The sequence below is a fragment of the Anas acuta genome, chromosome 2 (genome assembly GCF_963932015.1).
Source record: "Anas acuta chromosome 2, bAnaAcu1.1, whole genome shotgun sequence".
Classification (NCBI taxonomy): Eukaryota; Metazoa; Chordata; class Aves; order Anseriformes; family Anatidae; genus Anas; species Anas acuta.
Genome location: NC_088980.1, coordinates 47,025,526 through 47,313,883, shown reverse-complemented (window position 1 = coordinate 47,313,883; position 288,358 = coordinate 47,025,526). Strand labels below are relative to the sequence as shown.

At 38.6% G+C, this 288,358-nt stretch overlaps 5 protein-coding genes and 2 long non-coding RNA genes across 18 annotated transcripts in view; 2 read left to right on the top strand and 5 right to left on the bottom strand.

Moving 5' to 3' along the window:
• The window catches only part of ADNP2 (ADNP homeobox 2), a 15,976-nt gene extending 1,008 nt beyond the window's left edge, over window positions 1-14,968 (top strand). The window contains exons 1-5 of one of the 7 annotated variants that reach the window (XM_068674666.1): window positions 1,769-4,696; window positions 4,907-5,019; window positions 6,091-6,210; window positions 9,971-10,060; window positions 11,499-14,968. In XM_068674666.1, the coding sequence (XP_068530767.1) occupies window positions 6,103-6,210; window positions 9,971-10,060; window positions 11,499-14,501 (3,201 nt within the window). In that variant the 5' untranslated portion in view covers window positions 1,769-4,696; window positions 4,907-5,019; window positions 6,091-6,102 and the 3' untranslated portion in view covers window positions 14,502-14,968. Of the gene's footprint in view, window positions 1-1,768; window positions 5,020-6,090; window positions 6,211-7,746; window positions 7,798-9,970; window positions 10,061-10,526; window positions 10,761-11,498 lie in introns of those variants that run through there. The other 6 variants (XM_068674664.1, XM_068674669.1, XM_068674667.1 and 3 more) reach the window with 6 other exon arrangements.
• On the bottom strand, window positions 7,434-11,165 carry LOC137852685 (uncharacterized). The gene is made up of 2 exons (XR_011093982.1): window positions 11,098-11,165; window positions 7,434-8,162 (listed from the first exon to the last, which is right to left on the bottom strand). It is a non-coding gene; the product is annotated as an uncharacterized lncRNA (long non-coding RNA).
• Window positions 14,969-21,703: 6,735 nt separating the features above from the next.
• Window positions 21,704-77,788, bottom strand: RECK (reversion inducing cysteine rich protein with kazal motifs). Of its 2 annotated transcripts, XM_068674670.1 has the most exons (22): window positions 77,627-77,788; window positions 74,746-74,804; window positions 68,811-68,885; window positions 65,881-65,917; window positions 59,606-59,691; window positions 55,031-55,078; window positions 53,967-54,008; window positions 46,727-46,760; window positions 45,608-45,805; window positions 43,076-43,343; window positions 42,350-42,529; window positions 41,147-41,359; window positions 40,229-40,365; window positions 38,467-38,607; window positions 37,399-37,587; window positions 35,712-35,834; window positions 35,029-35,200; window positions 32,793-32,985; window positions 30,463-30,673; window positions 29,020-29,093; window positions 25,200-25,355; window positions 21,704-22,961 (listed from the first exon to the last, which is right to left on the bottom strand). In XM_068674670.1, exons 1-22 carry the CDS (start codon window positions 77,712-77,714, stop codon window positions 22,746-22,748), a joined length of 2,940 nt encoding a protein of 979 aa, XP_068530771.1. In that variant the 5' UTR covers window positions 77,715-77,788; the 3' UTR covers window positions 21,704-22,745. The 2 variants fall into 2 exon arrangements, with proteins under 2 accessions (XP_068530771.1, XP_068530772.1); XM_068674671.1 differs by lacking the exon at window positions 53,967-54,008.
• Window positions 77,789-95,410: 17,622 nt separating this feature from the next.
• TGFBR1 (transforming growth factor beta receptor 1) lies at window positions 95,411-127,901 on the bottom strand. Of its 3 annotated transcripts, none has more exons than XM_068674660.1 (9): window positions 127,737-127,901; window positions 121,860-122,111; window positions 121,222-121,464; window positions 115,774-116,004; window positions 109,417-109,584; window positions 108,273-108,429; window positions 102,569-102,693; window positions 101,846-101,976; window positions 95,411-99,552 (listed from the first exon to the last, which is right to left on the bottom strand). In XM_068674660.1, exons 1-9 carry the CDS (start codon window positions 127,813-127,815, stop codon window positions 99,427-99,429), a joined length of 1,512 nt encoding a protein of 503 aa, XP_068530761.1. In that variant the 5' UTR covers window positions 127,816-127,901; the 3' UTR covers window positions 95,411-99,426. The 3 variants fall into 3 exon arrangements, with proteins under 3 accessions (XP_068530761.1, XP_068530759.1, XP_068530762.1); XM_068674658.1 differs by lacking the exon at window positions 127,737-127,901 and adding an exon at window positions 127,364-127,584; XM_068674661.1 differs by lacking the exon at window positions 127,737-127,901 and adding an exon at window positions 127,161-127,332.
• Window positions 127,902-136,964: 9,063 nt separating this feature from the next.
• COL15A1 (collagen type XV alpha 1 chain) lies at window positions 136,965-246,749 on the bottom strand. Of its 3 annotated transcripts, none has more exons than XM_068674655.1 (37): window positions 246,357-246,726; window positions 246,125-246,207; window positions 212,618-213,165; window positions 210,841-210,915; window positions 210,236-210,331; window positions 207,950-208,076; window positions 206,002-206,120; window positions 204,803-204,925; window positions 202,743-202,796; window positions 199,804-199,839; window positions 199,459-199,611; window positions 194,311-194,379; window positions 188,384-188,419; window positions 185,067-185,129; window positions 184,168-184,203; window positions 183,993-184,076; window positions 177,240-177,305; window positions 175,593-175,628; window positions 173,904-173,966; window positions 171,879-171,956; window positions 171,726-171,761; window positions 167,797-167,850; window positions 167,640-167,699; window positions 165,675-165,743; window positions 162,319-162,360; window positions 158,050-158,095; window positions 156,489-156,587; window positions 150,599-150,648; window positions 148,434-148,544; window positions 147,774-147,918; window positions 144,053-144,117; window positions 142,787-142,915; window positions 142,553-142,612; window positions 141,154-141,213; window positions 139,939-140,124; window positions 138,906-139,021; window positions 136,965-138,562 (listed from the first exon to the last, which is right to left on the bottom strand). In XM_068674655.1, the coding sequence occupies exons 1-37, from the start codon at window positions 246,365-246,367 to the stop codon at window positions 138,346-138,348; spliced, it is 3,501 nt and encodes a 1,166-aa protein (XP_068530756.1). In that variant the 5' UTR covers window positions 246,368-246,726; the 3' UTR covers window positions 136,965-138,345. The 3 variants fall into 3 exon arrangements, with proteins under 3 accessions (XP_068530756.1, XP_068530757.1, XP_068530758.1); XM_068674656.1 differs by having other exon boundaries at window positions 204,812-204,925; window positions 246,357-246,714; XM_068674657.1 differs by lacking the exon at window positions 136,965-138,562 and adding an exon at window positions 138,627-138,769 and having other exon boundaries at window positions 246,357-246,749.
• On the top strand, window positions 220,574-222,856 carry LOC137851708 (uncharacterized). Its single transcript, XR_011093379.1, has 3 exons — window positions 220,574-220,622; window positions 222,063-222,193; window positions 222,422-222,856. It is a non-coding gene; the product is annotated as an uncharacterized lncRNA (long non-coding RNA).
• A 19,320-nt stretch (window positions 246,750-266,069) lies between the features above and the next one.
• On the bottom strand, window positions 266,070-272,791 carry LRRC14B (leucine rich repeat containing 14B). Its single transcript, XM_068674653.1, has 2 exons — window positions 271,821-272,791; window positions 266,070-267,420 (listed from the first exon to the last, which is right to left on the bottom strand). Exons 1-2 carry the CDS (start codon window positions 272,723-272,725, stop codon window positions 266,775-266,777), a joined length of 1,551 nt encoding a protein of 516 aa, XP_068530754.1. The 5' UTR covers window positions 272,726-272,791; the 3' UTR covers window positions 266,070-266,774.
• Window positions 272,792-288,358: the final 15,567 nt, after the last annotated feature.

Genomic DNA, 288,358 nt, shown 5'->3' with positions numbered 1-288,358 from the left:
GTTCTAATGTCTTGTGTTTTAGCACTGGAAATCCCTTGATTGGGGTTGGTCTTGCTGAACACCAGTAGAACTGGCTTGTGTTTGAGTGATTTAATCCTTCAAAGGAAACTTGTAGCACAGTTTTAAATAATTTTCAGTTCTATCCCCTTGCTGAATTACTCAGGGTGCGGGTTATTGATGCCATGGAATCTGTATATGCACCTGTGTGAAATGTCTTTGAGTCATGCCATACCAATGAATGTATGGCATATATTCAATGACAAACGTGAAAGAAGCCCAAATACCGTTGCACTTCTTCCTGGAGTAGCTGGGCTTTGCGTGTGACTCTTCGTCTCACATGCATGGGGCTAATGAGCGCTGCTGGAGTTGAGTAATCTAGAAATAGATGCTCCAGGCCTCCAGAAGAAGTTTGTGTCCTGCTGGTTTTGATCTCTGGCTAATGCTGACTTGCTGACTTTGGAAAGGAGTCAAGCTCTGTGTGATACTACAGTGCTCTAGGAAGGCCTCTTGCTCTTGAGGGACTTAGTCCCTTTCTCATAGTAATTGCAGCATTTCTTTAAGCCGAAGTAGCTAAAGTTAGTGATCCAAATTTGTTTTGACTTGACTTTGCAGATAAGATGCAGGCTGATATTGTTGTCTATATTATCACGTATCTCAGTGTTTTTTTTACTTTGTTGGCAAATACTAAATTGATGGTCATCTTTTTGTTGGATTAGATGACTATTTTAAGTGGTATGTGACTTACAGCTAACAAAAGAGCAGCATTACTGTCACTAAAAGAGCTGTATACTTCCAGACCCCTAGAAGTTTCTGATTTAATTGCAGGGGGAAAAAAAAAAGTTTGACCTGAGATTTTTATCAAGTTGTGCTTGGATAAAAATTGAAATTTGAGAAGATAAAGTTTATCATCTTGTTTGGGAATTACTCTTAGTAAGTTTTATTAATCTATGTTTTTTTCCCCTGTAGTCAATTTAATATTAATTTACAACAAGTGAAATAGTAAAGAAAAAAACACCCATTCTAATCAGTTGACTGTTTTTCTATTTTCAGGAATCAAATCTTTCAAAGCTGTTGAGACACCTACAGATGTTGATAGAAAGCTCAATGTATTTCTTCTCTCCCTCCAAAGGCCGGATAAGCGTCGGTACCAATGTATTATTAAATCTGGTTAGGACTATTTCACAGAATTTCACAGAATTTCTAGGTTGGAAGAGACCTCAAGATCATCGAGTCCAACCTCTAACCTAACACTAACAGTCCCCACTAAACCATATCCCTAAGTTCTACATCTAAACGTCTTTTGAAGACTTCCAGGGATGGTGACTCCACCACCTCCCTGGGCAGCCCGTTCCAGTGCCTAACAACCCTTTCAGTAAAGAAATTCTTCCTAACATCCAACCTAAAACTCCCCTGGCGTAACTTTAGCCCATTCCCCCTCGTCTTGTCACCAGGCACATGGGAGAACAGGCCAACCCCCACCTCGCTACAGCCTCCTTTAATGTACTTATACAGAGCAATAAGGTCACCCCTGAGCCTCCTCTTCTCTAGGCTGAACAAGCCCAGCTCCTTCAGCCGCTCCTCATAGGACTTGCTCTCCAGGCCCCTCACCAGCTTCGTCGCCCTTCTTTGGACCCGCTCAAGCACCTCGATGTCCTTCTTGTAGCGAGGGGCCCAAAACTGAACACAGTACTCGAGGTGCGGCCTCACCAGAGCCGAGTACAGGGGGAAAGCAGAGATAAAGCTTTCATCATGAGCTTTCTATCTATTTCAGAAGCAGAGATAAAGAGTTCAGGGAATGGAGCCATCCGTGTAACACGTAGTTGAGCAGATATGCAGGTATGGCTTCTTTGAGGGCTAGTATGCCTTCCAGAATGGTCCTTGATGGAAACAAAATTGATGAAAGTACAGTTTGGCATGACCAAGCTGACCTTGGATTCTATAAGGCAGTTTCTCAGCGTGCATAACTTCCTATCTGCTGTCTTCGTCATTCAGAGTTTTTTTTGCTTAGATTTTGAGAGTTAGTAGATTGCTTGCTCTCATTTCCATTTTCAGGAATGGAATTGGTTTTATTGTTTTCTCAACTAAAACTGACTTAACTTCAAATGTATTTAAAGAATTCTTGATTCTCATTTTAGTAGTGTTTGTCAACTCTGGGTATCACTGAAATGTAACCTGACAAAGAAACCTTTTAAAATGTTTCTGACTGAAATACCTCAAAGCTGTCTTCATAAAACCAATCTTTACAACTCTCCTTCCAGAGTTAATCATTAAGCAGTTTCTTAGTTGAGAAGGTATAAAAACCAAAAAATGATTGGACTTCCAAAGTAGATAATACAAAAGGATGAAATGCTGTAAACATTTCATAATTCTGCTATTATAAACAGTTCTATGAGCAGTGGGCTAGTGAACGTTGGCTTCCTAAGAACATGTCCTCAGGTCTAGCTTCTGTGTAGCTTATCTGATGTCTAAAAAGGGCCACGCTGTGGCCTTTTCTCTGGGTTTTTCTAATAGGGTTTCTATCTAGCTGTCCACTTGCATGCAAGAGGTTTCCAGAAAATTAATGCGTGATGAAGGCCTGCTTGTATGTCTTTGGTCCAGCTCCATACCAGCTTCATGTTTAATTGGATTGCAGATGCCTGGTTTCTGTAGGGACACAAATTAAAAGGGTGCTGACTGATATAAGGAAAAAAAAACGTTTCGTTGTGAGGACAGTCCATCGGTGGAACAGGTTTCACAGAGCGTCTGTGAAATTCCTCAGTGGAGGTTTTCAGGACCTGAATGGACAAGACACTGTGTACTATGGTTGCGTTTGTTGTTGTGCCTGCTTTGTGTAGCAGGCCAGGCTGGGTCTCCTGGGTGAATGAGAATTGTTCTAAAAAATATGTCTAAAAGGAAGGCAAACAGGAACTTTCATGTTGTGACTCCTCACTTTCAAGAGGTGAAATGTTGATATTTTTACTTTTTTTTTTTTTTTTTTAAATGCGGAGAAGTTGAACACAGTTACTTGGTGAACAAGTAGTATTTGCCTTTGGCTAGGATGACCTGTCCTGTCTGTTACTTTGTTAAAATACTTGTTATTAGTGAAAGGGGTAGAGCTGCAGTAGTGGTCTTTGTCAAAAAGCTGAATGTAATTGTACGTTATAATATGTGATCACAGAATCATTTAGGTTGGAAGAGACCTCCAAGATCACCTAGTTCAGCCTCTGACCTAACACTAACCAGTCCTCCGCTAAACCACATCGCTGAGCTCTACATCTGAATGTCTTTTAAAGACCTCCAGGGATGGTGACTCCACCATTTCCCTGGGCAGACCATTCCAATGCCTCACAACCCTTTTGGTAAAGAAGTTCTTCCTAATATCCAACCTAAACTTCCCGTGGCACAACTTTAGCCCGTTCCCCCTCGTCCTGTCGCCAGGCACATGGGAGAACAGACCAACCCCCACCTTCTTACAGCCTCCTTTAAGGTACCTGTAGAGAGCTCCTTTTCTCCAGGCTGAACAACCCCAGCTCCCTCAGCCGCTCCTCATAGGAATTTTTTCCAGACCCCTCACCAGTTTCCTTGCCCTTCTCTGGACACACTTGAGCACCTCAATGTCCTTGTAGTGAGGTGCCCAAAATGCTGTAGATGTTACAGAAGGGGAAGGGAACCTTTAGTGAAGTCTATCGTTAGGGTCATATTATTTTCTGCATCTAGTGTTCAAGTATAGATCAATGGATAAGATGCCCAGAAAATGGTTGAATGACCTGTTCAGAACTGTTCACGTTAACTGAGTTTGGATTGGGACATAAGCTGCTATAATGATTCTTTAATCGTGCTCTTAACTTGTTTCCTTTATAAAAAGCACTGTCTCTGAAAACTCGGTGGATTAGTAGTGTTTGATAACAATAGTTGGGTACAATTTAAAGTAAATTTACCTTTAACAACATAGGAAACAGATCAAGACTCCTTCGCTAGAGTAGCTCAGGTTTGATTTTACTGTAGTGCTTTTACGTTCAATTTGCTGGTTAAGAATAGGATGCGTACTGACAAAAGGTTGATGAAGTTACTCATGGAAACAGTGTACAAGCAAAGGCTTGAAGAATGTCCAAAATAAGAGAAATAAATCTATAGGAAATGAGTATGGGTAATATGGTAATCTAGGTATTAACTGAGAGTTTGAAGGGATAACTTAGTTAAAATTTCATGACCTTTATGGTAGGACAGTGCTGTATCCGGTGGATACGAGTACACTAGGTGAATAATTTAATCTTACTCCCAAGCAGTTTGTTTAAGGACCAGCTGAGTAACCTTGTATGTGGTACAGAAGCACATCTGTTTGGATTGAAGACCAGCTACTTGAAAACTGGAAAATAATTCCCCTGTGTTCAGGATTCTCTTTTGCTGTTGTTTTTACTTGTCTTTCTCCTGGATTAATGACTGGAAGTCACTTTTCAGAAAGTCTGCTGGTTAAGAAAACTGAGAAGCGTGGATGTGATGTACTATATAACCTTTATATACCAATATTTCTGTTTTGTGAGGTAGACCTGGCTCAAGAGATGTCTACTTCTTCAGTAGCATCAGTGTATAAGTCCAAGGACTGAGATGAAGGAACTGTTTCCAGTGGAGTCTAATGTACTGAACCACATCTCCCTCTTGCTGATCTGAGTGTGGTGGCATCCTGTCAGCTCTGTCATTATCTGCAGCGGACCATGGGGTTGGTGCACATAACCTGCTGTCATAGAGTGACTGATAATAAGGCTTTAACCAGAGAATACAAATACCCAGCTGAAGTCCTCTTTTTAAACTGAAGTCAAATCTTCATTTTACTGCTTGGATTTTGATAGAATGTCAGACTAGTCACTGTGATTTATTCCATTCCATATAGGTTCACCCACACCCATGGTGGTATCAAAATGTCTTCCAGACTTCTTGCCAATGAAGATTAGAAAACAAGAATAGCATCTGTCAAATGGGGCTCCCTCTCCATTTCTCTCTACACACCTTTCCTTTGGGGGGAGAAGAAGAGGAGAATAGCATGTGAGTTCTTTGACTTTTTTTTTTCCAGATTAAACTAATTCAATTGTACATCTTGTCCACAAATTGCAATTTTCATACAAATGATGCCCCCCTAGCCCAGCTGTTGGGGAAGTGCTAGACCATTGCTGGTGGTATGTTTTTAGACAGATGGGCAAACACATCTGGCAACAACCCTTCAGATAGGTGACCAGCAGGAGATTAAATTATCTTCCTCCTCTATATATTGACCTCCAGCTATCCTACCTTTGTGGAGGGATTGGGATAGGGTGTAAATCCAAATTCTGGAGAAGGGCAAGGCAATAGAGATGTGTACACTTCAAAGGAGGACACTGAAAGCATGCATGCATTTAAAAAAAATTGCCCTGCTTTAGCATATTTGCTATCAATGCCATACAGCTGTAGCTTGTAATGATATATTTTTTTTTTCTGCTACATTAATCTTGCAGTAGCCTGTTTTATGTCAGAACCCATACAGCAGCAGATTTCTTTAGGGAGAGGAGAAAAAAGGAAATTCGAGGTTCTGCTAGCAGTCGTATTTAAGACATGTATGCATGTGTCAACATAACAGATTAACAAAGTGTCTCATCTAGGCACTGTAACGTTCAAGGTGAAAGAGTTGATATTCTTTCCTAAAAGAACTGATGGCAATGTTTTTTTGAAGACAACTTAGTAAAATTCTTATGTTCACGTTCTCCAGCAAAAAAAAAAAAACCACGACAAAAAGCACCACCAACAAAAAAAGACAAAATGCATTGTAGCTTGCATGTAGACATGAAGAGATCTAGAAAGAAGAAACTTGAAATTTTGTTTAGATAGCAGTGAAGAAACAAAGGGATTCCTTCCTCCTACCCCCTCACTTCCTACCCTGGAGAAGGGATTGATCTACTGGCTAGTATTAATGAGGCCATTTCTTTGTTTTAAAGCTTTTGCTCTTACATTTTGAGGAATATATTTGAGATTTTAATGTTTTAATTGTTAAATGTTAATACTTTTATTGTTAAAATGTAATATTGTTAAATGCAAGTGCCTGTGTTCAAATATGACATCACTTTTTATATATTTCTTTTTCAGGAAAAGTGCAAAATGTTTCAAATTCCTGTTCAAAATCTTGATAACATCAGGAAGGCTCGAAAAAAGGTGAAGGGCATTCTTGTGGATCTTGGACTTGACAGCTGCAGGGAGTTGTTGAAGGTAAAGCATTTGAAATAACGTAAAACAATCTTGAAAAAAAAAAAAACAAACTTGAAAAATACTTCAGTGTTTAGTGTAGATATCATGTTCGTCTGCCCTAGGTCTTTATGATAGGGTGAAGAAAAGAAAATTGTGTATTGACTTGAAGGATTAAAGGATTACTTAAGTATGAGTACTTACTTGCTAGGTGTGGAACTTAATTTTGTAGGACATCAGGTTGAAAGAAGCTCCACTTCTCAACAAGATAAGTTATACATGGTGCTGTGTATTCTCTGCTAGTAATAGTTCAACAAAAGGAAACTACAACTTGAAGAAAAACACAACAGACTAATGAAATGTCACTTGTGTATTATACAGAAATTCTTTATGGTTCTTCTAAAATCATAAGCACATGAAGACTTGAGTCAAACCTCTGAAGGATATACAAATGGCTGGAATTTTTAAAAACAACAAGCAGTTGGATCCAAGTAATCTTGCTGCAGGCCTCTAAGATTTCTTTCCAGGGAGAAATACCAAACTTGGCTTATTGAGTTGTAGTCCAGTTCTGTAACTCCAAAAGCATATATAAGTGTACTGAGGTGTCAAAGTGAATCTAGTGCCATTGTCACCACTTACAGGGGAAGGTACTGTGCAACAAGCACGAGGAATTTATGCCATCAGATTGGCAAGCCTACTACCAGAAAAAGTGCAAGTATTGGTAATGCAACTAGGTTACTAAACAGTAGTGTATTTCAAACAGCTGATAAGTGGGCTTTTTTTTGGCTGTTTGATATGTTCGTAACTTCACGTTGACTGTAGGCGAGAGTTTGGATTAATTCTCTGTGATGGGACTAAAACAATTTAACTCTGTGTAGGGGTGCTGTTGTGTCTTTTGTGGTGTGTTTTTTTTTTTGAAAATGCATAAGCATTTTTTCAAATCATTTACATAAGATCTACATGCGTATCTAATTCTGGAACATTCTTGGTTATTGTGGTTGCACAACATTAGCTCTAAATGTAAAAGCTCAGTGTATTTGTCTAGTAATTGTGCACTGTTTTCATTGTGTTATGTATTGTTTTGTAATTAACATTCAGAAGCTGTTCTATTTTGACCCTTTGAAGTAAACGTTATTTTGATTACGTTAGTTTTTTGTGATGGAATTGATTACAATCTTAAGTTTTTGAAGGTTCTTTGAGGTTTAATGGTGAATAAGGAATATGTTTTTCTGTTTTATCTTTAAAAAAAAAAAAAAAAGTGGTGGCAGGGAACCCAGTGAGCATTTTGATTCTGGAACTGATGTGAAATGCAGGCCTCTAAAATAGCATTTTAGTATAAGCTTGGCTGAGAGAGAATTATTTACAAAATATAACTTAACTTTTATTTCCCAGACAATCTGGGGCTGTTCATGACTTAACCAGCAACAAGAACTGTTTTTAGAATTAATTTCTACTTGCCTTGTATGCTGACAGACTGTCTTTTTAGTAGAAAAGGATGCCTGATATTTTAGTAGGAGAGAAGTAGCTTAAGGTCTTTTGTTTTTTTCTTCAAATATTAAGGTGGATTTCTGGACATCGTGCTTTTGAGGAGGCAGGACAATTAAGGAAACGGTATGATGTGATCTGATGCAGACTTGACTTCTTATCTGGACTTAAGATTAGTTTTAAACCATTCTAATAAGGCATGGCAGTGCATAGCAGCTTGAGGAAAGTGAAGGAACTTCATGTACAGCTCAGTATCTCCTTGTAGCTCAGACCAGCAGGATCAGTTTTTGGGCTCAAAGTTCTTCATTGCTCTCTGCTAGGAAGAAAATCTTTTGCACTAAATTGCATTTGTTTCTCAAAGTAACACTAGTAAGTATGATTATGCTGTAATGTCAGAGTTTTTCAGTTTCTCAGAGGGTTTTATTCTCCCGTTGTTACCTTTTCACTTCTGTAGTTTTCCTCCTATTTTCTTCCTCTTCTTGAAATAAGATCTGGAAAGAACATAACATGTTGTTTCTGGACATCAAGTAAGAATTCAGAATAAGCCATTTGCAGCACTTACCAGTTGCAGTGATAAGAAGGATTCTTTATCAGTGAATATTTCTCTGTACAAAATAGACATTTCTGCAAAATGTTCTAGACCTACTAGCGCACACGTTTGGGTTGTAGGAGTCTGGTGTTCAAGTCTAGGAGCCTCTCTTTGTGGAGGGTACTCAAACGAGAAGCAAAATGTTTCAGGTAGGCTTTAAGCTTCAGGAAGCTCACTCTGGTGTGTTCAACTAAACACTTGTAAATCTTGAGTCTTTTTCTCTATCAAGACTTAAAATAGAATCACTGTATGCTATAAGGGTGTGGAACTTAACTTGTCTTTCTCAGGGTAAGGGTGCTCTGTAAGTTCATGAGCTTTCAGGAGTGCTTGGCTTAAGAAGTAAACTTAGATAGTACCAATACCTTAATTAGAATGGAAAAAGTTGGTTCATTGTTCTGAGATTTTCAGGATTCTCTTTGGGGCAACTTGCAGGTTGAAAAAGCTAGAAAGCAGCTTATTGCAGACTTGATTACACTTCTCTAAATCATGGAAAAAAGTTAATTTAAATAAAATTATCACTAGCATGCTTTTCTGTTGCATGGATAGCGATGCTCACGTTAGCACCGTGCAGGCAGGAAGCTAGTGCAAACAAAGTCTGCATTAAGTAGTGTTGACTGCTACAGGATTTTTTTAATCTTTTTTGTTGTTGTTGCTATTTATATCCTGCATTGCTTGTAAGTATTGCATCATGGTTTTGACCACAAACTATGAGGATGCATAAATTCCGCTTCTCTTGACAGTGAGCTAATCTTAGCTAGTCTTAATTACCTGCTTCTGCTGCTCCAGTGGGTTTTGGTGCACAAATGAAAACATTGTACCCTCTTTAAGCATCTTGAAGAAATTTCAAGTGAAAAATGGTTTGTGGAAGGGAAGGGGAATGTGAGGGGAGAAACTATATTATGTTCTGTGGGTTAAGCCTGGTTTTATAGCCTATGTTTTACCTAAGGCACTCTAGGGTATTGTTGGAGTTGGCCAAGGATCTTTAGAAATGCCTAGTAAACAGGAATCTGTTTTTTATTTTTATTTTTTTCATGAAGTTTGTACTTGGAGGTATGTGGGCCTCAGAAAATTGGAGAGGAACTTTATAGTAGTGGCTGACTTAAGGTTGAGGAACTTAAATTGTTCTAATATAATTGATTAGAAGAATGCTGTAAGGAAAGTTGTTTACTCTGATATGGTTGTTCCTGATATAATAATGCCACTCTTACAGATTTCGGAAAAATACTGCTATTCCTTGGGAAAAGGTTCTGGGAATGCCGTTGTCTTTCCAAGTTAAAAGCATAGTAATGCTATGGAAACTTAATACTGACTCCTGTTGCAAAGTAAACCATAATGATAAGTTAATAAATGGAAGTAAATGCTGAAATACTGAAGTTTTAGAAAGAGAAGGTAGAGGGAGAAAAGGTCTTTCATTGTTCACTGTGAACTTGGCTAGAAGCAAGGGAATTAAAGTATAAATATTTTTGCTATATTATGTTCAGTAACTATGAAGTTCTCAGAATTCCCACTATCACAGGAGGCAGTCATTTGAGCTAGTAATTGAGGTAACATAAATTGAAGTTGAGTTAGAGAAGTAACTTTGAACTGAGTTTTGAAACCTGAATACTGTATGAACTTTGCATTCATCCTGTTTACTTGCTCTGTGTTGAGACTGTTTTTGTGTTGAGAACAGACCTACAGAAGCAGATTATTTCATATTTTTTTCTTTAGAATCTTAAAAGTTTTGACCCAGGTGAAAAATACTTCTGCAACACTTCATGGAGTGATGTCTCTCCTTGGGAGTCTGTGGGCAAAAGGAAGGTAAGTTTTTTTTGTATTAGAAATTCTGAATAGATGTACATGTGGAATTGCTGTATCTTACCAACTTCAGAAGTAAGCTAAAGCTAAAACCCATTTTTATGGGTAAATACAGCTTTGTTTTCTAAATACTGTTGGGTAATAGTCTTTCATTGTCTATGTTCTTTTTTTGTAATTCATCAGATTGTAAAGACTGTTCTGTTTGGAGTCTTGAAGGACACAACCCTGAACGTTAATATTTCATGTATCATGCTAACATTCTGCCTTTTTAGCCTCATCTGATATGTAGACTTAACATGGTTTTATACACAATATGCTTCTTTTTTCATTGGAAGGATGAAAATGGGATTGCATAGGTAGAAGTGGATTAAGCTGAAATTCTCATTTGCAGCTTGGGGTAGGGTTGCAGTGGAAAAAACATTCCTGTTAGATTTGTGTATGTGAAACAGCTTTTACTTTCTTTATGTAGAACCTTGTGTGAAGCTAGAATCTCCAAGAAAGGCAGGGTTGAGATGGACAAAACGAAGTATCTTAGAAACCCATCGGAGTATAAAAGTATAGAAATCATGTATAAAGCATAGGAATATATCCAGAGAAAAGGTATTCTGAGTCGTGCTGAAGAGTCTTGAGACCCTTTTCCATGAGGAAGGCCTTTACAACTTGTAAACAACAGTAGGTCTCCTCTTTTCATCTTACTAAAAAGGTAAGGGTTTAGAATTGTATGGTGGTGGTTTGCCAGGGTTTGTTATTTGTACTTACTGTGTTTAAAATGAGAACTAAGGCTATCAAGTACAGTAGTTGCTGTACTTGACCAAATCAATCAGACTTTGCTGAGCTCATTTAGTAGGAAGTGATTTCCCCCTCTCCCATGACCTTTGTCTGCTTTGTCTTCTAGTTCTTCTTAGTTCTCCTTTTCTGAACTTGGATTCACAGGTTTAGGACCAGATGTTGATCTGATTTGCCAAGCTATGTCCTTTGAATGCTAAGCTTGTATTTCTCTTCAAGCAACCTTGGTTCTTTGATCTATGTCATTCACTTACTTGGTTTCATGCTGCCTAGATTTGGAAGAAAAGAAGATGGTCCTTCAAGGTGTCCTATTCCAAAGTTGCTGCAATAAGGGAGAAAAAGCTGTCAAATTTGTTCTTAAAAATGGCTTCATAATTAGTTTGTATGACTTGAAGTAGGAATGAACCCACTTAAGGCTTAATAAATTACAGGGGAAGAAGGTGGGCACAAATGTTTCTCCCTTCAAGTATGTCATCTTTTAAGTCTTCTTTTCAACAAAAACAGATCTCTATGAAACCAAGTAGATAAACACTATGCATACAGTGAAGGCATTTTTGACAGGTGATAGAGCAGACTTACTTTAAAACAGATAACAGGGATTTAGGAAACGGTGGTTTCTAAGCGGATTTTTTGTTTGTTTTTTGTTTGTTTGCAGAGGTACAGAACCAAGCCGTACTGCTGTAGTTTATGCAAGTTCTCATCAAAATTGCTTACTTCATTCAAGAATCACTTGCACCGTTGCCATGAAGATGAAATGGACCAAGAGCTTGTGGTTCCTTGCCCAAAATGTGCATTTGCTTCTGAGCCAAAAATAGTGGGAAAACATATCCGGATGTTTCATTCATCTAATAAGAGAATACAGAACTATACAGTCAGCATTTTGGATGGCATGAAACAATTCAGGAGTGATATCATAAACTTCACGTGTCTAAAATGTAACTTTACAGACACATTGTACTATAATATGAAGAAACATGTTCTGATGAACCACTTCGAAAACTTAATAAGTATATATTTTGGCCAGAGACCTGATGAAAGTGAAGAGAATTCTGTTGAGCACTACTGTAAAAAATGTAATGCTTCTGCAAACAGCCAGGATTCTTTAATGTATCATGTCTTGACATCTGAAACACACAGAGACCTGGAGAACAAACTTCGGTCTGTGATTTCAGAACACATTAAGAAACCTGGACTTGTGAAACAAATGCATATTGCTCCAAAGCCTCCCCAAAGTGCGGCTGCGCCTGCTCCATCTTCAGGGCCTCCTGCAGCCCCAGCAGGTTCCATCACAGCTCCAGCTTGCATCCAACTTGCACTTCCACAGAACAATCAAAACCAGACTGTGGTGCAGTCAAAACCAGTTCAGAACACAGTCAGATCTCTGACTGTTCCAAGTGCCTCTGGTAGTGTTCCACATACAACTTCTGCTCCCATTGTTACCCCATCACACGTTACTCTTGTATCCAGTCATCTTCCTGTAGGCCAGAATAGTGTTAGTATTCAGCCATCACCTTCTCAGCCTATAATTGTTTCTCACAGGCTTCCTCTTAATCAGCCTGTCAGGACGACGGCTGTTCCTCTTCATCATTCTGTTGGGACCCTAAGCAGACCCGTGGCCCCTGCAGTTATTCCTCTTAATCAACCTGTCGGGCCCGGACTCTTTCCTATTAATCAGCCTATTGGTACTATAAATAGTCCAGTTGCAGCTGCGACATTACCTGTAACTCAGCCTGTCAGCCCTGCGAATCAGCTGGTGGCACCGGGAGTGCTCCCTGTGAATCAGCCAGTCACACCGGCAGTTCTCTCTGTCAACCACTCGGTTGGGAATGTGAACAGGCCCACAGGTCCCGGAGTCCTTCCCGTGGCTCAGACAGTTGCCCCAGGGGTTCTCCAGCTTAATCAGCCTGTCGCACCTGGAGTTGTTCCTGTCGGACCTGGGTTTCTTCAGCTTAATCAACCTGTTGCCCCAGCAGTTATCCCTGTAAATCAGCCAGTTAGACCTGCAGTTTCCCAAAATGCAGCTTTTTTGACTGCAGGTTCTATACTTCGGCAGTTGATCCCAACCGGGAAGCAGGTTAATGGGATACCTACATACACGCTTGCCCCAGTTTCAGTTACTTTGCCTGTACCTCCTGGTGGTGGAGTAGCAACAGTTACTCCACCACAAATGCCTATCCAACTAATGCAGTCCGGAGCAGTAACTCAATTATCTCAGTCACCAGCTAGTGCACCCTCTCCGCCTGTGCTTTTGACGTCTCAAAATCTATCATTACAAGCTCCCCCACCTCGTCCTGAAACAAGTCAGGCTGTCAGACAGGCTAAGCAATGGAAGACTTGCCCTGTTTGCAATGAGCTCTTCCCGTCAAACGTGTATGAGGTACACATGGAAGTGGCCCACAAACACGGTGAAGTAAAAATGAAGGATACACAGCAACCTGACAAACTTGCAGCTTGTGCACCCTTTCTAAGGTGGATGACAGAGAAGACTGTCCGGTGTTACTCTTGTAAGTGTTTTCTCTGTGAGGAAGAGCTCATGAAACATCTCTTGATGCACGGCTTAGCTTGCTTGTTTTGCACAGTTACTTTCCATGACTTAAAAAGCCTCGTGGAGCACAATAAAACTACTCATAATGGGAAAAAGCAGTTACATGCAGACTATAGCAACAGAGGATTTCAGTTAGGTAATGAGGCTCAGGGTGACCTTGTATTTCCTCACTTTGATTTCAGTACAGTGTTACCAAAAGAAGACATTGGTGAAAAAGAAGTACATTTGGCAGTGCTTGCTGGAGTAAATTGGAGGACGCTAGTCCCGGTTTACATCAAAGTGAAACCTCAGGCAGCAGCAGAAGTGAACAACAGGTACAGCAAGAAAGTGTTAACCTGTCCCTTTTGTTTTGGAACATTTATTAGTCAAAGAACCTATGAAATGCATTTGAAAGAAAGGCATCATATTATGCCAACTGTACATACAATTCTAAAGTCTCCTGCTTTCAAGTGCATCCACTGTTGTGGTGTGTACACTGGAAATATGACTCTAACAGCTATTGCTGTGCATTTGCTCCGTTGTAGAAGTGCTCCCAAAGACAGCAACTCAAGCATGAAGATGCAGCTTGAACGTACTGAGAAAAAAGAGTTACTGTTTGTGAATGGTGAAAAGCATGATTCCGTGATACTGAAAAGGAAGCTATCTGATTCTTGTTTCGTTGCAGAAGACCAAAGGCATAAGGAACAGCAGCCTCTGAGCTTATGTACTGGCATAGCTCTATCTCCAGAGGAAGAATTGTATTCAGGGCTAGTGCCTTTCAAACGACAGAAGGTTAATAGGACTGAGATAAAGAAAATTCCTTCCAGTGAGGATCTGCATATTCTAGCAGTAGATCCTAAACAATATGATCACAATTCGTATGATGCTCAGAAACAGTTTTTGACAGACTACTTTCACGAGAGGCCCTATCCTTCAAAAAAAGAATTGGAATTGCTATCCTCGCTGCTGTATGGTTGGAAAATTGATGTTGCGTCATTTTTTGGGAAAAGGAGGAGTACGTGCTTAAAGGCAATAAATAATCACAAACCATCTGTGCTGCTGGGTTTCAGTATGTCTGAACTAAAAAACATTAAGCACAGTTTGAATATAAAAGATGAAGCATTAGATATGTAAACGAGCTTTTTATAACAACTAAAAGCAATCCATAATTGCATACTTACCAATTTTGCAATTTATTATATTGAAATGTTTGTTTTAACTTGCAGACTGGCCTGTTGAAGGGTTGCAGTAGTACAGAAAGTCTCATTCAGTTGTGACTGTTATTGTGAAAGGCACACGTAGTTGTGTATTTGAAACAGCTAAAACCTTCAGATTTACACTTCTGGAATTTGTTTTAGCTTTTTACTTTTTTTTGGAATATGTTTTTGTTTTTTTTTGTTGTTGTTTATTGTTCTGTTTCCCTTTTTCCTCCTCCAGGCTCCCATTAGACTTTTTATACCACCATGTAAAACTTTTGTGCTGTTAAATACAAATTTTATTTTATTTTTCTGCAATGTCATCATCTTTTCTAAACAATAAAATGTATAATGTTTAAAATACTGAGGTAAACTAGATGAAATACATCTATTTGATTATTTGTATTTTTCAGTCCTTGTAATTCTTTAACTCTTTTTTTTTTAATCTGCTGGAGATCTGCTTGTAGCCTTTACATCCATTGGTCCCTTCAAGTTCTGAATGTGCTGGTAGCAATAAAGTTCCTGGCATTCTCTTTCCTTAATACTACCAGTGCCAGTGAAGTCTGGTGACTCATAATACCCTACCAGTATTAACGTGGTGGGGATTTGAGGGGCTGGGGGTGCCTGCTGAAGAGTTACAGTTAACTGACTTGAAATGGTTGTGTTTATTATCTCTTAAATAGAACTTGCTAACCAGAAGTGTTTACTCTTTTCTTGTTGGTGTTGAAACCTGGTTGTTTAAATGCTGTTCAAAGCTTGGTACCAGCATTTAGTTTTTCTTTTTCAAAAAACAAACAAACAAACAAAAACTGCTTTGGATTGTGTCACATTGCTCCAATAATGTGGGATATATGACTTCCATGCATATAACTGATCTCTAGAAGCCCTATCCAAGTATCACTGGAGTTTAGTGAAAAATCGATTTTTTTATTTTTTTTTTTACTTTCATTTTAAATGGGTGTTGCATGAGGTAGTGAGCGAGCAGTGCTTCTTCCCCAACAAATTAGGTACATCTTTAAGTGCTTGAAGTGAGAAATAATACAAACACAAACTGGTTGAATAGGTGGCATTAAGACTCTAAATTGTTCATTTCCTGAAAAAGAGCTATCTATATATGGTGATTATTTTTATTACAGAGAGCATAAGAATGGTATAAAACTAATAGATTATCTTGTTCAGTATGATTTAATATCCCTACTACAGAAAAGTTGGTTATAACGAATTGTATATTGAATTATTGGTGATTACATTGAGGTCTTTAGTTTTGTTCCTTTTTTCTGGATATGCTTGGTTTCAGCTGGCTTGTAAGACACTGCTTCCAAAATTCATTAACAGCCAGTCATGTAATAACCTATAATTATTACTTTCCTTCCTCCCCCTCATCTTTCCTAGAAGAAAAAAAAAAAAAGGAAACTGTTCTATTGGTTAATTTGTGCCAGTGTTATAAGGAAAAGGTAATGTCCCTGAGCTATTTTATATTTTTTTAATTAGTAAGCCTATGTTTATCCTATGCGGTATTTTTAGAAGCAGATGCAGGGTTGTTTTTGTGCTGTTTCTAAAAGGATGTGACATTTCGACATAGTTTTGTAGCAGCCTGCCTGAGGTTCTATAAGCAATTAAAAATTCTATTTTTGATACAATCTTGATATTTTCATATTGACCCCTTCAAAGAATTTTAACGTATATGTAAGATGCAGTTGCCTAAACAGTCTATTTACAAAATTCTATTTGTGTAATACTAAAAAGACTTAATTGAACAGACTTAATCACCTTCTATGGGTTTGCCCACGCCTACCACCCTGGTACAACAAGTAGTAGCACATTCTTAGAGCTTAATATTAGCTCATTAAAAAGTCAGTGAATAAATGGTCAAAATTGAGATTTAGGCCTAGCACGGTTTATAAAGCAGTTTGAAAGACCTTAAGTGAGAAAGAGATCTGTGAAAGTCCTGAAATCTTGGGCGCTCATTTTTAGTCTCAAATGTTGATACTTTGAGCTGTGTCATCTGTGGGGTAGTTCTGCTGATACTGGTGAGACTCCAGCAGGAAGGAATTTGCCAGTGTGCATCTGGGGAAGGCTTGTGATAAATGGTTGAAGATTCACCTTTGAGATGAGAGTGCTGCTTGGAGTGGGTAGCTGGGAAGTCAAATCAGAGTTCATCTATGGTTGGGGCATCAAGGAAACAGTTTCACAGAATCACAGAATTTCTAGGTTGGAAGAGACCTCAAGATCATCGAGTCCAACCTCTGACCTAACGCTAACAGTCCCCACTAAACCATATCCCTAAGCTCTACGTCTAAACGTCTTTTAAAGACTTCCAGGGATGGTGACTCCACCACCTCCCTGGGCAGCCCGTTCCAGTGCCTAACAACCCTTTCAGTAAAGAAGTTCTTCCTAACATCTAACCTAAAACTCCTCTGGCGCAACTTAAGCCCATTCCCCCTCATCCTGTCACGAGTCACGTGGGAGAACAGGCCAACCCCCACCTCACTGCAGCCTCCTTTAAGGTATCTGTAAAGAGCAAAGATTTTTATTGTCGTTTTTATTTCCCTACGCAGCATCTAGTGGTGATGTTCAGCATTTTATATATTTGGATTTCACAGTTTTAAATAAACCAGCTTTCTAACCTTCTCTTAGATGTGTGCGCAAATAATCGTGGGTGGTGCCCCCCCATTTATTTATTTATGAAATAAAATATTCAGGGAACTTGGTGTTGAAAAAGACATAACAGTAAAGTAGGACCTAGATCCAGATGCTTTAGGTAGATAATAAAATGAAATAGTGCCTTGTAGTAATATTGTGCATTAAGTACTCTGACAGCTGCTTATTTTCCAGGAAACTGAAGTCTTGATACTAATTTACTATTGCTAAATTATCCTTCCTTCATTAAATTAGGACTCCAGAAATAAACAACAAACATCTTGAAATGTGAAATGAGCATCTGAAATGTCAAAGCACAGGTTACAATATAGTTGTGGTGATCAGAAAAGCTGAGGACCCTGGTTTAAAAAAAAAAATTAAACCTAAATTAAGCCTTGCTATAGGCTTCTGAAGTGTGAAGTCACTTGGTGAGAAATTGTTTCTCCGGGAAGATGCTGCTGCACCTGTCTAGGAGTACACGGTGGGTAGTCTGGTAAGTGCACATCTCTCTTTGTAAGGAAAGAGCTTAACGCTCCTGGTGTCTGCTGTTGGGAAAGACAGAGCTAACCAAATGAGCTGCTCTGTCTGCAGGTAAATGTCTGTCTGCAGGCCATCCAAATGTAAATCCTTAAAACATGCAGGTAAAGCTCTGATCCGCTGTGAAAGAAATTCATTTGGAAGGAATGCCTAGTTGGTTCACAGGCAGATTGTGGCAAGCATTTGTTCTTCATGGAAATAAAACTGTGTTTATTTTTCTGGAATCTATTGGTTTCGTAGAAGCATTTGTGTTTGAGAAATGCTTTGTTGTGGCCTCAAGTTTTTGAGCAGGAAAAATCATGTTTGTGAAATACTGCAATGGCTTATTATTTGAATGTGTAATAGGGAGGATTGTTACTTTAATGGGATTTGGTCGCACTGGTTCTGCATGCATTCTAGGGGTTAAGTTCGTAGTGTTTGCTAAACTGACTTTTTCTTGATAGACAAAAAACAAAGCACCAGTATGATTAGTTTTCAAATTACAGTAGTTGGCCACAGGATAAGATGCTTTTTGTCCTTCACTGCTTTAAATTGTTCAGCAAAAATTAGGGGCTTACTGAAGTAGCTCCTTTATAGTTTCAGGTCTGTAATTCCTAACAGATGCCTCTATAAATGTAGTCCTGCTCCACCTGGCCATGCAGTTTTCAAACAAAAAATTGTCAAACTTAACTGTGGGCACTTGCAGGGGGAAAGATGCTTGAAGTCAAGTAGCAAAGTACAGATACATGGAAAGAAAAAAGGAGTCTAATAAATAGCAAGGGGAAAAATACAAAAAAAAAAAAAGTTCCAAAAATATGCATGGCTTATCTTAAAGTTCATATGAATTTTCACTCCTTCCATTGCACAAAGTATTTGAAAATAAATTGTGAAGGTATTAATGAATGAAGCAGAACTTGGTGGTGCTGCATTTAAAGTCTTACCTAACAGCATGATTTAGTGCCATCACTGTTTCTGCTGCTCTGACGAGGGGCAAGTTGCAACTGTGACCATACGTATTTCTTTTTTTTTACTTAAGAACAGCATCCCCAGACACTTATGACATAGTCTTTGTTTCTTTTGAATTTTAGTTTAACATTGAGTTTTAACAGGGCATGTGCAGCGTGTGCTTACAGTACTGCCCTGTGCATTTGAGAAGAACGTGGTTCTGCAGATACCTGCAACATTAATATGGACTGGATGCCTGTCTTCTCACTCTGCATAAGGTGTTACTTGTTAGTGGTATGTTAAAATGCACTTCATAATGAAATCATTTCAGGCTTTGGGTGTCTTTTAAAGTACTGTTCTTACTTTGTTCTGGCTGTTTGTCAAAGAAATAGCGGTTCTTGCCATCAATAGCATAAAGTCTTAAAGACTATGATACAGGTAGGTATTTTATGCATTGACCTTCACCAGGAAAGCAAAATGTTGAACTGACAGTACAAGTGTACGACTGAAAGCCATCGGGCATGGATGTTTTTGGAGAAAGATCTGATTAATTGCATTATCAGAGTCAGTGTGTTATTTTAGCTTACAACCCATTTGGAAGTGAAGAAGATAATTTTGAATTAATTAAGCAATGGGCACTCTGCCCTGATGACCATCAGCAAGGGTGGGATGTTAGCTTTGTGAATGGGAACTGGATTGCATGCACCAAATTACGTTCTTGACCCTACACCAGTCTTCCCAGTACTAGCATCAAAGAAGAAAATGGTGCTGGTGCCGAGAGTGTATTATTCAGACTTTAAAATTAGAGGTTCAGATTTTAAAGTAACACATGATATCCTTTTTGAATGATAGATAAATGGTCCAGCAACTTGAGGTGTCCAAATACGTTGCAGAAGGTTTAACTTCTCTTGTTCTTTCTTGTCTTCTCCACTGGCAGCTCCAGCTATAACTTTGTTTCCTCCTTTGCTAGTATTTTTTTTGGTGCTAGAGCACAAATGAAGAGCAGGGCTATGAAATGACACTGTGGCTCTAAGTGCAGATTTCATGATCTCCAGCTCCCCAGAGAACTGCTTCTCATGGAACTGAACTATTACCTTGCTGAAAATTCAGAGATCCTGGCTCCTCCTGGGCTCAAAACTCAATAGAAACTATAACCCAGAAATCCCTTACTCTGATACTTGTTTCCTTGGCTGGTCCACTCCTGGGGACCAGGTGTAAGGTGTATGAACTGTTCCTGGTGTATGAACATGCACTGCTGGCATATCAGCCATACTACCACTCTGTTGAAAAGAGTCAAACTAAACAAACAGAAACAGGGATGAAGCATCTCTCTAGAACCAGTTATTGATGTTAACTCTGGTTTCCAGTAGATGAGAAAATGTTTTGTATATGTTACAGCCATACCCTGTAGAAAAACAACAACCAGTCTTATGGTGCTTTGAATTTCTCTCCATCCCTTCTTAAGAAAACCCAGATTTCCATTCAGAGATTGATAGAACTTCATTAAAGTTAAATGAAAAATCATCTGACACCTCTATCAAATGTCTCCCCAGTAAGCTCAAATTTCACGACTTTCACTTTTTCAAGTAAAATTGTGCTTGGTTTACGCTGTCTCTTCTGCTTCTTTTGAATTCAAAACCCGTAAGTAAATCAGTTTCTTCATTCCTTTGAGGGAGCCAGAAATCCTGAGAATACCTAGAAAATATTCAACTAATTTTGTTCATTCAGCAAAAAGAACCTAAGCCTTGTATGTCTTGGATGCTGGATTTATATTCAGGATTACACTAAATTTCATTAGTTCTGCCTGTATTTAACATAACCATTCAAGAGCTTCACTGTTTTCCACAAAGTACTAGACATTCACATGTGACTGAAAAAATCCCTGGATTGAAATTCCTCTTTTTCCAGATTCTTAATTCATTGTACAAATTGAGACAACTGTTTTTATATTAGCTTTCATTAAATAAAATCTTTACAGCTGTACAAAAAGAAGTCACAATATATGCTTATGCAGTTCTACTGAAGATAGGCTTTTAAGATCTTTCTTTCTTCTTCCAGTGTGGTGCATATTTAATTTTAGTAGATATCAGATTGCTTCAGCTAAGCACTGAGCAAGGCTGTAAGATAGATGTTAAAGAGGTACTGACTCATGATTTGGAAAAAAGGAGTTCAATTAATCTGAACTACTTGCAGTTTTTGGTGAGATCATCTCAGCCACTCCAGTTAGGAAAAAAAAAAATCTGTTCAAATGTATTCATTACACTTGTGTCCAATTTTTTCATACACAAAAGAATCTTAGAAGCAGGTGAAGATACTCAGCAAGTTCTTTCTGTCAAGACTGGTGATTATGTGCATCGGTCTTCCTGGAGATACTTGGTGAGAACAGTTCTCAAGAATAGCTGCATTTGTACTAACCTACTGTAAGAATTCAGGAACCATATAGAGAGCACAACAAATATAAAACTACTCTCCACTTACTCATAGACCACCACAACAACAGATAATACATAGAAAAGCAGCTGATGGAGGTTTCAAATAAATTCTCTCTGTGGACTTGCAAGAATTTTCATCTAGTCACCAGACTAGTTTGCTTTGGAGGAGGTTTAGCCTTAAAGTTTAGGTATAAATAAGGTATTAGTTATGTTCTTAACATTTGTGCAGATTTCCAGCTGCACAGGGTGAGGAAAGTGTTTTCCAAATCAAAACTGTGGATGACAATAACTGTACAAAGAAGATCTCATAAACATATTGATGAATCTTCTGTCAAACAAGTCTGACACTCATTGCATTGATTTGCATGCATGTGACATTACAAGGAAATTTGGTAAGAAAAAACACAAGAAACAAAGACTTGAAATTTACTTTCTTTGGAAAGATTAAGCTGTATAAGACTACATAATATTATATAAATATGTACATAACTACAGACTATATAGGTATGTAATTGCAGTTCTAAGTGTTGATTTGAGAAAAAAAAGAAGCACTGTAATGCAGACTTCTATAAAATTACATATGTTCATATATAAGGACACACAACAGTTTTATTAAAATAAAAAAGCTTTAATACTTCTGTGTTTAAAAGATTTAGCAGAAAATAATTGCTACAGACATGCTACAGTAACATACATGTTTGAAAAGTTTTCAGTGCTTTCTTTCAAAGTTCAGCATTTTGGCAAAAATAAGTTTTTCTGTATATACTTCAAAAGTTGGTTATCATAATACTGATATAAAATACTTCATGTAGACTAAGGTCATGTGCATAAAATAAAATAAGTAATAAAACATACTGTTTGTATAATCATTTAAACATATTTAAAGTATAAATTTCATTAGATAACATGCAAATACTGCAATATTTTAAATGGCACTTAAATATAGATACTGAGATTCTTTATAATTTTGCATCCAATATGAGATTCTGAAATGTACAAAATTATAAAAAGAACATATTTCTTCATTGAAGTCAGGTACTAGTATAGAGCTTGATTGTCATTTCACAAGCATTGAGCCCAATGTCCTGCAAATCTTCACTAGTCCAAGTAAAGATGTCTGCTGAAATAGGCCCAGGGCTAGTTTTCTTCATAATAAAATATGAAAGTGTATTTACATGAGAATAAACTCTCATATTTTTGGTAAGGTAATTAAGTAGCAGCATTTTTTTTCTTCCAAAAATGATGTTTAGAATAGGTGCATACTTTTTGTTGTCACTGATATTCATCTCAATAATATAAAATTAAATTTTTTCAATAAACTCAAAACACTATTTGTTCATTTCTGAAAAAAAAAACAACTGTAAGATCCCTTCTTTCAAAAATCATAAATCTATAATGTCAGAACCTTCCAGAGTACTTTTATGATTGCAAGATCAGTGGAAAATGATCTAATTGTGCTGAAAAAAACATATGACTAGTAATGAATAAAAGAATCACATTTCACATTATTCCAAATATTCTTCATTCTTCAGTGAAAAATAGTACACCAAGTGTTCTGGAATTTTTGTTTTCTGGTTCAGTGATCAACAATTCTCAATGTCCTTCACAATACAAAACACCCTCAATACTCATGCATATTTTCTAAGCAGCTATATATAACACATTAATGTTAACAAAGTAAATAAAAGGCTTATGAACAGGGAGTGCAGAACAGACAACACTTTAACAGAAGTAGAAGAAATGCTAAATGAAACTTGTACTTGGGATGCAATTAGAGCTGACAGCGGCACATGTGATGCTAATGTTGGACTGTCTGAATTTATCAGTGACTCTATCTTTTCTGCTTCTTTATTGCAGGCTTCAATCTAGGAAGAAAAGTATTATTATTTCTCTTCTTGTCACGTAAAATGCCAATGCAAAACTATTTCTAGATTGCAAAATTTAGAAAGGAAAATCTGAATTATTCCAATCGAAATGTAAAATTTACATAGATGATTTGGAGTAGTCATTAAACAACATACTGGAGCTCATAGACTTTGGCACTAGGAAAACTTCTGCAGAAGCCCCGAGTAGCAGCAACAGAGAAATAAAGGAAGCTTGATAGAATGGATGATGTTTCTGAATGTGGACTCCAAAAAGCTCACCATAAATTATTAGTTAATACCTCTAAATTGAGGAGCTCCTTTCTGATTGACCAAGATACAGTGCCTTGAAGTCTGCAACAGTGGAAAATTGGGATTTTCTAGTTACAGGGCTTTTTCTTCCCAATCAGGGAAATCTGATTACTTTTATGGGAAAGGAATAGAAGAATGGAAATAATAGGAAAACCTGAGAAAATCAAGATAACGTCGTTCACTTTTCATTTTCCCACTGACATAATGATAAACAAATTTATTTATAAAATCCATTTTTTCCACCTTTGCTTCTAATATATCCCAGGAATAAATTTAGTATTAAGCTTCTTTATCAGCTTCGGAAGCTGTTGCTGATAAAGTTTTAACTTGACAAACTAAACATCTGAGGTCCCAAAGCTTTGAAAGTTGAGTAACTTCTAGCTCAGTAACAGGTGTCAGCAGTGAGCTGAACAGCTATTCTCTGGTTTCAGACCGTCCTCCTCTCCCCCAGGGTCTCACAGCATCTGCTGCAGACTGGGTGAGAGCTGATCAGATTGGTTAAGGCTCAAGACCTTGTTTCTTAAGTTCTGGTAAAATTCTGAGCTATTCCTGTTCAAGGAATAATATTTCTGTTAAAAGTTGAGCAGACTTGGACATAACAGGTTTGCTCCAGTAGCAAAGTCACAACTGCCCTATTTGATACTGCAGCTTGCAAAATTTTTGGCAGCAAATCTGCCCACTCACACTATACCTGAACTTAGCCCATCCCAGAAGCAATACTGAAAATGCAAAATGAGACTGTAGAAATAAAAAGGAAAGGGAAGCAGTCATTGATATAAAACAAACAGCAAAGAAGTGAACCCGCCTAAACTGTAAAAGATGAGATTGTTTTCTCCTCTTTTTTTGTTCTCAAAACTAAATCTTCCATTTTAAAGTAGTGCACATCAATATGTAAGATGAATGAACCAGCCAGAGCACCCCAAAAGGACTTCATTATAATGTGCTGTCAACAGGGCCAAGCAAGACTATGGGAAACAACTGTAAAATGGCAAGGCATTAAAATTGGTATTAAAACGTTGCTTTTAATAGGAAGAAGATATCCTTGCTGGTCTTGCACAGTTTAATGATCAGAAAGTAAAAATGAAGCGAGAGCTCCAAAATAATCCAAATGCAATACACAGCCAAAGTCCTACTTCTACTGTTCTAAAGCGTTCCTAAGAAAATACTTTAAGAACATTGGCCTGCATTTGTTGGTTTACATTTAGAGTTTAGTACTGTGAGCTTTTGGTGCTTATTTGCTAGCAGGAATTAGCTATGACATGGCGTGCTGGAGAACTTACTGGACTTGCATTTCCCTTTTAAGATTGTAACAGGATTTTGGGATCTCCCTGCGCTTTTTACCTTGAGTTGGAAAGGATCATCAAAACCAGGTTGATCTTAGAATATAGTATCAGCAGATTCCCTTTGGCATGAACTGCTGCTTAACATCAAGACAAGCACAATGCAGCAATATGTATGTGCTTCAGTCTAATATCCCATGTACTTCAACCTACTTTTAAGCCTAATACTAGAGACAGAAGAGCACCATTTCATACACAAGTATCCATTTATTTTACAATTAATATAATTTAAGGTATTCAGTAATAAATATATTTTCATCAGTTTATACTTTCCGTTATTTTAGCCATAAAATGTTGGAGGTTCTGTACATATTCATTTTAAAACAAAAAAAATATGTAACTCCATCATTCACCTTGCCCCTTTAACTACCCATACTCAAAAACCTCTTACCAAGACAGCAGGATTCTCAAGACACATTTTACCATTAATAATACTATTCGGATTCAAGTAATTAGAAAAATCCCCATGCATTCAGCACACAAGAAAATGAACAACTTTAAAACTGCTATATTGAAAGTAATAAAGTGTATACATTAAAAAAAAAAAAAAAAATCCATACTGGGTAAACAAAATAAGAATATAGCCTACCTGCAATGGTTTGGGGTTCTGATCCACAGGAATGATGAGAATCACAATTTCAGATTCTATGCTTAAATATCCAAACACATCACACTGTGGCACAGAGACATGCAAGCGGATTTTTTCAAGTATGTCAAGTACAGTTATAGGCTTTTTATTTGTTACCTGGGAGAAAACAAAGAACATCCTGGATGATGTGATATACAAAATTACATTTCTACTCCAGTTTTAAAAAACTTAGTATCATGCTAGAAAATCTTTTAGCCATTAAACTACTCAGCTAATCTATAACAAAAAGAAAAGGGTAAGATAAGGGGTTAGGAATAAATGACTTCTTAAATTAACCATGTTTTTTTGATATATGTTGTCTTCCACCTTCATAGCTGGTATGCCTGTGTATCACATCCCTCAAAATAACATAAACAGTCATCTGTCACAGTTGCTTGTACTCAAAACATCAGGCAGAGAAGACCTACCAACTGGCACTCCTTTACCCATCACAGAATCTAGGTGTTCCAAGAGCCACCAGGAATGAGGAGAATGATGATGGGAATTTCTCTGCGAGATGGAATAGATTGCTGTGGGAGATCTAAACAGACCAATACCAAGGTGTCGCAAGAGGGATGTGAACTGTTTGTCCAAGCTGCATTTGCAATCATCTGGAAATAAAAACTGACTTTGCTTCAGAAAGGTTGAGTGGGACTGGCAAGGATGAATAGAATCGGAATATCCCGAGTTGGAAGGGACCCATAAGGATCATCAAGTCCAACTCCTGGCACCACACAGGTATACCCAAAAGTTTAGACCATGTGAGTAAGTGCACAGTCCAATGGCTTCTTAAACTCTGACAGGCTTGGTGCAGTGACTACATCCTGGGGAGCCTGTTCCAGTGTGCAACCACCCTCTCGGTGAAGAACCTCTTCCTGATAGCCTAAATCTCCTCTGCTGCAGCTTGACTCCATTCCTGTGGCTCCTATCACTGGTCACTAAAGAGAACAGATCGGCGCCTGCCCCTCCACTCCCCATGGTGAGGAAGCTGTAGGCCGTGATGAGGTCTCCCCTCAGCCTCCTCTTCTCCAGACTGAACAGGCCCAGTGCTCTCAGCCGCTCCTCATACGTCTTCCCCTCTAGGCCCTTCACCATCTTTGTAACCCTTCTCTGGACACTCTCCAACACTTTGATGTCCTTCTTGTACTGTGGTGCCCAGAACTGCACACAGTACTCGAGGTGAGGCCACACCAGTGCAGAGTAGAGCTGGACAATCACCTCATCTAGCGATGCTGTGCTTGATGCACCCCAGGGTACGGTTGGCCCTCCTGGCTGCCAGGGCACACTGCTGGCTCATATTCAACTTGCTGTCAACCACAACCCCCAGATCCCTCTGTGGGGCTGCTCTCCAGCATCTCATTGCCCAATGTACATATAGCCAGGGTTGCCCCATCCCAGGTGCAGGACCCAGCACTTGCCTTTGTTAAACTTCACGCAGTTGGTAATCACCCAGCTCTCCAATCTGTCCAGACCTCTCTGCAAGGCCTTTCCACCCTCAACAGAGTCAACAACTCCTCCCAGTTTGGTGTCATCAGCAAATTTGTCAAAACACCTTCCAATCCTACATCCACGTCATTTATAAAAACATTGAAGAGCACTGGCCCTAAAATGGAACCTTGGGGGACCCCACTGGTGATTGACTGTCAGCCTGAAGTAACCACATTTACCACAAGCCTTTGAGCCCTGCCCGTCAGCCCATTGCTCACCCATCGCATGATGTTTTTGTTTAGCTGTATGCTGGACATTTTGTCCAGTAGGATTTTATGGGAAACTGTCAAAAGCTTTACTGAAATCCAAAAAGATCACATCAGCTAGTTTCCCTTGATCCACTAGATGGGTGATCTTATGAAAGGAAATCAAATTTGTTAAACAGGACTTAAACCTCATGAACCCATTTTGGCTGGGACCAATGACTGCATTGTCCCCCGGGTGCACTTCAATAACTTTGAGGATAATCTTCTCCATAATTTTACCAGGCACTGATGTGAGACTGAAAGGCCTATAGTCAGAGTTTTCTTTCCTGCCCTTCTTGAAAACTGGCACAACATTTGCCAGCTTCCAGTCAACTGGGACCTCTCCAGATTCCCAAGACCGTTGAAAAATAATTGAGAGGTGTCCTGTGATGACATCAGCCAGCTCTCTGAGCGCCCTGGGATGAATCCCATCTGGACCCATGGACATATATGGATCCAGGTGGAGCAGCAAATCCCGCATGTGTTCAGGGTCATTTGGGAGTTTATCATTCCCACCATCACGGTCCTCCTGCACAGGGCACAGGGGGGTCCCAAAGCCCATCGTCAGCATTGAAGACAGAGGCAAAATAAGCATTAAACATCTCTGCTTTGCCTATGTCCTTGCTTGTGAGGTGACCATCCCCATACAGAAGCAGACCTATGTTTTCTCTGGTCCTCTATTCTCTATTCACATATTTAAAAAAGCCCTTTTTATTGTCTCCCACAGACCTGGCCAGCTTCAACTCTAATTGGGCTTTGGCCGCACGAATTCTCACCCTACAAAAGCAAACGGCATACCTGTACTCCTTCCATATTGCCTGACTCTGCTACCAGCAGCCATACACTTCATTTTTATGCCTAAGCTGCATAAGAAGATCCCTGGTCAGCCCTACTCTGCCTGCCTGACTTCCAGTATTTTGGAATTGCCTGTGCTTTTAGGAGGCAGTGCTTAAAGACTGACCAGCACTGATGGATGCCAATGCCTTCAAAAGCAGCTTCCCAGGGGACCTTGCTAACTAGTTCCTTGAGCAGCCTGAAGTCTGCTCTCCCCATATCCAGGGCTGAAGTTTTGGTGGCAGTTTTCCTCCTCTCACCAAAAATTTTATACTCAACCGCTTCATGGTCACTATGACCGAGACAGCCACCAATTGCCACGTCCCCCACAAGACCCTCTCTGTTCTCCAGCAACAGATCTAGGAGGGCATCTTTCCTTGTTGGCTCCCTTAGCACCTCCACCAAGAAGTTATCATCGAGGTGCTTTAGGAAACTCCTAAAAAAGAAAAAAGCAACTAATATATACCTTCAAGATGCACAGTTGTCATAAACTCTATTTTGTTGCAATGTAGTGCTGAAAATCAAGTGTTGTGCTCTGTTCCATTTACTGAAGCATGAAAGCAAGGACCAACAGAGAAGTGTAATCCTTTTATACACCCAACAGTGGGGTTGGTCCTAGAATGTTTTGTTTAGTGATGGACAATCAACATCATAAGATTCAGACTAAACTGGAGGTTTTCAAATAGCAGCAATGAAGAATGTGAGTATCTAACTTGCAGAGATGTTAAATTAAAAAACAACACTGTAGCTGAAGAACAGCAAAATCAGTGATAACTATCTAGATGATCCTGAAAAGTGTAAAAACAATCCAACATAAACACCAGACAATGTCAGAACTAAGTTACTTATATTAGTAAATAGTGAGCCAGCAGAATAATCTTAACGAAAAGGCCATAAATAACAAATATACACTGTATTGCTACCATGAAATAGATGCAGTTCCCTTAGCATGTCTTTACTGTAACAAGTCACTTATACTGCAAGGTTAAAAGACTTGTTTGTGTCTACACTGATTTTATTTCACTTTGCATTGTCATTCAATTTCTATATCTGACTGTTAAGAAATAAAAGGAAGTATAAACAGTGTGAAGAAAACAACAAATCATATACTATCTACTGAAAGGTAATTGCTTGTATAATGCATTATACAGAAAAGTATAAAGTAACTTGACTTTTCCATGTACCATTTAATATAAGGAATGATTGAACTTTACCCTTGCAAAATTGTCCAGCTTGTCTTTGTCATATAATATCCTCAGCATTCCAGCACACAGTGGACAGCAGGCTCCTGTGTGATAAAAAAAACAAATAAGCCACAAAACAAAACAAAACCCCCACACCATAAAATCCCAGAAATAAAAGCAAACTGTCTTTTCACTTTACAGTGGGTAGAGCTCAAAAATTGAATACTGACAAAAATATCAAAACTACCAAAGCAAAGCAAGTCTTTCAGCTTGATAGCAAAATTGCACACTTTTTTTTTTTATGTTGAAAACGTTTGCAATGCAAAACCAGCCACTTTTCAACACTGACACTTACTACTACTAAAGTGAAGCAGCAAGATTAACTTTTATTTGTTTAAATATGATATGTTATTGTAAGCTAAAAACACAGGCACATTAAATATTGCAAGCCAAGGTTCTGTATGGATACATGCATGCATATGCGACCATAGTAGTGATGAATTTCAAAAGCTGAAATAGCTAGGATATAACAGAAGCAAAACTGCACATTGCAAACATCAATTTATGTGGCTGAACCATATTAGAACTTGGAATCTTTATATAGGAAGGGGGGAAGAAAACCCAGCTTTTCTATCAGATCTGTGTTTAACATGCAAGCATGTCATATTTCCCTTACTACTTTCCCTCACAATCTTGGAAACAAAAGGGCTAATATTTCAGCTTTCTGCCTACCCATAGTTTTATGTTTAATTCATACCCTCGACTACATAATTCACATTCCTAGAATGACTTTCACAATATTAGACATAATACTAAAAGCACATGGACCCTTTTTCAAACAAGTGATGGAGAAAAAAACACATGGAACTTTTTGAAAACTGACCTTTCCTTGCTGTGTGATTAGTTACTGACCATTTTGTTGAGAAGTATTTGTAAAGACAATGAAAAAACATTTCAAAATACCAAAACTGCAAAAACTATTCCCACTGTCTTCCTTTTTCACATTACTGTAAATATATCTTACTCTGTCTTCTAATTAAATAAAAGTTTTGTTATTCTGGGAACTTGACTTTGAAGGCAATTTGGCATTCCAATGTGGTATTTGCACTGCCAATTCCGAAAAATTACTCATCCAATTCCCACTGACACTCTACCCTAGACACCGCAGACCTCATTCATCTCTCCAAAACAGGTCCTATGAGGAAAGCTGCACACGTTTCTAAGGACTGAAGGAGAGTGATTCATAAAACCAAAAGCCTTTCCACTTTAGAATTACTCTGCTGAGTCCTGACACTGTCTTGTTCTAGCCTTAACTAAAGACCTCCACTTCATCCTTTCTCTTAGAGGTCTCAGAGACATAATGAAATACAATATTTTACAGCATAAGTTTAGTTCCAAATATACACATATTAATACATGTAGACTGGAGACTCTCTCCGATCTGCAGTGAACTTCAACAATGAATCAACATACCTGGTGCAATGACTGGTTTGCAGGCAGTAGCAGAAAGCTGGGGACACTTAACAAAGGCACACTCTGTATGAAAGCTATAGTCTGAGAGCACACCTACAGCCTGACAATGTCCATGGTAGTCAACAGCCACACGGTCAGAATAGGCAGCGCAGACACTGCTGTAGGTTTCCCCATTATGCCCACATACAGGTTCTACTGATTTGCAAAATGGCTGAAATACATAGAAATGTTTTAAAGATCAGTTTGTTTGTGCTACAAACAAAAATAAAGAGCATTTTATAACATCAAGAAGAACAACGTTCATGGCAAAGTTCACTTGCTGATAATACTGTTAGTAAATCTAGAGTACATTAACAGCCAGTTTATGTACAGGTATTAAATGCAGAGAATAAATACTTAAAGAATAATCTAAGCTGTATCTGAGAAATGTATAGTAAGACATGTTTTGGGGAAGATAAATTGTAGGATCTGTTCTAATGCTTAAATAATACAACTAGTTTCATTTAACCTATTAAATTATTTATTCATCTCAATGTGTTCTTGGAATTTAGTGTGTGCGTGTGCTTTTCTTACACATTATTTGAGAAGCTACGTGTCTACATTTATTTCAGAAAAACAGGATCTATTACCAGATACCTCTGGCAAAAGTATTTATTGTTGAGACCTTTGTAACTATAAAAAACACATTTATTTATTGTATCCACTTTCTTTCCCAAAACCGTATCTAATGTGTCATTTGATTCAAATACACATAAAAATCATAGAAAAATGTAATTTTCTTCCTATCTTGCCTATGCAGATATATTTGTCCAACACATTCAAGAAGTCAAATGCCAACAAACTTATGCTTCTGAACATAAGAAGCAAATGGAATTGATGATTCTTCACAGACAAGGTATGAATATATTTTTGTTCAAGTCTTGTGAAATTACACAGTTCATTCCATAATTTGCTAATCTCTAAATATTTTATTAAACTAATATTTCAAGCAAGTCACCATACCTCTATCATCACTGTGCATCCTCTCAAGTAGCAAGACAATTAGTTTCTTTTACATGCTGAAGTTAATAACAGAAATAATAGAAGACAAGTAAATGTGAGCACCACAAGCAGTTTCATGTCTTGCAGTCTTCTTCCCCATAAAAGGAAAATTGTAAAAGCAAAAACTTAAAGCTACCACTGTTAAAGACTTTCTGAACATGGATGTAGCTAGAAGTGCTGTAGGAAAAAACAGCTGTGTAATATCCTTCAATTCTTACTGTTCAAGAGCAGTATCTCGTGAGGTATCTGATATGCTATGAGAAGAATTATCTGTACTTAATGAGGCTGCTGAAAAAGGGGAAAAAAAAAAGATGACAGAAAGACAAAGGCAGAAATTTGAAGTGGATAAAAAGTGTATTTATTACCCAGAAAAACCCTGAACAAGGGTTCTGTACTTCTATGAACATTCATCAGTTGAGACCACAAGAATGTCTCAAATTTGTCCTCATTATTTGAGAAAAATCTGGAAATGACCAGCCCATCAATGGTAAAGCCAGTGACTTTGAAAACAGTAGCTCCTAGCTTGTCTGTAGAGCGATAGAAACAGCCTGTCTACCAATACTGTAGGGAATGGTGGGATGGAAGAACTAACCTAATCCTAATCCTTCTGAGGGATTAATATGAAGACCAATACAATCCAGACTATCTAAACAAAATACTATAGTCTGCTTAGTCTCAAAAAATCTTAAGAGTATTGTGAACAATGAAATTGCTAAAGGAAGAATGCAATCAAACAAAATGCTAAAGACTTGCTAGAGAAAGCCTACTGCTGACAAGATAGCAGTGACTCCAAGCCTCTAACTCCACTATTTAAGCAGATAAAAGGGGTATTTAACATGCAAGTCAAATTGTCCTGACATTTTCTGAATAAATTCGATTTACTGTAATGGAGAAATAAACAAGCATTAATTTTCATTTACAGAAAGTTCAAATTGGTGAAAATTGGTGTTGCTAGCCAAGGAACTGCTTTAATTAAAGCTTGCATTGAGGTATGCTTGCAGTAGTAGTGAAAAATATAGGAAGACTTAATACAAATATCAGAGTATTTCCTCCAAGAAAGCAGAAGCAAAGGTTTTGCTTGGTTTTGAGACATTTGTTAACTAAAGCAAAGAAACAGTTGACAAAATCCTGAATACCATTTTGTGCAGAGTATTTTTTATTTTAGTTGAAATTACAGTTTTAAAGGACTACAATCTACGAATATGTTTGGTAAACTATAAAAACAGAATATTGCAAAGTGGAACATTAAAAAACAAAGCAGATTTAATATTGCTAGAACCACTTCCTACCTGGCACGGTCCTCGATATGCTAAAGTTTTTCCTTTTTGGTACAAAGTACACAAGTTATTGTATTCCACATTGTCTGTGTCGCAAACAGGATCCCGTGTCTGGTCACAATTTAATTGCCTTGGCACACATTCATGCTGGCTACATTTGAACTTTCCAAAACTTGTCAAGCAAACTTGTTTCTTTGGTATGCACCTGCATAAAGTCATAATAATTTCATGTCATTGTAAAAAAAAAAACAACCAACCAACCAAAAAACCCTCTCAAAATAGTCAGAAAAAAACAACAGTGAAATCTTTTCCAGTGCTTTATAGAGCACTGGTTCAGCAGAACTGAAGGAAATGGAAATGCATGTGACAAAACATTCTGATTAGACAATTTAGAAATTTACAAGTTCATTACAAACCTGGAACTTGTTCACACCACATTTAGTCAAGGTATGTGCACACAGCTATATGTTCCATAAAAATTAATCTTTTTTATTTTACTGAGTATGGATTTCTGAAAAAGTGTTGAATAAACTTCTTACCTACTCTCAAGCTTCACTTTTAAAACATGTATTTAAGGAAAACTAGATAAAACACCCAAACTTGCAATGAATTGCAAATGAAAATGATTACATTATAGAGGTATAGCCCAACCCTCTCTTGAGAGAGTAATGAAAACACGACTTAAAAGATTATTAGGATTCAATTACAAATATCTCATTGTATTTTAGCTTTATAGGTTCAGTGAATTATATCACATCTGATCTTGGGGATGACTTAAAAGAAACAGAAAAATCCAGTACTAGTATAGTTTCCTTTTTGGCCTGTCACCCCTCTCAAGCATTCATAGAACTGAAGATCAAAAACCACCAGAAGTACTTTCCTTTTTATATTAAATGTGTACCTCCCATGGTCTTATCTCCAAAGCATTTGCCGTATGTCCTGCAAGATATCCCTCTACTAAAGAGATGACAGCCAACAGAATTTGAAGAATAGACTGATGAAAGGTCAAATGACTTTCTGACTATCTCCTTTTTCCTACAAATTACAATAATCATGTAAAATATGTCCTTAATCTGAGTGTTGCTGTATTATGCATTACACATTTTCATTTTACATGTATATGAGGAAAGACTCAAATTCTGAGATTTAAATGCTTTAAAAATAGAAGTGGAATGTAAGATTTTAAACATATTCTAAGCATTTCAGTTTTAAAATGAGCTTTTACACATTTAGTTTATGCTACAATGTCAAACTGACCCAGAATAATCTATCATGTACAGTCTTTAATGAAACAACAAGTTGAGGTTCTAAGCATAACGATTATTCTGTGAATCTGGAAAGTCTTTCAATACTTGCAAAATTAAAAATATAGAAGTCAAAGAATATATACCAACAATGCAGCTTAAAGATTGATAGTTTTCAATGCTTCAGCTACAATTACAGCTGCAAAACTATTTTGTTTTCTCTGAAGTTTTCTGCATCAAGGCATTTAAATGGGCAGGAAAAAAAAAACTGTAATTAGTTTTCATGAAAGCACAGTATTACACAACTTCTTATGGTGGCTTTCTTTCCAAACAGAACATGTACAAATTCAAAGAGACTGAAGTATTACACAACACTAAGAAAACTGAAAACAGAGACCAACATTAAAAGCCGCAGACATTGATTTCTGTAAGAAAGGTCTGACTTTCTTGTGTTAGTAGTATAGACCAAAGTTTTGTTTTAATGTTTCACTGCACAGACGTGGCTTTAACAAGATATCAATATGACTACGTAAGAGAAACTTAAGTCTTCCAGAGTGCTAAATATTTTCCCGGTTCAGAATTAAAAAGCACAGATTACTGACGGAATAAGTAAGCTTGAATCCAAATATTCAGTTCAAGTGATTTTGTTTTTTGGTAAATTCTGGAAGAAAAGTATGAAACAAAGTAGTAAAATGCCCAATTATTTATTGCTTTTTCAACAAAATTTTATTCTCCCATTTTTGAAACTATACATCAGTTCTGTTTTTGTGCTAGAACTGAGATCTGCTAAATGAACTTAAATGATACAGAGCTACATAAACAGAACAAAAAATCAGCAGTTATTACAGTCCATTACTATGATAAATAAAAAGTAGCTACTTCAAATAGTTCTTATTGGAGTATTCTAAAGTACAATGGACTATACAATTCATTCACCAAGGAAAAAAGTATATTTGCTTTATGAGTAGATGTCAAAGAAAAGCTTAAAAACATTCTGCTTTTACCTTTGATTTTTATTACAAGGATTAGGGTTACAAGGATCCTTGGAAATACATGATCCAAATTCAAACTGATTGTCTTGGAGACCAACGCATCGAGCTATACATGCACTTGGATACGTGCGCCCATTTTGACCGCATACCGGTACAAACTGATCTACACAGTTACATGGTAAACCTGAAAAAGTAACACATAAAAGAGGAGTTTTGGTGCACACTTATTTTCTTTGACAGAAGATAAACAAGAGGTCACTAAACCATCTTAGTCATGCAGCAAATGTGAAGATATACCATATCTTGAAACTGGTACCTCCCTCCTGTAAATAAGCAATACTGTAGATACTGTAGCACATACACATTTATAGGTAGTAGGAAGGGAAGTCTGTGCCCTGCCTCCTTGCTGATTCTACTCAGTTTTCTGTGTTTCCTCCCCTCCCCCCCAAACTCCTTGTCTCTCATTCCCAGTGGCACTACCTTGTCTCTACTTATTTCCACAGACTACCTGAGGTTTAATTTTCCAGTACTGATTTTTTTTTCAAAGGCATGCATTTTTTCTTACGTGCAGGATGAACATTGGAAAAGAACATCTTCATAACAAATTATCTCCATGAATACTGTAGAAAGAATTTAGAAGCTAAACTTCATTCTAAGAATAATAACCTTACAGTTTCTGTAGTTTGGAAAGTTACCTGTAAACTTGCGACGTTCGTCTTCTGAACTATGTTCAGTTAGGCACTGACGAGTAGAACATATCAAGTTTCCAGCAAAACATGAACAGACATTACAATCTATATTAAAGGATGTTCCATGACCTTAAAATAAATAAGTAAATGTGTACAATTAATACAAATATACCAGAAGACTACATGGTCTTCTGCATAATACATACTCAGATGTATTATACAAATACTACCATTTTCATTATTTTTCCCTTAATTTCCCTTATTCAGTTTCTTTTACAACTGCAACTTCTATCTTTTGTGTATACCTCTATCCTTGGTGTGTGCTTTCTGTCAAGAAGTAGAAAGTGCTAATGCTTCATTATTTCTGTCATTCATTATGTCTTTGTTGTTTTGCAAAATTCCATTACAGCTGTAATTTCAGTCTCGGCAAACAGTTTAAGTTTTAGTTTAGTTTAAATTTAAGCTTTGTCTAGAGCAGGGAACAAGAAAGGTCCTAGCAAAGCCAAACAGAAACCCAGTAGAAGCATTAAGTACAGGAATACACAAATACAGTGGTGTGTGCTGACCCACTGGCTTTCAGAAAGGAGCCTTTAACAATGCAACTACTAACACCACCACAGCTGCTTTTTAAGGATAGAGCACTCTGCCTGATTTCTGCAGCTTTTAAATCACTAACTTTCTAATGTCTTAATCTGAGAATCAAACACTAAACTTAGGGATTTTTTCTTCAGTTTAGAGATTCCAGTTTGGTTTTGTAAACTGTTCGTATGACTGCCCTTCACTGTGTTGTATGCTGATATAAAATCTACTTATATTAATGACTGCCAGTTTATTCATAACTAGGTCAGTTATTAAAGACTACTAGCAGACACACAGCTCTTCAGGAAAGCATAAAAGTAACTGTGCCTTACAAAATAAGACATTTTGCTATAATCTCTACTCTGAAGGTTCAGTTGAATGATTAGAATTTTTGTAAAATACTAAAGGGGCACAAGTAAAATCCTCAGCATTGAGCAATCTGGAAGAGGTACTCCTAGACAAATGGCAGCTGACCAAACGAGGATGGAAGAGCAAAGCCTCTGTAGCACAAAAAGCTGTTTAAACCACAGAAACACCCAAGAAAGAAGGAATTTGTCAGCAGTTCGCAAAAAAAGTTTCCAAGATATTTTTCAGTTGATTTACACATAAAATATCACTGATTTTGCAACTGAGTGACTTACACGATGCTTAAATCTCAGAAATACAGCACATTTAGAACAAATACTGTTGTTTCACTGTTCTTGCTTCATCCCTGCTGCCTACTGCCTCCCCTCGAGCCTTCCTCAGTCCCTGTCTTCCTCAGTCCCCAGAGCTCTCCAAAGTTAACTTCTGCTCTCAGAAAAGAAGCTAGGTATTATCAAATACCATAAAACCAGAGCATGTGAGCCAAGTCAGCGACCTTTTCGCTGAAAAATGGCATACTAAGAACAAGCTTTACACAGGACTTTCATTGGTTTAGACAGATGTTGTTAGGTATTGATTTAAATAATCCATCCGTCCAGCATATAAAAGAATTAAGCAAGTATTATAGGGATGCAGACATTAACTTTTGTATTTTCTGACAAACTCTGCATTCATGTTCTCTGGCACCCCAGATTTCACTGCTTAAAGAACAGGAGCTGTATAAAGATATAATAATTGTTCTGAAACTTACTTTTTCTTTGTCCTCCAACAATGCATGACTTTTGGAGGTCAACACAATGCATTTCCATGCAGTTTTCTAGCAATCCACTGTGTCCACAGGTACAAATCTTGTAACAACCAGCATCACCAGCTGACGATGGAACCTGAATAAGCGTACCTTGACGGACAATAAAATCTGAGGCTTCTCCCAGTTTGCAGCCTAGGTACAAAGAGAATTTGAAGTTCATATTTAGTAAATACTTTGTCAAGTGCCACTTGAAAAAAGGAGAGGCACATAAAAATTATATGCCATGTCACTTGCTTCTCAAGCCCTGAGACTCGGCATTCCGAATCCAGTGAAGTAAGAGGTTGTAGTAACAGTGAAGAGCTCATAATAGAAAGTTTGGGTGTTAATTTACTTAGTTACTGAACTGGTTACTTGTGAGCTACCAGACAGAGTTTGAGAAGTTTTTCTGGCCTATGAAAAGGGATTTGGAACAACTAAACCTAAGAAACTGTATCTTGAACATTAATACAATACCAGAAGTGCTGCCAATGCAAACATGCATCCTTGATCTCCTTGCATTTGATCACACTCTCAGAGCTCTCAGAATGTCATCCCAAGACTGACATCCTAATTTTCATTAATTTCAAGGCAGGCAATTCAAGAACATTGTGTCCATTCATTTCACCAATAAGGAAAATTATGCAGATATGGCTAATAAGATGTGGAAATACAGGGCAATACATGCCATTGTGCCCTCAGGTGCAGCAAGCTGCACTGTGTTTTCAGTACTTTATGGTTGTAATTTTAAATAGCAGGCAGGATGCTTAGAGACCACGTCTGGACATTTATTTCTTCTGAAGTAAAATAAGTAATATACCTTCTAATAATACAGCACGTTTCAGTTAACAACAAAAATAAGAACATATGAATAAACGAAAAGAGCTACAAGGCAGGCTACAGGTTTTGAAAAGACAAGATAATGTTGATAATAGTTTTGGGGGAATATTAGCAATTTATTCTAAAGCTTTCATCAAAATTTCAGTAACATTTTTATTACCAAAATTCAGCCAAACAGAAATTCAAATCCCTTACCTGGTACACACAGATACGGAAGACACAATTCTCCAGACTGACATCCTTTTCTATTTACTTCACATAACTGATTAGCCGCACATGGATTTGGGTTACATGGATGCGTAACATCTTCTACAACGTTTCCTAAGGAACTTGGGCCTGAAAACAGAATATACAATATATATAATGATTTAAATGAGGTTTATTTCTCAGGAAAGCATGGCATTTCTTATGTTAAGTAAAATCATATTTTTGAAAACTCAGTGAAATATTTTATATTTTTAATTATACTTTTAAAAACTTGACATGACAAGTTAGTTTGTAAACTTACTTAAAAAGTTTAGTACTCAGTCCTGGAAACACTGACCAAAGAGTTTTTTCATGAACAAAAATTATTTCCCCATCTTGTTTTCCCAAGAGTTTCTTATACATGACAAAAATACAATCTGACAATGACCAGTAGTCAAATCAAGAAAAATGTTACAGTCAATAATCAAGAAACTGTAGGTCTGGAGTAGTCTTGACGTTTAACCAACTTTGGTATCATTGATGGAGTTTGGTTCTGTTTTCCCTTTAACTCAGTAGCAATATTCTCCTGTTACAAGATTAAAGAAAGGAAAGACAACATGGAAATGAAGCAGCTAGATGGAAAGAACCACCCAAAGCTTTAATATGTTGTCTCTCTGGGAACAATTTGCATATGCTGAGGCACACTTTCAGTTGAAGCTTTAAACAAAATTTTATTATTTTCAAAGTTCATGGGATTCTAAGAAGGAAATAACAAAATTCAATTTGGAAGGTCTAAAACTTAAAAATCCTGTAACAATAAAAAAGTTTTAGTCCTACAGATATAAGTATGTAATATGAATCTGTAAAAGGGAAGAGCAGATTTGGAAAAGAATGTAAAAGATGCATTTAATAAAATCTAGAACTAAGATAAAATTTTACTAATACATTTGTATGCCATGTTGAGGGCTAACATGCCTACTAAGCTCATGTTCTATTACCCCAGTAGCTAATGTATTTTTTGGTTATTCTAATTGCACAGTTAAAGAACAGTAACACAGTTTATATATCAGAAAAAAAAGCATAACATTGTACATCTACAATTTATGTTCAAGATTATGCTATGGTTTAAGTGATATTTATTTGATATCAATCCTCCCAAGCATTGCCCACCTTTTCTTCTGTAAATAAATGGTGCTGGTGGTTTTATTATTGCTCAGTACCTTTTTGTCAGGTGAGATCATAGAATGGCTTGGGTTGGACAGGAACTTAAAGATCATCCAGTTCCAACTCCTTTGCCATAGGCAAAGCTGCCACCCACTAGACCAGGTTGCCCATGGCCCCATCCAACCTGGTCTTAAATACCTCCAGGGAAGGAGCAACTACAGCTTCTCTGGGCAACCTGTGCCTCACCACCCTCTGAGTGAAAAATTTCCTCCTAACATCTAACCTAAATCTCCCCTCTTTTAGTTTAAGCTTTGTTTTGTGCCAGCTGTGGCTGGCACAGAGCCGTCGGTAAGTTCCTCCCATGTAGCCTCTGCAGCCTCCACTGCTACTAAAAGCCTCGCCACATGAAGTATGAAGTACAAGAAGGAATAAATGCAATAAGCTACGGCAATTTGAACAACACAATTTTCTCTAATATACTAAATAAATAATGTTTCATATTTAATACAATTTTATTTGAAAATAATAACAAAAATACTAAAACTAACAATAAGTGTTCAACGTATCTTGGTTTCTAGTTTTGTTGCCTACATATGTTGATACTTACTCAGGTATGTATCCAAAGGGATACAGTTCTCCAAGTCATCTGTTGGAGATAAGAGCTCACAAATACTTTCAGCTGAGTGGCCTTCAGGGAACTTATTATGATCTCCACATTTCTTCAGTATTTCCACGCAATCTGATCTTCAGATAAATAAACAAACAGAACTTCATGAACATCACTTGAAAAAAAAAGGTCTTATATTAATATTCTTCCCTTTCTCAAATCCACACCTTTCCTCTGGATATATATATATATATATATATATATATATATCCATATATCCATATATGCACGCACATATATGTATGTATATAAAAATCATACACATATCCCTGCATGTAAAGAGTAGCAGAGGTAGGAAAAAAATTGCAATACAAAGACAGGAACTATTTTTTACACTAAACTTTACTTACTTTGGGTTTGGTGATTTTTGTTTCTATGGCTTCTTATGCATGTATCTTTCAAGCATTTCCTTTATTTAACATTTAATACAGATTAAACGTACCTAACCTCTCTACCCGTACCTAATTAATTGGTTTATTTTCTACCCGATCATTTATTTCAAAATTTATTTTTTCTTTAAAGCAAACTTTATAATTTTCAGAGCCTTCTGTCAGTTAAAAGCACCAATGGGTCCAAAAGCCGAAAAAGAAGAGAGAGTTTTATAGCCAACACAGAGTCAAAAAAAAAAAAAATCAACTTCACAATGGAAGCGCATATATCCATGTCATTAGCAGGCAAGCATCTTCCCTTTACAGTGATGGAAATTCAAGCAACAGCAACTATGCAAGCTCACGTTCTTCCCCAGCTTGCTTTGCCATGTCTGCCTAATGTAAGTCATACACAGTCCTACAGCAGCTTTTCAGTTCTCATTAAAATCCTTAGCAGAACCTCTTGACTGCTTTTTTCCATGGTACTTACTTGCAGATAATACTTCCTCTAGATTTGCTGTGGCAAGGTTTAATCTGAAGTGAGCAGGCAATTGCCTTCCACATTTCTGGTTGGCATTTTTTAATATCAAGAACAGGAATATTTATAAATGGCATCTTAATACTCCCTTTTTCCCAAAGCTTCATGTCATTCATGGCTCCCTGGTCTGACTGTGTATTGCAGCTCCTAAAAAGTTCTGTTGGTCTTAAAAGAAGAAGTTAAAATATAGCATGTATTTAAGAGGAAAACAAACAAACTCCACATATTTTAGCTTTCACCATATGAATTCTACAACCTTGATATGGCTTCCCTTTTCTGTCAAAAAAGACATGAATCCCTTCCACAGTTAAGCATGACCAAAATCAGTTTCAATTTTATCTTTAAGGAAAGTAAGTTCTTTAAGGCTCAAGGCTGAAATACCATTTTCAACTCTCTCTTAGATCAAATATCATTTAAGCTTTTCATACCTGAAGAAAGTTGACTCTAAAGCAAATATTTTGAACATTCTGAAAATCTGTATGAATGTTTCTTGGTGAATCACTAATGCAAGTTGATTTATCATTTATTTTTGCCCAGGCAGCATCTATCACATATATACTTTACTATTGAGAATACAGTGGCATGTCTGTTAGGTATTTCAAAGAAATCCAGAGATCCCTAAAAGCTAGCTGATAAAATATTAAATGTACTTTTGAAACTCAAACACTGTTTAGCTCGTAACCTTGCAATTACAAATTCAGACAACACTTCTAAATTATGCATTTTCCTCCACAGAGTATAAGAAAAACAGAACCATCTCTAAAAGAAAAAAAAAAAAAAAGGAAGACATATGAACCCTCTTAGGAAAATGTTAGCAAGTAACATGTAAATTCAACAAGCATTTTTACCTTATTTATAATATATAATATTGCAGCAATTATGACTTATTAATATGCGAAGACAGAGGAATATACTAGCAATATATGATGACATTTTACATGTTCATGAGTTAGCTTTTATTTTAATAAGTTCTGTAATGTTGATTGTTAACTATAATTCCAGAAGTTTATTCTATAGGAAAATGATTTCTTTTTTAAATTGTCTGAAAAAAAGATCAGAAAGACAGCTATATAAAATCTCAAAACAAGACTGAATTTTTTTTTTAATCAAAGCACAGAAATTCCTTTTATAAAATATTCAGTGTCTCTCTCTTACCTGTTATTAAAATTGGTGCAGTAGGTAAGGTTTCTACATCCCAGCTGGCAAGGTTCACGTACATCTGCTAAACAGGTGAGCATGGAAACTTCAACTGCATTATACTCACAAAAGCGATCAAATTCTTGCCAACTCTGTGAATTGCCCCAACTTGTGCTATAAAGTTTAGTGCAGAGCTCTCTGAAAAAAATATGTAAGAAAAAAAAATCAAACGAAAAAAGCAGCTGTTGCTCAGCTATAGCAGAGTCTCTTTCAGATCTCAACAGTCTACACTCACTGTAGAAATGTATTAGTGCCCACAAAGTCTGCAGGAGTTTCCAAATGCTGTGCTCAAAGTAAATAGCTACTTTCCACTGTTTTCTAAATTTTCCAGTTTTGCTTAAGAATGCTAGCAAATCTTTAAACTAGTAAGACTGAAAAACTTCTGAATATAAAACTGTAATATCCAACATAAATATGCTGCCAGAATTTAAAGAAATCCTGAACTAATGACATGTAATAAATCATGTTGACAAAACAATGAACAACTAATCCCACCCTTCAACTTAGATCACACCTACTCCTACTACAGATACACCCATCGAATTACCTAAACCTGTTTCCTTTCTAAGAACTCACAGAACCCATTTCACACATACTCACACAGTAGGATTTGGGCAAAGGACTGACATGAAACAACTTCAGAAGCATTTTCACAATTGGAAAGAAAGGTAGAGAGATACTGACCTACATGTGGAAGAGTTTGCTTTAGAACAGCAATGGAGCTTAGCTCCATCAAGACCTGTTGAAGGTGGAGGGTGCACAGTGACTCCTGGGTGAACAGATCTTGAACTCTCAAGAAAACATTGCCAAAGCGGATCCTGAGGAAGAGGCATTGTTTTGCAGCCTTCTATAAGTCCATCAACAATTTCAAGCTCTGTTTTCATTGACATTAGAATTCTTTTACAAGCAGTCTGACAAGCATAGTCTTCTGCTCTATCACAGCAATACAAACCTGTTGAAGAATTAAAAACTGTTATTTCTCAAGCGTATAACAACCACCAGGATACACTACATAATAAACTTCAGAGAAAAAACGTTACATTTACAGAGAAAAAAAGTTTTTTTTTTTTTAATAATAAAGTTTTTGGTGAAATGAGAAAAAATGGTCAGCAGAGTTGTTAGCCCGGATTTTAAGAGAGCAAACTTCAAGCCACTCACAGAGTCAGTTAGCAGGGTCCCCTTGGAACCTGCTTTTGAAGGCTTAGGGGTCTATGAGAGCTGGTCGCTTTTTAAGAACCACCTTCTAAAAAGGCAGGAGCAGGCAATTCCAGCGCATTGCAAGTGAAGCAAGCGGGGCATTAGACAAGCTGAACAGGGAACTCACAGAACTTGAGCAGAAAAAGACTATGATCTTTCTAAGCAAGGCCAGGCAACACAGGAAGGTTACAAAGCTGCAGTTCACACTTGCAGGAAGAAAACACGAACAACCAAAGCTCAACTAGAGTTAAAATTGGCCAGTGTTATTTCAGATAACAAAAAAGGCTGTTTAAGTATGCTAATAGCAAGAAGAGGTTTACGGAAAACATTGGACCATTACTCAATGAAGATACTCACTTGACAAATACGGATGATGAAAAAGCAAAGGCATTTAATGCCTTCTTTGCTTCAGTCTTTAATATCAATGATAGGCCCTTGGGTTGCCCAGTCCTCTGAGTTGGAGGACTGTAACTGAAGGAGCATAAATTTTCCATTTGTGGACACCAAAATTGTAAGGAACCAGTTGTACCAGTTGAATATTTTTAAGTCCACTGGGCCTAATGGGTTTCATCCTGTAGTACTAAGGAAGTTAGGAGATGTTATGGCTGGACCCCTGTCAACAATTTACCAAAGATCTTGGGATTCTGAGGAAGTCTCCACTGTCTGGAAACTAGCCAACATCACCCCAGTTTACAAGAAGGGCTTGAGAAAAGATCCTGGAAATTATAGACCTGTTAGTTTAACTTCAGTACCTGGAAAAGTTATGGAGAAGATTATGCTGTGTGTCACTGAAAAGTACTTAAAGGATAATGGAATCAGCAGGCCCAGTCAACATGGTTCACGAACAGAAAGTTCTGCCTCACTAACTTGATATTCTTCCAGGATAAGATCATTCACACAGTAGACACAGGTAAGATAATATTTTTAGTAGGGCTTTTGGTACTGTCCCTCACAGTATCCTTCTGGAAGAATTGTCCAACTGTGAGAACAGGCTCATGCTACATGGGGTGATGAACTGGTAGAGCTCAGACTGAATGGGGCATTATCTGATTGGCAGCCAGTCACCAGTGGTGTTCCTCAAGGCTCAGTCTTGGGTCCAGTTCTGTTCAGTGCTTTCTATCAATCATATAGATGCAGGAGTTGAATTTTTGTTGGTGATGCTAAAATGGGAGGTGCTGTTGAAAACTTGCCAACAGCCAGCTGGTCAAAACAGGTGATCTGTATTTAGCATTGGTATAGCTTCACCCTATATACTGTGTGCAGTTCTGAGCTCCACAATATAGAAGGATATCAAGATACTTTAAAGTGGCCAGAGAAGGGCAAAAAGCTGGTAAAAGAGCTGGAAGACATGTCCTATGAAGAGCGTCTGAGGACACCGGGTTTAAGCTTGGAGAAAAGTAGGTTGAAGGATGACCTGATTGCTCTCTACACCTTCCTGAGGAGGGGAAATAGAAAGGGAAGTGTTCATCTTCTCTCCCTGGGATCAAGTGACAAGATCTGTGGTAATGGCTCAAATCTGCAGCTTGAGAGATTCAGACTACACAATAGGAAAAACTTATTTACAGTAGCCAGATACTGACACTGGAACAGGCTTCCTACAGAAATGTTTGATGTCCTGTGCCTGTGTTGAAGAAGCATTTAGAGAATGCTCATAATGATAGTCTTCAGTTTTGGGTCAGCCCCACAGTAGTCTGATGATCTTTGTAGGTACTTTTGAACTGAAACTCTTTTATATTCTATTCTATTTCAAATAACATCACTTCTTTGAAATGCAAACAGAATCAACTCTGAATGGAACCGACATGTAGAATTAAAAAAAAAACAAAAATGAAATCGAAAAACTAGTAATGTACCTACAAACAAAAGTTATTGCATAAATTCATATATTTACATTACATAGAAATGTATCAATACAGTTTATATAATAAACATATAATATATAACAATTTATATAAAAAGATATACAATCCTCAAACTTTTAAAGAAAATTTTCAGAAAATAAAACATTTTTATACTTACTATCTGTAGGATTTCTCATTGGGTATGACTGGGTATAGTTGTTCACACAGTGTATTAGCTGAGGACTAATAGTTGCACAATAATTTTCAACTGCTTTTATTTGTGAAGGACCAGGAGATGAGTCTGTCCGAAAAATTGCTTGACAATACTCCCGACAGTTTGTATGATGACCTGCATAACTGCAACAGACTGACCCCACTGGGGAAACAAACAAACAAACAAAAATCTATGGTTTCCTACACCGATGAATACATTAGTGAGCATGTCTGTAACCCACACAATGAAGCTCAAGATATTACTGGAGGAGAAAACAACAAAACAAAACAAAACAAAAACATAAAACACCAATTTCTCCTAAACTCCATTAAAATAATCTGTTTACAGAATGAGTGGAAATATCTGTAACTAGCCAAAGCATCTTTTTCTGGTTTAGCTAGAGAAAAAAGTCCCTAAATACATCTCAGATTCAAGTTCAAGTCACAAACAAGCCAGCTGAATTTTATCTTCAGATGTTTTCTTCTTATTTAAAGTAACTAGTTTTGTCTTATAATTGAATTAGTAGACAAATACCAATGGTAAACAAATAAATATGAAAGCAGTATCCCAAAATCCGTTTCAAGAAAAAAAAAAAAAAAAAGATTAAATCACTGTGATTCATACATTTTTGCCCTGTTATTAAATACAGTGTTCTTGAGAAATACTACTACCGAAATTAATTCTGAGGCACTGAATTCTTTATGCCCTGATATTTCATTTTCTATATACAGGCAACAGGACACTTGTACGGTGCAAGATTTCACCTATATCTAACTTGATTTTGTTACTTAACAATCATCAAGTGAATAAAGCAGAATAAAACAGTCATCAAGTGAATAAAGCAGAAGGAGAAATGATCTTCTAAGCAATCTTCAAAATACAACAGAAAAAACAAATACAGATACATAAATTAAAAATTTACAGCAATTATATAAACAGTCCAATCCTCTTATCACTTGAGCAAAAATAATTATGTATGTGGCTAGCCGTTCTATGGAACTGAATCCACGTGATAGCTATATGTACACCTCCAGAAGTTTTAAATATTTTAAAGAAAAAAGAAACTATTCATTACATACTTACTTTCATTTCTGTTAATACAACTAAAGAGAGCATTCTGAAATCAAAACAAAAATAGCATTACAAGCCTGAAAATTTCAAATAAACATTTAGGTGCCCAGTCATTTCTTATCAAGAACTAACATTTATTTTTTGTTCATCTAATACAATTTAATTGAAACAAATAACACTATATAGAAACACTAAATGAATGAAAAGATCAGGTGTCACCTAAGTTCTGTGTACACTCTTACTGAAATATATTCAAGTAATAGGAAGATTCTGCTAGATCACCTTAGAAAAAACATGCTAGAAGTACCAAAATGTTTTTGTATGATAATTCTAAAGGATCTATGTGGAAAAAAAGAACTCTGCACATGCACACATTCAAACAGAAAATCTCAAAAAACTACACAGCAATTAAAATCTAATGCATGCTATCAACACGCAAACTACACCCAAACACAAACTACAGCACCCAAATGGTACAGTTGGGAGTTATACAAAATGTTAAAATACAGAAGGGGGAAGACATATACCCAATCGCTTGGTTTCAGAGGACTGTGATGCACAGGACAATAAACTGAAAAACTACATATCGAACTCCTGCCCAGAACAACCATCATCTTCCCCATATTGAAAACAGATCTCTTCTTGAGAAAACAGGTAGCATTTAAACACTTTCTGGAACTCAGTGGAAAGATGAAGCCATGAGGCTGAAATTCTAAAATTTCAACTACCAGTTACGAAGTATTTTAAAATTACATGATTATAAAAAGAAATTTGAAGCACTCTCCACACTTGTACAAACATGAAATAAGATTATCAAATGATCAAACCCATTAACGCAGTGGCAAAAAGCAATCCATATCTTCATAAAGTTACCGATCACCTTCATATCACCAATATTATATACATTTGTATTTTACACATCATCTAGACAATAAAACAAACACTGTAATATTGATCCTCACACCATGTGGGATTAAAATCTGATGTTTTGCTGTACTAAACCAAGATGTGCTACAACCTTTAAAGAAAAGACCTAAAATGCAGACCTAACATCAGTTTGGTAGCTCATCAGCTAGCAAAAACACACAACCTCGCTCAAGTCTGAAAACAAAATGGTTGTCTCAAGCTGAACAGCTTGTAGAACTTCATCTTACAGAAGTAGCAAATATTTTGCTTCACTTTGAAACAAGTTAGACACTTGAGTATAACATAATATTCAAAGAGTTCATCAGATTAATACTGAAAAAAGTCTAGGTCTAAAATAAGAAAGGAAAAGTGAACAGTATTTTTATTATGAGAAATCGGCATGAAAATTCTCAAGAATTTTAATCTCTGTTAGTTACTAATATTTACTACATTGCTGTGAAGTGGGTTATCCCCAATAATCTTTGTGATATTTTTGTGAAAATCTGTATTGCTCCAAACAGATGGAAACGTTAAAATTTTTAAAGTGAAGATGTATTGAGAATCATATTTTCTATTTTTTTTTTTGTCTTGGATAGTTTAGAGTGCAGGACTTTATATTTGCCCCCCCCTCCCCCCCCCAATTCAAATTCTTTATTTGCGTTGTTTTTGCAGATCATTTGGGTCAATCTGATTTGGCAGCATCCTTATTTTGTCCCCTGAAATTTAATCTAGGCAGGATTACTACGTAGGATTACAGAGCAAAGCAAAGTCAATATCAAAGTAACTAAATCTCCCCATGGCTAACTCATTTTTGTGAGTTAACCATAACCAGTAATTGCAACATCTGAATGCTGAGTTCTTCCTTTGAAGCAGCTTGCTCGTATTTGGTTACACTGAGCTGGGAACTCACGTAAACACAACACGTTTCCTTTCACGGGGGGTTAGAACTAGGTTATCTTTATGGTTGCATTCCAATTCAAACCATTCTATGGTTATTTGTACACAAAATCATCACCCTACTTCTGTAAAGAACTGATTTATAATATTGCCTGCAGGGTCACGTCATTTTTATAGCACTGTTCTTTCTTCTTTGGGACCTTTGGTGTATTAAAGAAGAAAAAAACCTGTCAAGATAGGAACTGCTGCCACACACCACATCAGTCTGATCCACGACTGACTGTCCTCAGAAGCTTCTGAAATTAGATTCTGCACCCATCCTGTACCAAGCACTGGAACATGGTGAACAAAACAGCCTGGCAGAAAACAACACTAACTGTGTACGAATTAATGCACAGAGACGGTAGAGGCTGCTGAAGGGTATAACCATGACAGACGGACTTCAGCCTAAGTACTGAATATACTATCATTTAGCACTAACAATGTGTAGAATGATGATGTAAAGTTGCTATAAACTCAGGTAAAAATTGTCACATTATTAAAAGTAGAATATTATAAAATAAGTCATTAAAAAGCTGTTTGGAATAACAGGATCACTGACCCTTTTTTGCTCAGCTTATAACCACAGACAAAAATAGAGAAAAATGTTGAGATGATGGAGTACCAACATTTCTCTTATGAAAAAGGGCTCAAGTTGAGACAAAATTATCCTCTTCTACCTATTTTAAAAACCTTTCTGTTTCTGTAAGACAGACACGATCCCCATACCAGGTAATCAATCCTCCTTCTGTACTTGGAAACTGCCATTCCACTGACTGCTGAATCACTGTAATAATAATAATACTGCAATTAGAAGGAGGTTGTCTTACTTCCCTTTTCCGTTTTGTTTTCAACTCCTCTCTCCATGCTTCTGGTTATATAATTTGTGCATGCCTTCACACCAGCTCTGACTCCACTCTTCGTTTCATGGCCTCATTTTTCTCAGTAACCCTATAGAAAGCATTTTTCTCTTGTGCTAGCAATTTAAATAATCTTTTAGAAGGACCTGCAAGATGCCAGATCCAGAATAAGGTACACAAAACTGTATTTGTGTGACTAAAAGAACTTCAGCTTGTTGAAGCAACTCACTGTATCACGAAACTGTAACCTGTAGCCACCACAGGCTACAGTGATAATTAAGATGCTGAATTTGCTCTTCTTGTAGCTCTGGACAACTGTTCAGTTTCCCAGAAAATACAGGTACATGTGCGAGAAGCATAGCTATACAGACATGAGAAAATCTTAGAAAAATTAATGTATAGTCCTCTGTTTGTAAATAAAGCTAATAACAGCTTTAGACCATCACAGTCTGTCTTGAGTTACTAACCATAACTTCATTACAGGATACAGGGTTAGTCCCCATCTCTTTTATAGAATAGCAATCATATTTAAGATATCAGCAACTTTTCTGCCCATTCAAGCTTCCTTTTGAATTGCCTACCAAAATCTCTTGAAACAGTGAACTGTGAGAAAAGACAGACACAGAAAATCAAGAGCAAAAGATAAAACAAATACATATGTAAAGTCAAACAAACAAACAAAAAAGAAACAAAAAGAGCAGAAAAGGATATTTGTATTAAAGGGAAAACTACATCACCAAGATCTGTGAAAATAAGGATAAAAAGCCAACAGTATAGTCCCCCTACACCCAAAACTCCATTTTCAATTCATGAATAAAATATCAAGCAAACAAAGATGGTAATATTGAAATTTAAAGAACGAATGCAGAATTATTTATTCTCCTTTTAAAATGATTTCACCTGAGAAGTCTTAAAGATACTTCAGTTGGTTGTTAAAAAAAACAAAAACAAAAACAAAACACACCACACAACTGCTGAAATTGGTCATCAAAGCAAATGAGACTACAAGCAGAAGGAATGGAAAGTTAACAGGCAGACTCAGCCAACACAAGTGTGTATGCCTTAAGAAAACAGTCACATTATGGAAATTGAAAAAGGCAATTTTAGTTTATCTAGCAGAGAACTCTTTCCAGTCTTCCTCACCATAGCCAGTACTGCAGGACCTAACTGGTTTCGCTCTTTTTGGAGCTCATCAGCTGCAGGTAACGGCTCAAAAACCAAAACACACAAATACAAATAGAGCAAAACATTTTGCTAAAAAGAGAGAAGTCTTTTGCATCATAAGGCATGCTTTCATATCACATGTACATTTTTTCCAAATGGCTGCCTCTCGAATGAAAAATAACAGTGACGCTGTTCTTTTGCACAAGAAAATACAGAGAATTCCCCCGACAGCCCACCCCCCAACAAATATTATTTTTCTTCCTGAAAATTATAATGGTATCTGTATTCTATTAACTCCGGTGGAAATATACATTTAGTACTGTTGTTTTGGGCAAACTAACCACATTAAGTATCTGAATACAGATTGTATTCAAATAAGGACATCTTAATTTAGAAATATTACTTTCAGTTACAAATATAGCAGGAAACTCATTGCTATTCTCACAGAGCAAAGCACTTTAAATTCTGTTAATCTTTTCTCAACTTCATTTAAACTTGGAATTTATCAAAACAAGTTAAAGTCACTAACACACTAAGGTTTAGTGGACGCAGCTAAAGTTTCAGATGATGGTGGACATCTGTTTAAATTTTTTTTTAAAACGTACAAAAATTAACAATTAAGGCTAAGATTTTCCTCAGTTATGTTAAACAGTAAAAAAAATGAAAACACTAGCACGGTAAGGTAGAACTTAATCACTGGAACTTCATTTTTGGCAAGATCATTTCTTTTTAATCAACTTCCTTTGAACTGTACTGAACAGAAACAAAATGCAATAGAAGATCACAATATTATTATACATAATGTGTGATATACAGAGTCAAAGTCTGCCCAGAATTCCTAGGCAGTACTTCCAGAAGCCACAAACAAGCTGTGTGCTTTAGGGGTTCATTAAAACCTTTTTGGAACCTTTCACCAAACTATGTTCTAAACAGAATCTTAGGTTATAATCTATTGTCTGTGAGTAATCCCTACAATTATATAAGGGTTAAAAACCTTGCAGCATATTTTCAGAAGGGCTAATCAGTAGCCAAAACTCACTAAAACCTCAGCATAAAGCAGGATCATATGATCCTGGAGAATTAAACCTGCAGTAGTGTAGCACAATTAATACATTTCTGAATACTTCCTGCAGCAACTGAAGCTGCAGGCTGTGCATTTGAAGTTTCTGTATTTAGAAATTGTTGGAAAACCACAAGCCAAATTAAACTAAACACTGCTCAAATCTGTGAGAGCAAAAATACCTTTTTACAGTCCAGGGACATCAAAAGTGTTCACCACTGTGTCCAAAAAAAAAAAAAAAAGGCTTGAAGAACAGAAGTGAAATAACATAGAACATTTGAATAATGCCTTATTTAAGACAAAAAGTAAGAACTGAAGTGCTTAATGCAGAGAGGGAAACTCAGTATGCAGTGTAAAGACCCCATATTTGTAACCTAATAAAAATTTTAGCTCTCCTGTTTCCATGCACAATAGAAATAAATGTGATTTTAAATTCAGTAATAAACTTATCACAGTTTATTTCAAGCATTATGAATTATTTTCAGTTACTCCTCCAAGTGTGTACTGTTTGTTATATTCAAAAATGAACCTTAACTTTACACAAAACTTTTAAAAAGTGAAAAAACAGAAAATCCTACATACAATCCATACAGCCTCCACTTCTTTCTTCTTCTCTCTTTGACTATTACCTACCTTCTTTTTAGAGCAAGATAGTAGAAAGCTGGAAGAAGTAGTGAAAGATAAAGGTGATGAGATGCAGAGAACTAGAGAGAAAAGGAACATGACAAAAATGAGTATCCAAGAAGCAGAAGATGGGAAAAAGAATAACAGGATAACATCTTTCAAAGGAAGCTAAATAATGTCTAATAACATCCAAAAAATATTCAAGGACGTTGTGCTATTTAAAAAAAAAAAATCTGTATGCAGTGCTACTTGAAATTAAAAGACACGTAATAGGGCTTGCTTAAAATCCTCAATGCACTGATGAAAAATGAACATATCATTACACCATGATCCATTTCTAAAATGTGTAAAATTTCCAAATGACAAGAATCACAGGCTACATTAACATTTACAGTAAAATTAATCCAGAAAAATATGATCAGCAGAAAAAGCGTATTTAATTAATCTTGTGAAAAGCTGGCACATCGGCGTTCAAGTGATTCTGTTATTGCACAGTCTGAGACACTGTTTAGCAACTTCTAACTTTGTGACAACAACTATCTGGAGGTTTGTGTTTTTTTCCCTCCACTGCTCTGAACACTGTGCCTTACCCTTGAAGACTTACCGCATTCTTTGTTCTCACTAACTTAGTGGGAAGCTGAAGCGTAACTCATTAAGTTGCTTCCCTAATCTCTAAAGACCGTGGAGAAGTACTATGGACAGTTCAGTCAACTACTGCAAGATTTTGTAAATTCTCTGTGAAATGCTTAAGTGAGTGTATAAGTTTGCAAGCTATGACAGTGTTTGCAAAAAGGGATTTACACCTTTATATTTCTTAATTCAGCTAGCTTTTACTTACAAGTTATATCTTTATTATATTCAATAACTCAATAATTAATTATTAATAAACTAATTCTCAAACTGGATGCTCATGTTAAGTGACTCAAACACGGATTCTTAAGCAAAAGGCAACACAACATGTATAACATTGCATTTATATGATTCACAAGCTGTTTCTGATCTTACTTGTCATGTAGTGTTTTAACTCGGCAATCCCTTCCCAGTTCTTAATTTTTTTTCCCCAACCAACCCAACTGAATACAAAGTATGGTACTAGTCACAGATATAGAAGCTAAGAAGCTACTCGTAAGACTACACAAGGAGCAGGCCACACTCACCAAGACATCAACTAAAAAAAAAAAAAGAAAAAAGGAGGAAAAATGAAAAATAGCTAGGATGAAAAAAAAAAAAAAAAAAAGTGCAGGTTCCTTCCAGAAGCAGCTTTTCAGATCTCATACCTTTGGCAAAACTTCCCTGAATTTTATACTTGCAATAGGTATCTTCAGAGCATAGCAAGTACTATTTCTCATGTGTACCTATAAGCCTAGATACATAGGAAGTTCTATTTTTGTACAAAATATGTAATAACTGAAGATCTACCACTGCACATACTTCATTTATCTCCTTAACACAGTATTGGTACCTACTGCTCCTAGTGCTCATTTAAAAAGTTCTCTTCACCAATCATAAAACTTGTATGTACTTCCATAATTTTTCCTGCCTTTCCTTCTTTTAGTGTTGCACAGGTAGAAAGAGCTAAGGTCTTCCGTGCAATAACAGCAAGATCCCACTTTCCAAAATTCCAGATAAAAAACTGGAAAAAGGCCTAGGAAAGTAAATAAGATGACTATCACCATTTTGTAGGTGTTCTTTAATCTCTTACCTTTCCTTTCCCGTTCTCCTTCAACACATATTGGCCAACCTCCTACAGCAATGCAGAAATCCAGAAAAAAAAGAAGGAAACAGACCAGCATAATAGAGGAGAAGTTTACAGATGTTGACAGTATAGCATATCACAGCATGAGAGAAGACAGAACTACTTTAAATCCATTTTAAAGAGAACAAACTATGCTAACTTCAACAGTGAAGAATCTAGGAAAATACTCCGTAGATTTAGATGAAATATGAGAGGGAAAAAAAAACAAAACAACAGGGAATTTATTGTTTCTTGAAAAACAGGAAACCTGCTACATTTCTGCCCAAATCAAGAAAACAGAGAATTGTTTGATAACCTGGACTGTTTATTAAGAGCTGAATTTACATAGGACTAACTAATTCAGGGCAGTAGGCAGGAGGAAAGGAGATGGATGAATGTGCAGGAGGAGGAGGAATCTGGCTTTTAATAACAAGAAACAATTGGAAGTGAAAAAGTCCTAGCAAAATAACTTTTCTACAAAATGTGTTAAAAAGAATACAGATGAAGGCAGAATTCTGAAAATATCCTATTGTTTTACTCTTAAAATTAATTGTTAGAAATAACTGCTAGTATTCGTAGTTTCACTGATGTTAACAAAAATTATTCATTTTGAATTATATATATTGGGATAGACTACTTAAAGGATCCTGAGTTTAGTTCTTCAAGGTCATTTTAAAGCCAAATCTCCCATTATAGAACTCAAAATGTCCCTGACAATGAATGCCTACTTTCATCAGAACTCTTCTTTAACAAACTATTTTAGAATCCACGTCTCTCTTTTGAAAGCTGCATCTTTATCAATCAAATTAAGATATATAAAAGTCTAAAAAAAAGGCAAGCCCCTTTTCACAGAAAGTGATTGTACTTTTACAAAAAATGCAGAGAGGCAATTTACATTTGAATGAAAGTGAGTATATACAGATATGTTACTACATGAGAAGACTAGAAATTCCCTCTTCTCAGGATACTTGTCACAGAAATTTATAAAACGGATGACTTATTAAGATATATGCACACACACACATACGTACCTCATATTCCTTTCTGCAGACTTTTAAAACATCATTCTTTGAAGAAGCCTGAAAAACAGAAAATTTCCCCATTTCAGGCAGAAAATAATAAAAACATGTTGTAAAATAAGAATTGTTCTACCCTTATGTTAACTGTGGTAATCATGGATCCATGATCTATTTAAATGTTCCTTTCTAAAAACCTAAAGAATCCATATAAAGTTTTAAGAAAGCACAACTTTGTCAATACTACATATAAATAAAGACCCAAATTTCTTATTTCTGCACCAAGTTTGTTAGTTTTCATCAAATGTTTACAGGATAAGGTGGAATACTGGAAACATTTGGGAAATGGAAGAGCTTGAGCACAAAGTTTCACCATTTTCCATGCTCAATAACATTTATCTGTCTTGTTCCCTTCTCCCTCTAGAACATGCAGTCCTACAGTTCCTGTTGTAAAACCAATATCCAGAAATTCTCCTTTCAAAGTGCACATCAATTTCTTCTGTAGAATAACTCCTGCTCCTTTTTTTTTTTTTTTTTTTTTTTTGAGGTATTTCCCCCTCCAAAATACCAGGGTAAAAGCTGACCTCGGACCTATAATAGCACCATCTTCAAAATGCCTGTAAAACTCCCTCAAGTTTCAAGAATCAAAATTAGCATCCAAGCATTTTGCCATTATCTTTACTGTTTTGCCAAAGTACGTATTTTTTTTTTTTATTTTTAATCAAAACCATGTGAAACATATCAACCAGAGTCCACTCAAGTACAAAATACAGCCAATATTCCAACACAGCATAGTCTACAATCAACAATACAGCATTTATTTTTAAGAATAAAGAGAAATGATACACCAATCATAAGATTAAATTAACAGAATTTCACAGGACATGATAAATGGAAGTGTTTTTTTTTTTTTAAATCAGATCTGGAAAATACTTAAATGTTAGAATAAATTTAAAAAATTTACTAACAAACACATTTGAAGTGATATATGCATATTCTTTCCAGAAGAAAGAAAATATTTTTTGAACTACATTTATATTTCTGTCCCTATTTTTCCATTTATTTACTCCTCACCTTCTTTTCACACTACTGTTTGTGTACGCACTCTTGTCAAATAGGTTAAACTAACTAGATGCTCTTTGGTGGAGGTAGCCTTTTTTTTTTTTTTTGTATTTTGACAACAACTTGCAGTAGGCTGCTGGTTCAAGACTAAGATTACACAGGTAATGTGCAAGATACTATAGTGAATGCATCTTAGTACATCTGTGCTCCAGAACTGAGTTATAAGAATGCCAACAAATAGCTGCACACTTTTTGTTTCTGAAAATGTATTTATAGTCATATATAGTCATAAGCATATGCTGAAAAATATAAAATCAGAAAATGCTTCCCAGATTTTTGTTTAAAAGGTAAAATTGCTAATTTATGTGTTATGCTTAAAAGTGTCACCTGACCAAAACAGTGATATGGTAACACCAAAGACTGAAAAAACATACTTTATTTCACTTGATAAATGAAAATCTCTTTGAAGAAGCACAAAAATCTATTTGGGGCTGTGACTCCAATGTTGCATCACTAAACATAGCATTGCAAAAAAAAAAGAGAACTTAGAAAAAGTCGCATGTTGCCTTCCGCTAGCATCATTTTAGAATAAGAACTTTCATGCAGATTGTAAATATATGTGTATATACATATCAAGAAATTACATTTATCATAACCAAAGCAAAGGTAGCTTTGGAACCTCTGTAGATGTAGTCAATAAATTACTACTACAAAGCAACAAAATAGAGCATAGCAGCAGCAATCACACACCAAACGTTTGCAAACCAAAACTAGAGTGGATTGGCTCCATTTGCCAAGTGACATGTTAGGACACGGCTGGAACAGTGTTGCAACCAAAGTTCAGAACACATTTGAAGAAATGGCAGCCTCCATGGAGGGCCCTGGCAGCCCCGAGGGCCAACCATACCCTGAGGTGCATCAAGCACAGCATCGCTAGTCAGTCAAGGAAGGTGATTGTCCCGCTCTACTCTGCACTGGTCCGGCCTCACCTCAAGTACTGTGTGCAGTTCTGGGCACCACAGTACAGGAAGGACATGAAACTGAGAGTGTCCAGAGGAGGGCAACAAAGATGGTGAAGGGCCTAGAGGGGAAGACGTATGAGGAGAGGCTGAGGTGACTTGTCCTGTTCAGCCTGGAGAAGAGGAGGCTGAGGGGAGACCTCATCGCATCCTACAACTTCCTCACAAGAGGGAGTAGAGGGGCAGGCACCGATCTATTCACTTTAGTGACCAGTGATAGGACCCGAGGGAATGGGGTCAAGCTGCAGCAGGGGAGATTTAGGCTAGGCATCAGGAAGAGGTTCTTCACTGAGAGGGTTGTTGCATACTGGAACAGGCTCCCCAGGGAAGAACTCATGGCACCAAGCCTGTCAGAGTTTAAGAAGCCATTGGACTGTGCACTTACTCACATGGTCTAAACTTTTGGGTATACCTATGTGGTGCCAGGAGTTGGACTTGATGATCCTTATGGGTCCCTTCCAATTTGGGATATTCTATGATTCTATGACTCAAGTACATAATCGGCACCGAGTCAGAAGGACATAGGGGTCTCTCCCTGGTAGAATAATAGAACCAAATCCGAAATGTTTTATGAACAGATAGGCCAAGCCTTCATTATGTTTAGTTACATAGACAGAAGTTTAGAAACTTTGTATCTCTGGTGCTACCTTACTCACTAATTAGTTAGCCTTATCTGTAAGACCAGAATTGTATCCCTGTACAGGGAAGAGGGGCAAGATAACCCAGGCTTGGAGGATGTTTCTGAAAAGAACAGGTGAGGAACTCATGGTATGCCCATGTCCTTGGACACGTAAGTGACTTTTCTATGTCTAAGTTGAAATAATAAGATAAGAAAGAACCAGATGGCCTGAGCATGTGCAAGAACTGAGTTCAACCAGCAAACAGCGAGGAAGGTGACCAACAACCACCAGAAACCCCCGACAGACCAGTGGAAACAAACGCACGCACATCAGGGACCTTTATATACTTTAATGAGTTCCAGGAAATAGTATGAATATATTGATTATTTTGTTGGGTATCTAATAAATATGTATAATAAATATGTATGTTTTGATTGTATGTAACCCCTGTAGCTTGAATAATTCAGTGCACACACTACGTGAAGTGTGCGTCCAGTGCCACAATTAAAGAAGCCCGCTTTCTGAAACTCCAAATTGAGTCTTAGAGAGTTTCTTTGACTGACTTTTATAGTAAAATACTAACACAGGGCAGGTCAGACAGAAGCTTCATTAAGTATCCTAATAGTGAGAGAGTGTTTGGGCAGCATCTTCCCCTCTGCTCCCTTGCTCTCTGCAAAGCGATTGCAGAGCACTGACTAAGAGGTCAGGAAAAAACACTCTAATGTTAACAAAGTCAGATGTCTACCCAAACAATCATTTATGTTTTCATAGAATATCTGAGCTGGAAGGGTCCCACAAGGATTGTCAAGTCCCCTGGGTCCACCAAAAAAAAAAATTAAAAAAAAAACAACTGCCAGATCAGGTGTCTGAGAGCATCATCCAAATGCATCTTGAACTCAGGCAAGCTTGGTGCTGAGACCCCTGCTCTGGGGTGCTTGCCCCTGTGCCTGACCATCTTCTCAGTGAAGAACCTTTTCCTGATACCCAGCCTGAATCTTAGGTTTATAAGGTCAAGCACCCTTGGATGGTTGGACTCCAGACAACCATTTGAATGTCAACAAAGTCAAGTAACCATGCTGGCAAGAGACAGACCGACTCCTTCATTAGCTTGTTAACTGACACGTTTGGCACTAGAGAGATGGCTAGTGGTGGAGTCTAGGAACAGCACATACAGTATTATTTAAGCTCAGAATCAGTGGTTCAAAACAATCACAGACTGTGCTTTTAGTCAAAAGGAATGTTCCTTTAGTTAGGATAAACTTCCTAGCCATACCTCCCAAATCTTAGATGTTAATTTTACCACCACACAGCACCATCACAGTTGGTAACGTTTACAAGGTTCTAATGTTTAGTATTTTATAGTAATAGAGAGCCAGTCAGATCTGCTAATCCTGATGAAATCCCACTGGAGTAGAAAGACACCCAAGAATCTCACGTGCTTCTCACGCATCTGTAAAAACCAGGCAGACTCTATTTGACCTCAGTTCTCTTATGGAACAGGAATCACATTTAATTACATTAAGCTTTTCACCCTACTTTTATTGCTTTGTTCGGGCTTTTCTTTGTACCCTGGTTTGCCCTTCCAGTAAAAGTTTTTCAGTATTTTCAGGATGGCCAAAGCCTCCTTTGTGGAGCTACAGTAGACTTCAGTTTTTACTTTTTTATTGCAAACTGACTCTAACCATGTAAATTCTCTTTTGGTTCTTGAAACTCTGCGGCTGACATTTATCATCAGTAGTGCTTCGTGGGAAGTTTCTTGTATTTTGCAGTTTTAAAAAATGTTTGTGTGATAATCTAATTTTGATGTTAAAAATGCCTGAAGATCACAATCAGGGTGAATTCAGAGTTATTTGACATTAACTATGGAAAAAACAATTAGAAAGCCTTACCTGTTTACATGCTTGCCGACATTCCACAGCAATAGCTAGCTCACAGCAACCTAAACCAACCCAACCATCAGACTTCTTCAGAACTCCTTTAAAAATAAAATTACAGTACATATTACAGTAGTAAAAGATCCTGTGCCATTATTTTGCCTTCCCTACCCATTAGTATGTTACTTTTCAAATATGATACTCAAGTTCTTCTTTAAAAAGCCAAGTTATATATTACATTTTATTCGAATTTATTGTCATTACAAACCAACTTCAAGCAAGAAAAGAAAAATAAGTCCATGCCTTAATAAATGTAGAACTTGACAATTAAGTACTTTCTATACAATGAATTTAAAAGGTGTTTTATCCAAATCATTTTATATGCTCACTGAAAATATCACAGTTTGGTAATTTTACTTAGTAATATGTAATTCTGTTGGCTTACACTAGCCAACAGAAACCAATAGGAAAAAAAAATTAAAAAAAAAACATCGTCTCAGACACATCCTTTTACTGGCTTCAACAGCACTTTAGTTTCCTATCAAGCTCCTTAACATAGAATATCTTTCTTGATTTTTCTTCCAGCTTCCTCTGTAGTTTCTCTACCCCAATAATACACTTTCATATCCAGAATTATCTTAAATAAATGTTTCTCATCTTCCTTTCTCTCTTTTTCTATTTTATTTTGCTACTTCCATTTTCCCCATTTCTTATCTTAAAGTTACACGGGAAAGTGATCTTCTGCAGTTGTTTCATCCCCCTAATCTATATTCACAAATGTGTTAAAGACATCACACAAAAAAAAAAAAAATAATAAAGAAAGTATTTCTGTACCAATTTCCTCACATAACATTTATGACAGAAATAATTACATTGAAGGTTTAAGCTATGCAGCAACCTGAAACCTGTGGCAAATGTCACACTTCTTTAATAACTAAAAAAGTCATTTAGCTCAAACAAATCACTCATTATTTTAATAATAAACATAACATGACGCACATACATTGTATCCTTTAGATAGAAATAGGAAGTAGGAGGTAAAAGAATCAGTTGCTTAATTAAAAAAGAGTTCTTAAGCCCAGTAGAAATGCCTTCTTAGAAAAGTAAAATGGGATGCCCAGCTTTAAAAGAAGAGAAAGAGCTGGGTGGAATAAACCATTGAGCTTAAATTTAAATGCTAAGAAAGTATTGGGAAAAAGAGTCATCAAAAATCATTGCAAGCAATGGAAAACAATCACCAGTAGGTAAGTATTGTGAACAAAAAACACTTGGCTGGCTCTGCAAACACAGCTGGCATAGAAATGGATTCGTCTTTTGCCTTACCAGTATCAGTCTCATGACATTCCAATAAATAAAGAAAATACATTATTATTAGATTTATAAAGAAGCAGAAAAATCTTTGGCTAAATGAATATATTTTCCAGCAAATTGAAATATTAGTTTTTTTTTAAAATTCAAATTAACACATTAATGCTTGACATAGTAGGTGGAAGGTACAGAGAGGCAGAGGTGAAGAACAACTTTTGGATGAAGCCTGCTTGAAGTGCAGCGTGACTGCAGTCAGCCTGAAGTAGTGCTGTACCATCTGAATAGGCCAGACCTCCTGGAAGCACTGTAGACCAGTGACACAATGATCTTTTCGAAGATTGTCCAAATCCTCTTTACCTCTGCTCAGAGTCTTGGCTCACCTTTCCAATTCAACCTAGTTGAAAGCAGCAGCGAAGGCCATCAACAACCGCAAATTCAGCTCACCTTCCACTTCCACAAGCAGGGTAAGGAATTTGTTTTTCAGAGATCGAGCATCTTTCTGAAAGCGTTTAAAAACTGTTGTAGATACATCAACAGCTTGTAAACAAAGCTAAAAAATTCTGAGTTGATGAACTGTTTTAAACTAATTCCAAGTCACACAGATATATTTAACTACACTTCTACAGGTAATTGCCAAAACAGGTACTTAACTATGTTCTATTTTAGGCCTAAAAGTTGCACTTGTTTCTGCACAACTTTTTTAAGTGGAGCTACACATAAACTCCTTTTGGTGGAAACTGTAGTAGTCAGTAGCATATTTATTAGTAATATTGACATTTTAGGTTTATTTTTGAAAGTTTCTTTTAAGGTAAAAGAAAACTAAGAAACGTTAAATATCATGTGCAATCAATGTGAGAACAAGATTTCCAGAAACCTGTTCCAATAACCATCTATACCCAGGTGAAACATGATAAATCCATCGGTACAGTTTTATTGTAGCCTCCACAAGGGTATTGAAGTCAGAAACAGTGGAAGAAAGCTGCACAAAAGTGACAAACTGGAATGCAATCTCTGATACACATTTTGTGATGAGATAATCAAGCTACACCACAAAAAATATGAGAAACAGGATCACAGTGGTCCCCAAGAAACAGAAAAGAACAAAAGAGATGGAAAAAGAAGAAACTGGGGAACAAGTATGCTTATTTGCATGTGTCAAGAGGTGTACAAGAAAGCCCAAGTCAGAATTTTGATTTCTCTGATGAAGTCTTCTACAGTCTGCTTACAGAAAGTAATAAAACCAGAACATTGATAACATCTAGAATTATAGGTTGCTGGTCTCCCCCCAGCTTCTCAACTGGAGCCTCTCAATCACCCTTTGTAAGTAGCTTCTTCAATAATATAATGCATGCATGGTGGCAAAGAACCTTTCATTACCTAGACAAGTTCCCCAAAATAATTCACATATTGTAGGCCTACTAGTTTTAATAAACAAACATCAACAGACTTGTGGTTTTTAAAAAGAAATTCTCCATTAAATCACTGATTAGTATTCACCTTCTTTTTGTTTCACAGAATATTTAAATTCCTTAACATCTAATCTTAAGTATTTTGAGGCTCATAGCACAGTATTGGTGAGGACAATTAAACAGTACTGTTTTGTGAGGATGAGTCAGACAAGAAAGTTTATAAACCACTATCACAATCAGTTTAAGGATGCAGAAAAAAAAATTGTGAAAAGGAATGGTAGCTGAAGCGGTAGCTGTAAGAATATTAACATTTTAAGGTAACTATCATGATGAAGTTTCTGGTAAATAAAACTACGTCAAAGTGTTAACAGAAATCAGTAATATCAAGCAGGGAAGAAAGGGAAGAGGAGAAAAGACAATCTATGAGAATACACTACAGGTATCTCAAGCAGCAAATTATAAGGCAAAATCCCAAACTATCTATATACCATGGTATGACACAATGCCATTTAAACCCACATGTAAAACAGGTTTTCATCTACATTGTTAGCTAAACAGCTAAGCACTTCATACGGAAAGAAAATAACTATTGAAGTCATCTGTTTATCTGGTCAATTTTTCACAACTATGTGTGATAACAGCAACATTGAGATAGCTGTATCATCAGTGTGCGTGTGCATGCATCTGTGCGTAAAAACATATTGTGGATGCTGTATTATGAAATAATCAGAGATGATGATCCAGTCAAAACTCAGTTTGTGGCTGTGCTGAAAGCTCTATCATGAAATATTTTCTGTACTGAGAGTAGTCAAACAGGAGAAAAAGCAGAGAGAAAGCCACAGAATTATTGAGGTTGGAAGGGATCTCTGAAGATTGCTTAGTCCAACTACCCTGCTAATAGCAAGCTGAGTAAGAGCAGACTGGCCATGACCATGTCCAATAAGGTTTTGAATACCTCCACAGCTGGAGACTCCACAATCTCTCTGGGCATCCTCTTCCACTGTTCCATCTTCCTTACAAAGTTTTTTCTTATGTTTAGATGGAAGTTACCATTGTTCAATCTATGCTCACTGACTTTTGTCCTGTCACTGGGAATCCTGATAACCGCGAGATGAGTAGATTTCCATCTTCTTTACATCCTAGATCAAGTAATTTTACATATTGATAAGACCTGCCCTCAACTCAGTCTTCTCAACAAGGATAAACAATCCCAGCTCTCAGCCTGTCCTCATATCACGTTCTAATCCCAGTAATGTTCCAGTCCTTTAATCATCTTATACGGACATCTTGAAGGAGCTTTTTAGTGGATTTATTCCCATCTTCCCAGTATATTCCCATCTTTCTTGTATGAAGATGCCCAGAAATGGACACAGAGTTCCCAGTGTGGTCTCATCAATACTGAAAAGGGTACAAGAAATCACCTTCTTTGATCTGCTTGCAATGCTCTTCCTAATGCACCCCAGGTGCTGTTGGTCTTCTTTGCTACAAGAGCAGATCACTGGTGCATGTTCTACTTGTTGTCCACCACGATCCCCAGGCACTTTTCTACAAAGCTGCTTTCTAGCTGGTCAGCTCCCAGCGTGCTGTGGAGCATGGGGGTCTTCCCCAGCTGCAGGACTTCACATTTTTTTCCCCATGATGTTCCTGTTTCCCAGCTTTCTTTGGTTTGTCAACATCTTTCTGAATGGCAGTACAAACATCTGGCTTATCAACCACTCCTCCCAGTTTTGTATCATCTCTAAACACATGAAGGGTGCATTCTGTCCCACCATTAGTGGTAATGTTAATAACAGGATTAGAACCAGCACTGACCCCAAGGGTACTGGCCTCCAACTGGACTTTGTGCCACTGATCACAAATCTTTGAGCCCAGCAGTTCAGCCAGTTTTCAATCTACCTCCACTGTCTACTTATCTAGTACATGCCTCAACAGTTTGCCTATGAAGATGTTATAAAAAAATAAAATATATCAACATTGAAGTAGCTTTCTTTCATAAATTGGAAGATAGTAAAATCCCACCACAAAGACACTGAGAGGCCTCACACTAACTCAGAAAGCCCAGAAAGTCAATTTGGGAGTGGATCATTAAGAAAGACTCCCAATGTTTTTTTGCTTGCTTACACAAACCTAAATTTCAAATCAAAATGTGCATTGCTCAGTTACAGTAAATCCATTACTACTCATTTGTATGTGGCTATTAAGCTTCAGGGAAGAATAGGTTTTATAGAAGCACAGAATCAGAGAATATCCTGATCTGGAAGGGACCCACGAGGATCACTAAGCCCAATTCCTGGCTCCACACAGGACCACCCAAAAATCAGACCATATGTCTGAAAGCATTGACCAAACACTTCTTGAACTCCGTCAGATTTGGTGCTGTGACCACCTCCCTGGAGAGCCTGTCCCAGTGCTTGACCACCCTCTCAGTGAAGAACCTTTTCTCAATACCCAGTCTGCGCTTCCCCTGTCACAGGTTCATGATGTTCTCTTGGGTCCTATTGCTGGTCACCAGAAAGAAGAGACCAGTGCCTGCCCGTCTACTCCCCTCAGGAGGAAGATGAAGGCCATAATGAGGTCTTCCCTCACCTTCTCTAAGCTGAACAAACCAGGCGATTTCAGCCACTCCTCATGTATCTTTCCCTCTAGATTCTTTACCGCCTTTGTTGCCCTTCTTTGGACACTCTATAATAGTTTTATATCCTTCCTATATCGTGGTGCCCAAAACTCCACACACAGTACTTGAGGTGAGGCCACAGCAGCAGCAACTCAAAAATTATCTGATTTTAGGTGAGATAAAGTTACTGCAACTCTAAAAGATATTATAGATTTTACTAGTTTTATTTACACCTCAGAAAAGAATTGTCTGCATGCAGTAGAATCAAGTCTGCCTCTGAAACAGTGTCAGAAAACTGAGTAGATGTAAAATTGTTGCATTCTCCTCTTTACTTACTGCCACTTCAACCTATAGCATGCTAATTTCACTCAGTCTTCTACAGATTACACATGATACAAGAATACTAGTTAAGACCAAGTTCATCTGGTTTTGGTCTCTCCTTTTAACATAACAGTCCTGTCTCAAAACTTATGCTTTAACCTTATAAATCTGTCCGCACCAAGCATTCTGGTTCTTGTTCTTTGCCTCCGCATTTCTTAAATTATGTTTATCTAGTTCTCAATTTTTCTCCCTATTACTTGTTCTAGCTGCAGTATCATGTAGAAAAAAAGTCGTAACAATCCATGATATTGTAAGTCAGGTTAAGGTATATTGAAACTAAAAATAATGGAAAGCCTTTAAAGGAAAGGAACTGATATTTCTTGGATGCATCACAGAAACACACACATTTAATCATACAAAACATATTCAATGTTTTCTAACTAGGAAAAGAAGTGTTAGAAGAAAAAGATACAGAGGTAATCCAGCGTAGATTAAAAGAAACTAGAATCAAAATACAGTTTATAATGGAAACATAATGAAAGTTAAATTGTCATAACATCTATGGGTGCAGGTAGTAGACGCTGAAACACGTTTGGTTAAAAAACAACACAATCCAGTGGTAAACTCATATTTCTTACCTGGCAATGAAGAATTTATACAACCCCACACTTCTCCCTGGAAAGTGAAATGCAAATAAGCAAAAGTAAGTCTACAAAATAAAAGAGTTTCTAACAGACAAAAAAAGTAATGGTATTTTCAGTTTTAAGAGTTCGTCCAACCTATGTACCATTTACTTTGACAAGAAGATTGCCACGTCTAGAACTTCAAACCAATAGGAGCATTTTTGTAGGTGTAGACCATACTGTGCTTACCTCACCTATGCTAGGTAGTCAACTTTTTCCACCAGTATTCCAGTATTTACAGAACCAAGAAGCAACAGTTTAGACAAAGAGAAAGATTTATCTTGGACCAAGACATGCTGAGAAGCTTGTTACCCTACCACTCCTTTCCACTATTTATTTTAAACAACAAAATCAAGCCGTATGCAAAATAAAACAAAGAAGTTCTAAGGTTCCCCAGAGATAGGCAGCTTTAGGGAAAGTTGGATCTGCTGGGTTTCCCCTCAGTCCAAAACATTTCTGGTCCTGCTAAATGACCTAAGTGGCTGATGGTATCAAGCATAAGAATTATGTAAATATATATATATATATTTTTTTTTGGTGGGGTGGGGAAAGGGCAGAAAAAAAACAGATGGTGAAGAGCTTACCAAAGAGTTCTTGTGCCATCTCCCTCATTACTGGTATTACCAAGACTACTAAGCCAAAACAATGACTATGGGGAATTATTTTTATTTTTTATTTTTATTTTTTACTGTGGGGTTAGTATAAAGAACTCTCAGGTCAGATGCTGGTCTGCCACAGGTATTTCTGTTATCTCTCCAATAAATTTACAGATGTCCTGGAAGATGGAGGTTTAGGCAGCAGAGGAAGGATTCGATCTAAGGTAAGAATTTTAGTTCCGATGTCAGAAACAACTACATTTTACAGTGGGTGTGCTGTGTTAGAAAGCTGAAAGAACTAAAAGCTATGTTAGATGGTCAGTGTCCTATAACTGGAGTCTTACAACATGATTGTTAATATCGCAGTTAAAAAAGACATGAGTACAAACAACTCTTCAAGGATTACATGTATTTCAGTACAATCTAACTGAATTCAACTTTTTTGAGCAAGCACTTGGAGAACCTTAATTAGATGGAATTAGAGGAAAATTATTCGGTCTAAGAAGGCAAGTGACAGGTTTTAAGGGGCTTTAAATGAAATAATATTAAACATGTCCTTCAAGAGAAAAGGAAAAATTCAACTCAACCACACAAACAGCAAGTTGTCTCTGTTGTCATGTAATGACTGTAACCACAGGAATTACTGACTTTCTAAAGTTAAAATTAATCTGTACCTAATCATCTAGAACTGTCCTCTTCTGTATTTGTGGGAGCTTCCCACCTAAGAGTAGAGTCAAAGTCACCTCAAAAGAAAAAGGTAAAGATCTGCCACTTCTACTAGTTACACTCTGTTGGTTCAACTGATTTCCTTTATTTCATGAGAAGATGGTCTTCTCTTGTTGTGACAATCAGTGCACTACTTCATACCAGGCAAAACCCCTTCTATCGTATTAACTGAACGAACAACGTCAATGCTCTATAAAATAGGCCGATTAAATTCATAACATATCCACTCTTCTGTGGATTGTCACTGCAACACCCTTTCAAAAGAGTGGGGTGGAATCTGAAAACAGCAAACTGTTAACTTCATGCAATAGTTAACTATTTTACATCTGGATGTTTTTTAAAATGTTAAAAAATATCAGCGCAGCAATATTAAGATACACACTAAACAGCAAACTTGCCATTTATAGAGATGGTTATTGTGAGTTGAAAAAAATTGTATCAATTATTTTCCCCCTTTCAGATACTCTCCAGTGCTGTCTCCAAAAAATCAGTTGAACAGATAAATCCTACTCTTCCTATCAGGGGATAAACTATAAAGAGAAACAGTACCAAAACAAATTCTATACACTACTTTGATATGCTTTCCTGCAACGGATTTTACTCATACCATCAGCTGCCTATAACTTACCAAGACCTTACAGCTGATGATCCACAGAAAGCAAATCTTTAAAAAAAATACTTTTGACACACAGGAGGAAAGGATCTATAAGCAAACGTTCTTGCAAAGTAGCCTGCAAAATGCTACATGCAGATTTACTACTACACATTGCCCATTTGGGATGGGTATATGCTAGATGGATTTTTCTCACAGTCAATAATCTATCCATCTATTCTTTTTTAGAAAGGTCTGATTTCTTTCTTGTCATTTTTGTTACTTCCAAACAAAAACAAACATGTTGAAATATTTTAAGTTACCAAGTGGGAAGAATTAAGAACAAACAATTCCAGTATTAAGAATATAAATGACAGTGTTTGTCTAATCCTCAAATCACCAATATAGGAAACAAATTACTTTCTTTTTTATTCCTTTTTTCGGAATATATTAGAGAACTTCTAGGAAACTGTAATCTTCCTTATTCAACAAAAGCATTACTTCAACTTGTCAGAAACACACATAAAACATTCAGAGCAGCTATAAGGGTATTCCATGAGTTAGTCCACCTGCCAGCTTTGTCTCCTACACAAGCTGGAACACATGATCCAATTTAAGCCACTGTTATCAATTTCCAAGTGACAGTCACCCAGCTCAAATTTTCACACTATAAATCAGATTTTCACTGGATTTCACAGCTTCCATGACCACCGAGTAGTGTAATATATGAGAGATTTATAAAGAAATACTACTTTGAGGATCTATCTGCAGTTTAAGAAAATTTCTAGCCCTTAAAACAAGGAAGAAAACATCTGAAGACACACATAGAGGCTATACCAGCTCAAAACTCGGAAAGTAATGAAAATTACTCTACAAGTTAATTTGAAATTTAGCTTTTGTAATCAAAACTTTGTTAATATAAAATTAACCTTTTGTTTGTTAGTTTTTAATTTAAAACTACCAAGCCTTACCATTGATTCTGGACAATACTCAGGTGCTCGCTGCAGTAAATGCTTCAAACGGGAATCACTCTTAGAAGATAATATCTGTTAGAAACAAGACATAGAAAGATGTAACCACATATTGAACACTTTTTTCAACTGACTTCTTCCTTTTTAGTTTCACTACTGTCTACTTGTTGACAACTTCTGCTAACAGTTAACATGTAAACAATGAAGTTAAGATTTTTTTTATATATTTGTAGTCTTCCAAATGTGTTGCACTTTTTATGAATGATTTTTTTTTTTTTTTTTAAGAATGACTTATATTTTTTGGGAGTAAATGAGAATTTTGTCCTCAAACTCTTCAATCCAGAAGTTTCTATTGAATAGACAGTGTGAAAAACAGAATTTCTGTCCCACGCATCAAAACATGATATATTTACTTAATCTTCTGCTAAATATTACATGACCTCAGGCAATTAAACTCCTTCCAGGAAAAAAAAAAAAAGTTACAGAATACAAAAAGTAAAATTAACAGAAGGAATGAATAGTTAAGCAAGATCAAGTTAAGCATCACTTAAGCAAATAGATCATCTAGAAGTTCATGGAACTGGATGGCGTGCAACTGAAGATGCTGAAAAGCTGGCCACTATAGTTGCAAAGCAGCCTGCTATCATTTTCGAACAATCGTGGTGATTGAACAAGGCTCACAATAATTTTTTCAATTATTGAAAAAAGGCAAACGATGTATCCATTAGAAAAGCAAGGACAATCCAGGAAATTACAGACTGCTCAGCCTATCCCCACCTCTCAAGATGACTATGGAACACATTCTCCTGAAAGCCATGCCAGAGCACCTGAAGAACAAGAGGGTGTCTGAGAATAGTCAGCACAGGCACACCAAGTGCAAATTTAGCCTGAGAGCTTCCTATAACAAAAAGATTGATTCAGTAGGAAAAAAAAAAAGTGGAGAACAATGTATGTTGTTTACCCTGACATTAACAAGGCTTTGGCGTAGTCTCCCATAGTATTTTTAGAGACAAATTAGTGAAACATGGATGAGATTGGTGAGCTATAAGGTGGGTGGCAAAATGCATGATAGGTCTCAAAGACTGGCAGTCTGCTGTCCAACACCTAAGTGAACTCTTTATACCACTTTCAAGTGGTAATAAAACAGGATTCACACCAATACTGTTTAATAGCTTTCCCAGTGTCAGAAAGAATCCTCAGCAAGTACACAGATAGTCCTAAACTGGGAATTGTCCACTGGCGGGTGGAGCTGCTACTGAGATGGGTTGATAAGAAACACAAGCATTTTTCCTTGCTGAGTTTCATGTAGTTCCTGCTGGTCAATTCCTTCCATCTGTCCAGGTCGCTCTGGATAGTAGGTAGTACTGCCTTTGAGATTATCAGTTCTTCTTCCCAGTTTGGTATCACCTGAAAACTCAACAAGAGTGAATCTGTTGCTTCCTCCAGGTCATTAATAAAGATGTTAAATAGGACAAGTCCTAGCATAGACCCCCTTTGGTCTTACTGGCCTTCTTATTGGCCTGCAGGTAAAATATGACCCATTTTAACTTCTATCATCTGAGCCCAATCATCTAAACAATTTTTCTACTCAACTACCTTCTCATAATCAAAGCCATCATATCCTAAAATGGATGGAAATATACTGAGGGAGAAAGTGTTGAAAGCCTGAAAGTCATTGTAAATGACATCCACTTCGTTCCTCTCATCCAGAAATCCAGCTATTTTATTATTAATAGCAAGCAAGTTTTACAGGCATGACTTACCCTTCACATGCCCAAAAATGTGTTTCAGGAGGACTGTCTATGATCTTATGATTATGATCTCATGATTACTAGTTTCCTGGATTGCAAACAGTCCTTTGGCTTTTTCTTTTTCCTTTTTTTCCTTCCATATATATATATATTTTTTTTTCCTTCTGAAGTGAGGGCAGTGGAGAAGATGGGCACATTGTTTGCCTTTCTCCAGTCACCAGGGTCATCTCCTGTTCTGCAACCTTTCAGATATGATATAGCGTATACAACCTCGCTGTGACACCAGCCAACTCTCACAACACTCTCAGATGTAATCCAGCTTGTCCCACGGACTTGTATGGGCCAAATTTTCCCTCAATCAATTCCTGACTCAACCCTTACTCAATCCTGGCAGTTCTCCACCTTGAATCCCCTCTGTATGCATAGGGGACTCTGAGATCTTATTGACAAACTCAGGAAAGACGACATTCAGTACTTCTGCCTTACCTGTGTTTGCTGACACTAAATTGCCCTAAATAAACTGCATTCAATAAGTCACATTTTACTTTGTTCAGCCTTTAACTACTGCCATAGCAGGTAGGATTTTTTCTATCACTTGGTATCTTTTGCAAATCTCAATTCCAACTGAGCTTTATCTTTCCTAATATAGCCCTTACGTGCCTGGGCAAAATTGCTCAGTTCTTCCTTTATAACCTTTCCCTGCTTCCACATTACTTCTACATTTTGTATACTACTTTTCTGTATTGCACCTCTGTCTTGACTTTACTGTTTAGCCAAGCCAGCCTCCTGAAACATTTATTTGTTTTCCTGAGGACTGAGATGGACTGCTCTTATGCCTGAAGGAAGATAAAACCTCTGGACTGGTACATAGATGAATGCTGCCAGGGACTGTATCATCACGAAACTTCCCAGAAATAAGCTTAGGAAAAAAAAAAAAGTTAATTAAATAAAGACAGGCGCACTCATTCCTTGATACAGCATCCAACAGACTGAATCAAATAATCACCAAACAAAGGGATACTAAAACTAAGTTTTTAATCATACTTTTTAAGAATTTTTAATTAAAAAAAATTTGCTGCAGACACCTGGCTGACTCCAAACTCAGTGAAACAGATCGTTTCCGAACCAAAACGTGTCCGTTTTCAATTGACTCCACTTTTGGGATTGATCTGACAAATGCTTGGTACAGGTAACAGAATACAAAATAGTATACATAACAGCATATACCATATATATATGTACTTATATGCGTATTTGCTACTTTACTAGCGATAAGTTTGTAGTAGCTTGTAATATTAAGATGTATTTGCTACTACTAACAATTACTGCTACTACTGAATATAAAACACACACTTTCTGGTAAGAAGTTTGTAATAACTTTATATATACTTGCTTTATTAATCATAAGGATACTTGCTATTGGTGATTTGTAGTAATATGTAATGAAATTTAGGAAATAAAGTAGTCTCCATGTCCTTGTGTATTACGGAATCCTGTGACCCCACTATTACCTTTTAAATGCCCACAGGCAAGGTAACCTTTCAGGCTGTGACACTCAGAGCAGTTGAACTAGTAGTACTTAGCAGGATTCCTTAGTCCTACCCAAGTATTTTTTTCTTAGCAGGTAGGAAAAGTGTCTGTAGTTGCCCTTTATCCATGTGAGGCCTCTCTCAATAATATCACTGGTGTCCATGCAAACAAACATCCAATGACCAAACAAATCTGGAAGTTTTTTCCCTTAAAACAAACCTCCTGCGACTTCTTCCTGTCAGTAGTCACGAACTTTCAGTATCCAATAAGCATACCTTCTGGCCATCTTTCTTTCCATGCAATGCATGATTCAGGCTATTGCTCTTGCAGGGTCTCTATGAAGAGCTTGTTTCACTCACATTTGTCCACTTTGAGGCAATGCTTTTATCCTCAGCTCCTTCACCTGACAGTTCAGGAAGCGGACCAGGGCATGACTGCAACAGTTTTACGTGCTGTAGACTCAAAGCAAGCCACTGGACTTTCCCTGTAGTCCAAGGCTTGCACAGCCACATTCCTGCTCAAGAGTTCCACCTGTGTCAAGGCCTCCAACATATCCTGAGTATTTGGTCCATGCAGTACCAGAGATTGCACTGCTGGATGTAACCAATACGCAGTCTCAAGCATTACAAACGAACCTCCAGCTGGACCTCTCTGCAAGAAATGTATTAACTCCCAGACTCCTGTCACTGCACCTATAGTTGTTGGCATTTCCTAAGCATTAGTTAAAAATAAAAATACTGAATAAAGGCCTGCCCTACCCTGTCTGGCAAGCAACTTCCATATGCTAGCACGTCCAAGAGGAAAGCTTTTTTTTTTTTTTATATACATTATCATGCCATGGTGGTACAATGCAGTGGCGCACAAAATGCAACAACTCCATAAAAATATTTTAGAAAAGGGGTTTGGATGGATGGAAGTAAGGCAAATCACTCAGCCAACTCTACCTTTAGAGTCACCACCCCATGTACATAAACCTTCATCCCACAAATTTTATGTTTAAGACAAGGAAGTAAGTATCAAACCGCAGAATGGTTTGGGTTGGAAGGGACCTTAAAGATCATCTAGTTCCAACGCCCCAGACGTGGGCAGGGACACTTCCCACTAGAACAGGTTGCTCAAAGTCCCATCCAACCTGTCCCTGAACACTTCCAGGGATGGGGCATCCGTAAATTCTCTGGGCAACCTGTTCAAATAACACATTCCAAGATCGATTCAACAAAGTCAAAATAGTTAAAAGAACACGAAAAACATTAGAAAAATAGTAGACTGCCCCTTCAGCTAGTTTGTTAGCCTATATCAAAAGGTCGTTCACAGCAAGTATACCACCAACATGATCTAAGACACCTCTTTATGGAACGAGGGGATGACCCTGCCTTAGACTTGTTATAAGCATCTCACTACAAAGGCTCTGAACATGGTGATCATCTGCATAGACAGATATCATCTGGATAAGCCAAGATCAGAATAACTCAGAAAACAATAAAACAAAACAAACAACCACAAAGAAAACCCTACATACTAATTAGAACTGTTATAGCATAATTAGGATGAAATTTGACAGTGAAAAGCTCAAGGCTTTGAAGAGCTAACAGGAATTCATGTGATAAACAGGGAACTTCAAGTCAGTGGAACAAAAGAAAGAATTGGACAGATTATTCCAAATGCTTTCTCAATGCAGCTGCTAAATCTGCCAAATGGAAACAGCTGTAAGAAGAGTGTTAAACATGTGATAGGCTTTTGCTTATGATACCATCTACAGTTTTGTTTACCAGTATTCAAGGAAAGAAATTTATTCCGGAAGGGCTGCAAGAATAATTACAGGACTTGAGAGTAAATTTTATGCAAAGAGACACAAGACCCCCTTGTTTGGCCTAGATGGTTTTACTCTATAAATATATCAGGAAGGAAGAAGAGCAATGTAACCTAGAAGTTTTGTTAATATAATCACAAATAAATAGCATCTTAACCATAATTAGGTTCAGGGCTTGAATAGCCTCAAAACATGCAATCGAGAAAGAGGGACAGCTATAATGCAAGGGCACAATTTTAATATAAAACCTGTGTATATGTATGCTTTATTTATATAAAATGTCTTGTGTACGTAAATATATACACATATGCACACAAAGCTGTACAACATATATTTATACTTTTGGATATTAAGTTGAGGAAAAATATTTCCCAAGTTTGGATTTAACATAAATGGCTCTTTGTTATTACCATATGAACTGAGTACAAATAGATTTTTGTGGATTCACAAAGCCATATATCATAATGAATATCTTAGCTAAAAAACAAGGTAAAAGAAAGAACAGTGCCAACATTTTGTTCTTCGTTTTCAGTTCTCCAAAACTTGATCCAGAAATTTAGTACCTACACCCCCCTCATTTCATAACATGCTTATCCATTCTCGACAAAAACCTGACTTCAAATTTGTATCTGTCTCCTCAACTTCAACAGAACCTGCTGAAGAACACACGACAAAAAGGAAGAGGACTTAAACTTATTAAACATTAATGTTCTCATTTAAATAACAATAATGTTACATTTCATGATTCACACATAGATGATCATTTACTTAAAATACTGATCTTGCTACGTAATTGTCTAAAGGCATGACTTTAATTCTGAGATAAATTTTAAAACAAGCTTACCTGTTCACAAACATCACGGCACATTAGGTTGTCCTTTGCATGGTAACAGCAAGACAAGCCTATGGAAAAGTAGGGAAGGGAATAAGACATTTAAAAGATTTGAAACACTTAACTATCACTTCTGAACAGAATTACCCAGCTGATGGCCTATCGGGTCACTGTATCTGATCCACAGATAATATGAGGAATTCTCCTTCAAAAAACAAACAAACCAACAAAAACAAACCAAGCAAACAAACAAACAAAAATACAACCATGAGAAATTTTTGTTACCAAGTTAACATTGATGAGCAGGTTCCACCATGTTTAAACTTCACTTACTGTTTCACTGAAGTGAAAAGCTTTGGTTTACACTTTCATGTTCCTGTTACAAAGTCTCGGTGTTAGAAACATACAACAACTGGATTGCAAGCACATTAAGAAAGTGATGGAGAAAACATGTTAGGCTCATAATTAAAAAAATATCCAGCAAATGGATAAAAAACAACCACAAAACAGACCACCTAACCAGATGTACCTTATTGAAAGCTGTACTTAAAAACAGAAATAATGGTTACTCAATCCAGTTTGTGTTGCCTTGTTTCACTATACATCTCAAAAAAATTTCATCACGTAAATTCACCTTGAAAGTAAATGCTACATTAAAGAACTAAGAATTCAGTTTCCAATCTATGAAGAAAATTCACATTGGCTTAGGTGCCAATGAATATATTCAACTGTACGTGCCACTATAATTTGAGTTCATGAGTATCCTGGACAACATTCGATTATTTAGTATTTTCTGACCTTTTGTCCATTAGCTTGTAGTGGCTGGTAACCCTCCCATTATGAATTAACAGACATTAAGGCTAGTCCTTCTGAATCACTTCCACTGCTGAGTTTCAAGTCTTATCAATTATACCACAGAGCATCACAATGAAATATTAGTATACTAAACCTTATGATCATTTAATTCCTTTTATACAAATCCTAATCATGTATACACAGAATCATAGAATGGCTTGGGTTAGAAGGGACCTTAAAGATCATCCAGTTCCAACCCCCCTGCCATGGGCAGGGTCACCTCCCACCATACCAGGCTGCCTGGGGCCTCATCCAACCTGGCCTTGAACACTTCCAGGGATGGGGCACCCACAATTTCTCTAGGCAACCTGTGCCAGTGCCTCACTACTGTCTGAGTGAAGAATTTCCTCCTAACCTCTAACCTAAATCTCCCCCCTTAGTTTAAAGCCACTCCCCCTTTTCCTGTCATTATCTGACTGAGCAAAAAGATGCTCTCCACCTCTTTAATAACCCCCCTTTAAGTATGCAAAAGCTGCGATGTCCACAGTCTTGTCTTCCTTAGGCTGAACATCCCCAGCTTTCTCAGCCTTTCTTCATGGAGGAGGTACACCAGCCCTCTGGTCATCTTTGTGGCCCTCGTCTGGACCCTCTCTAACAGATCCACATCCTTCTTGTGCTGGGGCACCCAGACCTGGACGCAGCACTCCAGGTGGGGCTTCACAAGGGCAGAGCAGAGAGGGACAATCACCTCCCTCCCTTGCTGGCCACCCCTCTGTTGATGCAGCCCAGGATGCAGTTGGCCTTCAGGGCTGCAAGCATGCACGGCTGGCTCGTGTCGAGTTTTTGATCCTCCAGAACCCCCAAGTCCTTTTCTGCAGGGCTGCTCTCAGTGAGCTCTTCACCCAGTCTGTACTCCTGTTTGGCATTGCCCCAACCCAGGTGCAGCACCTTGCGCTTAGACCTGATCAACCTCATTAGGTTCACAAGGGCCCACTTTTCTAGCTTGTCCAGGTCCCTTTGGATGCCATCCCTTCCTTCTGTTGTATCAACCGCACCACTCAGCTTGGCGTCATATGCAAATCTGAAGGGGATGCCCTCCATCTCACTATGTTGTTGATAAAAATACTAAACTGTAGAGGTCCCATCACCCTTGAGGGATGCCATTCATCACAGGCCTTCATCTGGACGTAGAGCCATTGAGCACCACTCTCTGCAACCTTCAAGCCCATTTCTTATCCACTGAACGGTCTACCCATCAAATCCATATCCCTCCAATCTGGAGACCAGGATGTCATGTTGCACTGTGTCAAAGGCCTTACAGAAGTCCAGACAGGTGACATTGGTCGGTCTTCCCTTGTCAACTGCTGCAGTCACTCCATCACAGAAGGCCACCACAGTGGCCAGGCACAATTTGCCCTTGGTGAAGCCATGCTGGCTGTCTTGGATCACCTAATCAAACTATAGTATCTTAAATAAGTAACAAATTTAACTGGCTAGAAGCGATGTCCTTAAACCAGAAATTCAAGGTACGAGCCATATTCATTCCAAACACAATTCCTGAGCTCTGCCTTTCTGCCTCTAGTTAATCTCTTCTGAAGTATCTTAAAACTTCTCTCTCTCAGTCAGTCTTTTTCTGTCTCATTCCAAGTTTCCCCAGTTTTACTAAAAAATCCCCAAGGTTTAAATTCAAGATTTTATTAATGTACAACTACCATGCACATGAATACCCTTCCTTCTCCGATAAGCTCTGCTACCTCCGCCATGTGAGCAGGTCCACCAAGTTAGAGTTTTCCTTTCCCCTACAAGCAGAGATCAAACCTATGGCGCAGCGATAGGGTGCACCCACAAACACCTCCACAATTGCGGTTTTCAGCATTCCGCTATTACATTTTTCACACTTTCCACTCGCGTGACAGCCCTGCCAGCGCGACCTATTTACTAAAATAGATTTATACACCACTATACATGCGTGTGCTCCCAACCCCGGGGGCGACCCCGCCGCGCCCGCCCCGCCGCCAGCCTCGCCCCTGCGCCATGTTGTGGAGCGGGGTCCCCGCGGAGCCGCCTCCCCGCCCGCCCCCCGCGCCTCGCCACTCACCGGCCGCCCCGGGGGCGAGCAGCGGCGCCGCCGCCAGGCACAGCAAGGCCCAGGGCCACGGGGCAGCAGCAGCGGCCGCCGCCTCCATGGCCCGGCCGCCAACGCGCCCCGCAGCGCCGCAGCCCCACCGAGCCCCCGCCCGGCTCTGACGCCGCCGGCTCCCCCTTCCCCCCGCAGCCGCTGCCGGCCGCCATTGGCTGCGGCTCCCCCGGCCCGCCCCGCTCCGCCCGGCCGCCGCGGACATTCCAGCGGGCGGCGCCTCAGGGCGCCTCGCGCCACGGCTCCCTGGTGCCCCGTGGAGTTATCAATGCGTTTATTGATATTCGAGTTATCAATGCGTTTATTAATATTCGAGTTATTAATTGCGTTTCTAGACGTTATTTTAAAATCGGTGGTTGTAAGCCTGGCGTGTAGCGCCGCACGCCTATGCCATGTAGCCAGGTGGACTTGAAGTTACCACAGGTATCCAGTGACCTGGTGGGAGACGTGAAATGAACAGCGCAAAACACAGATCACCCAACACGGGAAGAAATAAACTTGAGAGGACATCCCGCTCACAGCCCGCCACAAACTGGCAGCCTAGGGCGTCGTTGCTTGAACTAGTTGACCCAAAAGCACTCAGGCCGGTGTTTGCACAGCTATAGGTTTCACAAAACAACCTGAAACGCTCGGTTGGACTTCATCAGTAAGTGCTGCAGCCTGAAGTCCGGTGTACCTCAGCTGTGAGAAGCTCCCATTCCTGGCAGCAGGAAGGCAGCGTAACCCATTGAGATTCAGTCCTGAGTGGAGACAAGTTGGAGGCATAACTTTTTTTTTTTTTTTTAGAATTCAAGAGAAATTAAATCTCTTACGCAACGAATTGAAAGCAGATTTAAACTACTGCTCATTTCATAGCTGGAAACTATTTTTGCCTCAGAGAAAACTGACCATTTCAAAGCAAATGGGCCGACGTCTGACAGTTCAGACTTTTTGGCTAAGTACCTTATCCATCCCATTATCAGATTCTCTGCCAGTAGTAGTACAGGAAAAAATTAAAAACACAGAAAAATACAGCATCTCACAAACTGCTTTTATCCTTTTTCTAGCCTATCATCCCAATTAACTCCTTCTTCTGAAGACAGTCTGAACAGTCACCAACCTATTAATGGCTCCCTGTTTTTTACAGCCTGGGGAATCTGTAGTAACTGAGTGCTCTTTAGTTCCAGTATCAAATTCATAAAAGGTCCAGAAAAAAGAAAAAAAAAAAAAAAGGTAATAGGGGAGAACACTAAAATGAAGTGAAAAAGTTTTGTATCTTATCCATCTGCTTATACACTAGTATAGAATAATTAAATCATACTACATTATGGAACAAAGCCATAAGAAATAAAACCACACGTAATTGTATTTTAATTTGAAGTTAAATTAAAGTTGTTGCTGTAGATGTTAATTCAAGAAACTGAAAAGCGGCCAATATAATCTGACTATAAAAAAATAATACTCTTTTTCTAACGTTTATGTGTAAGTGGGCCTACATGTATGTTAAACAGGTAGGTTTTTCCCCGTAAATCCGTATGCCAAACCTAAGGCATATTTTGCTAGTTTTTAGCTGCGTATTTCAGCATTTGTAATTCACTATGGGGCCACTAGATGGCAGCAGATCCAAAACCAGAAAAAAAGAAAAAAACAAAAACAAACACAAAAACAAAAACAAACAAACAAACAAAAAAAAAAACCAACACCAAACAACCAAACCAACCAAAAAATCTGACCATTGCACGCTGGTTTAGTTTCACTGAATTACAAGAGGGTCTGAACGAGTTAGATGATTTTTTCCCAGTTATGCTAAATGGTTTTATTGGGTTCAGTTTCAGATGTGGCTGAATATGGATTGCTGTGCATTCTGTTTCCTCTGAATGCTATTTAAGTGCAAAATTATCATCAACAATAATAATTAACTATTCCACAATCAAACAGGCAGAGGAGAGACAATTTAAAGTAAACTGGTAATTTAAAGGCTCTGGATTTTCACATCAAGACACATCTGCAGGTCCAGAAGACTGAGTAACTGAGACCACTGAAAGTATTACTTCACTTTAAAGAAGCATACTGAACTTTGAAATAATACAAGATTAAAAAATTTGGATTTCAGTTATGGCAGCACAACTTCGTAAAATGGGCTATTGTTTAACCCAGTTATTCCAGAAGGCAAGGACTTTTGTTCCTTGGAGCTTGGATATTAATCTGCAGAATACTGTTTTTCAGTTAAACGATGCATATGGACCTTATTAAAACAGAACGCATTTCAAAATAATTCCTACCGAATGCCTAACAGTGAGAAGTGGAATCTTGGGCTTGAAATAAATGCCTTGGTGTAAAACAGCTTGTTAGAATTATACTGACAGCATACTTGCATACTTTCTAAGTCTAGTGATAAGACAAACCCTACTCATTCAGCTATTTTTTTCTGTAGTATCTTGGTTAGATCATTACATTTTGTTCTGTGCAGTGTTTAATCATGCTTTGTTATCCTAAAAAAATTGCTGAAAAATTTAAAACTTTGAATGTCAAATTTTATGTTGAAGTCTCCATCAGCACTAAGTAAAGATTCTGATGTGGTCATGATCTTGATTACTGGTGAAAACGTACATTTTTATTGTAAAATATTTGATCTGATCAAGATCACCTCAAAAAGTAAAATGATGCCACATTTTTCTTATATCCTGAGAGGGATCATATTGTTAATAAGGCATATCATATATCAATACATTTCAGCAAAGCACTCTCTGTACTGGAAATATACTGTTCTATATTTTAATTTAACATGTCTACTTTGGGAAGATACATAAATTGGCTTCACAACCTTTTAAGAACTTCAGAGCCATCCCTCTCAAGACAGTACTTTACCAGTTGAAGGTTCATTTTCACCTTGAATTCCTTCTGTTTCTCTTTTTAATCTCATTACTAGAAGACAGTAGCATTTTTACTCTTGATAATTTTTAAAACCATTGTATTTTAGCTATGAATTTTTTATTTATTTATTTATTTATTTTTTTTAAAAAAGCTTTGCTGTAACTCTTAGGATATCTGAACCTTAAAATTGGAATTGGTGCTTATTTTTGTAGACTTATCCTAATTAGCATTAATTTGCCTAGTTTGTATCCACAACTAGATACCTGCACAATAGTGCAGAGATGCCTTTCCTATACTAAAGCTTGCTCTGTACCATCTCTCTGTTGGAACTAGGTAGGACTTTAGAGCTACCTCAGATGTATCCATGCACAAACTGCCATTGTTACCAGTTGTGGGACCAGCATAACCAAAACAATCCATAACAATGCACTAGCTGGTGAAGGAGGATGTTGTCTGTTCTTTTTTTTCAGGCTAGGGACAAACTGCAATAACAAAGACTCTTTCAGAGAGATTTTGTTCTCCTAAACCTTTTTGTTCAGGCAAACCTTAGCTACTTTTTTTTTTTACCTTTTTTTTTTTTTTTTTTTTTTTTTCCAATTCTCAGTCAGCATTTAATAGTTGGCTTTTCCAAATAATGGATAAGAATGTTAAATTTATTTTCAAGTTACTTTTTTTTTTTTTTTTTAATTCCCTTTCATAGTAATTATATTGAAATGTAAAACACAAATCCAAATCAAAGTTTGGTGACTGTTATCAGCACATGAAGTGCTGTTACACTGAGAAAGTTGCATATTTGAAATTAAACCCCAAAAACATGTACATTAATGCTAAATAAAATGTCTGCAATTATTCTTAAGCAAGTTAAGCATGTGGTGCATGTCAGAGTTCACAAAGTCTTGCTATAGACAAATAATGTTGAATAATACATCGAGCATATCCTTGAAAGGACAGACAATTTAAAGTTATAAAATAAGTGTGGAGTATATAATTAATTACAATTTACTCTGATGGTAATAAAGAAGCAAATAAGATTATCTCAATCAGTGTGTATAAGGAAATAAACTACTCTAAAATTTTGAAAAGGAATTTGAAATAGATCTCATGTTTATTAAAGAAGGCGGTTTTGATGTTCATAGAAGGTACCATCAAAAATCTGTCTGCTTTATATTGTGAAGTTTTCTCAACAGAGAAAGTGATCTGAAACTTAAGTCATCTGACAGTTTGTATTTTAAAACCTTGAAATCAGTTATGGAGTTAGAGACATATCTGTTTTTCTACAAATAAGAATGCTGAGGGAAGAAAAATACAGTTCTTGATAACAGAGTTTATGAAATGGATAATTTAAAAAACAGATTGTGGACTGATGAAGGCATCAACAGTATTCATTCTCTTTGACACAGAAAAACTGCATCATTAAAGCCTGATTACCATGTTAAAGAAGGTGATACAAAAAATAATACCTAAAAAATGTCACCAAGATACATTTACATTCATGTTATGTGGTCAGATGTTTTTTATTCTCTGTACCACTTTGTACACTCCATAAAGGGTATAATGGAGTAATGTATTAATGTAACTATATCAATTTGGTACCTTCAGGACTACTGCATGTAGGTCAGGGTTGCTAGCAATGGTTTATATGTAGGTACCTACACATAAATGACTTCTCGAATGGGATGGAATGTTAATTTGATTTTTTTCAAATAACATTATGGCATTGATTACAAAAATAAAATCGAGAGACTGGAGATTAGGGAAAGTATACTGGACGACTAACGTTTAGGGAGTAGAAAACTGACCCCTTCAAAATGTCAAAAAAATATTTTAAATGGAATTCTTTTCAGTCCAACCTAATCCTTCAACCACTCTAATTGTCTAAATCTGAATCTAAACTCAAGTCTCTAAATATAAAGTCTGGTACAGTAGTGAGGCCCATACTCATGTCAACAGAAATCTATCTTTATGGTCATGACTTACTGTGCAAGAGGACAAACGACCGATGTGTTACCACTTGCTAAATGATATGTCCTTGAATATAAATAAAATGAATATTCATTTTTCTTTTGGACTCAGTCTTCAGGATCAGCAGTGCATATGCCAGCATATTATAATCATGGGTTGGAGACAGAAAAGGATGTTGAAGAACATTTTGGATGCCATATGGAAATTCTTCTGTGGATCATACTACTGAGTCATCTATTCATATACAGGATTAGTTACTTCTCCATATGGTGTTTGAGGACCAAATTGTTGCTGGAATATTTTCCAAGAGCTATTTTTATGTTTTGTTGTACTATGCAACTGTGGTATAATCACATCAGAACCTGCATCTACACTGTGTTATTTTAATGCACCCATAGAGCATTATACAATTTCCTCCATATTTTAGCAACTGCAGTACTCTCATTTAGTCATCTCTGAAGAACCATATGTAATCCATTCACTGCTATACAATTCAGTGCTATACATACATTTCTGTATTAACACAGTCTGTAAGGCTGTAAAAATGGGTATAGGTGGTATGAAATCACTTATGCTGCTAGTTGACAATTATCCAGTTGCAAGCAGAAAAATTCAGCGCAGAGTGGCAGATTAAAATAAAATAAAGGGGAAGGCATAAACTTATAATTTTTTTCAGCCTGTTTGCATAATGCTATTTTAAATCAGTTTTAGTTGAACTAGTTAAAATATTAGGTTACAAGAAGAAAATATTTTATTCTTTCTGTTCCATACATTAGCTAGCAAACTCTGTCAAGATGGCATAATTGTAAGAATTACAGACCAATGCCTATTCCCATTTGTTACAACACTTGAGTAAGCTAGGGTAGAAATTTTCTAGTATGCATTAATCTCCAATATTTCTCAAAATACCTTTATAAAATAACAAAACAAAACAAAGCTTTATTCTAATTCTGTAACTTTTGTAATAAAATTACAGATGCATAGTTTACATAATAAGCTTAGGAGTGAATGAGATTACTAGAGAACTCTGATTTCTATACTAGGAAAGGAAAATATACGTCTGAGAAATGGAGAGGGAGTCTCAGATCACATCTGCCGTGGGAATGAGTTCAGATATGACAACACCAACATGTATTACGTTATCAATATTCCCATTTCACAGCTGTACTCTTAGTGTACTCTTACTTTCCACAGTAGCATAGTAATTATAAAGCAGTGATGCAGAAAATACGTATCTTGGTTCAAGTACTTCCTCAGCCCTGCAGTTCTCAAGCTTTCAGGGTAAAAGTGAATTAACCAACATGTTGTAGGCTACCGAAGAGGCACAAAGCCATGGGGTACTTTTCCACCCATGCTGCGAAACCAAGTTAATGCATTCTGTGGATGACAGGAATGGACAGAGGGAAGATGGAAAACCAGTGCTGAAGTATAGGGCTTTAGTCCCTTTCCAAGGGGAAAGGGAGTCCTATTTTGAGTCATTCTTCTCAAAGTTCCTTATATCTTTCACTGTCCTAGGCTTCACTGTACTCAGCACCCAAGGGTGCTGAGGGAGTTAGTGGATGTGATTGATGGGCCACTTTCCATCATCTATCAGCAATCATGGTCAATTGGAGAGGTCCCAGATGACTGGAGACTTGTTAATGTGATGCCCATCTGTAAGAAGGGTCATAAGGAGGATGTGGGGAACTACAGGCCTGTCAGCCTGACCTTGGTGCCAGGAAAGGTGATGGAACAAGTCTAAACTGAAAAAAAAAACAACCTACACAACAAATGGAAAAAATACCAGGTGAAAAGAGACTGTGTTTAGAGCTACTACAGTATTGCAGAAATTTTACATTCCTTTCCCTTCCTCTTACATTCCCTGAATTTTTCCTGGAGGATCATATTATCATCAGTCATGTATCCAAGTAAGTCATGCTGCAGCTTCTGAATACCTTACACATTGGCAAAGTATGTCATTTGAAACAACTTGCAATTCTAAAAGTACCTTTTCTACAAAATACCTAATGGTTCCATCTTGCTCCTAAAAAGATGGTATGCAGCTAAGAGCAAACTCATTTTTTTTCTCTCTAGAAAATGTTGAGGGCATGTTTCCAAATGCAATGCAGGCAACTGAAAAGAGCATTCTGGCATATTGATTTTCTAGCTGGCTAAGTTAATTTGTGTGTGTGCATGTTTATTGTTGCTACAGAACAGATTTTATGCTAGTAATACAGTTCTAATATTAATTAGCCCCTAAAAAAACAAAAACAAATTAATTGACACAAGATACCTAATTCTATTTATGGAACTAGAAAAAATCCATGTAAAAGTTTTCTTTTTCTTTTGTTTCTTTTAGGATTTAACATTTTGAATGTTCTTTTTGTTATCATCCATAAAACAAGATCAAATGCCCACATGCTGATATGCTTATAGACGAAGTCAACAACAAAAATTGAGTCATCAAGAAGTTCTAGTGGCAGGTACTGTTTTGTGCCAACTCCAGAACTGTTTCCAATATCTGATGAGTTGTTTGTCAGGGAATGTGTTACTGCAAGGCCTAAATTTAGCATAAAATGTACTTCAAAATGGAAGTTTAATTCATACAGATTTGAAGTTAACATTATCACATGTAATTAATATTATCTTTTTAATATCAAATCAACTATGTAGAAAGGCTGAAGTGCTACAGCAAATCAAAAATGCTCTAACAAGAAGCATCATATTATTTCATCTATGCTAATTAAACACTGAGATTATCGAAAGCTAGCTGATTCTACCCTTTAGTGATAGAAAGTGAGAACAGGTCAGATTAGTGTTAGATTGCCTTCAAATTAGTTCAAGGTGATTTGCTCATTACAGGATTTTTAATAGCTGAAGCAATGTCAGGACTTGCTATTATTTTGACAGGTTGTAAAGGTTTGGGAATGTACCAAAAGGTTGGGGTAGGAAAAATTCAGTGATTCATTTTTAAGGACAAAGGAAAGAGACAAGAAATTATGTATTGGTCAACTTTGTTTTGATTCTTTAAAAAAGAACTAGAATGAGTCATTTGACATATTATTTTTGACTACCACCAAGGCACCAGGCAAGAGTCAACATGCATTTTCTCACAAGCTTTGGCAACATATCTTTTACTTTTCACAACAACTGAAGCAAGGAAAACTGAGCTTGGACATCAAAAAATCTTTCTAAAGATAAGGGTGGTGAAATAATTAAATGTATTGTGTAGGAAAGTTGCGGCATACCCACCAATGGAGACTTTCAGAAGTAGTCTAGGCAAATATTTGCCAAGAACATGGTTGATCTTACTTTGAATGAGTGTGAGAAGTTTGATGATTTCTGGAATCTTGCAGATCAGATCAAATTCTTAATAAGCAGCACACAATACAATAGTCAAACCTAGACTCAGACTAAAAGGACATGGAATCACTCAATCCTCATATGAAGCTGTCATAGCTGTAATAGAGTTAATTTTCTTTGTAGAGCTCATATGAGGCTGTGTTTTGGATTTTTAATGCAAATAGTGGCGATAACACTCCAGTGTTTTTAGTTGTTGCAGACCAGTGCTTACACAAGAGCCAAGGACTTTTCTACTTCTCGTGCTGTCCTGCCAGTGTGGAGGCTGGGGGTGCAGAAGAAGCTTTGAGGGGACACAGCCAGGACAGAGGACAGCAGTCACAAACTGACCAGTTATATAAGACCTATACTTAATAGAGTTTTGTTGGAAAAATGGCAGTGTTGAGTCACTTCTTGAGATGCAAGAATAATCAAGAAAATCCTGAATATGCAAGAGATCGTTTAGTTTTGTTTAAAAAAAAAAAAAAAAAAAAAAAACAATAAGTGAAATAAGCATTATGAAGCAAGTATATTCAGGATTTCCCCAAAATTCAGGAATTAGAAGCAGTAGAAAATTGAAAGAATCCAGACACTCTCCTCTTATTGTGAAACACCATAGTTAAGTATTGAAGATAGCTTCAGTCACAAACCTGAATACATTAAGAAGGCAAGAGCAAAATGTGCAAGAAGTATGAGGCGTGCCTGCAGCAGAACCTAGGTGACTGGGTAGAACAAAACAGTTTCTGAAAAATAAACAAACTTCAATATTTCTCAATGTGTCATCTAAACCTAGTGCAAATAGTAGCAGCCATGGAACTTTTGGTGGTAAAAGGTCCTGTTCCCAAGAGATCCGAGGGTAGCTTTGTGGATGGCTGCAGCGTGACATGAACGCACATGCACAGAGACACGCACAACTGGAAAACCTACATTTTCCAATGAGAAATGTACAACCATTGGAGATTAGAAGCTCCTCGCCCCAGACAGTATCTACGAAAAGCAAACTGCTTTGAGGTAAGACGGTCAACAGTGGGCTCTAGCATGGTAAAGATGGCATTAGGAAATGTTATTACACATTATAAGGCTGTTGATCAGACACCTACACCTTCTCAGTCAATAAAGACTGTAACTCCATTGTTTTGCAAACATGGGATTAGTTTAGACTATTATGAAACTGAGATTCCTTTTTTTGTACCTTCTAAGCCAAACTTGCAAGCTGATAGACCACAGGAAGACTTGGTGACAAGCTTGTCTCTGACATTTGTGACAAGCATGCCACTGTTACCGTGGTGCAGTCTGGAAACATTATCAATGCTGGAATTTTCCTGACTGTAATCTCTGTCCTGCTTTCAGATATGGTCTTCACATTTCCTGATGTGTTACTTGTCAATGGCTATGCAACACATGTATTAAAAATGGTCCTTTTCTGAGTAACTGCATGGTGAATCAGAGCATGCAGTGGGAAACTAAAACATGGATTGCAACTGTTAAGAGAAAGGCTAGGACCGCTATGTAGTACTTTACTACAAGATAAAGCTATCAGTTACTTTTCTGTGAAAGTGAGGAAGCACCATCATCACAGCCTTGGAGGCCAAAGCTCACTGCTTCTTCTGGCTTCCTTAAGCCATCAACAACGTCCTTTGCAGAATGGAATAATCCGGGAAAACTTGTCCCCTGCATTCACAATAGAAACATAATTTATTACATCAGTATTTTCCAGTTTGTTTTATGTTCTTTTACTATACTGGAGATGGCTGATATATAAAAAGACTCACGGTTTTTCTCCTACCTAGAAAGTGTGTTTTCTTTAGGTGGTTATAATTTCATGCCTCTTCTCTGTTCTGAGGAGCTGTGTTTTCTTACTGTCTTGGTGTTCTAGCTGCCTAGATTACACAGTCCATGCCTTGGGGTCACTTTTTTTTTTTCTTGTTTCCCCAAAGTCCATTTGAAAACAAACTATTCCTGTATTGAACTTCTGTATAAAAGAACAAAAATAACAGTGCAGACAACGCTTGCATTATCTTGCATTATCTTCACCACCACCTTCAAAACAGGATGCATCAGCAAAATTCTGTCTAGCGCCTCATCGTATGCACAGATGGCACGAGAACTGCTAGCAAAACAGCTTGGTTTCTTTCTTTTTCACTTTCTTATCCTTGATTTAATTTATCATTTTCAAATCTTTTGAATTTTTATTGCATAAGATCATTTTTGTAGTCTTGCACAGACATATCTTTACTGAGAGCTTAAAATATAGCTGCATTATGTTCCTTGCAATAATGCTTTTATAATTTTTATAATTATTTCTAGCTTGACAGATGATTCTGAAGCCTTGCTCAAGGAAGATGACTTCATTTCTCAGTGTGTGTCACTGTTGCAGTACTGTTTTGAATACAGTACTGGAGATACTTGTCTGGGTAAAAAGCCAGCAATCTATACTAAGATGTGCCTAAACAGCACCCAGCCCCCTCCTTTCTCACAACTGAGTGAAACACTTCTTCAAAGAAAGCTTTGGTCAGCTGTTTTCAAGCTCATTTGTATGGATGAGCACATCCTTACACCCCATGTTGGTCCCTCCCAGCCCCAACGGGCTCCCAGTGAGCTCCACCAGGACCCTGCAAAGGGATTCTGCAGAGTGTACCCCCGTAAAATCTGCTTACACCTGTGAGATTTCAAACCATTAATACCAATTAAAACATCACAGCTCAATAGGTAAAAAAACTAGTAAGAATGTTGAATAAAACCTTTGATTTTTTCATTTCCTGGTATCCATTTGTATGTTCTACCAGAACCACAGTTACTTTGTTATAATTTCCTATTACATTACTGTATATCAGTTAATTATTAAATAAAACTTCATAAAAAGAAAATCACAATATGTATTTGGAACTACATGGTTCATTTATAAACTCTTTATTCACGCTGCACCTACATAAAATATTAATTACTTCAAGGCAGTGGTTATTAGAAATAAGCTATTTCAACTGCGCCATACTGTTAAAAAACAAACAAACAAACAACAACAAAAAAGCAGGAATGTATGTAAAGCACAAAAACAAAACCCAACCTGAAAATTCGCCACTTTTTAAGCTGACTTGTAACTTTTAAAGTATTTATCCATCCGGAATCTCATATGAAATCACTCATAAATAGATAAAAAGGCATTCCTAGTGTGTTTTTATCTTCCAGATTTCTAATTTTAACATTTGCCAGTCAAAATGCATAAATGAATGCAGGCCTTTAGAGATGCATGACGTAGCACATGCTCCCCCTTCCTGGTGTTCCTTAACATCACATAGGGAGAGAATTTATACAAGCAGATCATCAAGCCTGTAGTTGGATGAGACTGTTGAATAAAAGTTCCCTTGCTATTGTAAAAAGAGCTGCAAAATAGTGCCTGTCAGGTGCCTCTACTGTGGTTTTTATACCTGGCTGAGTTAAAGACATTCAGTAGCATTATTTTCTTACTCAGGAGTAGGGCACTGGCTCCCAATATGTAATGTACTGTGTGTGAAAGAAGACTCCACCCTGTTTTCCTCTTCCAAGCCTTTTCATTCTGGTTTAACCCAGTGACCACTCTTCACTGCTCGCATATGAACAGGAATACTGTGCAAGCGGTTTGTGTTGGCCAACATCATAGTTTCACTCCCTGCCTTAATATTAACTTTTTAATTGCTCTAGCAACAATTAAGACCAACAGCATCAACAATCAATGCCATAGCAGCTTGCTTTTCGTAAGACCTATGTGAGAGGAGGTGCTTAGAGTGGAGCAGAATGATGGTCAAGATCTCATATTTGCCTTTGTGGGTGGGAAAGTAAGCTCGTATTTATTTAGACTATTGCATTTGTTTAGATTAAAATACTGAATCATAACTGTAAGGATAAAACCTAATTGTAAGGTTCCTCTGCTTTCAGAAGGGAGATTTTTTTATTTTATTTTTTATTTTCCAAGAGAAGGTCTTAACTGGCAACAAACACAAGGGAGATGATTCCCTGAGACATAAATTGTTAAAACAAGTACTTACTGATATATAACAAAAGCTCTTGCACCAGTCCTTGACTGGTGTTTGGACAGGTTAGTCAGAAAAGCTACATCTAGCAGTGACCTTGCATCTGGTATCCATTATGGTCCATTTAAAGCCATGGTAAACCCCACGTAAATGGGGGTTTACATGGCAAGGTTTTGGTAGTGGGGGGCTGCAGGGGTGGCCTCTGTGAGTAGAGTCCATAAGCTGTCCATGTCAGATAAGGGCCAATTTCAGCTGGCTCTAAAGGGACCGACTGCTGGCCAGAACCAAGCCAATGAGCAGCATTGTTTGTGTCTCTGTAAGAGCAGATTTAAGAAAGGGAAACAAACTGCTATGTTCTCCCAGCAGCAGTGAGGAGAGTGAGGAGTGAGCACCAGCCCTGCAGCCCCCCAGGTGAGTGCAGCAGGAGGGCAGGAGGTGCTCCAGGCAGGCAGCAGCAGTTCCCCTGCGGCCTGTGCAGGGAAAGGCCCCTGGTGGAGCAGGCTGTCCCCCTGCAGCCCATGGGTCCCACATGGAGCAGATCTCCACGCTGCAGCCCCCCCATGGGTGGAGGAGCCCCGGTGGAGCAGGTGGATGTGGCCTGGAGGAGGCTGCGGCCCATGGAGAGCCCCCGCAGGAGCAGGCCCTGGGCCAGAGCTGCAGCCCGTGGAGAGGAGCCCACGCAGGAGCAGGGGTCTGGGTGGAGCTGCTGCTCATCCATGGAGGACCCGTGCTGGAGCAGTTTGCTCCTGGGGGATGGATGAACCCCGTGGTATGGAGCCGTGTTGGAGCAGTGCTTGAAGAGCTGCTGCCTGTGGGCAGCCCCTGCAGGCTCAGTTTGGGAAGGACGGCATCCCGTGGGAGGGACCTCACAGGGAGTAGGGGCAGAGTGACCATGAGGGAACAGCGGAGACAAAGCATCAGGGACTAATGGCAGCCCCCATTCCCTGTTCCTCTGAGCTGCTTGGAGGAGGAGGAAGAAGAGGATGGATGGGGGGGGAAGGAGTTTTTAGTTTCTCACTGCTCTAACTTATTGGTAATAGGCAATAAATTACATTAATCTCCCTGTGCTGAGTCTGTTTTGCCCATGGTGATGGTTATTAAGTGATCGCCCTGTCTTATCCCAACCCTTGCACCAATTTTATTATTTTTTCCTTTGAGGAGGGGGTAGGGGGTGAGAGCAGTTGAAGAGGAACTCAGCTGCCTGGCTGAGTAAAACTACAACCCTGTGCAGGCATTACTATGTTACACGTATCATGGTGTATATAACATGTCTGTCCACAGCAGGTTATGGTGGCTGCCTTCTATTCTTAGCTGATGTCTGGTAACACACTCAAACATCTCCTTCATGAAGTCATACATCAAGCAGATGTTCCTGATGAGATATTCCTTAATGTGATAAAAAGCTAGTTTTTAGATAACCGTATTACGTAGTTCTTGCAGCTAGCAATTTAGCAATTTAAGAATGAAATTCTGGACTGAGATCAAGAAAGTAACATGCTTAGAACAACTCAAAGAGTCTGTTATGCCTGCACCATTTTCTTTTCATGTTTTTTATACATAAGAGGACTGGTAGACATCCAAGCTCTTCTCTTTCCTAACATAACATTGTTTATTATGAGATTCACAACACTTGTTTGGTTTTTAAGTTACATTTCCACTGCCTTCGACTCTTGCACTTTTTCATTAATGTAGATTGTCCATGTAACATGACAGCATTTGGAGAGATTTATGGTATTTGCCTTCTTTAGGCAAATATCTTAGAGATTTCTCCTAAAGAAATTTAAATCTATGACATCCCTTTCTGATTTCATCAATTTTTTAGTTTTCAAAATAGCTGTTCAAGCTCTGCAGCTAGTGCCCAAGTAACGTGAATAGAAACACAGAGTAACAAGAAGCTTTCACCATATCTGTGCCTTCAAATCTTTCACTATCCTAAATTGAACAAATTTCTGGAAGGATTGACAACTTTTTTTTTTTTTTTTTTTTTTTTTTAACTGTTTTTTGACTAAGCTAGTCCTTTGAGGGGGAACTGTCTACACATCTTAAACAGCCACAAACCACCAAAGTCATTAAAAGCTAACAGTATCCTGAGAAATATGTTAATACTTCAACTGAAGAAGCTGAGGTCTGCTGGGCAAGCTAGAATAAAAATGAAAAGGTTTGAAATCTCTGCCTTCACCCAGCATATTTTTTGAAGCTTTCTGAGCTGTGCTGGGTCTGGCTGGGATGGAGTTAACTTTCCCTGCAGCAGCCCATACTGAGCTGTGCTCTGCACGTGTACCTAGAACAGGAGTGGTATCACACCAGTGTTGTGTCTACTGCTGAGCCCTGCTGGCACAGCATCAGGACTCCCTCCAGACCCAGCAGGCTGAGGGTGGGCAAGAGGTGAGGAAGGAACATCACCACGGCAGCTGACCTAAACCAACCAAAGGGATATTCCATACCATGCGGTGCCACACTCAGCAATAAAAGTGGAAAAAGGAAGGAGAGGGGAGGGGTGGGCTCTTGGTATGAAAACGCCTGTCCTCCTAAACAACGGGGCTAAGTGTATTGAGGCCCTGCTTCAAGGATGTGGTCAAGCATAGCTAGTTGGTGGGAGGTAACTTTCCTCTCTCTCTGTGCTTTAACACAGCCGTTGCTCTTTACCCCCCCACCCCCTTTCCTCTTCCCCTTTAAATTATTCAATTTTCCTTAACATTTTTTCCCTTAATAATTATTTTTCCTTTAATTAAATTATCCTTATCTCAACCTGTGAGGTGTTTTTTTCTTCTCTTCCTTTTCTGGGGAGGGGGAGCGATAGAGCACTTGTGATGTTCAGCTGCCTAGGAAGGTAAAACCACTGCATGAACTTGTAACAAACTCCATACAAGTCCTTTTTTTTTTTCTTTCTTCCTATCACCTCTGCCTGCCTCCAGCTCCCCTATTTTGCAGGCCCTGACTATGTTTGCCCTTTTCTGCCTACTCCCCTTCGCGCTCCAGAACCTTCCCAGACAAGCGTGCTCCCCAGTAAAGCATCAGTGCCAGCTTACTTCTTTTTTGGTGGTTTGGACCTGGCAGGACTGGATTGACAGCCACAACTCCTTTAAACAAAATGCAACGTACATTAGCAAGCAATGATCCACAATTACCACCTGTCAACATTTTATCTGGCCACATAATGCATCCCACAGCATAGAAAACAATAAAAAAAATATTTTTTTTCAGTTAAGAAAAAGTTGTCTGTAACTTGGCTTGGTCTTTATGGATTTTCAAAGCCTTCACTTTTCTTAGCTATTAGTTGGCATTTATCTTAGGTTCTACATGTTTTGCTACTTACGGAAGTTTCTTTGCAGTAAGTATTCTAAGACCATACATAAGATTTTTGAGGGAGGTAAGTTTATTGACTCTTCCAAAGAAGTCTGAAAAATGACAGTAAAAATACTAGCTTTAAAACAAAGGATGATTTTTTTTTTTTTTTTTTTTTTTTTAAACTTTCAGGATCTTTACCATAGTGATTAAAATGACACCCTGCACCTAGCCTGCATTAACTCTCTCTGCTGGGCTCATCAGTTTGATTCGTTTTGAAATGTTGGGAACTTCATTTGTTTAGGATAAAATGACCATAAAGAGGTAGAAACGTCTGATTTGCAGCATTCCTAATAGTGTAATTTCACATTTTTTGGGCCTCTCAGTGAATAAATCTTGTAACAAAACAGTAAAGGAACTAAAGTTCAAAAGTTCATTATACTACCTTGCTGCAGAAGGGTGCATTTTGATTGGTTTTGATTTTTAAAGCAGAAAATACACCTCAGTTTCCCTGAGACATTTTCTCCTTGAACACTTTGAATTTTGATAGCAAACACCAACTATGCTGAACGAGCAGCGTAAGGTAGCATGCAAACCTTGAATTCAGCAGTTCTTCTAAAATGATCTATGATTCTAAAACTGCAAAAGAGCCTCACTTAGAAGTAACTTGGTTAAGTGTTTGATATTTACAGATTTTTTTTTTTTTTTTTAATTAGGCACACCTCAGAGCAAGTCCCATGAAAGATGACCACATACACTTTGTCAACTCCTTGTAGCAATGTAAAAATATCATGCAAGACTATATTGCACCCAGATCAAAAACCACCTGACAAGAACATCTAATTGCCATCAGATGTATTTTAGTAACCTAACTTCAACCTAAATCTTATCCTGAAAGCATCAAACATAGAAATCCACATTCAATGAAAATTAAGCTTGATAGATGTCAACACTATTATGCTATTTTGAGGCCATACATTTTCTCTGACAGATTTATGAGAGGAACATAGGATTTTATTTTACTGATTTTTTTTTGTTGTTGTTTTTAGTGTTGGGGAAGGCTTTCCTCTAGTCATTCATTGGAGAAGCACAAGCATGTTTTCAACCAAATAATCATACCTTCTGTGAAAGATGAACACGTTTTGATACTGCTTTTGTTTTTCTCTGGATACCTTAAGGATTCCCAATACAGTTCAGAGAGAGTTTACTAGAAGCTATGCTGGTGATTTCGGAATGCCCTAACAGCTAAGAGGGCAAACCGTATTCTGGGGTACATTAAACACAAAACAGCCATCTGGTCAAAAGAGGTGATTAGAGGTGCCATTGTAATTAGCGCATGGGAATAGCATAAAGCTGAGGCAGGGGAAGTTTGCATTAGATATCTGGAAAGATTCCTTCATTGCAACAGGCATCCTCGCAAGGTGGTTGATGCCCCACGCCTGTCAGTATTCTAGAAGCATCCTGGACAACGCCCTCATTAACATGCTCTAATTTTTGCTTAGCCCTGAAGTAGTCAGGCAGTTGGATTTGATGATCTTTGTAGGTGCATCCCAACTAGCTATTCTAATTTCAATTAAAATGGCTGCACATAAGGCCAAGACATCTTACTTTTGTTGCTGTGTCTGCATCTTAATTCCTTCAGAAATATAACATCAGTTTATAACTGAGTTTTGAACAGGAGCAATCCAATTCAACACAAGCAGACTTGCTGTTCTGCAACGCACTGAAGTCAGCTGCTTAAGTCTTTTGAAATTCTCACCAGCTCTTATATGTAAATGGTAGCTCTTCTATATAAATGCATATAAATGTAAAACAGATAGAAGCAGGACTGTCTAGCCTGTCATTAATTATCTTCAGCACACTATCTACACCAGCAATGTACCTATCCTATTCAAACATTTTAGGACACAAGGAAGATCAGGCACATTATCATTATTTGTATTGGATACATGAGATGGATTGCCTCAGCATCAGCAAACCCCTTTATCATTTTTATGGCAGCAGAAATTCCTTCAGAGGAAAGAAATTCACACGTACCTCACTGTAAATCCACGTTTTGCCAGTTAAGAACATCACGTCCAGAACGTACCTGTAACTTCTTCCTCTGAAGGATAACTCATGGATTTTGGAGAGAAAAAAAAAGTAATTTATTTTCACTGCTTTAATCTCTCTACTGTAGTGTTACCACTTACGCATAAGCATTCACTCTTCTATTGTCCTATTTACAATCCACTGAAGTGTATATTCTACAAATACAATACATTTTCAGAAATGTTGGGAAATGCACAATTTTGTGAGGTTTAAAAAAGTGACACTCATCTGTACAGGATCCTCATATTTATCATCTAAAAAGTAAAATTTACAAGGCAATATACACACAGCTATATAAAGGGCAGGTGTTACATCGACAAAGCAGCAAACTTGCTAACACAATACAGAAAATGAAAGTGTTTGGGGGAATGAGACAACACATTTAGTACCGCTGAATTTACTGTTGTAAATTTAGTAATACCCATATTTCTAGAAATATGTAACTGCAAATCTGGAGAATATTTTGAAAAATATTAAGCATTATATACACGAGGTAAATGTACCTTGATCGTTTAAGAGGTATTTTGAGTTTAAAGCAACTGATATAGTGATATATATATATTTTTAATGTAAAATGATTAACACCTTGCAATCATTTCAATGGAACGATACAAACAAGGAACCAACTAAACAGTGAATTTCATGGCAGTCACACTCAGAACCATTACTGAAAACTATAATATAGCCTCTTAATCATTTGACACCTTCATGTCCCGATACAGTCAAACCCAATGTCTTTACCCTATATACAGAAGTCTTTCTTAGGATTACAAGTGAAACCATAGGAGGGTGACATGTTTGGAAAGTCAGCTTGAGAAACAACCCAGATATCCAGCTTTTAAAGTTGGAAGGTCCCTGAAGAATTCCAGCATTCCAAAAACAACTTTTCAGGCTTTTCAGCATCAGACCATTTCCAATGCTCCTTATTCTCCATGTCCTTATGCGTCCACTTAGCCATTGAGGCTTCAATGCTACTAATATATTGACTGAAATTGACTGAAGTGATTAAACTTAAGTGAATGTTTAATGTACAATAAACATTTGTATCAATATTCATCAAAATGTTTTGGCATATACTTGAAATTATACAAAATTAGTATTTTGAATGCTAAAATATTTTGGTCCCCCTGGATTTCCAAGAGCAGATCTAGTGATATTACAATCTTAATTTAAAAAATACTTATGTGTACCTGTGTCCATATATATAAGATATGATCTTACACAGGTAACATTTAAAGTTACATAATATATACAGACACAGCCTTTGTAAAAGGTGTTCAGTTTATATAACGTAAAAAAAACAACAAAACAAAACAAAAACACAGCTTGAAGTTGTGGTATCAGAACTGAGCACACACAACTCTTATTCAGAGTTTTCCTGTTCTGCATTCCAATGTGAATAACATGGTTGGTTGTTCAAAATGATGTTCATAAGGTCACATACTGCATCAAGTGTCCTTCCTGTGCTTTGTTTTTGCAAGCTTCTATTACAAAGTTAAAAATTAGAACACAGGAATTGCTAAGCAATTCAGGAGAATGAAGAATAGTAGGTGGTTAGATGAGTACAACTGACTGAATAATCTGCATGCCATTATGCTCTTTAGGTGCCACATATTCTAAGTGCTATAGAACTGCTCCTTACATTTTTGGAAAGTAAACGTTATGGTGACAAGATTTTGCATGTGGTAATTACCACCTCTCTCCTCCCCAAATTAAGTTACCTGATGAATTAGACTGGAAACTCTCACACAATACCATTAAGATTATTACACAGATCAGAAGCATGGTGGTAGCTTGATGCTTCCGAAGTATGAACTATACCATTTGTATCTAAATGTATTTAGTAAAGAACCAGGTAAAGAAAGGTATTGCAAACTCAAATTTTAAGAAAATTAGTGTTTAAATAGGAAGCCTTTGAAATTAGTACAGAGCTAATAGTAAGTCCTCCTTCAATGCTGACCTGCTTTCTTTAAATATTTGTTTAGATATATAAAACTTGTTAGGGAAGCATACCAAGTAGGTAGAATGGGGAGTTTAGTTATTATAAAGTCATAATTGGAAAACTCTGTGGTGTACAGCTGACTATTTGCATAGAAGCAGAGTTTATTTAAAATCCTCAGGTGAAGTCACTTTTGATTCAACTTTGCTTGATATAGGCCAGAAAGCATGACTGGGAGGTTAATGCCAAAAGACCTAAGTGTAGCAGTTGTACATACATTTAAACAATTGTTTTCTGCTAAGAACTTCCCTTTTATTTTTCTCCTGTTCTCCCAGATGAGTAAACTCATCCATAATGGTGGCTGAAGAAAGTATTTCACTGTTTGCAGTTCAACCTCTGTCGATTTGTAATTCCCACATCAATTCAGCTAGCTCCTCTCCATGCAAGAATTTGGAAATGCAAGAGTTAGTGAAATGCTAACGCTAAGCCTTGGCAAAATCTTTTGCTACCTACATAGCCTCTTTTTACTGCTGTAACTACTACGTGTAACAGACAAAGGAATACAATCTCAACTATGCTCCTTTTCGCAACCACCTTGCCGAATAAAAAGGGAGCAGAATTAAGGTTTCCCTGTATGTGCTGCATACTGAGAAGGGTATTGATGTACTCTAGAGAGTAAGAACTTAACTGTTAGGTTGCATATTAATTACCAGGCACATTTACATACAGAAATCCTACCAGACATTAATGATACCAAAGGTCAGCCAGATTCTTCCTAATATTGCAATTAAAATGATATCCTGGAGACAATAGTTTTAAAGGTTTCCACATGGATTCCCCCATTCCCCTTCAGAAGTTATAAATTTGGGCAGAGAAAACAATTCAATTTTTAAAAATTGAATTTTGTAAAAATCTTGTGATATCCTTACAATTTCAGGCAAAACTTGACTAAAGCCATGCATACTATTCTGTCTTCTTATGACGACACAAGCCATCATAAGCATTATTTCTGTAACTATGAAGATGACAGATGGAGCCCCCTGGTATTTGTATCCAGAGACCTTCAGCTCATCCCTTTCTGTGTATGTGGCACACACAAAAAATATGTAAATAGGATGTGTAAGCAACTTCTAACTTTCTTGTTCAAAAGCCCAAATAAGTTCTCCCCAGTTAAAGGTGCACTTAATCCTCATTTAATTGAATTAAAAGGTTTTTTTTTTTTTCAGCCTAAAGACTGTAGAACTGCACAGCAAGCAGACTGTTCTTATTTAAAGGAGGAAAATCTCCCTTAAAAACATCTTAGTCCTCTTCCTACTTTTCTTAAGTAGATGGGTACTTCAAGCATTTTCAAAGTACCACTTGATAGAAAAAAAAATCTTACATGTAATTATGACTTATGACCTGATAATTACAAAATATGACAAGTGAATTATTAGCTTAAACAGTGACTAGCTTACATGGTTTTAAACTCCTACAGTGGTTTAAAGAGTCAGGTTTTGGTAAAATTAAAGATATTCCACAAAACATATACTCACTGTAACAGGTGTGAATTAAGTCTTAGGGAAAGGAACAGTTGAGTTTTTAACTTGTATTTTTGAAACCAAAAGTACCATAGGCTTTGTACACTCCTACTGTTTTGCATTAAAAGACTCAAAAGTAGCACTTACTGGTATAATACAATCTATTTTGAAGGCAATGTAGTGTTCTGAAAAAATGGAAAAAGTAACAGCAATCATGTATACAGTTGCATAAATTATGTTCCTCACAACCAAATGAGGTCAATTTGCAAGTCTAAGTAAAAGTCCAAAAGACATACAACCTTAATAGCTAGCAAAGTATACTCCAACGGTACATTCAAAATCTGAATCTAAGAACCATCATGGTGGTTCAGAATAGTCAATGTACCAGCCAGGAATAATGTTGCTTAAAAAGCCATCAATGCACTCTAGAACAATATAGTGAACCAGTTCCATTTTAAAAGTGATCTCATATTTTTAGCACAGTTAACTAGAAGTTAAGACCAGCTATGAACTTTCCAAATAAAAAAAATAGAGGTTAATAAAAATAAAACTAGACTACATGATGTTTTGTAAGTAACCTTGAGAAGAGGTTCATAGTGCACAGACAGGACCCAAAACAACTGTTTAGCATGTCCACAAAAATCCTAGTAAGTGACGTTCCTATGAAGTATTAAAAGGCAGCAATATCCTTCTGTTCCCCCAATGAGGTAGAACAATTAATGTTCTTAACATGCCACTCCGGTGCAGATATGGATTTTTACAGTATTTTCGGTAGCAAATCCAGGATTACATCTTTATCCCCTCCTGTTGACTAAGCTGTGATAATGTTTTCTTAATTCGCAAAGCTGTTAGCCTAGCAGCTCCGTTGGCATACCAGCATTCCCGCATGATTTTCGCCATTACTCGTAATGCCTGCAAAGGAAAGACAAGTAATTACATGCAGTTCTGTTCCTATGTAATCTCTATTCTGCCTTAGTCTCTTACTGTACATATTTTTGAAGTCTATTATATTACTAATACTAAAGCTGCATATTGTACGTGTAGAAGAAAACTCAAATTCTTAAAGTTTTTTTTCTGTAAATAAATCAATATAAGGAGAACACTAGTATGCTCCAGTGCAATTTTGGCTCACACAAAAATATTTTAATGAAGAATTGGTAGCTTTTCTGTGACAATTTTCTAAATCTTTGCATTAGACAAAATATACTCATTTTTAAATTCAGTTGAAAAGCAGTAGCAAAATAATATAAAGCACTTGTTATTAGCACAGAAGTGGCATGTAGCTGAGAATATACTCAATGATTAAGTGTTTTTCAAAGAGTTAATTGAATGTATAGCTATTCAGCATTTGTTATCACATATTCCTTAAATTGAAGCTCTAAAATACTCTGAAAACTTCTGGAGCCTTTTTATCCTTCTGATAGCCATTCTTTGAAATCCTTGAATGCTACTATCAAGTAATAATGCAAATAACAAAAATTAATGATGAAATAAATTAATAAGTACACATTCCAGATTACATACTGTATGACAAGGAACTGCTAAGTAAATTTATAGGGTTGGAACAACAGCATTTGAAGTGATTCTGTAAGTCTGTGGGTGTATATTGGTTCTCTCTCTTGCCCTATCTTTTCTCTTGCCCAGTCTTCTCTAAGGCCTTCATGTATGTATTGACTTTATACATTCCATAACCCGTTTCCATCTCCCATCTGAAGTATATCACATCTCATCAGTCTCTTACTCCTGCTTTAGCCTCCTGCAGATATTTTGCTATGCTCTGAACAAGAAAGTATCAATTCTAGTCCTAACTGGTTTCCTAGAGCAAGCACTGTGACAAAAGTTGGCTGGAAAGGCAAGAGCTCACAGTTGTGCATACTACTGCCTGCACCCTGGTAAGCAGTGACTACCAGTGCAATAAACTCACTCTAGAATCAGGCACAAGCACATCTAGAGAGGCATGATCAGGAGCAGTTGCTATATGCATACCTCAGTTCTATGTCTCTGGTTTATGTTAGACTCAGCTTCCTAATAACTGTGCTTGTATTTCAGTAAGTACATAAGTACAAATTCTGAGACAGATGAACTGTTAAGGCCACTACAGTCTTGGATGAAAATTCTTAAGGGCACTTACTATTTTGGTCAGTCTAAATTCTGCAGGATATGCCTCTACCACAACATGATAGGGAAAAGGTCCCTGAGTTAATTCTAAAGGGACTTGAGCATTCACGTGAGAATGGACAACACTGTTGAAGATACCATTTGTATTCCAACAAGCAGTACTACTACTGGGCTGGCAGAGCCAACCTGAAACCAGCAAGCTTTTAAAAAAGTTAACTAGCCAGCCTAGTTATAAATGAATGGGCACAGACCTATTAAGAAGCTACACATTTTTTCCTGATTCATGTCTTCCTTACTCTGGCTGTGAGTTTACCCTTATAGGCAGCTAACTCCCATATAGCTGCTTGTTCACTCCCCCCACAGTGGGATGAGGAAAGAAAATGAGAAGGGCAAAAATCAAGAAAACTTGTCAGTTGAGATAAACACAGTTCAATACAGGGAAAAAAAAGTGATACAAAAGCAACTGCTCACCACCAGCTGACCAATCCCTAACTAGTCCCTGAGCAATAGCAGCCCCTGAAAAACTGTCCCCCTGCTCAGAGTTTCATTGTTGAGCATGACAAAGTGTCATGGATGTATTCCCTCCTGATCTCTTGTCCACCCCCAACCTATGTGCTGCGGGGACAGGGTGAGAAATGGAGAAGGCTTTGATGCTGTGTAAGCACTATTCAGCAACAGCTGAAGCATCAGTGTGCTATCAACAGTTTTGGTCAAAAAAACACAGCACTATACAGGCTGCTATGAATAAAATTAACTCTGTCCCAGCCAGATACAGTACAACCCACTGTTACACGATTTATTTACAATGACACTTCCTGGATAATATAACTCATACTGGCTTTAATTTATATTAGCTTCAGAAGAAGGGATCCTAGAACATAAACTATATTTGTAATTGTGGGACTTTATTAAATATTTATATATAACCAAAGTTCAACAACATTTGATAAAGCCACAACCGTTAGAAAGAAATTATGTTTACAGAGGCAACCCTTCTCCCTTTAACAACAAGCACAATTTTTAAGCCACTAAAATCAATAAAAGCTCCAGCGACCACTAAAACAGCTTTAGAAAGGTTAGCCAATACCTCGCAGCTCTGCCATCTGTTTGGAATATTGGGCCTTAACTTCTGCTCACAAACAACTTTCCTCATTTCTTCAACAGAAGGATCTGAAGGAACTAGGTCATAGTATGGCAACTGGTAATCTTCATGGATTCCTGTAAAAGGTTGAAAAAAAAGTTATTTTAGTTAACGCTAAATTACATATTTTTTACTTCTAACTTAGGTGCTCCTTATCAGTACCCACCATTTTCTTTTTCTGCTTTTATTTTTAAAAGTTAATTACAATGACTGACAAAATTAAAAAAAGAATCCGTAAACATTTCTCTTTAATTTGTAAGCTTATATATTTGGAAAAGATGAAAGCTATGTCACATGATATGCTTTCAAGAAGTGTCTTTAGTATACGATTAATAACGGTGTTTTATTTAAAATAAGCTATGTACATTATCTGAACACATTACGTCTTATGTGTTTGTCCCTTGCTCTCAAGGGCATTTAACTTAACCCCTTTCTCCTCCTTATGTGAAAGTTTTCAGAGAAAAAAATAATACAGACAGGAATATTTCCTGTTTTCTTTGGTATTTTTCATTATTTTACACAAGGGTGGAATAACCAGTCATCATTTACAAGATTAATGATCATAAAATCTGAGAGGCACTGCACTGTTTTTAGAGAAAATTTTCTCAAACTTATGCAGGTTCTGTAAGTTACTTATAATTCTGTCCAATTTTATAGATTGCAACATACCACCGATTGAACATCGCCGAGCTATTTCCCAAAACACTAATCCCATTGCATAGATGTCTGCTCGTTTGAATGATTCAAAATGTTTCATATTTATGGAATCATCTAAAACTTCAGGTGCCATGTACCTGTTTGCAATAAAAGAATAGAAAACATTTAATTTCATGAATACTTACTACAGAAGTTCAGTATTACTGTTCAACTCATAAACATTTATGTGGAAAAGGAGACAAACTCAGAGAAATAATGCACTTTACAAAGACCAGGATATTCAAAGCTTTTCTGCTCTTGGCCTACACATTTCCAAAAATCAATGAAGTGTTCAGATAAACATCCGTAAGATGTAATGTAGTCTTCAACAGGACTTGGAGAATAGTTATGTCTGATTATTAACAATAAATGCTTCACTATTTAGAACACAGTATGTAAAGAAAAATGAGTGTCAATTTAAGAGCAAGGGAATGGAGCATAGAGGACTTGGAAAATTCTGAGCTTTCAAAAAAGATGGACAAAAAAAAAGAAAGTAGCAATAGAATTCCCACATAAAAAATACATGGGCTGCAGTTCACAGGAAAGATAGATGTTCTTTGTATAGAAGAGAGCAGATCAGCATGAAAATGGATTTTTGGATATAAACACTTCTGAGGTACAGGGGAAAGGACCTGCAGGAGATAATACTAACTTGTAGTTGTAAGGGTATGTGGAATATGAGAACATCTGCCTCATTAAGGTTATCCAACCAGAGACCTTTCAGAACAAAGGACATAAATAAACAGAAGGCAATATGCAAAGAAATAATGGAGAATAAGTAAAAGGTGAAATGATAAACAAAAAGAAACAAATTTGGTAGACATAGGGTAACAAAGACAAAAGCAAGACCAAAAGTCTCCAGTCACTAATTGATGGGCTATTAAGAAAGTCCAGGCATAGCTCTGGAGAAGGCCAGTCTAGACTCTGTAGCTGGGAAACAAGAGGAACATGAGGATTGTGGATATTCAAGGTGTAACGTGGGATTATGCAAAATTTATCAAGGAATGTTTAAGAGAATGGAATCCAGGAGGAACAAAACTGGGTGAAAAAAAGCCTAAGAAAGGGGGCAGGCGCATATAAACAGTTGTTAGTCTGCTTTTCTGTAACTGCTCATTAGTTTATTCTATCTTCTTATTAACGCCCCCTTTTTTTAAAAACTATTATTCTATGTAATATCTCACTCACCATGCCACCTGCATATGTGCTCTAAAGACTACATGCCACCAGTTAGAGATGGGCATGATTCAGGGCCAGCAACTGGAACCAGACCAGGAATGAAGCTGCCACTGGGCCTAGGGAACCATCAACAGTAGTGTCTCAGCAGCAGCAGCAGCTGGAGGAGGAACTAACGATCCTAGGAGTGCATATCCAAAGGTCTTAGGAGCAGATCTAGAGTGTCATCTACTATGGGAGGACCACTGTGAATGAATTATGAGCCAGAAACTCAACTGCATTTAGACAGTGGGTGAAGGCATCTTTGGGACTGTGTTGCCAGCAGCATAGCAAGTGGTAGTTGTCTTACTGCCAGTGCCAGTCACTGGAACAAATGAAGATCTCTGCTTCAGCCACTGGAGTAGGACCACAGGTCACAGGGCCCACAGTCACATGCTCACAGGAACCAGCTACTGGGGGACTGGAGTGAGAGCCACTTAAAACATCCCCCTAACAAGTCAAAGCCCTGAACACATACGGCATCTAGTTAAAAAAGGCAGCACTGTTAAGTGTTCCTTGGAAACAAAGGCTTCCCTACCTTGAGGTAACTGATTCTTCATAATACACTCAGTATGTCCTGTCATCAACCAACACACATTTCTTGAACATGTCAGGCTTTTTTTTTTTTTTTCCTTGAATAGTAAATCCAATTCAGGTTACATGCTCTAACAACTGTGCTGAGTTGACCTTCAACATTCCCTACAACAGAAAATCTATTGTAGCCTTTCGATTGAGAGAGACTGAAAACTAGTCATGATATCCAAACAAATTAAGTACTATGTCAGTGCAGAACTCACTGAGTTAGTGACAGCAGCACTTCCACAGGCTGCTAGAAAGAATGTGAATAGTATTTATCAGTCAGAAGTTGCAATATCGCTTTCTCAATCTTGTATAGCTCTTGCAGCTAAATCCAATATGTAACATCTAGCAGACTCTAGTGTGTTTTTCCACATCATTGCCTTGTCAATCTCAACCTGGTGTATTACTGAAGAAGGTAAGCAAATGACACCAGGGCTCTGGAAAACAGCACCATTAATTGGCAAAAAAGCAACAAGCATAGATTACTGTAGTGGAATACAGTATCAGCCAACAGATCAATCTCTGAGACTATCATAGAAGCTTGTGCACAATTTTATCCAATCAATGTAGTACAACAAAGTCCTAAATACTACTGAAAAGTCTTACTAGAACTGTTTTTAACTCCTTCTAGCTCCAGGCAGCAGACAAGACTGACTGCTTAGAATAAACATCATGATATCTTCAGGAATAAAGAGTCAGCTTATTGTCTCAGCATTACTGTATCCTATGAAAGTGACATACAAAGAAGCAAGGGCTATCAACTAGAGAGCAAATACTTGTTAGAGTAGTCCAGAATTTCAGTAAGGATTGCTGATGAGAGAATTCTCCTAAGCACTGTATAGGCATATGAATTGCCCACATGTGATAACACAAGCTGAGGAGGACAATTGCCTGAAGAAGTACATATGGTTTACCTTAACAGTATTTACTGAAAGAAAGGCAGTCTTAATGTGTCAGTTCTTGACATGGACAAGACTGAAACTATTCTAGGCCACCTGTATCAAAAACTTTTTAATCAAGAAGCACGCAAGACGGTTGTGTGTGTTTTCCTTATCTCTGCAAGGACTTTGCATACATATATTGGAATTTGTTCTTATGCTACTTCATGTACTTGACAATATAGTGATCAGCTTTAGGTCTAGAAGAAAAAAATCTCTCATCCATCTCAAGATCACACAGGGACAAGAAGAGTGATGGAGCCAGAAGCAGAAGGGAAAAAGCATAAGCCAAAAACCCCAATCATGCTGCAAGTCTGTAAGTCGTAATTGCTTATATAAACAGTAAAAGGAGACTGTCTACATTTCTGTAAGTCATCCTAAGCACAACGGTTTTATCAGAAAAAAATAAAAGAGGTCTGACTGTAGTAATGAAGCTGAATTCAAACCCTCAAAGGAGAGGGAAAAAAAAACAAACAAATGAACAAACAAACACAACAGCAGCCAACCATCCAAAAAAAACGCCAACCACCTCCCTCCCCAAAATGTGCCTTCCACTGAATTTATAGGCAAACTGACTTTGTATGACCTTCCACCAATGCAATTAAGATTGGTTTTGGCTTCACTAGCAACTCAAAACGGTGACTGACTAAGATTATTGCTGGAGGCAAAAGACAAGTAGATCACTTAGCTAGCGTTTCATGGGTATTAGACAAAACAGAGAAAAATGCATTTCCTTGTCAACTTTCATATTGTAAACGCACTTTTCACTGACACAGTATTTCAGGTTCTGAAGAGAACTATTCTACACGGACTAATTTTGACCTTCTGAACAAGGTCTGCAGGTCAATATCCTCCAAGAATGGAATGATTGGTCTACAAAGGAGTTTACAAACAATGCTGAACACAGCCTTGGCAAGCTTTGAGAGCTTGCTGGTTTTCCTCTTGTCACACTCAGTCTGACAGCTCTGTATTCATTTCTACAAATTCTATGAAAGCTAACAGGGAGTGGAATAGGACCCCAAAACATGTTGAACATGACATTTCTCTTCACCACACCTGTTCTCAAGCACAGCTAGAATTCCACTCATGCTGGGGTTAGGTAAACTGCAGAAGATCGCCCATGCTAAGGTATAATTTACAACTGAACTGCTTCTCCAGATTAAACACAGCCAGTTTCAACTACCAGAAGAAACAGCTGGGTTACGCTTGTTTAAAAGGGAGGGTGGGATTTTATTTCCTCCTCAGTTTAAAGCTCACATTCCCTGCTTTATGCTATACTGCAAAAAGCACACATTTCACATCCCCTGATGAAGCTAAGTCTCTAAGCAGAAATAAAGATTCGTTCAGCCAGAGAGAAGAATCAGTCCAATCAGTAGCTAGAGCACTCACCTGAAAATGAGTCTTGCTTGCTCCCTAGACCATGTTTTACTGTAGACAATCACTGGAAAAACATGAGCTTAGTCAAGCCTCTCTGAACTTGCATACAGAGCTTTCACGCGCAGAAGAGATACCAACAGTGGTACCCATCAATGGGAACAAAATTGTCATTGAACAGATTAAAGCTGAGCTTCATTATGGAAAAATAAGCAAAGATGCAGAGTTACTTACCTAAGAATACACAAGAGGGAGGAAGAAGGGACCAGCCTTTTATGAGAATGAACAATTTTCAGAGAAGTAAAAGTGACTAATGTCTGAAGTGGGCAGTGGACTTAGTCCTGCTGCTGCCCACTGCAGTAAGAGAGTTGGTACACCTTCACCCTTGTGAAGAAGCATGAGGCAATGATTAGTGGAGACTTGAGAAGGAATAATGCCCAGTATTTTCTCATCTAGTAAAAATTCGTAAGTCTCATCTGTTTGTGTAGTTTTTAAAAAGTGGGTAACAGAAGAAGAATAGCAGAACTTTAGAACAAAGTAATCTCAGCAATATAATTGTCAGTAAAACAATTTTCAATACAAATGCAAAAAGCCTTGTTCACTAAACCCCATTTTTCTCCCCCAAAAGCCACAACTAAAGCTATACCCTAGTTCATTGTAACATCCCATTCACACATACACATGTGCAGTATCACTCACTAAAGAGATGTCAAAAGAAAGAAAAACATTTTTCAATGTGAGGATTGGGGAACAGGCAACATTAACACAGGATTTTCTCCACTGCAGTTAGGGCATATGCAAAAGTTAATCTTGCACAACCCTGGACCACAGGACTTCCACACATTTCTCAGCAACAGAAATTTTAGTACAAGTAGGATCACTGACTAAACACAGAAGCTATAAAGAAGTGCTATGAACCAGCTCTCAGGAGTTCTTCTGAGAATGAGAAAAATTCTTATTTCCAAATTCAGAGGTAGGCCTTTAAAATAAAAGGGAGCATCCTCACTCACCCATTGATAACTATTTATGCAGTTGATGACAGACAACTACCTTTTTAAGCTCTTGTACTTCTCTAAAGAATATATTTCCACAAAAGCCCACATTTGCAACTCTGCACTTTGTTCTATCACATAGGCTTCAAACTAAAACAAAAAACCCAGCTTTTTACTTTCACTGTCAATATCCTGTCTTACGTCACCAGACTGTGCTGCAGGCAATAATTCCATGCAACAAAGCAGAAAGAATAAGATATAGCAAATGAAGTCTCTACAATCACTATTCATGAAGTCTCCTAGTTGTTTTTAACGTACACTTCTGCCCTACTACAATTTGCACATTTTTGACATTTTTCAAATTCCACTAATAAAACCCAATGTTCGGCATGCGCTTTCAGTACAGTCTAACCAAATCACTAGCTGGAAGAAAGGGCCACAGAACTCTACCTGCCATTATTGACATTTTTTGATAATTATATTTGTAGCTAGAAAAATCCTCTAAATGAAAAAAAAAAAAAAAAAGAAAGCAAAGCATTTAATTCTAAAAATCACCTAATACATCATACTAATAATTTTTACCTTTTTGTTCCTACTCTGTGGTTGGGGGCAATATCAATTGTGTCTGTAGCTGAATCATGCCTAACTGCCAATCCTAGGTCTGCAATGCAGCACGTTCCATTCTTTTTTACCAATATGTTTTTTGATTTCAAATCTCTGTGGGCAATCGCTGGTTTGCCTGTGAAGAAAAAAAAATAGTAATGACACATCTGTAAAAAGACAATTGCTGGTATTGCGAATCTGATGCAGACTGAGGTTAAGGAATCCCTTCCCGTTCCACCACTTTGGGCTCATCAAGGTAACTCTTGAAATCATTCATTGTGGAATAGCTGGTTACCCAGAAGAGTGTCTTGCTCCATGTATGTACACGAATACTACTTGCTGGCAAAATACTTTTACTATCTCTGGAAACAAACCCACAACGTTGTCACAAATCAAAGTTAGGGAGATATGACAGGCGCTATAGATGTTTCGTATGAATGATTATTACATCATTGTGACCTGGATATACCACAGAAAGGAAGATAAAAAAACCCAAACCCCCAGAATCCCTCAGCAGATCATCAGTTAAGGAGATACAAAATGTGTCAAGACTACTAGAAACTTCACATACTTTTTAACTGTAGGGGAGTTTATGACTGTTTTGTTTTCAAGCTTTGGAAGAAAAGCAAAAAGTGTTCTGCTTTAATAACAGAAGAGCAACCATTTTAGCATGTAAAAGAATGGGGCTGGGGGTTACGGTTGAGGGAAAGGGCATGGCAATTGAGGAGAAAGGGAAAAGCCTAATAGTATAAATCATATTTTTGGAAGTTTACCATGTATTTGTTTAGTAGTGGGAGAAAACTTATTTTCATATTGTCCTCAGTAGAAACTGATACTGAAACAGTATCAGTCTATATTATATTAAGAACTTATATTAGTTCAGAACTTATCACAGACTGACATTTTTCAATTCACTCAGCTCCTCAAAAGATTAACCTCGCTATCAGTGCTGTGTTCAGATGCCTTTTCATCACAAAAACAAGCAGCTGTGTGCAAAGCAGCTACACCCTAGAAGAGTCTGATGTTCTAATTAAGAAGAGAATTACAGTAGAAAAACATGTATGTGCTATTTAAAAAAAATCTAGTATCATCCACTGGACAAACTGAACAATTGTAAGATTACCTTGTGTGCCCACAATTTCCATGTGAAGATGAGCAAGGCCACTGGCAGTGGATAAAGCTAGTTTTATCATTCCTTCCACAGTTACTGTATACCTGTTCAGGTAATCAAAGAGCGACCCATGTTCATGATAGTCTGACACCAACCACAGCTGAGTCCACGTACCGTTGTCTGCAAAACAACATTGGCATGAATACCGCATACCCCATACATACCAGTTTTATACAATGCTTACAAGTTACAAACTGTTTTGCAACCTCAGCCAATTGGACTTTAAGTCTTTACTTCTGTCTCTTTAACACTTAAATGCCACCGTAAGGGCTGGGCCTACCAATGTGCAATCTGAACAGTTTAGGGAATATTCTTTTATTTAAACTAAAAGACAAACCGCGGAAAGCTAACGCCACTATTGTTCATAGGTGACATTATTGGTGAATAGTTATTCAGGTTATTTAGTCAGACCCTGCCTTCCCCTAACTCTTCTGCTTGGGGAACAATGCTGAATACATAATGCAAAACTAACACCACCAGTATCTGAACTGTGAGCCAGACAGGTTGTAATACATTTACAAATATCTGAAGACATACAAGTGAGATGCAACAGCTAAATTGTTCAAATTATTAAAACAATGGACACAAAATATCTTGAAGTTGAGGCTACTGAAAGATACAACATAAAAATACAAACAAACAAAACAATCAGAAAACCTAATAAAAGCAACTCCAATGGTAGATCCAACAAGTGTTTTTACAGCTACTTTGTAGAAAAGCCTTTAATCTCTTTCTATGGGATAACTATTCTTTAACAATTTCTGTTGGACTTTCTATCCTGGATTATACAGCCATTCTCTAACAACAAGTGAGAAAACAGCATAAGCTAAATATATGAAGAACTAAATCTGAAGAATAGGAAGAAGTGAATTCAGAAATTAGTTCCTATCATGAACATACTGATGAACAAACTGGAAAGTCTAGTTTCCAAATTGGAGGGTCTTATATTTCTTTTGCTTTTCCTTCAATCCCCTCATAAGTACATGTAGCTCAGAAACATCACATAAGCACACAACGATCTACAGATCAAGAAATGCTGTATTTACTCAAGCACCTGTGGCTGGCAGGGAAGACTTTAAAGAATCTCTTCTACTTGGACATTTGTATGGAGGCTAGAGTTACCATTAAAGAAAAAGGTAATAAGTAGTAATAAGAATCAGCAGAACACTTCAGAGTAGGAAAACAGAAGTCTAATCTACATTCAACCAATTCTTACAATAGAAAGAATACTGACTCTGTACATTCACAACTCAGTCTCAACTAGGTTTTGTTTAAACAGATGAAAGAAAGCAAATGCCCTGACTGTAAAACACTGTTGGAAAGCTGCTACTGCAGTGGGAAGACTCTTAAAACATATCCACAGAAGCAATTCTTCAATGCTTCATCAGTTATATCCCCACACTGCTAACTTCTCTATTTATTGTTGTCTAGTTTTAACACACAATGAGAAGTCCTATTCATATGAAACATGAGAAGTCAAATACAGGATCAAACAACAGGTATGTGTATAGTGTTAAAGCCCAGGCACTGTTTCAGGCAGAGATACCAAAACAATTTATTTTAAGCTGTGTACTGACCTATGGCATTTAAATAGATCTTTCAAAGACATTAGACAGTTTCTGAAGCATTATCATGGCTTTGAAACAAGATTATATTGTCTATGCATAAAATTTTTTACTTCTGAACTCTAAGTTTCTAAGAAGAGAACACACTACTAATTATAGATCACTCTATTTCCTTATGTACAACTTTATTATTTACCTTCAAATTTTAATATTTAGTTTTTTTTTTTTTTTTATCTTTTTTCCAAAGAAGAAAAAATAAAGCTTGTATCACTACCCTTTCCGAAAAATGATGATTTTTTGCATTATGTATTGTTTGTGGATACCAAACAAGAATTTAAACAAGCCATGGTCTTACATCCAAGCTTACACAAATATTATTTACAGACAATCTGAAATGCAGCAATAATTACATCACTGTTCAGCTATTAGATGGAACCTACTACAATATCTCCACCTTATTAAATTTGACCAACTATACACGTATTTATTCAGTGGTATAAGCAGAACCCAAGCTATGAACTTAAAGTCTTCTTATACTGTTGATAATGTGGTTAATTACTAGTGACTTGAATATTTTGGTTTTGCAGTAAACAGCATCTGCTGTGAAGTTTTCAACCACTGCATTTGCATCATCAGGTATGAAAAAGTAATTATACACAGTTATAATTATATGCAGTAGAACAGCTTTCCAAGACAAGGTAATCTAATTTAGCAAACACAGTTTAATCAAGAGTCTCATGCAATTTCAAAATGTTCAAAAATATTACAAGAAACTAGGTATCTTCAAAAAAAACCAACCAATTTAAAAGTGCTTAATTATAGTTATTTAATCCATCTATGATAAACAATATTTTCAGACCATCAAAATAACTCTAAAGCAAGAAGTTTATTTCTCTCTTCAGAATTTTCTTATTTTGTTAGACTTGTGAAACATTCAGATTTATTGTTAGAGCACTGGTTACAGGATGTGAAAAAACATTAGTGAATTCCAAGCAATGTTCATTTTAGACAAGCTCCCTCTGGAGAGCAGAATTCATTACAATTACCTTAGCAAATCTATGTAATGAAGTTTCAACTAAAATTGAATTCACTGATTGAATTCACTAAAGCATTTTTCACATCATTACTAAATTATTTTTCAAGTTGTTACTCTTACAACAAAAATTTGGACACATGTATGCTTGTCTTAAAGCTAAACTAGGTTTTGAAGTCCGACAGTATTGTCTGGTAACTTTGAACCCAAGATTTATGCTCCAAGTTGAATATTTAAATGAAGCTTAAAGTTTAAGAACTGCCTAATTGCATATTTCTCTAGTATCACATAGTAAAATGTATCCTACTCTGTACTTTGAAACTAACCTTTCTTGGCATGCAGATAATTTAAGGAAAAAAAATGAGGAAAATGAATAGTGGTAAGATCAGTTACAGTGGAATCCTTAACTGTAAGACTCCTAGAAATAAGATATTCAGGCAGTTGCTGGGATAAGACCATTGGAGCTGGAAGAGAACTTCAGCTTTTTCTTTTTTTAAAATGTGTAAAAGCTTGATTATCATATAGATAATCATCTGATTAAATTAATGTAAAACACTTGAGTTGTGTAGATTAGCAAGACCTTCCTGTCGAATGCCTTCCTCTCAGGCTAGTATCACAGCTCAAACAGAATAAACACAAACATTACTTCTCTCAAGAGGAAGCAATTTCTCTGCAATATATTGCCTAACATTCTTAGGGATCTACTTAACATATAAGGTAGTCTGACTGAACAAAGGGGAAGGAACAGAAAAGTCATATTATTTTAACGCATAATTTTACATAAAAGTATACAGTATAAGATTTCACCTTACTCAAAATGTGACTATAGAGTTATGGTTACAGACAGTTGAACCCAGGGAAGTAATTAGTACTGTGAACAGAGGTTGCTGCCATTGCTTGTAAAATACTGTAGGTACTTAACACACTTTAGCATTGGATATCAAGCAAAAAATACCCAAGCCCCAAACTAAACTACCTGCTTAGGTAGTTCAAAAGAAGACAACACATGGCCCAGAAAGCAATTTCTCTGACCTGGCAGTGTTTGAAAGTTAGCACGTAACTCCTGGCTAGGTAAAGAGCTAACCAGAACATAAATGTTCTAGCCAGACAGAACGAGACTGCAGACAAAAACTTTTATTGCTTTTCAGCCTTCAAGTTGGCTTAACAGCAGCACATATTTCCCAGTAAATCTTCAGACGGGAAAGCAGATAATAGGACCAGGTCCTGCAGCCTTCTGAACAAATGTAGGCAAACAGGGAGAGGAACATTATGGCACATGGAATGCCTAAATAGTGTAAAATGAGGAGTGATGGTTGATGAGTTGACGGTCAAACTGACTCAACTGTCTGAGCTGAATTTCACTGATTTAGCGGATCTGTGCTTGTATAGATTACAGTTTTACAGATACAATTGTCAGCCAAAGAGTTCCCAAAAGTTGTGAAAAATACATTTGGTGTTAAGAAGAGAGACCTTATTAATGCTTTTATTAGCAGAGAAAATTGCAGCATCAAACTGGCCAACTTTTACACCACTACATGCAACGAAAGAGAAACAAGTCTTCAGCACTCATAATGGACACAGGAAAACCTACTCCTGAGAAATTAATCTCTATGCATTACTGAAACTTTTAGCAAGCTATGAACTGGTATTGCACAAGGAATTCCCTGTACTGCTGTATCTTTTTAGTTACCTTTGCAAGGTAACACATCATCACACATCATCAGGTTCCTGGTGAATGACTTCATGTGTTCCAGCTAGGCTGTACCAACTCCCGAATGCATTCAACATTTCTCCTGCCCTATGGGGAAACGGATGCAAATCCTTCACAGCTATTACCACTGCAAAGTAGTATTTCATCTTGCTTCTGGCACCTAGTAAGCACTTAGCAGGAAACACTAGCATCTATAACGAAAGACCATTAATGGGCATTTTTAAGCCTACTGTCTCTCTAAAGCTGTAACGTGATACACTTGTTCCTTCTAAAGTATGATGATAGCATACCTGGGAAAGTGAAAGAACTACCTCCTTAATGGTCCCTATGTGCTACCCCATTTAATGGTACACAGGGGGCTCCAACTATTCTAAAGTACAGTTGACATATTAACCTCCTTTTGATATTCAGGACTTCTGAATCCTTAATCTAGGGGGATAATGGTGTGTACGGATTTCCTTGCTATGAGGATGCAGAAGGCTATCCTGAGAATTCTGCATTGGTAGGTGAAATAAACCAGCAGTAAGCTCCTGTGAAAAAAGCTTTTCCCACCTGATTAGATAGTAACACCATTGGAGAAATAGACAGAATAAAAAGTTACAGCATTTTCAAAACATGTCTTCATCCTTTTCTTGTAAACTGATTACAAACTAGTTCTCAAGAGAACAAGAGAGCCTCAAATAACAACATGAACTTTTAACAAAGGATTTCTTCCCCAATTTAAGTCCAGCATATTAACAACAGAAACAAAAAAAAAAACACTGTTTTTTACATCACATTATAGTGTACTGCAGGGAACCAAGAGATGTTCAAGTTAAATGCAAATCCACTGTACTGCATCTCGAATCTGAGCCAGCAATTACAGAATTATTTTAGGAGCCCACTAGTTTAGGGTAACTTCCTCATACCCCCTGTGCACAGCAGTCAAGTGTAGTTTTGGGACAAACTATGGGTTTGAGGCAAAATGGGAGACTGCTATGCTTAACCACAGACTGATTTTCTTGAAAGTTACAGCTAAGATAGTGTGATATATCCATGGCACTTCTAACTGAAATAGTGCTTGTAACTTCTGCAGAGGGGCGTTTTCATTAGCATCTTTAATACAATGAATGTATTCATTTAAGGTGCAGATTCCAGATATTCCAGTAGGTCCATCACAACAAACTCATGCTTTCACACCTGTTCTTACTGTCACATCTAAAGTTGTATTGGATATTAAGACTAAGTTTCTCATGGTAAGCATACTACATGGCTGGAACAAGTTGCTTAGTATGCTGTGGATATCCAAGCTCTTGGAGACAAACATGTTAAACATGTTAGGAACAATTTAACTGTAGCTAACTGTTCCTTAGAGAAGGGGAGTGTTTCACACAAACTTTTGGGTTCTGTTCCAATTCAACATGTTCATAGAGAAATAGACACTTGAAATTGGTCTATTGATAATTAAAGAGAATTCTACTTGTATACTCCAACAACAGGAGATAGGTACAGGTTTTTAATACTAGGAACAAACTATTAATCGCTTTTTTACAGCTTCTTTTCTAATTGAACTGCTAAATGTAAAACTTCTCATATCTCAGACTGAAAAATGAATTCTCTACCTCCTTCATTATATTAGGATTACCAGATTAGACGTTATTTCTCTTGGTCCCACACGTCTATCTTGTTAGGCTATTAGGAAAGTAAAGGTATTCAGCAAACTTGCAGGCTGATTGGATAATGCAGCTACTTTTTGATATCGAGTTCAGTTAACATTTTAACTTGTTTGTGGAAATTACACCTCATTAAATACATAATCTTTTTGAATTATAGCTATTTAAAAGATTTAAACATGTTTTCCAGAAAAAAAGTACTTTTTTAATTAAACTTGACGAAACACCAGATGTTCAAATATTATTTTCTTCCTGTTCTTAACTGGATGTTTGCAAAACAGATTTTAAAATTACCATCTTTTCTGATGCAGAATACAAAAAGCAAAATTAATTCACAGTATTACTAACCTTTATTGTCTGCAGCTATAAATCCGAGAATGTTTTCATGTCGTAGCATAACTGTTTGATAAATTTCTGCCTCTCGAAACCATGAACGTTCTTCTCTTGAAGAGAAGATCTTCACTGCAACTTCTTCTCCTCTCCATTTCCCTCGCCATACTTCTCCAAAGCGACCCTTACCAATGCTTTCTTGAAGTACTATAGTTCTTGCAATTGTTCTTTGCACAAGTAAAGGTAAACCTGAAAAGAAGATTTAATATTAACCTTAAACAAAGTAAGTACTTCGGATCTATTTTCCATTAAGATGTTTCTCTTAGAATGCAGACTCATAAGAGTTTGACAACTTGTTGGAGACTGGTAATAAGTACATTGATAAGATGCCGTCTGCAGTTTTAAACGCCAACAATACAAATATTGAAATATATTATGCTGCAAACTGCCTCTACAGCTTTTAAAAGTAACATACGAATTTCCTTTCTATTTAAACTTGCGGGGGGGGGAGGGAGGGGGGGGGAGGGGAGGAGGGAGGGGACAACACCACGAATATTAACCAAACATAAGAAACAAACCATGGAACAATCAGATTAAGTTTTTTTTTGTTGTTGTTGTTAAAGATCATAACTCTCTTGACAAAGCAGCTCAAGAGCACCTTTTCTACTAATCCATTTACTTGACTTCTTGCTAGGTGAGACTTGGTCCATTTCTAAGACAAAGTTAAACCATGCTTATCAGCAACACTGTCATTCATGCTGATACCCAAGTACATGAGCAGCCTGTTAGTACTCCCAAGCCTCTGTAACATAGAAAAACATTCTTTTAACACTATCTTCCTGTTTCACAGGCCACACTTGTGCACTTCACTAGCATTATACATGAGAAAACTGCTCACATTCATGCAGGTTTTACAGCTCCAGAATATCTACAAGCATCCAAATCACAGCACCTCATAACATGCTTCCATAAACTTACACAACAAACAAGAAGCACTGGTATCCCCCAAGGGTAGGTTTTTGTTGTAACTAAAAGGCTTGTTGAATTCTGCAGTGATACTGCATTACAGGGTGAATGTATCAGCCAAGTCATCTGCTCACAATGAGGTCTTTTGATATTGTATTATTTCACTTAAACACTTGAAAATCTTTTGCTCTGTAACTGCTGTTCCAACAGCTGATAGAACATCTGCATTTCCTTAAGCTGCAGAAAATGTATCACAACTAAAAGCTTAAATAACTATTTCCTGTCCATCTCTGGACATTCTTTGCAAATAACAGTACTAGAAAGACATCTGATCTGCTCAACAGCATTGAGTCTTTGAGCAATGTAAATTAAAACACTGCTGTGTTCAGAGGAGCTCATTGAGAGTTTCAGATTTAGAGGAATTTTCTGCATGTTCTGCGCTGAAAATATGCGTAATTCTACATGAAGAAATGATGGGGAAAATTGATATACTAAAGATTTAAATATTTTCAGGACTTGCAATGATTATTTGCTAAGAAAAAAACCCACAAAACTTCTGTTGCAATAGCTGACCTCAGGTCAACTGTGTTGTCTGCTCAAACTGTACATGCTTATCTGTGAAGCCTAATTTGCATTCTTTATGGACAAATTTTTGAAATGCAGAAAAACCAACCTAGAATAACCACAGGACCAAACTAATTTCTAAAAATGTGAAATTTGACTCTGTCAACCAGAAGAGGTTTCTTTCTTAGCACTTCAGTGCTACTGCAAAATCCTTACACAAACTTCTATTTGAAGTTGATCTTCTATACTTGAAAGTTGTGATGTACCTACTATTTTTTCTATAGCTGCTTCCAAAAATTGTTTATCTACAGTTTGAGGTGCGCTGCTTTCAACATGGTGAGCCATTTATGGATGACACTTCTTGTATAAAAAAGATGTCCAAGGATATCAGCTAACCTCAAAACAGATACAAAGCTTAATCCACCTTGCTTCTATACTTGTTTTTACAATATTTACATAATTCATTTGTCTCTCTCTTTTTTTTTTTTTTTCCAATTGTGCTTTCTTTTACTACTGCTGCTGTCAGAAACAATATTGGAAGGCTGGAATCCATAATTATCTTAAGTCAGTAAGAATTATTTACCTCACAGACACTGTTTCAACTGAGCACTCTCCACTTTTTGCTACAGATGAAATGCAGCCATGTATCACCAGGAATTTGGGCAACTCTATTACTGTAAACCAGAATGCCTGAAAAGTAACTTGCTACAGATGGCTATAATGTTAGCCTTTGTGACATACACCCTGGACCCTGGACACAAGTGTACTTCAAGATCTTTTTTTTTTTTTTTTTTTTTTTAAGCTCAAGTACGGCTCCTTTTCAACTGTGCATGAAGATCAGAATCAGTTAGCTAATCAGGAGTATGAGAAAAATTCAAGCTCACGTTGAATTCAACAACAGGTCATCTTATATTCAAGCATGGTCATCCAATTTATCCATGAAGCATCCATCATCTTCATACTTTATATCCAAGTATCCTCAAGCTTTCTTAGAGTTTAAGAGAAGAGCTTTTTTCCTTTCCACATCTTAACTGTGCTCTGATTAATTAGGACCAATGACTTTACACTGTATAAGAAGTTTTTGCCTGATTTGGATTAGTAAATTCTGCATTCAGGAAATTAAGTTTTAAGGCACTAAAGGCAGTCAACAAAATCAGCTGCTGTAACTTTGGTTCTGAATCACAGAACAGTTTGAGCTGAAAGGAATCTTAAAGATCACCCAGTCCCAACACCTCAGCCATGGGCAGGGACACCTCCCACCAGACCAGGTTACTCAAAGCCCCATCCAACTTGGCCTTGAACACTTCCAGGGATGGGGCATCCACAACTTGTCTAGGCAACCTCTTCTAGTGCTTGACCACATACAATGAAGAAGTTCTTTGCTGTGCATCTAGTCTAAATCCACCCTCTTTTACTTTTTAGAAATTATCTATTGCTATGCTCCCTGATAAAGTCTCTCCCCATCTTTCCTGTAGGCCCACATTACGTACTGGAAGGCTGCTATAAAATCTCGCTAGAACCTTCACACCCCTAGGCTGAACAATCCCAACTCTCTCAGCCTTTGTAGGAGAGCTTTGTTAGAGCAACTCCTCTGGACTTGCTCTATCAGGTTTTTGTTCATATTCTCAAACATTTGGTCTACAGTGCAGAATGTACCTGGATAAGTCTCTCCCCAAAAGACCTTCCCTGAAAGGCAACCCAAAAACCTATGAACTGGGAGAATTTAATTCTCTTCAAACCTCTATGAATTGCAGATAACTTTTAGTCGTTTTACATCTAGTTGAACTGACTCAGATCAACATTGATTTTATGATCCTCTGGTTTTCAAACTCATTTAAATACATACTTGAACTCATCTATCACTGACAGAAATTTCTCTCCCATTTCATATGACCCTTCCTGTTTCCTTGCAGGAAAGTTGCTTTGTCACTTGCAAGTTATAGCATTGCAGTGGGGCATCCCAATCCATCTATACAATCTGTAGTTATTTCCGAGATTTGCATGATGATCTGAAAATCATTCTCAGCTCCAAAAGACTCTGAAATCCTTCTCTTAGAGCCCTCTGCTAAAGTCTCAGCTTCTACTTTGAAAGTTTTATGAATTCCTTTCATCAAGCCTGTAATTGTTTCAGGTCTTGCTTTATTTTCTTTTGCTCCTCGTGGAACAACAAGGAAATACTAACAGAAGTCAAATAATTAACAGCAGTTTAGTATTTATCACCACAGAAAATGAATCCTAATTCCCTTCTGATCTCAGCAGTAAGCTCATTTTTAGAATTCTGTACACTTCATTTGATATGCTGCTCTTCAAACAATACCGTAACACAGAAACAGGTGAATCCCTTTTTTACTTGACAAGCTCAAGTTTTTTGGTCCCTCTGCATGAACATTTATTCTAGGCCAACAGCCCAAACACTTTCTTAGCTGCGACTCTTACGTAAGTGCTTTGTGCTGAGTAACTATGGCTCTTACAACTAAATTTGGATTGTTGTCTATTCTGTACATTTCCTGTTTCTTGCATCCTCTTTCCCCAGCAGCATACCATTCATACAGCTCAGTGCTTAACCATGTCAGAAACCTTTCTCACTAGCAGCTCTGTTCCTATCACTGTCCCTACTCTCAGTTTATTCCATAACTGAGGAGTCCTCTCATTTTTAAATGTGCCATACCAAAATCAGGATGCTGAAATTATCATTCAAGTACTAAGGCACAAAAGAATGAGAATTTATATAGTTAGCATTTTGTCTCAAAATTAGTCAATTGACACAAGTCACAGCAAATATAAACACTACCAATAGCACTGACAGTAAGTACTTGAAACACTTCCTGTTCCACTCCCATGATAATCACATCACCCCCACAACAACAACGAAAAGCAACAAAAACTACCCATTCAACCTCCAAACACCCCACTTCACCCCCCAACCCTAAAATACCCCATCCAACAACAAACACCACCACCACCAAAAGAACAACCAACCAAAACCACCCAACATTTGCAAATAGAGAAGGATGCGAATGGTTCAATAACTTTGAACCACTCTGGAATATGTTTCTTCTGTGATTCCCAGCTTATCAAGAACTTATTTTGAAGGCATACTTCCAGAGAATATCTTCAAACATGAAAATTCCCAGAAGTACCAGAGGGAGGAAGGCCAGAATGCAAATGAAGGGATATTCCCAGTAACAACTGGAAAGGTCAATCAACAACTAATCCTAAATTTACATATTCATAGACCTGACTTCTGATCTAAAGTAGTGGGGGAAAGGAGCCACATAAAGGTTTGTAAAAGCGCTGTGATTATCTACAGAAGTTAGAAGGGAACTACTTTTGTACACAACCTGGTGCCTCACTCCCATAGAACATATGTAACTTAACATGGACCATAGATTGATTAATTTCTGCAATGTTTTGTGTGATGCATCATCCCCTATCAATGCCTGTTAAACTGTATCTCTATGACAGACCACCACAATCCTATAAGCAACTCTGTTAGGATTACAATAGCAAAGACTATAAGCAGTAAACAGACTATAACCTCTTCATCCCAGAGGAATACCTGTTGAAGCCGGAATTAATAAATACAAATTATGAAATCAAGGGATAGAAATTCTTCAGACATGGTCTGCAGCAATTTACAATTGACACACCATCTTCTCTAAGGAGAGAACTGGCTAAAATATTAACTTATACTTAAAATATTCTTTATACACCAATAGCTACGGGTGTGCATGAATTTAGAGCTAAAAATCACTTATTTTCATATACTACAATCTTTCTCAATATCAAATAAATCCACACAAAAGCAGCATCTTCTCTACTTCCTATTCTAATCATTTACAAGTTTAAGTAGATCTGACAATATTAAAAAAAAAAAAAATCAATGTTTTACAAAGCTCTTTAACAGTTTAACCGCTACTACAAGTATGACGTTACCTGACCCAGAGCCTGAAGTTGTCATATCATAAATTAAATCCTTTAAAGTAGTTCCTTCTGATATAAAGGGACGATCTAGCGAGGGATCTTCTTCACTGGGCACACGATGATGAATCACAGTACGGTTATGACAAAGGTATAGAATCAACATTAGTGAAATGCAGACAAAGCAGACGGGTCCGGCAATAACAGCTGCCAGTTCCACAGGTCCTAGATTAGAAGCTGGTTTTCCTGGAGTAGGACCTGAAGGTAAAAAGAAACGGAAATGGTAAAACTTCTTCTCTTTTTGTAACTCTATGAAATACATTACATGTAGTTATTCTGTGATGTGCAATTTACTTTAACACGTTCATTAATAACTTTTGCACAGTAAATTTTTGAAGACTAAGCATTACAGTGAACAAAAGCAACTATATGCTTACTCAGTTTTTATTTGACTTGCACAGAAGTCTTCAAAACTGACTCTACCGTTCCTACACAGGATATTAATGTCTTATGCCAAGGCTCTTGAAATTTTATTTGCAAAATCTAAGGTGTACTTTAGGCCTTCAAGTTCACCTGCAACTTCAAAATTGGAATGCTTGCAGAATTTGTGAAGTTTAAAAAAAAAAATAATCCAACATGCCAAAAACTCTTACCTGGTGTTGGAATTGGAAGTTCTATTTTATTGCAGTGGTCTTTGTCACAGCAATGAGGCACAGTAATAACTCCATCTCTGGAGGACGGTGCACAAACAAATGGCCTGTCTCGGGGAATCAGATCAATTTCTGCTATACACATGCTATTGTGTATGACTTTGTCTGCAGTCCGTGTTACTGAGGTAAAACAAAGCCCATCTGTCACACATGTAAAGTTGTCTTTTGTACATAGATGGCAATAACATTGTAATGCTGTATGGAGAAAAAAAATAATGTTAGTCTTGGCACACATTCTGAATTGTAAAACAACGTAAACTACTGAAAAAATGAAAGTTTAAGAAACTGAGCCCTATATAATCTTTCTGGCTACATAAACACAGGACTGTAACACTAAAGAACAACATTACAATGTTTTTTTATTGTGACAACAGAATTAGGAGATCTGCATATTTAAGACAGTAAAGCAGAGTTGAACTCATCTTCCTTATACAGTTACATATTAAAAGAGAAGGGCTACTATCTTAGATATTTCTCCAGGTAGAGAAGTTCTGTTACTGTCTTCCACCCTAAAAAAATACATACTTTATAACACTATCCTCTAGAGCACTTATGCAGTTATCTTATTTTCAAAACCAATACAAGTAATGTCATTTTAAAGCCATTACTTGATGGTTTTACAATTATATATATATTTATTTATTTTTGCTGAGGAAGGGGCATATAAAGGCTTAATCCTCATTTAAAACAAACAGAATCCAAACCCTGAACAGAGCCCAAATAACCAGAGAACATACCTCCTTCCACACAAGCAGAATAGGGTTTGGACTTATTTTGAAGATACAGGAAAACATCTCTTTAAAACACTCAGGTTCCTGATTTACTAAAGCTATCAACTGAACTAGTAATTTGAGGGCGGGGAATATAGCAGACTAATCACATGTAAGATCACGTTTCATTCTTTAAATTGCAGAATTTTCTGGAGAAGGAAATCTGTTATTACAAACATTTATTCTTCAAGTTAACTCTTGCAGGCCTTTATCTGACTTGCTTCATCTAAGACTTTTTTTTTTCTATTTAAGTCATCTCCTTGGCTCACCGTAACTGCACATGCATCTGAATGCCTACAGTAAGAGACATAATATTTTTTTAATGTACATTAAGTCGTGGTACAGAGAATAAGTTACCTGAACTGAAAAAATGACATTTGAGTAGATCTTGTTAAGCTTATTCATCACCCTGGTCATACAGAATTGCAAAGATACACAAATGTCACTCATACTAAATAAGGCATTTGGTGTCTTCCTTGTTTTGTTCCCCCCATTCCTTTGCTACAGAGTTCTCAATGAGTACAATTTTATAGAACAATTTATACTTTTGTCCCAGTTTGATGCAATTATCTTCTAGCCTCATATCAAGACAGTACGCTGTCCACACTCGACTGAATGTTTTTCTCCACAAATACACCCCTACTCTGAAGCTACACTCCCCCCTCCCTTTATTTGAAAGTGGAAAATAATGCCTAATCAGCCAAACAGGCAAGCTTCTAGGAATACAGATTTTTGCTGCTCTCTAGTGGACACACTCTCATAAAAAAAAAAAAAGACTTCAAAAAATGTCAGCCGCCTTTCTACTTTTGCCATTTACAATTTTTCATACCTTACAACTACAGTGTGTAATGGTAAAATGCCTGTACTTTACTAACAGGAAAACTGAATCAGGCATCATTAACAACCGCTAGCAGGAGGACAAGAAAGAGACTTGGAATATTCTTGCCTATATCTCACTTCCCAGTTACCTATGCATAAAAGAACAAAGACTATGAATATATGAATATGTTATAGATGAGATTTAACACTAGTGGGATGAGGAGGAGAAGCCAATTACTAACATGCAATTAAATCATTTTGATAAGCAAGTGTTTTCACTTACAACTTCAACCTCAAGGAAAAAAACAATCACACTGCTATTGTCTCGGAGGAAGTTTTTGCTTCATCTCCATTTTTTCTTCAGGGAAGCATTGTATTTAAGAACAGACACAGAACCCAGTCAGTTCTCCAAGCCCACTTAAATATTCATGTATTTTCAACTACTGTTGGTTGATAAGATCATGCTGTAAAATACAGCAGTCATTCTCTAATCTTCCAGAGCTAGTAATATCTTTCAGGTATAATGCATTCCCATACATTTTGAATCCTCATCTCCCTGCTACCTCTCTTCCCCCAGTAAAGTTTGTAACACAAAAAGCTCCTTCAAAACTACTAAACCTGAGGAGGAGCAAAAAGAAAAAAAAAAGTTTAAATTCAAGTTTTAGTCCATATTTTAACTAGCACAGAACACTTTCTTTTAAAAAAATTACAACAGTGTGTGGATGCAACCACTGGCATTAAACGAGGGTGTAACAAGCTGGCAATGTAAATTAGATGCAGCTTGACAAGAAGTTGGTTCTCCAGAGCTCAGTTATAAATACTATATACAAAAAGTGAACAGAACAGAATTAAGTACAGCCTATTCACTTAGCTTTTAACAGTCTATACTCTTAGGTTATCTACAGAAACAATATTTTAAATATATTTCTTGTGTTCCCAAATTAACAAAAGTACAGAAAGACTTTTTTTTAAATAACACAAAAAGCTATGAATTACTATATACTATTTGTTCACATCCTGCAACACTATTTCATCCAGACAGTTTTAGTATAGAACACTACCTATGATGAAAGAATTTTTGGCTGTAAATCATATGCTGAAAAAGATCTTTCAAGCAATGCTAACAAAGGGTATTGAAGCAGTTAAAACATCCTGGGGGTGTTTCTCAAAAGCAAAACCACATCTCAATATAAATATAATTTAATATTTTTAATTCTTCTATCAAAACCTTTGTTGTAAACATTTTAAAGTAAATCAAATCAAAAGTCAAACGATTCCAGGCCCCAAAAGCAGTATTATGCTGAACAAGAAGCTCCAGGTCCTTCTCTTGTGATATACATTAAAACTCTTCTTCCATGGGAAATACATGTGACAGCTGGGGAGAGAAGTACCACCAGAGGAACAGTCAGGACTTTGGTTCCACAAGACATAATGCTTGAGGTGAGGAAGAAGCAAGGCTGTGATATATGGAAGAGACACTGAGAGATCCTGGAGAGATGACCAACAGGGCTCTAGTGTTTATTGTCTGTTTCTTCCTTGTCCATTTTTTTTTTCACAAGCAAAAATGTAATACATAGAGGTGCTGTCAGCTTCCTGTGTTATTTGTACATTCCCCTCAAACAACACACCTGACTCACCACTGAACTCTTCTGGCTCAAGATGCAGAAGTGTTTAAGTACGGTATTCCAGATACTCTGACATTTTTAACCATGATATTTCAGGACATTGACTAAATCATTCTTTGCACAAAGGCACTAATTAAGTACTGTAAGGTAACAGTGTCCAGGGCAGCATTCACATACATTTAATACTTTTTTGTTTTGCACAACTTTAAAGGAAAACAGCAATTTTGGAAGCCAAAATGATGCACCCAAGACAGCGGACAAAATACTTTGAGGCCCTATCTACATCTTGCAGGTAACGATAAAGCCTTGTGAAAAATCTCAGCTTCCAAGAAGCAATGCTATGTCCTCTGTAGTGCAGGTGGCAAATGGTGCTACATAGATGTATTTTTTTGCAACTCATCCATAAAGCTACTCACAGGTGTGTTCTTGTCTCTTATAAGAAAAAAAATAAAAATTGGTTTGGGTGACTTTCACAGAAAAGTATACTTAAAAAAAAATAAAATTAAAAGCCTTGGTCTTTATCTTTGTTTTAGCCTTGCTACCTTCATGAAAAAAAGAAGTCTTTAATTTATATGTTTAAATACACTTCAGCATACAAAACAGATTTCTATCCTTATTTGTGATAAGGACTAGTTGTGTGAATGCAATTGTTTCCAAGAGGTAATGCCCCTGAATTCTTAAAATATTAAAGACTATTTGTGGCTTACACAGTTACAAAATAAAAAATAAATAAATAACGACTGCTTTCAAATTAGGGCTAGTAGTAGGCTTAAAAAGTAGAGCTTGACAGGAAGTCAGCTAGCCACTGTGATTCATGACATGTCTGATTTTCATACAAAACATATCACAAGAGGATTCATTCACACATTAAACTAGCATGCTGCTTCTGATGTTGTTTTGCAATCAGAAAATGTCTAACTTTTGCAAAGAATGCTAAGTAACTGTATACAAATCATATGTCACGCGTCTTTGTCAACTTAGAGCACAGTATTCAGACAATTTAATCCCTTTACCAGTAAGAGAGGACTTGTCTATGAGCTATGGATCATGAGCCCTAGATCCCCACCCATTACTCTGGACAAGGTGGACTTCTTTCCCCTCCTGCCCCACTTCAAACAAACAAACAAACAAACAGAGATACACACACAAAAGAACACTTCTACTTCCAACCTTAAGCTTTTGCATAGAAATCTATTACCTTGTTTTCACATAAAGCTTTCAGACCTTTCTTTCCTGGAAGAGATTGAATGGGAATTCTTGACTGACTAGAAGCATTAAAAGGGAAAAGAAAGCTTCAAAGCTGAAATCAAGTTAAAGTTTCCCTCAACATCTAGATTGGATACGGTATGTAAGAAAGCTTCAAATTATTAAAGCCTGCTACACCTTTTCACGAACACAAGAAAAATCAACAGTTAACTTAGGCTTACTTCACTGTTTCCACAACAAAAGATTCTCCACCTCCTTTAGTAAGAAGACTGACAAGCAATAGAGTATTTTAGTTTAGCTACTTGTTTTAAGCAGTGTCTTCTTTGCAGTATAAGTACCACCTTAAAGTGAACTGCGAACAGCACGGTGAAACCCCAGATGTCTTATAGCTGGAATAAGTTGTGGTGCTTCTCCGTTTCCTCTTTAAAACCCAAAGCAGTATACGACCCACCTGCAGAATAATTTAGGAACTGGAATTCATTATAAATCAGATTTTGTGTATCTGTCATTAACCTCTCGCTAGAGATGCAGCTGGAACCTACAGCAATTAAAACCAGGCATCTGTAAGACTTGTATAACAAACATCTCTCTCTCACAAGACGCCACAGGTACAGAGAAGCCAGCAGAACAAAGCCACTTCACTGTGCGACGCTGACTGCAGCCTTCACTTCCTCATGGTGCGGTCCTGGCAAGGCAAACACGGCTGTCTGGCTGCGAGGGAAAGCTCGCCCACCTCCCTCGTCACAGCTTCCCCGCAGACACTGTAAACACGCTACAACGTGGCGTGTTAAAGCGCCCGACATGGCAGCCGGGGGATCTCTTACCCTCGCTCCGGGGAGGCTCCGAGCACCGCCTCACGCCTCCTCTCCCCGCTGCGCTGCCTGCAAGCGCCCTTTGACACGCTGCGAGGAGACATAGCGGGATTTCCCCGGGACGACGCCAGCGCTCCCAGGGAGCAGCCACAAGTTTCCCCAAGAAGAAAGGAGGCTCAGCCCCACCGCCTGCGTACCTACAGCCGCGTACCCACCTGGCGGGGCGGCTGTAAAACAAACCACAGGCAGGGCTGGAGAGGGCTCAGGCTGCACACAGCAGCGGGGCGGCAGGGGGCTGCTGAGGCACCCCGGGCACCTCGCCCGCCCCTCACCGCACCCGCCCGGCCAACAAAGGGACGAGGCGGCCGCGGGCCCTGCCGGGCTCGGACACCAGGGGGGTGGCGCCTCCGCCCCAGCCAGCCCCTCCGCCATGTTGTTGAAAGGAACCGCCGCGGACCCGCAGCCGCCCGCCGCCGCTCCCCTACCCCCCGCCTCCAGCACCGCGCACTGACCCCGCTCGCTCTCAACCCCCTCACCCCAATTCCTTTCCACCCTTATCTCCCCCTATCTTGCCCCTCAGACGCTCACCGGCCGCCGCGGGGAAGAGCAGCGCGGCCGCCGCCAGGCGCAGCGGGGCCCAGCCCGGCCGAGTGGCCGGTAGCGCCATGCTCCGGTCTCGAACCCGCAACGCCAGCCCCAGCGAGCGCGCGCGCGCGCGGCCCCGCAGCGCCTCAGCCCGCCCCGCCCCGCTCCTCGCCTCCCTCCTGCCGCTGCCGCCGCGGCCGCGGAGGCGCCGCCTGATTGGCCGCTCCCCCCCCCCCTCCGTCCCCGTCCCCGTCCCCGTCCCACCCCCGCGGCGGGGCTGAGGGGCGGGCTGGGGGCTGGCGGCTGGCGGCAGCCTCGCCGCTGAGCATCCGCTTTCGTTCGTCCGCCCGAGAGGGCTTCCGGCAGGAGGCTCGTTGAGAGAGGGGAAGCAGCCCCAGGAGCTGAGGAATTCGTCTTTAGAAGCTGCCTGGGTGGGGGTGTGGGCTAGGGGAGGCAGGCAGAGCCCGTCCCGCGGCTGCCTCTGATGCGTTTCTCTCACACACGGGTGTAGGTGTAACGCACGGGCGCTGTGACAGCTTGCTCACAGACCCGCTGGCAGCCGTATAGAGGAAGCTCAGCCTTCGTGATGCTAGCCCCGCAGCCCGCCTGCAACTCAGGAGCAAAGGATTTGTCTTCCTGTAGCCTAAAAGGTCATAGGGTAGAGCCTACCTGCATCAGGATGAGATAGGGTAGAGCCTACCTGCATTAGTATAAGGATAGAACCTTTCTAGACCCCGTTTGCAGCTCCCACGTTATTTCACAGATTCATTAAAGCAGGTTATTATACCAAGATTATCCGCAGTTTAAACATGGGTTTGTTTCATACCTCTACTAGAATATGGTGGCCTTTAGACACATTGCGTAAAATACGCAGGACCCAGAGGGACAGAGAGTGGAACATTTGATCTCTACTTAAGTCTTATTTCTTGCAAGAATTACGGACAGGTTTTGAATAGTCTTTTACTTTCCCCCTTCCAGAAAGAAAGCAAATACTTGAGCATGTATGGGAGGTTCAAACAGCACTCTGTAATGCAAGAAAAACACATGCTGAGGAGCTACATAAAGCATTAAAATGTAACCAGTTTTGAAAAGGGACAAGTGATGACAGGAAATTATACAGAACAAATTGTTCTATGGATTAGCTTTTGACTAAGATCAAATATACGAATACTCATAAGTAGATTTACTTAAGCAAATGGGCACTAATAAAAATCGTTCAGTTTTTGAAGCAAAAGTGTATGGAAATGTGGTACTAACAGCGACCGCAATGTGGTCGAACAGCCGTGGTTATACTGCTATATGGTCTAACAGAAACGTGGTACTAACAGCTCTGTCAGTCTTTTAGGATAAGAAGTACTGTATCAGGCTAACAAAAATTTCTAGTTAATCTGTGTTTCAACATGAAAATATGTATAGTTAGTGGTAGTGCAAGAGGAAATAAGATGTTGCAAAACTTCATTTGCAGTTTTTATAGTTTTCTCTTCATTTAATTAGCTGAATTTTATGTTTTTTAAACTGTTTGGTGCATTGTGACATTTACAAGTTATGGTCAGTAAGAGGAAAAATACTGAACGTGTAATATTTTCCAAGTCAACAGAATAAGCTGTTTTCCATCAAAAAAGCCAAAAAAAGCCCCCAACACAACAAAGAAAACCAGATCCTTTATTTTCTCAAGCAATTTTACTCAAATTAGCACAGAAAGAATGAAAGTACTTATTTGCTTCCCTTTTCTGTAAGCTCACAAATCAGAAACTTTAGCAGAAGACTGTGATGCTGCTAAATCAGAGGCAAGCAGCAGATTATCATTATTATTATTATTTTGTCACTGCTTTATAGAATACCCAGAATTTTTACACATCCAACTTTTATAGATATTGCCAGGTTTACCTCATCTGTCCCTCCAAAACTAAATACAGTGAGATCTTAAGTAAGCAAACCCAGTTCATTATCCCCATTATCAGGAGGTCAGTTAAAGGGTGTCATATGTCTTAAAATTTTCCTTTTAATTCACTGTCTGTGAAACATGACAGATCCGTATCTCAGAATTATGAATCAGGTAGCACTGCTTCATACTGCTTCAGTATACAGTTGCCTGGTCCCTACAGCTTACACTAGTTATCCTACAGCTAGTAGGTTTGCAAGTATATTGCAGTGTTGTAAGTTCTTAGTTTGCACTTAAGCAGATTGCAGTGATGGCAGTTTTAATGGTGCTGCTATTAAACCCCTTGAACTTTGTTTCCTACACTTACAATGTCCAGCTTAATTTGAAATCAGGTATGGTATATTCACAGAGGGCAGTGTTGACTGTAAGTCTCATAGAATCATTAAGGCTGGAAAAGACCTCGAAGATCATCTGGCCCAACCATCACCCTATTACCAATATCACCCGCTAAACCATGTACCTATGCACCAGATTGAGCCTTTCCTTGAACATCCCCAGGGACGGGGACTACACCACCCCCCTGGGCAACATGTTCCAATGCCTGACTACTCTTTCTGAGAAGAAATGTCTCCTCATTTCCAACCTAAACCTCCCCTGGTGCAACCTGAGGCCATTCCCTCTAGTCCTATCACTAGTCACCTGCAAGAAGAGGCCAACACGCAGCTCCCCACACCTTCCTTTCAGGTAGTTGCAGAGAGCAATGAGGTCTTCCCTGAGCCTCTTCTTCTCCAGACTAAACAACCCCAGTTCCCTCAGCTGCTCCTCACAGGACTTGTGTTACAAGAAGATGCCTTGGAGCCCTTGGGCCAGGATCCCGGCGGGGGCCTCTCTGTGAGGGTAGCTTCTTGGAGACAGGACACCATGGGGCGGCCTGCTGTATCTAGGCCCAGCATCATGAGGACCAAGCCCATCACTGTGGGGGCCAGCACAGCCACCAGGACCACTGCCGCCACTGTGGCTAAGCCACAGCCCACAGTACCTGCCCTGGGGCTGCACTCACAAAAGAGTGGTCTAATTTATGCTAAAAGCAGTGAGGAAATATGTAGTCTGAGGCATGTTACTAAACACAGAAGTGACTAAGAAGACTGGTTAGGCTGGGGGTGGGTAGCCAGAAGTAAAGAGGCTGACATGAGGTCTGGAAATGGCTTTGGACTGTATGTCATGATCTATCCAAAGGCTTTATGTTGCTGTAGCAACCCTGAAATTATATGATTATCTCACCAGTGACTCTACAGTGAAGGATAGATACATTATAGTAGCTTGCCTTTAATTAAGAAAGGATACTTTTTTTTTTTTTTTTTTTTTTTTTGTAAAAGCACAGCTTTTACCTGCTTGAGCTCTACTTCTTGTATGGAGTTGATAGTAATATTAAGGGAATAATGTATGTCATTTTTGCTACAGCACATCGCGTCTTGCTATTTACTCCCCATCCACTCTCATTCTTCAGAGCTCGTAACTGCTTGTGACCTGGAGTGATGGTGTCCTTCATATCTTTTCTCTGGCAGTGACAACCTCAATTGGTTGTCCTCAGGTAATGTCCTGAGGTAAAGATCCTCAGGTAATGCTCACAACAAATATCCTTGAAAGTAGGTGGCTTTTACACCTAACAATTAAATAAATAAGCTCAAGCCAGGGAGAAAAAGGTCTTTTTGATGAGGAGTCCTCATAGAGTACTGCTGGTATTCATTTCTTGTCATTTTTTATTTCTGCTGGTATTTAACCTCAGAGGAATATTGTCTAAAAACTTTACAGAATTTCTTAGTGCATAAGGATAACAGTTGACTCACACCTCTAATTTTGTCTACTAATAAAGCTCCAATTTTTTCTTGTAGTCATGATCCATTTCTGTTTTCACTTTAAAAATTCAGCACTGCAACAGCACAGCACAGTCACAGAGTAGTAAGCATCATAAAGGTCACCTGGCACTCAGCTATTTGTTTGCTTACATCTGGTAAAAAATTTCTGATACATTTGAAGGGAAAGGGCTTTTTCATATATCTTTTAAAGCAGGAACCAAGAGATATGAGATTCCAGTCTTACCCTCCGGTGCTTGTTTCTGTTGATATTTCTGTACAGTTCACAGATCCCTTTTGGTATTCCACGGGATTGTGAAATTGTGTTATGCCACTTTAAGCATGGCTGTGAGTAGAACCCTGAGCCTGGGTGCTTACTACTGAACTAGTGATGACAAATCAATGTACTCAGCAGTCCTTGCTGTAAAGAACTCTTTTTACTACTAGCGTAGATGCCAGAATCTGGACATCAAACATTCTCCATTCACAAATAATTCTGCATTCCTCCAGCAAAGTTAACAGTGTGCTATTTTGGTGGCACAGTATACAAATCACCAGCCTTTTTCATGCCAGTTACTTCCACTCATCTCTGAATAGGTTAGGTTCAAATGTTTGTGATTACAAGAAGGAAGATGTAAAAAAAGATCAATCCCATTCCATTAAGCACAATTTCTCAGTACAGTTGTGAGGAACCTATTTCTGCCAAATTAGAGTTCTGTATAAGACTGGTGTCTTGGCTTATTAATACTGAAAGGAAAGGCAAATAATGTGAGCAGAAAATAACAAAGAGTATAAAAAAAAAATGTATATCCTGAAGCAGAAAATAGATTTCTTGTGAATGTTAATGGGCAAATGTGTATTCTATTTACCACAAATGTGAGACCATCCTTTCTCTTTGGACACACCGTGCCTTAGCCACTGCAGCATTTGTAACAGAGGAAGCTAGGGTTCTCCAGGCAGTCTTAGCCTTAATAAATAATCTTAGTTTGTGCTCTGGACATTGCTTTCCTGTTTACAAAATAAGGAAGATGAAGAGTTGTGAAAATAAAACAACCATAAACTACTTTGGTCTTAAGTGCAGTGTACATTTGAACATTGCAACCAAAACCTTTAGAGGCATATTTTAATTTCTGCAGATTTCTGTCCTGGTCTGTCCTTACAAAATAGCTGTAAGGACAGCTTTGTCCTATGCTTACAAAGTCTGCATAAGTATGTCTGCTCTTGTATTTTTCTTGTATTCTGTGTTTTACTTGGGGCTAAAACAGATTTAGTCTTCTCTTGCATATGAGCTAGGACTAACTGTTCCAGAGGGTTGTGATTTTTGATACCAGTAAGTTGCTGCTCTACTTCTTATCTTTACCTCCCTTTGATTAAAATAGGCTTCACTAGTTCAGAAGTAACTTTTTTTTTTTTTTTTTTTTTTTTTTTTTTTTTTTTACTGTTGGGTGCTTACAGCTGCACACTGTACAGAGACATCAACCTAAAAATAAACTGAACAGAAAGTTGTGGTCAGGGCACCAAGGGTTGCCTAAACTTTTTCACTTTCTTCACATAGTTTAGTTCCTATGTAGAACCAAAGCTTTTATGCAAAAGTATACCTTAAATCTGGTACCTTTTGGACTCACTTTACTAGTGGTTAATATTGAAAATGTACTTTCAATGCCCAAGGGATTTGTGCTTACAGATCTTACTTGCAAGACTATGGATGTTTTGCTTGATACTTTCAGTCCTTCCTATTGCAGTTATTTCCATGTCTGTGGATTCTTCCTGCCACAGAAAAAGATTTTTGCTCTTTAAATGCCCAAAGTGTCAGTGGAAGTATAGTTGCCTATGGATATTTACCAGTGGCTGAGGGGGCAATAGAGGATCATTACGTTTGGATGTGGCTTCATTAAATCCTTTTCGTCACTGTGTTTAACCTGTGTTAGATTTAAATGGGTTGCTTTTCACTAACATCTCATCTGAGTTCAGTGTCCATTCTGTAGCTCCAACCTGTAGACTAGCCCGTTTACTACCAACAGAGTTTCTGTAATGGATCCTACACAGGATTTTCTTCTAAATTCTCATTTACAGAGTTCACTACAACTTCAGTGCTTTGTTCTTCCTCTTCTCCAATATTTTTGACTCGCCTTACCCTTCTTCCTTCCCACCATATGTCCTAGTGATTGTACCTGTAAAAGAAGATACAGCTAGCTCTAAGTGACTATTTTAATCTGTTCTCTAGGCTGCTCATCAGTATTCCCTACCCTTTCTTCTGGTGGTGAGCAATCAGTTTTTTGTAAGAGAGATCCCGTGACTCAGTGCCTTTGACAGAATGAATAGCATATCTGTTGTTATTTTGCACTCAATTGAGAGCAGGAGTTTGAAATGCTGATATGTACCTAAACTTTGAAGTGTCTTCTGTTATATCATCAATAGTTAGGTTGACTTCACTTCCTACCCTCCCTCTCACCCCAGGAAAAAAGTGGATATTAGAAAGTAACTGAGTTTGGTGCAACTAATTTCTCTAGCTTCTCTCCCCCAACCTTTTGTTTGTAAGAGCAGAGGCCTTTCTGTAGGAGACACATTTTGAGAGGCCTCATCTACAAATCCATTCAATTGTCACTTGAGTGATAATTACCTCTGTACATTATCCACGTACTTTCCTGCCCAAATGGAAAAGTATCATGGCACATGCAGAGACACCTGCTTCTTGCCTTCTGAAAATGGAGGCATAGACATCTAAACACACTGCTGCATGTTCTATTCATCCATGTGCAATTTGAGCAGATCTAAGTTGCTGTGAGTGAGCCAGGTTCTTACTATCTAGACGGAACTAATAGCAATGAAAGACAAATGAAAATGTGCTGAAGGCCATGTTTCCAAAGCAGCCTGTTGGCAGATGAACCACAGAGACTTCACAAGCCCTAGGAACTCATGAAGGCTCTGAGCCCACGGGGCAATACCTTCTTGGAAGGAAATAATTTTAAAATAATACAATCAACAAGTTGGAAATTACTGCTGAGTTTTGATGGAGTTGATGAACAATTACCAACAACATTATCTGTAACAAAAAATCTAATACAGCTTTTGATAATTGCAAAAGGGGCTTGGCTGTGGTCGGCATCACAATGAGAACTTAGGAAACTCATGAGTTCACACACACCACTCATCCCACCCTAATATGGTATAGGATCAAGGGATGCATTCTCATATCTCAAGGTATCAGGAAGGTTGAAAGGGTGGTGGGATGATTCTGGGAACTAGACTCATAAAATGTCATGCAGAAGATCTGCTGACTAGAATCTGAAGCTGTTACACTACACTGAGGTGGTTTTACCCTGCTGTGCAGCTGAACTCCAACATAAATGCTGTCCCACTCCCTCTCCTCAAAGAAAAAAGGGGAGAAAATCCGATGGAAATGGCTCAAGGGTTGCCATGGGCAAAATAGACTCAGCATTGGGAATACATAATACATAAGAATATAATTTATTACCTGTTGCTAATAAGCTAGAGCAGTGAGAAACTAAAAACAAACTAAAACCACCTTTCTCCTCCCCCTCTCCTCCCCCCTCATTTACATCCTATCCATGAGTGGCACAGGGGAATGGGGAATGGGGGCTGCAGTCAGTCTGTAATACCGCCTCTGCCACTCCCTCACGGTCCCTCTGCCCCTGCTCCACATCGGGTCCCTCCCACGGGATGCCGTCCTTCCTGAACTGAGCCTGCGGGGGCTGCGCATAGGCAGCAGCTCTCCAAGCACTGCTCCCACACGGCTCCATACCATGGGGTCCATCCCCCAGGAGCAAACTGCTCCAGCACGGGTCCCCCACGGGTGGGCGGCAGCTCCCCCCAGACCCCTGCTCCTGCGGGGGCTCCTCTCCACGGGCTGCAGCTCCGGCCCGGGGCCTGCTCCTGCGGGGGCTCTCCATGGGCCACAGCCTCCTCCAGGCCACATCCACCTGCTCCATCGGGGGCTCCTCCACCCATGGTGGGGCTGAAGCGTGGAGATCTGCTCCATGGGCTGCAGGGCCTACTCCACCAGGGGCCTCTCCCTGCACAGGCTGCAGGGGAACTGCTGCTGCCTGCCTGGAGCACCTCCTGCCCTCCTGCTGCTCTGACCTTGGGGGCTGCAGAGCTGCTTCTCACTCCTCACTCTCCCAGCAACAGCAGTTGCACAGCAGTTTTTTTTTCCTTTCTTAAATCCCAGAGGCACGATCAATGTCGCTTATTGGCTCAGCTCTGGCCAGTGGTGGGTCCCTTTGGAGCAGGCTGAAATTGGCTTTGATCTGCCATGGGGCAGCTTCTGGACTCTTCTCACAGAGTATAGTTACTCTTCTCGCTAGTATAGTTATTCTTTTCAATTGTGCTGCAGTGTTACTCTTTGTGATTGATTCATTTGTTTTAAATGCAGTTACTTACTGGAATTAACAAATCTTCTTCCTGAAGTGCACCTGATTTTTGTGTTGAACTTCAAAAGTATTCAGCTTTGATAGGGAGAGCTAATATATTTTTAAGTACTGGGCCAAACTTGTCTCTGTCATATCCTTGATAAACATTACTGTTTCTCTGCAGTTATACCAGGGAATATAAAGAGCATCTTTGTCTCTGGTTATAATGACGGTGTTTTCTGTTTTTGTTTTTGTTTTCTCCAAGGGATACCTCGGTTTTCTAACAGGTCTCTCCTGTTGGTCTCAGCTCAGCTAGTTCCCTGGCAGGTGTATGAGCACAGTGAGTGTACTCAGCAGTGGAACAGCCAAGATGATGCATTGTTTATGCTCTGTATTAAGATGAAAGGTGTACAATAAATTCCTGTAGCATGTGAATTAATGTTAAAGTTGGGAAGCAAATGTTAAGATTTCTCTAATGTATCATTGATCATGTTTAACTGTTTCAGTTTCCTTCTAAGCTCTAACAGCTATCCAGAATACAAAGAGAAGTTAGTCCTGTGAAATGATTGGCACAAATGGAATTCTGCACACATTACTGCTGGACCTGACTTAATATTTGTGCACTATCTCCTAAAAACTATGTTTTTCTGACTTCTTCCCTCCCCCTTTGAGCACTTGGTTTTGATCCCATCTCTTATCCCCAACTTGTCATTGCAGTTCTAGGCAAGGAAATACCCAACTCCCTGTGACTGATGGCTCTAGCTCAGGAGTGGAAGAGTAAGAATTGACTGTAATTACTGGCTGCAAGCATAAACATAGGTTTAAAGCTAGGTGCATCCTGCTGGAAGTACATAAAAAAAATAATAAATTATTTTCCCCCTTGAAGCTTCTGTGTCTCAAAGTGAAACCCCACCATACATATACAACTCTTCCAGCTGTGCAAATTAAAGGAATATAGCGTTTCACAAGTGCTCAACATTTTAGGGAAATGGATGTACTAAAAATGAGTGCAGTGAATTGTTATGCATACATTTAAAATGCAATATAGAGGCTGTTTTTGCCTCATGAACATGTTGTAATGATGGAGTTGTGGCTTTTCCAAGAAAAAAAGAAGATACGATTCAGCTGACCCTGGGAAATATGCTTTTATAATAATTGAAAAAATAAAGTTGGATTTCACATTATTATGTAATAATTAAATCAGTTTAGTATAATAAATGTGATTTGGCTTGCTCTTGTCTTTTGAAAGTAGTTATCTAGTAATTTATTAATTTGCTGACAAATAAGAGTATTATGCACTTAAAACACAGACTTTAGATTAGATTTTTTTTAAAATGATAACATGGCTCTTGAATTCCATAGTTACCACCAGAAAAAATACAACAAAATATCTTTTTTAAAGTATGCAGTAGACAAATATGTAGGCAAAAGACTTAAGATATTGTGGTGATACTGTTTGTCAAGAATGTTAGCATTTACAGGTCATTTCCATCATTGCTGCTGTGATTATATATTAATGATTCCTTCATTACGTGAATGCCAGAAGGGTAAATTCACAAAAAGGAAAATCACTTTTACATGTAACTTAGTGAGATAACAATATCTAGAACCTATTGTAAAGAAACGATGACAGACATTTTTCATTCAGCAATGCTTGCCACAACAGGAAATGACTTCCTCTAACATGCAATAAAATAAATAACGGTCAGATGGCTTGTTTGTCTGCATATACTTTGCAAAGTTCTGCCAGTTAAAACAGGATGTTTTCTATTAATATTGTTCCAGATTTCCTGATAACGATAGCACCAAAATAAGGACCAGATTTTGTCTAGGTGAGATTCAGTTCTCCTGCATAAAGCCCTATGCCTAGAATCTGCAAATAGTGGAAGTAAGCAGTCAGGCTGCTAAATTCATGTATAAGAACCAGGGTGAAATCTATAAAAGCTTATGGGAGGTAGGTACTTAGCTTCCACGGAGACTGAAAGGTGAGCACCTTTGTTCTTAAAAATTTTTGTCAATTCCATCCCTGTAAGTTTTAACAGCATCCCCTTATTTACTCGGGGACAGCATGTATATAGACATATATTTAAATAGTGCCTTGAGTGTTCAAAAACCTATGCAAGTAAAAAGAACATGCAGCTTCTCAACTATGAAGAAGCATCAGCCTTGCTGAGCCTTATTGCTTCTAAGATAAGCTACTGAATCTTTCCTGTAGACCACACTAGACTTTCACTGATCTTCAGACAGAAAGAAAAGGGGTTGTGAGTTAAGTGTTGGCAGACCTTGAACCATGCGGGGTTCATGTGGAAAGAAGGGTTTAAGTCAGCCTCATGTGACATGGGATATTTCACCCAACTGGAATATGGCTTATGTTGAGGTACATTTTCTTTGGCTATTTTTTCCTGAAAGGTGCAATTGCAAAAAATAAAATATTTACATCAGTACAAATAAAATTTCAGTGTCAGCTTTTTCTGTCATAAGATGGAATACTATGTGCAGCAGGTGAATTATTTTCCTTGGGGATCAGATACAAAACTGTTTTCAATACAGAGAACAATAAACTGATTGCTACAGCTATATGCTTTCTGATCGAGAAGTTTTCCCTTCTTCAGTGGTGATGCTTGTCCCATAGCTGCCAAATCACTTGTGTGCCAGGCTTCACAGTAGTTGCTAACCATTCGGATCCCATTCGCAGTTGAACCATGCCATATTACTTTTTGAGGCCTGAAAAGTAATGCTAACAGGTTATTTTCTGAAAAAGTCTATTTTTCATTCAGCTGCATGCCTATATGATGACTTTGCTCTGTTCATACCATATGACCATTTTTTGTTGCTTTCTTTCCTTGAAGCAAACAGCATGTGGGAAAAGATGAAGATAGAAAGCAAAGGAAGAAAAGGAAAACAGAGCCTGATATCTCAGTTGTAGGCTATCTGAAATGGAAAAGAAGACAGCATAAGAAAATAGAGAAATTTTTATCATATTTCTAATAGCCCAAGATATTGCCACTTGTACTATCTGGCAAAAATAAATGCCATGTAAAACTAAAAAATGATAATGTAAACTCACCAGGATGGGTCTGTCATGACATTTCTCCCGTCAAAGGAGTATATTGGAACATTAATGTTGAATTCTCCACCATTTCCTTTAAATATAGATTCCCAGTTGTGGAAAAGCATTTCTCCCTGTTAAAATTTCAAAGCCATTTTTACAAACAAAATAATATGTCATAACTGACTTTTATAAACTTCTCAGTAAATCTAAAATCTTATCTTGATTTAAGAAAACTTGTGATTCCAACTTTCACATCTTAGATTCTGCATGATGCTCCTGAATGAATCCAGATATCATCTCTCTGCAAATAGCTCTCTCACTTTTGCCTCATAGTTGCATCTCTGCTCTATTGTCACTCCAAATATTCAACTTGATCATAGAACTATACAGTCATAGAATGGTTTGGGTTCGAAGAGACTGATAAAGATGATCTAGTTCCAACAGTCCTGAGATGGGCAGAGACACCTTCCACTAGATCAGTTTTTTCAAGGGCCCACTGAACCTGGCCTTGAATGCTTCAAGGGATAGAGCATCCATAATTTCTCTCAGCACCCTGTTCCTGTGCCTCACCACCCTCATAACAAAGAATTTCTTCCTTGTATCAAATCTAAACCTCTTTTACAGAATCACAGAATTGTCTAGGTTGGAAGAGACCTCAAGATCATCGAGTCCAACCTCTGACCTAACACTAACAAGTCCTCCACTAAACCATATCGCTAAGTTCAACAGCTAAACGCCTTTTAAAGACCTCCAGGGATGGTGACTCCAACACTTCCCTGGGCAGTCTATTCCAATGCCTAATTGGAATACTGAATGCCCAATTGGATACTGAAAGAAGTAACACCTTAAAAAGGAAAGGAAATGCGAGTCTTTAACTTTCTGCTTTATCACTACCTTTTTCCTCCTGTAACCTGATTCCAAAATATGAAGGAAAACTTCTTTATAAAATGTACTTTTTGTTGAAACTTTTAAGCTTTTGGTATTTTCTAAGATTTTGGGGCACCTACAGCTTATCCTAATATAACAAATACTAAGCACTCACTCTTACCTTAAGATTGACTATTGGTAAGTTATATCGGTCTGTTTTTCTGACAACTGTGGCCAGATCTTGCAAATGTGATGAGAGAAAGGCTCTATAAGTAGCTGTCAAACCTGCTAGCTGGGCCTGTTGAAAACACTGAAAATCTGCTCTCATATCACCAGAAAATGGCAAGTTTAAAGCCACCAGATGCAGCTGGAGAAAAGAAAGAAGAAAAGCCATTTTTTTTTAAAGTACATGTATATAACACGAGGAAGACATATTTGAAAACAACTACCACCTATCCCCTGCCAGCACAAGACCTAGTACCTTCCATTCTTGGTATTAAGTTTATTTGCCATAATAATATTACATTCCTTAAATCTATGCAACCCTGTAATATATTTCTTTAACAGTCAGGAAACCATGAATTATATACTCTTTAAAAACTTTTAAAAGTAGCTAGTATCTTAAAACAACAGTCTCAAAAAGTTAACAAACATAATCTGAAATCTTACAGACATGGAAATAAGTAGTAAGAAGTGACATATACCATTTGAAAATTCAATGTTACCAAATACAAGAACAAGCATACTTGAGTCAAACAGTACACAAGAACTATTCCACTTCTTTATTTTTTCATGTAACTCCATTATTTTGCTTTCCTTGTCTAAACATTAATTTTAATATATCTTAATAAATACTTTAATTTTATTTTAATGTATTTTAATATATTTGATAATTATTATTAGAAATGTGATAACAAATAAATAAATAAAATTTAATAAATATTTTAATAAATATTTTAAAGTACTTCAAATGAAGGCTTATATTCTAAAGTGTCTGTTTAAAAACAAGCAGCATCATGAAGATAGAAAAGGTTCTAACTAATATTTTAGTGATTTAATCGTAACACAATTATTAGCTTAAAAATTACTGTGTTGCAGATTTTTGGGCACAATCCCTAAGTTAAGAGGTATTCCTAACATGGAATCAGTTTTTGTTTGTTTGTTTGTTTGTTTATTTCTTTTCTAAGATATTAAAGGGGCTAGGGAGACTAAAATAGTCCTGGAGGAAACCATTTATTATTTTCTCTGTGATGTCTAAACTAGTTAAAAAAATATTTGTAAATTTCTAAAGCAAAAACTGTTAATTTGAAGAGAAAATATCACACGTCTCCCTCAACATGCAAATTGGAGTATTTCAAAATGCAGGTACGAATTGCAATACAGATCTCATACTTACTACTGGCTTTCCATTGTTCATATTTGATATTGGACTTGGTGCCGGAAGAGACTGAAATCCCTGTTATTTTAACACATACAGATATGTATGTTAAATATGTTAGTTAGACCAGAATTTTAGACATTCCATAATATTGTACATAAAGTAGACATTGAATGTTGGAGAATCTGAAACTATATTGCATCAGAAAAATAAACCCGAACCATGTAGCCACAATACTTTACCTACATGTATGTACCTTCAATTTAGTTTGTCACATAAATATGTGTTTGAATACTGTCCTGGCCAAGTTGCTTTGCTAGACCCAAGTGTTACCATTCTGCAGTACCCTACCTGGTGTCAGCACCAGTATGCACCTGGAGTCCCATATGGAAGTGGCCTGCTCTTGGTAGGAGCAGAAGACCACTTCAGGAAAAACAACATTGAAAGGACAGGAAGAATGTGGAAACAGAAAGTTTAGTGGTTGGGGAGATTTCTTAAGGTCTTAGTAATTCCCTCTCCTAAACAAGTGAAATGTAGAGACCAAAAGGTTGATGAGCTTCAATAGCTCTCTCATGAACAGCTAAATTTTCTTCTATGGTCATGGAAAATATGAGTAATGAGCCAGTGAATGTAGCAATTGGGAAAATGATGTGGTGTCAGCTGGAGGTTGCAGAAAATTTCTTATAAAACGAGGTCTAGAGATCTTCCTAGTGTGCTAAGTGCATTTCTGTCTGGCCTATTCCAACTACTTTTATTTTCCCAGCCACCTTCCTTCTCATGAGCCTTCATAGCACTCCCTTGCCCTTTCATTATCAGTAAGATCAATTGACCAGTCATCAACAAGACTTCTCTATCCCGTTTGCCATTTCCTGGGTTTTATCCTTATATGATTTTTTGGGACAGGCAGCATGTTCACATGCAAATTTAGACAATAATCTGCAAAATGAAGTCAGGTATAAATTAACACGCGAGATTTTAGAAGAGACCTCAGTAACCCACTTATCCCGATGTGGGATAAGCTATATGCAGGTGATGATGATATAGCATAAATAAAGCGCTATAAACTTTTAAAGAAAACCCGCTTTTCAGAGACACTTTTACGAGTTTTCTTGACAGAAGTGTTATGAAACAGAATACTGATTTCTTTTTAGTGGGCAGTCTGCTTTGTCCTGTGTTTTGTGGAGGTTGTTTCGTCTTTGTCATGTTTGAAATCTCAGAATATAATGGAAAAAGCCTAATGGCTGGCCAGCATGAACAACTTTGCAAGGTTATGCAGTGGCAGGATACTTACTTTGAACTGACAAGTCTCAGAAGAAAATCATGTTGTGCAGGGACCTGCCTGCAACTTCTGCCAAGTGTATCTTCTCTTTTTGCACATTTAGACTCATTTTTTCACAGTCTAGTATTTTGTACTTACATGGCTTGATATGGCTGGAGGAGGAAGGCTGTCATCAGGGATGGGAATTAGCTCACCAAGCTGAAAGAACACAAAAAGAGAAGCAAACAAAGTCATATCAGTAGGAGTTTATGAGCTTAAAAAAGAAAAGAAAAAAAAAGTATCTTTGCACCCATACTTCTCAATGATTCTCATCACAATGATTCCATTTTGAGTAAGAGAGCTCGAAGGTATTAGGATGTAGTGCAATCATACCTGCAATTTTCTCCATCCATTCCGAACACGGATAAAAACCTCACTGGTTTCACTCAGATAGATTAGCGTACCTTCTGTTACGAAATGAACCTTTTCCAACATACCCGCAATGTTTTGGAATGTTGTAATCTGTCAAGTAGCAAAACAAATCATGCTTCATCAAACACACAAAACACTTGGCAAGTTAAATCTAAGTTTAATTTAAACACATAAATGTCAAGACTTCTTGCTTGGGAAATGCTCATAAAATCAGTTTTATGTCATTCCATACAAAAAACTTCAATAAAAAAGACATATTTTGGCATTACAGAATCATTACTCTGTTGGTTTTAATAGAACTACACCAATTGTTAATTTTTCACAGAGTGAGATGATTGTGTCTCTAATGTTTAGCATACAGGATTGAAATGGCAGAACACAGAAGAGACTTGATAAGGTTGGCTATGCCTTAGAAATCCCACACATGATTCTAGATACATTTATGTATCTAAATTCTAGATACATTTTCTCTATGAGAAAATGCAGTTAGCAGAGATATGATACTGTGCTGGGAAGTCATTTACATTCTTGTTAGTTCATTTGATAAGGAAAAGGTTAAAAAATGGTAGTGAAACACCTCTGCTATCTTGAATCTTTTTTTTTTTTTTTTCCTTCATAAATTAAGAATATTTAATTTAGAAATTAACAAGACTGAAGTCTTAGGTGCCATTTTTCCTGGATGGATACCTGGGATACAATTCTCATTTGATTTATCAAGTCAGAAAAGGAAACAATTCAGTTTAAATGTATTATTTAGCAGAATAAATTTTAGATTTGTTACAGTTTTCATCTTAGAATCAAGTGACCTGAATGAGTGTGTTTTAGTCTAGTGTGAAGTGTTTTTTTTTTTTTTCCTTTTTTTTTTTTTAATGGAAACTGGTCATTCAGAGGTTATTCCAGTATCTTTGCAAGTTAAGTTGCAGTTCTTTCAGAACTGTTGCTTTGGGTATGGAATATGTACACCTTTCCTTTTCTTTAACATCCCATCAATACTTGCATTTGCTTGAATGGACTGTTACTAACAAGGAAATGGACAGACTTCTCTCATCACTTTTCCCAGCTGCATGGATTCCATTCTAAAACATGATGAGGTTTAGTAAACAAGAAAAGATTCTGATAATTAAAAAGGCAGGACTAAGCCTTCTGTCTTCTGTTACTACTACCAGTGACCATGAAAAGATTTGAAACAAGGTTGCTATGGCAAACTTCCATCTTTTGTTGTCTTACCAGATTCCTGCTCACAGGTGGCCCTGGCTCTCCAGGAGGACCTGGTGGCCCAGGCATTGCGGCTGCTAAAACAAAACAAGCATACAACACATGTTGAAGGTCATCTTTTTTGAGAGAGAAAGTGAGTGACATAAATAAAGGACTTGGTGGTGGTGTCTAGGAATAGCGAGAGCTTTAAATGGCCATGGTCCTTACGTAGCCAGCTCTGAATAACTGTGTTCAAGCCAACTATAGAAAATGTATTCTGAGGATTTACTTATTTATTAAGCAATGGTGAAACAATCTTTTCTCTGTTATTTGGAAATTTAAAATCAACAGCTTGGAATTTGTTGTGGGTATTCTGCAAATGAAGAATCAGATTGACTTAAATTGACCGGAATATTTCTTCTGCTAGCTGCTGTTGATGTGTACTTGGAAGAATTTTTAGCTCCCACCCATATAGGCTTTGAGGGAGTAAATATATCCTTTGTTCTTAAAGTAAACTAGAATTAACTTTTACTTAGATAAAAATTCACAAGTGTGAGCTCAGCTATTGTTTCAAAGCAACAACGAATTCTCTGGTGGTATGAACCTGAACCTCTAAGACTGTAGTCCACAACATATATTACCTACCTAATACCTCTCTCTACTCTGGAACTGAATTTTTTCACCTTGAGCTGAAAATCATTGTTTTTTGGAGTAAAAACTCCAGGAAAGAAAAAAATATTTGGAAGACTGAAAGCAAAAATATTGTGTGAATTCATATGATAATGGCACTTTAAAGCTTCTTAGAAGAAAGACCGTGCAGACCCTAGTGAGCATCATGATGCATCCCAGTGAGGCTCTATAGCTAAAATCTGGGCAGACCTTTTATAAATTACAAGTAGAGATATTTCTGTGTTTAAAAACAGAGACACAAAGTAGGGGCAACAAAGTAGGTCCAGAGGTATCAACCAGAGTACACTAGTATACTGCTGTGAGTGTATATAAAAGGCTCAGCAAGAAATATAATTATGAACAGAAAGGCATAATGTGAGCTGGTATGACATGGAAGAAAGAGAAAAAATAGTTGGTGGATACCTGTCAAATTATCTGAAGCATGGGGGAGTCTAACATGTTCCAACACACTGATGAATCTGTGGCATAAAATATGCACAAGTACCTGCAAGGTTCACCTCCTTGCCAATTCCCAATTCCTATGTTGTTGGGCACTTCAGAATAGTATCCAGTTGATCTTAGCCATGCAAACAGTCCCATGATCCTAAATGTGGACCAAATTGCTCTTCCAAGTTGAAGGAGAAATATAATAATGTAGAAATATTCTCTGAAACCACCCTTTGGAGAAATTTAGTTGAGTACTTCTGGATAACCTCCCCACAATAATCTAAACTCTACTTATTCAGAGCTTACTGGAGAGTTTGGAACAAGATGGACTGAAGGAGAATAAAAGAAGATAAGCTAAAGGACTGTTTCCTCTTCCTTTCTTAATTTTGAAGTGAATAAGGATCAATGACCTTCAGTGAAAATAGAGCTATAGATTCCCCCCCACCTTCAAATACAATCAGTGGAGTAAAAATATTGAATATCTTCTGTTTCACTGTATCTCTCCACTTTGAAGTAGTTTGATAATCTGAATAAAGCATTGTGAGATAAAACTTTAAAATATAGAATGGACCATTGAAGAGTTAGTAAAGCCTAATCCTGAAAGCAGTGCTGCATTCCAGAACTTGATTTTTACCAATTTATAAATTTTGAATTGAGAGGCTGCAATTACATACCAATAAAGCAAAATCTATTATTCAAAACTATTTATTTTTGTGAAGCCATGAGAACCCTCGAAATGGCCTTTTACAAATTAAAGAATTTATGCTCTGAGGATTCTCCAGAGAAAATCTCTTTCATACCAATAGCAGGGAAAAGGGGCTTATTTCTCACAAGAATTCAAAGCTATTTATCTGCAGATAAGCCATTCTTCTTTCCTCATATTACAGTATGTGAACTCCATATTGCAGTAAACAGCGATAACTAGGTGAAGATACTAAATAAAGAAACAAACACCTGTCACCATAATATTTAGTAAAATGGACGTCCATCAGTGTGCTGCCTAAAGAAGCTACTTACAAATCAAAGAGGAAAATGTGTAGAAGGATAATGAAGACTATGGGCAGAGTAGATAAGTGAAAGTATAGGGATGGAGTATTAATAATATATATGTGTGTGTATATATATATATATATATATATTCATCTGACTAGGTCTCTTAGCTAATATTCAGAAGTACTTGATGTGAATTACATGGGAAAAGACCTGACAGCCTTTATGGATGCCATGGATCTGTCAATTTTATTGTGATCAGGGGCTAATCCATGTCCAGGCTTATGTTCCAATGTTGAATATAGTAAGGATTACTCATTTGTTCAAATATTCATCAGGGCATGAACACTTCTGGTAAACACTCCATTAATAATATTTGCCGGATGACAGCTTGGAAGTATCACCTTGTCCCTGGGCAGCTGTTTAAAACAGTCTGACTAGGTTCAAGAAATACCTGCAGACTACAAACTGGAGGTGGAGGGGTCTTTTCCCCAGTGCAGCATGCTGAAAGCACAAGTGTTACAGGAAGAAGTCAGATCAATAGGTCTCAGAAACTGAGCTCTGTATTAGCTAGGCCAACCTAAAGTTTAGGCAGAACAGTCATGCATTATAACCTCTCTGTATGGTTAACAATGCCCTTGCTATTAGCATGTTGCTTTCATTCAGATGAGATTAGGGAATGCTTCATGTTGGAGGGCTGGTTTTACCTTACCAGATTCTTATTCTGGGCACAGTTTCCTGATGGAGGAATCAGTCTCTCAGTCAGGTATCACTGACAAGTTATCCTCTGACATCACACTCAGAAGTGATGTCAAGTGGAGCCCAGAACCGTTTCCATCAGAACCTAGTCTAAGGGCTGGACATTAACAATAAGTCTTGCCACTAACAGACCTGCAAGCCAGAAGGAGTCAAAAGTGCAACTGACTTGAACTCTGACATTTGATTTAAAGCAATGCAAGGTTGCAATACGTCATCTGAACCTCTAGCACCACCTCGTTAACTAAGCTCCTCCCTCAGATGTTACGACCTGTGACAATTTTTACACCTTTTTCTAATCAAGTAAATTGAAAATGATTAAAGTAACCAAAAGATACAGTAACCAATCCCAAAACAGATTTGCTCATATTCAGAGCGTGCAATAACAACTAGTTTTTAGAAGCAGTTCTCCACCAGTTCCATTTTAGACCTAAAATCTACTGTGAGTACTGCCCTTATATCACAGAAGAGCTTCCTGGCCCACATTAACAACTTCCCAAATTTAGCCAGTCTGATAAACTTCACAAATATTTCAAGGCAACCTTCCCGTGTTATTCCTCCCCTCCTCTGTTACTTCCTCCTAATCACAGTTAAAATAAAATTTTCACACATTAGTGCTCCCATGGCACTAGTCAATGAAAACTGACTGCAGAGAAATTGCCCCTTTTGTGCTCTCAGTTCCAATACACACCCCTCAGGGAAATAACATCAGTGTGCAGGAAAGAAGGGAGAAACCTGATTCAAGCAGGAAGAATGGATGGGTGGCTAGAAGAGCAGATCCGTAAAGGAAATGGTGAGGAGAGAGGGGCATGTAAGTATGTATATATACATACTTATTAGTATACTTAGTATGCTCATATACATAGTGAAAAGCAGAATGACACCCTCTCACCTGAGCCATATATTGCAGGGGGTCCTGGTGGTCCTGGTGGGCCAGGCGGGCCAGGAGGTCCAGTTTTTCCATAACCTGGTAATCCAGGTAAGCCAGGTAAACCTGGAGGTCCTCTGGGTCCAACAACTGAGTCCCCTTTTGGTCCCTATGAATGATAAAAAATACTACCTTGAATGTATCAATTTCACGGCTGCAGGTCCTTCATCTCTGGTAACAACATTTTCTGAAGGCAGGCCACTACACCACTGTTCAGACATGAGTCATAACCATTTTTGAAAACCATGGGAAATGAAAAAAAACAACTATATATTAAACTAAATTAAAGAATTGGAGTTTCAGAAAGCTTTCTGATAGGTCTTACATAGTTAATATATATTGCCTTGACTTGTAATGCTGTTGACAGCATGAATCTACATACTGATTTACTTGTATTAGCCAGCTGAGCACAACACTATACCAGTTCTTCAGAGAAAATTAATTCCAATAGTGAAGTGTCTGTGTTTATGCCTAATGCAAGTCTGTCTCATTAACCTAATGGTTAGCATAGGAGTGTATATATTGTTCTTAACACCATCATGATGATTATTTCTTTTTACAGCCTTCTAAGTTAGAACAATGGGTACCCACAAGTATTCCTGTTATACCATTTATATGACTTACAATTAATCCTGGTCTTCCAGGTGGTCCAGGAGGTCCTGTCAGGTAAAATCCTCTGTTTGGTTCTCCTTTTTCTCCTTTTACACCAGTGTTTCCATTGTCTCCTTTTTCACCCTTTAAACATAACATATTTGAAAGCATTCAGTTGAAGCAAGATCTGAACCTCAGTTGAAGCAAGATCAGAACCCCATGCACTGGTCTTTTAAAGTTGCCTGAAATTTCTGAGATTAATAAAGAAAAGGATCCACTTAAAATCTTTTTGGCATCACTTCCTTCTACAGTGATATGGAATAAAAAAGAATGCCTCCTCTATTGAAGCTGCAAGGACTTCACAGGGAGGAGAGGATTTTCACAAGGATTTTCACAGAAGGATTTCACAGGCTGGGAGAGACAGAGACTGAGTGGAGACAGAGGGAAGTGCCTCTGTTGCTGTTTCCTAGTTCACCCAGAAAAAAACACCTGATCTATGTTGTAGCTGGAGGCAAAGAGAAAGTTGGAGGAAGCATAAAAGCTTGTTGCTTTTCTCCCACATCAAGGAAAAAGCAAAGCAAGATTGACATGAAATGGACAGATATTTAAAGATATGTTACAAAGTGATGATTACCGCACATAGGTAATTACCACACAAAAGGATGGGTATGTGTACCAGGTAACAGAAGAGACGCCACACAAAATTGCAGGCACTTTGAACTGTATCTCTTCTGATTAGCAGCTAGCTGGGGAACAGTGGCAGGTAAGAAGAAGCATTTAAATGCTAGGTCATTATCTTTTGTATGAAGTAAGTCACCTCCATTGTAGGTTCTGACCTCACATTATTTTCTCTTTGTCTGCTGGTTTCTCCTTCCTTCCTTCCTTCCTTCCTTCCTTCCTTCCTTCCTTCCTTCCTTCCTTCCTTCCTTCCTTCCTTCCTTCCTTCCTTCCTTCCTTCCTTCCTTCCTTCCTTCCTTCCTTCCTTCCTTCCTTCCTTCCTTCCTTCCTTCCTTCCTTCCTTCCTTCCTTCATTGTTTTGGTCTATTTTGGTTCCCATTTTGAGAAATAAAGCTATGTATAGAGGCAGCAAAGGACAATGCAAGAGTGGCAGGTAGCTGGGGAAAGAAAATAGAAATGGCTATGTATAGCTCCTCCTCTGAGTCTTCTTCTTTTCTTTTTTTTTTTCTTTCCCTGTAAACAAAAGTATGAAGCTTTATATATGATATGCCATTTTGTAGAGCTGAAGGACTAGATGAAATTGTAGCTAAAGTTGTAAAGCTGCAAACACTGCTTTATTGTATCAGGGAAGCCACAATGGCTCTGCCATGCATGCACTGGACACTTCATGTTATAGAAATAACTTCAGTGCTCTCAGCCAAGCAGGAATAAAATCTGAAAAAAAGACAACAGTAGGAGTCCTTCAAGGAAACTGACAGTACCCCCACAAGCCCAGTTTTCTATGGCATCATTAAATGATAACTTGATTCTACTTTTTTCAGATCTTGTTTTGATAAAGAGCAATAACAGCCTTGTTTACATAAAAGCATTTAAAATAGTATTGTGTAGGTATTCATTTTTTCACTTAAAGCAGTCAGGAGAATAGTGGAACAGAGAGAGACCAAGCACATCATGGTATGGATATGCTTTCTTTTATGAGATCTCAGTAAATGAGCATGGGGAAGCAGAAACATGCTTTCCATCACTTTAATTTATTTTATTGATTGTGTTTAAAAGATAAATAGTATTCAACAGAAGTGAATTTCTTGTCATGCATTGATTGTTGGTAATATTTTTTCTAGTCACCCTCTAGGAAATGGATGTCTCTTATCTGAGCTGGCATGGAACAAAAGGCATTAATTTACAGCAAATAGTTTATACCAACCTATGTTAGGTAACAGTGAATAATGACTCACTTTAATACCACTGGGAAGGCAAAAAGCCTCACTAACGTTTTTTTTTTTTTTTTTTTTTTTTTTTTTTTCTATAGTCTGTCTGTAGTACTAACAGCTATCTCTGTATTTGTAACAAACTTTTATAACTTTTATATTCATCTGGAGTTTAAGGAATTAATATAATTTGTAATTGCTGATCCAATTATCTGTTTCATATATTTCACTATTCTGTACTGCAGTATGCTTAATATAAAGTATGCTTTAAAAAAAGCTTAAAGAACTCAAACACAAATGAGATATAATTACCTTTATGCTATTAATAAAGTGGCTGAAATATGATGGAGGTAGAGGTGGACCTGAAAAATGAAGAAAATACAGTAAAGTACAGTAATTATCTGTAATTTCCTTTTTAAAAGCACTGCTTTAGGTATTTTTGGCTTAGAAGTTTAAAGGAAAATGATTTACAATGGTAATATTAACCTTTAAATCTAACATTTTTAGTTCAGTTTCCTAATGAAACCATGCTTACATGCTCTGTCTCTTCACCTTAATAATTTCTGAACCTTACTGTGGATTTCAGTGACATTTGAAAGCAAAGAAGTCTCAAAGATGATAAGTACTCAGTTTTCTGAAAAATGCTCATTATAATCTCATTATAATGCCAAAACACACCTCCATCTCAAAGGTGTGACCACTCCTCACTGAGCATGCACTCTGAATTTCTCTGAGCCTATACCTTTAAACAAAAGCAAGAAAAATTTGTACCAATCACAAGGAAGGCATGTATGACTAGAGTCACTCAAGCTCCACCTAAAAGTAAGAAAATATTAAAAAAAAAAATAGCTCAAGAGAGGAAAATGTCAGGGGAAGACACCATCATAGACAAGTTGGAAGGATATTGATGACTTCTGGGATCAGTTGATGGGCTGAATGTCTCTTACCCTCCTGCAGGAACGCCTACTGGGTGAGATTCGAACTCTTTGTTGTACTGAGTGCTTCCCCAGGCAACCTAGCATTCTCTACAGAGTTGTTTCATAAGTTAGCATGTGTAGTTGATTGTGTTTCTTATATTCTTGGTATTTGCACGTTTTGCAGACAGTGTATTTATCACCAGCAATCCAAAATAACCTATACTCTTGTTGCTTCAAAAAACTACACCTGTCACTGAAGATGTATTGTACTATTTGTGAAGCCATGATTGTAATTAATGTGGCCAAACCTTATAGTGCTGATTGTGCTATTTGTGCAACTGTGATCATGGTATATTGAATGCAACTGGACTTATAGTGCCACTTGGGCATCACTCAGAATCTAAGCCCAGCCCCTCAGATATCTGAGGACAAGCTGGAACACAAGGGGGTTTAGGTCCTGCCAAACTTCCTTACCCTTTAACAAAAGAGCATTCCATATGTTTTGCAAGCAATGGGGTAGCAGTCAGTACCAGCCCACTTCTGAATGATTTACAGTTGTACTATCTTTTGTGCAAGGACACTTTCACAGAATCACAGAACCATCTAGGTTGGAAGAGACCTCCATGATCACCGAGTCCAACCTCTGACCTAACACTAACAAGTCCTCCACTAAACCACATCACTGAGCTCTACATCTAAACGTCTTTTAAAGACCTCCAGGGATGGTGACTCCACCACTTCCCTGGGCAGCCCGTTCCAATGCCTAACAACCATTTTGGTAAAGAAGTTCTTCCTAATATCCAACCTGAACCTCCCCTGGAGCAACTTAAGCCCATTCCCCCTCATCCTATCACCAGGCACGTGGGAGAACAGACCAACGCCCACCTTGCTAAAGCCTCCTTTAAGGTACCTGTAGAGTGTGATAAGGTCACCCCTGAGCCTCCTGTTCTCCAGGCTAAACAAGCCCAGCCCCCTGAGCCACTCCTCATAAGACTTGTTCTCCAGACCCTTCAACAGCTTCATTGCTCTTCTCTGGACTCGCTCAAGTACTTCGATGTCCTTCTTGTAGTGAGGGGCCCAAAACTGAACACAGTACTCGAGGTGTGGCCTCACCGGAGCTGAGTACAGAGGGACAATCACTTCCCTAGTCCTGCTGGCCACACATAACCAACAAGAAAAAGAACCAGGGTTACTGCCATTTTGCTGATCACAGAACAACTGTTCTTTGACATTTTTCTGCAAGAAAAACCAGTACCAGTACCAATGGTTGTAACAGCTGTGCTGTGTTGTCTGCCAGTGGTGGTCAGCCAAAGCAGTCAAGCCAGCACAAGTCTAAGAAGTCTTCAAATATTCTTTGTTTGGGATACACTTGGAAAATGAATGTTTTACAGCTGCCAGTAACAGCTGGGGACATTTTCATAGAATCATAAAATATCCCGAGTTGGAAGGGACCCATAAGGATCATTGAGCCCAACTCCTGGCAGCACATGGGTCTATCCAAAAATTCAGACCACATGACTAAGAGCACAGTCCAAATGCTTCTTAAACTCCAACAGGCTTGGTGCAGTGACTACTTCCCTGGGGAGTCTGCTCCAGTGTGTTACAACCCTCTCATTGAAGAACCTCTTCCTGATATCCAGCCTGAAGCTCTTCTGTCACAGCTTGACACCATTCGCTCAGGTCCTATCACTGGTCAGTAAAGAGAACAGGTCAGCACCTGCCCCTCCACTCCCCCTCGTGAGGAAGCTGTAGACCATGATGAGATTCCCCCTCAGCCTCCTCTTTTCCAGGCTGAACAGGCCAAGTCACCTCAGCTGCTCCTTGTATGTCTTCCCCTCTAGGCCCTTCACCATCTTAGTACTTTGTCCATCTGGACACTCTCCAACAGTTTAATGTCCTTTCTGTACTGTGGTGCCCAGAACTGCACACAGTACTCGAGGTGAGGCTGCACCAGCACAGAGTAGAGCGAGACAATCACTTCCCTCAACTGACTAGCAATGCCGTGCTTGATGAACCCCAGGATACAGTTGGCCCTCCTGGCTGCCATGGCCCTCCTGGCAGCCATGGAGGCTGCCATTTCTTCAAATGTGTTCTGAACTTTGGGTGCAACACTGTTCCAGCCATAGGTCTCAGATCTCAGTATATTATCTCAGATAATGTAGATATGTAGATAGTGTATACATCTGTACTCTGGGACAGAAATGTATTGCCAGTGGGGTAGCTATTTTGATTTTATTTGAATCCTGACAGCTATTGCTCAATCTATGAGAGGGGATGGAGAATAGACAGGTAGATTGGTAGGTGTCCTTCTCAGATGTTGCTTAGTATTAATTTCTATGTTGGGTAATATTTTAGGATTTTCCTAGGAGATCTTTCAAGCAGACTATGTCTATGCAAAGTATGTGAGGAACAGGGAGGGTTCTCTAAAATAGAACCCAAAAACTCGTGATAGGGAACCAGTGGAAAAACAGGAGTGGCTTCAGAAAGGATAGAAGAGCTGTGATCTGGGAGCTTAAGGCTAGCTCTACCTATACTGGTACTCCTACCTCTTTAGCCCCATGATCGAATAGTATAGCTTTTATCCATACAGCTAAACTGTCTTCCTCACTCCCAAAACAGGAGAAAGTTATCCATACAGCCTATTGTACCAATCCTTCAGTTAAGATGTCTCCCATGGTCTTGGAAAGTGTTATTTATTTTAGGCCAAATGTTGGCCAGGAAACATGCTAACATTTAAACTACAGGACAACTATCCCATGTCCTGGCCCCGTTTGGTTTACACAGCCAGGGAAGTTTGCCTGACATGACTTCTCAAGGGTTCACCTAGTCCAGTCCTCTTCTCTAGACATTCAGTAGAGGGCTGATAGGCAATTTTTTGTAGGACCTTTGGGGATCTTAACACCAACCAGAAGGAAACATGATAATTGCATAGCCTGTGCTGGCAGACCAGACATTTTCATTTTGTTTTGTTTTCTGATGTTGCTGAAACAGACTAATAGCACTTTGCATGGGCATTATCAATAGCAAAATCACACCCTCACAATGATCATAAAGTTACAAAACTTTGGTGCCCTTTCTTTTACAGAAAGCCGTGCTGCCTTCTGATCTGGGATCTGATTTATAAATGAACTCAGTCCCTGGAGCAACAAAATTCATTACAGGAATTAGTGCTTGCCCAGTGAGATGCTGTCTTGTTCCCCATCTGCTTTTCCTTTAATTCCATTCCTTTCAGTATTCATGAGAAGGAGGGTGAAACTTCTTCATAAAGAAAAGAAAGTCTCAGGACAAACAAGAAAAAGGGTGGATTTGGATGAGTATTGAAACTTGTCCAGAATGCCAGGTATGAATGTGGCCTGGCAGGAAGGAAGGATCAAATGCCAGTGTACTGCAATAAACACTGCATTTTAGATGAGCAGATCTTCAACTTTAGGCAACTGGGTCTGAGATTATGATACCATGAATTCTTCTCCTCTGTTTCTAAATGGGTTTCCTTACATGGCCTCAGACAGTATTCCTTCAGCCAGAAATAATGAGGTTGTGTTGGAATGTTGCATATATGATTGGAACACTGTGCCTATGTTCTGGATACTCACTATACCTGCCTTTATACAGAGTAGTTATATAAATTGCGGCCTGCCAAATATCCATGCTTTCTATGCTAGCTTCATGTTTTTGCAAGCTATCAATTAATGGAGTCTGTCTGTAAGGTTAGAGGGATGACATTTGGGGTAGAGGAAAAATAAATCCACTGAATGAATAAATGGCAGAGTTCAGAAAGCTTTTCAGATTGCTGTGACTCAACAGATAGTGAACTGGAAGGACCTTCAATTGTCTGTCCCCAAAGAAGGTTTTGAAAATTTCCTATACTATCATGTTCTACTATCCTGCAATTTCTGAATTGCGAATTTCCATTGTCAAAGGTTGTGTAGGTATCTATAAGACCTACAGAATGGATTTGTATAAAAGAACATTTTAGCAGTTACATCAGCTGACATTCTTTTAGGAGGAAGATTTAAACAAGAGAGTTTAACCAGAATTATTGTATAATTTTCTCCATCCTCTCTAGTTGCAGTTTTATAACAAAATCATAAGCATAATCCTCTGCTTCAGAAGTACCCCTGAAATCATCAGGTACAGACAAAAGTAACTGTAGGACATTGAACTACATTAAATACAGTCTGGGAATTAACAGACATTGACAGTGGATAAACCAGCACAGAAGAACAGAATCTTAACCTCTGTATAGAAATCTTTCTTGCTCCTTTTTTTTTTTTTTTTGGTAAGTCTATTGATGATGAGGAAGCACTAACCGCTACGTCAGAGCACTGGATATTGATCAGAATGAAGATTAATAAGGACAAGACAAGAAAGCAGATTTGATTACAACAAACAGATGTCCTCATAAAAATAACCAAATATCTTAAGTCAACAGAACTGTGGCTTTGGAACAAAGACAAAATATCCATGTATATACAATTTTGTATTAATTATGAACACATTAGAGGACAAATATTATAAATATGGTATAGGAACATTAATTTGATGTACAGCTTCTTCTATTTTGAATGATTGCTGGCACTGACCAAAGCCTTATCTCAGTATATGAGATTTCAAAAAATATAGTAAAAAGGAAGAATTTGTAATAGCAATCTTTTCAAATAGATGCTTGTTTCTATAACTATTTTTGAATGTGTAAGAATTAGCAATATGTATCAACTTTTGATATAGAAAAGTAAATCTTTGGTAAGCAACATCTGTTGTGATGCTCCTAGCACAAGTGAATTGATAATTTAGCTCTCATACTTTTCATGATTATGGCAAATAAAGCATAGAATATTAAAAAGTTGGTTGAAATGGAGGTGGTCGAGTTCTGGAATTGGGACTATCACCAACAAATGGCTGCCTTGAAATCAGAATGCAGAGGTATGTTGTCCTGAAAGGGATAACACTGCGTTTTAGTCCAGTTGGCTCAAAACAAAACTCTGACAACAAAATAATGTCTCAGGAAGTGGGTGTGATGTTCTTCTAAGATGTCAGAAAATCTCTAACCAGCAAGATACATTTCAATATCTGTTCATGTACTGAACACACTCATAATAGGTTCACAAATGTGCAGTACAGATAGTTCTTTTCAGAGGATACATTACAGGCTTTGTTGTTCTGCACCTCAGTTCAGCAAGAAAATAAGTGTGTCTTTAGGCAGGTAAAGGTACTTTGCTGTACTGCTTTTAAGTTAAACACATGATCCTTTAGAGGGTATCAGTGACATATCTGATTTAGTATACCTGGTGGTCCTGGATCACCTCTGTCTCCCTTTTCTCCTTTTAAGTCTGCTGAACTCCCAGTGGACTGCAATCCCCAGCAATCTCTGTTTCCTTTAGCACCTGTCATAAAAGCATCACAATGAAACAAAATTCACAAGAACTTTCAAACAACAGAGACTGCAGAAGTAACAACCAAACCACTGATAGTAGGAGCAGATTTTTCATACGTGCAGGGCTTTTAATTCCAGTCCCTATATGCTTGTCTCACTGTTCTCATTAATATTGAATGGCTGGCTGGCTCATTGTCCTCTCTTGTTGATCAATCCCAACATGTACAAAATAATCTTTCTTTTACAGATCAGTCTTTCACTCTCCTTTCCTTAATCACCTAGCCTTTGACCCTCTGAACCAACCTGTTCTCATTGCATTTGTGAATTTCATGGGGCAAGAGCAGAAATGGTTCTTACATTATGATTTTGATACCAAAACTGCTATCTCTAGATTTTGAAAAAAAAATAGTATCTGTAATGTTCAGCTGCTCCTCATAAGACTTGTGTTCCAGACACTTCACCCTTCATTGCCCTTCTCTGGACACTCTCCAGGGCCTCAATGTCCTTGTAGTGAGAGGCCCAAAATTAAACACAGTACTCAAGGTGCAGCCTCACCAGAGCAGAGTACAGGGGGATGATCACCTCCCTAATCCTTCTGGCCACACTTTTTCTGATAGCAAGCCAGGATATCTTTGGCCTTCTTGGCCACCTGAGCACACTGCCAGCTCATGTTCAGGCAAGCACCAGCAACAGCCCCAGTTCCTTTTCCTCTGCATAGCTTTCCAAACAAACTCTTCTCCCAGACTGTAGCTCTGCTTGGGGTTGTTGTGCCCCAAATGCAGGACCCAGCACTTAGCCTTGTAGAACCTCATACAGTTGGCCTCGACCCACCAGCCGAGCCTATCCAAATCCTTCTGTGTAGCCTTCCTACCCTCAAGCAGATCAGCACTTGTGCCCAACTTGGTGTTGTCTGCAAACTAACTGAGGGTGCACTCGATCTTCTCATCCAGATCACTGATAAAGATATTAAAGAGAACGGGCCCCAGTATTGATCCCTGGGGGATTCCACTTGTGACTGGCCTCTGGATGGATATTTCTCCAATCACCATGACTCTTTAGACCCAGCCACCAGAACAGTTTTTAATGCAATGAAGCGTACACCTGTCCAGGCCTTGAGCAGCCAGTTTTTACAGGAGAATGCTGTGGGAAATGGTGTCATAAGTCATACTGAAGTCTACGTAGACCTAATCCACAACCTTTCCCTCATCCACTGCTCAATTTATAAGCTAGCCCTTGAAGTGTATCCCTATACTCATTTATTCTTTGGCCTGCATGTTGAGACTGGACCAAGATATGATATTATGGATTCAGCAGAACAAGTGAGACTATCATATATATATATTTTTTTTCCCTCATGAAACCAGATATGCAACACCCCCCCACCCCCCAAAAAAAAAAAAAAGAAAAAAAAAAGGTGTTTTTAGTTCATAATAAGAACAGTTTATTTAAACCATGCTGCAAGAATTACTCACCTTGGACATTAAGAGCTTCTTCATTCCCAGGGTAAGTAGCGCTCACCTACATACAAAAAGAAATCTATTAGAACTTATCTATACACATTAATTGATGGAAGTGCATCACTTAGTGTGACTGGAAAGCCTGGAATATTTGCATGCTATCACAGTAAGTGTTATAACAGCACTCTGTGCTCATCTCCAGTTTGGCAGGTTTTGAGTATTAACTAATCAAGCCTTTTTCAGGATTGCGCTATCTTAAGCATGCAACATGCTTTCAGTAAGAGCGTAACGGCATGCACTTTGGAGGCACTAGCAAATCCCAGTCTCAGTCATGCTAGAGAAACATCAGAAGACTTATTCTCCAAGAACAATTCTAAATTTACATCACTGCATTTGAAAGCAGGATTTGATATTTGATTGTATGATAACAGAATATAGTTGTAATTTTTTCATCAGACCATGGCTAGGCCTACTCTCTGATGTTGACCTATACTCCAGATGCATTGAAATCACAGTGGGGAGAAACTTCGTATTTTAGTGTATCCTATTCTGAGTCAACTCCCCTGTAACAAGACTTCTACCACCTGTCTTCAAAACAAGGACAGTGCAGGAATTAAAATGTGGCACACTGCTTGGAAATAGACAGACCTTAGTACTAACCAGTACTATTTATATGAATTTAAACAAGCATACAAAGAAAATCAAACATATGTGTGCTGCATATGGCTAATACTGCAGTATTAGCTCTTAGGAGTCTTCAGTCACATGGATAGCTCCTTTAAATTCAGAAATTCACTTCACATGGAGAAAACTTATGAGATTTAGTCTGTAGTTCTTTATGGATATACATTTATATAGGCATGTGCAGCAGACTTCTTATCTATATACTTGGTTAGGTTTAGATTATCCACAAATGTATGTCAAAGCTATCCTAAAAATCTAAAAAAAATCTAAAAAAAATCTAAAAAAGCTAGTGTATTCAGATGCATGAAGAGGTATTTATAACTACTGGCTTTATTACTTTTACATGTAAAATTCACTTTTATTATTCAGTGATTGTAACCTTATTGAAAAGTGACTTTTTATTATTATCTAAAACTCAGCTAAAATAGGTTTGCATTGTTTGAATCGTTCCACAGAGAAGCATACAAAACTTGAGTTTGGAAGGGATTTCTGGAAGTTGTCTAGCCCAGAGCAGGTTCAACTACAGCATGTTGCTTGGTGCAGTCCAGTCAGGTTTCAGAGATGAGGCTGACTAACCCAGAACTTTTGTGTGAATGTGAGAAAAATATACCAGAATGTTATGCAGTAGGAATAGGAAGATTTAAGGGAGGAATTCAATGAGGTAAAATGATGTCTACAATAGTGGGCCAAACCCATAGGAATGTGAAATTACCATGGAGTAATGACTATTTATCATTAATTAACAGAAAGATCAGAAAGATACATTACCTGGGATAAATCTTTCTTGAACAGTAAATGGTGTGATGAGTGTCAATGCATCTAGTATAGTCTAAGTCAAGAGCTGCTTTTCTAATATGAGTAAAAAAGGACTATAATGGAAACTGGAAGAGAAGAGCACAGTACTATTTTGAACTATACTGTCTAACAGAAAACTAGAGCAGCCATACCATGCATCAGACTATTCAGGGGAAGACCGTGGTGTTCAAAGACAGAATCCTTTCCAAGTATGTAGCCCACAGGTTAGCAGTATAATATTGTCCTAGGAAGAGTAATCCCAGGATTAAACTGTGTCCACAGTTCATTGTAGGATGTGAATTTCCATTACATGTTAAGCAAAAATTGCATCAAAGTGTTCTGAAAACATGAAAACTCTTTCCTTTCTTTTGACACTGAGTATGAAATTACAGTTCCTTTGAAGACAACAGAGGGTGTTGTCATTTACTTTGGAAAAGTGTGGCAGAGCTTCACCTGGTGGCTTTCTTGTGATAATAATTTTTTATCATAGAATCATAGAATGATTTGGGTTGTAAGAGACCTTAAAGATTATCTAGTTGAAACCACCTCCCATAGGCAGGGATATCCTCCACTAGATTGGGTCGTATCAAATCTGATCTTGAACACTTCTTTTAGTTTAAAACCGTTACCCCTTTTCCTTTAAGTATAGTCCCTGATAGAGAGTCCCTCTCCACCTTTCTCAGACACACAGACTTGCTGAGGGGGCACTCTATCCCGTTGTCCATGTCACCAACAAGGATGTTAAATAACACCGGTCCCAATACAGACCCCGAGGGCATCAGTCATTATTGTTCTCCACCTGGATATTGAGCTATTGACTGCAACTCTTTTAGTATGACCATTCAGCTAATTCCTTACCCACCACATGGTCCATCCATTAAATCTGTGTCTCAACATTTTAGAGACAAGACTGTTGTGTGGGACAGTACCAAACGCTTTGCACAAGTCCAGGTAGTTGCCATCAGTTGCTCTTCCCTTATCCACTAATGCTGTAACCCTGTCTTAGAAGGCCACCAAATTTTTCAGGAATGATTTGCAATTAGTGAAGCCATGTTGGCTGTCATCAATCACCTCTTTGTTTTCCAAGTGCCTTAGAACATTTTCCAGGAGAATCTGCTTTGTGATTTTATTGGAGACAGAGGTGAGACTGACTGGCTTGTATTTCTCTGTGTCTTTCTTTTTCCCTTTTTAAAAATGAGGGTTGTCTTTCCTCTTTTCCAGTCACTGGGAACTTCATCAGACTGCTATGACTTTTCAAATACGATAGATAGTGGATTAGCAACTTCATCTTGCTAGTTCCCTCAGGACCCTCAGATGCATCTCATCAGCTCATGCACATTCAGGTACCTTAGAAGGTCTTAAACCTAATCTTCTCCTACAGTGGGAAGCATTTAATTTTCCCAGCCCCTTCCTTTGGATTCTGTGAATTTGGTGATGTGGCTAGAGCACTTGCTGGTGAAGACTGAAGCATAAATGTCATTGAGTACCTCAGTGTTCTCCATATCCTGGGTAACCAGGTCTCCATTTCTTTTAGCAGAGGGCTCATATCTTTCCTATTCTTCTTGTTATCACTGATGTACTTGTAGAAGCCCTTCATGTTGCACTTATTGTCCCTGGCCAGATTCAATTCTGTCTGGGCTTTGGCTTACCCCTGGCTACTTGGACAATGTCTCTGTATTCCTTCCAAACTACTTGTCCTTGCTTCTATCCTTTGTAGGCTTCCTTTTTGTGTTTACATTTTCCAGGAGCTCCTTGTTTATCCATGCAGGCCTCCTGGCATTTTTGCCTGACTTCCTCCTTGCTGGGATGCATTGCTCCTGAGCTTGGAGGAGGTCATCCTTGAGTATTAACCAGCTTTCTTGGGCCTCTCTTCTCTCTAGGGCTTTATCCCACAGTACTCTACAAAGCAGATCCCTGAAGAGTTCCAAGTCTGCTCTCCCAAAGTCCAGGGCTGTGAGTTTGCTGTGCACTGACCTAAGAATCTTGAACTCCACCATTTCATGGGCACTGCAACTATGGCTTTCTTTTACCTTCATATTTCCCCAAAGCCTCTCCCTATGGGTGAGAACGAGGTCCAGCATATCACTTCTGTTCATTGGCTCCTCTATGATTTGGAGAAGGAAATTATCATCAATACCTTCTGGGAACCTTTTGGATTGCTTATGGCTTGCTGTGTTGTCTATCCAACAGATATCGAGGGGGTTGATATCTGTTGATATCCCCTCCTCATCCCCCCTGCCTGTCCTTCCTAAATAGCCTGTATGCTTCCATTACAACACTCCAGTCATGAATTATATGTGAATAGTCTGCAATTGAGGGTCAAATAAGGACTGTGATTTTTCTTTTCTGACACACTTTTTATGCCAGACTGAAATATATAAGGTGTCTTATTTTGGACGGGGAAATTGAAAACAGCAAAAGACATAACAATGTGGAGACATTATTTATATGTACTTCTGAAAGATACATGTACATGTATGTATAAATATTCGCTCCCCAAAGCAACTCTCAGTCTATGGAAACATGGAGCTCTGAAAGCCATTAAATAGTTCGGACAACCAAGTAATCAAAGTGCTTTAAGCAAGAGGTTTCAGTTAGTTCTGTTATATATATGTGGCTAACTTTGAATATTTAAACATTTGAAAATCTGTTATCTTGAAGACCAGGTAAAACATCTCCTTGGTGTACAGCAGAAGGCAGGGGGAGTAAAGCTGCAGAGATACTGTAGTTATGCATGTAGCTGTTTTGGTTATGTATTGTCATGGGCATGCATCTTGCTAAGAGCAAATTCTGTGTGTGACTTACTGTCATCTTGCAATGAGGTCTGCGAGATACTGGGAAAACTGTCTATTGAAAATAAGAAGGGAAATAAGTTTAATAAATGTAGGCAATAATATTCCAGAAAACACACCAAACAGTTAGATCTAATAGACATGACAAGACAAAGCTAGAAAGTAAAAAACAGCACCTCACAGAGTCCTGTTTTCTTCCTGGGAGCTCTCATGGTTCTGTCAGCATAGAATCATAGAAACATTAAGGTTGGAAAAGACCTCCAAGATCATCTGGTCCAACTGTCCCCCTACCACCAATGTCACCCACTAAACCATGTCCCTATGCACCAGGTTGAGCCTTTCCTTGAACATCCCCAGGGATGGGGACTACACCACCCCCCTGGGCAACATGTTCCAATGCCTGACTACTCTTTCTGAGAAGAAATGTCTCCTAATTTCTAACCTAAACCTCCCCTGGCACAACTTGAGGTGATTCCCTCCTGTCCTATGACTAGCTATCTGTGAGAAGAGGCTGACTCCCAGCTCCCCACAAATTTCTTTCAGATAGTTGTAGGGAGCAATAAGGTTACCCCTAAGCCTCCTCTTCTCCAGGCTAAACAACCCCAGCTATGTCAGCCTCTCCTCATAAGACTCATGTTCTAGACCCCTCAACAGTTTCATTGCCCTTCTCTGGACATGCTCGAGCACCTTGATGTCCTTCCTATAGAGAGGGGCCCAAAACTAAACACTCAATGTGCACTCAACGTGCTGCCTCACCAGATCAGAGTACAAGGGGACAATCACTTCCCTAGTCCTGCTGGCTATGCTGTTTCTGATACAAGCCAGGATGCTGTTGGCCTTCTTGGCCACCTGAGCACACTGCTGGCTCATGTTCAGCTGACTATCAACCAATACTCCTAGGACCTTCTCTGCCTGGCAGTTTTCCAGCCACTCATCTCCCAGCCTGTAGCACTGCTTGGGGTTGTTGTGCCCCAGGTGCAGGACCCGGCACTTGGCCTTGTTGAACCTCATACAGCTGGCCTCAGCCTATCGGTTCAGCCTATCCAGATCCTTCTGCAGAGCCTTCCTACTCTTGAGCAGATCAACACATGCACCTAACTTGGCATCGTCTCCAAACGTACTGAGGGTGTATTCAATCCCCTCATCCAGATCATTTATAAAGATACTGAAGAGAAAATATTGAAGAGAAGATAGCTAAGAAAAACAGGACAAGCAGTGTGAAATCAGTAAAAACAAAAATCACGGGCCCTCTGGTCATGACAGAAGAAAGAAAAAAAAAAAAGGAGAAATTAACGTACGGTCAAATAAAATTGTACATGTGTGGTATAGAAAGGCGTTGAGTAGTTTGTGAACCTGTAGTACTCAGCCGATGAAGAAACGGGAGGAATCAAGCGTCGGGTAATAGGGAATATAATGTTATGATGTATATAGACCTTTACTAGGTGCTCCTGCTTGCAGGATGCCCACCATTGCACTTGCAAATAAAATAGCTTCACAGAAGGCCCTGTCTGAAAAAATTATTGAGATTTTTCTCACACCACTAAGATATTAAAGAGGATGGGCCCCAACACTGACCCCTGAGGAACACCACTTGTGACTGTTCGGTCACCAACTGGATTTCATTCCATTTACCACTACTCTCTAGGCCCAGACGCCCAGCCAGTTTTTAACCCAGCAGAGTGTACCTGTCCAAGTCATGGGCTGCCAGCGTCTCCAGGAGAATACTGTGGGAGACTGTATCAAAGGATTTGCTGAAGTCTAGGCAGACTACATCCTTTCCCTCATCCACCAGGTGGGTCACATAGAAGGAGATGAGGTTGGTCAGGCAGGACTTGCCTTTCATGAACCCATGCTGGCTGGGCCTTGTTGTCCTGTGTATGCTGCGTAATTGCATTCAAGATGACCTGCTCCATCACCCTTCCCGACACTGAGGTCAGGCTGACAGGCCTGTAGTTCCCCGGGTCCTCCTTATGGCCCTTATAGATGGGTATCATGTTTTCAAGTCTCAGGTCATCCGAGATCTCTCAGTACTTATTATTGTGTGTTCCAGCCTTCATGTCTGTCATGAGACCAGTTGAATGAATTCTGTTCATAAGAACAGAGTTGCAGCATGTCCCAGTCTATATGTGTGGGGCAAAGCTCTTACATCACAGTGGCTTTTTGTAGCATTAAAGCCTAAAGTAGTTGAGAGTGATGCCCAATTAGTCATTATGTCTGTCACATTCAGGGTACTGAACTATCACTATTATGGATGCACGAATAACGTAATACACCCTCAGTCTTGTTGCGTTCCATGAACTACAACAGCCACACTTAAAGAGTTTGGTCATGTTCAATCAGAACTACCACAGCTAGATTAATGAGTTGTACAATTTATTGAAGGAACAGGTACACAGGTTCTTTGGATTGCTGGTGATAAAATCACCATCTGCAAAGTATGTGCAAATACCAAAAATATGGGTAACATAGTCTGGCTACAAACACGTTAAAAGATATCAAGCGACTCTATAAAGATTTCTAAGTTTCCTAGGGAGGCACTTGGCATAACCAAGTGTTCAGATCTTACCCAGTCAGTTGACTGATCCCAGAAGTCAGAAGGTATCTTTCCTTACATGACGGTATCATCCCTAACATCCTCTCTCCCTTAAGCTAATTTATATTATTTTCTACCTTTTAGGTGGAGTTTGAGTGACTCTAGCCATGCATACCTTTGTTACGAATGGTTCAAAATTTTCTCTCTTTGCTTTTAAAGGTATAGACTAGAAAAAATTTTAGCACAAGCTCAGTGAGGCATGGTTACACCTTGGAGGTGGGTAGCCTTTGGAATGGAGGTGTGTTTTGGTATTATAATGATATTATAATGAGTAAAGTTCACGAAAAGGACAGCATTTTGTCAAAAATATGACAGACTGTTGGCCCAGGATACCAAATGTGCAGCTTATCGGTTTCAGTGTGCACAAGAACAATCAAGTTCGCATCTTATCACAGATCCTGGCTATGGTGTCTCCACTCTGCCCCACCCACCACACAGTTCCTCTTAGAGTCAGCACACAAAGTTCCCCTGGTCTGATCAACATCTAAGGTTGGAAGCTTAAGGAACTTCTGTGTGGTGCAGCTACATTCCACCCTGGAAGCTTCTTCGATGCCGTACCTTTTCTTTAAAACGGGAATATAAGTTTTAATTTCTGAGTCACCTCAGGCAATTACTCCATACTCTTGTTATGAGATTTGTTCCTACGCATGCAAGCAAGGTGGCCCACAGCAAATGCTGTTGCCTGAAACAAGTTTTGAGGTTTCACTTTGCAAACCATTTCAAGAACAGCACATTTCTGCTACAGAGACAGAACAGAAACTGTTCAGTGTACTTACTCCTTTGATGTAAACTATACGTCCTGGACGTCCAGGGGGCCCTGGGGGTCCAGGCAAGCCAGGCATGCCCTGGTAAAAGAAAGTGAAGTAAGGAAGACATTACACAGATCTTTTCATATGCAGTACAACTGGGCCTAGGGAAGGAAGGACAAGGGGCTTAGAAGGCTCTGTTTAACCAAGAAGTTATATGTGAAATGGCTTGAGGGAAGGCTGAGCATTCAGTTAGAGGGACCAACCTAAGCTGGAAAGTGAATTTTAATATTTAGCCTAAAGTACTCTATGGAGAACAAAGCAGCCTAAAATTGCTATTTCCAGGGAAAAATAAGCAAGCAAACATCCAACTCCCAAGCCCCAAAGCACTATAAGTTGAAACTAAATTAAAGTCAGTGGTTCTACCATCTAAGGATAATTAGGTCTTCAAGGCTGGCCTGGGACTCTCAGGACTGATGAGATTCATATACTCCAAAGTGCCTGTCAGACAACTATACACTAATTAGCATCTTCAAGGAATCCTGCTACACTGGAGGCATGACTGCCCTTTACAAAAACTATGCCAAGTCTTTACTGTGTCATTTAAAAATTTGGCACCGTGACATGTCCATGTTTCACTCTACATTGATGCACACTTCAGTGAGGTGTCATATGTCACCACATAAATAACTATTCTATTGGATCTATTGGATTTTATCTTCCCCAAGCACTGAAGGAAAAACTATTAGAACGTGCAACCTGTTTTGCTTGCCTGTTTGCTTTAATGGCCCATCCTGATAAACTTCATCTGATAACAATTGCTTTAATAGATTTTGTTTGGCTAGGGGAGACATTCCAGAAAATTAACCTTGACACTGTTTAAAGATATGGAGAAATTGAAAATCTATTTTTTGTTTTCTGCCAGAGGCTAGTCATCTTTTCTGTCTTTTTTGTCTAGTTAGAATTTGTCTAATCTGCCAGGCTTCATCTTCCAGCAACTAAATTTCTATTGACTAGATCATCTCTTCTAATACCTTGCTGATCCCAACCTTCCTATGATTTCTATGGTAATGCAGTAAGGTTCCCTTGTCTATTTTTTTTTCCTGCATATCTTAGATACAGATGAAATATTATTATTACCTGCTGTTGTGGTTAGAGTACATTTTTCTTTTTCAGCACTGATCAGCCCATGATGTCAGAACAACTACAAGAAGTACTCTGCCAAGTAAATAAATACTCTAGTCTGAAACGTGCTGCTTATGCTCAGCAGTACTTATTGATGTGTGTTTTACAATTCTTCATGTCTGTCATGAGACCAGTTGATTTAATTCTATTCATAAGAACAGAGTTGCTGTTCATAAGAAGAGAGTTGCAGCATTCATTACTTGTCATTCCATAATTACAGGATACAGGTGGGCATGTTTGTGCAATCATCTTGCAAACACTGTATGGTGGTCATTATCCTGGATACATGTACATGAATATCAAAGCAGGTAATAGGTATCAGCAACCATCTCCTTGTTAGTCGGATAGATCATAGAATCATAGAATCATAGAATATCCTGAGTTGGAAGGGACCCTTAAGGATCATCTTAAGATGACACTTAATTATGATATGCTTGAATGCTGTTTGCACATATTCAAGACATCTAAAAGCCTATGTAAGTATCTTCACACCATGAAGATCCTATGTATTTGTAGAAAGAATTTGGCAATCCCAGATCATTTTCTATTTGAACAACCTATGCTAACAGTGAATTGCATGCAACTTTTACACCTGGGATCTGATACAAAGATCTATATCTGTAAGAACTGTCCAGGTGGCCTCAGAAGTTGACTTTCTGATGACTGTTATCACATAGGAATAATAGCAGAAGCATATAATCATTTCAAGCTAATTTCAGCTTTTTCATCCCATCATCATTTCAAAGAAATTCATAGAAACCAGACTTCAACAAGATTTATTTCAATTAATTGTAATACATAAAAACTTACATTTAATGCTTCACCTCGTTCACCTTTCACACCTCTTAGTCCATTGAGTCCTGGGCGGCCCTGAAATAAGTACACATAACAATAGAGTAGAAATAGTGCAGTAGGTGCCTGAACCAAGCTGCCCTACTTTTATTCCATTTGAGAGCTTAATACATACTGGTCGTCCTGGGAAGCCAAGTTCTCCTTTAGGTCCAGCAGGTCCTATTGGTCCCTGGACAGAAAAGAAAATATGATTGTGGAGAAAAAGAATAAAATTGAACAAATAATGTATGGAAGAAATCTTTGGCACAGATTTGGTTATTTAGAAATAGAGGCATAGTGTTACATTTGTGTTAAGTCAGTCTGTGATTATTTGCCCACAATGCATAGAATGTCCTGTCTGTTTCCTCAGAATGTCCTCTCTATTTGCTCTTCTAAGTGATCTCAGAAGCTGGAGAGGTCTGCATATAACAGAGAAGTCTGTTTTGGAAAAGACTGGCTATCTGAAATGAAGCCTGAGTTTTCTGCCATTTGTAATGTGTGTAGTTCAACACGAAGTTGCCATGTATCAAAGCAAAATTAAGCATATCAGTCAATAGAAAAAAGGCAGTTAAAGGTGTATACTTTGTGCACCTGCTTTTTTTTTTTTATTTTTAATTTTTTTGAATCAGACACTATGGGGAAATGTCTATGGATTAGACTGAGGCTTCCTATAGTGCCAGACTTCTTGCCAGCCTGGATACATGGACTTAAGTGGATGGTAATTGAAACAGATCCTTCTTAACACAAGAGTTACCCGTCAGACCACAAAGACTGATAAAAGAGACTTCAGAACTAAAAGGCAAGCAGGTCACCCAGGAAAAGTAGTCCAGGACCATGGATTATCTGTGATTTGGTATTTGCAAGCACATGACTTCTAGGCAGCCAGGGGTAACAGATTAACAAAAAGCAGTAAACTGGTGAACACCACAAGCTTTAACCTGCAGTCAACTTCCTAAAACTCAACAAAACCACAAGAGTCTAGACAGTCTCTTTACTTATGAGTCAGCTTTTCTAGTTACATTTCCTTTTTTTTCCAGCCTGGTGAAATACTAAAGAATTTGCCTTCTTGAATTATTGCACTTGTATTTTAACTACACTCATTGTTCCACATGTACATGGAGAAGATGAAGGCTACATATGAATTGGATGCATAAAATCTGAAAGTAAATCTTCTAATACCTTGTACTGGGTCTGGCAGAGTCCCCATTCCTGGGGGTGTTTAAGGAAAGGCTGGACATCGTGCTTAGGGACATGGTTTAGTGGGTGATGATGCTGATGGTAGGGGGACGGTTGGATCAGGTGATCTTGGAGGTCTTTTCCAACCTTAATGTTTCAATGATTCTATGACCTCATTGCAATCACGGAGACATAGTGGGATACTTCACATGACTGGAATGCTGTCATGGAAGGCCACGTGCTTTTTAGAAAAGACTGGCCAGGAAGGCAAGGTGGTGGGATTGCTCTTTATGTGAGAGAGCAACTGGAATGCATGGAGCTCTGCCTAGAGGTGGATGAAGCAACTACAAGCCAGTCAGACACCTCCATCTCTGGAAAGAAGATGAAGCAGCTCTTTCTTGAGGTGCATCTCCAGGCATGTGGAAGATAAGAAGGTGATCAGGAGTAGTCATCAAGGGGAAATCATGCTTAACCTATGTGATAGCCTTCTATGATGAGATAACTAGCTGGGTAGATGAGGGGAGAGCGGTGGATGTGGTCTATCTTGACTGCAGCAAGACTTTTGACATTGTCTCCCATAACATCCTCATAGAGAAGCTCAGGAAGTGTGGCCTAGATGAGTAGACAGTGAGGAGGATTGGTAACTGGATGGATAGCAGAGCTCAGAGGGTTCTGAGAGATTCTGTGAGAGCTTCTGACAGAGCTTTAGTGCATACCAAGTGGAACAGAGCTATTGACACCAACGCTTTGATAAATTATGCCACAGAAGGTGTGGCTAAGCACTCTGAAATTTCTATATTAATGCTGCACAGGACTCCCACTGACTACAAAAGATTTTTTTTTAATCTATTGGACCACACTAAAAGGAATCATGCCTATTAGCAGTGATGATCAAACCAGAGTTCTGCACTAAGAATCTCTAGGCACTAAGAATACACTAAGAAGAGGAAATGGCTGGGAAAAATCTTGAAACAGGCTCTGTGTGTCAAATTATCCTGCTGAGTTCACACCAGTGCTAGCAAGAACATTTTCTGAATGCTCTTGCCTTCATGATAAACTGTATGAAACATCTCATGGCAGTACAAAACAGAATATAAATTCAGAGTTTGGGGCTGATAGTAAAAGGGCATGTCCTGAAGAGTGCCTGGCAAAAAGATGAAAGGCAAGAGACACAAGCCAGAACATGAGAATTTTCAAATAAATATATGGAAAAAAGTATTAAAACTAAAGATTATCATATACTGGAACATGTTGGCCATAGGGGCTGTGGAATCTCCACTGTAAGAGGTGTTGAAGACTTGACTGGGCAAACCCCTGAGCTAACTAGACCTGATTTGGCCAGCAAGTGCGTACTAGATGACCTCTGAAGTTCACTTCCATTCTAAATTATCCTATGATTCTATATCAAAGTTAAAGGATAAACTCATCTTGCAGTCATACAAGGAGAAGAAAAGGAACTCCCCTTCTCTTAAGTTAGGATAGCTCCCTCAAGGCATTTTAATGTATAGTATTTAAGAAAGCAGTTTATCAGCACACCCGGTTATCTCCTTCTAAAGACCACAGCAACTGATGGGAAAAATCTCCTGTTCACCTTAATGCACAGAAACTACAAAAGCTACTAACAATCACTTAGGTACAACAGGGACTAGGCTACATCAAAAGCAGAAGCAAAGAAATCATAGAAACATAAAATCGTAGAATGGTTTGGGTTGGAAGAGACCTTAAAGGTCATATAACTCTAACTCCTCTGCCATAGAGAGGGATACCACCCACTACATCAGGTTGGCCAAGGCCCCATCCAGCCAGATCTTGAACACCTCCAGAGATGGGGCATCAACAGCTTCTCTTGGCAACCTGAAAATCTCAATATCCTTGGTCTTTGTGGAATATTAGACTTCAGGAAATGAATTCCTGCTCTAACACTACTGAGTCTGGAAAAGTGTTCATATATTACAACTAATTTCTTGTTATGCTTTCATACATTTTGTGTAGAGTCAAAAATATTAGGCCAAGTATGTGAAATAAGGCTTCTAAACCCTGTTTTCAGTAAATGGTCCGATGCTACTGCCTGATTTACTTCTTGCTCTGAATCCAAGGGAGTTGCAAATCCTTGGCTCCTACAGAAATTGGGGCTGATGTAGTCAGTTGTTTAAATGTAAATCATAGAAATAGAATTGGAGAATAATTTAGATTGAAAGGGACCTCCAGAGGTCATCTAGTCCAACCCTTAAAGCGAGGCAAATTTCCAAGTTAGATCATGGTGTTCAGCACCTTGTTTCCCAATCCACCATTTCTCTGAGCATCTATTTCTGTTTAATCACTTTTTTTTTTTTTTTTTTTTTTTGGCATGGTGGTGCTTTTGTGATTTTTTTTTCCTTATATCTTTTCAGAATTTCCCTTGCTGCAACCTGTGATCATTGGCACATGTCTTTTCTTTTTCCTGCACATCTCTGAGAAGGCCTGACTCTGTGTTTTTTCTAGTTCCCTTTCAGGCAGTGACAGGGAACAATTAGAGCCTCTCTCTCAGTCTTTTTTTTTTTTTTTTTTTGTGGCTAAATAAATGCAGTGTACTCAAACACTTCTCATAAGTCTGGAAAGTTATGAGCTCAGAAAGAAGACTTCTCACTCTCTGTTTAGTAAATAATGGATACTTTTTTTTTTTTTTTTTACTAGAATTTATATTCTATATCAAGTCAGTAACTTACAGCACCATGTACGTAAAAAACATTATTTTCTAGAGGACATTGATCATCCTGAAGCATTAATATTCCTTACAATTCCTACTCAGAAGGAATGGAAAGCTAAAACAAACTACCTTTTAAATTATTAGTCTCTCTAATGCCAAAACAAAATCAAAAAAGAATTCACTGAATTTTGGAAAGGTCTTACCCTTGGTCCCACTGGTCCCACCACTCCAGCTTCACCCTGTTGAGGATGAACATACACAGCAATGACAATGAGAACTTCTACAGTATCTAACAGAGGTGGTTGGTAACAAGGCCACCAAATATTCTGGAAGAACAAAAAGCAGTATGAACTCACCTTCTGCCCTTTTCTTCCTAATAATTCAGTTAAAGATCCATCAGCAGTAATGATAGCTCCTGGTTCTCCCTTTTCACCCTGCAATTAACATCAAAGCTATTTTACAGTGTTTACAAAGCAGCTCTCAATGAGTAAGCAAAAGTAAAAGCAGCATTGCTGCTGCTTGAAACTTGACATTCTGAGAGAAAAACTACAGTATGATTGATTCTGGGGGAGAGTAGGGCTGATCTTTCCTAAAACACCATACGGTAAACTGAAAATATCCTACTACGGTAAATATCCATACTACGGTAAATATCCATAAGATGTATAAATACTTGGTTTTGTTTTTGTGTTAAAAAAAAAAAAAAAGACTTCCAAAGGCAGACAGGCTATTGGAGTCTTCCTGTGTACCATCAGCTTAGATATTCGTCAGCAAATACTGCTGGAATTGTAAATTCTTGAAAACACTAAGTGGAAAGAGTGACTATCAGGAAAGCGTGAATCTTTTTTTCTATGTCCTTGAGGTATGATGCAGTCTCATTATCTTTCAGGAAGGCCAATTGGCAGCATTTAAATTACAAACCTCTGAGTTTCTCTTCTTCAATGGGTTTCATTGAATAATGGCACCACCACCAGGAATTCTCATTCTCCAGTGCAGACACGTGGTTGCCACTAGATCTAGATCATTCAGCTGTAACTTTCCTCCTCCTAGCTCAGGTAATCTGAGCTTTTTAACTTTCCCAAGACCTTTAATGGAAGAAATTTGACTCGAAACTAACAATTGCATTGCTGATTAAAGTGATAGCTCAGGTTAGAACACTTACATTGAGCTTCATTTCCTGCAGATTTAAGGCATATTTTGGAGTCTCCCTGAGCCTTTGTTTTATTGACTTTATTTTTTGTGAGATTTCATGGATGAGAGGCTGCAACAGAATAATCTCATGATCCTTACAGGGAAATGTTCCCTGGTGTCTGTTGAGCTTCGTCTGTGGTTGCTGAGATCATCACAGTCTTGAGCATAACTTGGTATTCACGCCTCAGAAACAGCATCAAAAACATCATTATGTCATTGGTGGGTGTAAAATATAATGACTTCAAAACTTTGAGTTCCTTCCAGTGTGAATAGTAAAAGTAAAAAAAACCAAACAAACAAAAACCTCCAAAACCCAAAAAAAGCAAACAGACAACGCCAAGCCAAAAAACACACAACTGTTTTTAAGTCTGAGCTCCATCATTTTATGCACTGGGTAAAACCAGAACCCATGTATCAAAAGGGGATTATTCTCAAACCATTCCCACTTGTGAGAAAGTGCGGGTCGGTTATTTTATAAATACAAGCAGGAAGTGTTTTTGCTTTTGTTATCCCCAAGACTGTAATAACTTAGATGTTCCTCATCCATGCTTCCAGCAAATGGATGAGAAGAGGAATAAGAAAATGCAACAGCAGCAGCAATACTTGAAAAGGGGAAGAAAAAAACAGAACAGGCCTCGGTCACCTCTCAGCAATGTCACAAAATAAACACTATTGTGTAAAATAAGAGAAAGGACCCTAAGGAAAGAGGTTTCCAGGTCTTACTCTTGTTTTTGGGGAATGGAAAACCGCAGTCTTCATTATGTAGGTAAAACTTTCTGTACCAAGGAAGGAAAAAGAAAGTTTTTTTTTTTTTTTTTTGCCTCTTTTTTTTTTTTTTTTTTTGGTCTCCTTGGTTAGAATACCAGGCTGTCGGCACTGATCACCAGCTTGCAAGAAGAGGTCTCCTCATGCTCGATGTTTATGCAAACATATTTTGATAAAGCATACTACACTGCTGAATTTCAGTTCTTGGGCAGAAAAGTTAGTTCTCAGTAATATTATATCAGGTATTTTGTTTATCAGTCTTTCAAATCACAGTTAGTACATTTTTCACATAAACTTATTAACACCCCAAGCCCTAGTAAAATTAGAATCATAAAACTAGAACCATAAAACATTATGATACCACTAAGGATTTGTTATCTAACACATTTTGTAACATGTAGTTTTCCCTTTGCATTTTCTCTTACCTGTTGGCCTTTGGGTCCTTTTGGTCCAGGCAAACCAATATCACCTTTTGGTCCCTGAGGGCCCTAAGCAAAATCAAGTACATAAATAAATTGGTGGAGAGCTCTGCTGAGAAAATGGAGCTGGACCATTTTACTAAATGTAATTTTAAGTAACTGGAAAACTTGAACCTGAATCACTCCGGTTGCAGTCTAAGACTTGATTTACAAGTATTACAAATCTTAGACTTACAAGACTAAATTGCTGTCTGAATCAACAAATTTTTAAAAACAAATATCATATAGGGATAATCTGTTAAAAATAGAAAAAGAAAAAAAGTTGTTTATCAGAGTGTAGATGATACACACTTTCACAAAGAGAAATATGCATACATTAATAAGAGTGGAAAATCAGCCTAAAATTCTCTTTCTTCCTTACTCTATTCTCTCTCCTTCCATGGTCATTCAGTGACACTGATTTCCAAAAGATTTTCTGAAGTTGTATTTTTAAGAAACAGTACAATAAAAATTACGTTTTTATATAGAGAGATTATATATTTAAAAATAAGATCGTTTCTGTGAAAGTATTCTTCTCAGATCATATTTTGTTTTAGTCTTCCATTATAAACACGTGTAGAAGCACTTTAGTTTTTACCCATCAAGAGCTAAATTCAAATTTACATGATTTCTGCATTAGTGAAGAGTTAAAGTAAAGACCTGATTTAAGGATGAGAATGGTATTTTTTATGAAGAAATTCTGTTAATAACAGAAAGACTAACAATTCGTTATATCACTTTCTAAATGTTGTCAGCTCTTTTTCAACTGAAAAGTATTTTAAAGATTTTTAATTTTTTAATTTTTATTTGTTTTCTTATGCAGTCCACCATGCCCAGGACTCAGCAAACAACCTTTGTAGAATTTTGGGCTAGTTGCCAACATTTTGTTAACATCATTTTTCAGCTTTCCCAGTTTTCTCCTTATTCTTAGGCAATAGACAAAGGGCCCTGAGATCATCTGCATACATCTGAACTGTAAAACAACCATAACAGGGGGAAATAATGCTACTAAATTAGATATAACATAAATATAATAGTATAAATAATACTGTTAGAAGTTACAAGCCAGGTAGTGTTTCATGGAACAGCAGTATGAGCACAATAGGTAGCATAATATAATGTACCTTTTGAAACTATGGCTGTGTAATGCACTGGAATGCTGAAATACTATTTTAAAAAAAATACTAAAATTAATAAAAAATAAGCTTTGTATTATTCTAAAGGATTAAGAAATCATAAACCTGATAAGGTTTTACAGAGCTCTCTAGTATTGACCAAAAAAAATGCAGCAACAGCACAAAAATACGTAACAAATAATATTATTCCATATGCTATTTGAATATAATTTTTAGAAGCCCATTCATTCCATTTGTTTCTCCTAAACTGCACAGGAATTTTCTTTAGGTAACAATTTTTCATTAGACTCAATTACATGTAAACTGCAGATCTGATTCTCAGATAAGCAGAAATGAGTTATGTATATCATAGTATACTTCATTTCCAGCAGAGTTAATTTCTACCATAACTGTTGGTTCCATAAAAACTACAGTCTCATATGGAAATGTATCAGACTTTGTATAAACTCTGTACAATATAAATGTTAAAATATTAAAGCATATTGAGAAATAACTTAGATCCCAGGAACATAATACTTACAGGAAATCCTGGTAGACCTGGCCTGCCATCTGGACCCTGCAAAATGCAAAAAACCCTACTCCCTTACAAACACATATTACAGACTTGCAAAACAGAGTATGCATTTTCAGTGTATAGCCTAATTTATGAATATTAATTGATCTGAAACTGGACTAAGAATTTCGTTCAGCCAGTGGTAAACCTGCTATCACTCCACAACACTCTATGTTTCTAACTTTTTCTGGGACACTAGGATTTACTTTCCAAAACTGAAGGGACAAATATCCAGGAGAGGCTTCTGAAAGGTGACATTTTCCACATATTAAAGGCATGCAACCATAAGTCAGACTTCTTTGTATTTTTATTTTTATTTTTTTTACACAACCCATCACAGAGATCACAGGAGCCCTTCCATCTTTGCCACTGCACTCCGGGTTGTCTGTGGATAGGAAACAGAATGTCCACTATACTGTGAATATAAACATGGATTTGAATTTGTACTGACCATATTTAAGATTGCCCCACTGTGATATTTGCAGAAACACAATTTACTTCTAGTTTAAGCCACCTGAACGTGCATTATCCAGGTCACCATGATACCCCAACCTCTTTCCTGACTATGGCGAACTGAGGTTCTGATGCCCTTCCAATTAAAACTACATTTCAGGCTGGACCTACAGGACCTACTTCTTTCCATAACAACTACTAAAAACCAATGAATTTCTGCTGGGTTTATGAGACCACTCATCTATGTTTTGAGAACCCGTTGTCTAAGGCTTGAATGCCAACTACCTGCAATACCAGAACTTACACAAGGGACCATTCTATTAATCCCTGGCATCCTATAATGTGCAGGGGTTAGGCTTATCTTCCTTGTTTCATCGGGGACTGAATGTGAGGGAGACAACTGTGTTCACAAAGAAGAAATAGACAATAAATAAATAAAATAAACACCAGTCAGCAACTGAAACACTGTGAAGCAAGACACTGGGATTTAAACATTGTGAAGTGCAATATATTGTAGATTTTCAGGCAAGTTCTGCCTAACTTTGAATAGACTCTACAGGCTGGAAAACGTAGGCTTTTCTGTGGATTTAGTCCTAGAAATTTGGAATCCTTACAAAGAAGCATCCAGCACTTCAAATATTTGACCAAACTTTTTTGCAGCTAGACTGCTATAAAACAGAAATTGAAATTTCCTATCTGTTGTTCTTTTGTGAGATTTACAATTTACCATCCACAGCTATAATTTCTGTGAGATAAAATTCAAACATGTGAGCCTACTATTCTTAGTTGCAATCACAAGCAGAACAGAGGGAAATACATTACCCCAACATTTCATGACTTGAAAAACAAGAATACAAAAAGGTGGAGGAAATGCTATGTACATCCCTATTTTTGCATCAGTTCCACATTTCTGTCATTCTGAGCATATTGTTCAGATTTAGAGCTAAACCAACCCCTTCAATTCATTTCTTTCAGACAAACATATAAGAACTAATTCATCCACACAGAATTCATTTCTGCCCTGAAGTACTCCCACACAGCTTGTTGCAGGAGTTATAAACACATTTCTGAAGCACAGGAAACTCAGCTCTAGATGATACTTAAAAGGAGACATTAAAGATAGAGCAATTCTGAAGATTCAATAAAGCAACATATACTCACAGGAGGCCCGACCAGTTCTTCAATTGAAGAAAAATTAAAAGTTCCATCTGTATCATTGAGTAGTAGCTAAAAAAAGTGGTTAAGGAACAGGTTATTTCAAATATCACACTGGTTATCTGGAGTACTCATACGTTTTTTAGAAATTTGCACACAGTTTAAACTGTATATCCCATTATAAACATGAGCAGAAAAGTACAAGTAAGGCCAAAGATATGTATAAGCTATTTTTAACTTTTGTTATACACCTGGAATAACAAAATAGAGCACTTTCATTTCATTCCTTATGTAAGGACTTCAGAATGCTTTAAAAGCTTTTACTACCTGACCACCATATATTTTTAATTTGAAAACTTTTACAGCATATATTGTAGTCTGAGGTCATTTCTCCACAATAAAGATCAAAATAAAAGTATTATATCCCAATACGTCACTGGCATTCCGAGATGGTGAATTTATCTGGCCACAATCTATCTTGTAGATTTGAGGTTTTTATTCTGGATATGTCTGCATCATACAATATAGTGACTCCTAAACTAGATCTGATCATGCTGCTGTGTCTACTTGGTGCAATATAGAGCAATCAATTAAACTAGCTTGGATCCCCAAAACAGTGTAGTCACGTGCATGTGGAACAGCACCTAAGTTAATGCGCTCTGAGTCTCCAGAAACCTAAACAGAGCAGAATGATAACAATGTTGTTATACTTCTTCCTATCCTGGAATTAGTGAGGTCTGCAATAGCTCAGACATCTTCAGATTTTGATTGTAGAATCAGAATAAAGAAGGTCAACCTGGACCTTTGGAAGTAATTTGGTCCAACTTCCTGCTCAAAGCTGGTCAAATTAGGTCAAGTCCAGTTGAGGCTTGAACAACTACAAGGATGTAAATGCCACAGATATCCTGAACAACCAGATTCAGTATTTGAGCATCCTCAGGGTAAAAAGTCTTTGCTTTTATCTAATCAGAATTTCCCATTTTCCAACTCGTGTTGATTAAAGTCTCATGATAACTCTATGTACCTCTAAGAAGTGGGTGGCTCCATCTCTGTATTCTCTAATTAGGTAGTTGTAGAGAGCAACAAATTTTCTCCTTAACCTTCTTTTCTCCAGGCTGAACAAACACAGTTGTTTCCACTTCTTCTTGTGTACCGTGTTCTCTGGTCTCCTGACCATCTTGGTGTCTCTTCATGGGGCTTGCTTCACTATGTCAATATCTTTCTTGTACTAGGAAGCCCACAGTTGTACTTGATATTCCTGATGCAGTCTTGTGAATGTCAGTCACGTCTCTCTGAGTTCATCCATTGAGACGAGCCAATTTTCCACCTATTTTTAATCATCCTCTTATCCAATTCATAGGTTACCAGTTTGGTGATCATAAGGCTATGGGAGACTGCATCAAAAAAGTCAGGGGATGGTATCCATCCCTTGGCCACAGGCAGGTGATCATGCTGGTCAGAAATGACTCATCCTTAGTAAATCCAACTTGGCTGCTCTCAGTCACCTTCTTATCCTGATGTTTTGATAAGGCTTTCATTCTGTTTTCAAGACAGCCAACTTTCTGGTTTAAATAAATGTTCCCAATACTATATAATGTGGTCATACATTAAGTAAGGGTAGTATGAAACTGCTTGCTCCACATAAATGCTGTAGATGAAAGAGATTTTTTTCATTTCTTTCACTCCAACAGTCCAACAGTGTGACTTCTAACCTTGTTTTGAATTCAGAAATATGTAGCGAATACTCTTAGAGTCTTGAACTAGTACACTGGTTTAGCAGCAAGACACACCATCCATTTCAAGATCATGCTCCGTGTGCAGCCGTGTATTCCTATTCAATGTAATGAAAATATTCTGAATTTCACAAGGCCAGGGCAGGACATGCCTTCAAAGAGCAGGATTTACTTAGCTCATGAATAAGCATGTTTTCAACAAGGCATTGTGAAATCTGAATACCTTTTCTTCACGTAACTATGCCCGGATGATAACTACCAGATTACAGTCCTTTTCATAATTTGTTATGAATATAGTATACAGGATCTGACTTTGAAATTAGTTTGAAAAAATCTAGTGTTAAATTCCTGGTTTGAATAGATGGTTTGACCACATGGTCATCAGAGGTCCCTTCCAATTGTCATGTGAGTCTCTGAATACTATTTTTTCTAATCTAGGATGTGAGGAAGGGCACAAGAGAGGACAGACCTACTTGGTCTTATCATATGTCATATTCTATCATATCCTATCCTATCATATCCATCTGAGCATGGCAACGCACGGTCAGCTTTCTGTATTTTGAGGTCCTGTTGGAATCATGATTCATGTAGCTAAAGCCTGTTACTTCTACTGGGTGCTGCTCCCTTCTCCCTGTCCTCAGGTTCTACAGAAAACTCTGGAAAGTTGTCACTGAAGCAAGTAAAAAGACTGTTTTAAGTCCTACAGGCAGCAGTCCTTCTCCTGGCCTGCGTAAGCTCTCTGCTGGTTGCTCCAGGGGTAGCAAGATGCTGTTGGTTGCACTGCATTCCTTGTCCTACTTTGCCCAGAGAGGGAGCAGGACAGGGTCTATACTTCAATGACAGTAATAAGAGTTCTGCTGCTGAAATTGTTCTGCTTTGTCTACAGCTGGTGGCAGAAGTCCAGGAGCCCTGGGTTTACTCCATCTTTTCAGTACAGAATTACTGATTTTATTTATTTATTTATTTATTTATTTGAATTACTGAGTATTCATTCTCAATCCAAACCATAGTGAAGTCAGTGGAAAGAATTCCAAAGGCCTTGCTGAGCTTGGGAACAGGCATTTTGTATGTTTTAGAAACAGAGTTTAGCTGCAGATGGAAAGTATGGTTGGAAATAAGTGAAGTCCACAAAGTGCTGAAGATATGAAAATACAGGGTGCAAAAATGATGATTAGAGAAAAAGATTGCACCAGGCACATAGTTATTTAACTTTCTTTTCAGATTTGCAAGCAGCTTTATTAGCCACAATTTAGCAACATAAATTTTCAGCACATCAAATGAATTTAGAAAGTGTTGTCTAAAAAGTAAGGACAGTGTTGTTTTTTAGTTTTTCTTCACTGTTATAAAGAGGTAGAAAAAATAGTTTTATAGCATGACAAATGGAGTGAATAAGCCGTTAATACAATTACAGAAAAAAGGGGTAACACAAAATCTTCTGACATTTGCTTTACACCCCCCAGACATGAACCTTTCTCCAGGAACTGAGTTTTCATTCAGTTTGTGTACCTAAACTATGTATGAAGAACGGCAGCAAAGCATAATTAATTGCTTAAACATTTTATATTTAAATCCAATGAAATTTCTCAATTCAATGTTATTTCAGTATAGTTTCCAACTAAGTTAGTTAGTATCTTAGTTCCAACTAAGATAGTTCAGAGTGATTAAATCCTAGCAAAAATTAATGTTTTACTAGTTATCATTTACCAGTTATGATGCAAAAAAATGCACAGAATATCACAGATTACTCTCCAAAAGAACAAAATAACCAATACAGGGTAAGAATTTTTAGTATTTTATATATTACTTTATATATTTTATATATACACTGTATGTATGTGTAGTATTAGCTGTATATTGGCTGACGTAGTAGCCAAGCCTCTCTCCGTCACATTTGTAAAGTCCTTGCAGTCAGATGAAGTCTCTGGTTACTGGAAAAAAGGGAACATCACTCCCATTTTAAAAAAGGGTGGAAAGAAGGACCCAGGGAACTACAGACTGGTGAGCCTCACCTCTGTACCTGGGAAGATCATGGAACAGATCCTCCTGGAGGCAATGTCAAGGCACATATGAGACAAAGGGGTGATCTGAGACAACCAGCATGGCTTCACCAAGGGCAAATCATGCTTGGCCAATCTGGTGGCCTTCTATGATTGAGTGACTGTGTTAGCTGACAAGGGAAGACTGACCAATGTCATCTATCTGGACTTCTAAAAGGCCTTTGACATCTTTGACATCTTTTGACATCTTTGACATCTATCTGGACTTCTAAAGGCCTTTGACATAGTCCAACATGACATCCTGGTCTCCAAATTGAAGAGAGATGGACTTGATAGGTGGACTGGACCGTTCAGTGGATAAGGAATTGGCTTGAGGGTTGCACCCAGGGAGTGGTGGTCAATGGCTGTATGCCCAGGTGGAGGATGATGATGAGTGGTGTCCCTCAGGGGTCAGTCCTGGGACTCATACTGTTTAATAACTTTAAATCAACTGTTTAATATCTTTTAAACTGTTCAATATATTTTAAATTTTAATATCTTTATCAACGACATAGTGGGATCAAGTGCAGCCTCAGCAGGTTTGCAGATGACACCAAGCTGAGTGGTGCAGTTAATACAACAGAAGGAAGGGCTGCCATCCAAAGGGACCTGGAGAAGCCTGAGAAGTGTACCCATGTGAACCTATTGAAGTTCAACAAAATTAAGCGCAAGGTGATGCGCCTGGGTCAGGACAATCCCAGACGTCAGTACAGACTGGATGAAGAACTCACTGAGAGCAGCCTTGTGGAGAAGACTGGCAGGTTCTGGTGGACAAAAAGCTTGACATGAGCAAGCAGTGTGCACTTGCAGCCCAGAAGGCCAACTGCATCCTGGGCTGCATCAACAGAGGGGTGGCCAACAGGCTGAGGCATGTGATTGTCGCCCTCTGCTCTGCCCTCCCAATTGGAGTACTGTGCCCAGGTCTGGGGCCCCCAGCACAAGAAGGATGTGGATCTGTTAAAGCAGGTCCAGAGGAGGGCCACAAAGATGCTCACAGGGCTGGAGCACCTCTCCTGTGAAGAAAGGCCAAGAGAGCTGAGGATATTCAGCCCGAGGAAGATAAAGGCTCCAGGGAGCCCTCACTGCAGCTTTTCACCGCTTAAAGGGGGCTCATAAAAATATGGAGAACAATTTTTTGCTCAGTCAGATAATGACAGGACAAGGGGAATTGCTTTAAACTAAAAGGGGGGAGATTTAGGTTAGAGGTTAGGAGAAAATTCTTCACTCAGAGGGTGGTGAGGCACTGACACAGGTTGCCCAGATAAGCTGTGGATGCCCCATCTCTGGAAGTCTGGAAGTGTTCAAGACCAGGTTGGATAAGACCCTGGGCAACCTGATCTAGTGGGTGGCAAGCTGTTCTATGGTTCTATGATAAAAAATTAGTATTTTTGAATACCAAATTAGCAGCAAACTGAGTTTTTTTGTTTTGTTTTTGTTTTTTAGTATATATACAGGATAGTTCAGAGCAGACTTCCTAACTGATTAAAGGAGTGAATAGAGGAGGGAGAGAAGATTGCAAGTTTCTGAGACCCACAGATGTCAAAAGGGAATGCAGAAGCCAGACCTCAGTTTTATTTTATCATATCTTTTCACAGTGTTAGAATTGGCTCCCGAAGGAATCAAATCCCCTCAGTTCACATGGAGAACATCAAATGAGGAGGAAAACAAGATCAAATGAGGACGAAGCCAATGCCTACTTTACTATTTGACAACTAATGGTGAAGGTTGGCCAAGAGTCACAACCATCCAGATCAGATCTTAATATTACAGCAATACTGAGGCTTCATCAACTCTTTAATTTATTTAGCTATTGTCAAGCGGTATAAAACTGCTTTAGTTGTAGCCACTAAGACATTAAAAAGAAGACTTCCTTCCTACTCTGATGGTTCAGTCCGTTTGATTTCTATATCCAATGAAGTATTATTGTCTTTCTTTAAACAATAGTTGAGTGAGTGAACTAATACATCCTGACCTGGGCAATGATTTCCTGGGATGTGCTATGGATCACTTAGATCACTTAACTGATGTCTGCTACTCTACCAAGGTCAAAACAATATCCACATTGCAACAGATGGTATTGGTATTTATTTTAGTTCTGTAATTCTAACTGCAATTGTTAGGTCTGCTTGCAGTAGTTCTTTTCATTTCTGAAGTTAATTACATATGAGGTCTGATGTTTTTCTGAAAAACTCTGTCAACAGAATTTGGATAATTTAATCTTCTATCTCAGCAAATATATATTAAGCAAAGATCCTGTTCTTATACAAACTGTGCAGTAAGTAGAACTCATTGTCATATATACCCACATATACTTACATATACACACAAGTTTAATCAACCGTTTCAAATCCAGCTTGTCAAGTCCTCAGAGAAATCATATGATTAACAGCAAGTAGATTTTGAAGCATACGAGGATGTCTCAAAAATAGCTCTTGCTGTACCTCCACAGAATACCTGTTTGCTACAAATGTATGTAAAACCTGTTTGCTACAAATGTATGTCAAGTACACAAAGTGTATGCACCCTGCTTTGTATGGGAGCTTACTTCTTAAACTGCAATATATTTAGAAAAGGAAATGTGTTTCTGTACAGATTTGTAATATACCTGATGCAATACAGCTTCTACTAGGCTCTACACACTTCTGTAACACATGATGAAGGCAATTCATATACCGATTGTGGAGAATTCAGAGGATGGTTTCTTCAGGCCTATCTACACGTTAGATAGACATGGTGGACTCTGCCTACCACAACACACAGGGATTCATGCAACCTCCAGCAAACTAGTCATTAGTTTGCTATGTTGGCTTCAATGATATTTTTATATTTCTTATCTATGCTGTCCTCCCATACTGAGATTTTTTGTTTGTTTTGAGGAGCAGACTTAAAACCTGTACATCAACACTAGAATTGACAGGTAGGTAACCGCTTGTGCCCTCTTCATGTTAAGTGGGGTTACAAAGACTTTGAAGCTTGACAAATGCACTTACCTCAGGTATTGCTATGATTGGTCCTGGTGGTCCTGGTGGTCCAGGTGGACCCACAATACTGTTCCCATCCTGTCCTCGTTCACCCTATTTTAAAAGCATTACATGTGGAAAATCCATTTACTAAGCACTACAATTCACAAATTTCTCAGAAAGAATGAAATCCACCCAATCTCACCTGAGGCCCTGGGTCACCCTTCTCCCCTTTTGGCCCCTGCACATGATAATAAAAACAAGCAGAAATTATTTTAAAAGGAAAATGGTGAAAATGAGAATTCTCTATCCTCAGAAAATGCACAAGAGTAAAACACAGGTACAGAACGATCACCAGCCTCTCAAACCACAGATGGGACAAGCTAATTTCCACTCAGATCCACTGAGGGCGTTTAAAATTATTTGTCAGCACATTTGACATTTCACAAACAAGAAACAAATGATCACACACCATTTCATTAGCTGGGGATTAATTACAGAAGCCTTTCTTTCAGTGTAGTGAAATCAGCCATGCCTGGCTGCTTTTTCCTTTTTCAGCACTGACTGCCTCAGTTGTGTCCTGGATTGCCCAGTGAACTGGGCAGGGAAATACAGGTGAGCTAAACAGTCATTTTTCATATAAGTTATTTCTAAGCTTCATCAGCCCTTCAATATGACTCACTAGACATGTAGACAGCTCGTTTGGCATGAGTGAAAGGAAAGTGGCAGGGAATGAGCTGTAGGACTTCCCAGCTGAAGAATTTTTGAAGTCCCTGGGGCTCTTAAGCAGGAGAAATACATTAAAGCCATCTAATTTTTTTTTTTTTTTTTGGTTTCCATCTAATTAAAAGCAGAGATAAATTCTGAATAATTAAAAACAAAAGGAGAATTGAAGAATGAGAACTGGCCCCTGGAGAGGCCTGTATCACTTTTGAGTGGTATGTGGTGTCTAAACTGTATGCTTCAGGTTAGGTAGGACAAACCCAGACCCAGCTCTCCATATACTGCTACCAAGTCCTGTAGAGGGCTCCTGCTGAACCTTAAGACACAAGTTTAGGAGCCAGTGTGTGTTAGGTGATCACGGGATATGATATCCCTACTCACCATATTTCCAGGATGTCCAGCAATGCCAGGAAGGCCTGGTTTTCCTTTTGTACCTGGCAGTCCCTACCATAGAAAACATATTGTTATTCAAGATAAACTACATGATCTCATACAAAGACTACAAGAAAAAAACTACAAGATCTCATACAAACATACTGCTCCCAAAGGGACATACTATCTGAGTGGACTAGATAGTAGGTTGGGGGGTTCCATGGAGTCAGGATCAGTAGCTCTCAGTAGTCATCAGCCCTCTGCACTGCTCCTGCTGTTTCCTCCTCTCCAGATATTTTTTTTTTTAAATGCAGTTTCAATTATTCATCATAATTGTTTGCAACTCTACTTAGCAAAAGGGTGAATTCTGCTACTTTCCCTCAAGCTTTATTGTGGGTTATTCCCACCCTTTTGATTAAGTGACTCTCAAACTGGATGAAGAGGCAGCAGAGATATTGAATGTAGATGGGAGGGAGGGAGAGAGGGGGAAGGAGTGGGATGTGGGGAAAAAAGTTTGGTAGCTCCTGCTCTAGTTTAGTGGAGGACTGAACTTTACCGCTATGAATCTGATCAGTTACTCTATATTCTATGGGAAAAAAAAAAAAAAAGAAATTATTCCATAGATAATGAACTTTGCCTAGAAAAAATTGATAAAAGAAGACCGTGAATTCTTAAAGGAACAACTAAACAGTGAACTATCTTTTTATTTGCATCTGTTTTTCTCTGTCATATGAAAAAGCAAAAGGAATTACACAGAATAGCCTAATGATTCACCCAAGTGCTAGATTAGTCCTGTGCTGTTTCAGTAGTGGTTTGTGTTTTCTTTTCATTTGATTTTTTTTTTTTTAAAAAGGTTGTTTTGTTCTTACATTTTGTTTTGCTTCAGAAAAACTACTTCTGGGCTTTTACAGTAGATAGTACCATGACAATCTAAAAGACATAGACAATTCCATGTAAAAGCTTGGGAGCTGTCAAAAAGGTAAACTGAATAATAAAGATTATTATAAAAGGCACAGGGAAAGAAAAAAAAAAAAAAAAGAAAGAAAGAAGAACACAGAGCATTACTATTCCACTACATATGCTTATTGTATGCCCATAACTTGAATACTGTGGATCGTTTCAGTTCTTTCATCTTAAAAGGGTTCTAGTGGAAATAGAAAAACTTCAGAAAGAGCAATGGGAATAATGAAAGGTACAGAATGACGTCTATATGAGATGTTATGGTGTAAGCTAGGGCCATCTAGTTGGAAAAGAGGCAAATGAGGAGATGGATGAAGAATATTGTATTATATTCTAAAAGGAGAGAGGAATTAAGGATTCACTCTTCTAATAGAAGAAATAGTGAGCATCAAATGAAAAAAGCTGGAAGAGGTTCGTGCAATGTGTAGCTAAGTTGACAGAGCCCCTTGACACAAGATATCATATATCATAAAAGTTTGTGTAAGTTCCAGGGAAGGTATCAAGTTCTTGCAGAAGAGAATTTCAGTGTACTACTTGTCCTTTTCTAAACTCAAACAGCATCTAAGCATCTGCTCAAACTGTATCTACTTTTGACTATTTCTGGAGGCAGAATACTAGGATGCATAGATGTGATCCAGTAAAACCACCAAGAATTATGTAATATTCTACTGTAGTCTCTAAAAGAACAATAGATCCATAAAGCATCTAAAGTCAAATAGCCTTCTGTGTTGCATTTTTGGTGTGATAGAAGAAGTTCAAATTAACAATTTATAGGGCTCAAAATCCTCTCTCTACTTGTGCCTTATTATAGAACTACCATCATAAAAGATTTAATATGCCATCCTTTCAGGCATGCTGGTATGTGTAGATCAACTTCCTATTATTACAAATCCTGAATAATTTCATCATTTGATTTTACTAATTATTTTTAGTTTGGAAGAATAATACAGGATAGGTATGATGCTTTAATTAAATAAGTTATTCAGAGACATCCTCATTTCCAACTCCCCCCATATTTTAAGATTGTAGAGCTGCTCTTTGCTCAAATATAAAAGAACTAAAATACATTCCTCATTTTCTTTTATTTTCTTTTGTTTATAACATGAGGATTGGAGAGATTGACTATTCTTAAATAACTTTGTAGCCATTCCACTTGCAATATATGCACGTGTTTGAAATGTATCTGTTATAGCATCAATACTAATTACTAGAACAAGCACCATAAGACAAAACACCTGTATGAATAATAATTAAGGAAATAATTTATAGCCTCAAGCAGATAAAAAAGAAGATTTTAAAACAACAGTCCTATGCATTAGTGTATCAGCTTTAGTTACTTCACTAACAAATATCTCTGCCATGGCAATGCTTAAAATATGCAGAGCAGATGGAATTTATGTCAAACAGAGTCCTACTACATTGTTGTTTTTTAAAAAATAAATAAGCAAATGCTGTTAGAAGACTGTGGCAATACTTCTGCAAATACTCAGCAAATAGAAGGGTAGATTCATAATGATTTTTTTCTTGTTTCATACAGCAACTATTAATTTTAGAGCTGTGCCAAATGCAAAAGAGTTTTATTTTATTTTATTTTATTTTATTTTATTTTATTTTATTTTATTTTATTTTATTTTATTTTATTTTATTTTATTTCACTTCATTTCACTTCATTTCATTTCATTTCATTTCTACATGTCCCAGTGCTGCCATCTGCTGTGATACATCTGCAAAACGCACCCAAGTCAGCCATAGTCAGTCATGCAGAAAGCAGCGGGGACATGAGCAGAAACTTTGGGGTGGGCTTCAAGGAGGGTTCAAAGCAGAAAAGACAGGGATGGTGAGGGGGAAGATTGGACAGGAAATACGGACTCTTGCACCATTAACTTCTGCACTAACGTGGTGGAAACCAGTGTAAACGGGCTGCTTTTGATGCCATGTTGCATGGCTAGAGCTTGAACTGATCCAGAGGAGCAGGTCTAGCTTGCACACTGGTTCATGGGGTGAGTTAGACAGCTAGGACAAATTCCAGCTTGGAGGCACAGGCTGCATATTAGGAAAACCGTCTTTCCTAGATGGATAATGAAGCACCAGGACAGGATACCCAAAGACTTTTTGCATTCTCCTTGGAGTTATTTAAGACTCAGCCAAACATATTTTAAACAGAAGTCTTAAGCAACAGGTTACCTGGCTCCTGACATTCACAACTCAACAGAGAAAGGTTCTGTTTTTCCAGAGAAACTTTCCTGAGCTTTAATAAATTGACAGAGCAGCAAGAAATGTTCATTGCCCCCTTATTATTCCCATATAAAGGAAACTAAGTGGAGGAAATGAGTGAGGTTTTAGATCAAGCAATATGAATTTCTCACCTTTGAACCGGGTGGACCAATATTTCCTCTTTCTCCCTGAAACAGAGACACAGTAACTGAAGCTCAAAGATCAAAGTGAATGGTGATTACAAGGTGATTAAAATGTATGTTACTTTCCTTAGGGGGGGAAAAAAAGACTGGATGGAGTAGAAAGATTAATAAAAACAGAGCACATTTTTGGTAAAGTGATGCTCAATACACATTTGTGAACCAGTTCTGGGGGTTTAACCTCCCAGTTGCAATCTACATCATAAGTGCTTCTTTCATCATAAGTGCACACATTACTTCTGCTGTGCATGCACCAAGCTGCATGCCTGAACCTTCCTTTCGGTGTCTGGAAAGAGAATATAGTAACATTCCCCAGATATACCAGTGCCACAGTGATCTTGTGCATCCACAAATGACCCACATTCTTGCTTCAGTACAGTTAAATTAGCCTCCTCCGTACTACTGCTCTCCCCATCTACCCAGACACTCTGTCATACCACAAGTAATGTAATGAGTACTGTCCTGTTCCACCTTCAGGGCTTACTCTGCAGCACTCTGGCTATGAGTAGACATGATTTCTTGATTTCACTAGACAAAGAATATGCAATGCAGTTCATTTTAATTGAGATGGATAATATGAAAAGGAATAAAGCATCAAGAAGCTATTGCCATTGCCTGGAATGTTATGTTTATACTTACAGTCTTTCAGGAGTGTTTATATTCTTAAGTTAATGAAGACTGTAGACTCTTTTTAAAGGAAAGTAGTTTTTCATAATAGTAACTGTAAAAGCAGAGTTTGGTCTTTATTTGTTAGGAAAGACATTAAACTTTGGTCACAACAGGCCTTCACTGTTGGGTGTCTGAAGGATGAAGGAGATATGAAACACAACTTTATCTTGAATATAACGTGTGAGCCTTTGTTTTTTGGAAGTGGGTAGCTGTTGTATTTTGCCACTGTTGCCTAGTGAAGTCCTTTATAACCATGAAAAGTGGGTGTAAATTTCATCCCCATGAGAATTATAGTGTATTACAGCCACTTTATATTGATTTTCTGTAGTGTATCTGATTTTGTAAGAAATTAAGCAACACATAATCTGTTCCTTTCTGTTTCTCCATGATCTTGGGGATGAATGACTCAAGTTTAAACAACCATAAACTTAGTGTAGGTGGTAGTGAACTCTCTCGGTCAAAATTTATGACTATCTTTTCAGTCCTAGTCATGTTCATAAATGCATCATCATGCTATCCCCATACTCATAAGTAATGCTGTCTTCCAACATTAACAGGAGGACTTGTTACCCAGTGGAGGGACTTTTTGCAGCTGTGTAAACTGAGCAGTACACTAGACCCTACATATAGCAGACTGGACTTATCTTAGATTGGCATTGTTCTATGAAAGAGATGCATGCAGCTGTTGCTGACAATGTCCTTTCTGAGTAACCAGTGACCTGTGCTGTGTATAAATTTAAGGAAGAGAGGGTGGAGTCCACAACCTATTATTTTACATTTCATGCTCTCTCAGTGTTCCTGTCATTTCCCAGGGCAATGAAGACATGGAACATCTTTAACTTCATACAACAGACTGAAGGTGCTGAAAAGGTGTTGCCATGCTGTACTATTAAATTGAGCGGTACTAAATCTTCATATAGGATTAGAAGCAAACTCTTCCTGGCTAAGGCTCCATTTTGGGAATATGCCCTTTTATCTTTTTTTCACATTTCTCTGTTTTTTCCACATGGCTTACTTAACCAACAGTAGCATCAAGGTGGAAAAATTCTGTCACAGCTGAGCTCAAAGAAAAAAAGAAGGCAAAGAACAACTCTCTCTTTTCCCCCAACATTTTCAGAATCTTTTCTCATCACTTTCTTATCACTTATCACAAATGACACCAGAAGGTCTTCCTACAGTTTTCTCTTATAACAAAACACATGCAACCTCCTGGAAACCAGAATGAAGTATCAATGAGCAACAAAGAGGAACTGCCAAACTTCCTAAGAAATTAAACAAAAGTACCATGTTACAGCAGGTGTCTTGGGGTCTAAGTGCCCCATTGGTATTTATGCACCATTCTGATATGGATAAGAAATAATTTATAGAAAAGAAAGAAATAAGAAATAAAATAAATTCCATTAATACACATTCTGTGTTATCCAGTGTAAAAGGAAACACAATTAATCTAGTACTTACCCCATATATAAATGTTAACCATAAAGTTGTTTTTTTAAAGGCAAATACTGGGAATATAGAAATCAAAAATATACCCCGAAGCAAAATAGGCTAGCTTTGATATGTTCTTGTTCATACAGTACTTTTGGTCCAAATGTTGTCCATGTCTTTCTGCAGAACCCTATTAAATCTCACTGCATTTACAGGCAAATCCAGGCAACAATTCATAACAAATTTTCTCAGAAAAATAAAAAATCATAATTGCAGCTGTTACAAAAAGAGGATCCGAGATCAGAAATATCAACAGAGTAGTAAGATACAAGCACTGTTTTATATTCATTGTTCTAGCAAATAGTGCCTTGATTTATATCATGAAAAGAGCTAAAGGTATTTTTTTTTCTTAGAATGACTTTATTTCTAATATTTTCAAAAAAAAAAAAAAAGTACTAGTACGCAGTAGCAAGAATTAAATTCTCGAAGTACATTTGTTGCAAGGGATTACTTTCAATTGTTTACTTTTTTTTTTTTTTAAATTTGCCTCCTTGTATAAGATTACATTGTATTAACAGAGTACAGGCAATATGGTAATGTCTTGCCAGGCTAAAAATAGCTTGAAACATACTTTTTGGAATTAAAATTCTACTTGTCAGTTGTAAAGGTCAATTATGATCCTTTAAAGGCAAAATTAACTGTCCCAATATGGATCATTTGAGGGGGTAGAATGGAAAAAAGAAATCCAACAAATGATTGAGTCATCTCCATCTGGAATATGAAGAGAAGACACTGTCAAATAAACCGCCAACAAAAATTTACACTGATCTGTGGTAGAAAAAGAATAGAAACCTTGGAAATTTTAGCTACTCTACCAGACGAAATTTTATTTTGAGCAACAAAGAGGAACTGCCAAACTTCCTAAGAAATTAAACAAAAGTACCATGTTACAGCAGGTGTCTTGGGGTCTAAGTGCCCCATTGGTATTTATGCAGCATTCTGACATGGATAAGAAATAATTCTATTAATACACATTTTTTATTACAAAAAGTTTTAACAAAAACAAAATATATTTTGTCTGTTAGACAAAACATAACCACTACATTCTTAAAAATGTGTGAGGCCCCACATGGAGTGCTACATCCAGGTCTGGGGCTCCCAGCACAAGAAAGACATGGAACTGTTAGAGTGGATCCAGAGGAGGGCCACAAAGATGATCAGAGGGCTGGAGCACCTCTCCTGTGAAGAAGGGCTGAGAGACCTAGAGATGTTCAGCCTGGAGAAGAGAAGGCTCCAGGGACAAATTTTTGCAGCTTTCACTGCTTAAAGGGAGCTCATAAAAAGTATGGAGAACAACTTTTTGCTCAGTCAGATAATGACAGGACAAGGGGAATGGCTTTAAACTAACAGGGGGGAGATTTAGGTTAGAGGTTAGGAGGAAATTCTTCACTTAGAGGGTGGTGAGGCATTGGAACAGGTTGCCCAGATAAGCTGTGGATGTCCCATCTCTGGAAGCGTTCAAGACCAGGTTGGATGAGGTCCTGGGCAACCTGATCTAGTGGGAGGCATCCCTGCCCATCACAGGGGGGTTGGAACTGGATGATCTTTAAGGTCCCTTCCAACCCAAGCCATTCTATAGTTCCATGTTTCTATGATAAAGGATGAATAAAAAAATCATTAGATAGCTATATAGTGGGGATAATTGTAATTTACTTCTTAGCAGCTGCTTTGAGTTACAGCTCACTTAGAAGCAGATACTTTGTTTTCTCTCAAACACAGTCTGGAACCTCTGGAGTTATCACTGGATGTGACTCATAATGCTTTTATTCAGTACCAACAAGTATATAAAAACCTGTTCCTGATTAAAAGGAAATTCCAGAATTTTGTTCAGCTGCAATAAGATGTTTTTCAGTATTTATAGCAGAGTGACTTGGAAACCATGTCTATTACAAAATCAAAACCAAGAATAAGTCTATCAATTAGGGAAGTCAGAATGGGCAATTTCAGAACCAGATTTGGACATCTAATTTTGGACACTAACTTGTTTTGGCTAATGAATTCTATTATTGTAAATATAGTTTTCTGGACACTTTTTTAGTAGCTAGGAAAAGATATTATAATGGGAAAGGTCTCTAAGATTGTAATTGTAACTGAGACAGCTACAATTTCAGTGATTCAGAATTACTAAACCAGCACAATAAAGAGCTGGCTACTTGTTACTGGCTCCAGTTCGTTTCTGAAGATTCATGGATTCACAGAAAAAGTACAGGACCTCCGGAGGCCATCTAATCCAGTGTCCCCCTTGAACTGGAAACATCACCACCTATACATCAGGTCCATGATGACTTTGTCCATCCTGGTCTTGAAAATCTCCAACAATGGAGAGCTTCTGCATCCTCTCTGGACAACTTGCCACAAATCTGTACCAATCTCTTAGTGAACCAGTTTTTCCTAAGGTTTAGCCTGAACCTCTCAAGATGTAGTTTTTAGACCATTGTCACTTGATGCACCCTCTGGTGCTATGAGGAACAGTTTGACTTCATCAGCTTTACAACTGCCCTTCAAAGAATTGTAGGCAGCTCTTAGATCACAGCTTTGTCTTCTTTATACCAGAATAACCAGTTTGAGCTCCTTCGTCTTTTCCTCACCAGTCACATGCTTGAAGCCTCTGACCCTGCAGGTCTCTGCTGGACTGCGTCTGTCTTCTCCACATCCTTCTTGATGTGGGGTGAAAAGGAACAACAACAACAAAACAAACTAAAAAAAAAAGAAAAAAAAAAGAAAAAAAAAGAAGAAAAGAAAGAAAAAAAAGGAAAAAAAGAAAAAAAAGCCCCACACCTCTTATTCCACTGCAATTGCAACTTCACTACCCCTGAGTATAAGAGAATAATAATAACATAATAACATCTTTATAAGTATTAGCCATGCTCTTCTTGGTGCATTGCAGCACAAGGTTTCCCTTATTTGCAGTGACAGTGCACTGTTGCTGAATATTCAGTCTGGCATCTACCTTATCCCAAGGTCTTTCTCAGCAGTACTTTCTCCAGACTTGGGCAACAAGACTCGTTCCTTCAAAGCTGTATTTTGAGTGTTCAAATGTTTCTTTCAGAGTGAGCATGGGGGCAGGGCCAAATCAGAACAATGCAGAGAGTTCTAGGAGGAGGAATACTAGATAACTGCCTGCTTTGGGCAAGTCACAATAGATTGTAGTTTTGGTGTTACTTGTTAAGAATTAAGATAAAATGTGGCAAGCACTCAGTGTTTTAGAGTGGCTCACACTGACAAAAATATCCGGAGACAAGTTTGATGGAGGAAAAAGCATTCCTTGTTCTTGGTCATGATTTCCATACTACTGGGAACAATGTTTTAGTTTAAGTGGTATTTTCAGATTATGCTCATCTTATTGTCAAATGATAACATTTCAATTTCATTATCTTCATATGCGAGAAGGGCATCTATTAAGGGTAAAACAGGAAACAGAGAACAAGATAGTAGAAACTCTATCTCATCATTTAATCTCTTAAACATATACCACTCAATTCTCTAAAAATCATCAGCTAACCAGGTATCAGAGAAATATATTTCAGATTCTTTAGGAGGCAGTTATTGTGATATCATTCTAGAGCAACTGAAGCCAGTGCAGTGCAGTTAGTCTATAGCTGATTGGGTCTATGCATTTCCAAAAAGCAGAGAGATGACAGTTTTGCTTTTGGAAAACAAAGAAACAGACATATAGACAAAAAAAATAATCAATGCTTCCCTCCCTCAGAATATCCACTTACCTTTGGCACTCTTGATCCTGTAATTCTGGATTCACCTAGCAAGCCAATGATCCCTGATCCCTCCATGTCCTAATGGAAGAGAAGAACACTACAGAACTTAAGAATTAATCTTTTTTTTTTCTTTCTTTCTTTTTTCTTTTTTTTTTTCTTTTTCAGCTGCTAATTTTTCTGGAGTCCTGTAAAAAAAGTGGGCAAGTGTTGAACATATAGATAGATAGATAGATAGATAGATAGATAATGTTTTCTCATTAGCCTTTTATTTTAAATCAACATATGGTGTTCTAGAGACAGGCTCTTTTCAAATGAGATAAGAGCATGTTGATCTTTCATACAGAAACTCTGGTCTTTACAAACTTGTCACTTTGACTTTATATCTCTGGCATTTGAGTCTGGACAGCAACAGGCACCTGTGAGAGGATCTCTGCTTTATGTGCTACATTTAAACATGTAGTAGTATTTTTCTGTTTAGCACTTCTTGTTACCTGGCTGCTGAAATAGTGTAATGACTAGTAAGGGTTACATAACTGATTTAAGGCAAGGAGGGTTTGCAGGCTGGTTTTTAAGAGCAACAGTCATTGTTCAAAAATAAAGGTCCTTCATGACTTTCACAGTATAATTGTGAATTGCTGCCTAAAGTGCAGCTGACTGAAATGAAGCGGGAAGAACTGTTCTGCCAAAGATTGTGGAATTAATTAAGACGGGAGAGACCTCAGAGGCTACCCAGTCCAACTTTCTGTTGATAGTACGGTCAGCTTTGAATTCGAATCAAGTTGGTCAGGGCTTTGTCCCCTCAGGTCTTGGAACCCATCAGAGATTGAGGTTTTACAACCTCTCCAAGCACCTGTTCCAACGCTTGTCAGTCCTTGGGGTGAAAAATATTTTACTTCTGTCAAATTTGAACCTCCCATTTCAGTTTATGATTATTGTTGCTTATCCCTCTGTGCACCACTGTAAAGACCCTAGCTACATGTCTTCTCAGTAACCTCCTTTCAGGTACTTAAAGGGACCCTAAATCTTCTCTAGACTAAGCAACCTTAGTCCCTTGAGTCTTTCCTCACAGGCCATGTGTTTCAGTCTACTGACCATTGTCCTGGTTCTCTGCTGACTTCAGAAAGATCTCAGAGAAATGTAAGACCTTTTGGGAAACACCCATATTTCCTGTGGATATGCACTAGTGACTTTAAAGGAGACTGCACAGAAAGTAACAACCACCATTTGGCTCCCATTATTCTGAGTGTGACATTCCAAATTCAGGGCAGAACCAGGAGGTGCCAGTTGTGAAGCAGACAAAGAAGTACAATTGCAGGTTGGCATGTTTCTCTATCTTAGCTCCAGAACCATTTCAGCCACATATTCCAATTACTAGCCTTAAGCATATTCCAGAACTTGTCAGACAGTGTTGCAAAGTGTCTGGATGAACTATGCCAGCAGGAAACCATTGTGACTCAATTTCTTCTGAAAAAGAAATGTGACTTCTGTGACTTCTTTCTTCTGAAAATGGAAAATACTGATATTTCATTGTTCCTCTTCCTTGTTCACAGCCATACAGCCTTCATTTTCAACATCTGTGCCACATATTGAATCCTCTGGCTTTTCTGTGAGTCATTTAAGCTCACTAATATGGCAGAAAATTAGTGGGTTTTTTTGTTTGTTTGTTTGTTTTGTTGTTTGTTTGTTTGTTTGTTTGTTTGTTTTGGGGGTGTGTGTGGATAGTTCTCTAAAATTTTAGTACATTAAATTTACTTCTGGAAGGATTGATAGAACACTAGATGTTAGTGTATGTGAAGGGTAAGCATGTGCCTGGAACAGCTGCAGACAGGAGGAAGAGCAGAAAGAAAATAAAATCTTCACCTCTTAGTAACAATGAGCCTTTTTATCAGTTATTATGTTTAGAGGACCCATACTAGGAGTAGGCACTCCTTAGCTTTCTTCGTAGTTGTTGACTTGAAATGGTTTGGATTGCCATGGATCTTATGTACTCTGATGACAGTGTAAGGAAAAGGGTAGGAAAACCAATTACATCAGCTTAAGCTGTTATGGAATGACAGTTTGGTGCTGAAATTATGGAAAATGTCAACTGATCTGACTCCAGTGAAAAGGAGAGATCTTGTTATTTTATCCTTTTCCACCAACCCCATGAGGGCAAGTACAAGAGAAGCAGAAAGAGTGCACAGCTGGAATTAAGACCTTCTGTTTAAGGACAAAGTGGGGAATAATGAGTCATTATGTTCATTCAAGTCCTTCCATGTAACTTCACCTGAGAATGAATATTACTTAGACTTCATTTTGCTCCTCCATCAGATAACAGAATGACAAATATCATCAGAAAATCTGCTGAGATTCTGCTTGGCCTGTTTAACCAAACACTAACTACTTAGAGTAAACCGTAAAATGTGTTTCTGGGCCCTTCCTTCCTTTGCCTCCACTCCACTTTAAATACTCCATCTGTGCCAGTATACTTTCGTTTTAAGAGAGTGCTTGATGCCTGCTTTATATAACATACCATCGATTTTGACATCTGCATATCTTAATAGGTTTACCAGGTACCTTCTGTGGCTCAAACTGTTCTTTTGGCAAACACAAGTGCCAGCAAACCCCATGCCATTTGTTTTTTGCACATAGCTGAACACAGATGCTAACAAGCACTAACAGGAATGTTTTGCATAGACAGCCTTACAGCAGTAAACAGACTGCCAACCAAAAGGTAGTGTTGCCCTAACAAATTGGCATACCACATTGCTGCTTTAACAGATGGCAGGGGTGAGCCTCTAAAAGATCAGCAAGAATTAGCAAGCCTGTCTCAGAGAAATTACAATCACAGCAATTCTATTTGGACTGGATGAAGTTTAAAATGAAGCTAGTCACGATATTATTGATGCGGTTAGAGCTGATATCTGTCTCTATCTGTGTCCATAAAAGTAGCAACTGTCAGTTTTCACAATGTCATGATTCCTGCCAAGTATTACAGACTTTGCTTCTCTTTTAATTAAGCATCAGAAGTGGCAAATTCTGGTCCTAAGTAGGCCCCCTTCAGGAGCTCTCTTTGGTGGCACAACAAGGCAAAGGTTGTTTCTACTCAAATAGAGTGAATGGGGAAGAGTGGAGCATCCCTTAACATCTGTGATCCTGAAGGGTCACAGGAAGTGACTATCAGTCAGACAAGCCATCCTGGGATCAAACAAAGACCAGGCCTAGGATGAAGATGTGGCTTATTACCAGCCCTTTCCTCATTCTGAGGCAAGCATATATTAATTCAGGGAAGACCCTGTACCAGCCTTCATAGTATGTTAAAATTAATGCAATAGAGTGTTTGTATACTTAGAATTTATGCTATGATTTACTAACAATTGCAGTGGTGGCAGTTAAGAACTTGTTAGCTGCTGGAGAGTTTTGTTTTTTTTTTTTCCCGTTGAAATCCATGGATGTCAGTGACATTACTACTCAGTAGTGTACATAGTATAATACTGTTTAGTTAGATATCAGATGTTAGAATATGCCTCTAAACAAGCATTAATGGTCACCTCTGTACTTGGAGTACTCAAAGTGTCTCTACAGTAAAAAAGAGAGAAAGAAAAAAGAAGCACTGTAGATACCAGCAGAAACATGTATTTATCTGGCATCTTTTAAACATCATCACCTTATGAATGCAATTCTATAGATGGCCAGCAGTTTTGTTCAATAATACTAATACTACTAATAATATTGAATAGACAACTCTGGAAAGACTTTTCTGAGTCACTGCTAGATTAGAAGTGAAAAGCACATAAAAAGAGAAGGCAAAAACTCATATGTGACTGTTGATGCAGGCAATCTGTCAACGTTGCTTCACAAACACATTAATAGGGCAGCTCTTGAACCTGAGCGTGCTCCCTTTGCCTTTCTGTACTGCACAGCTACTTCCTGTTCCAAAAGAATAATCTCAATGGGTAGTTCTAAAATCACATGTAAAGCTCAGATTGAGCTGACCAGATACCGTATTTTCAAGTGATGAAGGTATTATTCTCAGAAGTAGAAAGTAGGATTTGAAATTTAGTTTTATTTTTTTTTTTAATAGAAAATTTTTCTTCTGAGTAGAACAGACCATGAAACCACAAATGTCAATAGTTTTTCTCTGTATTTCCATGTTACTGAAGAAGCTAAACTCACGGCCTCAAAAATGACAGCATGGGAAAAGTAGAAGCTTAATTGGGACCTGCAGTTTGATTTTAATGAATACTGACACGTCTCTAGATATGTAGAGATCTTTACTCTAAATTATTTACATGGTAAAAATGGTGCCAAAGAAGCTTTTCCATGTAATGCAGTAGTAGCTTTGAGTATCTGATATTAGCAATTATATTTTTATATAATACACAACATTAATATTTAATTACTGAATAATTTAATGAAAAGTGCCTAAATAAAAATAGAATATAATAATAGTTCAGTTGGAAGGGACCTACAAAGGTCATCAAGTTCAACTGCCTGACCTCTTCAGGGTTAAGTTTAACCAAAATTTAAAGCATATTAATGAGGGCACTGGCCAAACATCTCTTGAATACTGACAGGGATGAGGCATCAACAACCTCTTTCGGTGTAGAGAGATTTTACCTAATATCCAGTCTGAACCTCCCCTGGTAGGACTTCATGCCATTCCCATGTGTCCTATCACTGGTTAGAAGGGAGAAGAGATCGGCACCTCTATCACACTTGTCTTGCTGAGGTGATCAGCTCTGGGGTAGATGTGTTCTCCAGCAGCATTGTGGCCTGCAGGGTATTTCCTGCATAGAGGCCCCTAGAGGCATCTGAGGGAACCACTAGGACCCTACAGCCCTCTCGAGGGCAGCTGACGAGCCTTGGGAAGAGCCAGGAGTGCTCCTCCTCAGTCATACAAAGCATGCAGCCCAGGAATGCAGCGAACAGGGCATGTCATGTCAGTCAGGGTGTGGCACAGGTCCTTCGTTTTGTATTCTGGGAGCAACAGAAGAAGGGCCTTCTACTGTTACAGAGATGTTGCCTACCCGCCGAGCCTACTGGTCTGAGGCTGTAACAAACGACTCTGTATGTCATCAATTCATTCTTAGTCATGAAATATACAGATGATTACATTGCCCCTTCTCTGAAGGAAGTATATGCATAGCTACAACAAACCCCATAACAGCAAAATACCTCAAATCCAGAACCGTAGCTTAGACCTGTGGATCCAGGAGGTCCAGGTGGTCCAGGAGGCCCTGGGGGTCCTGGGGGTCCTTGTTTCCCAGGAGAGCCATGAGGACCAGCTTCACCTTTGGGGCCTATTAACCCAGTGTCTCCAGTACTACCCTAAAATAAAAGGTCAGTCAATTCTTACACTGAACATGAAAAAGTTGATGTAGGTAAGTGCTTAGGATTCACAATAATAATCTTTTAGACTTAGTCCTTTTCAGGGGTACATTCTAAGTAACATGCTGTGTTGGAATGATGCTGCTTTCCCATAATCTGTAAAGTCACTGTCTGTTTTATTTTTATCTTTACCTTTGGACCAATGGAGCCAGGAAGACCTCTATCACCCTGTAAAAGAAAACCATCCTTATTACGTACAGTAAGAGCATTAATCGGGAAAACAAAACAAAACAAAACAAACAGATGAATGTGATTGCTTAATTAAAATGCTAACAAATTTCTTTGTTGTTAATCTTGATGTCATAATGTCCTTTATATGAACCATTAGGCCCCTTATTTAAAAGGAAAACAATTTCCTTAGTTAAAAGGAAAACAAAGAGGAAAACAATTCAGGAGTTATATTACCAAATGACCAACTCTGGACTAAGATGCATACAAGAAGCAAACCTGTATTTCAATTATTGCTGCAGATTTTCAGATCTCTAGACTACACAGATTTAAACACTTTGGGTCACATCCTTATGCTTCTAAACTTAAATGGCAAAACCCTCATGGACTATATGAGAAGCAGAAACTGATCTGGTGTGGAAACAAGCAAGCTGTCTATGATACCAGTCCAAACAAGGGATTTGATTATGAGTATGGTTTTCAGGCTCTTTTGCAGCAATCAGATTATTTGATTTGCTTTTATATAGTTTACCTAAATGCCATTTCCCCACATCTAACCTATGGAAGAGACAGAAACTCACTGCATATAAATATTCATTTTCTAAATTGCACTGAATCTAATGGACTTAATTGTTATATTGGCAAGCTCCTGTGCTTACATATTCAGTTGAAACTTTGTTTAAGTAAGTTCTGAAAAAATGAGTAAGCATCAGCAGTGTAACGATAACAATGATTTCTTCAAAAAGTAGTGGCAAAAAAACATATCATATATCAATCCAAGGAACTAGATGACTTAACTTTCCACTCTTCTATGCATCCTGCAGTTTCACCCTGTAGTATTCTATGTAGTAAATAGGAATAATTATTACAACTTGATATCACACTATAGATTAAAACAAGGTGTTCAGGTAAAAATGCATAGTAGAAATGGAAAAATCATATTATCCCATGGTGTTGGGGATTGTATTAAGAAGGAACAAATATGTAGTGCTTCACTTCTAATTAACATTTGTTAATGTATGTACACAATGTAGAAAACAGTCTCAGTGAGGCAAAACAGTTGAATTTTTTGCCATTTTTTGAGTATTATACCCTGTTTGAAAATTATTTTTCTCTTTCAGTTAATTCTCTTTCCTATAATCTGAGAGTCAGGTCCCGTTTGCTTCATGTAGAATTTATTCTCTTCTTAAAACCTTTTACGTAAAACTCAAGCCACTGTTCACAATAGAGACAAGGTGTGGCTGCCTGCTTTATAAGATGCATTCTTTATTTTCTGGATAGTTACTAGATCCCAGGTGTTCTGTAGTTCTACCAACATCATTTTTTTTTTGAAATCACAAGTCAGACCCTACATTCTCAGGTTGATATTAAAAAATCTTTCAATTTAAAAAATAAATATGTCAATATTCTGTCTGTTTTGGAGGTTTTTAATTTTGCTTGTAGTATGTGAAATTTCAAGGTTCACTTAGGAGTCTACTTTCAAGTTCTTGTGCTGACACCTAAGCGTAGATAGACACTGAAGGACGAAACTTTCCCTTAGCCACTAAAAAAAAGTGAGACCTAGAATCACAGAAAAAGGGTTGTACGGGACCTCTGGAGGCCATCTAATCCAGTGTCCCCCTTGAACTGGAAACATCACCACCTATACATCAGGTCCATGATGGCTCTGTCCATTCTGGTCTTGAAAACCTCCAACAATGGAGAGCTTCTGCATCCTCTCTGGGCAACCTGCCACAATTCTGCACCAACCTCGTAGTGAAACAGTTTCTCCTAAGGTTTAGCCTGAACCTCTCATGATGCAGTTTTTAGGCCACTGTTACTTGTTGTACCCTCTGGTGCTATGAGGAACCATTTGGCTTCATCAGCTTTACAACTGCCCTTCAAAGAATTGTAGGCAGCTCTTAGATCACAGCTTTGTCTTCTTTATACCAGTATAACCAGTTTGAGCTCCTTCATCTTCTCCTCACCAGTCACATGCTCGAAGCCCCTGATCATCTCTGCAGATCTCTGCTGTACTGTCTCTGTCAGAGTCACAAATTGCTGAGGTTGGAAGGGGCCTCTGAAGATCATCTAGTCCACCCACTGCTCTGCTGCAGAACTTGGCTGCCCTGGAGCTGATGTTCTGCACATCCTTCTTGAAGTGGTTATGCAGTAAATAGGGGAAACATATTGAGAGTGGCATTTTTTTGCAGTATGTGGTTTTTGGTTCAATAGTAGAATAAGAAAATTTCTCTGCTGGATGCTATCATCCCTTGCTTCCATTCATGTTTCCCACTTTTCCTTTGTGTTGGCTGTAGAACTCATTTGATCCTCAATTATGCCATTCACTGCAGCAAGTCTACGGAAAACTAAGTAACCCTCTGCTGCACATTAGCATGCTGAAACATCTCACCAAAGACTGAGTGAAGGCTGAAGCTGACGCAAGTGTGGAGTTGGGAAATCATAGCTTGAAATGGCAAAACGGCAGCAGTCAACAGTTCAGGCAGACATAGGATGCTGCAGAAGTGTAAAAACATTGCTGTGCTAGCAGTCAGAAGACCTGCGCTTGTGTGACTTGGGATAAGGCACATGGAGCAGATCACAGAATTCAAACTTAAGTCATTCCAGTGGCCCTAGTATACACACATAAACCATGGAGAGAAGTTTCTGCAGTCTGGACTAGGAGCTGCAATTCTTTCTTTCCCCCTAGAGACTTCCTAGCTTTTTATCTGTGAATTGCAATAGAGTAACTCATATTGCATTTTGAACATTGCATGCTGGAGAAAATGAGACTGCATCCACCTGGATTTCTCAGTATGTCTTTTCCAATATGTTCTAATAAGTCATTAATATCTGGATTCAGTAAAAAAAATGTTGAAATCAGCCAACACTGTTGCAAGGGGCAACACAGATGTTTAACTTACCTTTTCTCCCTTCTGTCCTGGTGGGCCAACCACTCCATCAAGCCCAGGAAGACCCTGTGGATGATAGTAAATCTAAAGCAGGTGGTGTTTGATAGTCCTCTTCCTAGCACATACAGGCAAGTATTTTGGACCTACTTCATGAAACAAAAGTGTGAAATACTATGTGGCACCAAGTACCAGCTAACACCACTAAGTTCTAGCATTTGTATTTCTTGTCGACTGAGAATTTGGTTTGGTATAAAAAAAAATCTTTAAATACATATTAATAGAAAACTATATCAAATCATTGCATAGTGAAATAAAAAATAATTTTAAACAATACAATATAGATACAACATTTTCATGTAAAATAATGGTGTTATGCAAGCAGGTTTTGACAATGCTACTACAAATGTGTTGGGACTGAACTCCACACAAGTCAGCCATCTATCCAGTAATAGTCTGATTAGTGCTCAGACCACACATGGGCTCGTCAACTCCTTTCTCTACCGTTGAGAGTTCTGGCATACTGTAGAAGGTTTTGATGAAGACTAGCTGACTGGGGCAATATTTCTTCTTTGCAATCAAAGCAGAAAATATCCTGGAAGGGCTGACAGGCTGTGTGGTAGGATGAGCAAAGCCTGAACAGAACATTCTAGGAATGTGACCACTGTGCAGCATACTGGAGAGCTGTCACTTAGCCCATCCTCTGGAGCCTTTTCTGTTAAACCATGGGGTTTTCAGGCATGAATTCTTTAATTAAGTGTAAGAAAGAAAGAAAAATATTTTCCTGACATCATAGTCCTTAGTTTCTTATTGGCAGGATTCCTAACTGGTGGAACAGGTGTACTGTCACTACAACCTTTTGTCCTGCTCCCTACATCCTCTAGACCTGAGGCTCCTTCCCTTCCCAGGCCTTGGGGTTTTATTCCAAGAGAACAAGGCTATAGGAAGACGGTGGTGGAACTATGATTGCAGACAGCTGGGCTTTATATACTCCTTATCCTTATACTTATCCTTTTATACTGTCAGGATATCTAAACCCAGCTCAGCAATCTAAACCCATGCCCTAATGCTTAGACATGTTAAGTGAGACAGGATCACTAGAGCTTCAGGCATGCTTAAAGCTAATCCTTACAGGTTATGTCAAGAGTACATTACATTAGCCTGTGCAGGTTGTCACTGTCATCACAGCAGCTTCATGTTCCGTGCAGGCTAGCCTTGTTATTGAAGGTTTTTAGGCTGGCAGTCTCTGAGCTCCATGCTGCTGCTCAAGCACTGTTGACTACTTTGAAGATTACCCAGAATCTACAAGAACTGTCCAGTGCTAATGTAACTGAGGGACAGTTGACTGGGACCACCCTTGATAGCCAGGACTGTTGATAAATGATGGTAAGCGGCCTGGCCAGCTCCTCCGCCAGTTCTCTCAGTATCCTCAGGTGGATCCCATCTGGCCCCATCGACTTGCGTACATCCAAGTGCCGTAGCAGGTCACCAACCATTTCCTCATGGATAGTGAGGGCCACATTCCCCATGTTTACTAATTTTATTGCTGAGTGAAGCCCCCTCAGTCCATTAGTAGAGTTGCACAGACATACGCAAGGCTGCAACACACTGCACGTAGACAAAAGACTAACTATAAAAAATACAGGGTAATGTTTCATTTCACAACATATAACAAAATATCTATGATAGGAAATAAGACAGTTTACTTTCTAAGTAACTATAGTAACAAAACAAATGTAAGCACTAGTTACTTTGAAGTCCCACTGTTGCACTCCATTTTTTTCCCTAGCAGGAAAAAATAAATAAATAGATTTGTCCTGAAAATGCTTGTATATTTGGAGAATGTGTTGGCACCTCAGTTGTTTGCCTTGTGCTTTCTGATGATTCCTTCTATCAGGCCCTTGTATAGCCATTAACACATGTGCAAGGCAGATACTCCTGAGCTGATTTCATGGGGCTAAAAACACATCTTCTAGAAGTATAACTGATGACAGTGTGTGAGGCTATGGAGTTTCAGGCCTTTACACATGAATAACTATTACCATTCCTAAAGCACATGCATTCTTTCAACAGACGATACTCACAGGGGGACCATGTTTTGCTGAAGGTCCAGGAGATCCTGGGTCTTTTCTCTGCACATCTCCTATTCCTGGCCTTCCTGGAGGTCCTGTGGGCCCATCTTCTCCATTCTGACCTTTCTGTCCCCGAGTAAGTAAAAAATTAAATATACTAAATATCTTGCATTATCCTGTGGTTTAACTGAGAAAATAATAAACACCATCATCTATTGGCTGTCTCAGGAGAAAATCAGAAAGCAACAGCATCTACTGACTGCTTGAAGTGGTGCCGTCCTGCACTCTCTTGTCTTTATGGTATGAAAAAGTCCTGATTTTCACCCCAAATGGAGCTTCCCTCTCTGAAAATTTCTCATGCTGCACATATTCTTCTCTTTCTATTATCGTAAATAGGTTGAAGCTTCCCTGGAACACTGAGCTGACTTCTAACTCCATGTTGTTATGTCAGGCTGACTCCTAAACCTGTGATCCTCCAAACCCCATGATGTGAATCAACTTTGAAGTGAGACTTTGGCCATTATTTTATTGGTCCTCCTTCTGTGTCTATTTCTGGGGTTGTTCCAATGAATTGGACCATTTTTGAGGTCAGTTGGATCACTGTTCTGGGATTAGTTTAATATATTTGGTACTGGTAGTGGTCTTATGAATATATATATTTTACATGTATATTTGCTGCCATAGTACTGGTGAGTGTCATCTCTCATAAGCTTATTTGCTGCTTAGTATTGACAATTTTTTGAATCTATAATACTAATATATATATATATATATTATTTTTTTTTTACTGCCTCTAATTGCATATCTACTACCTCTAGCTGCTCTTAGTGTTTATTATTGCTATACCTTTAAAATCTGCTATATATTTGCTTCCTGGTAATAACTTCATTATTATTATTATTATTATTATTATTATTATTATTATTATTATTATTATTATTATTATTATTTTCAATCAAGAATCTCAAGTCCATCTCAATGTGAGAAATCCTTATAGATCCAAACTTCTGTATAGTGAGAGTGCTTTTCAGTCTGTTGTCATGAGAGGACATTCAAGAACATGAGAAGTAACTTCTGGTTTGCTATGCTGCTAAGATGTAATAGACAAAGAAAACAACTCAACAAAGCACTTAAAGTTCATGTATGTTTACCTGACCTTGGGCCAAAAAAGATAAAGCAGATAACAAATCCTTTGTACAGACCTTCTCTCCACTCTCTGTTGGCAAAACACTAAAACCAGAGGCATCTTCTTCTCCTAAGATTTTCTGTGTAACAATGGTAGACTGACTGTTGCCTTGTCCAGTTTCCATGACAGCAGAATCTAAATAAAATAATCACTTAATAGTGAGAAACAGACCAAAATTACACTGATTCAGAGATTATCTATCATAGCACATTGCAATTAGTTTGAACAAAGAAATTATTAGATTATGACCAAAATACAGAGAAGTATTCCAAGAATTAATATGTTACTTTATAACTCTGAAATATTTAAAATGAAACAAAAAAAAAAAAAGGAAAAAAAAAGAAAAGAGAGAAGAGAGAATAAAATTATAAAATGAAAGTTTATTTAAGGACAAAGACTGTATTGCATTTTCTTTGCCTCATACTCATGTCTAATGATTGCCTATTTTTCACATATGTAATGTAAAAAAAAGGAGGGGTAAGTACAACAGGGACTATCTGGAGTATATGTAAAATTTAAAAAGGTACAATTTCTTTGACTTTATTTAGATAAATAGCTTCTTGTTCTCTGGGCATGCACCAAAATTACCTTGCTAGTGGAGGATTAGATTTCTCAGTAGTTTATAAGCTGATGTTTTCATGATGTTGCTAATACTTACAGCCAAAATACCCCATTTATGCACTAAATATATTCACATTCTTTGCAGTGAAGATAAGTGGAATATAGTCATTTATTCAGTGGTGGTACTCAGTTTTAGATGAAAGGCTGTGCAGAAGGTCATTGAATTAAACAGTTATCTTAAATTTATTTCAAAAGACTCACTTGATTTTAGAGCCAGTGGCACTATTTGCAGATATATGTCTTAATAAATATCATGTTTCTCAATGACCTGAGCAAAATGGAGAGCATTTTTCTCCTTTCCTTCCCTTTGCCTAACACCTGTAATGCCTGTACATTACTGTAGTGTTGTAGAGTATCACAGCTGTAGCTCCACAGGTCAGGTTTTTTCTTTTTCTTTTTTTTTTTTTTTTATTTTGTTTATTTTATTTATTAATTTTTTATTTTTAAAATTTTTGTTCTTCTTCTTTTAAATTTTATAAATATTAATATTATTTATTTTAAAATATAAAACTTTCTGGAAAAAAAGTGACTGAAACTTTCACACTATGGATGGGTAAACCTACTCGGCATGTTTAACAATGACTGGTGGCTACGAAGGTGGTGAAGGGCCTAGAGGGGAAGATGTACGAGGAACGGCTGAGGGCACTGGGCCTGTTCAGCCTGGAGAAGAGGAGGCTGAGGGGAGACCTCATCGCAGTCTACAACTTCCTCGTAAGGGGGTGTCGAGAGGCAGGAGACCTTTTCTCCATTAACACCAGTGACAGGCCCGCGGGAACGGGGTTAAGCTGAGGCAGGGGAAATTTAGGCTTGACATCAGGAGGCGGTTCTTCACAGAGAGGGTGGTTGCACACTGGAACAGGCTCCCCAGGGAAGTGGTCACTGCACCGAGCCTGACTGAATTTAAGAAGAGATTGGACTGTGCACTTAGTCACATGGTCTGAACTTTTGGGTAGACCTGTGCGGTGTCAAGAGTTGGACTTGATGATCCTTAAGGGTCCCTTCCAACTCAGGATATTCTATGATTCTATGATTCTATGGTGTAAGCATCTATATGGAGTGAAGTGAGAGATGCATTGAGTGTTCTCTGTATTTGCTACCACTTACCTTTGCTGTTGTTAAGAAACTGTGGTCTAACAGACTGCAGTTTCAATGTTTGACATGCTGATCCTTTGAACACACAGGATCCCCCAAATCATATAATTTTCAACTCCTGGCAGCACCCAAAATATGTCTGTGGTTTTTCATACAAAAAAAAAACTACCAACTCTGACCTAGATAACAAAAATGACAACCCCCCATTACCTGCCTCCAAACAAGCAAACAAACAAAAAAAGAGATCATGCCTTGTTCTCTAATTTTAGCTGTTTCAGAGGTTTCTTCTGTTCTGTGATGTCCCGAGAAATTGCTTTCTTCCAAAAAAGACAATATGGTTGGTGGTGCTTCCACTGGCTCTGCCAGTGTATCTTCAAGCTAAAATACATAAAATCCCAACAAACTGTTTAGAAAAAAAAGGCTTAGTATATGTTTTAAAGCAGAAATCAATTAAAAAATTTCAAGGGTCTTCTTTTTATTAAGAAGTATTGAGAAGTATTGGCTTAGGGCTAATTTTGAGAGGAAAATAAGATCTTTTCCACTGGGGGCCAGATCTGATTCCCACTATAACTGACAAAAGTACTTTCTTTTGATTTCAGTTTTATTTACTCAATTTGAGAAAACAAGCAAACAAACAAACAAACAAACAAAAAACCACATGAATGTTTCTTCTTCTCTTATTTCTCTTATACCTAGATCTTGCTATTGACAATCTGTTTAGGAATATTGCAATTACTTTTTAGGGATGAATAAACCTTTTATTACAATTTTTCTGAACTACAGGAAACTTATAGTGTTAGCCTTGTAATGTATCACAGAGTTTTGTGTTTAAAAATCCCTTAAATCAGGCTGGGTCTTGGCTACTTTGAGAAATGAGGAACAACATTTTTCTTTAAATACAAAGTCCTTTTAGAGCTTAGGTGGGAAAAGAAATGTATGGCCACTGGAAGTGAGGTTATGTGACATGGGAGGACCACAGAGATTTTTTTTTTGCCATTGTAGGGAAGTGATTCATAGAGTTCGATTATAATTGAAGCTGGCCACTACTGTAGGGGACAATAAAAAGAGTTTCTTAAAATGTGTTAAGAGCAAAAGGAAGACCAGCAACAACATTGATCTGTTTCTTGATGAAGGTGGTCCCTCACAAATAGGAATGTAGACAAAGCAGAGCCATTTAAATGCCTTCTTCACCTTTGCCTTTAACATTAATGATGGGCTGTGGGATCTCTGGCACCCTGAACTGGAGGACCGTGACAACAGGAATGGTAAGCTCCCAGCCAACGCTGAACTTCTGTGAGATTTGCTGCTTCAGCTGGATGCACATAAGTCTATGGGGTCTGGCAGGATTCACCCAAGGCTACTCAAAGAGCTGACTGATGTCATTGTGAGACCTCTCTCTATTATTTTTCAATAGTCTTGAGAGTCTAGAGAGATTCCAGTTGACTGGAAGCTAGCAAATGTCCTTGCTTTCAAGAAGGGCAAGAAAGAAAACCCTGGTAATTACAGATCTGTCAGTCTCACTTCAGGGTATAGTAAAATCATGGAGAAGATTGTTCTGGGAGTTACTGAAAAACACAATCCAGTGGAAAATCTTGTTTAACAAACTTAATTCCTTAATTAAAACCTTTTATGACAAGGTTACCCATCTAGTTGACAAAGTGAAGTCAGTTGATGTAATCTTTTTGGATTTCAGAAAAGCTTTTGGTATTGCTTATCATGCTAGAATCTAGGATCCTGGTGGGCAGTTGGAAGCACAGCCAGCAATGTGTCCTTCTGGCAAAGAAGGCCAGCAGCATCCTGGGCTGCAGTAGGATCAGTGATGTCAGCAGGTCAAGGGAGGTGATTCTTCTCTATTCAGCACTGGTAACACCCCATCCTGAAAACTGTGTGTGGATCTTGTATCCCAAGTATATGGACAGATTAGATCAAGTCCAGGAAAGGGCCATGAAGATCATTAGGGAACTAGAGCATTTGACTTATGAAGGGAAGATAAGAGAGTGAGAACCGTTTAGCCTCAAGAAGAGAAGGCTCAGAGTGGTCATATCAATACATATAAAATCCTGATAGAAGGGAGTAGAGACAGACCCTTATCAGTCAGTAGCCAGTGGAAGGGCAAGAGGCAACGGAAACAAACTGAAATGCAAGAAATTCCATTTCTACATCAGAACATTTTTTTTCTACTGGTACCAATCAACTTGCTGTCATTGACTATTTTAAGAAGAGATTTGGACAGAATAATCTTCATAGGTCTCTTTCAGCCTTAGCTGTTCTGTGAGTGTCTGAGAAGCATAAGACAGGTGAAAAAGTTTGAGTTATTTGCAAAATGCATAAAAAATAATCTTTTTTTTCAAACGTATCAGAAGCAGGAAGCCAGGTCAACACACGATTAAGTTGTAAAACAAGTTCTCAGAGAAGTTTAAACTAAAGCAGAGAAAAATAAATGAAATTTTAAAAAGTAGTAATAGAATCTAGGACTTGCTATCTGAAAAAATAATATTAAACCAGAAATGTAGGGTGTGTAAATCAAATAAATTTACCCTTATGGGAAGATGAGAAGGTGAAAGGGTTTCTTGTGTCTCAGGAATGTTTTCATGTTCTTGAATGCTGCCATTGCCACTCATGTCCCCCGAGGCCTGTGCAAAACCCAATCATAATAACATGTTCATAAAAGTAAGAGGAAAAAAGTATGTTCTCCAAGGAATCAGCTACTTCAAAGTAGAAAAGACTGATCATTATTTTTCCAAATTGGTGAAGCCTCATTCTCATTATGATGTTAGCTTATTTTGCAATACTTAGGGTATTTCATGAATATGACCCTTTAGAAAATTGTAAAACAGTTCATTTTCTTAAGCATGTTATAGAAAGAAGAGAAAAACAAAATAAGAGATTCTTACACAAAGAGCTTTTAAAATGGCAGTATGTTGCCATGAAGAAATACTGTATTTAGTTTCATAAAAAATAAATAAATAAATAAATAAATAGTTTTAATTTTAAATTTATTTTATAATATTATTTAAAATTTAATAATATTATAAATTTACTTTTTTTTATATATATATAAAAAAAAAAGCTTGTGGCAACCGACCTTGAAATCTGTTATATGAGCACTGAGGATAGATGAAGTGTTTGTAAGAATACTCACATAAGGATCATCATCTTCACAATGGTCTTCAGTAGCTCTTGGGTCAGATCTGATAGTCAGATGTTGAATTGAACCCTACATGAAAGAATAAAAACAGTACAAGGAAGTAATATTTAATGTAGGAAGGTGAATAATAACAATAATAATAATAATAATAAAAACAACAATAATAACAATAACAATAATAATAACAGAAAAAAAACTTTGATATGATTTGATTGCGAAATTATCTAAGGCCTGAAATATTATGATAACAAATTCATTTTTAAAATGTGAATAAATTTTAATGTTTTGATGTTCTGTTTTTCCATTATTTGGTTTATGTTTGTTTTGTACTTCTATTTAGAAGCACCAGTCATAGAATTTCCTTTTCTTTCCATAAAATCTGATTATAGTTATGTCCTTTTGTGTCTGGTAAACAGAGCCTTGGACACATGAATTCTTGAGAGTCAGAGCAAAACAGCAAATTGCATAGAGTCATTTGCTTAATTTGTGTGAATTTTTCTATTTGGGACAAAGAGTTCTTGCTTGAGGGTTTATCAAAAATTTATTTGTTCTGCCCCTAACTCATTGTGACATATGATGCATGAAGTATAAAAACAAAAGAGCGTACATGTGACCTACAGAACACATCACAAATTATAGTACTGAAGCAATCAGCTGAATGGCTGAAATTTATGTATACAGAGTATACAGAACAGTCTGTTTCAGTGGAAGATGCCTTAAAGCGTAATCTGCTATGCACTCCTTTCTCCATATTTACAGAATTATTGGTGGGAATCTTGGAAACTAATCATCACACATATATTTTCCAGGTGGGCTACCAAAGTCATCTGATTTTCTTGAATGTTTCTCGTTCCTACTTGCTAATCAGGCAGCCTCAATAGCCCAGTCAATCCAACAGTCTACAGAAAGGTAACACCAGCAGGCAGATTTCCTGCATATCCTTTTCTGCCACTTATTCGCTGCTGTTCAATACATCCCTGTAATTTCTAAATGCTTAGTCTAGTCAGATAAATGATACAAGCATATTATCCTTGCTGTTTACCTGTTGGAGCTCACAATCTGCCAATACAGTTGAACTTTGGAAAGAACTTCCTGTTTTTCTGAAGCAAAGGATCTATTCAGTTTTGTGCTGCTACTCTGCTAATTTATGGGAAGAGATATTACTCTTACAAACTACTGTACAAGTTTTGAAGTACTGGAGAAGTACAAGATAGGAAAGGTGTGACGTTTCCATTTTAGTTTGGTAATGAGTTAATCTCTTGCATACTGGTCTTGTGGTAGTGTGTTGGGTCCTTTCCATTTTTCTAGAGCACCTGATAAGCTTCAAGTAATATATAAATTGTAGAAACAGCTTTATTTTCCAGCTATACTTTGATAAGATCACTCTCTTCTTGATGTTTAGTGTGGAATGAACATACCAAGATAAAAAGAATTTAAAATGCAGAAATGTACTAAGGTATTATTCTCATAAATTAAACAAATGGATACTCTGAAATCTGACTTCCAGAAAAAAAGGCCATATAAATGTAAATTATACATTTACTGTGAAATTCCTGGTACAAAAACTTAGCATTGAGCTCAATATCTGGATCATTTATAAATTTCTGACATTCTATGAGCATTTTAAGTCAGAGTTTATATATCTGCATTAGCTGGGTATAGAAAAAATAAGCTCTATACATTGTAACCATGATATAACCATTGTAAATAGAACCTCTTGGTTGAAGTGTACATGTACACAATACTGAGATGTGTATCACATTGTACTCACTGTGAATTTATCCAGTCCCGTGGCTCCTGCATTACCAACAAATATCCCAGAGTCAGAATCAAATACCAAGGCTTCAGCTGACCTCTGAAATGGAACTCTCTGATATTCTTCACAGTCCATGAACAAAGCAATATAATTTCCCTGAACAGTCACTGTAAACCTATTCCACTTGTTAGTCATCACTGGCACTTTAAATGAAGCAGCCTCTTGGGAGATACGGGAACCAGGCTCTGTGTAGTACATAATTATTCGTTGGGTGCTGTCATCGACTGGTGAAATTCTCATTCCCAAGTAAATTGTTTTCTGGAAGGCATCTGTTATTGCAAATAGCACTCCTCCACGATCGCTGTTTGGTTTCACTGTAACTACGATAGCAAAGTCTCTATAGAAAGACAGTGGTATTATAGCACTTGTCAATCGACCAATGTTGGCATCTATACCAAAGCTGTATGCCGGAAACCCTCCGTAGCCGGTGACAAAGTAGACAGAAGGAGGGAGTGGAACTCCTATTAACTCTGTGAGATCAAGACTTCCTTTTGAGCCTCGTTCTATAAAGCATGAGAGAAACAAACAAACAAACGTTATTATTCTTGAAGTGCACAGCCCATTTAATTCAAAACATTTAATAAAAACCTTAAAACCTGAAATGCTGTTTTAAAATACCAATAACATACTGCTACTACTTTAGGCCCCAGTTCAGCTAGTTCTGAAACACACTTAGCCTTAGTTATGTGTATGCACCTTTGTCCTTTGACTATTAGAGGTTACTCATATGCAAAATGCTCATGTGCTTCTGACAAAAAACTACTTCCTACAAAAGACATATCACTTTTGCTGGCTATAAACTGGAAAGAAAACTTCTGCAAGTGCTTGCTTCCGTGAAGAATAAACAACCTCCGTTTTTGCAAATTAGCTGAGATGTTATCCTCTCAATCAAAAAAGCAAGAATTTTCTATAAACAACACAATACAGTTACACAAAACCAGGCTAAAAGTTGCAGTGAGTTTACGTCAGTCCTTGCAATTAGCTCTGCTTGTAAAACAGACCTCAGTTTTTATGTCCTTTTTCTCAAATTTATTTCCTTAGTTTCACTGTGTATATAAGAAAAGTCAAAACCCATCATCAGTCAAAATTCAGTTTTGAAACGAATTTCTGCTCCAGCAAGCACACAGAAGTAAATGTGTAAAAATAAATAAATAAAAAATTAAAAAGAGTAAAAAATCTCTGTCAACATGCCCAGAAAGAAAATTCCTGGCAATGTAGTAGTAATGACAAGAGCGAATTACCTACACACAATTCTAACTAAAACCTTGCAAAGGTATCCTTCCTTCCTTCCTTCCTTCCTTCCTTCCTTCCTTCCTTCCTTCCTTCCTTCCTTCCTTCCTTCCTTCCTTCCTTCCTTCCTTCCTTCCTTCCTTCCTTCCTTCCTTCCTTCCTTCCTTCCTTCCTTCCTTCCTTCCTTCCTTCCTTCCTTCCTTCCTTCCTTCCTTCCTTCCTTCCTTCCTTTTTCTTTCTTGTCTTGCCTTACCTTGCCTTGCCTTGCCTTGCCTTGCCTCACCTTTAATACCAACTTAAAGGTTGCTATTAAAAGCTGTTTGGACTAGAGTCTAGATCTATACTAAGACTAGTAATTGTAAACCTGAAACATTCTGACACCTGGAGAAGAATATTTGTATTTCTTTTTGTATAATAGAGCTTGTATAAAACATGGTCCCTGTTTCCAACTAATGCTAATACACTGCATTTTCACAGAACCCAACTTCTAAGGTGGTTAAAGTATATTAGCATACAGGGTTTAGGAAACCTACAACAGAGTCAATGACAACAGGATTACAGATAAGGAGGCTGTTTTTCTGTGTCCTTTCACCCTCAATTTCAGTATATCAGAAGCAGAGTTCAAAAAGCAGGGCTGTTAGGCCTTACACAGACAGAATTCTATCTTATCCCTGGTTTAAAACATACAATTCCAAAGGCTCACATTCGGAAAAAAAAAAAAAAAAAAAAAAAAAAAGAGGGAGAAAAGTCCAGGTTTGAGTAACTTGACAATTTCTTTAGAAACATAGAAATTCAGCACCGAAACTGGTTTTCTACTGTCTCTGCACTCAGAACAATGCAAAGTTGCCATTTTATCCAGCCTTTTTCAAATATAGGATGTGTGTATGAGAGAGAAAATATGAGCTGGCATTCTGGGACATCCACCATCTTAAAGGTAACTGGACAAAACTAAACTGTAAAAGGATTACAGAATGTGCATTGAATATTGCAGCTGTCCAAAAGTATGCATCTGTGGCAAGCTTGGTCACTGATTTTATGGAATGAAAATTGTGTGTGATCTAAATATGTAAATTACATAAACTGATATGCTGTTACCATTGCCAGCTTGAGGTACACTCTTTAATTATTGCAAAGGAGCAGAAATTTTATATTTCACCACTAGGCAGCGATACAGCACTTCATAAATCAGATTAGAGCTTTAGTTTAGGAAAGGAGAGCTTTACTTATGAATAACCAATGCCAGTGTCTGCTGTATGTACTTTTTCACAACATCAAAGCTAGTTTATACTTAATTTCCATTATGTTCAAAATGGATGTGAATTATTACCCTGTTGTTTTTGTTTCGCAGTAACCTTGGAAATCAGACAAAATATAATTAACTAAGTCTGCTGTGTATTTTCATGGCTAAAAATGACATTGCTTTTCTCATTTTCTCTTTCTATTTTTATCTCCTGAATTTTAAGGGAGCAAATCATTGCAAGGCCATAACCAATGCCTTCATTACCAAAATGTAATATTTTTCTAAGATAATGAGGACAATTCTCTTTTAAGGTATAGGGAGAGACATCTGACGCTTTTGTAGACTTAGTTGTATGTGTCAGCAGAGACTCTCTGCACAAATGAGGAAAAACAGACACCTATTTAAAGATACTGAACGTAGTCTGGCACACTGGCCTGGATCTAAATTCTCAACCCATATAAAGGGATTTAATGGGAAGCCAGGACAGAGAACACTTACTTAGAATCTCCTATTGTTCCTGCTCTTCTTTGCTAGCTCCCTATTGCACTACAAAATTCTGTCCTTGGATCCATGGTGTGAGCAGGACCATATGAGCACTGTATGAAAATTATAAAACTTCACTCAGAAATGGTACTTCCATTCTCATGCCTACCACACTACACCTCTCAGCTCAGTCAAAGCCAACACTCAAGGGCAAATATTACCCCAAATGTATGGAAAAACTGCCTGCAGGCAGTCTCTGAATGGGAGGTAAGAGAAACAAATAGCTGACATATTTGTATTTTCTACATTGTGATACAATCTCTGTGTGATGGAGGCTGATACATGCATAGTAAATCATCTCAGGTTTAGGTGAAACTTTTCTGCAATCTTCCAGTAATCTGAGAATGGAAAATCTGCTTAATCCCAGGTCAGGGTAGATCAGAACATCATAACAGAAAAATAAAAATATTGCACAACATTTTGTTATTATTGTTATTGTTATTTAAATCAAGGGCTATGGACCCAGTCACGTAATGAAAACAGTATTTTTTTATGCATCATCAACAGTTAGATTTTACTTTGAGACCTGGTGGACTGTATTCCTCTCTCAGATGACTAAACTATCCATTCCTTCATGTTAAGCAACAGAAAGCAATGCTTTGTTACTAAAGCCTTTTCAAATCCTAAGTAGGGAGCTTTATTTTATTATTTCCTGTAATCTAGGAGCATCTCTTCCATAAATGTTCTTCAGTTATGTGCCTGGTATTTATTACTGATTTTTATTCTTCTATGTAGTCATCCTCTCATCATTTATTCTTTGTACTTCTCATATATTCTTTACACCATGGGATTAAGTACTTAATATATTAGATATTAAAAAGGACTGGGAAAAAGTGGAAAAATAATTGTGAGGTAGAAGGTATGGGAACAGTAAAATCTAAAATTATGTTTTATTTTGGACATTAATATTTCTTACAGCTAAATCATTTCATAACTTAAGTACACTTAAAAATGTAGAGCAACAACAACAAAAATTCAGTCAGTGTAATCTTATTTCTTCCATCTTCCTTTTCCCAGGAATTTCATTTCCCAAGAGCTACCTTACACTACATTTATTTCCTGGTGTAAATCACATATACTTTTATTATGGGTACACTTTCATATTTCTCCAGGGTATGCATTGAGTGGGTTAAACAAAGTATCTTAAAAATGTAATTTTTGTTATAAAAAATTCTGGGTTAAAATCCTGCCTGAAGTCCTAACTGAAAGAACATGTTTTAAACTGACTTGTTAGAAGAAATGATCCTGCAGCCTGCTGCTAGTGGTAGCCCTATGGCCACAGCTTTCACAGTCAGAAACTGTACACTCAAGTACAGTTTGCAGCAGTGCACTCTACTGCTGTGGCAAATTTAGTCAGGGAGCAGTAGGACCAAACCTACTAAAAGTTGTTTGAGATACACTTCTGTCAAAAAGCTTGCACCTCCTCATCCATTTGTATTTTTCTCTATTTATATATTGTATATTTCTCTATTATATCAGTTCTCTAAATGTTGACCAGCTTCACCTGTCATAGGTTTCACGTTGCTACTTAGAAGACCAAGAAGGCTGGAAAGGAAATAAATGGGCAGGTCAAGGGCCACTTTTCATGTCAGGACAGATTTCTTTCTGTAATGCTCCCTTAACAACAGATCACAATTACTGAAGGAAAAATATTTTTATCTTCCTTACAATGTCATCTAGTTTTGTTAATTTAGTTAAAACTTCTCCTGACACTTTAGACTAAACTAAAGAGAAAAACATCTCTGTGCAGGAGTCTGTCAGCTCTGTAGGAGGGGAATCTTCTATAACCTGCTGGGTGTGGAAAACAATCTGACCTCTTTTATTTTCACTCCAGTGGAAGGAAAAATTCAGTAGCCACCTAAATAAGAAACTGCTGTGAGCAGTAGTGTTGCTGAAGCCACGTTTTGACTAGCTTTTTGTCTTGTCATTGGATTCTGTTGTGAAAAGGTAAGCACTCACTGAAGCTTTTTCAGGGCTTTAAGCATCTTATGCAAATTTACTGCTTCTCCAAACAGTCCCTCTCAGTGCGGACATGAATAGGGTTTTGCACACTTACTCTGTTTCTGTTCCTTAAGACTTTGAGCTAAATGGCCATCAGGCCTCAGTATCATTGTCAGTTTTTGATGTATACAAGCTCAGACTCAAAGAAGTCTCAGAAATCATTGCACAGACACATGCTACAATTACATATGCTTCATTTCCTTGTGAAAACAGTTCGAACTCAATGCATCACTGTAGTACATGCCTACAGCTCTTCTCTTGAATGCAAATACAGTCCGTTCTTTCTTAAATTTAGTGGATTAACTGGTTTTGCTACTTACAAACGACACTGCTGACCTTGCACATAATCCTATTCAATGGGATGTGGACTAAGTGACTCTGATTTTAGCTATGTGACTTCATAAACAAGTATAAGAAATATTTTACAAAACAGATACTGGGATGATTGTTATCTTCATTAATGAGAGCTCAAGAATTTTCTTTAGAAGAAAAAATGAAATAAAAAAGAAGTCTATTTGAACTTAGCATAAAACATATTAATGGGATGTTGGATACAGGTATTTCAGACTTTGCAGTCATAGAGAGGAGGAAAAATAGTGTAGTGCCTTTACATTCAGTTGGTTTCAGATTTTCACAGGCTCATACATTACATTATTAATGTCTGGGGGACTTTATTTGCAACCAGAAAAACTACAAGTTTAGAATAAATCTTCACGTGTAGACCTGTACCGGCCTCAATGCTAGCTCTGTCAGATAACTCTGAAGAGGCCAATACATTCATGGGAAGTTCTACAAACAGAGTTTATCATAATTTCTGATCTTCTCCCCACACTTTTCACTGAAAAAATACCATGGGACGCTAAAGCCTTCAGATTTTTTTCCTGTGGACTTTATCAAGGACAGCTTAAATGCTGCTTTGCCAGTGAAGTATTGTTTTGTGCTGATCCATACCAGTTCAGTTCCTTAAAACACAAAAAGTAGATATTTATGATGCTTTTTATCTGTGACTAATCAATATATAATCTGTTAAATACATACTTATTCCATTTTTGTTCATTTACTTAACACAAGAAGAAAAAAAAATATTATGCTGGGAACAGGAAAAAAGCCCTATAACTAAATGGCTAATGTGTGCCTTGTGATCCAAAAAGGTTCCATGCAGGAAAAGACCATATTATGAGATGTATTTTTCTATGCAGCTGAAGGACAGAAACCTTTCTTCGTAATATAGCTACATGCAGGCATGTATCCTTGCTTCTGGCTCCATGCATTCCTTATCTGCCCTCATCAAATGACCAAATATGCAGTCTCAAACAGCAGTTTGAGTGATCCAAAACATTTTTCTTTTCCCTTCCCTTCCCTTCCCTTCCCTTCCCTTCCCTTCCCTTCCCTTCCCTTCCCTTCCCTTCCCTTCCCTTCCCTTCCCTTCCCTTCCCTTCCCTTCCCTTCCCTTCCCTTCCCTTCCCTTCCCTTCCCTTCCCTTCCCTTCCCTTCCCTTCCCTTCCCTTCCCTTCCCTTCCCTTCCCTTCCCTTCCCTTCCCTTCCCTTCCCTTCCCTTCCCTTTTCTCTCTGATTCACAGCTACATCTCCTTTGCATTATTTCCAAGGAAATATGACAGGAACAGTCATAAATGCCATATTTATGATATATATATAATAATATCATTATTATGACATATATTTATAATATGAGACATATTATTTATTTATAAATGCCAATTATAAATGCCATACAAATCAAATACTTCATTACTGCAGTTCATTATTTTAATCAGACCATAGTACATAAATGAGATTTTATGGCTACCAAAGCTAGAGTTATAAATCTATGACATTTTTGATCACTGCCTGTTAACTAAATTGCTTAGAGAAGTTTATAAGGTAGTTAATAATTATGGTAATTGACTGAAAATGAAATAGTAGATGATACTTTTCCCAGCTTGCTAACATTTACTTTAACAGTTCTACTATTGTTGATTACTGAACTAATACTTTTGTCTCTGCAATGTATTGCCACTCTAGAGCAGATCTGCATGGCTTGTGCACAACATGGAATAATCATTAGGTCACATCTAGAAAAGCCAACTTGTCTCTTATATTTTATTCAAGATTTGAAGTTGTATGACCAAAACAAAATGAAAAAAAAAAAAAAAAAAAAAAACCAAAAACAAACAAACCACAAAACAACAACAACAAAAAAACAACACAAAGAATATGTTATGTTTTGTACATGTATGGCCAAAAATAACTTAATTTCTTCAAGAACACATATTGAATAGCAGAAATCTCATATTTGGTGAATGTTATATTTTTAGTTCACGCAAATATTGTTTGATCCAAGAGCTGAAAAAGACAGAAAGGTAAAAGTAGCATACAGTAGTTATTCTGAACTCTGTATGCTTGACATACAGTTGTGTTTCAGAGTTTTCTCAACGGCACGCCAAACCAAACTTGAAGGACATACTTGATTTGTCTCTGTTTCCAATATTTATAAATCCATATAATGTTATGCTTGCTTCCTTCTTCTAGAAAAATAGTTCACAAAACTTAACATTTTTGCCCTTCTGGATTGAATTTCATAAGTTACTTTCTCAAGGCTTTTGTCTTTGTGCCAACATGAAGAAAAAGTAACATCTTCAGAATTTATTGCATTTTTCTTAATTCTTATTTCAACTGAATATTTATGAAATAAAAAAGAAGTAAAACATAATAAAAAGAAAAATAAATAATTGGTTTGGCTTTGATTGCAGGCTTTACTCTTTTTTCTCTCTGAACCATCAGTCTTATTGTAAGACAATAGTGATTTCTGGTATTACCAGTTTCATTGGTGATAACCACAGGTGTGTGGTATGAAGGCCTAATAGCTACAGATGGGTCCCACCTCTCTCAAATGGGGAAACAGATCCTAGACCAGGAGCCAGCAGGGCTCATTGGGCTTTAAACTAGGTATGAAGTGGGAATGGGATGAAATGGGGCTCAATAGAGATAAACCTTGGGGAGTAATGCCAAGGACATGTTGTACATGTATATGGTACTTTGGGACATGGTTTAGTGGGTAATATTGATGGTATGGGGTTGGTTGGACCAGATGATCTTGGAGATCTTTTCCAACCTTAATGATTCTATGATTCTATGTTCAGGTTCATTCCCTGAAAGCCAAGTAAGACTTATGATGGCCCTCAGTGAACTACTCTGTACACAAAAGGCAGCAGTAACAAAGAATATTCAAGTAATAACAGCACTGTCTTGTGATAAGTTAAACCTGAAATAGTTCTGAAAATTGAGGATGAAAGATTGGTTTTAAATTGTTTTCTTGAGTCTCAAAATCTCTGTAGTTTTTTGAAAAACAAAGTAAGGTAACATTTTCAGATGCGGTGAATTATGGTAGTTCTGCTGCTTTTGGTACTGCTGTGATAATTTTATACATTATAGTAGCTATCCCCAATACCCAAACTGAGACTTTGCAAATGTAGTTTGCAAATACGGTTAATGATTAAGCCAAATTTGTTTTCATCAGTTATTTCATCGCTCTGTTGCTTAAATGCTAAGTATTTTTCATAAATATATAAATTACAATTCTACTAATCATTGTAGCTAAAAGTAGAAGGTATAGCCTTTGAAACAAATAACACGGACATAAAAAGTATCAATTCCCTTATACCCTCTCTAAGAATGTCACTTGTTCATAAAAATTAACTTCTTTGTGGGCCTGTTTAATTCCCAGTGGTCTACTTGGCAATTGCATTGCTTGATTTGGAACAACACTAAGGAACTAGTTGATACAGCCTGTGGTGTTCTGTGTAGGGTTTTTAATGTTATTTTAAAGTAAGGAAAATAATCACAAAATGAGTTTGGCTTATAGAATGTAACTGCAGAACTTCGGACTCAACAGGACAAGACATTTATCTTGGATCTGACAGTATGTCTCTTTCAATAACTGGAATTTTGTGGTTTTGTTACATGACCACATAAAACCTGAGTCACATAGATGTTAATGTATCTGGCTACGCCCTCATTTCTGGAAGGCGGACATCTACAGTGACCTGAAGTGAACTGGAGTATTCTGTTAAGTACAGAATAAAGACAGATTTTTAAAACACAGTGCATATATATCTAGAGTTGTGTCCAAGGCAAGTGGTCTGTGCCTTCTCAAAGGGAACCAGCAGAAAGATACACATTCTGACCTGCAGAAAAAACAAACAGCATTCACCAGAAAAATCAGCTGCCACTAATTTTATCCTCCCATGTTGCTTTATAACTTTTAGTAGTTAATAGTAGCTGCTACTAATTAGTAGAAGTAATAGGTACTTAGTAATATTGTTCAAGGCAGCTGTCAATAACAATCTTCTAATGAAGCAGTGTTATGTATATTATATATTTGCCCAGGAAATGTGACTGGAATAAGAAGAGTTTGGGTCATTTGAAGCCTGGTATATTTCTACGTATTAGATGCAATATTCTCAACCAAACTTCAAGGACCTGACACACAGGACCAAGAGACAGGATTACAACAGATGGTCAAGTCTACCTTTACAGTTCCTCCACCCTTTACCTCCATCCAGAAATGATTTTAACAGTACAACTGTACAACAGAGGAGTTGTAAAATCAACAATTTTAGATTAAAAGGGATCCAAATAGGCCACATATCAATATATATTAAAAATAATCTCATATATATTAAGTATCAATGAATAGGTTCTAAACTCTTTCTTTTTTCTATTTTTTCATATCCCTTCATTTCAAGATGTCTTTCACAGTGAAGAGAACCACTGATTGGCTTCCAACTTGGCCATTTTCTTTTCCACAAAATATGCCACTAAGGAGTCTGAGTCAAAAAAACAAGGACTGGATAATACATGCTGTGCTAACTGCTAGAGAGCTTAAGTAGTTAACTATGAGAGCAGGGTGATGCACCAAAAGCCTATAACCCTGTATTTTGTTCTCAACTAGTGCTGTTGAAATAAATATATATGTGTATACTTTGTTTTTTAATTGAACTTACCCAGTTGTGACTACAATATTATTTTTTTTTTCTGAGACTACACGATCCAAAATGCCCAGGTATGTAGAATTCATTCAAATTATGCAACCACCATGGAATCTCTGTAAACATTAATACAATATGTGATAATTTTCTTCCTTTCCTTTCTTCCCTCTCCCCTTCCCCCTTTTCCCTTTTCTTCCTGGACAAGAGCTGCTTCTATGCTTCTATGCTTCTATGCTTCTATGCTTCAATGCTTAGTCTAGTTTTGAAGCAGCTGAAGTGGTTGCTAATAGCAGAACTTCTACTATTTGATCCAGCTTTGTTTTTCTATATAACTGTGGTGGTTTTACTCAGCTGAGCAGATGAACTACATCTGCTCTCTTACTTCCTCACCTCAAAGGGAAAAGGGGAGAAAATATGATGAAAAGGGCTCAAGGGTTGAGGTAAGGACAGGGAAATCACTCAACACATCACAAGCAAAACAGTCTCAGTGTAGGTAGATTAATGTAACATCCTAACAGACTAGAGTGGGGAGAACTAAAAACAGAATAAGAACACCTTTCCCTCATCCACTCTCTTCTACCTCCTCCCCCTGAGCAGCACAGGGGAATGGGGAATACGTGCTGCATTCAGTCCCTAACGCTTCATCTCCACCATTCCTTCACAGTCACACTCTTCCCCTGCTCCAGTGTGGGGTCCCTCCCACAGCATGCCATCCTTCCCAAACTGATCCTGTGTGGCCTTCCCACAGGCAGCAGCTCTTCAAGCACTGCTTTGACACGGCTCCATACCATGGGGTCCATCCACCCCCCAGGAGCAAACTGCTCCAGCACGGGTCCCCCACCGGTGGGCGGCAGCTTCCCCCACACCCTTGCTCATCTCCATGGGCTGCAGCTCCAGCCCGGGGCCTGCTCCTGCGGGGGCTCTCCGTGGGCCACAGCCTCCTGCAGGCCACATCCACGTGCTCCACCAGGGACTCTTCCACGGACTGCAGCATGGAGATCTGCTCTACCATGGTACACTGTGGGCTGCTCCACAGCCTGCTCCGCCACAGTCCTCTCCACAGGCTGCAGGGTGGCTATAGCACCTGGGGCACTTCCTTCACTGACTTTAGTGTCTGCAAGGCTGTTTCTCACTCCTCACTCTCTCAGCTGCTGTTGCAGAGCAGTGTTTTTCCCTTTTTTGAATCTGCTAGATGGATTAAATTCTATAAACAATGCCAGTGTTTTCTGCATAGGGACAAGTTAAGAAAAATGCCACATATGTATATTTATTTCCAAACCGTATTTTGATATTACGTTGAAAGCTGTTTAATATAAAAAGTTTATCATTAGTTTACATAGCCCAACTTTTTAGTGGAATTATAAGTCCTTCATCCTGATATGAGGATTGTGTCCTGAATTCTGAAATTAATCAACTTTACTGAAAGACTTTCAACCCTTTCTTTCAATTTCTTTTCTGTTGAAAGCTGTCATATCTATCCAAGTCCACAGAAGACTTATACACGATACAGACTACCCCATCATTCCCCATCATTTACATATTCATATAGCAGGAATATTTCTAGAACTCACTCTCTTTAATGAACTAAACATTCTCTATTACAGAAAAGAAACAGAATGTGTCACTTTAGCTTTTGTCAATTTAGAGCTAGGGAAAGCTAAATTGAAACTATATTTGAATACTTCTGTCATATTTCTACATAATTTCCAAGAGGATCCCAAGGTGAGAAAGGAAGCAGGTTTAGAATGCCTAAACATGATTCTTCTCCACTTCTGATTTCATCTCTTTATGTTTTCATCATAAAGACAGTTGTGCTCTTGATGAGTACTGTTAAAATTTCTTTCTAAATTTTCATTTTAAAAGTTAATGGAACGAATGAAAATGTATTGCTTAGTTTTGGAATCATATTCACTCCTGACAAAATATGTTGTTACTCTCCAAATGAAGCCCAGCAAGATATCATCTACTAAATATATCATCTAAATGCTAAATACCTCAGACAGCTTCATTTCTAAAATATAGCTACAAAATAAATTATTTTTTTTCCAAGTGCACACTGCTAGACTGTTTTCTTTATATACACTGATCTAGTGGCTACCTTTCTTTTTCTAGCTTCCTACATTCCATAGGAATTTCTTTCATTCCATAAACTTATCAATGGAGTTACTGTTTGAATTACAGTGGTGTGGATTCACAGTTTGTGAAAGACGTTTTTCTAAGTGCAGGCCTGTAAAAAAAAAAAACAACTACCAGTGCCATGTTTTAATATATATATTTTTTGCACAGCTCCACTTCATTTATCCCCAGCGTGCTAAAGGTTATGAGAGGCCATAAAGAGTGAAACTATTTTAGATTCACATTTTAATAACTCTCATATTTTTATGCACAGATTTTGCAAACCATATTTAGAACCCAGAGCAGTCAGAATTCTGTGCTTATTTATCATAAATAAATATGCACATATGCACTGGACAACAAATTGTTTTTTAACACCGCTGGAGTTAGTACATAATAAAGGATTATGTGATTAAAATATAATATTATATAAAAACAATCCCTTAAAATAGCTACTTCATTTATGTATCTGAAATATGAGCATCCTGGTTGTGGCTGGGATAGTGGCTTCGTAGTGGCTGGTATGTGCCATGTTTTGGATTTAGGAGAGAGATAATGTTGGTAACACACTCATGTTCTATTTGTTACAGAGCAGTGCTTACATTAAGCTAGAGACTTTTCAGCTTCTTGTGCTGCCCTGTCAGTGAGGAGGCTGGGGGTACACAAGAATCTGAGAGGGGACAGAGACAAGAAAGCTGGCTCAAAATGGCCAAAGAGATATTTCATACCATAAGACATCATGTGTGACAATAAAAACTGGGAGGATTGGCCAGAGGGGGACAGCTGCTCAGGGACTGGCTGGGCATCAGTCAGAGGAGTAAGTCAGAGGAGGAGCAAATGCATTGTGAAACATTTGTTTTATATATATTTATATAATTATTATTGTCATTATTGTTATTTTCCCTTCCTGTTTCTATCCTATTAAACTCTCTCTATCTCAACCCATCAATTTTTACTTGTTGTTGTTATAACAATTCTGTCCCCTAACCCACCTGGAGTTGGTGGTGGTGGTGAGCAAACAGCTGTGTGATGCTTAGCTACCTGCCGGCTTAAATAACAACAATTAGCAAGTTTAATTTTCATTCCTTTCTCTTCAGTGCATGCAGAAGAGAAAGGAATGGTTGAGGTTGGAAGGGATCTCTGGAGGTCATCTGTTCCAACCCCGTTGCTCAAGCAGGGACACCTAAAGCAGGTTGCCATGGTTGTCCAGGAACATGTCTAAATGGCCTTTGAATATGTCAAATGAGAAAGGTTCTATAACCATTCTGTACAACCTGTGCCAGTGCTCAGTCAACCACACAGTAAAGAATTGCTTTGTGATGTTTAGACAGAACCTCTTGTGTTCCAGTCTGTGCCCATTGTCTCTTGTCCAGTCACTGGGCACCACTGAAAATAGCCTGCCTGTATCCTCTCTTTAGGTATTTATACACATTGATAAGATCTCTCCTGACCCTTGTTTTCTCCAGGCTGAACAGTCCCAGCTCTATGAGCTTCTGTAAAATCTTGCTGAAAAATCTGCAAAGTATTATTCCACACAAGTCATGATATTATGATGTTTGGGCTATTTTTGCATTTAAAGCATATGCTGTTGTTTTTAAAAAACAAACAGTGAGCCTAGCAACTGTACTGCATAACTACCTGACAACAGGAAGACTGTGGAAAATGTCAGCTCACTGCTGAATGGGAAAGGTGCCCTGGTGACAAAAGACACAGAGAAGACAGGGTTGCTGAATGCCTTTTTTGTTTCAGTCTTTACTGCTAAGACCAGCCCTCAGGAATCTCAGACCCTGGAGACAAGAAAGGAAGTCTGGAGAAAGGAGGACTTTCCCTGGGTTGAGGAGGATCGGGTCAGAGATCATCTAAGCAAACATCACATCCACAAATCCATGGGCCCAGATGGAATGCACGCACGGGTGCTGAGGAAGCTGGCTGATGTTATTGCTAGACCACTCTCCATCATCTTTGAAAGGTCATGGAGGACAGGAGAGGTGTCTGAGGACTGGAAGAAAGCTAGTGTCACACCAGTCTTCAAAAAGGGCAAGGAGGACCCAGGCAACTACAGGCCAGTCAGCTTCACATCACATCACAAACATGATGGAACAGCTCATCCTGGAGGTCATCTCCAAGCATGTGGAGGATAAGAAGGTGATCAGAAATAGTCAGAATGGATTCACCAAGGGGAAATTATGCTTAACCAATCCGATAGTCTTCTATTATGAGATGGCTAGCTGGGTAGATGAGGGGAGAGTGGTGGATATGGTCTACCTTGACTTCAGCAAGGCTTTTGACACTGTCTCCCATAACATCCTCATAGACAAGCTTGGGAAGTGTGTCCTAGATGAGTGGACAGTGAGGGGGATTGATAACTGGCTGGATGGCAGAGCTCAGAGGGTTGTGCTTAGTGATGAAGAGTCTAGTTGGAGGCCCATAGCTAGTGGTGTCCCCCAGGGGTCCAGTGTTGTTCTATTTATTTATCAATGACATGGACAATGGAATGGAGTCCACCCTCATCGGTTTTGCTGATGACACAAAGTTCAGAGGAGTAGCTGATACCAGAGGGCTGTGCAGCCATTCAGAGGGGTCTCAACAGGCTGGAGGGTTGGGCTAAGAGGAACATCATGTGGTTCAACAAGGGCAAGTGCAGGATCCTGCAGCTCAGTAGGAATAACTCATAACATTAGCTCTCAGTTCTGCATTTCACATTTCCAATATAAATCACCTAAGAGAGACGGAGAGAAGTAAACTTACATACTTCTGGTTGTCTTCATGCTTAGTTTTACCTAGCCACAAGGAATCATTTAGATGGCAAGCTTAATGAGTTAAAGTTTTATTACAGATATTAGAAATAGAAAAAAACTTGAGACTGATCAAATGTAGGTCACTTCTGATGTTTATAAAGTTCATAATTTAAGACTTTTTTTTTTCCTACTTTCTTACATAAAAACTAAACTTTCATCAGGACTTCTGAAAAGAGAATTTTGCACCAAAATTTTGCTTTACAGCTGTTTTATTCAATACTAGCAGTTCTTACAAGGATCCTAGTCATTTCAAGAATCTGTGTTTACCACACTAGGAAATCTGTATTTATCTATGAAACTCATAGCAACTTTTAAATGGCATTGAAAGTCAAGCCAAAAAACATCTTTCGAACAGCGACTTGATCCCAGTGTCTACTAAATATTGGCAACCTTTGAATTTGGGTAGAAACAGAAAATATATGATTGCTGGATGCAAGGTCAGGTTTCGCAGGCAGACTAAAGAGCTGCAGTTTGCATTTGTAAGAGGAAAACAAGAAAAAACAAAGCTCACCCTGAGTTGACACCAAACAGTGTATGTCAGCCAACAAAAAAAGGCTTTTTAAAGTATGTCAACAGCAAGAGGAAGTCTAAGTAAAATATTGGACTAGTACTTGATAGATGGTCACCTAACAAGTAGGGGTGAGGAAAAGGCAGAGACATTTGATGCCTTTTTTAACCTCAGTTTTTAATATTAACAGTAGATCTTGGGCTGCCCAGACTTCTTTGTGGTAGAACCATGACTGGGGGAGCAGCAACTTTTCCCTTGTGGTCAACAAAATTGTAAGATACCAGTTCTATCAGTTGAATCTATCAGACCCAGGGAACTACAGACCGGTGAGCCTCACCTCTGTGCCTGGCAAGATCATGGAATGAATCCTGCTGGAGGCAATGTTAAGGCACATGCAGGAAAAGGAGGTGATATGGGACGGCCAGCATGGCTTCACCAAGGGCAAATTGTGCCTGACCAATCTTAGGCTTTCTGTGATGGAGTGACTCCATCAGTCAACAAGGGAACTTGGATTTCTGTAAGGCTTTTGACACGGTCCCTCACAACATCCTAATCTTTAAATTGGAAAGACACGGATTTGAAGGGTGGGCCATTGAGTGGATAAAGTATTGGCTCGATGGCTGCACCCAGAGAGTAGTGGTCAATGGTTCTATGTCCAGGTGGAGGCCTGTGATGAGCAGAGTCCCTCAGGGTTCTGTCTTGGGATCAGTGCTTTTCAATATTTTCATCAATGATGTAGACAATGGGATTGAGTGCACCCTCAGTAAGTTTGTAGATGACACCAAGCTGAGTGGTGCAGCTGATACCAAAGAATGAAGAGATGCCATTCAAAGAGACCTGGACAGGCTGGAGAAGTGAGCCCATGTGAACCACATGAGGTTCAGCAAGTCCAAGTCCAAGGTTCTGCACCTGGGTTGGGGCAATCCCAGAGAGGAGTACAGACTGGGAAAAGAATTCATTGAAAGCAGCCCTGTGGAGATGGACTTGAGAGTTATGGTGGATGAAAGGTTTGACATGAGCCAGCAGCATGTGCTTGAAGCCCAGAAGGCCAGCTGTAGCCTGGTCTGCATCAAAAGAGGTGTGACCAGCAGGTCAAGGGAGATTATTGTCCCACTCTACTCTGCCCTTGTGAGGCCTCACCTGGAGTACTGCATCTAGGTCTGAGGCCCCCAGCACACGAAGGATGTGGACCTGTTAGAGTGAGTCCAGAAGAGGGCCCCCAGCACACGAAGGATGTGGACCTGTTAGAGTGAGTCCAGAAGAGGGCTACAAAGATGATCAGAGCACCTCTCCTATGAAGGAAGGCTGAGAGAGCTGTTCAGCCTGGAGAATAGAAGGCTCCAGGGAGATCTCTTTGAGGTCTTTCAATACTTAGAGGGGTCTTATAAAAAGGATGCAGAGAGACTCTTTACTTGGGTAGATAATGATAGAACAAGGGGTAATAGTCTTAAACTAAAAGAGGATAGATTTAAATTAGAGATTAGGAGGAAATTCTTCACTGTAAGGGTGGTGAGACACTGGAACAGGTTGCCCAGAGAAGTTGTGGATGCCCCATATAAGCAATCTACAAGAAGGGCACAAGAAAAGACCTAAGAAACCACAGACCTGTTAGTTTAACCACAGTACCTGAAAAGTTATGAAGAAGAGTATCCTGAGGATATTAAAAGGCATTTAAAGAACAAAGCTTTCATCGGGCATAGTAAACATGGGTTCTTCAAGTGCTGACTTACAAATTTGATCACATGTTAACGTCATTTGCTCAGTGAATGAAAGGAAGGCAGCAGACATAATCTTTCTGGAATTCAGTAAGGCCTTTTGATACCATCCTTCACAGTTTCCTTCTGGACAAATGTCCAACTGTGAGATGAACAGATTCACACTACACCGGGTGATGAACTGTTTCAATGTCAGAGCTCAAAGTGTTGTAGTGAATGGGGTGGTGGGATACTACTAGTTAATCTGGCTGATGGCCAGTCACTAGTAGTATTCTCTAGCACTCAATTCCAGTTCAACATTTCTGTTTCTGTTTAACATTTTTATCAATGATCTGAATGTGGCAGTTGAATGCATCCTTAGGAAGTTTGATGATGATACTAATCTGGGGGGTGCTGTTGATGCTCTGGAAGGATGATCCCTTGCCTTGCAGAGGGATCTACATGGACTGGATCATTGGACGATTAGCAATAGCAACATTAAATAGCAATAAATAGCAATGAAATTCAACAGAGGTAAATGCCAGGTTCTGCACCTGGGATGGAGAAATGCTGGTCACAGGTACAGACAGGAAGGTGAGTGGCTAGAGCAGCTCAGCAGAAAGGGATCATGGGGTGCTAGCTGACAATAGGCTCAACATGAGTCAGAAGTGTGCCCTAAAAGTCAAGAGGGCAAACTTCATTTTTGGGTGCATTAAACACAGCATAGCCAGCCAGTCAGAAGAGGTGATTATCCCACTATATTTAGTTTTGGTGTAGTCTCACCCTGAATACTGTGCAGTTCTGGGCTCCAAAATACTAAAGTACTTGCAGTTGTCCAGGGAAGGGCAACAAAGCTGATGAAAGGGCTGGAATGCATGTCCCATCAGGGACACTGATGGCACTTTGTCTAGTTTGGAGGAAAGGAGGCTAAGAGACAAACTCATCACTCTCAGCAACTTCCTGAGGAGGGGAAATGGGGAGAGAAAGGCTTATCTCTTCTCCCTAGTAAGTACTGATAGGATGTCTCTCAGTGTTCAAGAGGCATTTGGATAATGCCCTTAATAATATGCTTTAAATTTTTGATAGTGCTGAAGTGGTCAGGCAGTTGGACTTGATGATCTGTGTAGTTCCCTTCCAATTGAACTGTTCTATTCTATTTAGAATAGATTTCCAACTCAATCCCAATGTGACTGAACCACTCATTAAAGTGTAAGGGTATGTAGAAGGAGAGTGTCTGCTCCTTTAAGGGTGTCCAGTCAAGGACTTTTTCCCAAGGCAACAAAGGGTAGTAAGAAAGGGATGGTCTGTCACACTAAGTTATGAGAGCATGTGAGACTGTAGGAATGTTTATTATCTGACGGGGGACTTCCAAGGTGTAAGACAATAACAAGAAACAGACCTCCCGGTCACATTAATTGCTAGACTAACAAGCTACAGATGCCACTTCCTGGAAGGATGAACTGATATGATTGTGAACCAGGGGGCCCCAGACTAAGAAGGTGCAGAAACTGCAGAGCTCTGAAAACCCACTGAGTGTGTGCAGCGGTAGGAGGAAGCAGGAGGAACAAAGAAGAGGATAGATAGAAACGGGTATAAAAAGGCCAGTTACGTGTAAAATGGCACTGGTCAGTACACTTGTCTGGTTGCCCCCTGTGGCTGAACACTGCAGTCTGTCCTGTCTTCTCCTTTTTATCATTAAATCTCCTCTTAACTCTTTCTCTGCACTCTCTCTCTCCTGTTTGCATGTTCTGCAAGGCAGGCCAAGTATCTTAGCAAGGTTGCTGAATGGACAGAGGGGCTGTACTGGTACTCTGAGGGATTTGGGCAGGGATACTGGATGGACAGAGGCTGTGCCAATACTTGAGGGGTCTGTGTAGTGGTGCTGGGTGGATAGAGGGGTTATTCTAGTACTCAAAGGATCCATGAATGTACATGTAATTTTGAACCCGTAGAGTGCTCTGGTACTTCAATCTCTACCAGCCAAAGAGGAGAAATGGATCTCAGCTGTCTGTGTCTGTTTCACATGAGTACTGTGTGCAAGTGCTGTTGAAGGCAGCTCTTGACCGGGGCAGCCTTTGTGGCCAGTGTTCATGTTAGTGTTCTATCTCTGTCTGTGTGTGTCTATGTATTTCAGGGATACATACTCAGCTTTGTTACCAGCTAAACCTGCAAGGGATATGTTTTCAGCTTTGCTACCAGTTTACCCTCCAAAGGGGTAAGTGGCAGCTGCATCCCCAAATCTGGGCAGAGATCCCAGGTCCCCAGCCACCAAACTGGGCACCAATGGCTGGATATGAGCAATCCTGGGCCTGAGTGGCTGGAGGAGGCAGCTGTGTTCTTATCACTCTTTACCTCCCTTAACATAACGTGATCAGGTCGGGAAATACTTGAGCAAATTGGACACACCTAAATCCACATGCACTGATGAGAGTCCATGAGTGTTGAGGGAATTGGCAAATGCCATTTTAATGCCACTCTCAGTCTTTGATTGAGCATTGTAACTGAGAGAAATGTCTTAAAGCTGGAGGAAAGCAAATATCACTTCTGTCTTCAAGAAGGGCAAGAAGCAGGACACAGGCAACTACATGATGGTCAGCCTCACTTCATTCCCCAGGAAGGTGATGGAGCAGCTAATCCTGGAAACCATTTCCAGGCACAGGAAAAACAGGAAGATGATCAGTAGTGACCATGCATTTACCCAAGGGGAAGGCATTCTTGACTAACTTCATAAACTTTTGTGATGACATGACCAGTCCAATGGATGAGCAGAGTGAATGTGATTTAACATTCATTCTGAAATATTCAGAGGTGTCTGCATTAACTCTTAGTTCAACCAGCATTTATTTTCCCACCAATTATGTATTTTTTTAGAAATAAATGCAACATTGATCATCACACACACACACACACACACACACACACAGATCAGTCATTTCAAGGGCAATATTTCAGTAGAAATGATGAAAACCTCCTTGCTGGACAATTCAGATCTGAAATGGGTAAAGCAGTTACAGAGTTGCCACAGTCCTATCTTTTCAAATTCCATTTAAAAAGTGTAAAAAGCTGCTGCAGTACTTTAGACCATCAGTGATTTATTTTTCCTCTGAGAATTGGGTTTCAAATTTTAAGCATGTTCAGATTAATAATGAAACAAACAAACAAACAAACAAAAACATTGCTTTGCTCTTGTCATATCTGAGCCAGGAAATTGCCATGCAGGAATTATTTTTAAGATTCTGCGGTTAAACCACAACAGATTCATATGTCATGATAGGTATGTGTTTTACTAAAAGTACATCTGGAAAAAAAAGAAAGCAAAAACCATAATGCACAATCAAAGGTCTGATTTTAAGAGGAGGTCTCAATAACAGTATTTTGAGTTCAGCCAGCCATTGTCTGTTAAAAATAAATGTAGTTCTATGCAGTGATATATCGCATACTATAGCACTCTAGTAAAAATTCAAAAATTTTTCAAATAAATGTTTTTATTTTACTACCATTGCACTGCAATAATTGATACCTTGTTTCAGTTTCAATCAAACCAGATTTTTTTTTTCAGCTGAGAAAATGTGTATATGTTGTATACCTTTCCTGAAATTGTGTATGGATGAAGAGTAAAGACCAAACAACAACAACAACAACAACAACAACAACAACAATAATCAATCCATGTGTATTTAACCACATTCATGGCTAATCTGAGAAAGATGAAATATTTACTTGTTGAATGAGTAGCAGGCAAGGGGCGGATTCATGCATGCACACACACATACAAACACTCAGAATGGCACTAGTACTGTGAAGCATTCATAGTAGATGAATTGCAGATGTAGTTGCTCCTTGTATCAAATCAAGATCTATGTTGTTTTGACAGAATGTTAAAAAAAAAAAAAAAAAAAAAAAAAAGGAATTGCTTGTGAAAAACAGAAGACTGAGCATCTTTGTCCCTCCCAGAAAAAAAAAAAAAAAAAAAAGCAAAAAAAAAAAACACATCATATTCACAGAAGTGATGCAGTGTATCAAGTCAGTACACAGCTAACCAAAGTGGGATGGCAGAAATAAAGATCCATGCTGCAAAGAGACACTGTTCCCTCACACCTCATTCTATGATGCAGGCATTGGGCTGACAAGGAGTATTGCTGTGCCTCATCAATGGATACTTTGATGTTAGGAATTCCAAATATGAAAGAACTTCTAGAAAGGCTTTCAATTTTGCATATTTTTCCCTCATTTTCTTCACCAGTAGATACTTTGCACCATATACATTGCTGCATAATAATTTAACAAGCTACTAGACATTAGTTTTGGTTGTTCATAACAGCCCTTTGACTCTTGAAGACAGGCTTTCCAATGAAATTTTCTGTGGGAGAGAAAGAAATACAGGGACAAATGAGTTTAAATTAATGTTGCCAAGAAACAATGTCCACTGCAAAGCATAGTTAACTATGACGGTGTTTGTCAAATTGCGACAAAAAACATATTATGATGCAATATATACCTATAATTGTGGGAAAAAAGGACTTGCATACTATCCTCTATTTAGCTTCTTGAGACCATCAAGAAAGAGACAATAATATGTCTAGAAAAGTTATGTAGCTCCTTTCCACCCTGACAAACAGATCTTCTCTTTCTACATGCCTGTTTTTCCCATAAGCTTGGCTCATGGTTCAACAACTCAAAATTTTTGTGGGGTCACTATTAATTATGGGGTCACATTCTACCTAAGTCATCCAACCTGGCCTTATACACCACATCTCCAGGGAGGGGACATCCCACAACAGGGCAACCTATTCCAATGCCTCACCACGTCTTGACTGAAGAAGGTGGTAAGCAATTTATCCCTCCTAACACCTAATCTAATCCTTTCTTATTGATCCTTGCATTGATCCTTGTCCTGTCATTGTCTGCCCGAGAAAAAAGTAGTTCTCCACCTCTTTTTTTAAGCCCCCTTTAAATACTGAAAAGCTTCAATACGGTCTCCCCAGAGCCTTCTCTTCTTCAGGTTGAACATCTCCAGCCTCAGCCTTTCTTTCAACCTTTCTTTTTAAGAGGGGTGTTCCAGCACTCTGATCAACTTTGCGTCCCCTTGTGGCCTTTTGTGGCTCTTCTTTTACTCTTTGAGTTTAGTCAGAGGAAATAGCACCTTAGATGTATCAGTGGTTGGATACCACATTGGCTTATGTTCTGAAAACATTTTTTACTAAAACACAGTTAGCTATTCAAAATATCTGTTAAACATAGATAGTGCTTGTAGGAAACTTTGAAGCATATCTTGAAACAATATCCTTTTCTCACAAGAGACATTAACTTACTCATCAGCAGGCAGTAAAAATTGAAATTATTTCTAGGTGGGTTCTTTACTCATGAGCTAGGTAATGTATATCTCTTGTTAAAAAGAGAATTGGATATAAAATGCTATGAGAAATGACCATATAATATGCCCTTCTAGTCACTGACCACCAAAAAAGTACATAGAAATTCAGAAGCTATATTTAGCTTTCCAAAGAAGTAGAGTCAGGCATCTTGACTATGTATGGAACATAATGATTTCAGAGTTCAGAGAAAGATATGTCATGAATAGGACTGGAAGCTAATATTAACTGAGCAGTTTTATGTTACTGTATTAGGAACTAAACACAACAAAAAGTGGATTCAGTGGCAGTAGGGGAGATAGAACAGGAGTCATAAGATCCTGGAGATTCCCAGGCATAGAATGAATTGGCTGGAATCCCTTCTTATTGATATTCTACCTTATATACTGAAGATTAAGCCAAAGACAATAACTAATGGTACAGCTTCAAATCTCATCACTGAATCACCATTTCACAGAATCGTAGGATCACAGAATCACAGAAATAAAGGGGTTGGAAGGGTCCTCAGGAGATCATTGGGTCCAACCCCCCTGCCAAAGCAGGTTCCCTACAGCAGGTTGCCCAGGTAGTCGTCCAGATGGGCCTTGAATATCTCCAGAGAAGGAGACTTCAGAACCTCCCTGGGCAGCCTGTTCCAGTGCTCCGTCACCCTCACCAAGAAGAAGCTATTTTGCATATTGGTACGGAACTTCCTGTGCTCTATCCTGTGGCCATTGCCCCTTTTGCAGCCCTGTCCCCACAAACCACTGAAAAGAGGTTGGCCAAATCCCTCTGTCTCCCACACTTAAGATATTTGTAAACATTAATAAGATCCCCTCTCAGTCTTCTTTTCTCCAGGCTGAACAGACCCAGGTCTCTCAGCCGTTCCTCATAGGGAAGATGCTCCAGGCCCTGTATCATCTTTGTTGCCCTCCTCTGGACTCTTTCCAGGAGCTCCCTGTCTTTTTTGTACTGGGGAGCCCAGAACTGGACACAGTACTCCAGGTAAGGCCTGACCAGGGCAGAGTAGAGGGGGAGGATCACCTCCCTTGACCTGCTGGCCACACTCCTTTTAATGCACGCCAGGAGCCCCTTGACCTTCTTGGCCACCAGGGCACACTGCTGGCTCATGGTCAACCTGTCATCCACCAGGACCGCCAGGTCCTTCTCCACAGAGCTCTTCTCCAACGGGTAATCACTTAGCCTGTACTGATACATGTGGTTGTTCCTTTATAGGTGCAGGACTCTATGCTTGCTCTTGCTAAACTTTATTTGGTTACTTCCTGCCCCCATTTCCAGCTTGAGACTTCTGGCCATTGACTGTTTGGAACTGAACATGCTTGAGTGTCTCCAGAAAATACAGATTCTTCTCAGAACCCCTAAAAAACTTGATTCAGACCTTTGTTCTTCTCTATTTGGACCGTAAGATAGGTATTTGTTTAAAACTGCAGTTCTTTGCATATTCAGCCCTGCCTGTTGCTTTTTCCTAGGCTTTCTTCCAGATGCTAACATGAATAATACACCTGTTGTTTCACATTCCTCATCCACAAATTAAAACACACTCATTAAAACACATACATTAAAATTAGAGTACCTATTTTACTCATTCTTTGGAAGAATCCTACCTGCACTCTCGTTTACTTTCTGCAGTGTCTGTGACTTTCTGCATTTGAGAAAAAGACCAACTAGAGATTACATTTTTCAAGTATCTCTAGACAAAATGAATGCTTTTTTTTTTTTTTTTTTTTTTTTCAAGTAGTTAACTTCATATAGAAAATCACTTCATATTGCACTGACAGGAGCACTGCATCCACTTGCCTGAAGCCCAGTCACTTCGTGGCCCTCATGGAAAAAGAAACAAGATTTTTCTGTTCAAAGAATACTTCTCCATTAAACAGTCAAAGTTGAGACCATCATGCATATGACCAGCTGTGGCGGGTTGATCTTGGCTGGGTGATAGGTGTTCACCAACCTGCTCTCTCAACCCTCTCATCAGGACAACATGGGGGAGAATACATGTATATGCTGAAAAACTTGTGGTTTGAGGTAAATACAGGAAGATCACTCACAAATTATCATTACGGGCAAAACAGATTAATCTTAATTAAGACATTCTCTTTCATGGATGCAGCTCTTCATGAACTACAACAATGTGGGCCCTTCCTCTGGGCTGCAGTTCTTCAAAAACTGCTCTGGCATAGGTCTTTTCCATGGGATGCAGTTCTTCAGAAACAGACTGCTCCAGTGTGGGTCCCCCATGGGCCACAGATTCTGCCTGTCAGTTTCACAGACAACCTGCTCCAGCGTGGGCTCCTCTCCACAGGCTTCAGCTTTCTTCAGGACATATCCACCTGTTGTGGCATGGTGTCCTCCATGGGTTGCAGTGTGAATATCTGCTCAGATGTGGTACACCATGGGCTGCAGGGAGACAACCATCATTGCCACAGTCCTCTGTATGGGTTGCAGAGGAACCTCTCCTCTGGGGCCTGGAGCACCTCCTTTTTCCTTACTGACCTTGATGTTTACAGAGTTGTTTCTCTCACAATTTTATTCTCTCTCACAGCTGCTGCATGGCATTTTCCAGTCTTTATTAAATATGTTATCTTTGAGGTGCAACAAGTGTTGCCCATTGTCTCAGCTTTGGCCCGTGGTGGGCCCCTTTTGGAGCCAGCAGAAACTGGCTCTATCCAATGAGACCATGGTGTCTTTTCACAGGGGCCACCCCTGCAGCATTTTCTCCCTGCTCCCCACTCCTAACCCACTACTAAAATCTTGCCATGAAATCCCAATATACCATCAGGCCACAGAGATCTCACATGAACTTGTATGTCCTGTAATACTCTCTGCATCATTCTGTAAGTGTTTCCAGAACAGACAGAAAAAATTAATAGGAAGCAAAAATACTTCAGGGCGAACACTACAGCTTTCACCTACTCAAATATAAAGTTCTGTGTATGTGTTGTTTTTTGATGAACAGAACTGCTCACATGCATTATTTTTCTCAACTTTTTCCTATAATAAAACATGAGTTATGACTTATGGAAATGGAATAAATATATGGCTATTTTCCTCAAGAATTAAAATCTACTTAAACCTCCATAGATCTCTGGAGTATGTTTTTTTAAACTTTTATATATTTATTTATTTTTAGCTAAGCATCTCTTTATGCACCTGTGGTACATACTAGGTCCATAGTAGCTCAGAAGATACTGATATAAGCAGAGCAAAACAGTATCTATATCCCATATAGAGCAGCTTTACGTGTGATGGAACATGCTCTGTATGACTGTAGTACAAATATGGGACAGCAAAATGCAAAACGCACTGCCTGCTGTATTAGTCATATGCCTAATCTCACCAATGAGACATACAAAGCACTAAAAAGAATAAGCTTATTTGTGTGGATAGAATCCACCACAGACAAAATCAATGACTAACTTTTGTTTCTAAACTGGTGGCAACTGTGTGTGTTGGCCAAATGAGACTAGATTGTTTGGTGAGCTAGAAATAGACACCCTCTCTTAAATAGATAACATTAATGACGTCTAAAACAAACCAGTCAGATTTTACCAAATAGTACAATTCAGTGTCTTTCTAGCAAAGGCACGCTGCTTGAACAGGCAATGCCACTGCATAATTTTGGTCAAATGTGAAAAACCACTTCAAAAACAAAAGCAAACAAAAAAATCAATCCACATCTCACAGAAAAGGAAAGAGGAAGAAACCACAGCCAAAGGGACAGGCAAACTTCAAAGCAAGCACTTGACTTGGAAAATACATGTTGCAATAAGAAGTAAGTTTTCTGGAACCCTTTGAATATCCCAGGCATGAATAGTGCAATAAGTAACTTAGTATACAGAGGAAATAAAGGTATTGTCTCAAGGGGAGAAAAAAGAACTCATATTACCCTTTGAATTTATCTTAATTAAGTGAATCTTGGGAGCACGTATATGGATACTAGTTAAAGGGAATACAGCTTTTAACTCTGTTGGCAAGTTAAGTCCTCGTGTCTATGCATCTTTTCAAGCTTGTGCTTGTGGTGCAATTGCCCAAAGTAACCAGGATCATTATCACACCAAAACACACTCCATCCCAAAAGCTACCTGCCTCCAAGGTACGACCACCCCTCACTGAGCACGCGCTCTGAATTTCTCGGAGCCTATTACTTTAAACAGAGATGGGAAAACTTTTCACCAATCATAACTAAGATATGCTTGACTAGAGTCACTCAAGCTCCACCTAAAAGATACAAAATAATATAAATTGGCCTAAGAGAGAGGGGATGTTAGGGAAGATACCATCGTTAGGACCATCCCCAGGGAATACACCATCCCGAAGACATCATGACTCCTGGGATCAGTTGACAGGCTGAGCCTCTCTTCCCCCCCATTGGGACGCCTTTGAGTGAGTTTTGAACACTTGGTTATACTGTGTGTCTCCACGGAAACTTAGAAATCTCTATAGAGTCTTTGTGCCTTTTAACGCATTAATTTCCAGGCTGTGCACCTGTGTCACCTGTGATTTCATGCATGCTAGCTTGTTTTTGCAGACAGTAACTATTGCTGGCAATCCAAAGAACCTGTGTGCCTGTTGCTGTAATAAATTGCACTTGATTGCATTGTTCCTAGCTGTGATAGTTCTCATTAAACACGACTAGAGTAAGGGTGGTATACGTTATTGGTGAATCTGTGACCGTGGTAATTCAGTGCTCTGAATCCGACCAGACCCCTAACGGTTAATCCGTTATTGGTGAATCTGTGATTGTGATAGTTCAGTACCCTGAATCCGACCGGACCCATAACAGTTAATCTGCTACACCCTTTAACGTGACAGTGCCAACTAACATTCTACCAAAGCAAAGATCCAAACACAAGCTTATCAGGTAGTCTGAATTCAGACACAATATACCTAACCCAAATCTCATGTACATCCAGGATCAAGACTTTTTTCTCCCCCTCATCCTTGATCCCACACATGACTGGGAAAGCTCACAAACTAGAGGTCCTCCTGTAAATTCTGCCAAGGACATTAAAATACTAGATATGAAATGTCTTATGATGCCTGAATACCAAAGTTAGAATGACAACATGAAAAGCAGAAAGGGGTCCCCAAAATTTTAACCTAAGGGCCTGTTATACTTTTACCCAAACCAGCACTAACTCTACAGCTTTACATTCAGGCAGGAAACATGGTTACATTGCCTTTCTCCTGGCATTCCCAAATTGCTGATCCTTACTTCCTCTTCATTTTTTAGAGTTTGATAATGGAATCCATTTATATTGCCATGATGCTTACTATGATAACTACTCTGGCCTCCTCATTAACCCTTCATGAAGCTCATGATGGTTAGACTTATCCATGTTTTCTCCTTTACTTCATGAAGATGATAGGATAATAGGCAAGACAGCATTCTAGGACACATAGAAGATAGAGGAAAAATGTAAGCTTGTGCAAACCTCTCTCTGGCTTTCCACCTCTTACCATCCAACTCAAATTTGTAAATTTTCTACATTCTTCCCTTCCCTTCCCTTCCCTTCCCTTCCCTTCCCTTCCCTTCCCTTCCCTTCCCTTCCCTTCCCTTCCCTTCCCTTCCCTTCCCTTCCCTTCCCTTCCCTTCCCTTCCCTTCCCTTCCCTTCCCTTCCCTTCCCTTCCCTTCCCTTCCCTTCCCTTCCCTTCCCTTCCCTTCCCTTCCCTTCCCTTCCCTTTTTTTTTTTCCCTTACCAGGATGTTATAAGTTTACCTGTTAGGAAACAGCATTCCCCATTGGACTAGAGCAACAGATATCTGGTGAACTAGCAACTTTTTTTGTCCTTTTACTGACACTTTTCTGAGGATCCATCAAACAAAGAGGGATAAGATCTGGAGGAGTAGCATCAGGAAGATATTACATGCTATCTGCACACTGAAGTTTGCTTTTCATGTACGTGCAGATGGAAGCACAAGCCTTGGATTTCACTGGTAGAACTTGCATATATCATGACAGAAAGATTTAAGGTCTCCCCCATCCACCACAGAGATATTGAACAGGACCAAGCATTCAGAAGAGAGCAGTATCACAGGGATCAACTGAAATGAATTTTAGCCTAGATTAGTGGTTATCAGGAGGGGCGACGGGGTAGAAGGGCACTATGGACACCAAGAACTATCCTAGACTCATTTCTCAAACATCCCCTAATATGAAACGTGCATGTCCGAGAAAGGGCTGCGTAGGACTCCAAAAAATGCCCAAAGAGACAAGGACTAAGCTTTAAAAATCACAATGCTAGAGCATCTGTGTGTGTACCCACCACCTGGGAACCTGAAGAGGACAAGTCAATGCAGGATCCACGGGTGGTGATCTTTCTCTCTCTCTCTCTCTCTCTCCATCTCTATTTCTTTATTTGGAACATATGTGATTTTGCCAAACATCTAATAACTCCTCTGGAAATTATCAGTAAAAGTTTAACCTTGTTGAAATCCTGGAAAACTTGTATTGTCTTGCCCTCCAACCCAAAGATTTGAAACAAACCTATCTCCTCCCAAGTCGAGCAGGAAGAGACTAATACACAACACAAGATCATCAGGATTGGGCATTGTCTTTAGTGTATAAGAAACAAATTGCAGTTAAAAGATCTTTAATTGAAGTGATGCTTGTTAGCAAGTACTAGAAGCAGTACTTTCTCAGCAGAAGAAGTCTTTCAAACACCATTTATTGGCAAATGAAATGTTAGATTCTATTTAGATCATGGAAACTACTGCTTACTGCAGGCTTCCTGTTTTACCAGGATGCCTCCAGAGAGGAAATGAAGATAGCCATTACAACACTATATCCCCACTAGCTATTTTTCCCTTCAGAGGCCTCAAGAAAGACCAAAATATCTTCTGCTGCCTGGTAGAATAGCTTCGCAAACATAGAGTTTATTGTCCTGGAGAATTAACATGTAGAAGGTATTGTACTGAGAACTAATCCATTTAGAAAAGTGACAAAATGGAACAAATTTACTAAATCAAATTTGCTCTACTGGTCATAGAGATGACCCAGATGAGCAAACTGATTTTCTACAGTATATTAGCTATGTTCTGCATGGAAAGGTTTTTTAATGACTATGAAATCAACTTCAGTTCTGCATTAAGAACATGCACAACAGATATTAACAGCCTGTAGATGTCTCTGAAAAATATTCAGTGTCTTCTTCAGTTTAAATTCAAGTGCAATGATGCCCAAATGCTTAGTCAGGAACAAGAGTGTAGTGTCAACTAAATTATCTTTACAAAACACTGTGCTCCATACAGAACAGAATTACAGTAACCGTGCTCCTTCTTAGAAAAGAATACACTGTCACTGCATAAGTCAGTGTGATTTTACACATGTAACACAATGCAAAGCACATATAGTAATCACTTGATAGAAACAAGCTTTTAAATATATACACATACTTTAACTATATACATACTAATTTACACTCGTTGTGTCAGTTCATCCTGGAAACAAACGCAAACCAGCTGCTTGTATGAATCATCCCAGTTGATTAACAGCCAATGGAAGTCAATAATTCAGTGTTCCTCCATTAAACTCAGCAGTTCAAAAGTGCAAAGTTTATGTCAACAGCTTAATGACAGCCATTCCATGTACAGAGAGCCAAGGAAAGAGACAAATATTTACTTTATGTAAACTATTGTTGAGCATATTATTTAAGGCAACGAAGTGTAATTCAGCTTGGCTAAAAATAAAACCAAAAGTTGTCAGTTAGAAATTTGTAAAGCTTCTTTTAGAGACAATAAATGTAATACAAACTGTAGAAATGCATACATCTAAGCAATTTGTCTTATTTATTTTACAAAAAAGGCTTGCACTGATTTGAATGAAAAGAACTGAGCAGCACTGATATCTTCACAGACAGCCTGGAAGAGTAAATATGAATACTGCAAGAGCCTAGAGCAAGTCATGGGGAGGACCCTATCATTCAAACTTCAGCAGGGTTAGAATTCAGATTTTATAACTTTAGTTCTGTTCACAATCTAACATGTGAAGCACCAGTACCGTCTGGGGGCTGACCTGCTGGAGAGCAGCTCTGCAGAGAGAGACCTGGGCATCCTGGTGGACAGCAGGCTACACCTGGAGTATTGTGGCCAGTTCTGGGCTCCCCAGTACAAGAGGGACATAGAACTGCTGGAGCGAGTTCAGATGAGGGCTATGAAGATGATGAGAGGACAAGAGCACCTGTCATACAAGGACAGGCTGAAAGAACTGGGCCTGTTTAGCTTGGAGAAGAGAAGACTGAGGGGAGACCTCATCAATGTGTATAGATATCTGAGGGGAGGGTGCCGAGAGGATGGAGATGGTCTCTTTTCAGTTGTGCCCAGCAACAGGACAAGAGGCAATGGGCACAAACTGAAGCACAGGAAGTTCCACCAGAATATGAGAGGGCATTTCTTTACTGTGAGGGTGACAGAGCACTGTAACAGTTTTCCCAGACAGGCTGTGGAGTCTCCTTCTCTGGAGATATTCAAAATCCATCTGGATGTCATCCTGCACAATGTGCTCTACATGATCCCACTTTGCATGGAGGTTGGACTAGATGATCTTCAGAGGTCCCTTCCAAACCTAGCCGTTCTGTGATTCTATGTTCAGAACTGTATTCTGAGCACCTTCTATTCACTAGCTTAATTCATGTCTGAAGGTCCAAAGCAATGTACAGAAAGCAGACATGGGTAATCAAGGTAAATCAAGATACATTGACAGGTATAATTAAAGGCTAAGTACTTGCACCACACAGTGATACCAGATAGATTAAGACAGACTACTTTTTTTATGAACAGATAGATACATGCTTAATTGTCATTTTGAACAAAGGAGAAATGATGAGACTATTCATTGAGTCACCAACGTATCTTTAAGCCTCATACACAAACAAAAGAAGAATGGGGTACTACACTTGCACAGTTTTCATGAACACATGAGAAAAACTGCAAAACCTCTCTGTAGCTCAAATGACACTATACCTGGGTGAAAAAGAAGAAAAAGAGAGAGATATACAATGCTAGCTGCAAGAAAAGGGACTAAAATCTTCCAACAAAATTAGTCAAAATTCAGAATGTTAACTCATGGGAACTAATGAGATTTCAGAACTCTTCTTTGTTTTCACTCAGCAAGATCCAAGTATTTTTTGAGAATTTCCATGAAATAATTACCAAGTTGCATCAATTTGCAGAACATACAACAGAATTTTAAAATTATGCATATTTATTTTTTTTTTTTCAGTCTGTCACAACACATAGCATTATCTACAAATTTCATGGAAGATATCTATCTTAATTTTAATAAGTTAAACAGCTGTCCTTTCAGCCATTGATTCATTAGAGAGAGAGATAGAAGAGGTCAGCCAACAAAAATGCAGCACAGCAATATTCAGTGGGCTGGAGAATCCTGGAAAGCAGCAACCTTAAAGGAGACAGTGACAAAAATTAATATTGGATAAAGCACAAGTTTAATAGCAAAAAGCTGGAAGACCAGAAGGTTGTTTTCTCTCCTTGTACCTCCAAACATTTTAATCTTTACTGAATTTATTTCTGTGCACTCTATCACTAAATGGAACTATGGGAAAATAAATAGATGTTATTTCTGCAGTGGTTAGAGTATAAGTTGTGAAGTATATACCTCTTGACTATTTGGTAGTGACAAGGAGTATTTATATCTTTCATATAGTTACAGCACCAGAAAGAAAGGTTTTATTTATCTTTCTAGCACTCAACACCCGATTTCAGGAGATGAAAGCATTTAAACCAAGCATCAGGAAAAAAATAAGCATCAGTTCTCTCGAGTCCAGACTTCACGCACTGTACTATCATTCGTCAGCTCAAGGAAAACATACCATGTGATGCAACATTTTTATCTCCATAGTTTATGCAATATATTGTATTTCTGGCACTATTCAGTCATACATTAAGATTTTCCTCTTTCTAAGAGCTTGTTACAGCTTCTTACCTTATCTGTAATACAAGAGTACAAGAGTACATATTTCCCATATGCACTTGCAGCATTTATTTACTGAGAACTAGCTGGAGCTTTGGCTCTTAAACATACCATCTATTCTGTGGCAGTGTCAGATAAAACAACAAACAAACAAACAAACAAACAAACAACAACAACAACAACAAACACACAATCTGAATGCTATTGAATTCTTCATGAACAATATCTATTTCCCTTCAATTAGTTCTAATGCTACCACCATATAGTTGTCTAGTGGTTATTTACATAACAAATTCACAGCCTATTTCTCTCTGAATGTAAGCAATAAAGTGTTTTTGATATAAGAATCACCTATAGTGGAAAAGTAATATATGAAGATTTTTCACCTTTGCAAAATTGCACACAGACTTTTAAACCAGTAATCTCTCTCTTAAACTGAAATTTAAGGCTATGCCTTCTAGAGTTGCTCTGTTACAAGAAAAAAATATGTGATCTGCAATTACAGAAAGACTGAAAAGCAACAATGGCTAGGCTGATAAAACCAAATATTTAACTCAAGAGATCTGAAAATCACAATTTGTGCAGACACTTATCAGGAGAAATCTCTGTGCACCTTAACAAGCATTACATTTGTGTCTTTGCACTCACGCTGTGCCTGGCACATTCCCATTATCTCCAGAATGACATACACCTCGATCCTAGTTACTTTCTGCTATCTTTTCCTCACCTGATACATCCAAGAATATCCACTATTATCCACTTTGAAGTGCTTTCTGATGGTTATTACACTCTGAAGCAATATTGAGAGAGCTGTCATGAAAGGCTACCTTACAGCTGCAGACCCATGTATTTATTTTCTCTTTTCCAGAATGAATGGCAATTTAAGCTCTTAACTTGCAGCAGCTTCCCTATATGACATGAAGAACAAAAAGCAGCAGAGAAAATGAAAAGCTGAAATGTAGAGTCTTTCTATATTGAGAAAGCTTATCTTAAAATTAACCCTTACTCTCAATTCATAGATGTGATTTGGAGAAGTCTTACCTTCTATGATCTCAGCTGCTGAACCAGAATGGATTGACAAGCCTAAGAGAAGAAGAAGTAAGTCCCAGGTCCACCAGGCATGCCTGGAGCAGGTGTGCCAAAAAAAAAAAAAAAAAGAAAAGAAAGAAAACATGTCAGGGGGAACAATAAGAAAAAAGAGTAAAATACAGAAGCACAAGGGTAATAATGGGTAATAATGATAATAATGATATTTAGAAGTGAGAGTTCTTACCATGACAGCATTTTTTGAAAGTCAGTTGGACGATGTAAAGTGGGGAAGAAGTTCAGTGAACATGAGTTTTATGCTTCTGAAAATAAGAAGTTAATGAAAACTGGAGCCTGCTGTTTCTCCTCCAACGTTCAGACACAAGTGGAACAAAGGCAGCTCTCAGGCTCTCTGTGTGACTCACTGCAATTCAGTGCTCCAGCTCTGAAATCTGACTCCACATAGATTTTCCTGTCAGTCCACAGCCTAAAAGTTCCTACTTTATTTATTGGTGGACAGCCCTTGATGCTGTACATCATCCCAATGGTGTAATTCTCTAGTCCTGCTTTAAACTACTGTTTACCCTGACAGATAGCAGCATAGCTTTTTCTCTGATTTTAGAAAATGCATAGATAAAGGAAGTAACACCACTCCTTCTCCCACAGGTATGACACTGTTCATGCAGATGGTCTACATGAAATGCTGCTGAAAGTGCCGTTAATTTTGTCTGGATACTTTAATGTGGATGTGTGACCAATGCTGCATATTTTTAACACTGCTGGATAAAAGACAGCAAAGCAAAGCATGTTCTTGACCTCTGCATTCCATTAGTCTTAAATTTCTGAATATAAGTAGTTTATTAACCCACTCCTGTAGGACTTCGAGATTTCTCGACTTTCTAATGTTCATTTGTATTCTTAAGAATCACAGAATATTAACAGGTCTTCTATGTCTGCTAGCTATACCTTGCTCCCAACATGCACAGCAATGTTTGTATGTATCCATACCATTTTAATTTTGCTACTTGTCTTGTATTTTAAACACAGCAGGAGCCATTTGAATGAGGACATAAGTGCTTTCCTTCTGTACCCTTTCCAGCTCTCTTCATCTAAGCTGGAGTTTTCCTGCCGATTAAAAATCTCTATTTTCCAGGCAGAAGTTTTGTTTACCTTCCTCAGCTCTGTCAACTGATTGCATTCCTTAACATTTGAAATGGATGCCTACAATTCTTCTGTTACAGTTCTTACTTATTCACTAAGTTAGTCCGTCTGGGTGTTCTTATATTTCTGACCATCTCTGTGTTAAGCATATTGTTTTTCCTCCTGACTCTGCAATACAAATTTATTAGCTGCACACTTTTAGCCTCTATATCACAACACTTAAGAATCATAAGAATACTGTTGTGCAAGATTAGTACTAGAAAAGCAGTATGCTCCAAAGCCAGAGTGAGTTAAGAACCAAGCTAGAAGAGAACAAAATATTTCTGTTTGGGCCAGAACACAGGTAAGTGTTTGGTATTAATATGCTGCTGCAATGAGGTCCACTGCTCAGTTATGACTTTCATAAAGAAGTCCCTAGTGTTGTTTTTTTTTTGTTTGTTTGTTTACTTTGAACTTGGGTCCTGCTGATGTTCTTTGATGCCTTCAGTCTCTGTATTGAGTAAGGATTGCCTCTTCACCATCAGTTCTGTTTTTTCCATGCTTGTTGTGATTTCAGAAACTTCCTTCATATGCCTCTTTCACTTGTCTCTTTCTGTACTGAAGAGTATGAACTTACTTGGTCATTTCTTGTTCTACAATCATTCCATATCTCCAGTCATCTTTTTAATCTTAGAGGTTCTTTGTTTCTAGTACATCACTTTTGATCTTTGGTGAAGATGGAGCATAAATGCACAATACAAATAATCTCAAGATTTCTCTAGTGACATAACAATGTTTTTTTATATTTTTCCTGATAACTGCCATACTTCCTTGACTGCAGTTGAGACAGTGTTTTCATGGAACTCTCACAAGCCTAACAATTTACTCCTGAAAGGTAATTTTTGTGTGATTAAGATTTGTCTTCTCTCTTTCAATAAATTGATAACAAATAGTGGAAATGAATTTAATCTACCATTTTATTTTCCCATGACTTACACTTTGAAGATCCTTTTGTAATTCTTTGCAATCTGCCCTTGTTCTTATTAAAACAACAAAACCAAAACTCATCATCAGCAAACCTAACTGCACAGCAAACAGTCACGTAACTGCTTGCCATTACTAGATTAGTCAGGCAATGCATATATCTGTGGAATTGCATCGGTGATCATTCTGTAGTACAAGGGCTAGAGAACTTGTACAAGGACTGACTATATATTCCTCACCCTTTTGTCCCTCCTTTAACTGTTCATACATAAATCTTACTTCTTGTGCCCTGGCTTCCTGAAAAGATGCTGTCAATCCCCCTGACTACTTCCTTTAAATGATGTCACGCTAAATAGTAGCATGTAGCTGAAGTCTGCTGCTTTGAGGCTGGTGCATCTGCAGCCGCTGTGCCCGACCACGAGTTACAGGGGGGATTTTGCACCCTTGTTTCACCAGGGGAGGCCTGGGACAGGGCACGGGAGCTCTGCACCGAGTATTGGCAGTCTGCAAGGTCACCCACATACCGTGGTGTCCACTAGGCAGAGAGCTCACTCCAAAAAGGTTGTGGTGACCCAGACAGAGGACCTGCCCAGAGATGTGGCTGTTCAGGCCTCTGGCTGCAGGGAGCACCTGAGCCTGCCACTGCTGGGGGAGGGCAGCGGGGAGACCGCCTGTTCTCAGATGGAATGTCTGCTCACCACAGTGCCTGAGCTCAAGGAGGAGGTGGAGAGACTAAGGAGCATCAGGGCTTGTGAGCAGGAGATTGCCTGCATGGACTAACTCCCTGGCATGCCAGGGCACCAGGAGGATGCCCTCCTGCGGGTGGTGGAGCCCCTGCCCTTTCGCTGTCAGGCAGACGGAGGGGACCAAAAAGACGAAAAGGGTTGGAAGCAAGTCCTACTTCAGCATCACAGGCAATCTTCTCCGTACCTACCTCCCTTCCCCAGGTGCCCCTCCATAACAGGTGTGAGGCCCTAGATCTTAAAGGAGAGGCAGGCGAGGATGTGGTGGAAGGTCCGCCTATGAGGTCACGTAGGAAGAGGCAGTCAACACCACGCCTCAAGACTGCCTCCAAAAAGAAAGAAAGAAGGGTAATTGTAGTAGGAGATTCCCTTCAGAGAGGAACAGAGGGCCCGATATACAGAGTTGACCCTCATCATAGGGAAGTCTGCAGTCTACCTGGAGCCTCAAATCAAGGATATCACCAGGACACTCCCTTACCTGGTGCACTCGACAGACTACCCACTACTGATCTTCCAGGTAGGTGGGGAGCAAGCTGCATTCCATAGTCTGAGGGGAATGAAGAAAGACTTCAAGGCCTTGGGGATGTTGGTGAAAGAGTATGGGCGCAAGTTATTTTCCCTCCTTCCTTTCTGGGGTGATGATGTGGGACGGAGTAGAAGGATCTAGTCCATAAATGCTCGGCTACATGACTGGTGCTACAGGCAGGGCTTTGCGTTCTTTGATAATGGCTGGTTTTGTAAGACACCAGGCCTAACAGTAATACATGGGAAAGGTTTATCTCACAGGAGCGAAGGGGTTCTGGGACAGGAATTAGCAGGGTTCATTTGGACAGCTTTAATCTAGATCTGACGGTAGATGGGGTTGTTTTCTTCTCTGAAAGAGTAGTTAGGCATTGGAACGGGTTGCTCAGGGGGGTGGTGGGGTCACCATCCCTGGAGGTGTTTAAGGAAAGGTTGAATGTAATGCTTAGGGACATGGTTTAGTGGGTGATATTGGCAGTAGAGTGATGGTTGGACCAGATAATCTTGGAGGTCTTTTCCAACCTTTATAAGTCTATGATGATACTATGATTTATAAGCATAACAATTTGCTTCAATAGTTCACTCTTCTGCATTTTTCCTGTTTTAAACAAGACACCTTTGGGAAAAAAAAATAAAAAAGACTTTATGAATGCTGTTTTTAATATGGACATATGAAGTAATAAGAGATGACATTTATGTAATTTAAGTCTGTATTATACCCTGAAACGGGTTCAAACTAATGTTACAGAGCCAAAGAACTGTGGCATTTTCTAGTCCTTTAGCATTTCATTTCACATAATATGAATATTTTTGCTTCCTCTACCCCTCTCTCACAGTTTTATAAAAAGCATTGAAAAAAAAAAAAAAAAGTAAAATCTTTCACACGGTGGGCGTTAGCTGGTAAAGAAATCAAAAACGATTCAGGGACCTGAAGCTTGCAATAGAAACCCTAGGAAGAAAGGGATCTCCCATTAATACTTACATTAGAAAGTGATTTTCAGAAAGGATAAGACCAGGTCTGCTGGGCACATGGATGGGTTTGAGGGGAATCAGAGAAATTAGGAAAAAATGAGGGCAAAGCTAAGAGGAGCACTGAATGCTAGTTAGAAAATAAAAGGACAGGGAAGTCTGGAAATGTGATCTGTCATTAGGTGACCAGGGAAGCAAGAATAAATATTTAGACATCTATATTTCCCCTTTACAGACTCTATCTCAGTCTTTCACTAGGCAGCGTGACTAGGAGGAAAACACCATGCTCAGAATGAGAAAGTTGTAAATAAAAATAGGCCAGGTAAGGGCAACTGGACAAGAGACACAGACAGAAAAAATATTTAAAAGGGATATGTTAAAAAAAAAATAATTACTCATGGTAGTAGAAGAGTATGCATCTATTAAAACATTCCTTTACTTCCTTCTGCCAAAGTTTCAAGTAGAATCCAAAATGCCTGCAACCTGTCACACTTCTGCTATAAGCAAGCACCCATGAAACCTACTAGCAAAGTGTGTCTCATTGATTGTGCAATACTCTAATAATTGCAGCAGTAGCATACACTACAAATCAAGATATTTCAACACTTCTGATGGCACACTCAAGTGTCAGTATGCCCCCATTAAATTTAAATTTTGTGTTCTAAAGCACAAAAACACTACAGCTGTTAACTAATTCTGTGACAACTTATAAAATGGCCACAAAAACTACCATTTCCAGAAATGGTTGAACTCTTTCTGATGAAGTTCATGTTACTGGCATGAGACACAAAGTCAAAATGCAAAATGGCCAGTGTTCAGAAACTGAACAAGCAATTTAATTTATTCAACACTCGGAGGGGAAGATAATTGTAAAACTGAGCATAAGTAGATATTCTGCCTGTAGTTTAACCTTACTTGCATGTTAACACTGATCTAGTTTGTTATATTAAATTAATTTATCATTACCAGAAGGGTACATAATTTTAAAGCATACTCAGGAAGTAAGTCTTAGCTATATTAAGGACGTGTGGCGCTGAAAGACTCTATTCAGACTAAATGTCATACATTCCTTTTCTGTGAATAAACCCAGAAAAAATTATATGCAGCACTTTCACTGTCTGTCTCCATGTTCAGCTGAGCTGAAGAAATATTTTCTCCTATACACACACACAGAGGATATAGAAAGTAAAACACTTCACGAGAACGCCTCTCCCCATTCTGTTCAAGCTAACTTGACCCAAATATTTTCCTTTTAAAAATATTTATAGAACCCAAACCAATGAATAACTTCTTCAACCACTTTTTACACTGCCTTGAGATAAACTCATAAAAAACATGTTCTACAATGGGAAAAATCTCTTGACCCAATAGTTTATATGAAGCAGGGTTGTTCAGAAAAGTAAAACACTGCTTTATAAGCCAACCACTAGGTGATGTAAATGCCACCATTATTGCCTCAAATGTCTACTTCATAAATCATCCTTATAACATGGACAGGACCGATAATGCACCTTCACTGGCAAAAGGAATACAAATATTTAGCTTAGATATAGGTCAAAAACCTGGCCTTATTGAAAAAGGTTGTCTACAAAAGCTGCCTACAGTGCAAGGATTTTGCTCAATATACATTTCCTTAAATATATATTTAGATCCCTATAATGATCAGGATGAGTCATAGTATTTGTACCATCTGTTTTTTAGATGAAGACATGATAGCAAAGAACACAGCAACTTTTTTTTTTCTTTTTTTTTTTTTCTAGATATAGTTGTGATACTCAGAATCTTCTCTAAGGGCAAAGAGACAGAACAATAAAATAAATAAATAAACAAACAAATAAATAAATAAATAAAATATTTATTTTGTAAATAAAACCAAGAATTTTGTGAGAGGTGGAATCTGCCTCATGAACAGGGGCAAAGGCAACATTGCCAGCAGGGTGGCTGATATGGACAAAAAGGCTTTAAACTAAGAATGACATAGGATGGATAGAGTTACAAAGAGTTGGAGATCTGTGTGCAATTGCAGAATTATGATCTTGTTGGGATCACAGAGATGTGGTGCGATGGTTTCCAGGTCATTCCTGTAGCCAACAGGTTGAGGGAGGTGATCCTTCCTCTCTATTCAACACTGGGAAGGCTGTATCTGGAGTACTGTATCCAGATCTGGGCAAGAGAAATATGGACATTCTGAAAAGAGTCCAACGAAGGGACAGAAAGATGATGAGGGGATGGGAGCATCTCTCCTATGAGGAGAGGTTGAGAGAGCTGGGACTGTTCAGCTTGGAGCTGGGACTGTTCAGCTTGGAGAAGAGAAGGCTAAGGAAGGGTGCAAAGAAAATTGACAGGCTAATGGGTGTAACCTGAAACACAGGAGGTGCCATCAAGAAGCACATCTTTAGTCAATGGGTGTCACAGCAGTAGTACAGGAAGCCCAGAGAAGTTGTGGAGTCTCCCTCCTTGACACTCAAAAGCTGTCTGAACATAGTCATGGACATGTGGCTTTAGGTGTCCCTGCCTGAGCAGGGAGGTTGGACCAGATGGCCTTCAGACATCCCCTCCCACCACAACCATTCTGTAGTTCAGTAATTGTTAGTATAAAGGAACATTTAGCAGTCTAATTCAAGGATTGTTAATATTACACAACTAGTTAACACAGATCATAATAATGACAGCAGCAACAATAATAATAATAAAGCAGCTAGCATATTTATATACAGGAAAAGTTGAAGTAATATCAATAATACAATCAAAAATTTAACACCCACACTTATGAACTTACACCCCTTTTCTACTGTTATGCTCCCCAAAATAACAGGTTCATGTCATCTAGCCTTAAGGCTAATCGGACTTTTAAAGAATTAAAAGTATTGAAAAAATTGAAGTATTTGAAATAAAAAATTTGAAAGTATACTTTCAAAGCAGTCAGCACTTTAATAAAACATGACAGTTTTTCGTCTTAATTTGCACTTTTCAGTTTGATTTTTTTTCTTATTTTAATTCAGCCAACACCTTCTTTTAAGCAACATGCATGTTTACCAAAGCATGATGGTCATACGTTTGCTACCAGTGTAGTTCCAGTAATTTATTCCCTACATATCTTTTTTTTTTTTTTCTTTTTTTCTAATGAATCCATAGATCTTCCCAGAATAGGTTTATTCACGCTTTAAGTCTGACTTTTTCTTCTGTGTTTTTATTTTAGGAAGAGTTGTTCAGCACACAAACATACCCCAAAATGCTTTACAAAAATAAATAAATAAATAAATAAATAAATAATCAAAACTAAAAAGAAACTCACTATATTCCTCCCTTCCTTTCACAACCCAAGCAAGTGCATGCCTTCTGACACACTAGCAAGGATGGTTCAACACTGCTAGAAGAACTTGCACAGATCAAGAAAGTGATCTCTTATTAAATGAACTAGTATTTCTAGAAAAAGTAAGTAGACAGGCCCCAGAGTCAGCACCGGTAACCACACCAATGCTCCTTAAGCCATCTTCAGTAGTGGCTTCATAGTCCAGAGTTCTCAGTCCACACTGAATGACCTCTGCTCACCTATCCTATATACCCCAATAGCATTAGGGCTAGTTCCCTCTAGCATTTGCTCAAGCCCATCTCATATGTACAAGATCTAAACATGTAACTCCCTTACATTGTTCTGTTCAAAAGGCCAGTTTGCTGCATTCTCTTTTGATGTTGATACAAAAGCAATGCATTGATATCCACAAATCTGGGAAGGACAGCAGAAAGAGAGCAGGAAGCAGAGAAGCCTAACTAGGTCCATGTACAGTACTTTCTACAATGCTGTGTGCATTACTACTAAAGGTTTAAATGTTTAGCAAAACAGACTGTAAATTGTCATCAGCAAACATAAAATTAAAAGTTCATCTTTTAATTTTCATAAAAATTCATCTCTAGCTCTTGAAACAACAGCATTTCATTGTACACATTGTATTTTTCCTGAATTCCTACGTATTTACATTTGATATCCTCTAACTGAACAGCTCACATTCTGCAATTGCTGCTTCTCGCCACAACTTCTGCCTGTTCTGTTGTGCTGCAGCAGCTGTTCTGAGTACCACATGTACACTGATGGACTCACATACATTTAGAACACACACAGACTTCAGTTCTTCATGTCAGTAAGAGCACTAGCCTAGGGGGAGGGAGAATCTCACTCCTACCCAAGTCATGAGAACCACTGTAGGTACAGGACATTTCTATCTTTGACAGCTCTACTGTGTCCGTTTTGGTTGATGCTAGCCAAAAGTATTTAAATGGTCTTGCCTGTCCGTCAGATTCTCACTACAAATAACCTTGTTATTTGTTGTTAGCCAGTTGTTATTTGGCAGTTGTTACTAAATCAGCTTAAATTTTTTTTTTTTTTTTTTTTTAACCTTTGCTGCTGACATGCAATGAGCTTCAACTTGCTTTCTGGTTAAAAATAAACAAACAAACAAACCAAACAACCAACAACAACAAAAAAAAAAAACACACCACCAACCCATCAACTGTTAAAGTTTAGCTTAGAATTTCATGCTGCATCTTTGATTTAATACTGACTACATTTAGTAAAGTGTGACCAATATGCAGTCAACAGAAAGCCCATGCAAATGTATGAAGATCTTCCACAGATGAAGGCTGCAAGCTGATCACAAAGCTTCTGCTGTTACTCAGTAATTCTCTTTTCCTTATAAGTTCTACAAACAGCAAGTAAAAAGGCACCAAATAAATCAATTCCAGGCTATAGAAGCTGTTCTGGCAGAGCACAGGGATCGTTTCAGTTAAGGTTTGTGTTTACAGAGGTGACTTCTCAAAAAAATAAAAATAAAAAAAGAAGAAAAGAAAAAAAAAAGCTTTGCAGCTTTGCATCCCTTTTTGCTGTTGTAATTAGCCTTGATATTAGAATACATAAAATGGCATTTTACAAGACTTTGTTTGTCCATCTGGACAGTCATGGCATTAATAAAGAAACTGGTGTTTCTTTGGCTCCAAAAAAAAAGTATAAACAAAGGAGAAATGGAAAAAGCAAGTAAGGTTAACAGAGGGTTCTTTTAGCACAGACTTGTTTTAGCTTTTCTGAAGCATTATAATCCAACACAGATGTTCAGTTGCCTCATTCTTGGCAGCTGTGTTATACGAGCTTCCTTTCCTCAGTAACATTTTCTCAGGGATTTTTTATTCCTTTGTTAATCTGGCCTCAATTTTCTCATTCCTTTCACGTGACAGCAAAAACCAAGAACGGTGTGGAATAAAGCTAAATACCTGAAAGAATTACAAGATAACTGTAACACTATGTAAAAGTAAATAAAATATTTATGTGATTAAAGCAAAGACAATGATCCATGCTTTTATTTTGTCATTTCTGATAGTGGTAATGGCTCATATTCATCCAGTGAAAACGAAATGGATAGTTAACATGAAAATAACTGGAGCAGTAGTAGTAAATTTAGTACTATGGTCAATGTTTACATTTACTAATAAATTTATACAAATGTGCTTTATCAGAATTTTTTAAAAAACAGACTTGCACAATAAGCTCTCAGATAAATGATTTTTACTCACAACATGAGTACATGGCAAAAAAGGACAATTAGGGTCTTCTCAGCTCTAAATTCCCTTCATGGCATTGAAGCCTGAACTACAGCTAAGAAGGAAGCTCTGACACCATTAATATAGGGGAGACATTCTGTCAAGTTCTTTAACTTCTGTGTTGTTCTTTTCTTAATTGAAACAGTGCCTTGAGATTGTCAGTGCCTTGAGAACACCAATAGACATTAATTGCGCTAAGCAGCCTCATCAGGGACCTCCACACATGCTTTCTGCTAGCTGTGACAGGAAGTCTAAGGAAGATCAGGCCTGGTGTTTCACAGTCTCTGAAATACATGGTAGGTGTACGTGTGGGGTCTCGTCTCTGGTACTACCACCTGAATGGGCTTTGGGCCTACACAGCAGGTATCTTGTCTCCTAGATGGACCCTATGGCCATCTATAACTGTATCTCCGTGCCTGTCTTCTTCTGTTTCTGACTGCACCCTCTGAATCACAAAATCACAGAATGGTTTGGATTGGAAGGGAACTTAAAGATCATCTAGTCCTAACCCCCTGACATGGACAGGAACACCTCCCACCTGACCAGGTTGCTCAAAGCCCCATCCAAACTGGCCTAGCACACTTCCAGGGATGGAGCATCCATATAAGGATACTATGAGGTCTCCTCATAGCTTTCTCTTCAGGCTGAACAACCCCAACCTTCTCAGGCTTTCTTTATAGGAGAGCATTGGAATGGGTTGCCCAGAGAAGTTGTATATTCCTCATCCCTGGAAGTGTTTAAGGCCAGGTTGGACAGGTCTTTGAGCAACCTGGTCTAGCAGAAGGTGTCCCTGCGACTGGCAGGGGTGTTGGAATTAGATGACCTTTAAGGTCCCTTCCAATCCAAACCATTCTATGCTTCTATGATTCTATGATTCTGTGATTCTATGAACCGCAGCAAACTGTGGCTCTGGCTCTCTCTTCATGAGCAGCAGTGAATGCCAGCTCTGGATGAATGGCAGCTGTAGACAAACAGCAGCAAATGGTGGTTCTGGACAAGCAGTGGCTCTGGACTTTTGACAACCCATGGCACTTGAATGGCAGTGAACAGCTGCTCTGGATGAATGGTGTCGAAGGGCAGCTCTGGAAGAATGGCCATGAAGGGTGTCTGTATCTTCCCTAACATCGTGTGGGTGTATTCACTAGCAAACTTTAAGCTGGTCTAGCCAACGAGTAGCTGAGGCCTTGGTTCCTGGCTGGGGCATCAGGCAGGCAGGAGGTCTGTGTTGGTACACCCAGGGGTATTTGTGAATGTGGTGTGACTAAGGGAGAAGTGTGTGACTGTTCTGTGTTTGCAGTGAACTTAAAGCCAGACTAGTCAGTAAGTAGGCTGCCTGTGAGAGAGGTAAGAGAGCCTGAGATCCAGGCGGGGTGCTGGGTGGACACAGGGACAGTGCCAGTACTTGCGGGATCAGTGAAAACATGCTTGCTTTGTAAACCTAGAGAGTGCTTTATGTATGCTTGCAGTAGTGAGCTTCAATCTCTACCAGCCAGAGAGGAGAAATGGGTCTCAGCTGTCTGTGTTTTACGTAAGTCCTGTGTGTAAATGTTGTTGAAGGTAGTCCATGACCAAAGCTGCCAGCGTTCTGCTTGTCTGTGTCTCTGATACATGTTCAGCTTTGCTGTTTGAAGCCAGCAGGACCAGGGAGGTGATTGTCCCCCTGTACTCTGCTCTGGTGAGCAGTGCACCTCTAGCACTGTGTTCAGTTTTGGGCCGCTCACTACAAGAAAGACATCGAGGCCATGGAGCGTGTCCAGAGGACTACAAAGCTGGTGAAGGGCCTGGAACACAAGCCCTGTGAGAAGCAGCTGAGGGAACTGGGGTTGTTTAGTCTGGAGAAGAGGAGGCTCAGGGGAGACTTCATTGCTCTCTACAACTACCTGAAAAGAAGGTGTGGGTCAGCCTCTTCTCACAGATAACCAGTCACAGGACTAGAGGGAATGGCCTCAGGTTGCACCAGGGGAGGTTCAGGTTGGAAATTAGGAGACATTTCTTCTCAGAAAGAGTAGTCAGGTATTAGAATGGGTTGCCCAGGGAGGTGGTGGAGTCACCATCCCTGGGGGTGTTCAAGAAAAGGTTGGACCTGGCGTTTAGGGACGTGTTTTAGTGGGTGACATTTGCAGTTGGGGATGGTTGTACCAGATGATCTCGGAGGTCTTTTCCAATGTTACTGATTCTATGATTCTGTGAACCTGGGTAAGGGAAGTGGCAGCTGCATTCCTTACTCTGGGCAGTGAGCCTGGGATTCTGCACACTGGTCTGGGCCCCAGTGACCGGGCAGATGCAGTTCTGGGCTGTAGTGGCTGGAGGAGGTGTCTGCCTCTTCACCTCCTTTAACACAGTACATGGAACAGACCAGCTCAGTACAATGGTGCAGACTGAAGACAACCAATATGGTTGGGGCACTGGAGCAGATCTTTGGAGAAAGGTTGAAGGAGTTAGACTTACTCAGCTCAGTGGAGGCTTATGGGGAATGTAAAAGCTAATATAGATAGCTACTAAAAATCCAGTCCCTAAAAGGAGATTATCCAGAACCTAGCCAAACTCCTTACAGCAGTATACAGCTGCAGACTGAAAGAAATAATTACATGAAAAGAAAAAAAAAAAAAAAGTGATGGCCGGAATTAAGCATTGGAAAAACTTACTCAAAGTTATCAGCATATCTGTCCCTGGAGGTTTTCAAGATCCATCTGGACTGGAGCCTACACAATCTGGTGTACAATTCAATGTCCAGCTGCTTCAAGAAGCTGATTGCACTAGATGACCTCCAAAGGTCAATAATTTTGACTTAATAATTTTCTTAGTAAAACTATTATTTTAAGGTAGTATTTCAGTATGGTGGCTCATGTAGGTGTTCTGTACCTGAAGAGCTTATTGGTAATTGTGATTTTTTTTGTTTGATGGTTGAATGTTAGCAGTTGAATTAAGCATTTAATATGCATTTTATTACTTATTAACTTTATTTTTCCAATTCTTTCCTGCTTTTATATATATGTGTGTGTGAGTGTGTTCATATAGAATCTTTTTGGCAGACCTCAGCTTTTGGTCTTGTTCAATGTGGATTGTGAACAGTTGGTGAGGCATTCTACATTGGTTTCTTTCACCTCGCAGCTGAAGGCTGGTAAAGAGCTTACTTTATGAGGATTCTTTTCTTGGATACAGAAATTCAGAAAGCTGAAGAGATATGTAAAGACAGCTTATGAACTCCTTTAAATTCCATGAGCTTTTTAATATTGAATCTGATGTTTTGAATTAGAGTGTTGTAAAGTACTGAATGAAACATCGTTTTCGACTATTAGTATAATTTATGATTACAAATTTATATTGTATATATAATAGCTTGGTGTGATATGGCAAAATATTTTATTAAAGTTCCCAATGGAATGAGAAAATGGTTGTACTTCTTAGATTTTTCAGTGTTGAAGGCCCTGGGCTCACAATCAAACTACAGTCTTGAAAAAGCTGAGTGATAGATTTTTAACAAATTGCCTTGTAAAGAAACGGATTTATTCGCTTAACAAATTCAGATATTTGGCATAATTTCATCCTCTGGATGAATACTTGATATTTTTCTATGTTGTCCTAGAAATACTTAGTAGAGCTAGGGCTAGGTTTTCTTTGTCAGAACTTTCTTGGTTGCTTAACTGTAAAATGAAATTCTTTACTTCGTGAAGTTCTTTACTTCATTCTTTTTCTCTTTCCTATTTACTTCAGATGTCCAAAGATTGTAAGATGAGGTGTAGAAAACAGTAAGTTGACAAGTAATTTATGATGACTCTACTTACAAACACAATGGATTTAATTAACATGATTCTTTTTCTGTCAAGTATTTCTGAGAGATGAAATGGGAATGAAATAGGGAGACATAATGCTTCTGGAGAAGCATTATAATGTTTTCTCGAAGTCAGATCTTCCACTGTCAAGATCTTGCTTTTGAGCCACTGATGAAGACAAATTTTAAGAGACTGGGTGTTTGAAGGGCTCATTGGTTTTGGAAAATTTCATCTATAAAATGCTGTTTCTAAAAGATTTATGGAAAATCACAATTTCTCCTGTTTCTCTTCAAAAAGAAGAAAAATATCTAAACTTATATGCATTTTTGCCCTCTCTTCAACACCAGTGATGGGCTCTGGGACCCCAGCTGCCCTGAGTTGAAGGATCATGACTCTGGGAATGATAAGCTTGCAGTCAACCCCAAATTTGTGCAGGATTTGTTGCTCCACCTGGATGCATATAACTGCATGGGGCCTGATGGGATTCATCCCAGAGTACTCAGAGAGCAGGCTGATGTCATCGTGGGACCTCTCAATTATTTTTCAATGGTCTTGGGAATCTGGAGAGGTCCCGGTTGACTGGAATCTGGCAAATGTGGTCCCAGTTTTCAAGAACGGCAAGAAGGAAGATCTTGGCAATTATAGGCCTTGTCAATCTCACTTCAGTTCCTGGTAAAACTGTGGAGAAGATTATTCTGGGAGTTATTGAAAAACACCTGAAAGGCAATGCAGACATTGGTAACAGCCAACATGGGTACACAAGGGGAAGGTCATGTTGAACAAATTTAATTTCCTTATACAACAAGATCACCCATCTGGTTGACCAAAGGAAGACAATGGATGAAATCTGTCTGGATTTCAGTAAAGCTTTTGATATTGTCTCTCACAGTATCCTTCTGGACAAAATGACCAGAATACAGTTAGATAAAAGCATAATAAAATGGGTAAACAATCGGCTGACAGGTCAGGCCCAAACAGCTCTTGTAAATAGGATTACATCAGGATGGTTCCCTGACAGTAGTGGGGTTCCCCAGGAATCCAATTTATTACCAGTCCTATTCAATGTTTTCATAAATGATTTAGATGAAGGCTTTTTGAGCAAGGTCAGGGACCATACCAAATTGGGTGTAGCTGTTGACTCTGTTGAGGGTGATGAGGCTTTGCAGAGATCTCTGGACAAATTAGAGAGCTGAGCAATCACCAAAAAAATGAAGTTTAACAAGAGCAGTGCCAGATTCTGCACTTGGGAAGGGGCAACCCTGGTTATATGTACAGACCGGGGGACAAGATGCTAGAGATCAACCTCACAGAAAGGGATCTGTGGGTTTTGGTCAACAAACTGAATATGAGCCAGCAGTGTGCCTTGGAGGCCAGGAGGGCCAACCATATCCTTGGGTGCATCAAGTACAGCATTGCCAGCTGGTCAACGTAAGTGATTGTCCTGCTCCACTCTGTGCTGGTCCAGCCTCACCTCCAAGTACTGTGTGCAGTTTGGGGCACCACAGTACAAGAAAGATACAAAAATTTTAGACAAGGTCCAAAGGAGGGCTACAAAGATGGTGAAGGGTCTGCAGGGCACTACATATGAGAAGCAGTTGAAGTCACTTTGTTTGTTCAGTCTAGAGAAGAGGAGACTGAGGGGAGACCTCACTGCAGTCTACAACTTCCTCTTGAGGGACAGTGGAGGGGCAGGCACTTTCTGGTGACCCACAATAGGACACAAGGGTACAACCTGAAGCTCTGACAGGGGCAGTTCAGGGAAAGGTTTTTCACCAAGAGGGTGGTTGAGTACTGGAACAGGCTTCCCAGGGAAGTGGTCACAGCACCAAGCACACTGGAATTCAAGAAGCATTTAGACAATGCTATCAGATACATGGTCTGTTTTTTTTGGTTGGTCTTTTTGGGATGCAGGAGTTGGACTCAATGATCGGTGTGGGCCCCTTGTAACTCAGAATATTCTGTGATTCTCTATCCCATTCCAATGGGGGAGGGGTGAACAAGCAGCTATCTCTTGCTTAGCTGCCTACCTGAGGTTACCCCACAACATGGACTTGCTGCCTTTTTCCAGAGAGCTTCTTCTTCCAGCTCTCAGACCAGTTTCTTCTCCTCTTTGAAATCCCAGAACAGAACCATGTTTTCTTCCACACACTATCCACAATATATGCCCATTCATCAGTACTCAGTAAGTATGTCATACCCTTGTAGACTATATGAGACTGAGGAAAGCTGTTTCTCTGCAAGGTTGCAGTCTGTCACTTCTCCAAGTCAGCCTGGCTGCGTCCTCTTATCTTACAGAATCCCCACTTTAGAAACCCCTTATAGTTTCCTTCACACTATGGAGAATTACCAGAGGGTAGACTTGTGGATCTCTGCTATGAAGAGGCAGAACTCACAGTTCTGAAGCAAACAAGGTATGGGCTGTTGAGCCTTGGCTCAGAAGTATTCTGTTTAGTTAGTAGGTTCAACACAAAAAATAAATAAATAAAAAATCACAGCTTTCTATCATTTATGGTGAAGTGTGTGGTCTCATCTGAAATGATCACTACCTGATTACCTGCACTGTCACACTATTACCCTCTTGTTAAAATCTATAGCTTGCTCAGTCTTGCACAGTCATGCTACCTGCAGAGATGTTCTTTACCAAGGTTGAGAATATATAATATCAAAGGAATGCTTTCAGGAAAGCACCTTGCTGCGCTTTCAGGAAAGCACCTTGCTGAGCTTCCAAATTTTTCCACAGAATTGCAGGGTGGATATTTTTTTCCCATGCAGCAAGGCATTTCTGGAAGAGGTTGCACTGACCAGAAATGTGCACAGCTGGAACTATAAAGGCAGATAAAGAAGAAAAAAACAATAAAGTATCATTGGGATTTCAGAAGGAAAGATGGCTGATCTTCAGAACTGGTGGCACCATAGTCTGTTAGATCTCCATCCACTGTTTCAGAGTTTGTCACCAGTTATTTTATACCTTGCTCTGCTAATTGCCATTGTTGACTTGCTTTCCATCCTTCACTTTTTTTTTGTCTTTGATTCATCTAAGAAAGACAGTGATGCTGACAACATAACCTTTCAGAAAGAGGCAACAAAGACCTCAGAGGAAAAGACTGCCTTCAGTTTCATTGCTGAAGCAGTGATCTTTCAGAACAGTTGTCTATTCCAAAAAGCCAACATTTCTTCCAGTTGCCTGTCCTGCTCCTGCTGCTAAATTTTCCATGCCACACATACTTTCACTACATACTTAGACTAGCTGTGTTTCTTAAAGTACCTGCACTGTGTCCGTGCCCCAACGTTACATTAATTCTTATGGGAAAAATTACTTTGTTACCAAGGAATTGATAACCATTTCACTTTTAACAGATTCCATTCTTCATAGGGTGTGCCTGTTTAGCTATGTAGAGTTTCTTATAAAAAATTCTGTACAAAGGGGAGGGATGTTTCTAACAACTTCCACTGCTTTTAAAATAAATAAATGTATTTGTGTATCCCTTCTTAGTCTTTATTGTTTGCAAGTATTTGAAACTTATGGGTGACTGCCACTTTAGTGAACTTAGAGAAGGTATCATTGAGAATAATGCTACGGGAACATCAGTAACACAATATTGTCAAACAGTCCCCCTTTTTTTCTCCCTGTATTATATTATTTTGTTGCCTAAGATAACCCAGCGTTCTCAAACATGAGAATTTTAGCTTTTGCACAAGCAGCAAAAGGTATAGATCCTCTCTCTTTACTGAACCTTGTGTTTAATGATAATTCTCAAAAATGAGAATTTCCTGTAACATAAACCTATAAGAAACAGAATTGAAATAAAAGATAAATTTAATTTAAAATCTTAGGGCATTTTGAGTTCTGTTCCATGATATAAAATGGCTATAGCTGGCAATACCAACTACAAGGCTCCAGGTTGGTACAAAGTAGAAAGATTGTCCTTTGGGAGGGGACTCAAGTATGGATTAAGTTGAAACCTGGCAGTACTTGCAATGTACAGGTTAACCTTAAATGCTTAGGTAGTTGTAGCATTAGGACATCTTTTATAGCAGAATGCCAAGTCCTACACACACAGATAAAGGAAGAAAGAGCAGGCCCAAACCATAAACAGCACTGCTGGGACAGAAGCCATGCAGAGATCCTTCTGAGAGACAGCAGATGTTCTTGTTGCAGTAAGCCTGGGCAACGCCAAAATGTTACAGCTCAGCCTGTATTTAAAACACTAGCAACCATAAATAAGAAAGTAACTCAAGAGAGAAAGTAGGATATCTGGGAGTTAAGGACAGTGTTTCTACAAAGTGACTGTTACCACAGCAAAAGTAATTGCATGCAGCTGGTTTGTAGTACTTCAGAACCTAGAACAAGTTTGCTCTAAAGCTGAAAATCATGTGATTTAAGAGAGAAAAAAGTACCTGACTTCATTACAAAAAGGTAGAAATCCCTCCTCCCCCCAAATATGGCATTTTCTATTAAGTTCTAAATGCACTATAGTTTTGTGTCAGTAAAATACAGTTGTCGTATAATAGCGTTCTATTGTAGCTCCGCATTTTGGATTCAATTATATTGAAATTATGTATTTTACATGGTACATTTCATGTACTACGATTTTAATATATATCTGTAAACAATAACACTTTTGCTTCAATCCTATCAAAGTGCATTTTAGATGATTACAAAGCTTTGAAAATGTCTATGTGCTTCTGCAGAGCAGTTGGCTTCACAGGAACAGGATCCAAATGCACTGGACACATGAAACCATGTGCTCCAATCATAGCTACTCTGCATGCAGTGATGTATGTGCACCACTTCTTTAAAGCAATGTACTCCAGCCTCAAAGAAAAGATTTGAAATAGGCTTCACACTAAAACTAAACTAAACTAAAACCATTGTCTCTACATCCTTCTCCTGGCCCTGAGAGACATAAATTGACAGCATAGGGTGTGTGTCACTGAAAAATGGAAGACAGGCAGGAGTTTGTGGGAAGCAGAAGAAAGAGGAAATAAAATTTAAAAAGTGGACCAGGACTGGCTGTAGTCAAGGAGAAAGCAAAGAGAGACAGCTGCATAGGCAGCAGTTCTCATAAGGCATCTAAATATTCCAAAAAAAAGAGGATCTGTGAACAAGCTATTTTGTGTGCACTGAAACAGGCAAGGACTTACTCGTGGAGTACAATATGCTTTTAAAATAGTCAGTCTTCAGCTCCAGACACAGCATGTTAGCTGGTCCTGCTGCCAGCATGGAGTAATCACTACATAGGGGCTTGCACCTAATGTAAATGTCATGGTCTCTCCCAGCAACAGGAAGTGCCAGTCCTCCACTCATTGCAGCAGGTCCTTGGCCTAGCAAAATTCAAACTACCTACGTCTGGCTGAAAAAACATGAGTCAAGTCTAGGATAGAAGGAAGGGCAAGATCAGAGGGAGGGAAGTGTAAGAGTTAGTTGCCTAGATAGCTGTGAGTCCTCATACAAGAGGTCTGAAGGAGGCAAAGACAAGGGTGCACATGTAACTCTTGTAATTATAAAAGCTAGACCATGTGGAAACCAGTTCTGGCATTTTCTAAATCATGAATGTATGGCTTGGCATCTAAGATTTCTTATACCTTTTTCTAGCACTTTGTAAACATAAATGGTCATGTCCATTCACTTTCCATTTTACATTTTATCATCATATGTTTAATCAATAAAATATATTGAAGAGCATAAGCTTAGAAGACATCCAAAATTCATTTAAATGTATGCTGTGGAACTTGTAAGTTCTGCACAGTGCTCACTCTCTTTTTTTTTTGTTTTGTTTTGTTTTGTTTTTGTTTGTTTGTTTGTTTTGGAAGCTAGGTTAAAAGCTGCTTGCATATTCTTAATGTAGATAAACAGGAGGCTTCATAAGCCAGCACTGCCTACAAGAACATTTCTTCCTCACCCTCAGTTGATAAGATCCGGTAGTACTTCAAGTAGGCTGCCTTTATTATCCTAATAATGATCTTTAATATCATGATACTTAAACTCCTGCCAAACATTTTTTTTCTGTGCCAAGTTTTCAAGAACTAATGAAGTATATAGTTCTTTATTTAATGGCAGACTGCTGGTCGTGGAACCAAGCATCTTCCCCTTCCCCTTCCCCTTCCCCTTCCCCTTCCCCTTCCCCTTCCCCTTCCCCTTCCCCTTCCCCTTCCCCTTCCCCTTCCCCTTCCCCTTCCCCTTCCCCTTCCCCTTCCCCTTCCCCTTCCCCTTCCCCTTCCCCTTCCCCTTCCCCTTCCCCTTCCCCTTCCCTTCCCATAAAATAGAAGATAACCAAGTCTCCAGTTTGGATTCTGATAGATTTGACTGGCTTTCAGCAGATGTAGAAGATTTGCTAGTATCTTTCTCTTTGGCCCATCTGCAGAGTTACAGGTGAGAAGTTGAGTAGACTATGACACTTGCCCAGAGGTTCCTCCTCTTTTATAGTACGTTCCCTAGATGTGTTTTTGTGGCCCTACTGCTGCATTCTGACACTCCATTAGCCACTTTATCCACATTCTAATACAGTTTGTTGAGGGGTCTGGGATGCTGTTTACAGTCACTCAAATACATTTCTTGCACAGGGGCTTGCCAAATAAATGTCACTCTTTTCTGTTGGGCTGTAAGCCTCACTGCCGAATCAGAGAAAACTGTAGAAGTCAGCCAAGCTTAGACACCTCTTGTTTTACTAAGAAACAAAGTGCTTAAGTGCTTTTGTGTAAAAAGATAAGCTATAAAGGATCTTCCCTTCTTTTGAGATGAAGCAGTATTTTATGTAAGTGGTATGAAATAGCAAAATTAAAATACCTCAGATGAGCAGACGATATTAAAACAGAAGTAAATTCAGTCCAGAAATTAAAGAAATTAAAGAAAGCTCAAAACTGATCAATGAAGGGCACATTTCCAGTAAAGACTAAACTTGCTTCTGATTTGGCAGAACATCTGATCACCACTGTGTTATAACTTTAACTCATTTTGCTAAGAGAAGCAGTGAACTTTTCTAACGTCTCCTTAAAGGACATAATCAAATAGGCTCCCAATTCTTCATTTGTCTCCTGAACAGCTGCATCATAACTGCCAAAGAGTGGAGTTGAAGCCTTCACATCCTCACGATTTCCTTGGAGTAAAATGAGATTAAGCTCCTCTGCTATTTTTTCATATTTTTGGTGATCAAATCTGCAGAGACTGGCATCATCAATTGGATAGCTGATGCCAATAGGGTAACAGTCCATTGGAACTGGAAACTCCACATTTTTCAGCATTGGCAATTCACAGAGAAATGCGAAAAGGTGTTTAAGTGCTTCAGATGACAGTGGGTTTCCAAGAAATTTAAAGTCCTGTAGTTTATGACAAGGGCTTAAGCCTAAAATCAGCATGTTGACATGACTATCTTGGATATTACAGTCCTCCAAGATAAGACTCCTAAGCACTGAAGAGGAATGGCTAAGAAGTTTGAAGAATGTTGATGGGTAAAGGCCAGGTATATCATGCCCACTCAGGTCCAGGACTTCCAAGTGATAAGAATGGAAGCTATTGGCTAAATAGGCCATATCATCATGGTTCAATGAGCAGTTAGAAACATCCAGCATCTTCAGTGGAGTTTTTAGTGGGCTGCAGAATTAAAAAATAAAAATAAAAATAAAAAAAATATTCCATAAAACATTGAAAAGCTACATTCACAATTTTTCACATAACTATTCACATTATGAATGCAGCCATATGCCACATTCATTATTTTATTAGTCTCGTTTGAGAAACAGAAGCATGTCCCAACAATGACAAGTATATTTTGCTCCTGCAATCAGTCCTGTAAATTATCTCCTACCTTACAGGACTCAGAATGCCTTGGGTTGGAATGGAGTTTAAAGATCATCTACTTCCATCCTCCCTGCAGTGTGCCAACCACTAGATCACAGTGCCCAACTGGTGGACTCCAACTGTTTTGGTTTAGAGGGTATTAATTTGGTAACATGCTATGTGTATATTATGTTATATTCTGTCAGCTTCCATTACGTGCTGAATTAATATCAGATCACTACTACCATGAAAGCATTGGTGGCTTCTTTTAGAAAGCTGTCACCATTCAAGAGGTTTTTATCACGTCCTTTAAGGAGGGATTCATTCCAAGATGAAAGCCAATCAGAATTCTAGCAAAACATCAGATTTTATTTCTAGTTTTGTCTCTGCTGTATGTGTTGAAATGCCCAAGAGGGCGTCGCCGCCATTTTGCAGCCACTCGCCGAGGCGCTTGGCTCCAGGGCAGACGCATTCTGCAGCGGAGCGGGGGATCGGGGCAGGCAGGGCTTGCTTCCTGGCATCGAGGCCACTCAAGGCAGCCAAGAGAGCTGCCAGGGCTCGGCAGCCCTCGCGAGGGAGGCTGATGAGGCGCAGGCGGAACCAGCAGCGCCCCGTCCCCGGCCGTTCAAACACAGCTCCTAGGGAGCGCGGCGGCCAGGACGGGCAAACAGGGTCTGGGTGCAGGGAGCGCCTGAGCCTGTTGCTGCCATCTGAGGGCAGCAGAGACACCGTGTGTGTGAGGCGTGAGCAGGTGGATGACCTGGTCAGCCTGGTGGCAGAGCTCAAGGAGGAGATGGAGAGGTTGAGGGCTATCAGGGAGTGTGAGAGGAATTAGACTTGTGGAGCAACTCCCTGCAGGGCCTGAAGGAAAGGCACTGGGGTGAGACACCCCGAACAGTGGGGGGCCCTCTGCCCTGTCACTGTGGAGCAGAGGGAGGGGACCTAGGAGATGGAGAGGAATGGAAAGAGGTCCCTGCTCAGTGTCACAGGGAACCCCCCTCCCTACCAGCCTCACCTTCCCAGGTGCCCTTTCACAACAGGTTTAAGGTCCTGGAGCTTGAGAGACTGATAGGTGAGGATGAAGTGAAAAGTCTACCCAGGAGGATGCCTAGGGCGAGGAAGTCAACTCCACGCCTCAAGACTGCCTCCACTAAGAAAGAAAGAAGGGTGATCATTGTAGGCGACTCCCTGCTCAGGGGAAAGGAGGGCCCTATATGTCAGCCTGACCCTACCTGTAGGGAAGTCTGCTGCCTCCCTTGGGCCCAGGTCAGGGACCTGAAAGGTTGTGAAGTCAGGAGGGGTATCAGTAAAACTGCTTTCTTGGACTTCTGGAGGGCAGACTGAGCTGTTCAGGACACTGGTTGGCAGAGTCCCTTGGGAGGCAGTTCTGAAGGACAGAGGAATCCAGGAAGGCTGGGTAGTCTTCAAGAAGGAAATCTTAAAGGCTTGGGAGTGGCCTGTCCCCACGTGCCCAAAGACAAGCTGGCGCAATAGAAGACTGGCCTAGCTGAACAGAGAATTGTGGCTAGAGCTTAGGAAAAAAAAGAGGGTTTATGACCTTTGGAAAAGAGGGCGGGCCACTCGGGAGGACTATAAAGATGTTGTAAGGCTGTGCAGGGACAAAATTAGAAAGGCCAAAGCTCATCTGGAGCTCAATCTAGCTACTGCTGTTAAAGATAACAGAAAATGTTTATAAATACATAAACACGGAAAGGAGGACTAAGGAGAATCTCCATCCTTTACTGGATGCAGGGGGAAACTTAGTGACGAGAGATGAGGAGAAGGCTGAGGTGCTTAATGCCTTTTTTGCCTCAGTCTTTAGCAGCAAGACCAGTTGTTCTCTGGGTACCCAGTACCCTGAGCTGGTGGAACGAGATGGGGATCAGAATGTGGCCCTCATAATCCATGAGGAAATGGCTGGTGACCTGATAGAGCGCTTAGATGTATGCAAGTCAATGGGGCCGGATGGGATCCACCCAAGGGTACTGAGGAAACTGGTAGAAGAGCTGACTAAGCCACTTTCCATCATTTATCAGCAGTCCTGGCTATCAGGGGAGATCCCAGTCAACTGGCGGCTAGGAAATGGGATGCCCATCTACAAGAAGGGACGGAGGGTAGACCCGAGAAACTCTAGGCCTGTTAGTTTGACTTCAGTACCAGGGAGGATTGTCTTGAGTGTCATCACGTGGTTCTTGCAGGGCGACCAGACAACCAGGCCCAGTCAGCATGGGTTTATGAAAGCCAGGTCCTGCTTGATGAACCTGATCTCCTTCTGTGACAAAGTCATGTGTTTAGTGGATGAGGGAAAGGCTGTGGATGTGGTCTACCTTGACTTCAGTAAGGCTTTTGAAACCATTTCCCACAGCACTCTCCTGAAGAAACTGGCTGCTCATGACTTGGACTAGTGTATGCTTCGTTGGGTTAAAAACTGGCTGGGTACCTGGGCAGCTATCAGGCCGGGTGCTAAGTAAACCTCCCCATGGTCAAAAAAAAAACAATACAACAACAAACTAACAACAAAATTCCTGTGATGACACCAGCCTCCCAGCCATGTATTTATCAGGTGGGCTTTCCAGGTCCTTTCAGTATCTCTCTCTGCCACTGAAGGGATAAAGGAAAACACCACTCATCCAGTAACCGCCTCAATCCCCTGAAGTCCATTTTGATAGCCTTCAGGCTTGTTTCAGCAATTTCATTGCTGCCAGCATGAATTATCAGTAACGGATAATAATCAGAGGAGTGAACCAGGCTAGGAATGTCCTTGACCTGGGCCCCAGGGAGGCAGCAGACTTCCCTACAGGTAGAGTCTGGCTGACATATGGGGCCCTCTGTTCCCCTGAGAAGGGAGTCACCTACAACGAATACACTTCTTTCCTTCTTGGTGGAGGAAGTCTTGAGGCATGGAATTGACTTCCATGTCGTAGAGAACCTCCTGGGTGGACTTTCCCCTACATCCTTACCTTAAGCTCCAGAGCCTCAAACCTTTTAAGGGAGGTGAGGCAGGTAGGGAGGAGGCTTGCTTGCAATGCCGAGCAGGGACCCGTTTCTATTCCTCTTCATCTCTTAGGTACCCTCCCTCTGCCCGACAGCTACAGGGGGTCCACGACTGTTTGGGGTGTATCACCCTGGTGCCTTTCTTGCAGGCCTTGCAGGAAGTTGCTCCACCAGTATAACTCCTGCACACACTCCCTGATGGTCCTTCTCTTCATCTCCTCCTTGAGCTCTGCCACCAGGCTGATCAGATCCTTCACCTGCACACGTAATGCAGGTGTTATCTCTGCCACCCTCAGAGGGCAGCAACAGGCTCAGGCACCCCCTGCAGCCAGAGACCTGAACAGCCACATTTTGGGGATGGCAGTTGGTCTGGGTTGCCGTAGTCTTTTTGTTGAGAGCTTTCTGCCTGGTGGAGACCATGGCTGGGTTTGCTGAGATGTCTGGGATACATGTCTGGGATACAGATGATAGGTGAGCCTGTCCCCTGAGTGGGGAGGGATACTCTGCCTGGCCTGCTTGTCCCGCCTGTATGAACTGCTGCACAAACCAACCCACCATGCCCTGACTGACTTGCCGAGCTCTGGTCTCTTGCCAAGGGCTGCCTTTGTACAACAGAGGGGTGCTCCTGGCTCCACCCAAGCCTCATCAGCCACTCTCATTAGGGCTACAGGGTCCTGGCAGTTCCCTCGGCTGCCTTGAGAGGCCTTGATGTAGGGAACTACCTGCATGCCACGATCCCCCGCTCCTCTGCCCATTTGAAATAGCCTCCTGCATATATGAATATAAAGTATCTATGGAAACTATATTTACAACCTACTTTTTAAAGGAAAAAAAAAATCACTAGAGGCCTCAAAAACACTTTTAATATGCTTTAAGTCTTGTACTGAAGGCCAGCCCAAGCTGAGATACAAGCTCAGGAATGGGGCAAACCAAAGATGTCCTGGTATACTCCTCTCTTATGTTGGCAGACAAGAAAATATTCTCATACTCATTATATGGGTTGTGAAAGGCTAATAAGAAAGTCAGGTTTTCTACATACATTAGACAATACACTGACTTCCACTTCTCACCCCAAGATACTCTTCCCTAGCTTCCTGCTGCTCTTTCTCACAAAAACCCTGAGATACACGCAATTCCCTTATTCTACAAGGTTCTCAAATTGCTGATGGCACTAATGACTGTTCTTTACATTTTGGCTGAAAGCAGGATGACCAAGTTACCTGAGAAGTTTCTGTATTCTTCCTGTGAGTATAGAAAAAGCCAGACTCAGCTCAGTCAGTTGTGTCATTTCACCCATCTTTTCTCCAATTGTGGTAAGCATCAGTTCATCTGAAGCTGTGTGTCTCAGCACATTAAATGTTCGTGCTGGCAGGGTCAAGGACATCAGCAGAGGGAAGTGGATGCTGTTGAAGAGTATTTCCAAGTGTTCCATTTCCAGGCGAACATTGTGAACTACTTCCAGTTTGCGCAACAAAGAGGGGTCAGTGAGTTTTATGATATAGAAGAATTTCTGCAAAGCCAAGTTGTCAGCTCTGAATGCAACACAGCAGATCTTCAGTGGACAATAACATTTCTGCAACAGGGCCTGCACTACCAGCTCATAGTTGCGTTCCGTAACAAACAAGTCAACTAGCACGTCAATACTGATTTTAAAGGTACATGGCTTGCATTGCATTTGTTGCAGGTGAACCAGCAGTTCTAAACAAAGCTTAGAGAGCAACTCTGTCCTGGCCCACCTCCCCATTGGCTTCTTACAGTCACAAAATTGAACTTCAACATCTTTTATACCTGTCAGGTCCACTAGTTTCAACCTTTTCACATAGGGAGAAGGATGATGCAGGACATAGTCTCTCAGCCCTGTAAGACAGCTTTCCAAGCACACTGAGCATGTTCTGTGGCTCAGGTCTTCCTGGTAGTCCATAGTAGTTCCCAGAAGTTTTCCCATGTTAAAGTCGACAAGCGGCCAGTTCTTTACCAAGTCATGAATCACTTCCCCTTGCTCTAATAAATAGCTTGCTTTAAAAAGAAGAGGAAAAAGATTATGGGCAACACTGCTGAGACTCTTCCTTGCAAACTCTGCATTTGACACGAATGCTTCAGCGCTAAGGAATCGGAGAGACTTCATTGTTGCTTTCTTGCCGTTATGAAGGGTGACTTCTGTGTTTAACTAAAGTTGCTTATCACCTTCTATTTTTAACTGCAGCTGCTGCTTGCTACTTAGGGAAGCCTTGTTGGGAAGGTAAAATGAACAGTCACATGCTGATCCTCTACTTTCTATTTTGGACCTGTTACACTGATTCTGCAGCAGTTAACTTCTATGAGATCTTTATTCTGAGAGCATTAACCATCTGAAATCCACATATTTATAACAAAGCTAACTCAACTAAGCATAGACCACTGCCCAGCCATAACAGTAAATCAGGACAGCACACATATGTGAGAATAGTTTTATATCTTTCCTGACATACAAAAAAAGCATTCAGGGTTCCAACATAAATACATAAAGTGATCTTTGTTCCACTTTCTTTCATGAAAGATGCTATGCTAAGATGAATAAAACCACAGTATCCTGGGGATTCACATACCGACTTCAAGGTGGAAGATTTCTAAGAATTAGCATAGAGGTTCTTTTTCAAAACCATAGCCATAAGGAGAGACTGAGGTGCTAGTCACTGAGATACAAAACATCCCTCCTTTTTGCCCATCCTACTCAGCAACGAATAGTTAAATGTAGTGGCTCCAGTGGAAAATACAAGAGACTATAGAAGAGCTCAAAGCCTAGGTGACCACGACACTTCCCTTTGATGAGAGACTGAGGGTTAAGTGCAAGACAAGAAGATAGAGCACAAATTTAAAACTTTCTCAGTTTCCAAGTAAACATTCTATTGCTGTTACTTTCTGCAACTGATACTCTTTTCTTTCCAGTTTTCTGAGAAATGATTTCATTGGAATACTGAATGGGAAAATATTTTAAATCTGTTATCTGTTGATAATAGCAGAGATGAGTTTTCTTTCTTTCAACCTTGGTATTATCATGTAAAAACAGAATTCAGAGGTTTAAGTTTGCAAAGATATTTCTGTGGCATAACAAAGGGAAAAGAACATACAGGACTGATTTATTACAAAATGAAAGTAGGAGAAGAAAGGAGCTTAAAACTGTGTAACAAACACAATGACCAAAGTTCATTCTAGACGCTGGAGTTGTCATTGCTGGTCTCTGCAATCAGAAAGATAGAGACAATGCACCCCTTATTCTCTGAATGCTCCTAAGAAGGAACAGCTCTTATGAATCTTTCTCTAGGAAGCTGCTGATGGGCTTGGGAAGAGAGAGGCAACACAGCAGTGGTATAGGTTTTATTTGCCCCCAGTGGCAGACTAATTCCCCTGTGTACATCTCCTTCTTACATACACCCGGAAAGTCTGTCAACCTTCCATATCTTGAACAATTTGATCCAGTCCAAGACTATCAAATCAGAATTGCATTTGCACTTTTTTCCTCTTTGGTACAAACATCATTGTTTAAAATGAAGTACTTGAAACATCTGCCATGGACATATCTAACACAGATGAATCATAGAACACAGGTAAAAATGCATAGCTCTCCTTTATGTTAGATAATAGGTATAATCTATGATATCACATTGTTTCATATTTCTATAAGCATCTCCCAACGTGAGGTGCTGCATGAGAATAACAGTGATCCTTGAAATTCTGAACATTCAAATGCAATAATAAGGTGGCTTACATGAATGTCTAGAGGTGAGCCATGAACATGATCAGAGAACTGGAGCAACTCCTATGAAGACAGGCTGAGAGAATTGGGGTTATTTAGCTTAGAAAAGAGAAGGCTCTGGGGAGATCTTATAGCAGCCTTTCTGTACATAAAGGGGACCTAGAGGAAAGATGGGGAGAGATCCTTCGTAAGGTAGTGTAGTGATAGGACAGGGGGTAATGTTGTTTATGTGTTGTTTGTTTTTTAAAAAAGAAAGATTTAAATTAGATATAAGGAAGAAATTGTTCACGATGAAAGTGGTGAGGCACTGGAACAGGTTATCCAGAGAAGCTGTGGATGCCCCCTTCCCTGGAAGTGTTCTAGGCCAGTTTGGATGGGGCTTTGAGCAACCTAGTCTAGTGGAAGGTGTGCCTGCCCATGGCAGGGGGGTTGGAACTAGAAGGGCTTTAAAGGCCCCTTCCAAAACCATTCTATGACTTTAACAAGTAGGTATGCATAAGCTTTCCACTGGACTACCCTTACAAATAGATGTTGCAGAGGTAAAGTTTGCCAAAGTTTGGCAAAGGAGTTAACCATATCACATTTTCTCTGCCCATGGATTGTATAGAAAAAGCATTTCTAAGCACTATCTTCCTTCTTAGACATAATATCAATGCCCTCTTGTGTTAAACAAGGCTTGTAATTTGTGCCTTAGAATAGAAAATTTCTTGACGAGGAAATTTTCCCATTTCTAGAAAAGTGTTCCTTTTCAAGACAGCTCTGAACTAACCCAGACAATGTATGCCAAGCTTGACGTGGAACAACTTGGAGGCAGTGCTCTTGTTTTCATAGCTGGCTGGCTAGGAGTGTTAATATGGGTCATTGCTCATGACTGGAATAAAAAAAGAAATATTGTGTTGTCTGTGTATGTGCTGTGTAGTATTCAGTAGACTATGTCTGCTTTGGATCCATGTTGACTAGCATGCTATCCTTGGTCTAATACAAAATGAATGGCTCCAGTTCCTTTTCTGCCATGTATATGAATCAGATCTACTTATATTCCTAATAATAAAATAAAATAAAATAAAATAAAATAAAATAAAATAAAATAAAATAAAATAAAATAAAATAAAATAAAATAAAATAAAATAAAATAAAATAAAATAAAATAAAATAAAATAAAATAAAATAAATACTAACTCAGAATGTAGTTGCATGCAACCTACAGGCGTGGGGCAGAGTTGCTTGAAAGCTGTACAGAGGAAAGGGAACTGGTGGTGCTCACTTGAACCTGAGCCAGCAGTGTGCCCAGGTGGCCGAGAAGGCCAAGGGCATCCTGGCTTGTATCAGAAACAGTGTAGCCAGAAGGACCAGGGAATTTATTGTCCCCCCTATACTCTGGTGTGATTAGGCCGCACTTTAAGTACTGCGTTCAGTTTTGGGCTCCTCACTACAAGAAGGACATCGAAGCCCTGGAACGTGTCCAGAGAAGGACTACGAAGCTGGTGAAGGGCCTGGAACACAAGTCCTGTGAGGAGTGGCTGAGGGAACTGGGGTTGTTTAGTCTGGAGAAGAGTAAGATCAGGGAAGACCTTATTGCTCTCTAACTACCTGAAAGGAGGTTGTGTGGAGCAGGAGGTCAGCCTCTTCTCCCAGATAATTAGTGATAGGACTAGAGGGAATGGCCTCAAGTTTCACCAGGGGAGGTTTAGTTTGGAAATGAGGAGACATTTCTTCTCAGAAAAAGTAGTTATGCTTTGGAATGGGTTGCCCAGGAAGATGGTGGTGTCACTGTCTCTGAGTGTTTAAAGAAATGTTGGACATGGTGCTTCGGGCTTAGTGTGCTTAGGGTTTAGTGGGTGATATTGGTGGCAGGGGGATGGTTGGACTCGATGGTCTTGGAGGTCTTTTCCAACCTTAACGATTCTATGATTATGAAAGCATTTGTCTTCTGAAGCAACTAATACACAAACTGAAGCTCTGCTTTCCTGGAAATGGTTGGATTTTGCCTGATGATGTATACTAGAGAATATGTTTTTCCTTTGCTTCCAACTGTGGCCTTTGCTTTTCTTTCATTAATTTGCTTTTATCTCAACCCACAAGTTTTTTTGTTTGTTTGTTTGTTTTTGGTTTGGTTTGGTTTTGGCTTTGGTTTTGTTTGTTTGTTTTTTGTTTGTTGACATTTCATGTTCTCCTGCTATTCTGCTGAAGACAGGGAGTGAGACAGTGGTAGGAAGGCTTGGCAGACATCTGGTGGCCAACCAGAGTTAACCTGCCACACTGCATACATATGTCATGTACATTAAATGAGGAGTTTTCTTTTAGTACCCTCAAAAAATCAGCAGTATCATTCGTAAATGTATCATCATACATTTGTATTAGAAAGTCTGGAGCAAGGTCTAAAAGAGCTAGCTGAGTACAAGAGAAACCTATCTAGGATAAGTAGATCTTACTTTCTATCCTTGACCTAGTGTGCAGACTTGTCCCATTTTTGCATAGGTTGGCTCTTTAAAATGATTGGCAGAGTCAAGCTTAATCTCATGTAAGCATTTCCAGTCTTTGACTGTCTCAGGCATTTTCTCTCCAATATCTGCCCTACCAGTTTTGTCTCTCCCTTAGGAGATGCTCCAATCTTCTTTAAAACCTTGGAAGAATTAATGAACATTTCATTTCAGCCAGCTATCTACAAGTTTTAAATATCAATTAAAAATAGTTACAAAAAAAAAAAACAAACAACTACTATCCTGTTAATATCAAACATCAGAACAGCTGCAAGAGATGAAACTGAAACATGAAAATAAAATCAGGAGCTGGGAAGAAATAAATTAAGCTTTATACACACACACAAGCCACAAAAACGGATATCCTTGGATTTCCTTTTCTTATCTTCCTCAACCCACAGAATTCATGTGATCTGCAATGGAGCCTGCTCGAGAAAAAAGAAGACCTGCAGGCCTGCAGGCAATGTGGGCTTCTCAAGAAGTTTCCTTAAAAAACACCCCCTCCTGAAGCAAGCTGTGTCTTCCCAGTTACACAATCAGGCAAATACATTTATATCACTTCATCCTAAAGACACCCATTAAGCAGAATGTAAGATCTTCGTCTGGAAAACACAACACTTGTTTGTTTGCCGGTTTTCACCTGTCCCCTTTCTCCATCCCCCGCCGCTCCCCCCCCAACACACACACCTATTATGCCCTGTGGAAAGTGTCTTAAAGGTTTGTGGGATTTCTATAGCATTTTCCTTCATATGATAATTAATTAACCCCCTTCTATTTCAGCATTTGTTTTACATCAGTGACTGCATTAGGGTGACTTAAGATAAAAATGGCATATTTAAAATGAAGTAAAAACAAAGCCATGATTTCCTGAATGTGTTCAGGGTTTTACAGTGAACATTTTCTTTACATAGGTGCTAGTGATACCATAAATGTCAGTCAAAGAAATTTTCTAAGACTCAATTTGGAATTTTTGAAAGCAGACATTGCAATGCCAGCTGCACAGAGGATCACTCCACCTAGCGTGCACAATGAATTGTTCAAGTTACAGGGGTTACATACGATCAAAACACACATATTCATTAAATTTCAAAGAAATAATTAACTTATTCATACTAGTTCTCGGAACTCATTAAAGTATGTAAATGTCCCTGATGCATGCACATTTGTTTCTACTGGTGGTCTTTTGGGGTCTTCTGATGGTGGTAGTTTTCAGCACTAGGTTGGATGGTTGAACCCAGTTCTTACCCTTGCTCAGGCCATCTCATTCATTCTTATCTTATTGTTTCAACTTAGGCATGCATACTAAGAAAAGTCGTTTACGTATCCAAGGACCTATGCATGCCATGAGTTCCTCACCTAATCCTTTCAGACACATCCTCCAGGCCTGGGTTATCTTGCCCTCCACCCCCCATCCTGGGATACAATTCTGTATGGTCCTACAGATAAGGCTGACTAATTAGTGAGTATGAGCAAAGTAGTACCAGAGATACAAAGTTTCTAGACTTCCTTCTATCTGACTAAACATAGTAAATGTTTGGCCTATCTATCAATAAAACATTTCAGATGGGAGGGTGGCTGCTGCTCGGGGATGAGAATCAGTCTGCAGGTAGTGAGCAATTCCAATGTGCATCACTTGTTTTGTGTATTCCTTTATCAACACTTTTAATATTTTCTCTCCCTTTTCTGTCCTATTAAACTGTCGTTATCTCAACCCACAAATTTTACCTTTTTTTCCTGACTCATTTCTCCATCCCATTGTGGAGGGAGTGAGTGGAATGGCACACAACCAGGCTTAGCTTCCTGCTGGATTAAACCACAACATATCTTTTGGCACCCATCATGGAGCCTGAAGGGTTGAGATAATGACAGACCAACCAGAGCATGTTAAAACAAGATTTGTTATAAGCATTATATTAGTTTAATAGTTGCTGGTCATAATGTTGATTTATTTGTTCACAATGATGTTTTATGTTTTCAGTTTTTTTATGTTTTATGTTTTCTTAATTCCTGTCTTGCTCTTTGTTACCTCTGGAGGATGGCCTAAATTAGTTTATGGTTTTGACAGTTATTCATGTGCGTTACACTGACCGTGAACTTAATCTGATATTTGTACAGAGTATTTTCATCATTCTTGCACTTCAGGGACCTTGTCCTGGAAACTGTTACATTCTTTACTCCAGGCAAGTTACAATAGTTTTACCAGCATGATTCTATTGCTACATCTGCTGAATGTGTTTCTGTTTGTCTAATGTTAGACAACTACTTAAAAATACCATCAGATAAATACCAGAGACCAGAGACCCACCCTGAGACAGACAGGATGGTTATGAGTGGCAAGGTGTGTGAGAGGATGTGGGCAGGTATCTATCATGATTGTCACCTCCAATGATTTTGAAATTCAACCGTGAACAAATGTGGAATCCTAAAAAAACGATAGAATGTTTTAAAAATGTATGCCCCAATCTTGGCAATGCAAGATGTTTACAGGTCACCACATTTTGCTGGGGTCTGGCCTGTGCCTGTCAAACACTATTCAACACTATTCAGCACCCTGAAGAGGAAAATAGAATCATAGAATCATAGAATCATAGAATATCCAGAGTTGGAAGGGACCCTTAAGGATCATCAAGTCCAACTCTTGACACCGCACAGGTCTACCCAAAAGTTCAGACCATGTGACTAAGTGCACAGTCCAATCTCTTCTTAAATTCAGTCAGGCTCAGTGCAGTGACCACTTCCCTGGGGAGCCTGTTCCAGTGTGCAACCACTCTCTCTGTGAAGAACCCCCTCCTGATGTCCAGCCTAAACTTCCCCTGCCTCAGCTTAACCCCGTTCCCGCGGGTCCTGTCACTGGTGTTAATGGAGAAAAGGTCTCCTGCCTCTCGACACCCCCTTACGAGGAAGTTGTAGACTGCGATGAGGTCTCCCCTCAGCCTCCTCTTCTCCAGGCTGAACAGGCCCAGTGCCCTCAGCCGTTCCTCGTACGTCTTCCCCTCCAGGCCTTTCACCATCTTCGTAGCCCTCCTCTGAACACTCTCCAACAGTTTCATGTCCTTTTTATACTGTGGTGCCCAGAACTGCACACAGTACTCGAGGTGAGGCCGCACCAGCGCGGAGTAGAGCGGGACAATCACCTCCCTTGACCTACTAGCGATGCCGTGCTTGATGCACCCCAGGACACGGTTGGCCCTCCTGGCTGCCAGGGCACACTGCCGGTTCATATTCAACTTGCTGTCTACCACGACCCCCAGATCCCTCTCTTCTAGGCTGCTCTCCAGCATCTCATCACCCAGTCTGTACGTGCAGCCAGGGTTTCCCCGTCCCAGGTGCAGGACTCCAACCACTGTGATGGGCCCTGCAGCTGAACCAGAGAACCAACCCATGCCAGTATCAGTCACCTCTATATTTTAGAGGTGACAATGGATAAGAAGTCAGCTCATTTAGTAAGGGAAGAAATTTCTATTAAGAAGGGGAGGGAGGAAGAAGTGGATGAAGCAGTCTACTCTGAAGCAGGACCATCATGGGAACAGCAGGAATAGGCAGAACTTGCAAATGAATCAATAACCACACAGTCACTATCCCTGAGTGAGCTGCAAGATATGTGAGATATGCCCTTCTCACTGATGGATCCTGTCATGTTGCAGCAAAGCATTGGAGATGGAAGGCTGCTGTATGGAGTCCTGTATGACAAGTCACAGAAATGCCAGCCTATCTCTTTCTTTGGGATCAGGAGTTCACAGAATCACAGAATTTTCTAGGTTGGAAGTTCTGCGAATCTACATTATAACAAGCAAGTGGAACTCCTGAAGAACACTAGGTCATGCATGAGAGATGTCAGAGAACCCGATGTTTAACATTGGCCTGAGGGGCTGTTTTGAGCACAGCCTTTGCTAGTTTCTAGACAGTAGGAAAGAGCGTTGGGCTTATATGGCTCAGGCATTCACACTCATTTATTTACCCTTGAGTGATGAAAAATCTACTTCAAAGGCCATGGGAAAATATATTTATATAGAAAACCCTGTGTGTGTAGTAATTATGGAAGTATGACAGCACAAGGCCTTCCGGAATACTGTTGAGGATCATGTAAAGCAACAGTCCAGCAACAGGGTTATCCACACTGCCTATGACAGTGGTCCCTGGAGCAAATAATCCCCTAAACTGCACTCAGGTGTTGTCTCAGACAAAGCTAATTGGATTTCTCTTAACAGAATCTAATAATAAAATAAGAATTATGCAATGGTAATGATCATGGGTTCAGTGCTCCAGTTCATGCCCTAGCATGGCTTTATTTAGCAGAAAGGCATACTTTTAGTTATACATAACTGCCTACCTTACATAACCAGAAATTTTTAACAGAGCCTTTATATAATCACTTTTGGTGTGAAAAATAGGAATAACCCAGAGTAGTGATGAAATTTCTGGGTCTTATTTTCTCCAATGATCCAATAAATAAAGCTTTAGTTCCCCAGAGCCTAGCATGATATTCCGTCTAGTCAGTCATTCTTTTATGAAAATTACTATGATAGCCTAGGCCATTGAGAGTAAATGCTCACTTTTTTGGAAGTAGATGGTTCAATTCTATATGTGCGTTTGGTTCTGTACTCAGATGCTGTCATTTCAGGTGCACTATATTTTATTGGACGATGGGATTTGGCCATTTATTCAATCATTTGATTTATCTAAGGATCTATTACTATCTAAGTAATTAAGTGGTAAATGCATGAGAATAAAGGGCTTTAGGTTTGCAAACAACAGAAGACAGTAGCTCTAAGAGCAACTTTGGATCACAAAATCACAGAATCACAGAATTTCTAGGTTGGAAGAGACCTCAAGATCATCGAGTCCAACCTCGGACATAACGCTAACAGTCCCCACTAAACCATATCGCTAAGCTCTACATCTAAATGTCTTTTAAAGACCTCCAGGGATGGTGACTGAACCACTTCCCTGGGCAGCCTGTTCCAGTGCCTAATAACCCTTTCGGTAAAGAAGTTCTTCCTAACATCTAACCTAAAACTCCCCTGGCGCAACTTAACCCCATTCCCCCTCGTTCTGTCACCAGGCACGTGGGAGAACAGGCCAACCCCCACCTCTCTACAGCCTCCTTTAAGGTATCTGTAGAGAGCGATAAGGTCGCCCCTGAGCCTCCTTTTCTCCAGGCTGAACAAGCGCAGCTCCCTCAGCCGCTCCTCATAGGACTTGTTCTCCAGGCCCCTCACCAGCTTCGTCGCCCTTCTCTGGACTCGCTCAAGCACCTCGATGTCCTTCTTGTAGCGAGGGGCCCAAAACTGAACACAGTACTCGAGGCGCGGCCTCACCAGAGCCAAGTACAGGGGGACGGTCACTTCCCTAGCCCTGCTGGCCACACTGTTTCTTATGCAAGCCAGGATGCTGTTGTCCTTCTTGGCCACCTGAGCACACTGCTGGCTCATATTCAGCCGACTATCAACCATCACTTCCAGGTCCTTCTCTGCCTGGCAGCTTTCCAACCACTCATCTCCCAGCCTGTAGCTCTGCTTGGGGTTATTGCGCCCCAGATGCAGGATCCGGCTCTTGGCCTTGTTGAACTTCATACAGTTGACCTCAGCCCATCAGTGCAGCCTATCCAGATCCTCCTGCAGAGCCTTCCCACCCTCAAGCAGATTGACACACGCACCTAACTTGGTGTCTTCTGCAAACTTACTGAGGGTGCACTCAATGCCCTCATCCAGATCATCGATGATTATGTGTTCCAGACTGTCCTTGACAGAGGTATTGCAGACCAACCAGCTCACCTGTAGTAGGTAGAAGTAAGTGTTTTGTTTGTCAGATCACCTAGCCAACCTGTGAGAAGAAACTGCTTTGTGAGGCAGAAGTGATATAACTAGGATTCATAAAAGTATCAAATGTAATTCACTGAAAGCCTGCTGTTTTCCAATCTTCCCTTTCCATACCTCATGAGTGGGGTATATTGGTAAGGAAGCTTGAACCTCAGTTGTGGTTAGGACTTCAGAGTAAGAAAGAGTATTGTAAACTCCCTAGGCATGCGTAGTTTTAACTCTAGATAGGCAAAAGGAGGCCATTGGTGACTGAGCTTCACTTTATGTCTTTTTTGACCCAATTTGTAGAAGCTCTGAAACAAAAACTTTTCCATCCTTTCACAAAGTAAAATGTTTGGGTGGAAAGTGGGGTTTCCAGTGTCATCTGCTAAAAGCATGACACACACAAATAGTGCTAGAAGACTACTTCTGGCATTGGCTTTAATGACATATGATGATATATGATGGCTGCAATAGAACAATAGAAATTATCTAGGATCATAGCAGGAGCTGATATGAACTACCAGTAGATTAAGAAATATCTTTTAAATATAAAACTCTAATGGTCCAAAAACATAAGCTGCAACAAATGGAATCACCATGAACAAATGCACTCCATTTTATATTTTTTTTAAAAAAGGCAAAGAAAATGACAAACAAAATGGTGCAACTTTGCCATAGATGCTGTGTTCCCCAACACCAAGTTGCTCGGACTTTCTCATAGTGTGAATGATGTATTTTCCCAAAGTTATTTTCTTCTGTTCATGTTGAAAAGTGAATCATATCCAATGCAAGATGCCAGTGAACATTTCTACCTTTCTTTTATTTTTCTGAAATGATTAATAACTAGCATTGAGCCTTTCCCTACCTGCAGATTCACACTGCTCTGAGATACAAAGCTTTGGGATGGCCTGCTGAGCATGAGGAGAGCCTTAAGCAGGAAAGGACTGTGTTGGTGCATTCAGTCCACGACCCCTGACAATAAATAAATAAATAAATAAAGCAGATAGGATATGAAATTTAGTTGTAATCTCCTGTTGTTATCAGGGGTTAGAGCTCATGTGGAGTGTTGTTATTGAAAATCTCATGAACTTGCTTGGCTCTACTGTGCTGACCACAACTTTGCATTTGTGTTTCTAAGCAATGGACACTGAATTCTCTCTTCTACACTGCTGTCTCTTTGTGCATTATCTGTGTCATTTTGCAAAAACCTTTGATCAGTTGAAGCGTGATGTACCTCTCAGTCCATTAAACTAAGAAGCCATCAAATCTGACCCTATGAGAATCCTTGCCAACAGGTTTGGGTGCTGATTTACAAGTTTATTGTTTCTAACTGAGGTGGCTGTTCCTGTGTTTTCTATGTTTTATGTGACAACAAAGGTGACAATGGAGGACACTTTTCCCCTTGCCCCCAACCATTGATTTGATGAGCTATCAGATAATTAGCTTTTTCATGGACACACAACAAAAACTGTTCTATTTTATTCTGCCCCTGCAGCATCCTGTTTACTAGCACATGGTTTGGTCATCTGTGCAATTCTTTTTAACAGAGATTTAAAAGATCCATACCTATGAAGCAATGTTTATTTAATTCCACTAAGTATTTATTTCCATTAGATTATACCTGATTTAGAAGAAGATATTTTTTTCACCCCTATACTGGTAGGATACTTATACAAAGTAATGTCAGGTACGGAAACATCCTAACGGCAGTAGATATTATAGAAATGGCTAGATGGCAGTAGAAATGGTAATTTTCACTGCCTTCACAGAGCCTTCAGGGAAAATCACCTCATGCAATACAAAATAACTTAGATCAAGTTTCCTTAGTTTCTGTGTAGGAAATCAAGCTGGCTTTCTAATAGATGTTCAAAAAAACATTTCACAATAAAAGAGAACCCAAAAAGGTAGCTTGAATCTTTGCATTGAAAGAATGTTATGAGATGCTATATATCCTTATCTATATATAGAGAGAGATAAAATGTGTAGTTATAGTGTTGTTGTAATGGCAAAATTATTATATATATGTAGACAAAGCACAGACCCTTCTATTTTAAGAATGGAAATATTCACTTTATAAAGTCATTGACTTCATTTTAGTTAGGAGTCAAAGGTATTATAGCAGTCAGGATATCTTCTAAAACCTCTGTTGCTGCTTTTAATGATTTGAGTTTTATAAATAGCATGAATTATCAAGAGCGTATTATCACCTTTTTTTTTTTTTTTCTTTTCTTATTTTAGGGGGCAGAAATTTTATCAGTCCATTTTTATCAGTCCATAACAGTCCATTTTATCAGAAGTCTTGTATGGAAAGCCTTCTCTAAATGTGCTGAATAAATGAGACTTGCCAAAGCAGTGTGATTCCACCAAAATGGTACAATTTATTGCCAAACTTCTCATTATGATATACTATTAAAATATTTCTGAAAGGGCACATTAGCAGAACAACTTGACTTATTTAAAAATATATGCAGTAAATTGACACCTCTTGGAAAGTACACACAAAAATCTCCAAACAGCAGCACTCAAAAGAGTGACAATTTAAGGCACATGATTATTTTACAAACTTTGTTACATAAATCTCTGGTTAGACCATATATTTGTAAAACATAATTTCATATAACTATTCTTCACAGCTCAGAGAGACAGAATTTATCTGAATGCAGGTCATGCCTTTTTTTAACATTGCTATGTAATAATGCAGCATAATGAACATTGTTAAAAATAATCCTGTACATGGAGAAAAATATAGAAAAGATATCAAATATTTCTGCACTTCATCTTTTTACAAGGTGGAACAAAGTTACAAGTTAAATAAATAGTAACTGTGGAATTCCCAACTTGACTTTCTTTGACAGAGAAACACACACACAAACACAAATCTAGACACTTTTCAGCAAGGAAAGCTCAGCAAGAACTGAATTATCCTCACCGAAGGTGAACTGATTTGCCAACTGAACATTCCAATCTAATTAACTGCTATCTCACATGGTGAAAAAATAAGGTAATACACACAGATCCTCAGCAGCTCTAAATAAATGTTGTTGTGATGGAGTACACTGAAGAAGCAAGCAAAAACTTGTACCCTCAGGACATGTAATGAAGTATGAAAATACATAGAAAGAGTACAGAAAAAAAATGTGAGACAGGTGATGAAGTCCTATAACCTGCTTTTCTTATATATACTTTCTTATGCACTTATATGTTTTTCTTATATGTAAGCTGCTGAGACCAGAATTTCTTTATCAACATAATGCCATCTACCACAGACAGAAAGTAGGAGATTACAATTGAGGAACAAGGAAGAGAACAAAACCAACAGCAAAGATGCCCAAAATGTCTGTGGTGATGTCCATTCAACCTTCTATAGCAATGGTATGGAAAACAGACAGACTTCACAAATCAGTGTGTTCCTAGGAAAAGGAGCATTCATTTTTGTTACCTTTAATAATACTACATTTGATCTACATGTACTTTTGAAGACTAAGAAGCTCTGAGGATTTTGCAAAAAATTGCAATCCCTAGTAAACATTGAGAGCAATTGCCTTGGGGGAAAACAAACAAACAAAAAAACAATAATAATAATTTAGAATAATCTATTATATTCTAGCTGAGAGTATTTTCCCAGTGTACAAACTGGGAACATGAGACTTTTTTCATAGTATCTCAAACTGAGAAACTATGCCAACCAAAACTTTAAATTAGAGGCAACTGTACTAGAAAACATCTTCCAGAGTCATAAGAGCTTCATAAATTATGGAAACCATTCCAGGGAAAGTCATTGTCCATTTTATCCTTCAACTGTTCAACTGTGGTGACACTGCCTTTTATAATATGCACAAGGTTTAAGGCTTTTGGAAGTCAATGGAGAGCACTTCGTGTATAGTGCCTTTCCATTTCTTCTGTTGTTAAGAAATGGTATATTTGTTTTGTGAAAACTCCTACAGCCCACAGCCCTCTTAAAAGAAAACAGGATCCTACTGACTCCTCACAGAGACTGCTGACTTTGTAAACACCATAGTTCTACTGATCCTCTCATTTATTTTAAGAGCATACAAGAACATGAAAAATCTTAAAATCCTTTATTTTTAAAACTGCATACACTTGTGTGTGCATAACTTATCTGGTGAAAACTCGCATGTGCTGATCAGGATTTACAAATGATTTATTGAGGTAGCCTGTGCATGAATAGACTAGGAGTACTCTAACAAGCATGCAGAAAACACAGTCCAGTCTTCTGACTGCAAGACAGCAACGACCTCTGTACCACAAACAGCAATAAGAAATGAAAGTATTTTGTTAAAGCCAATACCTCACTAGCATCTTGCCAAATTTGGTGTTGGACTTCAGCATTATGCTATGAGACTGGAGGTTAGACTTTGGCACATTGCACTTTCTAAGTGCTAATATCTGGGATCATTCATGGTCTTATTATATGTCTGTGCTGATCACTAAAATTCCAATACTTGTTCCAATTATAATACCTGGAACAGCATTAAAGTACTTCAACATAATAGTATGTGCATATGCACTAAGTTCACAGAAAATGTATTTACATTATGGAATTATAAAATTAACATCCCTACTGGTGACAATCTTATATCTCATGACCCTCGTTGACAAGACTAGCTCTGGGAACTGGAGATTTTCAATTAGGGACACTGATTTGTATCAGTGCCCAAGATGACCACATTAAAAAAAAGCTGTTTGTAGTTTGATATCAAAAGAACCAGTACTCTAAATCATGTCTCTAAAAGCATAGGTTATGTATCTAGGCTTATATGTGACAACTGCCATTGCACCTCTGCAATTTTTACTAGCCTAACTGGCAATATTAGCAAAGAATACAAAATAATAAAAAAAAAAGACCCGATTTTTCACACATTTCTCCACTCTTTTGTGTGTCTGTGTAAATCTGTAATTGGACATCTGACACAGAATCAACCAGAGAACCTTTCAAAATCTTGGTAGGTAGAGTGAAGCAACCACTAATTCCCAATGATAAAATAAAATTTACCAAAGAAAGCCTCTGCTGGATCCAGTGTTTAGTAATTCAAATACCTTCCTGAAACTGATTTATCTCATTTACAAATAGTTTACATTCATATTAAATAGGTATAAGATACACATTAGGTTCACAGAAATAGTTAAGTACCTATCTCCTGTCGATGTCACAGAAACTTTGCAACTTATACCACTGAACATTTCAAACCAAAGTTTCAGGACTGGAGTCAATCAGGGTGAAGTGCAGATAGACCAAAGGCCTTTGCCAGAAGCAGGACAGCATGTATCATTATACATACACAACAAGTCTCAGAGTTTTAGTTTTTATTGAGTCTTCATCTGAGTTGACTTTCACTGATGTCTCCAGCTGGCTTCAAAACAATTTAAAGTCAGATTCATACACACTAGGAGTCTAGTGCAATCTTAACTACTGTCATTTAAGAGAAATGTGGAAGGAAAAAAAAGATCCTAACAAACAGATGTAGCCAAACTACCTCTGTACAGTACTTTAAAACACAAATATCCTGAGTCATCATGGCACTAACCCTCATGGCAAAACAAAAAATAGCATCTGAGAGGCCATTATCCCAACCAGTTATAGTAAGTGGCTCATACATAAATTTACAAGATAATTTAACAGTGTATTTGGAAGTTGTCTTCCAAAGCACCAGGACAAATGAAAAATATTTAAAATTCCATCTGAGTGAGGCTATTTTAGATAGAGCAGCTTAATTAAGAATGTG

Bases quoted from the DNA above. Each gene is read 5' to 3' on its own strand.
- COL15A1 (XM_068674655.1), bottom strand. The intron at 140,125-141,153 runs GTAAGTATGAGA...TCTTTTCTCCAG, and splicing joins TGAACAATGGAAAGCCAGTA to CTGCATCTGGTGGCTTTAAA. The intron at 138,563-138,905 runs GTGAGTTTACAT...ATTACTTTTCAG, and splicing joins GTCATGACAGACCCATCCTG to GCCTCAAAAAGTAATATGGC.
- RECK (XM_068674670.1), bottom strand. From the start codon at position 77,714: ATGGAGGCGGCGGCCGCTGCTGCTGCCCCGTGGCCCTGGGCCTTGCTG. The intron at 43,344-45,607 runs GTAAGTATAAAA...ATTCTTCAACAG, and splicing joins AATGAGAAATCCTACAGATA to GTTTGTATTGCTGTGATAGA. The intron at 35,835-37,398 runs GTAAGTTTCAGA...ATTTATTTTAAG, and splicing joins TGTTGGAGGACAAAGAAAAA to GTCATGGAACATCCTTTAAT.
- TGFBR1 (XM_068674658.1), bottom strand. From the start codon at position 127,580: ATGGCGGAGGGGCTGGCTGGGGCGGAGGCGCCACCCCCCTGGTGTCCG. The intron at 101,977-102,568 runs GTATGTTGCAAT...AACCTTTTACAG, and splicing joins TCGGCGATGTTCAATCGGTG to GAATCCATGAAGATTACCAG. The intron at 99,553-101,845 runs GTATTGGCTAAC...TTTCCTTTGCAG, and splicing joins ACAGATGGCAGAGCTGCGAG to GCATTACGAGTAATGGCGAA.
- LRRC14B (XM_068674653.1), bottom strand. From the start codon at position 272,725: ATGAAGTCTCTCCGATTCCTTAGCGCTGAAGCATTCGTGTCAAATGCA. The intron at 267,421-271,820 runs GTAACTTGGTCA...TTAATTCTGCAG, and splicing joins AGAATACAGAAACTTCTCAG to CCCACTAAAAACTCCACTGA.